The sequence below is a fragment of the Schistocerca nitens genome, chromosome 3 (genome assembly GCF_023898315.1).
Source record: "Schistocerca nitens isolate TAMUIC-IGC-003100 chromosome 3, iqSchNite1.1, whole genome shotgun sequence".
In the NCBI taxonomy this organism is placed as follows: domain Eukaryota; kingdom Metazoa; phylum Arthropoda; class Insecta; order Orthoptera; family Acrididae; genus Schistocerca; species Schistocerca nitens.
The window spans coordinates 351482172-351770529 of record NC_064616.1 but is presented as its reverse complement, the minus strand read 5'-3'; the positions used below and the strand labels follow the sequence as shown (position 1 = coordinate 351770529).

At 44.1% G+C, this 288358-nt stretch overlaps 1 long non-coding RNA gene and 1 other non-coding gene across 2 annotated transcripts; one reads left to right on the top strand and one right to left on the bottom strand.

Moving 5' to 3' along the window:
• The first annotated feature begins 103523 nt into the window (after positions 1–103523).
• Positions 103524–281997, top strand: LOC126248079 (uncharacterized). Its single transcript, XR_007545412.1, has 3 exons — positions 103524–103576; positions 265220–265384; positions 281746–281997. It is a non-coding gene; the product is annotated as an uncharacterized LOC126248079 (long non-coding RNA).
• On the bottom strand, positions 116830–116904 carry Trnat-ugu (transfer RNA threonine (anticodon UGU)). The gene has a single exon. It is a non-coding gene; the product is annotated as a tRNA-Thr (tRNA).
• Positions 281998–288358: the final 6361 nt, after the last annotated feature.

Sequence of the window (288358 nt, the reverse complement as noted above, 5' to 3'; positions counted from 1 at the left end):
CATCAACTTCCAAGATTCTATCATATCTACCTCCCACACACTACAGCACAATGCATAATGTCAACAGAAGAATATCACAACGAAATACAACTACAAACTGGAGCAGCTAACAACATCAATCACTTATTGCAATATCAATAAGAAAGTCAGTATAATTAAACAATGAAAATGAGCTGCAGATTGAACTAACTAATGATGGCAGCTACTTATTACAAGAAAGAAAAGCAAATAGAAAAGAACCATGAGTCTAGCAACTATCAACATAAACCTAAGTGAGGTTTTAGAGTTTCCCTCGTCTATAAGCAAATGCTTGAATTAGTACTCACAGCCCTCAGCACAAATTCAGAATTAGAACAAAATAAAATTGGATCTGAGAACAAAATTAAGAAAATAAGAATAATAAAGATATCGAATTCTCCCCTCCGCAATCAAGAAAGAAATTGAGCCAAATCAGCATAAACCAAACCAATGGTTGATTAGCGCCCGAGCTCTGTCAACCGCACACTCCACCTGCATGAAAAAAAAGAAAGTGTCAGGTGGTCATGCTGTGCAGATCGGTCACGGAGGTAACGTGAACGTTGAACGTTGAGGATCTGACAGCGTTGTTTTAGAACTTGTGAAGTGACAGGTTTTGGGCAGCAAGAGGCCACGCGGTTGTTCTAACATCTGTTTGTACTTGGAAAAATTTTGAGTGAAATGGTACTCAGAATCGTAATCCAGTTAGAAATTTAACATTTCGCGTGTTGAACTTCGACTATTTTCGGCTGCAAATGGGGAATTTAACAATGAACTCATCTGCATATATTTTGTAAGAGAATCGTTAGTTCATCAATTCACTTCTGTCTGGAGGAAGTTTCCTTCTAAGCTGTTGATCAAAATCTCGGCTAAGATCCTAGCAAGGCTACTTCTCATGTAGCTTCTTCTTTTTGTCTTCATCATTTATTACTGAATAAGAAGTAATTCTCAGACACAACATAGTATGATACATCTGTTAGCTGTATTATTGAATAGACTGCAGTAATACACTCATGATTAAGCGAACTCTGATACGTTACTGATCGAATAAAGCAGTTCATTACAATAGAAACGTTTTGGTGTTGGTTATATCAATTCTTCGGGCGAATATAACCATTTTTACCATTTTATTAGTATTTTCTTTGATGGTAAATTGTATTTATTTAATTTCGCATTACTTGCCGATGTTAGCAAAAATTTTACTAAATAATTACAGGATAATACTATCTTTGCAGCGATTTTAGCTGTTGGGCATGAAAGCAGATTTTGTGTGGCTCGACTATATGACGATATCGATCCAATATTCTAAACAGAGCAGTGCATCGCCCAACCGTCTCCAATGTTTAATATCGTCATAGGGATTTATATAGTAAACAGCATGAGGGCAGGTCTGTTGAAAACGCACACTCTCGAGCGTTCGCGCTTGCTATTCCCCGGTGGCTTACCTTGTATTGGTGTTTTAATGTTATTTGTCGTTATAAAGTTGATTTTTGTACTATTCTTCCAAGAAATGAGTTATATTTCAAGATAGTCAATGTAAGTCATTTCTGAGTTGCAGAGTGCGTTAGGTGGTGTCCTTTTTCGTAATTTTCTACGTTTGATGTTGACTGTTTTCGGATCATGCTCGTTATTATGGGTAACCTTGTAGTAGAACGCAGATTTATTCATTATCTCTGAAAATCTTAGATGGGAAGTGAACATTCCTTTGGATGTTAGAGTAGAAATAAGCATGTTTACGTCGTACACGATGACAAAAATCGTAATTCATACGTTCATTCCGGAATACTTGAAATGCATGCTTGCAATTCTTATTGCGCATTATGAAGTCCAGAAAAATCATCGTTGTCTCAGTAGGATGGCAGTGGACATTCTGGGCAGAAAAGTGCTGACGTCAACATCAGCACTTTCTTACCAGTAGTGTCATATTACAGCTGGGATAACTGCACATGTCTTACTCTGCTGACGTAAGCATCACAACTTCCTTATCTCCAAGGTCAATTCAGGAATCAAAACATCCTCCCACATGCCATGGGTAAGGAGGGGAGGGCCTTCCTACTCCTGCTGCACTTCTGCAAACGTAGCATGAAGCGCCCCCCAGATGGTTCAAATGGCTCTGAGCACTATGGGACTTAACAGCTATGGTCATCAGACCCCTAGAACTTAGAACTACTTAAACCTAACTAACCTAAGGACATCACACAACACCCAGCCATCACGAGGCAGAGAAAATCCCTGACCCCGCCGGGAATCGAACCCGGGAACCCGGGCGTGGGAAGCGAGAACGCTACCGCACGACCACGAGATGCGGGCAAGCGCCCCCCACCGTGAGCACTTTGCAGATAATGACATGCAAACTCAGCCCTCTACCTCTTGAACATTTTTGTTTGTATAATAATGTGGCTACATGCACACCAGCATTTGCTGTTGAGCGCCACCAGCAGCTGCAAGTAGAAGAGATGAAGAAGAATAATATCGGTATGTGTTATAACAGTTCATCTCCAATTATTAGCATTATTATTATTATTATTATTATTATTATTATTATTAAATGTGAATACTTCATTATTCTTAGTTTTTCTGCTATAATTGTTGCAGATGCAGAGCAGCAGCTGCAGCCCATACAATGCTCATCATTGTTGGACTATGCTGTTGCATAGTAATAGCAACCACGAGTGTGTGATCCAATGCCGAATGAGGTCACTCAGTTGAAGCCCACAGAAGTCTCCCAACCTTCAAGACCTGGTATCATCTGACTATGCCATAGCACAACCACAGCAACCAAGTCCCACAAGAGTATCGTTTTTTGCTAACACATACAATGTTACTGTCAGTGGTTCTAAATGTGTAAATGTAGGCTTGGAACCTGATAATGACTCTGAAGTACTTATAGAGGTGGAAAATGTACAATAGCAGTGCTAAAGTGCAGTATTCATGGTGTGAGTGGGACTATTATACAGTATGATGGAATATATAGACAGGAAGATGACACACGAGCCTGACACGTCTGACACCCATATTGACACTCACTTTGTTTGGTTGTAAAATGTCTATAGTAGATACATATTGTGAGGCAATGCTTATAATTAATCTCATTGGGCACGAAAATATCTCTGAAACGTCCACGTCTAGTTAAACTCAAAGACCCATGCTGCACATTATCAATTTCCATTGATAGACTGTGTCGTCGGTTTCAATTTGTGAGAAGAGGGTACTATGAATTCGTTGAGTATTTGCGCAATAACACTGTCAATATTGATCAATTGTAGCAATGCGTAAGTGCCAGTCCACTATAAAATGCATAAAGTCAGTGAAGGATGAATTTACTGAATAATTGCCCATATATGTAATTGTACCTACCTGTAGGCTTGACTACGATTCGGGCTGAATTCAAAGTTTCATGTTGTGTCGTAGTCTCTGTAGAGCTGTACAATGGGAAGCGAGGAGAGGATGTTGTTTGGTGGCCGGTATCCTCTTTCAATAATACAAATTGCACACGTAGATTAACTGGGTTCTTTATTCATAAGAGTGGAAAGTTACTTATGTCACAATATTCGTTGTAGTACCAGCTCTTCTGTGTAGTCCACGTTAGCCTCACTGTTGGCGAAGTACAATGTCCTCTATGTTCACTATTATAGTTGCTAGGTACTGCCTGTCTGAGTTAGCGGCGGAGCTAACGGCTACTGCAATTCCCGCTGGCTGCGACTGATGACACTGGAACTTCTCTGTGCGACAGCCTGCGACAGACTAGCCCTCTGGTCCTCGACGGCGTTCCTAAATACTTTGCGACCGAGAGGGCGTTGACGGCGTTTCCTGCGAGTCTGTTTTTGGCATCTGTCGATCTTCTCGCAACCTCTTTGCCGCATGATGTGCTGGCGCCAGCTTACGCCAGGACACAAAGCATATAAAAACAATTATTTGGATCTTTCAGTAAAGCTGAATGATTATGAGCAAAAAAATAACAAAAATTGTATAAAGTTGCTCTTATTTGCTTCCAACCTGCAATATCTTTAATCATGAAATGATCAAATAATACTAATAATGACACAGATATGGCGAATTAACTCATGGTTTATTGTTAGAGAATACTCGTTTTCAAAAAAGAGATTGCATAAATGAAGAATGATTTTATTTTTACATGACAGCTACTGATCAACTATACAATATATTGTCGTTTTTCAAAAAGAGATTTATGAATTCAGAATGATTTTATTTACATGACAGCAACTGATAGACTAGCAGATACAGATCGTATTAAGATGATTCTTTAAAATTATTTAGAATATTTACAGTGTATAAGGACTAACAGCAGCAGGTGAAAAACCATACACATACACACAAAAATAAGAAGTGTTAAGGATTATCGACTGTAAATCCAGACACGTCGAATTCCTCTTGATTACACCTAATTAAACTTCATATGGAGTGTAGCCTTTCACCCACTAGACGAAACTGTTTATATCCACATAAAGTAACTTGAAATCAGGAAAGTTTGCTTTTGGAAACATGTAATGAAATCGGTGCCTGTGTAATCTGTAGAGGTCAGGAACACACATACTGATATAGACAGGCTTCATGAACTCCACTGAAACCTTAGCCATCTCCACAGCGACTAGTCCTTCGTTGAAGAGGGTGGCCCACTTATAATTTGGCCTCGTGACATAATATCTTGCACCATAGCGCCCATCCAAACAGTTGACTAAATATCAAGACGTTTTCTACTATTCTCCACGGTTTTGCCAAAAACTGGATTATTTATTAATTTATAAAAATATATTTTTGAAAATCATCTGTTGTGATTGCCATCTGTTCGATGTTGCTTGAAGGAGGTGCCCTGAATGATTCTATGAAGTCACATTCCTAACCGAGACATTGTAGGAAGTTTCTATAGTGTACAATGTGTCTCTGCTTATTCCCCAGCGTTTTCATCAGCCTGGGGACAAAACCGTTTCGTTGGACTAGGCACTCAGCACATAATGGCAGGTCACTGTGCACATCATGCAGATTGGTGTGATATCCCAAGTCTGCCTCCAGCACGTATCCCCTACCAGCATCAGCGCCAGATTGACTAACCTATCCTCCATGCTGACGATTTCATCCCTGAATAGCTTTCGGAACACTCCAAACAACAGAGATTGTTTCATGGCCTATCTGTATAGATTGTTCACATCCAACTGAACTATGTAGCTCAAATAGTCAGATGGCCTGTACTCGTCTTACTCATTATTCATCTTTGCTTACGACTAGACACGTTGGCAAAATCCCCTGTGTCTTATGCGTTGGAAGAAAAGCAACAAATTAGCATTGGTCAACAATTTGAGGTTGATGCGTGTCTTTTTCAACATTGTGTCCCACAATAATCCTGGCACTGTGTAATAGAAGTCAGGATTCAGAGTGGATGTGACCAGACATACGCTCAGAACTTCTCAATACCGTCTGTGAGTAAGCACACGTAAGTATCCATGAACAATTTAGCATAACCCTCTAAATGAGAGACTCCAGTTATTCATATAAAAGGCCCCCAGCTTCATTACAAGCTGATACTTCGCATTGTCGGGAAATTTAGATCGAGTGATAACCATATCCTCTCAACACATCATCTCAGCTAGTTTCTGAAGAGATTCATGCATAAATCGTAGGGAATCCAGGAAGCAGAGTGATATTTTTGGCGTCATTAGCATGGAGAATGAAATGTGTTTTTCTGCATTGTCGGTTATGATACTGGATTATCATTCTCCAACCCAAAAGCACCCAAGTGCTCAACAGGAAAGTGAGCATCATAGCCATTGAAATGATGGAGAAACATAGGTATGTGTCATGACAGTTTGTACTTGAGACTGAATGTGTTGTGAGCTCCACTACAGAACTTCCCTGTTAGATGACAGTAATCTTTACATGGAGTTTACACTTTTCTGTGCAAAGACTGATCACAGATATGGCTAACTGCCAGATTGTATAAGACGTCATTCTCCTGTGAGCTGTTCACTGAGATGTTTTTGCTATAAATGCTTTCAACATCCCATGCAAGTGTTTCGAGCTCAGAGAGCAACCGTCTTACAGAATTATCCCTGATAAGTGATTCGAAATTGTTACCACTAGAATCATACTTCTGTGAAAATGGTGTAAGATGCATTGGGAGCACCTTTAAAATGCACAACAGGGACTAGTAAGCATTCAAAGTCAGCATATAAAAGAAAGGGACGTTGTTCCTGGTGATGGAGGTTCTTAAACTCTAAGATCTTTTTATCCTCAGTTGTCATTTCCGCACATACCAGTTCCTGCACAGAGCAGTCAATCAGATAGCATTCTAAACACTCATGGTTAGTAAAAGAGTTGGGACATCTGTGGCAAAATTGCCTTGTGGCACAAGCTTTCGACATTTGGGCAAAAAGTAGGGGGTACATATTTGTGATCCAAATGTCGTGTTGCTCCTCGTCTTTGCAGAATAGCAATAAATCACCTGGCTTGCTTTTCTTTTCATCTACACGGAGACCGTAAACATGAACGGAGTAAAAGTGTTATGTCTCTCCAATTTTGGAAGGTCCGAGATTGTGACAAGGAATGAGATGGTTTCAAAATTATAATGCCTGCAGATGTTAGACGTCTTGTAAGTATCTGTAAGATGTGCATGATCTGAATAATTTCTGTCGCTTGGACATTAATACACGGCTTTTTAGCGGCAGTATCATTTGGAAGAGGGATGAAACTGGACCCCCCATTAACTGCATCAAAAGCATGTGAGTACACATAAAAGTGAAGTACCTGGCTGGGCGTATTACCAGGCCTTCTTTCCTTCATATCGGAAATACAACTTAGTATCTTAATCTACATCTACATCTACATCTGTATGGATACCTTGCAAATCACACTTAAGTGCCTGGCAGAGGATTCATGGAACCATCTTCACAATAATTCTCTATTATTTCACTCTCGAACAGCGCCCGGAAAAAACGAACACCTATACCTTTCTGTGTGAGCTCTGATTTCCCTTATTTTATTATGATGACACTCTTGATAAAATTTCCATACCAATCTCAGTTGACATGTCCTGCAGTATCATACCATCCTACCGCCATAGTCTTATGATACTTGTCTCTGCAGTGTCATTGCTGCCTTCCTAAAGAAGGCAACAGCTCATAGTAGAGAACAACTTTATACCTGACAGCAGGATAACACTGGGCATTGATGATTTAAGGTATCTGCCGTTCCATCATTGCTTGAGAGGCACATGGAAAGGTAGCCGGATCTCAAAATCCAGCACTGTCAATGATATCACCAGCAAGCACAAAATAGACTAATTTGGCTGCGTGATTTACCTGCTGTTGGTGAACAAGAAAGTCTGTGGGGCTGCTACTGCTAGACCCAGAGTGGGATGGTGGCAGTGACATCGACAGCATTGCCTTGCTATCACTAAGCCGGCGGTGGTGACCTGATGACCCCAGCCGAGATGGTGATGATGATGTTGATGGCACTGCCCTGCCACCACTGGGCTGGGGGTAGTGTAGCCTGATGGCCACAGGCGAGGTGACGGCGATGATGTCAACGGCACTGGTCTGCTACCTCTAGGCTGGGTGCAGTAGCCTGACAGACCCAACTGAAGTGACACAGAGGTCAACCCAACCGCCCCACTACAGCTAGGTCGAGGTGATGCAGACGTCGACGTCAGCATCAATGAAGGATCCAGCAGCAGCTGTGTGAGCCCGCCTTCCTCTGCGATGGAAGAAGAAGAGAAATTGTATCACCAACAGATACAAGCAATAGACATGTACATCCGTCAATAATAATTAAATTCTTTTACTTATGTCGAAGTTTATTAATGATAAATGCTTTCAGCCACTCATATCCTCGTTATTAATCATAATATTAGATCTGCTATATTCTAATACCTTTTGGTTTAATTCAGCCATCAAATTTCTTGAAATGTCAGTGTTAAGTGAATCTGGAAACAAAACACTATATGCAACGGTAAAAAATTACTGTTGATAGAAAAAGCAGTAACACTACTACTCACATACCTGCCGCTCAACGTCTGGTGTCATCCTCCATGGGCTCTGAGAGGAAAATGGCTTCATTGGTGGTAACTGTGACAAGTCAATATTGATCTGGTTATCTACAGCAGAAAAAAGGCAAGGAATACTTCAGTATAACATGCAAAAGTGAAGGAAACAAATTACATGCAATTTACGTTTGCCTTTACGTAAATCATTAATGACATCTAAGCAGTTCAGAGGCGAGCTGCTAGATTTGTTACCAGTAGGTTCGAACAACACGTAAGTGTTACGGAGATGCTTCGGGAACTCAAGTGATAATCCTTGGAGGGAAGGCGACGTTCTCTTCGAGAAACGCAATTGAGCAAATTGAGAGAACCGGCATTTGAAGCTGACTGCTGACGATTCTACTGCCGACAACATACATTGCGGGTAAGGGCCGCGAACATAAGACACGAGGGCTCATACGGAGGCATATAGACAGTCGTTTTTTCCTCGCTCTGTTTGCGAGTGGAACAGGAAGGCAATGACAAGTAATGGTACAGGGTACCCTCCGGCACGCACCGTACGGTGGCTTGCGGAGTATCTATGTAGATGTAGATGTAGAATGAGAAATTCCATAGACTCATCATCCGAAAGGGCGACGTTACACTTGCAACCAAGTTGCCGTCGTCTGACATAGTAGTACATTTGCCAGCACTTTCGTCATCAGATTGTGCAAAGAGATTCATGGCTGATCAGACTGAAATGAGAAGGAGCTGTTCAGCGTTGATTGATATACAGGTTGCGTGTTTTCTTGGGTTAGGTACACAAGTACAGAGAGAAGCATACGTCTGCGTACACAGCACTGACGTTCGTGCTTTTCGTAGTAGTGAGAGGCTCACGTCTGCATGTACCACTACGTACGCACTTTTTGTGAGAGCAGCAGTTAGCTGTGGTTCACATACATTCTTGAGTGAACACTGCTACGTGCATATTCACGGTACTTATAATCCAGTGCCTCTGCCCATGGTACTTATTCGGTATCGCAATAACGTTCCAGTGTAATCTAACCAAGGTTGCTCTGTATGTCTGGCCCTGCTGCTTCTTGCCAATGGCTGCCGATACGACGTCTCGTTCTTAACGAAGCACCTGCTTGGAAGGAGCTCCTGGCGCTTCTTCTTCTTAAGAGGAGTACAGCGGAACGCGTAAGTTAAATACTCACCTAAAACCTGCAGGTGAGGAGGTGGAAAATACTAAGTGAGTAAGTAAACACAATTTTTTTAAAGAAACAATTTTAGTTATTAGTAAGCCAGCTAATAACAGTTGTACGTTTTCTGAAGCATTCATAAACCCATGTTCTTCGTATCTCTACTTCTTCAACTGCTTGAGGGCAGAACATCCTTCTGTTGCTAGGTTCTGGATTGACGCACAGTCATAAAATTTCTTGAAACCAGAAAATCTTCTCATGACCTTTGACGTAAACTATGCTACGCGTATCTCTATGATCGTACGCACGGAGCGACGATACCATATGTTCATACACCGTCCCTTCATTATTCCAGCAGTTCGCGAAGTAAAATTGAGTCAACCACTTCGCCGTTTTCAAGTTTTAGAACACTGCATTGAGCTAAACAGTTTGGGTGACGGAACCGTTGTTGAATATCTTGTCATTATTTGTCCGACGTCGGAGAATGCAAGGAGTGACACATCTTTAAACACAAATTGTACACACTCGTCGTAAAGCCCTTGTGTCTTCGCAACTATCTTTGCTCTTTTAGGCATCGTTGTGTAATCTATTGTATGTTGTGTAATGTCTCTACATTTATACCACGTGTTATGCATTTATTATGAGCAGCGAGTAGTTTATGAGATGGTCGTGTAGTATTAATGCATACGCTGCGGTGCTCGCAGGAAAGTTTTTGGATGATTCAAAGTCAACACGAACGTCCACAGTTCCAGCCTTCCCACCTCGCGTTGCTTTGAACAATCTGTCACCACTATGGATGACAATTCCTTCAATTTCTGTGGGCTAAGCGTGCATCCAAAACCATTGTCAGTTTCATAATATGACGTGTAAAATCTTGTGTACATGTCATACAACAGTACATTAATGTTTCTGCTCCAGTCGAGCTGTAAATTATCTTACTGAAAAAAACTTGCATTTTAGATTGGTTAGATTACGGTTGTCAAACATTACTGAATCTTTTTCAGGACTTCTTTTCCTGCCTTCTGCAGTGCTCGAATAATAAAGCGAAGCACTTCTGGCTGGCTAGAACGTTTAAGAGTCCATGCTTGACGATAAGCCTGGAAGGATAAGGTATTCAAATAACTCCCAAGAACGGAAAGTTAAGGGCAGTTGCAGTCCTGAATTAAGAACACGCAAAAGTTTCAGATTCTCTTCGTCTGATAACGATAGGTGTATTACTTACCATATCCATTTATTCAGCGAAATCTTATTCTCTTCTTCTCCTTGCCCTAGAATGTGCGAGTTGTTATCTGTAGCTCTTCGAACTAGAATCACCTCCTGGTAGCGTTCATCAAAATTCGATTGCTGTCTTCAAAGAAGCCCGTTAACATTTTGAGTGGAATGCACACACTAAAGTATTTAACTATCGTACTGTCTATGAACCATCCTGCATTATGTAGAGCATTCAGATCCGATGTTGATGCAGAGACGTATGCCTTGAGTGTAGATGTGATCCCACTTTTCTGGTGCGGTTGATTTCAACTCCATGAGGCTTGTATCTGAAACAGAAAGGCGAATGCATTACATGTAAGACGCGATGTTACTCATTGCGCCATGCCTTTGTTAGGTATAAATACCCCCTCCTAACATAGGAAGCTCTTGTTGGAAGTGTTGCTGAATGATAATTCATACCTCATCATCATTATTACACATTGCTGAGGCAACGGTTTGTGATAATAGTATTCCTGGCTAATGATACACTTGTCATATTGAACTGGAGTCGTTACTTCAAGTACCGTTATTGTGAGGTTTCAGTTCAACGGATTTAAGATACCCGCAATTCTCGTATGTTTTCACATTCTGCTTCCGTTGCAAAGTGGTCTTCTGATAGTTAGGTAAGACGTATTTACACTTAACACCCATAATTTTGCTTCTGATGAAGACATACTATAATTTCCTCACCGCGAAAATCGACTAGTTTCTCGTTCTGATATACGATATTCAGCTCGAGGTGGTCTGATGCCCGAACATTCACAAGGAAGTATATCGGATTACAGGGAATCTCCGCTATTTTATAAAGGAAAAAATCCATATATAGTATGGACTTATCCGTCGTTATGGTACGAATACGTCGTTATATTACACTCTACGCGGACTGTACTGATTGGCAGTATGTCCAATGGCTGATTCGACTCGTAAATTTTATCAGTATTATGGTTCAAATGGCTCTGAGCACTATGCGACTTAACTTCTGAGGTCATCAGTCGCCTAGAACTGAGAACTAATTAAACCTTACTAGCCTAAGGACATCACACACATCCATGCCCGAGGCAGGATTCGAACCTGCGACCGGAGCGGCGCTCGGCTCCAGACTGTAGCGCCTAGAACCGCACGGCCACTCCGGACGGCCTTATCAGTATTATGCTCCAGCACTTGTCTCCTCGAGTGCTGTGTATTCCACGGTGTCTTCTGCCGTTTTTCTCTTTGTTTCAAACGCATTAACGTTTGCGTGTAGCTCAAATCCTTTTATAAATCCTTTTATACATGGATTTAAATCGCAGCCAGGAGGTATTACCACAACTTCCCCAATCCCCAGATGCAGTTTACTAATTACCTCAGTGACATTAACTATGCTGTTGCGTGTTTCCAGACAGATCAATGCCGTACATCACTTCCCACTGTTCAGATATAGTGGAAGAAAGTAGTTCGCTTTTAATTTAGATGAACGTTCTTTTAGAGTTAGAGTGAACAACATCACATATCAACCACAAATGATGCAGTGACGTGAATACTACTTGTTTTTATGCAACTGTCCGGAGAAACATTAGGCGTTAAATCACCGAATGAGTCAGAGCAGTAGATGGTATTCATTTTTTTAACATAGGCAACACAGTAGGTTCCACATCCTCCCACAACATCTGAACTGACAATCCCACATTCTTTGGAATTCCATATTCCCTCGGGCAACGTATCCCTCCTAAACACGCCGCAAAATCTTGGAGTTTTCAATTGTCTTACGAGTTTAAGTAGATCTGTGCTTGCAAGCGGTCCGTCTTGTGGTATTGCTGTGGGCCTTTTTCTTTGTTTATGTACAACCCAAGCCCTTTCCTGTATGGTTTTAAATATAGACCTCTACTGACAGCGATGGCCTCCGTGGCCATATTGCGCCTTTAAACTTCTTTTAATTTCTTCTCATCATTTCGGGTATGCTCTACTGGTTGAGTTATGACAGCAGGTCTCCCAGCTAACGAACTAGTCGCTGATAGCCCTGCAAATTCAGCGATTAGAAAAGGAATTATTCCACCAGATGTCTCTGGTACTGGCAAGACCCTGGGCTTTTTAACACATCTTTTCCTTCCTCAAAAATGGTTCAAATGGCTCTGAGCACTATGGGACTTAACTTCTAAGGTCATCAGTCCCCTAGAACTTAGAACTACTTAAACCTAAGGACATCACACACATCCATGCCCGAGGCAGGATTCGAACTTGCGACCGTAGCCGTCGCGCGGTTCCAGACTGTAGCGCTTAGAACCGCTCGGCCACCTCGGCCGGCTTTCCTTCCTCCTTTGTGCCTCAAAGCACCTTTCGTCACTGACACCGCTGATTCAGTGCTATTTTTTAAACATCCCCTAGGTTTGTTTCCTTCTTCTTTAGTGTGCGACAAGCTGCATTTATTATTTGCTTGAAGGTTATTCTAACGCGCAATTTAAGTTTAACATGCACTGCCTTATCGACCACCAATGCAGCAACTGATATGACGTACAGTCATATTTTTCATAAATTAAGACTAGTTTCTAATGGCACGATTAAGTGAGAGCTCACAAAAAATAGCAGATTTCTTATCAACATACAATGAGAAAGTTGAAACCTTATGACCACTTTCTTAATGGCGTGTTAGTCCAGCAACATAGCAGCGATTCTAAGTAGCATGATTTCCAATAGTGTTGGTAGGTTTCTTCAGGCAAGTGCCGTCAGATATCTACTCATTCCCATAAATTGCGTGTCGCAGGCTTATGGGCGTGGAGCTGGCGCACGATAATGTCCCAGAAGTGTTCCCTCTGGTTCAGATCGGGCGAATTTGGTGGCCAAGTTATCCAAGTGAGTGTATTTTCACGTTCTTCAAACCACTGTGACACGATTTTGGCCTTGCAACGCGCAGTTATTCCGATATAGAATGCCATCGCCGTAGCGGAAGGTACCAAACTTGAAGGGATGCAGGCGGTTTGCAACAGTGTTCAGGCAGTCCATAATTGTTATGACGCCTTCGATTACTACCGCAGACCTCTTCGAAACTATAGGCTCCTGACCTCCCTACACCACCCCCAAACAGCATAATCATTTCCGCCACCGAAATGGGCTTGAATGACACGCATCCAGACACGACTCAATCACCTGCTGTAGCAAGAATCGTGATTCAGACCACCAGGCGATACGTTTTCATTGATAAACAGTCCAGTCTTGACAATCCTGTTCCCGCCGCAGTCGTGACTGAACGATGTCGTTGGGCCAACATGTGAAAACGTTAGGTCGTCTGCTGCGGTGTCCCATGTTAAATAAAAATGGTTCAAATGGCTCTGAGCACTATGGGACTCAACTGCTGTGGTTATCAGTCCCCTAGAACTTAGAACTACTTAAACCTAACTAACCTAAGGACATCACACACATCCATGCCCGAGGCTGGATTCGAACCTGCGACCGTAGCAGTCCCACGGTTCCGGACTGTGCGCCTAGAACCGCGAGACCACCGCGGCCGGCTCCCATGTTAAATAATGTGCGTTGAATACTGTGCTCCAAAACACTTGTCCCTGCACTAGCATTGTACTATGTCTTCAGATCTGTCATATAACGCGGCCTATCCTGGTTTACAGAGCGGACAAGCCCCCGACATCCATGTTCTGTGAAGAAATATGTACGTCCAACACCTTATTAGCTACTCGAGATTTCACTGTCCATCAACCATTTTCCATAGATTCTCATCGCAGTAGCACGCGAACTGCCAATCAGTTCGCCATTTTCTAGATGCTCATTCCCTGGCGCCGGGTCATAACAATATCTCCTTTGTCAAAGACGCTTACGTCAGGGGATTTCTCTAGTTGCGTCCCTTACTGTCAATAGAATGATACCTCACTCGTATCTGCTCGCGTTTTATATTTTCCTTACCGTGTCGCGTGTCGCAACGTCACCAGACGCCATGCAATCTTTTGGAGAATAGTGGTCATAACGCTTTTACTCGTTAGTGTAGAGTACGGCAAGAAAGGAAGAATGAATTGACTGTTGGTGTTAATAACGATCATCCTCCTTTACCGCCTATACATTACTGCAGACGACGTGTCACTGAGCACATTTGTTCTGTGCGTGCAGTACACGTGAGGCGCCTAGCTGTTTCCACTGCACTGTGTGGAATACGAAGGTTCTGTTATAGTTCACTAACCTGCTGTCTTCAAGTTGATGTCCCCAGCGCAGAAAACAGCACGCAGGTCGTAGGTTCTGCATCTTGAGGCTGAAACTGACTTTTAGCGAGGTTCTGTTCTGAAATAATGTATCACCTCTTTGGGATGCCATTCGCGTATATTAATATAGCCACACGAGAAGACTACATGATCTTAATATAACACCTTCTGATACAGCAAAGTACATGATCAAACATAATGTTTACGAAAATGTATCTTTACACTATTTGTGGCACGTGTCTGTGCCTCATGACTACCGGAGTGAATCTTTTAATACTGAATACTGGCAAACACATTCTGCCACAGACAACATGACGGTAAATCTTGACTGCCTTATCCAGAGTGACGAACAGGAACTTAAATGAAAATTGGAAACACATCCTACGACAGACAATATGTCTGTTCTTCTCGAGTGCCTAATCCAGAGTGACGAACAGGAGCTTAAATAAAAATTGGAAACACATCCTACGACAGAAACGTGTCTGTTCTTCTCGACTGCCTAATCCAGAGTGACGAACAGCCCGAAACACTTCACTCACCATACCAGAAAAGGCGTGACCCGAACGCTTCCGAAGTGCTTCGTGTGCAATTTCGTCAGTCTTTTGTTTTTGATTTAAATAGTTTTTAATAATTCTAAAATGACTGACTGATAGTCAGCTGTTGAGAGAGACTTATATTAAAAAGTGAAGCCATTCCAATGAGTAGTTTAACTAATAATAATAACTATATTTTAACGTTTTGGCGCGCTTGCTCCGAACACAGCAGCCAATCACAGAGCAGTAACATTATGCAGGCGGTCTTTCTCACTGGAATGGTACCGAATCTAACATATGTCACAGGTACCACATTTCGTCATCCATATACTTCTCGCATCTCTACTGCTCTGGGAACAGCTTCTTGGAGCCTAATATGATGGCTGACTAAGACAGAAATATTACAAGAGTCATATGCATTTGTTGTTGTTACCACTAAAATATTGCAAAGATAGACTCTTTTCCAGTAAAAGAACGTATTATATACACAAAGGTACCACTGTTTCCGTATCTCACTTCGTAAGAGCTACACATCAGTCAATGTGTCCTCAAGCAACGCAGTTGTTTTGGTAGGAGCCACTGTAAATTAATTTCGACCTGTGTGTCCACACATATGATGAACGTATGCAGTGGTTACACTGCACCTCATTCAAATCCTATGAAGACCAACACAGAATTGACCTAGTTTTTATCACCTTCGTAATGGATTATTCAGTATGTAGTGATTACTTTGCAGTCCATCGTTCAACACATGAAAAATACTACAGAAAAATCTCAATTTTAAACACACGTCTGCTTCGTAATTACTTATTACATCTACAAAATATGTATATCGTTGAATTTGTCCCGGCGAGAAAACTATTCCACAGCCAGAGAACTCCGCGGAAAGAGTATGGTGTCAGTTGAAAAATACTTTCATCTATATCATGTTGGACAACAAGGTTACGGAAATATATTCGTCATTTTATGAACCACGCGTGACCTTATGAATATTTGACAAAATTAAAATACATTGTTGTCGGTATCTTTAATGCAGCAAAAAACGTTTGAGGTGAAATAGTTAGTGCTCCATTAAAGCAAACTGCTTTGTTTCGGGTAGATTTATGAGTAAAAGTATTGGAACAATTAGCGCCGATGAAGGTGAGTATATTGACAAGCCATACAATCTGTTGCCCGAGAGAGATAATTTAACATAGAGATAAACAGCAAATGGCAATGGATTGCGAAATGACTGGAAGGCGGGATGTGGCAGCACCGCTAGCGCGCCGCTTGATGGCATTCGATGCAGCCTGGTAATCAACCAGCCGATAGCAGATAAATGGCGAAATTTCGGCCGTAATCCTGTTATTAGGCAGGCGCTGGCAGCGCCGGTGCGAAGCGAGGGCGCGGGCAGGTGCGGCCCAATCATCGCGGCGCTGCTGCCAGCTCGGCAACCGTTCATCACGCAATAATGCAGTGTAGCAGCCATACAGGTAACGGCACCACGAATGCCACTTGTTCATAGAAAACGAAGGTGGGAGAAATTAACTCTTCATCCTCAGTTGTACTCCAAAACCGACCGTAAGGTGTGGGGTGAAAGGAGTACCAGAATCAATTTCTCTGTTGCTGTTTTATTCGTGGATGGTGTGTGGGACGAGGTATTGTTGATTTACCCCCGCAAACTTCCGAATTCTCTGTCTCTTTACCCATGGCCATTACATGAGATACATATTGGAGGAAGTAATATTTTTTGACTCGAGTTGAAAAGTGCCCTTTGGTAATTTTGAAAATAAGACTCCACGCTATGCCATATCTTTTTAGTTTATTGTTTACGATCCCAAGGCGCTCATAACTACAAACAATTATTTTCACGTTTCGTCTATGACACTAATGAAATGATCGTACGGTATTGTTGGACGGAAGGTCCCAGTCGGGGTCGGCCGCCAAGTGCAAGTCTTATTTCAGTCGACGCCACAATGGGCGACTTGCGGCCGATGATGAGGACAACACAACGTCCAGTCCACGAGAGGAGAAAATATCCAACCCGGCAGGGCATTGAACACAGGCCCAGTGCATGGGAGGCAAGCACGTTACCATCCAGCTAAGCAGGCGGACGTCTATGACACTGCAAAGCATCTTTTCAAGTCTCGGGGGTTTCCTCAGGTTACATGATTATTTTTCATGGTTTTTGTGAACGATACTGATACTGCAGGGTACATCTTTCGCTCTAGGGTAAAGGTGTCATGAAACCAGCTAAGTGCAAAATCCGTGAAATTCTTACGTTTATGTACCTACAGGGTGAAAATTATTTAAACCGACAAACTCGGGGAGGTTGTAGGGGACATCAAAACAAATATTTTTCCCTAATGTCATTTTTTCCTATGAGGAGTATTTCAACCGGTAGAGGAAGATTTCTCCGGCGTCAAATTAATTAAACCAACAAACACTTTTCCATTTTTTACGACCAAGAGACAACACATTAACGCAACCCAATTTCAATTACAGTAGATTTTCAAAAATGTCTCAATTGACACGTAAACAAAGGTTACACTGTCAGATCATGTTCTGTCTGACACGGGCAAAAACATCAGGAGTGTCCTGAATTGTTCCCCACACAAAAAAGTGGGGATCGAACAGGCCATGGTACAGGACCATCTCTGCCAATCCACGTTTATGGGAACCGTCGGTCCAGGACTCGACGCACACGACGACTGAAATGTGCCGGCGCCCCGTCAAGTTGGAACCACATGCGTTGTCTTGTAGGGAGCGGGACGTCTTCCAGCAATTCAGGCAATGCTCTAGCGGTACAATTGTAATAGTGTCTGCCATTTAATAGCATAGGTAGCAGATACAGTCCGATTAAACAGTCCTCAACAACACCGACCCACACATTAACGAAGAACCGTACTTGACGAGCGCTAGTAACTGTGGCATGCGGGTTATCCTCATTTCAAACATGCGAATTGTGCAGGTTGAAGATTCCATCACGCCCGAACGTTGCTTCATCGGTAAACAACACAGAGGATGGAAATGTAGGTTGCATTTCACACTGTTCCAGGTACCACTGAGAAAACTGTGCTCTGGATGGATAATCTACTGGTCCCAGGTTGTGGACACGCTGCAAGTGAAATGGACGTAACAATTGCTCTCGAAAGACTGTTCTTACACTCGTCTGATTCGTCCCCATATTACGTGCAATTGCACGAGTGCTGTTTGAAGGATCCCGCTCCACATGCTGCAAGACAGCTTCCTCAAATTGCAGCGTTCTTACCGTGCGACGGCGTCTCTGTCCAGGTAATCTGCTAAATGATCCGGTCTCACGCAGACATTGGTACACAGCAGCAATGGTCGTATGATGCGGGATACGGCGATTAGGATATTGTTGTTGATAAACCCGCTGTGTAGCTCGTCCGTTGTGGTGCGCTACGTAGTACGCACCAACTATATCAGTGTACTCACTCCAAGTGTATCGCTCCATTAGTAAACAGAGACATTGCACTTCTACACTGGTGGACAGCAGTTTCCTACAACTGAAGATCGTAATACGGCATCTAACAACTGAAGAGCGTAATACGGCCTCCACCGGTTTAAATAATCCTCATAGGAAAAACGGACATTAGGGAAAAATATTTGTTTTGATGTCCCCTACAACCTCCCAAAGTTTGTCGGTATAAATACTTTTCACCCTGTATATTTATGCGTAGAAGCCGACTTCCGGTATTTTCTATGTGTCCGAGCACAAACATGTGTATCAGATAGACTGGCTTGGAAAACCTAAATTCAAAAACTTAACGTTAAATTTAAAGGTGGTTTTCGTGTTTATTGTATCAAGTCTCGTGTATAAGTCTCTATGTATTGTGTGTTTTCGTACGCTGAGAGCCACGAAAAACGTACCATCAGTTATAACCAACATTTGTTCTTTATGTAAATTTAGCAGCAGCATTCTAGTTAAAAAAATCCTTCATCACGAATTTCTGTGTATATCAACACGATTAAACGTACATTTTTGAGAATTTTCGGAATTTACCAGTGTTTTGCACATTTCGTAGTAATTCGGCGTTTATTATTTACAGTTACTGTAGCACGTCTTATAACTAACATATTATGTCACATTTAGTTTTCCTTTTCATCGAAAATATTCGTTGTCTGCGTTTATCGTAAATTAACGGTATTGTCGACTTTATTATCCGCTATAACGTCACCAAAATTTAAGTAAATCAGTAACTTATATTCTAGGTTTTTTCTTTGGCCTAATAGAAATCTTGTTTTTCATGGTAACTGCTTCAGTTCTTAAGGAGAATTAACATTATTAATAGCTTAACAGATCCATTAATTAAAAGGAGAATCAGAGACATTATTTTAAAGTTAGGTGTTTACTTACCTGTAAAACACTGCACCAGCCATAATGCAGCCTCATCATGAATGCTGTTGTCGAACACGGGATGAGTTAGTTGACGTTTGTAACCTGCTGGAAATCACCCCGACTGCAGTCAAGCGATTGGAAGCTGATGTGAATGGATATATTGGAAGGGCTTCTGACAGTAGTGTACCAGACGTACCAGAGCTACCTCAAGTAGAAACCTCTCCTGTGGATACTGTCTACCCAATAGGAAGTATGGGACCTATCAGTACTCGTCTTCTTGACTGTGAGTGGAGTGTCAGAGGTAGAGTTAGACGCCATGTACCAGGGAGACAGGTACCAAGGAAATTGGAGGTGCTGTACCCATCCTCTAAACACCAAGTTCGAGGAGCTATCTTCCAGTAAAACCGAAGGTGAGCCAGAGACGCACTCTTCACGTGTTCGGAAATCTGTTGTGTCACATGTCAGGGAGAAGTGCAAAACGTAGGCACTTCTTAATAGCCGCCAATATGAGCGTGCAGTGAATAATGGTATTCCTTAGGGAAACTGGTATGATGTGTACATAAGGTTTTTTTTATTTTTTCTAGATTATGCACTGCCCCATCCAGTCCACATAACGACAGTTGTGTATAGGACCCAAACAAATGCCCACAACAGGTGAGACTATTAAAATTATAATGATTAACTGCCGAAGAACTAGGAGCAACAGTGCCAGAGTTTGAAGTGCTCCTAAAAAGCGGTGGAGCTCACAAAATACTCGGTACAGGAAGATGGTTAAAACCCTAAATTGACGGATTTTGGAGGGAAATTTAAGTGTACATCGAAAGAATAGAGTATTGGTAAACTGAGGTGGTGTATTAGTCGCAGTAGTCTACAAACTCAGATCGGCCGTTATAGAAACTGAAGTTGCGTGCAAGATATTTTGGGCAACCCTTAGTACAAGGGTGGATATAAACTTATAATCGAATTTGTGTTTTATCTACTATGTAAGTTCATTTGCATGGTAGTTCACCAGTAATACTTCCACCATCGGAGGAGTCTTTAATCATGCAATGATCAACTGGCAAAATTTCAATTTTGTAAGTGGTAGGCGTGACAAAATGACCTGCGGAACATCAATAAATGCATTCCCTGAAAACTACATAGAACAGATAATACGAAGGCACACACATATGGAAATACACTGCAAAACGAAATTAACTTCCGCATGATGTGTCCATGACAAGTAACATAGCTCGATGAAACTTGGACCATCATAGACGAACTGTTATAGTATAGTACAGTACAGAAGGTAACTGAAAGTAATACGGAAGGAGACGGACAGAAAGGTCACTTTTATTCAGAGACAGTAATTACACCGAAGTCACCGTGGTTTATGTTGGTCCCCTGAACATGATAAAAGGTGGGACATAGTACTTAACAGGATGTGTGATCATCGCGGACGGCATTGTATGTTCTACAACCTGCTACCATGCTGGCCACAATGTTGTTAAAGAGGTCATGTAGTAGGGTGTACCATTCCTGTACCAGCGCGGCTGACATGTGATGGATGGTCACTGGTGCTTGTGGACGTGCTATCGCACGTCTCCCAAAACCAAAAGATTCAGATTCAGTCGGGGAACTGGCAGGCCATTCCATACGCCGGATATTCTCTCGTTCCGAGAGCTTATCCACCTGCGTTGTTTGATGCAGTCGCGTATTGTATGCATAAGAATAAAAGCAGGGCCGAGTGCATCCCTGAAAGACATATCTTCCAGCAAGATTATTTGCAGCTCGACCCGTAGAAGACCTTCACATACACCAGACACGAAAACAGGTGGCGGGCACAACCGCGGCATGGGTCGCTTCTGCTGCGGACCATTTTCCTGCATTCACCGTGTCACGTGCCGCCAATCGAATGCAAGTATACTTTTGCCACGTGAGTATTTACGACTACGCCGGTCCCGATCCAGGCAGTTCCGTCGCAGCCAGTCAACGGATGCCTTCTACTACGGACCCAGCATCGCTTCCGACCGCACGCCGCCTTCGCCTCCGGTGGACAGGCAAAGAGGTCGCGGGAACTCTTCGTATCATTTGTCACTGTCAGTCTCTTTTGGTGAGACTAAAGGGACTTTGAAATTATTCCGGTGTTGTCCGAACCTTAAGTTTCATTCTGTTCAGAATTAAGCCTCCCAGCGGGAGTGTGGACTTAGAGGTTTCCGAGTGTTCTGCCTAGTGGAAGGACTGTATCATACTCATCATCATCATTTAAGACTGATTATGCATTTCAGCGTTCAGTCTGGAGCATAGTCCTCCTTATAAAATTCCTCCATGATCCCCTATTCAGTGCTAACATTGGTGCCTCTTCTGATGTTAAGCCTGTTACTTCAAAATCATTCTTAACCGAATCCAGGTACCTTCTCCTTGGTCTACTCCGACTCCTCCTACCCCCTACTGCTGAACCCATGAGTCTCTTGGGTACCCTTGCTTCTCCCATGCGCGTAACATGACCCCACCGTCTAAGTCTGTTCGCACTGACTGCTACATCTATAGAGTTCATTCCCAGTTTTTCTTTGATTTCCTCATTGTGGACACCCTCCTGCCATTGTTCCCATCTACTAGTACCTGCAATCATCCTAGCTACTTTCATATCCGTAACCTCAACCTTATTGATGAGGTAACCTGAATTCACCCAGCTTTCGCTCCCATACAACAAAGTTGGTCGAAAGATTGAACGGTGCACAGATAACTTAGTTTTGGTACTGACTTCCATCTTGCAGAAGAGAGTAGATCGTAGCTGAGCGCTTCACTGCATTAGCTTTGCTACACCTCGCTTCCAGTTCTTTCACTATGTTGCCATCCTGTGAGAATATGCATCCTAAGTACTTGAAACCGGCCACCTGTTCTAACTTTGTTCCTCCTATTTGGCACTCAATCCGTTTATATCTCTTTCCCACTGGTTTTGGAGATGCTAATCTTCATACCATAGTCCTTGCATTTCTGATCTAGCTCTGAAATATTACTTTGCCATCACAACTAAGTCATCCGCATATGCGAGACTGCTTATTTTGTGTTCACATATCTTAATCTCACCCAGCCAGTCTATTGTTTTCAACATATGATCATACTATGGAGAATATTTTTGAGTGTTCTAGAAATAAGAGTGTGGTATCAAGCATTCAGTGAACTTTCTGTTTAGTCTATGATATACTTCCAGGTTATTGACACTTTTGGAATTTGTGCTGATCTTCAGTATCGGTCAGACCATTGTGTTAAATTGAGGAAAATAATTTTGTTAATAAATGGAAATAGAACTTCATCCTTACTTTTTGTAGGGTGTTTCTAGCCTGGAGCACTTCAGTTCCCACCTCTCGCCATACGAGGGCAAGTCCAGAATTACTACTTAGACTGAATTTGCTCTCATCCGAGAAGAGCACACTACCTCACTCCTCGCTGGTCCAGTCGCTATGCTCTTGCCACCATCGCAAAGAAACCACCCCATGCTGTCGCCGTGCCACTACAGAGGGCGAGATAGCCTTACGGTCTTATTGGATGTGGTCCATACGCCCCCGCTAGCTGAGTGATGCCGGCACGGTAGCTCAGCGTGTTCGGTCAGAGGGTTAGCTGCCCTCTGTAATAAAAAAACTGAGTGAATAGATAAATAACGAACTTCAACGTGCGTCAGGTGACGTCCGACGAACAATAACGAACAAAATGAGATTTAAAAAAAGTGGTCAGCGCGATAGACCGTTAATCCTAAGGGCCCGGGTTCGATTCCCGGCTGGGTCGGAGATTTTCTCCGCTCAGGGACTGGGTGTTGTGTCGTCCTAATCATCATCATTTCATCCCCATCGACGCGCAAGTCGCCGAAGTGGCGTCAAATCGAAAGACTTGCACCAGGCGAATGGTCTACCGGACGGGAGGTCCTCGTCACACGCCATTATTATTATTATTATTATTATTATTATTACATGTGGTTGCAATTTCACCCGCTGTTTGATGTGGGTCACATCTTGCTTGTTGCACAATGTAGCGATCATCTACTGCTGTAATTGACCGGTGGTGTACCACTTCCTCTCCTTCGGACATCAGTGCCTGTGGTTCAGAACGTTATCCATGCACATGAAACAGTGCTGTGAACAATATCAAATTCTTGGGCTACATTCGCGACACTTCGTCTTCTTCCAGTTTCTGGTGTTTCTTCCCCATGTGAAGTCAACCAAAACTTGTCTCCGGACCTTGTTGCAATGATCGAATATCACCACAGTACAACGCAACTGGTCGTTGGTTGACGCATCGCACACAGTGGTTTCCCGTTCGTTGAAGTGTCCAGTGTTGCGGGGCCGTCCCCATTTAGCGCTAAAGTCACGCTGACCAAACTCCATGTAACGCCGATATTTCTGAACACGAGTGGGGCACCTCTGACAACAAGCTCACTCACTTTCATTCACGTCCACTTAGCAGTTAATATGTTATGTTACTTTATCTATCTCGTCCTTAAGTTTTGCAGAACAATGTAATACGGTTAGGTTAAGGGAACTTCTTCATCACTCGACAATTCAGAATACATAAGTAAGGCAAATCTAAATTTAAAGGCATCATTGTGGGTACTTTCTGTTGGCTGTTGCCATTGTTTTTGCTCCTGACGTATTCTGTCGAAAATCATATTACACATCCGTCGGCTACTACGAAGAACATTATTATTGCTGCCATTTTCGATTATTACTAATCAGACACAACAAGGTTTTCAGTTACAGTATCTGTGTGGATACATACACTATTTGATCAAAAGTATACGGACACTTGTTAGTGAACATTTATAAGGGTATTTCCACGCTTCGCCTTCTTCATAACTTGAAATTTGCCCGGTACACTTTCAGTGAGGTGTCTGAACTATTGTGGAGGAATGGCAGCACTTTCTTCTTCAAGAGCAGAAATCAGAACAGGTAGTGATGTTGGTCGCTAGGGTCTGGAACGAACTCCATGTTCTGAGTCATCCCATTGAGTTCGGGTAGGGACTCTGGGCGGACCATTCCATTTTATGAACATTATTGTTCACAAACCATTGCCTCAGATATGTTGCTTTATGAAATGTAGCATTGTTATGCAGATCCAGTCATCGTGTCCGAACTGTTGCTACGCTGAACGCAGCACACTGCGATGTAAAGTATGATCATACAGTTCCACATTTAGCGTTTTTTAAGCACAATAAGAGGACCACACCCTAAACACGGAAACACATTACTACTCTGTAGCACCCCCGCCTCTGAACTTCCCTGCTGGCACTACCCATGATAGCAGGTAACGTTCTCTATGCATTCGCCAAAAGCAAAAGTTTCCATCGGCTAGGTACAGAGTATAGCGTGATCTGTCACTCCAAATCATTCGTTTCCAATCCTGCTCTGTCCAGAGGGTTGCTCTTTATAGCACCTCAAGCGTCGCTTAGCACTGACTACAAAAATCTCAAGATTATGAGGAGGTGCTACACTACTGAATTCCATTCTTTTTAACTCCCTGCGCACAGTATTTGTGTTAGCTGGAATGCTGCCAGCACTTCGGAACTCACAACCACCCTCCGCAATGATCGACAATCCCTGTCCGTAACTACACGAGACGTACCTCACCTTCGATCAGTGATGGTAGCGTATTTACAGTCACAACGGCAAAAGTCGACATGGGCAGCTGCAGAAGGGTTGAAACATCAGTGATGGATTTGTTACTCAGGTGACATCCAATAACTGGTCCTCCCTCTAAGTCACTGACTTCTCCTGACCAACCCATTTTTTTTGTTTCTGCTACTCTACTGGTACCAAAATCACCCCCCCCCCCCCCACCTTCCCCCCGTCTCCTTTCACACTGGCGGGTCCGCCTGTCGTGAGATTTAGTGGTCAGTTCCTCATTATATAGGAGTATCTCGATACTTTTGTTGAGTTGATGTACATTTCGTTCCATCAGTTACAGTATCTGTATGGACACATACATGACCTTCCTTCTCGCTCTATACATTGAGATGACATAAGTCGTAGGATACAACTTAATATCATATTGGGCCTCCTTTTCTCCGGCAACTCGACGTGCCACGAACTCAACAAGCCGTTGGAAGTCTGCTGCAGAAATATTGAGCCATGCTGCCTCTATAGCCGTCCATAATTGCGAAACGGTTGCCGATGCAGGATTTTGTGGTCGAACTGACCTCTCGATTGTGTCTCATAAATGATCGATGGGATTCATGTTGGGCGATCTGGCTGGTCGAATCATTCGCACGAATTGTCCACAATGTTCAAACTAAACACGAACAATTATGACCTGGTGACATGGCGCATTGTCAGACATAAAATTCCGTCGTTGTTTGGGAACATGAACGACATGAATGGCCGGCCGGAGTGGCCGAGCGGTTCTAGGCGCTACAGTCTGGAACCGCGCTACAGCTACGGTCGCAGGTTCGAATCCTGCCTCGGGCATTGATGTGTGTGATGTCCTTAGGTTAGTTAGGTGTAAGTAGTTCTAAGATCTAGGGGACTGATGACCTCAGAAGTTAAGTCCCATAGTGCTCAGAGCAATTTGAACCAACAACATGAATGGCTGCAAATGGTCTCCGGATAGCCGAAAGTAACCATTTCCAGTCAGTGATCGGTTCAGCTGGAACAGGAGACCCAGTCCAATCCGTGTAAACACAGCCCACACTATTATGGAGCCACCAACAGCTTGTTCTGGGTCTAGCTTGGGTCCATGGCTTCGTGAGGTCTGTGCCACCCTCAAACCCTACCATCAGCTCTTACCAACTGAAACAGGGACTCGTCCGACCAGGCCACAGTTTCCCTTTCGTCTACGGTACAACCGGTATGGACACCAGACCAGAAGAGGCGCTGCAGGGTATGTCGTGCTGTAAGCAAAGGTACTTCGTTACGGATACGTTCGTCATACGTCGCATATTGATTCCTGCTGTTATTTCACGTATTGTTGCTTGTCTGTTAGCACTGACAACTCTGCCCGAATGCCGCTGCTCTCGGACGTTAACGTCCACTACGTTGTCTATAGTGAGAGGTAAAGCCTGAAATTTGATATTCTCAGCACACTCTTGACACTGTGGATCTCAAAATATTCAAATCCCTACCGATTTTCGAAACTGAATGTACCATGCATCTTGCTCCAACTACCATTCCGCGTTCAAAGTCTGATAATTCCCGTCTTTCATTACAAATGACAGCTCTGCTAATGCACTGCCCTCTTATGCCTTGTGTAAGCGAAGCTACCGCTATCTGTATACGTGCATATTGCTTTCCCAATACTTTTGTCACCTCAGTGTATACCGTCAAAAAGGCGGAGTAAACAACCGAACTCATTATATGGAATTTGAACGTCGTCAGACAGCTCCAAAATGTCAGTAAGATCTACACCTCATCTGACATGTAGCCGGTTGTTCAAACAACAGACTCTGAAATTGTTCCATCATTCTACGTGACCCCAGCAAATGTAGACAATGTACTGTTATAGTACAGACATATTGGATTTTCTGGACTTTTTTATATTAATATGTATATACTGAATTCTGTATCAGTTCGTGTTTTTGAAATTATGTAATTAGTAGAAATCGAAACTGGTAACAATAACGAAGATTTTTATAGCAACTAACTATTGTACATAATGATTTTCGACAAATATCTGCAAACTGTAAGAGACCAACCACTTAAAATATTTATTTCGTTGTGGGTGAATAACAAAGAATTACTATCCATGCTTGAAAAATAATTTCTCCCTGTTACAAACCTAAACCTGTAAATATTAATATAATTGTGACGTGGGGGCTCCATTTTTCGTCCTTTGCGCATTCCTTTCTCACCTCCACGCTATTCTTGCTGCTTACAGATTTGTGGCTCCTCAGGTTTCAGAATGGTTCAAATGGCTCTAAGCACTATGGGACTTAACTGCTGTGGTCATCAGTCCCCTAGAGCTTAGAACTACTTAAACATAACTAACCTAAGGACATCACACACATCCATGCCTGAGGCAGATTCAAACCTGCGACCGTAGCGGTCGCGCGGTTCCAGACTGTAGCGCCTAGAACCGCTCGGCCACTCCGGCCGGCTCCTCAGGTTTCCTTAGCCAGACACCCTCTCATGCACACACATTAAAGATAACATTTGCTTCTTGCTGGACTCTGTGTGCTGTATTTGTTGTAGTTTGAATATAATGCGGTTATGGCTAACATATTTCTTTAGCTTTGAAAACATGTTGCTTCCACTTTATCAAAGCAAACTGTTCATTATGAATGTGTAACTCGTCTAAGAGGACCTAAGGACCTACACGTTATCGCGAAATACACTATTAAGGGATTGAATACGGCATTAAATTCAAAGTTGGAAGCGATAGGCTGCTTGGGAAGTTGACGGAGGAGTTGGCGCAATAGGGTATTCAAACAGCGACAGACTGGCGACGGTCGGTAAACGGGCTAAATACACATGGAAACGGCCACTGGTCAGCCAGCGAGCGACCGTGGTCCCGTATAGCAGCTCGCAACAGTGACACAAGTGCCTCGTGAGTTTCCCATATATAGTAATGTACACTCCTCGTTGGCGATGTGCGTCAGAGGGAATGTTCTAGAAACCCGACGAGCGTTATAAAAAGGGGAACCGCCCCAAACCAAGTGGGGAGCACAGTTGGTAGTCGTCTGAGACGCTACCCCTGCGCCAGATAGTCTCAGGACCGCGAGATACAAGGCAGCTGACAGTGTTACGTGAAGCCGTACATCGTAACTTTGTGTACGGAATAGAAGCAAAAGTCAGTAATGCCAGAGATGAACTTCCAATAGACTTTATTAGTCTTGAGTTTGATTAGACCTGAGTTTCCTTGCGATGTACACCGAGTTCTGTGTCCCTGAACACCCTCTTTAGCTTATAGATTCTTTACAGACTGGAGTTCTGCAAGCTGCCTATGCAAAAATCGCCCATCGATTACATTGATCGAGGTAAGGCCCTGTAATTACAACGCATCCTTCTTATTCCCTCTCGGGACGCGACAACATGAACATGCAGCATCAACAGCGGGTGTGTCTAAAATGATGAGGCACAGGACGGAAACGTATGTCAGTACAAAAATATTTTAAGGCGGAATATTGTTTTTGATAGAGACTTCTCCTCGTTAGAAAAGGAACTCAATGTACACCAGGAGCGAAACATTAGCAACTTCTGCGTAACAATGCTGAACTTCCGTCTCGAATAGTATAGCATTATACACTACTGCCAACTAAAATTGCTACACCACGAAGAAGACGTGCTACAGACGTGAAATTTAACCGACAGGAAGAAGATGCTGTGATATGCAAATGATTAGCTTTTCAGAGCGTTCACACAAGGTTGGCGCCGGTGGCGACACCTACAACGTGCTGACATGAGGAAAGTTTCCAACCGATTTCTCATACACAAACAGCAGTTGACTGGCGTTGTCTGGTGAAATGTTGTTGTGATGCCTCGTGTAAGGAGGAGAAATGCGTACCATCACGATTCCGACTTGGATAAAGGTCGGATTGTAGCCTATCGCGATTGCGGTTTATCGTATCGCGACATTGTTGATCGCTTTGGCCGAGATCCAATGACTGTTATCAGAATATGGAATCAGTGTGTTCAGGAGTGTACTACGGAACGCGGTGCTGGATCCCAACGGCTTCGTATCACTAGCAGTCGAGATGACAGGCATCTTATCCGCATGGCTGTAACGGATCGTGCAGCCACGTCTCGATCCCTGAGTCAACAGATGGGGAAGTTTTCACGACAGAACCATCTGCACGAACAAGTCGACGACGTTTGCAGCAGCATGGACTATCAGCTCGCAGACCATGGTTGCGGTTACCCTTGACGCTGCATCACAGACAGGAGCGCCTGCGATGGTGTACCCAACGACGAACCTGGGTGCATGATTGGCAAAACATCATTTTTTCGGATGAATCCAGGTTCTGTTAACAGCATCATGATGGTCGCATCCGTGTTTGGCGACATCGCGGTGAACGCACATTGGAAGCGAGTATTCGTCATCGCCATACTGGCCTATCACCCGACGTGATGGTATGGGGTGCCATTGGTTACACGTCTCGGTCATCTCTTGTTCGCATTGACTGCACTTTGAACACTAGACGATACATTTCAGATGTGTTACGACCCGTGCCGGCCGGTGTGGCCGTGCGGTGCTAGGCGCTTCATTCTCGAACCGCGTGACCGCTACGGTCGCACGTTCGAATCCTTCCTCGGGCATGGATGTGTGTGCTGTCCTTAGGTTAGTTAGGTTTAAGTAGTTCTGAGTTCTAGGGGACTGATGACCACAGATGTTAAGTCCCATAGTGCTCAGAACCATTTTATTTTGTTACGACCCGTGGCCCTACCCTTCATTTCATCCCTGCGAAACGCTACATTTCAGCTGAATAATGCACGACCGCACGTTGTAGGTCCTGTACGGGCCTTTCTGTATACAGAAAATGTTCAACTGCTGCCCTGGCCAGCACATTCTCCAGCGTGCTCCCTGCCGCCGTTGGATAAGCAGCTGCAGCAGCAAGTCGTATACTCCTAGCGTACTCATTTGTTACATAGTTTAATTCTTAATTTCTTTGCGTGTTTTTGGTACTTGCATTGTTTAATTCATACATTTCGGGCGTATTATAGTATTTGAGAGTTGTAGCATCGCGTTTTAGTACCTGAATAGTGTAAAATCGCGTAGTCTCCTTCCGCCGCCGAGCAGTGTGTCAGCAGTGCGCAAGTAGCAGCATTACTGCATATACTAGGCAGTCTTGAATTTTAATAACAGTTTAAATTTTGTGTCGATTTGTTTGCACTCTCTGTACATTAGTTCAGACGTTCTTTGCACAACAGTTTTTAGCATGGATAGGGACTGCAACTGCTGTGTTCGGATGCAGGCTGAGTTGGCATCCCTTCGCTCCCAGCTTCAGGCAGTGTTGGCTTCGGTCACACAGCTTGAGGTTGTTGCCAATGGGCATCACTGTGGGGGTCCGGATGTGGGTTTGTCGGGGACGGCCATCTCGTCCCACGCATCCCCCGATCGGACTACGACTGTGGTTGCCCGGGATACTGCCCGCATTGAGGCTGATCCCTCACCTGTGGTAGAGTGGGAGATCGGCTCAAGATGTGGCAGGGGGCGAAAGACATTCCGGAGGGCTGAACGGAAGGCCTCTCCAGTTTGTCTGACGAACCAGTTTCAGGCTCTGTCTCAGGCTCATACTGATCTTCGGCCTGACATGGCTGCTTCTCCTGTTCCAGAGGTTGCCCCTCAGTCTGCAAGATCCGCGCGGTCGCAGAGGGTGGGCTTACTGGTAGTTGGGAGCTCCAACGTCAGGCGCGTAATGGGGCCCCTTAGGAATATGGCAGCAAGAGAGGGGAAGAAAACCAATGTGCACTCCGTATGCATACCGGGGGGAGTCATTCCAGATGTGGAAAGGGTCCTTCCGGATGCCATGAAGGGTAGAGGGTGCACCCATTGCAGGTGGTCGCTCATGTCGGCACCAATGACGTGTGTCGCTATGGATCGGAGGAAATCCTCTCTGGCTTCCGGCGGCTATCTGATTTGGTGAAGACTGCCAGTCTTGCTAGCGGGATGAAAGCAGAGCTCACCATCTGCAGCATCGTCGACAGGACTTATTGCGGACCTTTGGTACAGAGCCGAGTGGAGGGTCTGAATCAGAGGCTGAGACGGTTCTGCGACCATGTGGGCTGCAGATTCCTCGACTTGCGCCATAGGGTGGTGGGGTTTCGGGTTCCGCTGGATGGGTCAGGAGTCCACTACACGCAACATGCGGCTACACGGGTAGCAGGGGTTGTGTGGCGTGGGCTGGGCGGTTTTTTAGGTTAGATGGCCTTGGGCAAGTACAGAAAGGGCAACATCCTCAACGGGTGCGGGGCAAAGTCAGGACATGCGGGGACCAAGCACCAATCGGTATTGTAATTGTCAACTGTCGAAGCTGCGTTGGTAAAGTACCGGAACTTCAAGCGCTGATAGAAAGCATCGAAGCTGAAATCGTTATAGGTACAGAAAGCTGGTTGAAGCCAGAGATAAATTCTGCCGAAATTTTTACAAAGGTACAGACGGTGTTTAGAAAGGATAGATTGCATGCAAGCGGTGGTGGAGTGTTCGTCGCTGTTAGTAGTAGTTTATCCTGTAGTGAAGTAGAAGTGGATAGTTCCTGTGAATTATTATGGGTGGAGGTTACACTCAACAACCGAGCTAGGTTAATTATTGGCTCCTTTTACCGACCTCCCGACTCAGCAGCATTAGTGGCAGAACAACTGAGTGAAAATTTGGAATACATTTCACATAAATTTTCTCAGCATGTTATAGTCTTAGCTGGAGATTTCAATTTACAAGATATAGACTGGGACACTCAGATGTTTAGGACGGGTGGTAGGGACAGAGCATCGAGTGACATTATACTGAGTGCACTATCCGAAAATTACCTCGAGCAATTAAACAGAGAACCGACTCGTGGAGATAACATCTTGGACCTACTGATAACAAACAGATCCGAACTTTTCGACTCTGTATGTGCAGAACAGGGAATCAGTGATCATAAGGCCGTTGCAGCATCCCTGAATATGGAAGTTAATAGGAATATAAAAAAAGGGAGGAAGGTTTATCTGTTTAGCAAGAGTAATAGAAGGCAGATTTCAGACTACCTAACAGATCAAAACGAAAATTTCTGTTCCGACACCGACAACGTTGAGTGTTTATGGAAAAAGTTCAAGAGAATCGTAAAATGCGTTTTAGACAGGTACGTGCCGAGTAAAACTGTGAGGGACGGGAAAAACCCACCGTGGTTCAACAACAAAGTTAGGAAACTACTGCGAAAGCAAAGAGAGCTTCACTCCAAGTTTAAACGCAGCCAAAACCTCTCAGACAAACAGAAGCTAAACGATGTCAAAGTTAGTGTAAGGAGGGCTATGCGTGAAGCGTTCAGTGAATTCGAAAGTAAAATTCTATGTACCGACTTGACAGAAAATCCTAGGAAGTTCTGGTCTTACGTTAAATCAGTAAGTTGCTCGAAACAGCATATCCAGACACTCCGGGATGATGGTGGCATTGAAACAGAGGATGACACGCGTAAAGCTGAAATACTAAACACCTTTTTCCAAAGCTGTTTCACAGAGGAAGACCGCACTGCAGTTCCTTCTCTAAATCCTCGCACAAACGAAAAAATGGCTGACATCGAAATAAGTGTCCAATGAATAGAAAAGCAAGTGGAATCACTCAACAGAGGAAAGTCCACTGGACCTGACGGGATGCCAATTCGATTCTACACAGAGTACGCGAAAGGAATTGCCCCCCTTCTAACAGCCGTGTACCGCAAGTCTCTAGAGGAACGGAGGGTTCCAAATGATTATAAAAGAGCACGGGTAGTCCCAGTCTTCAAGAAGAGTCGTCGAGCAGATGCGCAAAACTATAGACCTATATCTCTGACGTCGATCTGTCGTAGAATTTTAGAACATGTTTTTTGCTCGAGTATCATGTCGTTTTTGGAAACCCAGAATCTACTATGTAGGAATCAACATGGATTCCGGAAACAGCGATCGTGTGAGACCCAACTCGCTTTATTTGTTCATGAGACCCAGAAAATATTAGATACAGGCTCCCAGGTAGATGCTATTTTTCCTGACTTCCGGAAGGCGTTCGATACAGTTCCGCACTGTCGCCTGATAAACAAAGTAAGAGCCTACGGAATATAAGACCAGCTGTGTGGCTGGATTGAAGAGTTTTTAGCAAACAGAACACAGCATGTTGTTATCAATGGAGAGACATCTACAGACGTTAAAGTAACCTCTGGCATGCCACAGGGGAGTGTTATGGGACCATTGCTTTTCACAATATATATAAATGACCTAGTAGATAGTGTCGGAAGTTCCATGCGGCTTTTCGCGGATGATGATATAGTATACAGAGAAGTTGCAGCATTAGAAAATTGTAGCGAAATGCAGGAAGATCTGCAGCGGATAGGCACTTGGTGCAGGGAGTGGCAACTGTCCCTTAACATAGACAAATGTAATGTATTGCGAATACATAGAAAGAAGGATCCTTTATTGTATGATTATATGATAGCGGAACAAACACTGGTAGCAGGTACTTCTGTAAAATATCTGGGAGTATGCGTGCGGAACGATTTGAAGTGGAATTATCATATAAAATTAATTGTTGGTAAGGCGGGTATCAGGTTGAGATTCATTGGGAGAGTGCTTAGAAAATGTAGTCCATCAACAAAGGAGGTGGCTTACAAAACACTCGTTCGACCTATACTTGAGTATTGCTCATCAGTGTGGGATCCGTACCAGATCGGGTTGACGGAGGAGATAGAGAAGATCCAAAGAAGAGCGGCGCGTTTCGTCACAGGGTTATTTGGTAACCGTGATAGCGTTACGGAGATGTTTAATAAACTCAAGTGGCAGACTCTGCAAGAGAGGCGCTCTGCATCGCGGTGTAGCTTGCTCGCCAGGTTTCGAGAGGGTGCGTTTCTGGATGAGGTATCGAATAATTGCTTTCCCCTACTTATACCTCCCGAGGAGATCACGAATGTAAAATTAGAGAGATTAGAGCGCGAACCATACGCGACTGGAACAGGAAAGGGAGGTAATGACAGTGGCACGTAAAGTGCCCTCCGCCACACACCGTTGGGTGGCTTGCGGAGTATAAATGTAGATGTAGATGTAGATCTCTCACCAACTGAAAACGTCTGGTCAATGGCCGAGCAACTGGCTCGTCACAATACGCCAGCCACTATTCTTGATGAATTGTGGGATTGTGTTGAAGCTGCATGGGCAGCTGTACCTGTACACGCCATCCAAGCTCTGTTTGACTCAATGCCCAGGCGTATCAAGGCCGTTATTACGGCCAGAAATGGTTGTTCTGGGTACTGATTTCTCAGGATCTATGCACCCAAATTGCGTGAAAATGTAATCACATCTCAGTTCTACTATAATATATTTGTCCAATGAATACCCGTTTATCATCTGCATTTCTTCTTGGTGTAGCAATTTTAATGGCCAGTAGTGTATTAATGCACAATGAACGGTGTCTTCAAGATAAGCGAAGTTTTAAAAAAGTATTGTAATGCAAACAACATAATTTATTCGTGTTTAGGACATCATAAATATTTAATTTTGATGTGTGAGACAGCCCATGACGAGTGGACAAAGGCTTAACTGGTGAGATCTTTAAATATGCATAGAAGATTAGTGTTTAGCACTCCAATATCGTCGTCGTCGCTGTTGTTGCTGCTGCTGCTGTTGCTGTTGCTGCCGCTGTTGCTGTTTCTGTTGCTGCTGCTTCTGTGTTGTCCAGTACGAAGACATTTAATTCCGTTCTTCAAGCTGCTTTGCCGCGTGCAAGTGTCTTCATCTCAGCATAGCTACTACAACCAACATCCACATTAAACTGTTTATTGTAGTCAAGCCTTGATCTGCTTTTACAACTTCAGCCATCCACATTTCCCTCCGACACCAAACTAACTAGCCCTTAATACAAATGTAATATTAATAATAATGTACTTGAGGAAAGCTGTTTTTTTATGGTAGTTTATTTTATCAGACTAGTTTCAGTCGTTCGCCCATCATCGTAATATCCGTATTACAGAAGGTAAATACAGCATTTCTTCCATGATACTTATAGTGTTTCATGAATATGTGGTTTTCTACAGGGTGTTGGAATCTGGAGTCGGAAAAGCCAACTTAAGGAGATATGGAAGTAAACTAGTCTACCACTTTGTCTAGCATTATTGTTTTCCAGCGTATTTACAGTTAACACGCGTACAAATTAACACGTACTGTGCTGTTTATTTACATGTACTTCATTTCCTGCAAGGAAACGAGGAGGACAAACCTGATTGCTAGAAAGTATTTCCTGATCGCTGGATTGGAAGAAGAGGTCCTATTCCATGGCCTGCGATATCGCCTGACCTGAATCCTCCTTGATTATTTCCTATGGGGATATCTAATGTCATTTGTGTATGAGACCCCACTGTATACGGAGACGGAATTAGTGCCAGAATTGTAGCTGCCTGTGATGTGATTCGAAACACGCCAGGATATTTGTCAGGGTGCCTTAGAATCTTGCTCGTCGATGTCATGCTCGCATGGAGGTTGATAGCCGTCAGTTTCTGCATATTTTGTAAGATCCAGTACAAATTACACTTTTATTGTGCCAACGATGATAATTGCAGTTAACTGTAACTAACGTAAATAAAGTTCAGAGTACCGTCATTTTTTTCCTGTTATCTCCTTAAGCTGGTTCTCCGATCCCAGACTCCCTTCCACAAATTGTTCCGTGGAGCATCCTCTATGTTCTGTTAAATTTTCCTCGCACTTATGGAAACACGCTGGATAATACAGTAATATGACTGGCCTCATATGTACTGCTTTTTAGCGTATGCTAAAGACGATGTTTCGTAATAATGATATAACAATAAGATTGTTTTTTGCTACTCTACTTAATGTCTTTAACTCAGATTTTACTTCGGCAGGGACCCCATCCAGTCCTGGAGAATTCATTTTCTCCTTCAGCCTTAGAATTGTGCGCCTAGTTTCGTCTTGTACGAAGGGGTATACAAGTTTACAGTTTTTTCAGTATTCCCATAAAATAGTTCGTAATCAACGCTAATCTTCTGTCTCGTCTTCTTCGTCATCAGTAAGCAATGTTTCCATTAGCAGGGCAGCTGAATGCCCCAATTTTCTGTTACCGTCCCGTCATTTCTTTTTAACGTGGACGAGACTGTTGTCAGCCGTATTTTCTCGCAGAATATTTTGTATGGTATTCCGCAGCGATCGGTTTCTAGGTTAGTCTCTACGTTCCATTTTTGTTTCCGAAACTCTTCCTTAAAACTTTGTTTAACTTTCCTGTATGTATGCAGCCTTCGGGTTCTTTCTTCTTGGGTCATGCTGCTCTGGTATAGCTTCCTCTTTGTCTCGTTTCAGGTCTTAATTGTTGCAGCACCTCGGGCTGGATGCAAGGTACTCCTCTGAGAAGGAGAACTCCTCATAGGTATCGAAAACTCCATTGCAGAATGTATGGCCGGTACTGTTCTTGCGCTTTAATGTCTACATCATCACCCAGCAATGGATTTCCTTGAGAATGAAACACCCTTCCGAGTTCTTACCAGTTAGCCTCCTTAATGTTGTATTTGGCCTTACGCACGCCTTTCTGTAATTTATTGGATTTCCTTCCGCTGATGATACTGTGTATGATATTGTGATCACTCGATGCCATTCTATTCTCAACCGTCCAGCCTTTCACACGGCGCGCCACTGCCATATTTGTTGCAGTGACGTTTATGTTTGTCCGGAACCGCGCGACTGCTACGGTCGCAGGTTCGAATCCTGCCTCGGGAATGGTTGTATGTGATGTCCTTCGGTTGGTTAGGTTTAACTAGTTCCAAGTTCTAGGGGACTAATGACCTCAGAAGTTGAGTCTCATAGTGCTCAGAGCCATTTTGACCTTTATGTTTGTCGTTGCTCCGTCCCTCCCATTATACGTCGGCGGACTGCGAGGTGTATGCAGTACCTGTAGGTTGAGTTCCACTACGGTTTCTTTTGATTATCTCCTACGACCATTAATCAGGCATCTATGCCACAATACTGACTTAATGTTTGCATCAATGGCGTACAGAAGAGGCATAATTCGTCCTAGGTGACTAATATCTTTTCATTTTAGTATATACTCATCGATCTCGTCACTAAATTGAAAATGCATGGAAACCAGGATGCAACTCTCCCTTTTCGTAAACATTTAGACACATATTACATATTCTGAAAACACTGTGATATTTTTGTCACTGTGATTGTCTTGTTAAATATTATTATAGCTGCCATAAGACGGTGCCCTTGGGTGACTATCAGGGCAGTTACTGGCATACCGGGGACCTTTCCGGCCTTAGAATATGGTTCTTGGAGACATAATACATCCCACTTCAGCTCTTCTGCCACTTTTTTAGCCTCAGGTAGTGCGCTGATACTTCTCATGGCATTAAGCAATCCCAATTTTACTTCCATTTTGGACGGTAAGTGTATATTAGACTATTTGGTCATTCTAGTCTGTAACCCAGACTATTCGACCATGCGTTATCACAAAGTGCTTTAGCAACTTGTCTAAGGAAAATAATTCATTTCTTCTGCCAGAGACCTGTTTGAATAACTTTTTCTGTATCGCACTTCTGTTGCCAGGTATTTCACTTTGAGAGGGATTCTGTCTAGGTAATCAGGTACAGGGAAAGTAATATATTCTTTTTCTGGATGCACATTTCTTACCAAATGTCTTAACGGTGCAGTAAGCATCATCAGCTCTTCTAGCCTAGTGAGGTGCAACACGTTCTCTATGCTTTCATAAATCTGTCGCGAGTATGTTCCTGTCTGTGTTCTGTTGCCTTCTTCCCTGTAATAGGTGTCTGTTCCCTATACGAGGTGGTTCTGAGCCTCGTACTGCGGCCGGCCTCGGGTATGGATGTGTGTGATGTCCTTAGGTTGGTTAGGTTTAAGTAGTTTTAAGTTCTAGGGGACTGATGACCTCAGAAGTTAAGTCCCATAGAGCTCAGAGCCATTTGAACCTCGTACTGTTTGTGTTTCACATTCACATCCTTCACCGGCAAAGTTTCTTTCAATTCCATAGGCAGCACTATATTTTCCTCAGGTTGTGTGTTGTCACATTCAACATACAGCTGCCCAGCTTCTGTCGCCAAATCTTGCTCCCCTGTATCACATCTCAGTTCTACTTCAGCCTTTGATCTTGGTTTAGTTCTGAATTCTCGCCAAAAACTTCTTTTTTCGTTTTTTGCGGGTGGATGAAGCTCTATTTCTATCTGTGTCAAAAATGGCTCTGAGCACTATGGGACTTAACTTCTGAGGTCATCAGTCCCCTAGAACTTAGAACTACTTAAACCTAACTAACCTAAGGACATCACACACATCCATGCCCGAGGCAGGATTCGAACCTGCGACCGTAGCGCTCACGTGTTTCCAGACTGAAGCGCCTAGAACCGCACGGTTACACCGACCGGCGCTGTGTCTGTGTCGCATGCTCTTTTTTATGGTACTTGATGCTCACTTTCTGCCAGAAATTCGTCGCTCTTACAGCATCCCCCTTCCTCGCCAATGGTGATGTATCTTATTACACAGACGGCACGCAACAGTGTCATTAGGATCCTCATTTTTTCTGGTTTTATGAGGTGCCTATCAATAGCCCGTTCTTAAAATCTGTCTTGTTAGGAGGGTTTGGTACATCTCTGTTCCCCGCGCACTTTTCACCATTATAAATATTTAAATGGCACACACACACTGCCCCTTGCTTGGTTTAATGAGAGTTTTTCCTGATGTAGCATCCTCCCCACAGCGTCCACAAATTACTACTTGTTTATTAAAATATTTTGCCAGACGACCAAGATCGTGCCATTGACCCTCACTATTAGGAAGTCTTTCACTGAAACGGAACGAAATCCGATATATACTTTTTGTCGCTTCATGAAAGATGTTCTCACCTCGTAGCTCACTTCAATAACTTGATTAAGTACTTTACTTCCCACAGGTTCTGTCCTGAATTGTACTATAAAGCCCCTTTCAAAGCTTTACTTTGTCAATTCATCTTCAAAGTTTTGCATATACCGGATGTCTCGTCTAGGAGTCATCCAGTGCATTTCCTATGGTGTTTCGGCATACATTTTCAGTGTCGTCCTTGCATTGTGTTACTAGAGTCAATCCAAACAATAACCGCTCGCCATGTCTTTCATGCCACGCCCAATGTCAACAGAAAGCGTCGTTTTGTTCCCCAGTTCAAACAGAATTATTTTAAAAACGAAAGTTTAGCGTCCCGTCTCGATAGAGCGCTCCCAAATCAATGTAGTACAATATTCGCTTTATCGAAATATATTAACAGGGACAGTAAAACTCGAAGAATAAACAGCAATGCAGGAGCGACTCTGTAGCGCTGTATGTTTGGTGGTAGCAATCAGCGCGGGCCACGGCAGTGCTCAAATGGTTCAAATGGCTCTGAGCACTACGGGACTTAACTTCTGAGGTCATCAGTCCCCTAGAATTTAGAACTACTTAAACCTAACTAACCTAAGGACATCACACACAGCCATGCCCGAGGCAGGATTCGAACCTGCGACCGTAGCGGTCACGCGGTTCCAGACTGTAGTGCCTAGAACCGCTCGGCAACTCCGGCCGGCAGGGCAGTGCTGCCGCTGGCGGAGTGCTGGTTAGTCTTCCAGCTTTAGTGTCCCAGTTCATACATAACGGTAATACGAATATCGGACTAGACTAACCTGGGACCACTCTATCTATTCGACGCGTAAAATTACGCTTTAAAAAACATTTTGTTTGTAATAGGAAACAAACCGACGCTTTGCGCGGGATTAGCCGAGCGGTCCAGGGCGCTGCAGTCATGAACTGTGTGGCTGATCCCGGCGGAGGTTCGAGTCCTCCCTCGGGCATGGGTGTGTGTATTTGTCCTTAGGATAATTGAGGTTAAGTAGTGTGTAAGCTTAGGGACTGATGACCTTAGCAGTTAAGTCTCATAAGATTTCACACACATTTGAACATTTTTTGAAACCGACGCTTTCCGTCAATAATGGGCGTCGCATGAAAGACGTGATGAGCACTGTTTCTTTGTGCTGAATCCAGGTACACAACGCTGCAAATATCTGCTGAAACACCAGGGAAATTGCGCCCGGCGACTCTTAGGATGGTTGGTTGGTTGGTTTTTGGGGAAGGAGACCAGACAGCGTGGTCATCGGTCTCATCGGATTAGGGAAGGATGGGGAAGGAAGTCGGCCGTGCCCTTTCAGAGGAACCATCCCGGCATTTGCCTGGAGTGATTTAGGGAAATCACGGAAAACCTAAATCAGGATGGCCGGACGCGGGATTGAACCGTCGTCCTCCCGAATGCGAGTCCAGTGTCTTACCACTGCGCCACCTCGCTCGACTCTTAGGAGAGACACCCTGTATATTGTGTCTTTTGAGTGTCTCTGCGTATGTGTCCTCTCGGATGTCGTACAGTCTCATTAATGGTTCCTTTTCTTACGCTGTTCATACAACTGTGCCTCTTGCAAGTTTTAGTTATTCATTATCTTTTCAATGTGGCTTCGTGTAGCAGTGTCCAAAGTAACTTCATTGTCAGTTTGGTTGATATTCTTTATTCAAATTTTCTCTTTAGTGATGTTTAATTAAGGTCGTTAGTTTCTGTTGCACTATCTTCGTGCCTTCATTTGCACTCGACGTTATGAAGAAAGTAATTTGTTGCATAGTTTGTACTGCTGCGACTTTAGCAGCAGGAGTTGTTTCGGCTGTATCTCTACTAGATGACATCGTTAGTACTGCACTTGCATATGTTTTCTCTGTTTTTATGTGAATTTTCTGTATAGTTGTCATTTTCTTTGCGTAGTTGTTCCAGCTTGCCAGTTAATAAACCTGCTCTATCGCCCATTGTAATATTTTCGCCTTTAATTCAACTTTTAATTCGCATGCCCTTCCCCGTGTAATGTTTTGCCTAGAAAATGCAATTTCAATAATAGCCATTACGTCTTCGTGCTGCTATTGTATATCCACCGCTTCTGCAGTTGTTGCAGTTTTCTATCGGGCATTAAATATCATTTGAATTAACCGTGCAGGTTGCCACCGTTCCTTCGCCGGTAGCCAATCTGGCTACATCCGTTTCCCCATTTGAGGCTGAACTGGCTCTAGTGCACGGCCTCTCCACGTCCAATTTGACACTCCCTTACCTGTGTCACCGTCCACGGAGTTGCCAGGGGCAGTGCCTTAGGTGCCAGCTATTGCTACCCTTAATTGCGCCGGCGCTGTGCCCGCGTGCCGCTCCTCGCTGAAGATCCGCGGCGCATTGACACAATACATGAACAGACTCGCATTTACCACTAACGGGAGAGCGACGGTCCTTCTACACTGGCGGAAACACACTGCACTGAAAATCTGAAACACTCGCCCTGCCTTATTTACCCGTAATCTCTCTTCCAGAAAACGCGCATATTGGCACGTAGGGAAAGTAGTGAATTTCGATGCTGGGGTCTGGAGCAAAAGCGACATTCTAATTCATCTTTGAGGCGTCACTTTGGCTTGAGGCTGAGGAGTAGGCCTGTCTAATTCAGGAATGTTAGTGTTCACAAGCCATTGCGTCACAGATACTACTCTAGGACAGGGTGTATTATGTTGATACTCTACTGGCCATTAAAGTTGCTACACCACGAAGATGCCGTGCTACAGACGCGACATTTAACCGGTAGGAAGAAGATGCTGTGATATGCAAATGATTAGCTTTTCAGAGCATTCACACAAGGTTGGCGCCGGTGGCGACACCTACAACGTGCTGACATGAGGAAAGTTTCCAACCGATTTCTCATACACAAACAGCAGTTGACCGGCGTTGCCTGGTGAAACGTTGTTGTGATGCCTCGTGTAGGGAGGAGAAATGCGTACCATCACGTTTCCGACTTTGATAAAGGTCGGATTGTAGCCTACCGCGATTGCGGTTTATCGTATCGCGACATTGCTGCTCGCGTTGGTGAGGTCCAATGACTGTTAGCAGAATATGGAATCGGTGGGTTCAGGAGGGTAAAACGGAACACCGTGCTGGATCCCAACGGCCTCGCATCACTAGCAGTCGAGATGACAGGCATCTTATCCGCATGGCTGTAACGGATCGTGCAGTCACGTCTCGATCCCGGGGTCAACAGATGGGGACGTTTGAAAGACAACAACCATCTGTACGAAAAGTTCGACGGCGTTTGTAGCAGCATGGACTATCAGCTCGGAGACCATGGCTGCGGTTACCCTTGACGCTGCATCACAGACGGGAGCGCCTGCGATGGTGTACCCAACGACGAACCTGGGTACCCGAATGGCAAAACGTCATTTTTTCCGATGAATCCAGGTTCTGTTTACAGCATCATCATAGTCGCCTCCGTGTTTGGCGACATCGCGGTGAACGCACATTGGAAGCGTGTATTCGTCGTCGCCATACTGGCGCATCACCCGGCGTGATGGTATGGGGTGCCATTGGTTATACGTCTCGGTCACCTCTTGTTCGCATTGACGGCACTTTGAACAGTGGACGTTACATTTCAGGTGTGTTACGACCCGTGGCTCTACCCTTCATTCGATCTCTGCGAAACCCTACATTTAGCAGGATAATGCACGACCGCATCTTGCAGGTCCTTTACGGGCCTTTCTGGACACATAAAATGTTCGACTGCTGCCCTGGCCAGCACATTCTCCAGATCTATCACCAATTGAAAACGTCTGGTCAATGGTGGTCGAACAACTGGCTCGTCACAATACGCCAGTCACCACTCTTGATGAACTGTGGTATCGTGTTGAAGCTGCATGGGCAGCTGTACCTGTACACGCCATCCAAGCTCTGTTTGACTCACTGCCCAGACGTATCAAAGCCATTATTTCGGCTAGAGGAGGTTGTTCTGGGTACTGATTCCTGAGGATCTATGCACCCAAATTGCGTAAAAATTTAATCACATGTCAGTTATAGTATAATACATTTGTCCAATGAATACCCGTTTATCATCTGCATTTGTCCTTGGTGTATCAATTTTAATGGTCAGTAGTGTACAAACAATCTTCGCCTCCAAACTGTTCCCTTGCAGTACGCAGTACAAAACACCGTTAAAACGTGTGTAGACGGAAAGTTGTTTACGATAGGGTACCCAACATTATAGCAGCGATGTTCAGATTGGCCGGCCGCTGTGGCCGAGCGGTTCTAGGGTCTTCAGGTGGAACCGCGCTGCTGCTACGGTCGCAGATTCGAATCCTGCCTCGGGCATGGATATGTGTGATGTCGTTAGGTTAGTAAGGTTTACGTAGTTCTAAGTCTAGGGGACTGATGACCTCAGATGTTAAGTCCCATAGTGCTTAGAGCCATTTCAACCACAAACATCAGTGTACATTACAATTGCAGACAATCGTCATGTGACTGGATAAAGTGAGTAGGGCTTTACTCGTAAAACAGTTTTATCAAAATAGCGTCAATAGGTTTGTATCCCGCCGTTCATCCATCAAATCTAACAGCGGCTAGAAGTTACAAAGGCAAAACTGTAGTGGCTCGCCCACTATTAAGGAAAAACAATGTTGCTTGGTCGTCTAGTCGGAATCAAATGGGCTTAATCCGGAGCGGCGCTCGTAGAGCTGCACAGCGCCGGCTTGAGGGCGCTGTCGTCGGTGTCGGTGGTTCAAATGGCTCTGAGCACTATGGGACTAAACTTCTGAGGTTATCAGTCCCCTAGAACTTAGAACTACTTAAACCTAACCAACCTAAAGACATCACACACATCCATGCCCGAGGCAGGATTCGAACCTGCGACCGTAGCGGTCGCCCAGTTCCAGACTGTAGCGCCTAGAACCTCCCGGCCACTTCGGCCGGCTCGGTGTCGGTGTCGTAGTGCCAACCTAGTAGAGCGCACCTACGTTGTGCCATCGTAGCTATCGATACCACAAATAGTGCTACTGTTCTTCGCGTGTATCGACGCATTAAAGGAACACAGAGAGGTCCTCTTTCCACACCGAGATTGAAGAACATATTACGGAAGTTCGAAGTAACTGGCGATTTAGGAATTGCTCCCGGGAGAGGCATGCGGCCAAATTGTATCACAAATTGTCGAAGAAGTTACTGGTGCCATGGATGAGAATTCTGGACACAGTGTGCGATGACTAGTGACTAGCGTTGTTGCCTCTAGATCACGGGGTCCTAGGTTCTATTCCTGGCCGGGTTGGGGATTTCTCTGCCCGGGGACTGGGGGTTTGAATTGTCCTCATCATTTCATCATCATCATCATCATTCGTAATAGTGGTTAGATTGGATTGTGTAAAAAATTTGACTATGTAAAAAAACTTGGGACTTTGTACGGGCGCTGATGACCGCGCAGTTGGGCGCCCCACCAACCAAACATCATCATCATAGCGTGCGATCTTCAAGCAGTGCACGACCTTTCTCATGACAGCTCAACATTCCATGGTCCACCATTCGAAAAGTGCTGCGAACAATTTGAAATAGTATCTCTAGTGCGGCTCTAGGCTGCTGTGCTTGGAGATAGCCGCCACATTAAGCATCATTTGTAACCTGGAACGAAAACAAGGTACGCAGTTAACAAATATTCCCTTTCACATGGAAATTAAAATGTCTTACTTTCAATGGTTGATTCGTTATTTCTCTTCCACATTCCCTTAGAAAGGTTTTCCCAAAGTTTTATTGTCCCACGACCACTTGCTTTCTTGGCGCCCTCTCACGTATCGAAAGTTTAATTATAGCCGCACCGTACTTCTGCGTTTAGCGCTCTGCTGTTACTGCTTTTCTACTGACAACACAATACTACCCGTCTTCTTTGCTACACTACGGGCCATTAAAATTACTACACCAAGAAGAAATGCAGATGATAAACGGGTATTCATTGGACAAATATATTATGCTAGAACTGACATGTGATTACATTTTCACGCAATTTGGGTGCATAGATCCTGAGAAATCAGTACCCCGAACACACACCTCTGGCCGTAATAACGGCCTTGATAGGCCTGGGTACTGAGTCAAACAGAGCTTGGATGGCGTGTACAGGTACAGCTGCCCATGCAGCTTCAACACGATACCACAGTTCATCAAGAGTAGTGACTGGCGTATTGTGACGAGCCAGCTGCTCGGCCACCATTGACCAGACGTTTTCAATTGGTAAGAGATCTGGAGAATGTGCTGGCCAGGGCAGCCGTCGAACATTTTCTGTATCAAGAAAGGCCTGTACAGCACCTGCAACATGCGGTCGTCCATTATCTTGCTGAAATGTAGGGTTTCGCAGGGCTCGAATGAAGGGTAGAGCCACGGGTCGAAACACATCTGAAATGTAACGTCCACTGTTCAAAGTGCCGTCAATGCGAACAAGAGGTGACCGAGACGTGTAACATATGGCACCCCATACCATCACGCCTGGTGATGCGCCAGTATGGCGATGACGAATACACGCTTCCAATGTGCGTTCACCGCGATGTCGCCAAACACGGATGCGACCATCGTGATGCTGTAAACAGAACCTGGATCCATCCGAAAAATGATGTTTTGTCATTCGTGCACCCAGGTTCGTCGTTGAGTGCACCATCGCAGGCGCTCCTGTCTGTGATGCAGCGTCAAGGGTAACCGCAGCCATGGTCTCCTGCAAACGTCGTCGACTTGTTCGTGCAGATGGTTCTGTCGTGCAAACTTCCCCATCTGTTGACTCAGGGATCGAGACGTGGCTGCACCATCCGTTACAGCCATGCGGATAAAATGCCTGTCATCTCGACTGCTAGTGATACGAGGCCGTTGGGATCCAGCACCGCGTTCCGTATTACACTCCTGAACACCCTGATTCCATATTCTGATAACAGTCATTGGATCTCGGCCAAAGCGAACAACAATGTCGCGATACGATAAACCGCAATCGCGATGGGCTACTATCCGACCTTTATCCAAGTCGGAATCGTGATGGTACGCATTTCTCCTCCTTACACGAGGCATCACAACAACGTTTCACCAGGCAACGCCAGTCAACTGCTGTTTGTGTATGAGAAATCGGTTGGAAACTTTCCTCATGTCAGCACGTTGTAGGTGTCGCCACCGGCGCCAACCTTGTGTGAACGCTCTGAAAAGCTAATCATTAGCATATCACAGCATCTTCTTCCTGTCGGTTAAATTTCGCGTCTGTAGCACGTCATCTTCGTGGTGTAGCAATTTTAATGGCCAGTAGTGTACTAACAAAACCGCCACTCGTGATATCTAGTGACCAATTCCGCATTACATAGGGGTTTGCGGATGTTTTTGATCAGATAGTTTATAAGTCAGTAATTGTTCGCCGTGGTTACTGCAAATTTAGTATGACCATATAAATAGGAACTAAGGTCGCAAGAGGAATTTCTTGCTGACCCGAAACAACAAAACGAATGAGGCACTGAACACATACGTATTCTGAGGGCACGTAACGCGAATTCCCGTTCGACCATCCCGACTGACGTTTTCCTTGGTTTCACGAAATCTATCAAGATGCATCCGCGATGGTACCTTGGAAAATGGATACTAAGGATTTCCTTCTCGTTCTTGACCAATCCGAGTATGTGATCTGTCACTAACAACCTCATCGTCGACGGGACGTTGGACTAAAATTTTCCATCATTTATTTCCAACAAGATTTGCGCTGCCAAATTTCAACTTACGCCCGTTTCGTGCTTCGCGGTGTTTCATTAGTAAGTTCTCCTACAAATCAGAGAAATTCTACAAGATGGCTAATATAATGTAGTCTCGGTGTAAGCTGGAATTAAATTGTACGTAAAATGTTAGTGACTTTTCTATAGCTCAGGTTTTCTCTTAGGAGATGTATAATTAGTAATTCATACTAACAATATATCAGTTACAGTTTCAATAAAAGTTAAATCTGCTTAGCGTGGCATTTTATTATCGTTCGCAATTTCATTATCGCTGTCTGGCAGACATTCTAATAACTTTTCAGCTGCTGTGATTATTTGTAGTACTTCCGATGCTCCATCAAATTATTCACTTGAATTTCTGTGACACTCAATACTTTTATTGGAAAGATTATACTACTACTGTTGACAGGAAGCTATTTATGTGAGTGTACGTGTGGGGTAGCAGTGATATTTCTGTTGGTGTTGTGGCTCCCATTGACTGGCTTGTTGCTAGATACAAGAAGACATATCATTATACTAATGAATGTAGATTAGCATAAAGGAAACAACATGCCTGACGAATCCCTAAAGACAATTTCACTGCTTTCGACAACTGCCGTGGCTAAGTTTCGCTGACACTGTACTAGAAAGTCGTACATATTCATTACTAAATAAGGGATATTCTGCGAGATTCTGGCTATTGATTCAGCACTCCGTAACGCGGTTAGTTAATCGCATGCCGTCTATCGTGCAAGTAATCAGTGAGGTGGCTTTCGAATACCGATTCGTTGCTCTCAGAAACGTTTCAGTTGTGTGCTTCATTCTCGTTGTGCTGGGAAGAATAGACTCGTAACGTTTCAGATAACTATTACATCGACTTGCCCACTTATTTTAATTAACTATGACGTAACTACGGTAATGTAAACAGTAATTATAATTAGCTTAAAGTTGAACATTATTACGTAACTGAGGGGGGAGGGGGACTTTTGGAAAACGAAAGCCTTGCGAAAATTTTTCGGAAAGAAAATTCTGATACCGGGGAAACTGTGGAAGTATTTTATCTGCATAGCCTTGCTACCAACGCCATCTCTGCTATTTTAGTTCAAACAACACATACTTACTTTTCTGGATATTCTCCGTCTCTCTCTCTCTCTCTCTCTCTCTCTCTCTCTCTCTCTATTTCTCTCCCTCTCTCTCTTCAAATAAGTCGATATACCTTTTCTTTTGCCGTCTCTGGTGTTGGCTTCATATCGATGACTGCAAGATATCGGTGCAGGTGTCGCACATATCGATGTCACAATGTTTTCTAACTTTCCCAGCCAAAGCTGGCAGTTCATGTAATACCTTATACAAAAGTTTTACTTCTCCCTTACGGAGCCAAAGTGAGATGTGTTTTTCTGTGATTTACATTTTTGTGGGCGTAAAAGATGTAGTAAGCAGTGATTTCGGTCGATATTTGACACGTGGTTGTCATTTCTCCAAACTTCAGTACAACAATGTAGTTGCACATTACGTCCATTTCTGGTTCTTCTCTTCCATGCGACGGATACATAATTTATTCCGAACACAGCTACCAGAAGTTGCGGCTTTCGATGTACGTTTTGTGGTGGTTATTTTGTGGGTATTTTGTTTCTTATTATGTCTCTGTGTTTTATTTATTTTTACGGTATATTAACTGAAAGTGATGAAGTAGGTATCTATTACCTAAACTAATTATTAAGTGAAGATATTGGCCTGCGTGGGAAGCCGAACCAAAATTTTCTGATAATTTAATAAATCACTACCGTTTCTAAGCACTTTGTTCGAGGCAATCCAGTGTGTCAACCTCGTCTAAAGTAAAGCTAAAAAGGTGCAAATGAACAATTTTCATTCTATTTTTAAAATAAATAAAATAACTGCAAAATCACGTCGTAAGAAATCATACCACTGTGATACCAACTTGTTGTTGTTGTTGTTGTGGTCCTCAGTCCTGAGACTGGTTTGATGCAGCTCTCCATGCTACTCTATCCTGTGCAAGCTTCTTCATCTCCCAGTACCTACTGCAACCTACATCCTTCTGAATCTGCTTAGTGTATTGATCTCTTGCTCTCCCTCTACGATTTTTACCCTCCACGCTGCCCTCCAATGCTAAATTTGTGATCCCTTGATGCCTCAAAACATGTCCTACCAACCGATCCCTTCTTCTAGTCAAGTTGTGCCACAAACTTCTCTTCTCCCCAATCCTATTCAATACCTGCTCATTAGTTACGTGATCTACCCACCTTATCTTCAGCATTCTTCTGTAGCACCACATTTCGAAAGCTTCTATTCTCTTCTTGTCCAAACTGGTTATCGTCCATCTTTCACTTCCATACAAATACTTTCAGAAACGACTTCCTGGCACTTAAATCTATACTCGATGTTAACAAATTTCTCTTCTTCGGAAACGATTTCCTTGCCATTGCCAGTCTACGTTTTATATCCTCTCTACTTCGACCATCATCAGTTATTTTACTCCCTAAATAGCAAAACTCCTTTACTACTTTAAGTGTCTCATTTCTTAATCTAATCCCCTCAGCATCACCCGATTTAATTTGACTACATTCCATTATCCTCGTTTTGCTTTTGTTGATGTTCACCTCATATCCTCCTTTCAAGACACTGTCCATTCCGTTCAACTGCTCTTCCAAGTCCTTTGCTGTCTCTGACAGAATTACATTGTCATCGGCGAACCTCAAAGTTTTTACTTCTTCTCCATGAATTTTAATACCTGCTCCCAATTTTTCTTTTGTTTCCTTTACTGCTTGCTCAAAATACAGATTGAATAACATCGGGGAGAGGCTACAACCCTGTCTCACTCCTTTCCCAACCACTGCCTCCCTTTCATGCCACTCGACTCTTATAACTGCCATCTGGTTTCTGTACAAATTGTAAATAGCCTTTCGCTCCTTGTATTTTACCACTGCCACCTTCAGAATTTGAAAGAGAGTATTCCTGTTAACGTTGTCAAAAGCTTTCTCTGAGTCTACAAATTCTAGAAACGTAGGTTTGCCTTTTCTTAAGTTTCTTCTAAGATAAGTCGTAAGGTTAATATTGCCTCACGTGTTCCAACATTTCTACGGAATCCAAACTGATCTTCCCCGAGGTCCGCTTCTACCAGTTTTTCCATTCGTCTGTAAAGAATTCGCGTTAGTATTTTGCAGCTGTGACTTATTAAACTGATAGTTCGGTAATTTTCACATCTGTCAACACCTGCTTTCTTTGGGATTGGAATTATTATATTCTTCTTGAAGTCTGAGGGTATTTCGCCTGTCTCATACATCTTGCTCACCAGATGGTAGAGTTTTGTCATGACTGGCTCTCCCAAGGCCATCAGTAGTTCTAATGGAATGTTGTCTACTCCCGGGGCCTTGTTTCGACTCAGGTCTTTCAGTGCTCTGTCAAACTCTTCACGCAGTATCTTATCTCCCATTTCATCTTCATCTACATCCTCTTCCATTTCCATAATATTGTCCTCAAGTACATCGCCCTTGTATAAACCCTCTATATACTCCTTCCACCTTTCTGCCTTCCCTTCTTTGCTTATAACTGGGTTGCCATCTGAGCTCTTTATATTCATACAAGTGGTTCTCTTCTCTCCAAAGGTCTCTTTAATTTTCCTGTAGGCAGTATCTATCTTACCCCAAGTGAGACAAGCCTCTACATCCTTACATTTGTCCTCTAGCCATGCCTGCTTAGCCATTTTGCACTTCCTGTCGATCTCATTTTTGAGACGTTTGTATTCCTTTTTGCCTGCTTCATTTACTGCATTTTTATATTTTCTCCTTTCATCAATTAAATTCAATATTTCTTCTGTTACCCAAGGATTTCTATTAGCCCTCGTCTTTTTACCTACTTTATCCTCAGCTGCCTTCACTACTTCATCCCTCAGAGCTACCCATTCTTCTTCTACTGTATTTCTTTCCCCCATTCCTGTCAATTGTTCCCTTATGCTCTCGCTGAAACTCTCTACAACCTCTGCTTCTTTCAGTTTATCCAGGTCCCATCTCCTTAAATTCCCACCTTTTTGCAGTTTCTTCAGTTTCAATCTGCAGTTCATAACCAATAGATTGTGGTCAGAATCCACATCTGCCCCTGGAAATGTCTTACAATTTAAAACCTGGTTCCTAAATCTCTGTCTTACGATTATATAATCTATCTGATACCTTTTAGTATCTCCAGGATTCTTCCAGGTATACAACCTTCTTTTATGATTCTTGAACCAACTTATTGAGTGAGATCAGTGAGTACTTAGTAGAGTGATGCAATGTGTAAGGTCGAGTGTGGGTGGCGATTTGTGTTTTTATTTATGCTGAGTTTGCCCTGTGCATTTCCTGTTGGTTTGCGTGCCACTGAAGTAAATGATAATCGTATTTCTGGCGTTTGGACTTAGTTTCGTTTTGGTGGAATAATTTGACGGGATCGCTAAAGCGCCTATAGATGATAGGACCAAACCACGCACCGCGTACCGACCGAAGAAAAACACATAAATCTCTTTCACTCTCGTTGGTCAGATACGAGGTTGTAGACCGGACTTCGGTATTACCGTCTGTGGATCCTTTTTGCTTGGTTAATAAAATAAAAATTTCCCGTTTGTAGGGAATTCTTATAATGACAGTTTCGAAATTTGTTTCGGGTAGCTGACATGTTTAAAAGGCGATGGAACCAAAGCGTTATGCAAATGGTGCAAATGCACGCTACAAGCGCATATAAACGATTTGTCTAACGAAACTTCCTGGCAGATTAAAACTGTGTGCCTGACCGAGACTCGAACTCGGGACCTTTGCCTTCAGGTCCCGAGTTCGAGTCTCGGTCGGGCACACAGTTTTAATCTGCCAGGAAGTTTCATATCAGCGCACACTCCGCTGCAGAGTGAAAATCTCATTCTGGATTTGTCTAACCATGCAAATTGTAAGGCCCCCAGATTTTCACAACTTGGTTGCAAGAACTCAAAATTAACAACATTTTATGATGCATATATACCTAGAGAAAAAAATAGCAGAGATGAAATTAGCGTCATTCACTGTGGAGCAAAATTTTCGGTCTCAGCAGTAGACCATCTGTTTTCCACATTGGACATGTCATCTGTTGTGATCAGTGGAATGAAGCTGCATCGCGTTAAATATCTACGTCTGATTGCTTATATGACTTCACCATGTTTGCTTGAGGACATCGTTGAAGGTATTGGCGATAGTCGTTATTTGATTATAACGCATGAGAGTACGTCCATCAACACCAAGGAAATATTGTGCACCATAGCGCGTTATTTTAGCCAAAACACGAAAAGACTATAACATAGTTCATATACTGCTGGAAATACAAGGTAATGAAGGTGGGCCTTTGATGAATGCATTTCAAAAGCAGCTCGCTACAGATGGCAGCGATTTAAATAGGCTGGTAGTTATAGGTGTGGACGGCGCTAATGTTATGGTCGGAGAGCATCTTTCATTCTCTTCAGTTTCGAAATAGTCTCTGCCTCGTCTTACTGTTGTAAAATATGTGTGACAATCATTGTATCTTGCATCAAAAACGGCTGCAATATATTTCCTTCGCATCTTTAGATAACACCTTGTGTTCGTGGAGTACCCAGCGGCAAACTGAATATTCTCTGTTGCATGAAACATTGGCAGTATAGAAACCGATCAAAATACGCATGTTGTCAGAAACTCGCTGACTAGCTCGCATAGGATCCTTTACCAAAATTTTAGACTAATGACATGTTTAAGTTTCAAATGGTTAAAAAGGCTCTGAGCACTCTGGGACTTAACATCGGAGGTCATCAGTCCCCTAGAACTCACAAGTACTTAAACCTAACTAACCTAAGGACATCACACACATCCATGCCCGAGGCAGGAGTCGAACCTGCGATCGTAGTGGTCACGCGGTTCCAGACTGAAGCGCCTAGAACCGCTCAGCCACTGCAGCCGGCGATGTTTAAGGGCTTCATTTTAAATTGAGTACGGATAAAGAAAGCTACTTAACTGCTGTAAAATTCGTTCTTATGCTTTTATCAAAACCCACTCAATGATATCTTCTATTTTTGAAACAGGCACTGAAAACAATCATTGATTGTAATCATATGTTTCAGGCTGATGATGTTGAAACTCTTAAGCTATTTTCGTAACTACATAGTTCGCTGCTGCACTATCTATCAATTTTAGTTCCCCCAGAGCGATTAAGTAATATCAAGGGAGAAGATCTGAGAGGGTTCAGCTTCAGAGATTATGTGATGAATATAGACTGTATCAACTTAGGATTTAGTTCCAGTGAAGCGACAGGTGGTATTGATCAAAACGATTTAAGGATTGCAAAAGAACGTTATCATTCCTTCGTCAGTTATGCCAAGAAGTGCAGAATTGAATTCCAAAGGATCTAAAGCTCTTGGAAAATTTCGTGTTTCTGACCCGATTCGGTTCCTAGCTAATACCATCCTAATGTGCGGGATATAATGGTCAGTTTCAAAGAATTTCTTGGAGCCGACAATGTTGACAATGCTTTGGATGAATCGGAGTTCTCCGATTTCATCAACGGAACGAATTTAATTCAACAGGAAAAGCATTTTAGGGCAAAACTGGCGGCCTTAGGAGGTGCTGCTGGTGAGCGGAAATTCTCGACTATCAGCAAATTGGTGACGAGAGTTTTAAGCCCACCGTTCTCGAATGCCAGTGTGGAAAGAGCATTCACCATAATGAATGCTATAAAAAACAAATTGAGGACCAGAATGCACACAAGCACAGTAAATCACATAATTAGAGTGCTGTACGGTCATAAATGTCATAAATACGATCCAAGCACTAAGATGCTTACCAAATTTACAACAGAGGATGTATACAATAATCATAATGATGTCGAAGTCATGTCACTTCTAGCATAATAAATATGGTTATTTCGACTTTATTTTTTTTTATTTCCAATATAAATTATAATAAAAATTGTTGGCATTAGTGTGACAGCTGAATGGAAATATTGAGAAACCCCACATGTCCATTTTTTGACAAAATTCAGTTAGCTACGATTTTGTACTTTAAACACATAAGCCGACCATGACATAGAGGAACCACTTACGTTGTGGTATTTTCTGTGTTTTTATGCAACCATTGCATCACCTAAACCAAAGAGAAACACCACATGCACAAAAGATAGGGGCTTTCCCAAAAATTTTATTTGCCAGCTCTGTTGGTTACCAATTTTATTTTTAAATTATCCGTTGATACTGTAATTTAAAATTCGGGCGAACACAAGTGGACACGAGTTGCACATGTGAAGAGCTCGCTGTAAAAATCAGAAGTCCATCTCTGAATTTGCTGCTAAAAAGGCAGCAACAGCTTTGTCAATAGTCCACAAGATGCGTACTGGTAAATTCTTCCGAAAATAACATGCAGTTAAAGAGACAACTGGTACAGCTTCTACCACTGCAGGCCTCTAGTTCGATTTTATGCAGAACCTGCAATTGTCCCAGACACCAATAAACGACATGTTTCGCTTGAGTCAGCTTCCAATAAATGTCTTTAATGTGAATGACTTATGAAGATGAAGAGCCAAGTTTTACCTCCGTCATGAAAGAATAGCGCGGGAAAGCTCTGATGTAGTGTGCTCATTTCTTTTTGATTATATAACTGGAAGTGTTGCATAAAATGTTAAACACCTTCACTTCTTTTCTGATCCTTGTGGACGCCAAAGTAAAAACCATGCTATGGTCAGATTCTGTTTACTGCTTGTGAAGCAGGGAAGATGTCATTCATCACCCATTACTTTCCAATGAGAGGCGACTCTTACCTTCTATGTAACAGAGATTCCAGCATGCCCAGCAGAATGGTAACTTTTGAAGTGAAAATACATAAAACGGAATGAGTGCTAAATTTTAAGGGATGGTGACCAGAGTTGTCCCAAAAGAATGCTACTTCCGTTGAAAATCAAGGAAGGGCTACGCAAGGAAAAAATAAACAGCACTTTCATACATCAGAATTCATACAGCCTTGCTATTCACATGACCATCTTGGTGTAGTGAAAGTTAGGCCATTCATTGATGGAACAGAAGAGTAGGCATTGTAATTGGCTGATCCATCTGTAATTTTACCAAGCCCTGTAAAGCAGGCTTATGAAGATGAATGTGTCTATAAATGACAAGAAAATGTATAACGTAAGGCCCTTTCTACCATTCCTAACAAAAGAAGAAATCACCCGGAACTTCTACTCTAACTTATACCCTTGGTCAATATGTGTGAAAGAATTAACAACGTGTAAAGCATTATAACAAGAAGAATGGAAAATTGCGTAATTTGTTTGATTTTTGACAATATTAGCAATAAAGCGTAAGCTAAGCAATGACTGATGCTTATTTATTACAGAATTTTGAGAAAGTCCACGTGTTCACTACCTAAAGTTTACCTTAATATCAAGGAAACGTTACAAGACTGTCGATAATGTATTGGCATTCTTTCAGCTCCATTCATTTCAACAAAAAAGATAATTAAAACTCAATTTCAACTTTACTTTAAGATATGAGATGTTTTTAGTATCTCGTCCAAAGTTTAGTTTTTTTGGACATGTGGGGTTTCTCAATATTCCCATTCAATTGTAACATATGTCACATAGGTTTAGTCATTGTACCATGTAACACAATATCTTTACGAAAATAGATCAGTCTACTATAATTTTTATGTCGCTGAAGATTTACATTTTCTACTGGTATATACTTCAGAAATTAAAAAAAAAATTAAATTATGCCACCGTAATTGTGCTTTTGTCACGCCCTAAGCAACATAATATATCTTATTTATTTCTAAAGTTAGTATGCCAACTAACGGTAAATCAATAGAACGGTGAAAAAAAGCATGAAGAAACCAATGTGGTGCCATTAGGGCAGTTTTTTTTTATTTTTGACGGTGAGGCTATGTATTTCTATTTACAAATTAAAAATTATTGTTTATGTACTATAATTTTTTGAATTGTCCTATAATTCTGCAGCCCTGAACACATAAGTCCATCTCTTCAAGATGCCAATACCATTAAGAAACAATAGCTTAATGGAATAGGTAGGTGTAAGATCCATGAAGAGCAGTTGCCAAAATGGTATCATTTTCGGGAATTTTTTATCTGCTGTAGGGAATTTCGAAAACTCAATTAGAAACGCTGTTGTGTTGATACACAAATCATGGAAAGACTAGCTGAGCATCTTGCAGCGTAAGAAAAAATCCCTGTGATTACTGGCGTCCAATGGGCACATTTTTCAGGTTAGAGTCAGATTACAGATAGACAATACTGAGAAAAATTAGACCATACAACAGTTTTCAGAACAACAAAAATACTTTTTTTTCATCAGAACATTAGAGGGCCTAAGGTAGATGAGCTTGTTGTATGCCTAGACTATGTGGAAAATTCTGAAGTCATAGATATTCTGTGCCTCTCTGAACGCCATGTAACTACAGCGATTGAGAAGTTAAATATTACGGACTATAGACTTCATCACTTCCGTGTACAGTTACCAGGGAAAAAGGAGGAGTTTGCAACATATGTAAAACTTGAACACCAAGTCAAAAATGTTGAAAGAAATAGTCTTTGTGTTGATCAGAACCTACAAGCATACTTGTGCATTGTTACTGCAGAATACTTTTCTGATAATTGTAACAGTCTACAGATCCCCTATAGAAAAATAAGGTATTTATGAGAATTCTAGATGCATTAATGAGATACCTGTCATACAACACGAAATAGTCAGCATATTGTGGAGATTTCAATGCAGATATCGTAAAAGATATGGGCAGGAAAATGAACTGGCATCATTATTTTTCAGGAGACAAATTTCCAACTCGTATGCAGGAAAATAGAACGACACTGGTCGATAGCATGTCTATAAGCATTTTTTAGGCTCAAACAATTAATGTGTACCCAATTGTTAGAGGTCTATCTGATGATGATGCACAATTAATGGAAATAAAATATACAGCACCTGAGGCAGGTTCATACAAATCAGTGAGGCTTTTTGATGAGAACAGGATACAATGGTTTAAGAGTAATTTAAAAGGCCTTATGTGGATGAGGCCTATACAGAAAGAGAAGCTAATGTCAAATTCAATTTATTTCACAATAAATTCGTGTGAGTATTTGAGAGTTTCTTTCCTAAAAATGATCCAGACGATCCTTTGAAAAAAGTAAGTTTTGGGTAAGTAACTGAATTGAAAGCTCATCTACGAAGAAAAGAAAATTTATATAAAGACCAGAATAAGTCAAGATTGCGTACTACAAAAAAAAATATTGTAGGATCTTAAGGGAAGTCGTTAAAATGTTCGGAAGTATGCACGTCCTGACAAAAGAAATATACAGATAATAATATTAAAAATATATGGGATATTGTCAAGTGTGAGACAGGACAGTAAGTCAATGTACAAGATTCCATAACAGTTAAACTAAATGACAATATTGTGACTGATAATTCACAAGCTTCAAGTAATTTCAACAATCAAGCAGGAAAAACAGGATGAAATTGTTAAGTTGAAGACGCAAGGGAATATATTAAAAACGTCATTCAGCAAAACTTTAAGCAAATAGAAGTAGCACTAACATTCTTTACCGAAACTAATAAAACTATAAAAATTTTAAAAATAAGAAGTTCATGTGACGTTAATGGAATTTCAGAGAGAATTCTGAACAGTGATTCCACCGTAATTAGTTGTGTCCTTAGTGATACACGCAAGGCATCAGTTAGGCAGAGAATTTTTCTAGACGGGTTAAAATATGCAAACGTTAAACCTCTTCATAAGAAAGACAAGGCAGCCTTAAAAAATTACAGTCTCTTTCCCTGTTGACATATTTATAACAATATTCGAGAAAGTAATGTACTCAAGAGCAGTCTCAAACTTAAGTGGAATAAGTTTACTTTGCATATCATAGAGTGAATTTCAGAAGGGTTGCTCGACTGAGCCGGCCATGGTGGCCGAGCGGTTCTAGGCGCTGCAGTCTGGAACCGCGCGACCGCTACGGTCGCAGGTTCGAATCCGGCCTCGGGAATGGATGTGTGTGATGTCTTTAGATTAGTTATGTGTAAGTAGTTCTAAGTTCTAGGGGACTGATGACCTCAGAAGTTAAGTCCCATAGTGCTCAGACCCATTTGAACCATTTGCTCGACTGAAAATGATATTTATACATACATTCACCAAAAAACACAGGCATTAAATAATAAAATATCACCAGTTGGTATTTTTTGTGGTATTTCCAAAGCGTTTGATTGTGTAGATCAAGTTACTCTCTTAGAAAAACTCTAGTTTTATGAAGTTGATGGCTTTAGGCACAGCTACTTTGAATCATACTTAGCAAACAGAGTGTAAAAAGTTTTACTGAATAATTCCAACACTGTCAGAAGGGTAAAAAATTTTAGTGATTGGGGAGAAATAACAAAAAGAGTTCCACAGCGTTCAATTTTGGGTCCACCTCTATTCCTTATAAATATGTGAAGGACCTTCCACTTAACATTCAACAAGCAAAATAGGTGCTTTTTGCAGACGGTACTGGTGTTGTAATAAACGTCGCTAGAGAAAACAACAGACGAGATGATAAATGATATTTTCGAAACTACTGTAAAGTGGTTCTGAGAAAACTGTCTCTCCCTAAATTTTTAAAAAACACTATCTATTCAGCCCTATACAACCAACAGAGCCATACCAGCAATTGATGTAGCACATGAGCACGAGTTAGTAAATAGGATACAATGCTCCATATTATTGGGCATACATATTGATGAAGATTTGGACTGGAAAAACCATATTACTAATTTTCTCAAACAATCATGTTCAGATGCTGTCATACTTCATATAATTGATTACCTTGGAAACAATCGAATCAACCTCCTGACATATTTTGCTTATTTCCTCTCAATAATGTCTTATGGAATAATTTTCTGTGGTAATTCAACACTTAGAAATAAATTGTTGACTGCACGAAAGCGAACAGTAAGAGTAATATATGTGTTCACCAACGGAACCCATGTACATACCTCTTCAAGGGGCTAGGTATTTTAACTGTGGCACCACAATACATATATTCGCTAATGAAATTCGTCTTAAATAATCCGTAACAATTTTAGAAGATCACTGAAGTCCATATCTACAACACCAGAGGAAAAAGTGACATTTATTGCCCATTATTAATGCTCTCAGTGGCTCAGAAAGGAACTCAACATGAAACAACAAAAATTTTTGATCATTTGCCCAATAACATATAATGTCTGACAGGTGGCAAAGCAAGACTTAAATCTTACTTAGACTCATTTCTTATGGACAATTCCTTCTATCCTACTGACGAATTTGTACTTAAAAACTGGAAGACAGTAAAAATAAAATAAAATAAAAATATCATAAACATGTTTTCAAATGTTGCTGCACGAGTAAAACGGAAAAAGTTGCGTGTTAATTAATTTTAACACGAATCATCTATACATATACTGTAAACTGACTCGTTTCATATCATTTAGATAAAAGAATCGTTCAGATAATCTATAGAAATGTGACTACCTAACTAACTAACTCCTTTCTACCGTTTATCCCGTGGTACGAGGTTTGTTATTATTCGGTATTTCGAAAACTTGTTTTAATTTTGCGGCCGGATGAACTTCTCGCCACCACAGTCGTCAGTGAATCTGTCTGTGAAGCTTTTAAGCTTTGCAATGTTTGTTATAGTATTTTAATTGCTTGTGTATCGTAATTTCTGGTGCTGAGATTGGGTACCAGCTCAGTATTTGGAAAACTACCTGAAAACAACGCTTACGTTGTCCCGTTAACCAGACCAACAATCGTTCATCCACCACCCGGATTCGATCCGGTCTCGTTCGCCTCCGTGTTCCGCATGCTATTCATCAGATCTACGAAATAAGTAACAAATACATGTTTACTAGTAGATGACTCGACAGTACTAGATACATATGGTTCTAAATTTAGTCGCCATTTTTACAGCCCTACACAGTACACTCCCGTTAACAATGAAGACATCAGGAGCCAATGATATTATGCCATTATACTGTGATGACGCTGATAATCACCAAACATGGCCAACACAAAGCGTAAGACAAAGTGCGAATTTTCAAAAGAGCTGAATTTAATGCAAATAATTAGCAGCAGAAGAATAGTTGTTTTGTAGAGATCCCAATTAGGCTTACATATTGGTACACGTCAAACAACGCAACTTATTTTACTAGGAAGGCCGAGACTGTGTTACATCTGCATCTATACCCCGCAAGACACCTTACGATGTATGGCAGAAGGTACATCATGTGCCACTGAAAATGAGGTGACTGAGATCGTGGGTAATGTGTGTAGAGATAACAGATACATAGCAGAGGTCTGAAGTGATGTGCGAGGGGCGTTCAATAAGTAATGCAACACATTTTTTGCGGCCAATTTCGATTGAAAAAGAGCGGAATATTCCTGCTTCAGTCCCTATAGTTTCATGAAGTTCCGACAGGTGGCGACGCTACACGGAGCCTTCAAAATGGCCTATGTAACATAGGTGTATTCCAAGCAGAGAGCTGTCATTGAGTTTCTTTGGCGGAAAATCAGAACATTTCAGACATTCATACACGCTTGTGGAGTGTCTACGGAGGCCTGTAAGTGAGAAAAAGCATGGTGAGCCGTTGGGCGAGGTGTCTGTCATCAGCGCAACAAGGTCGAGCGAACTTGTCCAGCGTGCCGGCCGGCAGCACACAGCTGTGACTCCTGCTGTTGGAACGTGCGGACACTCTCAGTCTAGGTGATCGGAAGATCACAATCAAACACCTCGCTGATATCGACTGGACATCTCTGTTGGTAGTGCTGACACACTGGTCCACCCGTTACGGTACTCAAAAATGTGTGCCCGCTGGATTCCTCGCCGTCTAACAGAAGATCGTAAAGAGCAATGAAGCACCATCTGTGCGGAATTGATTGCGCGTTACGAGGCTGATTATGAAATTTTATTGTCGAACATCGTCACAGACAACGAAACATGGCTTCATCACTTCGAACCGAAAACAAAACGGCAATCCACGGAGTGGCGCCACACAACCTCTCCTCCGAAGAAAAAGTTCAAAGCCGCGCTTTCAGCCAGTCAACTAATGGCGATGGTCTTCTGGGAATCAGATGCCCATCCTCATGGTGAAACGATCAGCTCTGAAGTGTACTGTGCTATCCTCAGGAAATTGAAGAGGAAATGACTTCAGCGTGTTCGTCGCCACGAAAATGCAAACGAACTTCTCGTTCTCCTTCCATCTGTTTGGCCTAATGATGCATGCATTGTGCGGCAATCAGTACGTGGAAGATGGGGAGGTTACTGATGCAGGAAGAAGTTAGCTCCGATGTCGACCGGTAAGTTACTACCATATGGGCATAAGGGCCCATCCAGTAAGGTAGAGTAAGGCCGTCGCATAGAACTGAGATTATGTTGAAAAATAGTGTTTCGTAGCCAAAAGATTGGGAAATAATGAGGTGTATTGGAATCCTGAATAAAACCAACCTGCTTTCAGAAAAGAATGTGTTGCACTACTAATTGAACGCCCCTCATACACAGTACAAATCATTAGAGCTTTGACTTAAAGCCTAATACAGTTTGTAAACAATTATTTCTTGATATATGTCTATATACAGAGTGCTTGTAGTTCTTGGGTTCCTAAACTGCTGGTATGAGCGACTTCAAAACTACAGGGCTGTCACCTGTTTTGAGAAGGCTGAATTAAACACTCAGGAGAAAAAAATCAAAAATGATACTAAATTTCAATAATTATTCTATTTTGTGGGAATCAGCTAAGAATCCTGCAAGGCTATTAACTTCTGTCATCTGTCACTGTGACATTTTCTAGATGGGGAAGAAATATTTTGGAGATAATGCGGAAACATATACCAGCAGAAAATATTAAATGAACTCCTACTATGGCACAGACCTATAATTTCATTCCAAGAAGACCATTTACTAGGCACGGCCTACTAATTCCAAATTAAGCCACTTTCCTCATTTTCATTTGGTCTTATCCGATGCCATATACACACAAAAAGATCAGTGAAAATTAGCTGATGAGAACTCTGAATTGGGGAATGCCTGAGAGGACGTCTGTCTAGCGTAACCAGCCAATAGTAGAAATAATGAAGACACCGAGACATTAAACTTAATTATCGCGCTTCAGGCAGACCGACGGGAGGAGCGAACTTCTTGTCAAGCTCAGGCTCGATTTCCAATTATTGACATGTTCAGTTAGCTGAAGGGTACTGTTCAGACTTAGGTTATATGACGTTTTGAAACTGCACTTAGAGCTTAATATTTACGTGTCCGTGATTATTTGCATGCTGTACCTGGCAGTAAAACTAAAAGTTGCTTGGAAAGTAACACTACATTCTAGTAATGATTCTACTTCTGCAAACTGAACGAGATGGTATCGGCACCCAAAATGGGACATATCAACATCAGTATAACAATGTTCAAATTCTGGCAGTGGCTGGGGAAAATTTTGTGATCGAGCACTGTGAGTTTTGCAGATAACTATATATCGTGCAAATCATTTGCTTCTACGGAATTATCTCTCTCAAGACTGACAGTGTCACAAGGTGAGGCCACAAATACGATGGGCAAAAAAGGACTCACATCAATGGGCAATGGAATAAATTTAAGGCTCTTATCGACGAAGTCAAATTTTGCTGTAGTCTTTTTGGCAGTCACTGTTCGAGTTTAAGAAGAAGGATTTTCCATGGGTACTATGTGAAAGGGCCAGAACGAGTTCTACACAGATAAAACATTTCCCATATCTTGTTGCAGTTTCATTCGAGCATTTAAGTCTTTTTTCGGGGGTTGCAACTAGAAGATATACGAGTGATGGCACAATAACACAGTAGAATAGTGTAAAGGACAGCCAAATCTTAAAGCAATAGGAACAAAAGTATTCACAGTGGGTGTATGGGAACAACAAAATCAGCATTCCAGGAATCGATCACATCAGGATTAGCTCTTTTCCTAGAATCTCTGACATCAGCATCCTTTCGTCGGGCAATGACACTGTTCCCGGAACTCCGTCCTTCTTCCCCTCCCACCTGTGGCCAAGGGCGTTATACCGACGAGCCACGGGGCCTCAATGTACTGCAGACTTGGCCCCCCACAATTCGAACAGTGTCAATTTCCATAGTTTGATTGTACTAGCGCCATTATTTCTTAGCTGCCTGCTCGTAAGTCCACGTCTCATGTGTTCAGCTGACGAGACGCTTGCATTGAGCAAAGAAAACTTTAACAACTCGAAACATATATGAGAGAATTGTGCTCACAGCTTTCTCCATAAAGAATACCACGACACGATAACGATGGTCCATATGACTGTAGATAGCAGGAATAATACGCAAACACAAAAAACACACGCACACACATACACACACACACACACACACACACACATATTACATTTTCACGCAATTTGGGTGCATAGATCCTGAGAAATTTGTACCACGCAGAACAACCACCTCTGGCCGTAACAACGACCTTGATACGCCTGGGCATTGAGTCAAACAGAGCATGTATGGCGTGTACAGGTACCGCTGCCCATGCAGCTTCAACACGATACCACAGTTCATCAAGAGTAGTGACTGGCGTATTGTGACGAGCAAGTTGCTCGGCCACCATTGACTAGACGTTTTCAATTGGTCAGAGATATGGAGAATGTGCTGGCCAGGGCAGCAGTCGAACATTTTCTGTATCCAGAAAGGCCCGTACAGGACCTGCAACATGCGGTAGTGCATTATCCTCCTGAAATGTAGGGTTTCGCAGGGATCAAAATGTTCAAATGGTTCTGAGCTCTATGGGACTTAACATCTGAGGTCATCAGTCCCCTAGAACTTAGAACTACTTAAACCTAACTAACCTAAGGACATCAGACACATCCATGCCCGAGGCAGAATTCGAACCTGCGAATGTAACAGTCGCGCGGTTCCGGCCTGAAGCGCCTAGAACCGCTCGGCCACCGCGGCCGGCTCGCAGGGATCGAATGAAGGGTGGAGCCACGGGTCGTAACACATCTGAAATGTAACGTCCACTGGTCAAAGTGCCGTCAATGCGAACAAGAGGTGACCGAGACGTGTAACCAATGGCACTCCATACCATCACGCTGGGTGATACGCCAGTATGGCGATGACGAATACTCGCTTCCAATGTGCGTTCACCGTGATGTCGTCAAACACGGATGCGACCATCGTGATGCTATAAACAGAACGCGGATTCATCCGAAAAAATGACGTTTTTCCATTCGTGCACCCAGGTTCGTCGTTGAGTGCACCATCGCAGGCGCTCCTGTCTGTGATGCAGCATCGAGGGTAACCGAGCTGATAGCCCATGCCACTGCAAATGTCGTCAAACTGTTAGTGCAGATGGTTGCTGTCTTGCAAACGTCGGCATCTGTTGACTCAGGGATCGAGACGTGGCTGCACCATTCGTTACAGCCATGCGGATAAGATGCCTGTCATCTCGACTGCTAGTGATACGAGGCCGTTGTGATCCAGCACCGCGTTCCATATTACCCTACTGAACCCACTGATTCCATATTCTGCTAACAGTCATTGGATCTCGAACAACGCGAGCAGCAGTGCCGCGATACGATAAACCGCAATTGCGATAGGCTACAATCCGACCTTTATCAAAGTCGGAAACGTGATGGTACGCATTTCTGCTCCTCACACGAGGCATCACAACAACGTCTCACCAGGCAACGCCGGTCAACTGCTGTTTGTGTATGAGAAATCGGTTGGAAACTTTCCTCATGTCAGCACGTTGTCGGTGTCGCCACCGGCACCAACCTTGTGTGAATGCTCTGAAAAGCTAATCATTTGCGTATCACAGCATCTTCTTCCTGTCGGTTAAATTTCGCGTCTGTAGCACGTCAAATTCGTGGTGTAGCAATTTTAATGGTCAGTAGTGTATATAGTTCACGTAATTACAGTGCATATGTTGGCGTTAAGCCAGCATAGTAAGGAATTAAATGTTACATTAGCATATACACCACAACTATGCCATACATGACCTGCACATAAATCATATATATGCAACGGTAAGATACTTTGACGGTATAAGGTAATGTCATCACAGCACAGTCTGCAAAATATTAGTCAAGAAACAGCAAATTTGAAAACTGGTTAAAAAATGGTGCGTTATGCCACAATGCAAATGTACAAGCCAAAAAAATCAGCGTTTCATTCAGATGTGTGCAATGTGAATAGTTAGTTGCCTGACGCTATCTCTTTCAAACCTGAATTTTTTCTGGAGGAAGGAAAATTTCTTTTCATATGATAATGCCCTTAGGTGATATTTCAATGATTTTAGATGCAAGATCTATAAAAAACGATGTACCTGTTTTCAAAACATACTTCACACACTGGGATTCACTTTATGGACTAACATAACTAATTATGAAATATTGTCTACTGTAACATACAGTATAACGATCATTCAATAATTACCATTTAAAATAACAGTGACAATATTCAATTATACAGTGAAATATAGCAACCCAACCACATCCGTTTCTTCTGGTGGTCACGAGTTGCTGCGCACTGTCAAGAGCTGCTGCGCACTTCTAAATTGACTTGCTGATATTTTCGCAACGATACCCAACAGCTGCCAGCACTTGACATGATGAAAAGATAGAACATTCACGAATGTGCACCTCAGGTTTTCGTTGGGAAAAATACTTCTGTTTCAGTAAAATGTAATGTACGGGATTGTAGCCATAGGGTCTGAAAGGATTGATCGTACCTCTTTGCCCAAAACAGCACTCGATCAGGAAGTAATCACAGTGTCACAACACCTCCTGTACTCAAAAGTATCTAAAATATTTATAAATCACCCGCTGTTGCTTCACTGTCCTTTGGTAATTTGTTCTCCATTATAGGTCTGTGCCGTGTGGTGGGGGTAATGGGTAAAGATATCAAGGAAACACGTCGTGCACTGCTCTCTGTGTGCATTTGCATTAATTTTTCTTCCAGATCGCATTTTTCAGCAAGTCTCAAACTGTCCTACAGAGTTGGTGACTACTAAAAAAGTATTGTCTAGGGCACTTCGAGATGGTGAAATAAGAAATGACGTGCATAGGAAAAGGACACCGCTGGAATAACACTGCATGTGGGTATTGTGATTTTAAAAAAGAATATATTTCTCCTCCTTTCTTATAGTACTTCTGTGTCATATTGATTGGAGTCAATGTAGCTTTTAAAGCTGTATGCAGACTGAACATAGTTTAAAAAAAAATGACATTAGCACTACCAAACGTCATCCTTGTGATGTGTAACCAGTACTAAAATAGTGGTGGAGTAGACCAAAATAGAAGCGTAAAAAATTAACTGCATGACATTAAGATCGCAGAATTAGAGGCACGGCATTCACTGTAAAGAAAGACAAACTTTCACTACCACCCAAAGAGTCGATGCATTGTCTATAAGCACGAACACCATCCGTCTTTTACCGTGTGATTCGTCCTGTCATGTTGCAGCCACGCCAAGTGCATACAACTCACCTGCCAAAACTGTCAGTTGAGCTACCCAGATGGGTACAAAAAGAAGTCGGTCTACCGGAATAACGTGCATGCTACGGCCATGTAATGTCAGCTGCATACCTTAACACATACCTATAACCTGTACAGCACCAGGATGCCAAGCAGCCGACCGGCAGTGTACACTGAACACATTTCGTGGGGCGCTATGGTATCTTCACACACATTGCTGCGTTGCCCAGTGCTAATAAGGCATGCAGCCGATTTTCGGAAGCAGATTCACAGCGGAATTTCGTGCTACTCAGCACCCAACTACCACCACCAGCACTGACATAGCCACGCTGCCGAGTACGGCGTCAGACGAATTTCGCACAGCTCCATTTTCCTGGATTGCTGAGGACACACCGCCGCTCATAATCTACACTAAAATCACTCAGGATGTTGGATAAAGTGCGTCAATGAAACCATTCCTTCCCTTGGATCGTAGATTCCCACACATTTCGCGGTAGAAAGCCATAGTTCGCAGTATGGTGAGCAATACTGCAATACTCTTGACAACGTTCGACGCTAATCCCACAGACGATTCAACCCTATTCTAAGGACATCGTTGGTCTTTAACTCCACTGAATGTGATCTGACCCCTTTGGTGTGCAGTATGCTCGCAATTTTTTGCTGGGGTATACACGCTGGATCCACTGGGGGCCACTCAAAACCATTCAACAAGATATGACGTGGGCTGATTCAGCAAAGAGTGTTTATGCTTTTTCAACCCTCCTGTTTTGCGCCCTCCTGTGGGTGAACGCAGAGGGATGCAACAGTGACATGTGCGTCAGTAAAACGGTAAAGAGTCCCTCTATGTCCTCCCAACTTGACAACAGCCTCAGTGTCAACCACGCAAGTATGTTTAATTAAGAATGTAACTCTCAGGGACTTCGACAACCAATCAGCCAAGTGGTGTCTCACGGGTGTTACAGCGCTTGATGGCAAGCAAACCCAACCTAAGTGGTGTCAAACGGATAGACTGCCCACAGTCGCTAGAGAAGCCACGAGGCACAACTGAGCTGAATGGGTGTGGAGGTCTCTGACAGGTACATTTTTAATATGCTAAACAAACATCCATGGGTGGTACGAAGAGTGTTACTGATCTGGGAGTTCTTAGTGCGGCTATTGGCATTTTATTCTTGCACGCTCGACAGCAGAATAAGCGCGCCACTCCTGAATTCCAGTGTGTAGACAGCATCTCACTGTATGCAATGAACAAAGCATAGGTGTCGCGTAAATCTTCTAAGCCGTCAGCAATACAGACGCTTGACTATACACAATGATTACCGAGAAAGACAGCTAGAGAACACTGCTCATTATGACAGTCAGTCACCGGCCGCAGTGGTCGAGCGGTTCTAGGCGCTTCAGTCTGGAACCGCGCAACCGCTACGGTCGCAGGTTCGAATCCTTCCTCGAGCATGTATGTGTGTGATGTCCTTAGGTTGGATAGGTTTAAGTAGTTTTAAGTTATAGGGGACTGATGACCTCAGATGTGAAGTCCCATAGTGCTCAGAGCCATTTGAACATTTTTTTGATAGTCAGTCCAGTTGTAAATCAATACCGTGATACAACAAATATTAGAAAACACATTATTAGAGATGATAAAGTTACAACACCTGTAAATTAAAATGCATTACAATAAGTGACACACCATAAGTCTTATAGTACCAATTAAATGACAAGACGGCTGACAGTCCGCGATCTCAATTTGAACCGACTGTTAACAAAACAAAGTTTGTGTGTCCGATTGAGACTCGACTAGGCATAAATAGACGTAAAATACCGAAGTTTTCACCAGTATCAGTTTATAAAGTCGAATGTCCGAACATGAAACTAAATGATGATACGTTTACTATTGTACCAGGAACCCCAGGAAACTTATATTTCCCCTGAGAAATAACTTCGAAAGGTATGTAATAAAGTGCAACGCACAAGCATGAAACACCAAGAAGTAAAGTGGTGCTGATGGGCGGGGAGTAGAATCCAGTACCTACATGAACTGCTAAGGAAGCATAATGAATCAGATATTAAATATGTTCACCAATAGCGTGATACTGAAATCTGAAACGACGATACAAATGATTTTTGCCTGGTAGGGATTCGACCCCTGTGCCTTTCGATATTGTCTTCAAAACACGGATGAAATGTTTATTGTTTCTTCCCAGGTAGCGAGATGTACACACGTTCGGCTCGATTTAACATAAGGAATAGTTCTGTGCTGCCTGGGACTGCAAGACTGAGCATATCCTCGTTGTTGACCCCACACAAAGAGGTGTCAACTACCCAATTCCCTTTCACTAGCAGTTAGGTTCGGGTCATTCATAGACACCTGTAGGAGTTTCACATCGTGAGGAAACAACGAAATGATGGGAGATTATCATCTTGAAGGGTTCAAATCTAGAGAAAAATTGGAATCCCAGTCCAGGGCCAATATTTTCAAAATCTCATGGTCATTTAAAATAAGAAAGGAAGGTCCTCTGACTTTACATGACGATTCGTTCGTAAACTAAACTAACGTTGCTAGTGTAAGAAAGCTTACTAGAGACAGAGTTTCTGCAAGCAGCGACTTCTGCCTCTGATAGCCAAAACTACTCTTCCAGTCAGTAGCGAATGGCATTTTTAATGTTGATTTGAAACCCCAACACAGTCCACCGTTCTTTACTTGATATTACTGGAGGTAAAGAGGGTATGTTTGTGGCTGTTAAAAACTGGTACCCCAGTGGCAATCCAACCCACATCTTAGCTATTACAAGGTAGCCTCAAACAAAACAGCTATCGAATTTCGCATGTGCTAGCATCATGTGATTATCATAATAGGGTGCACAGCACGCGGTACGAGAAGTGTTGACTTCCACTTGATCTATTGTTGTGGATAACCTATTCGTGGTCTAGTAGTCAACGTCATAAAGTGCGAATGGAAAGCCATGATATCAAACCCATTATTTCCTTCCTTTTTTAAGCCGTATACTGTCTCTCTGCTAAGAGCATCAGACTGACAGAAGGTCAGAGACAGATTCGTTCATTTTCTAACCGTCCACTAACAGAAAAATGTTACGGAAACATGTTTGTCAAAGGCTCGTGGATGTCTGTTTTGGTAAGACCAATTCTCCAGCGCCATCAGCCACCGACCCTTGATACAGACCGGCGTCCGCTCTCATGATCACGACGCATCGGGCATAGAGCCTATGATCTCGATCGGACTTCTCTGCGCTCGAATTAGCTAGTATAACATTATGTAAAGTTACGTGTGATACAATACTGTGTTTCAGCATGCTCCGTGGTGAGTGTAGCATAGCTTGTGCCATCAGAACTTGAATAGTTCTCATTTTTGACGTCATGAGGAGCGTCGTTTATCCACTAGAAACCAGAGTCTAATACGGAGTAAACAGTAACATTCGTGACATTGTGTTCTGTTTGTGTTCAGTAAAAGCGTGAAAACAGTCCAGGAAATTCGAAACACCTGTGCCCTGTATGGAGTGAGTGATATCGAGAAAGTCAAGATGTATCGTTTCAAGTACGATCATCTTCAGATAAATTGATCACCACATTCAGGATTTGTTTTTTGTTGTTCTTTTTGTTTCGTTTTGGCGATTGCTTAACTCAGAATCGGAAAGTCGCTACACGTGTGGGATCGAAAAACTACATCCTCATCATCAGACGGTATTCGATAACGAGGTGGAATATATTTTTTACAATGTCTGTGGTATTTATATCTGTTTTGTTGAATAATCGAACGGGAACTGCCATTAACATGCACTACCCTAATACAACTAGTGTCTCTTCATTATACCATTCAACAAATGGCTATCTTAATTAAACGTGAAGTTTTTTGGCATACTCAAGTGCCTTTACCGAACTACAATGTAAATACGACAATGTGGCTGTGAGAGTAGTTGCTGAATGAAACACAGTTAAGAGCGTCTTCACTTATACGATTTCATTAACAGATTTGTGTATTTTCAGTAGCTGTTCCGCACCATTTTATGCTTCTTACCTCTAGATCTACTGCGTACTGAATGTAGTGAGACGTCTTATCATGAAACAATTTCTAAAGATGTCGATCTGTGTTCGAAGTAACTGTTTGTAGCTGTGTCACAGAGGAGATAAAATGTTACACTCGCTCCAGTTTGTAGCTGAGAGCTACTGCCTCTTATTCTTTACAGTGTTTCGACATTTCCATGGAGCAAGCGACCATCTGTAGCGTTCATCGCCTCCTCATTGCCCGTGTGATGGCTGATACAGATCATTCGCAACATAGACAATGAGATTAGTTATAGTTGCTGCGTGAAAGTAACCTCCCCTGTCTGCAAACAGATATTTGATAAGTCGACGACACACGAAAGAGGAATACATTCTGAATCTTTGATTGGTATACCATGAATACATCAATTGAGTCTTGCAAGATAATTCTTTATCATTCCAGGAAGTAATAAAACTATCAAAGCGTCACCAGAGATGTTCCACTACGTTGTCTTGACCCTATGATAGTCGTAGCATGACGTTTATATTTCTGCAGGCTATGTCTTTCTTGAGTGGGGTAACAATTTAGGAGTGCATCTCGTGCATCAACGATGCAGCGGCTTAATTATTTTTGCTACGACGTCATGCGGAGTATTCTAGTACTTATGGTGAGCCGGCCGCGGTGGCCGTGCGGTTCTAGGCGCTACAGTCCGGAACCGTGGGACTGCTACGGTCGCAGGTTCGAATCCTGCCTCGGGCATGGATGTGTGTGATGTCCTTAGGTTAGTTAGGTTTAAGTAGTTCTAAGTTCTAGGCTACTGATGACCTAAGATGTTAAGTCCCATAGTGCTCAGAGCCATTTGGACCACTTATGGTGACGGAGAATAATCGAAAGTTTTACAGACCACCGAAATATATACGAAGGAAAATAAACGCGATTCACTGAGTTACAGCTCCATTTCATTAACAGCAATATGTAGCAGGACGTGTTAACAAATACTTTGTACCAACGTTATGAAGTACCCGAAGTATGTTACCTACTGACAAACCAGTATGGAGTTTGAAGGCATCACTCTTATGAGACACAGCTGGCACTTTATTAATACGACGAACTGCGTACAGGAGCCCCGTAATTTATTCCTTATCTAGGGAGTTTCAAAAAGGCTTTTGATATCGTTCCTCATTAGCGGCTTGCTACCCCACTGCTTTTCTGTGGACTATCGACTCAGTTGTACGACTGTATTCGTGATTTCCTGACTGTAAAGTCACAGTGCGCAGTAACTGACGGTACGTCACCTAGTGAATCTGAAGTGATGAGCGTGATTCCACAAGTAAAGTGATGTAGACCTTGTGCTATTTGTAATCAGAACATTCTTATTAGATTTTTAGGGGGTAATGCTGCCGTCTAGTAAGCAACTCGGAAGAGCAAAGCGAATTGCAAAATGATGTTGAAAATATATTTTCAAGGTGCAAAACGTGACAATTTACCCTAAACAATAAAATGTGTGGGGTTTTCCACATGATTATTAAGAACTTTTCGTCAAGCTTCGATAGCTCGGTAAATAAAACATATTTGAAAGATATAGATCTAACGAAAGTGCTATGGGTTACAGATATTAACAACGTAACTAGGAAACATCGCATGTTGTGATGAAGATAAAACAAATGTTTGGTTATGGACATAACCCTTATAAGACCGTAGAAGTCTGCTAAAGACTGCCAGTACTACGGTTGTTGGACCTCTTCTGGAGTATTGCGAGCACTGTGCGATCATTACCTGACAGAGGACATCGAAAGCGCTCAAAGAAGGCAGCTTATTTTGTAGTACTGCGAATTACGGAAGACAGTGTCACGGATGTTTTTCTTTTTCTTTTTTTTTCTTGTTGTTAGAGGGCTGAGGGGACAGGGGGACCAGTTTGGGAAGCAATATTAAAGCAAAAGCTTTTTCACTGCGGTACGTTACCTCCACCAGATTTCAATCACCATCTTTTTCCTCCGAATGCGAACATTTTTTGTTGCCACCGCCATAGAAAGCATGATATTACAACTGTATTAAGAGAAATTACATCTCACACATAAACATTTGGTTTGGTATATTTTTATCGAGCTTCGTACGAGAGTGGAATGGACGAGTAATTGAAGGGATTCTGTGAACACTTTACCAAACACTTAACTGTGAATTACAGAGTCATCGTGTATCGTTACGATCTAAACAAAGTGCCTCAGCACAACGTTATTTCCGTCGTGCAGCACTTATTGTTTCAGACACACTGAGTAGACGTAATAGGTGCTCAAAATGTAAATTATATACAACGTAAACACTATTATTTGGCAGGGTTGCACCAAAATTGTTTATATTTAAAATCCGCATAGTTGTCTAGTAAGAACACATACAGACATCAAAAAAGTCTTGCATTACCTCGGTTCCGAGAGTTCTGTAATCTGCACAGAAAATTGGAATAGAGATTAACATAAACATAATTTCCAACCTTCTTATTGCTTATAAAAAAAAATGGTTCAAATGGCTCTGAGCACTATGGGACTTAACTGCTGTGGTCATCAGTCCCCTAGAACTTAGAACTACTTAAACCTAACTAACCTAAGGACATCACATACATCCATGCCCGAGGCAGGATTCGAACCTGCGACCGTAGCGGTCACGCGGCTCCAGACTGTAGCGCCTAGAACCGCACGGCCACTCCAGCCGGCTATTATTGCTTATAAAAACAACACATTGCATATTGTACCACCATACAGCGAGACCTTCAGGGATGGTGATCCATGACCACCAGCGGCGTACGTCGGCCCCACATAATGCCACCCCAAAACATGAGGGAACCTCCACCTTGCTCCACTCGCTGGACAGTGTATCTAAGGCTTTCAGCCTGACCAGGTTGCCTCCAAACACATCTCCGACGATTGTCTGGTTGAAGACATATGCGACACTCATCGGTGAATAGAATGTTATGCCAATCCTGATCGTTCGATGCGGCATGTTGTTGGGCCCATCTGTACCGCGCTGCATAGTGTCGTGTTTGCAAAGATGGACGTCTCCATGGATGTCGGGAGTAAAGTTGCACATCATGCAGCCTATTGCGCACAGATTGAGTCGTAACACGACGTCCTGTGGCTGCACGAAAAGCACCATTCAACATGGTTACGTTGACGTTAGGGTTCCTCCGAGCCATAATCCGTAGGTAGCGGTCATCCAGTGCAGTGGTAGCCCTTGGGCGGTCTGAGCGGCATGTCATCGACAGTTCTTGTCTCTCTGTGTCTCCTCCATGTTCGAACGACAGCACTTTGGTTCACTCGGAGATGCCTGGACACTTCCCTTGTTGAGAGTCTTCCTGACACAAAGTAACAAAGCGGATGCGATCGAACCGCGGAATTGATCGTCTAGGCGTGGTTGAACTATAGACAACACGAGCCATGTACCTCCTTCCTGGTGGAATGATTGGAACTGATCGGCTGTCGGACCCCCTCCGTCTAATAGGCGCTCTTCATGCATGGTTGTTTACATCTATGGGCGGGTTTAGTGACATCTGTAAACAGTCAAAGGGACTGTGTCTGTGATACAATATCAACAGTCAATGTTTATCTTCAGAAGTTCTGGGAACTAGAGTGAGGCAAAACGTTTTCTGATGTGTGTATTTTCTCAAGGCGAGATCTAATGCAGAGCAATTGCAAGAAAAAATGGTTTCCTGTGTCGTGCGATTGCTAGCTAGTTGAAATATGTTGTGGTAGCTACGTTTACCATGAGTGTATTCTTTAATTTATTTTTCGTTAAGTATCTAATAGAAACATGAAAAGTACATGTGCCTACTCATGTTATAGCAAAGTAGCTCTAGCTGAGTTAGTTTATACCACAGACTTGGGTAGGGTAGATGAACCGTTTGATCCTTTAAGAGATGAGCTTGGCTTTGCGACCTGTGTCTGTAGTAGCCGTGGCTCGCGAGCGACGGGCCAGCGAGGTTGGGCGGCTGACGGGCTGCCCGGCCAGCTACAGCCTGGTGCCGAGGCGAGACCAAAGCAAGCGAGCCGACGGTGGCATGCAAACAGCCCCCATCCGCGAGGGGCCTGCACGACCGCAGCGCATGGCTCTGCGTCAACTCAAGATAGAGTCGTCGCTCTTATTGAAGAAGGTGGATGTTCCATCAGAGAAGCTGGAAGAATGTATGGCGTGCCACCTACCACTGCAACGAGATGGTGGAGGAACTACCTTGAAAGAGGCACTACTAATAGAGCTCCTGGCTCAGACTGGAAGAGAGTGAGCTCACAGCAGGAGGACAGGGAGCTAGTGTCTAAGAGCAGAGAAAATCCCTTTCTAAACCAGAAGCAGTTGCGGCGGGAGACCAACTTCCCCAGCTCGAGTAACATGATTCGCCGAAGGCTGAGGGACGCTGGACTGCACGCACAACGATCCGGGTTGAGACAAGAGCTCAGCGAAGACAATGTTTTATACCAGCTAGTATTTGCAGAGTTCCATCCGAGTGCGTCTTATGGAGACGTCATTTTCACTGACGTGAAGGTGTTTTCCAACAGTGTCGACGGTCTAAGAGTCGTTTACAGGCAGCAAGGGACTCGCGCTCGACGCAGATTTGTAACTACTACGAGAAGAAGTGGGCGGCTATCTGTTTCCTGCTCTGATACATTCCTGCAGGGGGAGCAGGAATTCTTCACAGGATGGAAGGAACTGTCGACGGCGAGCAATATGCCCACATATTGGAAAATGTGATGCTTCCGTTAGTGCGAAGTTGTACGGAGAAGGGGGCTTCACAAGACAAGAGGACCGTTCTCCCTTTCACATATCTGCATTCGTTCAGCAGCAGGTCTCCGCGACTGGCATCAACGTCATGGACTGTCCGCCACGGACAGCTGATATGAACCTTATGGAAGACATGTTGACTGAGGTCTCCAGAACGTTAACAGAGAATTGGCCACGAAACCAACCAACTGCAGCTGATACTCTTTGGGACTGGGTCTTGGAGCCTGGGAGGAAGTTGCTTCTTCAGGCTGTTACGTCCGACGGCTTATGGATTCTATGCCAAGACGTATGACAGACGTACAAAATAATATGGGATTCTGGATAAAAGATTAGAGTCCTTAAAGCGGTTTGCTATGTCGTCTTTTTGGTCATTTTTCATTGAGAGCCGGTGGAAGTTCACCTGGTAACAGATAAAATAAAATTTGAGTTAGTATTCCTTTGAGTTGCCTGAGCCGTGTTGGCTCGTTCCATGTTTTTACATCTTGCCTACTGGCACGAACCGTCTCTATGTAGTCGCCTGTTATTTGAGACTTTGGTTGTAGTTCCTTGGAGCAGTTGTGAGCTGTTTACGGAGCTTACGGGCCCACGATTGTCTACGTGGCCGGTGGTCGATAAAGTGGTGTTGGTCGGCACTGCTTGGGCCTAATGTCGTCGAAGCCGGTTTACCCTGGATTAATCAGACATAGTTGCTGATGTGGGTGTTGGAGTGTTGTTCATTTTCTGGCGCCGTCTGTTCTGCCCTTTTAGTAGAAGGTACTTGTTATTTGGCTGACACATATGCTCCCGTGTTGAAGTTGCTCCTACTACGCTGTATAGCCTGTTGTTCTCCAGTCCGCAGCTCGTGGTCGTGCGGTAGCGTTCTCGCTTCCCGTGCCCTAGTTCCCGGGTTCGATTCCCGGCGGGGTCAGGGATTTTCTCTGCCTCGTGATGACTGGGTGTTGTGTGATGTCCTTAGGTTAGTTAGGTTTAAGTAGTTCTAGGGGACTGATGACCATAGATGTTAAGTCCCATAGTGCGCAGAGCCATTTTTGTTGTTGTTCTCCATCACTCTGTCTCAAGTGTTAAATTCAGCCTTTGGTGACTCTGTTTGAAATTGTCTGAGTGCCACGTTTGTGTGTTTTAAAATTCTTCTAATTACAACTTGTTCAATGTCTGTTTACTTTGTCAGTCGCGCATGAAATTTACTGTCGTATGTTCTAGGCCGACACGTTTGTTAGTGACCACTGAGGTAGAAATTGGAACTTATTCATATTGGAAGTTGTATATCATGCAGCGACTATAATGTTGCCTATGGCTGTTGTAAGCAAACGCTAGCGGCCCAGGGAATCTTGGATCGTTTGGCTAATTAAGTTCCATAACTGTGTTATTCGGCCCCTTTCAAGAAAATTAATGTTTGTTATTTGAAATATAATTACTATTGTAATTGTTTGAGTGTTAGCCCTCAAGATTTGCCTGTTAACTTTTAAGCCACTTAAGTTAATGTGTCTGAGTACCGTGTGATTTCCTGGATATTACATTAACTTGTTATATTTTATTGTAAGACTAACCGGTTTGTGCTTCTAGTAATTCTTATTGTAAAATTCTTGTTATCATACGTCAGGTTTGGTTGGGGCTTGGGACCACGCTCAAATTAAGCTACTTGTCTCGGTCTGAGCATTTTTCATGTGTTCTATGATTATTATGTATGAATTATACGTTTGCTTGTTTGCTCTCGGCCTTCCGAACTGTTCGTAGCGTTTGGAGACGCTGACCCGCGACGTTATCATTTACCCGCCTGTTCATCGGGCGTAGCCCATCCGCGTCGGCTGTGCACGTGGGCGCTGGCGGCGCGCCGCTTCCCGCCTCACAGTAGCCTCTGAGCCGTTACGGCCTCCTGGCTTGCTACGGCATCCCTCATAAGTTGAGTTTGAATCTCGTAGCAGTCGGGCGTCAGTGTAAGCAGTAATGCCCGTTATTCTAAATCATCTCGTTCAGATCTGGCGTGACGTACCTGCCCCTTCCCCCTGATTGAAGTTTGGTTTTTAATGTATTAGTTTTAATGTTGGTGTAATGCTCAATTCGTTAAATGGTATTTTATTATTTTTCTACGTCAGTATCTTGTGTATGCCCAAGGCGTTCTCTGATTGATCAAATATTGGATATTTGTGTTGATACCAGACTTGTGTAAATTTATGATACTACACTTCTTGTAAGTTATATTCATTAATGTTAAGCACTCCTTTGGCCAGCGAAATGTTGGAATTGTAATCTTTAGCATCACTGCTGTCATTGTTTGCCCAGCGCTAAGTGCATGTTTGAGATTTATTTGCTTCTGCCATTTGTTTGTTAGTCGTTCTTAAATTGACACATTTTATTCGTTTAAATTAACTAATTGATCATCAGTGGGCTCAACTGAATAATTTTTGGAACAATTACCTGAATCATTTGTATTTTGTTAGTGTTTTTGGCACCTGTTCAATAAACGATTGTTGTTTTGTGAAGTCAAAAATGACTTGTGATCAATGGCCTGCACCTTTCCCACACCTGTTCAGTTATTTCCTTGCCCTTGGGCGTCCACTGACATTTTATTGCCTTTTTAATTGAAGTTAGTTTCTTTTGAATACACATTTTGTTAAATATTCTATTTTTATTTCATTTATATCCTGTCTAGAACCGTACAAAGTAATTATTTTAGATGGACGCTTTAAAAGAATTTTGTGTTATTTCAAATACATCTCTCTCTTTCCCTACTTCAATTAATACAAGCTCCGTCCTCCAAAAATTATGCAAACGATTTCGTCTTATATTTATTCATTGTTAATTTCTCCTCGATTCGCTCTCTCGCTCTCTCTGGCCTCTCTTACATTAGCACCCCAATTGCACTTCTACTCCATTCTCCCAAAACGTTATAAACAAATCTAACGGTTTACACCGAAACTCTACTTTCTCGTTTAATTTCTGCTTTCTTTATTGACTCCTATCATTCCTCTCAAAACCCATGAAACTCTATTCTTTTACATCCCCTTACCTGTAATCCACTCTTCGTACTGAAAACATTCCTTCCTTCTCTCTCTCTCTCTCTCTCTCTCTCTCTCTCTCTCTCTCTGTCCTAAGATAAAACGAATTGTCGCATACGTCTAAGGAAGGAATACCTTGCAAGCTTTTCTCTCTTTTATTTTGCACTTCCGCACTCCTGTCCATTCCTAGATCCAACCCTCCTTCCTGCTACGCTTCCCTTGACATCTGCATCTACATCTACATGAATACTCTGCAATCGACCATTAATGCTTCGCAGGGGGTTCTTTGAACCACTGTCACATTACTTCTCTACCGCACCTCTCTTAAAGGGCGTGTGCAAATAATGAACAACTAAGCGTTACCGTGCGCGTACTGATGTGTCTTACCACAATCGTCATATCGTATGTATTTCGGGATAAACAAAATATCTGGCATTCTGCGGAGGATGTTGCAGATTAGAATTTAGTGAAAACACGCGATCGCAGTGTAAACCTTCTACGTTTCAATGATTTCCATTCCATCTCGTTTACCGTATCCGTGACACAATCTCCCCAGTTTCATGATAATACAAAACGAGCAGTCCTTCTTTCAACTTTTTCGATGCCTCCCGCCTGTCTTACCTCATACGGGTCCCATACCGTGCAGGAATACTCACGAAAAAGACTGACAAGTGTGTTTCAGTCTGTCACTTTAATTGGTTTGTTGCATCTTCTACGTATTCTGCGAATAAAACGTGGTCACTGGGTTCCCTTCCCAATACGACGGTTCCAATTTAAGTATTTCATGATCATAGCTCATAGATAATTAGTTGAATAGATAACGTTTAAATGTGACTGATCTATCGTGTAAGGGAACTTAAACGGAACTGTGTTGGTATTCATGTGGAGAACATCAAACATTTTATTGTTTGGGCTTAATTGTCACGTTTTGCACCGTGAAAATACATTTTCAACATCATTTTGCTGTTCGCTTTGCTCTTCTGAAGAGTTTACTAGACGGCATCACTACCCCCTAAAAATCTAAGAAGGATGTTCTGATTACAAATAGCACAAGGTCTACATCACTTTACTTGCGGAATCACACTCATCACTTCTGTTTCACTAGGTGACGTACCGCCAGTTACTGCACACTGTGACCTTACAGACAGGAAATCATGGCTCCAGTCGTACAACTGAGACGACAGTCCACAGAAAAGCAGTGGGGCAGTAAGCCGCTTATAAGGAACGATATCAAAAGCCTTTTTGGAACTCTCTAGATAAGGAATCAATTTGGGAGTCCCTGACGCAGTATGTCGTATTAACAAAGTGCCAGCTGTGTCTCACAGGAGTGATGCCTTCAAACTCTATACTGGTTTGTCAGTAAGTAACATCCTTCGGGGTATTTCATAACGTTGGTACAAAGAATTTGTTTACACGACCTCCTACATGTCGATGTTAATGAAACGGAGCTGTAACTCAGTGGATTACGTTTATTTTCCTCCGAATATATAGCGGTGGTCTGTACAACTTTCTATTATTCTCCCTCACCATAAGTACTAGAATACTCCTCATCACTTCGTAGGAAAAATAATTAAGCCGCTGCATCGTTGATGCACGAGATGCACTCCTAAATTGTTACCACACTCAAGAAAGACATCGCCAGCAGAATTACAATCGTCATGCTACGACTATCATAGGGTCAATACAACGTAGTGGAACATCTCTGGTGACGCTTTGATAGTTTTATTACTTCCTGGAATGATAAAGAATTATCTCGCAAGACTCAATTGATGTATTCATGGTATACCAATCAAAGATTCAGAATGTATTCCTCTTTCGTGTGTCGTCGACTTATCAAATATCTGTTTGCAGACAGGGGAGGTTACTTTCACGCAGCAACTATAACTAATCTCATTGTCTACGTTGCGAATGATCTGTATCAGCCATCACACGGGCAATGAGGAGGCGATGAACGCTGCAGATCGTCGCTTGCTCCATGGAAATGTCGACACACTGTAAAGAATAAGAGGCAGTAGCTCTCAGCTACAAACTGGAGCGAGTGTAACATTTTATCTCCTCTGTGGCACAGCTACAAACAGTTACTTCGAACACAGATCGACATCTTTAGAAATTGTTTCATGATAAGACGTCTCACTACATTCAGTACGCAGTAGATCTAGAGGTAAGAAGCATAAAATGGTGCGGAACAGCTACTGAAAATACACAAATCTGTTAATGAAATCGTATAAGTGAAGACGCTCTTAACTGTGTTTCATTCAGCAACTACTCTCACAGCCACATTGTCATATTTACATTGTAGTTCGGTAAAGGCACTTGAGTATGCAAAAAAACTTCACGTTTAATTAAGATAGCCATTTGTTGAATGGTGTAATGATGAGACACTAGTTGTATTAGTGTAGTGCATATTAATAGCAGTTCCCGTTAGATTATTGAACAAAATAGATATAAGTATCACAGAAATTGTGAACAATATATTCCATCTCGTTATCGAATACCGTCTGATGATGAGGATGTAGTTTTTCGATCCCACTCATGTAGCCACTTTCCGATTCTGAGTTAAGCAATCGCCAGAACGAAACAACAAAAAACAAACAAGAGGCAACCATAACTAACTAACTTGGAGGTTGATCCATAAGGGGCGCGAAAAGTAAACACATGCGGGTGCCAGATTAGAAGACATGCAGTAGGCGTGTTTGCCAACCAAACACCTGGGTGCTGTCTCCTAGGTCGCATTTCTTATTCTGTGACTGCAAGGCATCTCATTTGTTAGCAACAAATGTCAACTGCGAAGGACACATCCCTGTGAAGCATTTCGTAACAAAGCCAGTTTCTTTGTGCCACCACATATGTATCAATAACAATACATAGACGTATACAGGCCATCGTTTGAGATAATGTTTGTTATGGCTTATCCATCATTTTCTCCATATGAAGTTACCACACGGTACTTCAAATGGCCATCAGTCCGCACTGATGTAGGTTTACGGTGACCTCCTTAAATCAATCACGGCAAATCCCAGGATCAATCCTTTAAAAGGGCACAGACGATATCCTGCCCCATCCTTCCTACTCTGAGATTCTACTTCGCGTCTCACCTCGGTCTCGACTAGACGTTATACTGTAACCTTCCTTTCTTATTTTAACCTCAATATGACTTCTGAAGGCTAGTGTTTCATGAATGTCGATTGGTCGTCACGTTTGCCAATTATCAAAAAAATGGCTCTGAGCACTATGGGACTTAACTTCTGAGGTCATCAGTCCCCTAGAACTTAGAGCTACTTAAACCTAACTAACCTAAGGACATCACACACATCCATGCCCAAGGCAGGATTCGAACCTGCGACCGAAGCGGTTGCGCGGTTCCAGACTGTAGCGCCCAGAACCGCTCGGCCAGCCAATTATCATATACACTGTCATTTATCATAGTAAAAAATCGTAGAAACGCCCACAATTGTCACCTCTTTGTCTTCCTCAATGCGGTGATCAGTTTATCTCAAGACGACTGTACTTGGCCGGCCAGGGTGGCCGAGCGGTTCTAGGCGCTACAGTCTGGAACCGCGCGACCGCTACGGTCGCTGGCTCGAATCCTGCCTCGGGCTTGGATGTGTGTGAAGTCCTTAGCTTAGTTAGGTTTAATTAGTTCTAAGTTCTAGGGGACTGATGACCTCAGATGTTAAGTCACATAGTGCTCAGAGCCATTTGAACCATTTTGAACGACTGTACTTGAAACGATACATCTTGACTTTCTCGTTACCACCCACTCCATACAGGGCACTGGTGTTTCGAATTGTCTCGCCTATATTCATCCTTTTATTGAACACAAACAGAACACAATGACACAAATGTTAGACTTTACTTCGTATTAGACTCTGCTATCTAGTGCATAAACGACGCTCCTCATGACGTCAAAAATGAGAACTATTCAAGTTCTGATGGCACTAGCTATGCTACAATCTTCAACATAATAAGACCATGGTTAAATACACTTAACGCAGCAACGCACCATACAAAATCTCCACGGAGCATGTTGAAACACAGTATTGCATCACACGCAACGTTACATAATGTTATGCTTGCTAATTCGAGTGCAGCGATGTCCGATCGAGATCATAGGCTCTGTGCCCAATGCGTCGCGATCACTAGAACGGACGCTGCTCTGTGGCTCTTAGCGCTGTAATTGGTCTTACCAAGACAGACACCCACGAGCCTTTGACAAACATGTTTCCACTACGTTTTTCTGTTAATGGATGGTTAGAAAATGAACTAATCTGTCTCTGACCTCCTGTCAGTCTGATGTTCTTAGCGGACACGAAATACAGCTTAAGAAACGACGGAAAAAGGATGGGTTTGATATCAAAGCTTTCCATTCGCACTCCTTGAAGTTGACTACTAGACCACGAATAGGTTTTCCACTACAACAGCTCAAGTGGAAGTCAACACCTCTCGTCAGGCGTGCTGTGTACCCTATTATGATAATTACATGATGCTAACACATGTGAAATTGGATAGTTGTTTAGTTTGAAGCTAGCTTGTAATAGCTAAGGTGTGGGTTCGATTCCCACTGGGGGTACCAGTTTTTAACACCCATAAACATACCCTCTTTACCTCCAGTAGCATCAAGTAAAGAACGCGGGACTGTGCCGTGGTTCCAAATCAACATTAAAAATGCCATTCGCTACTGACTGGAAGAGATTAGTTTTGGCTGTCAGAGGCAGAAGTCGCTGCTTGCAGAAACTCTGTCTCTAGTAAGCTTTTTACACTAGCGACGTTATTTTAGTTCACGAAAGAATCGTCATGTAAAGTCGCAGGACCTTCATTTTCCAAATTTTAGTGATCTTGAGATTTTGAAAATATTGGCCCTGGATTGTGATTCCAATTTTTCTCTTGATTTGAACACTTCAAGATATTACTCTGCGATCATTTCGTAGTTTCCTCACGATGCCACACTCCTCCAAGTGTCTATAAATAGCCCGAACATAACAGGTATTGTAAGAGAGTTGGTTAGTTGACACCTCTTTCTGTGGGGTTAACAATGACGATATACGCGCTGTTGGAATCCAAGGTAGCACAGAACTGTCGTTGCATTACCTCGAGCTGAACATACGTACATCTCGCTACTTGAAAAGAAACAAAAATACACTCCTGGAAATTGAAATAAGAACACCGTGAATTCATTGTCCCAGGAAGGGGAAACTTTATTGACACATTCCTAGGGTCAGATACATCACATGATCACACTGACAGGACCACAGGCACATAGACACAGGCAACAGAGCATGCACAATGTCGGCACTAGTACAGTGTATATCCACCTTTCGCAGCAATGCAGGCTGCTATTCTCCCATGGAGACGATCGTGGAGATGCTGGATGTAGTCCTGTGGAACGGCTTGCCATGCCATTTCCACCTGGCGCCTCAGTTGGACCAGCGTTCGTGCTGGACGTGCAGACCGCGTGAGACGACGCTTCATCCAGTCCCAAACATGCTCAATGGGGGACAGATCCGGAGATCTTGCTGGCCAGGGTAGTTCTAGAGCACGTTGGGTGGCACGGGATACATGCGGACGTGCATTGTCCTGTTGGAACAGCAAGTTCCCTTGCCGGTCTAGGAATGGTAGAAAGATGGGTTCGATGACGGTTTGGATGTACCGTGCACTATTCAGTGTCCCCTCGACGATCACCAGTGGTGTACGGCCAGTGTAGGAGATCGCTCCCCACACCATGATGCCGGGTGTTGGCCCTGTGTGCCTCGGTCGTATGCAGTTCTGATTGTGGCGCTCACCTGCACAGCGCCAAACACGCATACGACCATCATTGGCACCAAGGCAGAAGCGACTCTCATCGCTGAAGACGACACGTCTCCATTCGTCCCTCCATTCACGCCTGTCGCGACACCACTGGAGGCGGGCTGCACGATGTTGGGGCGTGAGCGGAAGACGGCGTAACGGTGTGCGGGACCGTAGCCCAGCTTCATGGAGACGGTTGCGAATGGTCCTAGCCGATACCCCAGGAGCAACAGTGTCCCTAATTTGCTGGGAAGTGGCGGTGCGGTCCCCTACGGCACTGCGTAGGATCCTACGGTCTTGGCGTGCATCCGTGCGTCGCTGCGGTCCGGTCCCAGGTCGACGGGCACGTGCACCTTCCGCCGACCACTGGCGACAACATCGATGTACTGTGGAGACCTCACGCCCCACGTGTTGAGCAATTCGGCGGTACGTCCACCCGGCCTCCCGCATGCCCACTATACGCCCTCGCTCAAAGTCCGTCAACTGCACATACGGTTCACGTCCACGCTGTCGCGGCATGCTACCAGTGTTAAAGACTGCGATGGAGCTCCGTATGCCACGGCAAACTGGCTGACACTGACGGCGGCGGTGCACAAATGCTGCGCAGCTAGCGCCATTCGACGGCCAACACCGCGGTTCCTGGTGTGTCCGCTGTGCCGTGCGTGTGATCGTTGCTTGTACAGCCCTCTCGCAGTGTCCGGAGCAAGTATGGTGGGTCTGACACACCGGTGTCAATGTGTTCTTTTTTCCATTTCCAGGAGTGTATTTCTTTTCTGTTTATAAGACAATAGTGAAAGCCGCAGGGCTCGAATCCCTGCCAGGCAAAAATCATTTGTACCGTTGTTTCAGATTCAAATATCACGCTATTGGTGAACATATTTAATATCGGAATGGTTGTGTTTCTTTAGCAATCCATGTAGGTACTGGGTTCTACTACCCGCCCAACACCACCACTTTACTTCTTGGTGTTTTCATGCTTGTGCGTTGCACTATTACATACCTTTCGTAGTTATTTCTCAGGAGGGTTCCTGCTACAGTGGTAAACGTATCGTCATTTATTTCCATGTTCGGACATTCGACCTTGTAAATTGATACTGGTGGAAACTTCGATATTTTACGTATCTTTATCCCTAGTCGAATCTCAATCGGACACACAAGCTTTGTTTTGTTTACAGTCGGTTCAAATTCAGATCACGAACTACCAGATGCCATGTCATTTAATTGGTGTGATAAGACTTATGATGTGTCACTTATTGTAATGCATTTTAATTTACAAGTGTTATGACTGTATCATCTCTAATAAGGTGTTGTCTAATATTTGTTGTACCGCGGTATTGATGTACAACTAGACTGACTGTCATAATGAGCAGTGTTCTCTAGATGTCTCTTTTGGTAACCATTGTGTATAGTCAAACGACTGTACCCCACAGGTTTTCAACGTTTAGAAGACCTGCAGCACTGCTACATTATATTGTTTGCATTCAGCAGTAGCCCCCTTTTTTTACTGTCAATCGTACATCTCGATATTCATACCCTCCGTCATCACGCCACAGGAGGGCGCCAAACAGTATGGCTGGAAAAGCATAAAAAACCCTTGCTGCTTCGGATTACATTCAGATTTCGTCAAGTGCTTTGGAATTGTTCGTAATCGTTTCACCCGTTAAAGCAGAGCAAAACTTGTGGGCGCTTTACGCACCAAAGGGGTCACATCACGTACAGTTTGTTTGCAACCCCGCGATGTCCTTAGAGTAAGTTCAATCATCCAGGCGGTGTCAGCAGTGTTGAATGTTGTCAAGGACGTCATACTGTTGCTCATCGCACTGTGAACTGTCGTGTCCGACTGCGAAAGGTGTGGGACTCAACGCCTCATGGGGAGGGGTGGTTACGTTGACGTCCTTTACGCTAACTCCTTAGTGCTTTTCGTTTCGATTCTGATTGGCGGTGGATCTGAAATGTTTTTCTCGGCCAACTATAAAGAAACCGTTTGATTCCAACCGTGGATGTCGCTATTTTGACTTCCAGCGCAGAGGTGTCAGACGAAGAGGAGAATGTCTTTAAAAGGAGTGTCATGGCCTTCCAATCGTGAGACACGTCCACGACGGCGTTGAGCAGAACCATGGTGAAATTTAGTGCCAATGAGACATCATTAGTTCGCCTATCAGCTCACATGAACTTCTGAGGTGTGGCCTATTCTTATCATGTTTAGACACCTTGCTGTTTGAAACGTCGCCGAGACCGTGGATGGCGCTGCAGGGCGCCACGCTTTTGCGTTACAGAGGAAAGTTGTAGGCACGTTTGAGCCAAATTTCAAACTTATACTTCGCAATGGGAGGCACGTATAGGGTGTCAGAAAAAAGTGACAACTTTTTTACTTTGAGTAGTATATATGGCAGAAATTAATAAAGATTTTGTACTGGAATATATGCTTGTTTTATTCGATAACACATCAAATAAATCATGCAATGATTCCGACACAAAGCTGACACGTGTGCAGAATTAGCTAGCACCCACCGAGTCGTATAGGTATCTATATATTTGCCAGCAAGTCAGTCAGGTGTCTAGAAACGTATAGGTATTCTTTGCAATCCTCGACTATATCTACCACATAACCCTCCCCCCCCCCCCCAAGCCACCTAACGGTGTTTGGCGGAGGGTACTTTTGGAACCATTAACTGATCCCCCCTTCCCCGTTCCTAGATTTTGCAATTTTTCTTAACACTAACAAAGAAAACTGTTGAGAAGTTTTGCTGGGCACAGTAAACACAAATACCCATACTTTGGAGTACTGGTCGAAAATGTTAAAATCAGGACCATTTGCTGCATTAAAGAAACACGAAAAAAATTCTGTTTATAAAGCACCATTCACATCTGGACGTGCTTAGACGTTGTACACCTACCAACATAACAACCGTTTTCAGAGTTTAAAACCGATAAAACAACAGCCTTAACTGTTATTCGGAAGCGTTTCGCAGCAGCCTCCTATCATATTCCAACGGCGAGCCTCTCTGCATACAGTAAAAAATGCCTATCTGTGTGTGATGTTCTGCGATTTGGCTACTGGAGTAATAAGCCTCCCCAAGGGCGGTTCATGTGATACGTATACAAAAAAGCCAAAACTATTGACTCAGTACTTTTACAAGGCCCAGCTTGCCAGAACGACCATGACGTCTACTGGTTGAATCGGATGTTGTGAGTAAAACAACGCCTATGTCATTAGGCAAGTGTTATATTAAACCATCAAGAGAAAATATTTTTCACCACAGTACAGTCACGACTTTTACTAGATTTTGCTGTTATTCATAACACCAGCAAAGGAAACTTCTGGGAAGGTAGTGCTTTTGCTAGTCATAGTAACTTCAAATAGCCATATGTTGGAACACTGACCTAAAAAATGTCGGAAACAAGACAGTTTACTAAAGGACGGTCCCTTACTGTTAGATGGCCCGCAGAACCGACACGCAAGATGGGCTGCTAACCCTCTCTCAGCAGCGCAGAGGGAAACATCGCCAGCGGACACAAACAATAACGGACTTGCCAAATAAACATCGGTACGACTTCGCCAGACAACATGTAACAGTGTTCCACCAATCGGAACTCATATGACCGATGTAGCACTCCGCCGACCTGGCTTTATAAACACGCCTAGACCGTCAGACCGGCAGTGTTTACTAACCGCTAGTAACATCTCCGGCTAGTACTTACATTGTATTCACTCGTTGTGGGATTGTAGTAGCCCGTTCCTTTTGTATTGTATAGAGTAGATTTTTGTCAATATTTTTCTTCAGTTGTCTTGTCTGCTTATTTAGTTTGTCACCACAAGAGTTGTGGATTTTGTTGTTGTTCTTGCGTTTGAAACTTGGTGTATGACAAGGAGACTTTTTTCTGTAATTGTAATCAAGTGTGTTCAAATTGATTGTTAGTTCTTTTTCCTGCCGACCGCAAGACACAACAGTAACAACAGTTCTGCAAAGTTAGAATCCCATAGAACATCTTGAACAGTAATTCGGAAGTGCTCCACAGCAGCCTGCTGTCGTATTCCAATGGGGAGCCTCTCTGCCGCTAAAACTGACATCTGATCCACCCAGCTGGGTACGAAAAAAAAGCCAGAATACTGGAGTAACGTGCACCCTGTACCCATAAACGCATCAGCACCATATCTTAAAATACACTCATAATTTAACAAAGAGACAAGCTTAACAGCACCAGGAATATCGCGACCTGCTACGTCCTCCACATGTCTCTCAGCTCACCAGCCTTGCTGCACGCACACAGAGGTGTCACTAGCGTTGACAATGTGTGCCAGACAGCACACCCATCTTGCGCAGTACGTTATCTTTCCAGTTTAGTGATAACCAAATCACATAAAAAAATGGTTCAAATGGCTCTGAGCACTATGGGACTCAACTGCTGTGGTCATAAGTCCCCTAGAACTTAGAACTAATTAAACCTAACTAACCTAAGGACATCACACACATCCATGCCCGAGGCAGGATTCGAACCTGCGACCGTAGCAGTCGCACGGTTCCGGACTGCGCGCCTAGAACCGCGAGACCACCGCGGCCGGCCCCAAATCACATAAACTGTAAGTATCAGGACATTCATGCGCGTAATAAATCCATTGCTCGAATTAGAAAACCTGCACGCAAAGTGCAAACAGTAGTTGGTTATATGCTTTTCTGATGACGCTGCATCACAATCCACGCGAAATGTGTGCAGAACTAGCTAGCGCTTCAGTCTGATTGTAATTGAGCCATATGTATTTGTGAACAATGGACTGCTTTACACCGCCACAGTAGGTAAAAATAGGCTTCCATCATATTTCCTCGTGATTAGACGATAAATCTATTTTCACACCACGAAAATTCTAAACGTGCTTTTTTTATATAAAATGTTATGGGACTTAACTGCTAAGGTCATGAGTCCCTGAGCTTACACACTACCTAACCTAAATTATCCTAAAGACAAACACACACACCCATGCCCGAGGGAGGACTCGAACCTCCGCCGGGACCAGCCGCACAGTCCATGACTGCAGCGCCCTAGACATCTCGACTAATCCAGCGCGGCTCTAAACGTGCTGTGTATGTGACAAATAATTATAGATTGGATCGAACATGCCGAGTAATCACAGGTATTTTTTTTTGAATGCGTGCTGATATTTGCATAGCGTGATGGACCTGTAGCACATTTACACATATGCCGGCCGGAGTGGCCGTGCGGTTCTAGGCGCTACAGTCTGGAACCGAGCTACCGCTACGGTCGCAGGTTCGAATCCTGCTTCGGGCATGGATGTGTGTCATGTCCTTAGGTTAGTTAGGTTTAATTAGTTCTAAGTTCTAGGCGACTGATGTCCTCAGTCGCATAGTGCTCAGAGCCATTTTGAACTTTTACACATGTAATGTTACCTGCTGTAGCATTGGAACACTATTCTAACACATCAAAAACCAACTTCATGGTCATGTGAGCAGCTTATAATATTTTAATAGATAGCACATTAAGTCTGTTCGACACATTGATCCCTATAGGTATCTATATCTTTGCCAGCGAGATAGTCATGTTTCTAGAGATGTGCAACTTTTGTTTGCATTCCTCTTACTAGTTTTTGTTTTTATCCTTAACACTACCGTAGAATAACCTCTGGAAAAGTGTTGCTTTTTGCAACCATAGTATCAACAAATGTTTTTCAGGCTACACAACGATAGACGCGGTGTCAAGTGCAACCAGCCATAGAAAGTAGTGAACTAGACAAAAACTGGTAGAATTAACTGCCCGAGATTAAAATAATACTATTAGGGGCTTGTCATGACGAACATTCCGTCGACTGCCGTGGGTAAGCCAGCGCCAATAAGCTCCTGGCCTCAATTAAGTGATATCAGACCCCTGCACATATAATTTAACTGTTAGTCCGACAACTCCTCTAGGAAAATTGTGTGCAACTGCTGAAAAATGGTCGGCAGTACGACTGTAATTAATGAATTCGCATCTAGCAGCAAAGTTATTGACATTTTTCTGTAACCACGTTGCACATCGAGACTATTGCTACACGTTCCCAAACGTATAAACCAGTGGAAAGCCTCTTGAAACACACCTACACTGCCAACGTATTGAACAGTTACCGTTCACATCAACACAACCACCAGGATTGGCTAGCATAAATTTCACCCGGTGCCCTAGACATAGTTAGTAGTCAGTCTTATGACCGTAAATCCACGTAAACAGCAAGCTGACAGCGGTTTCGGTAAGTTTTCCGATTCATATCCAATACCACTTAGGTTTCTTTCAAGATACAATGGTGAAATATGTTCATATTTAACAATCATATACAGCCAATCTCTCAATGGAGAATCTGTAACTAAAGATTGGAGAGTCGTTCATTATACATGAAGGAATCACAAAATCAAATTTGCAGTAAGAATTCGGAACATATTCCGTGCTCGAAAATTATGAAATATCTCGAAGAAAGCGGCACATCGTCAGAAGATGGTCTGAAAAGCTGTTGCCGTAAATGTTGTGTTTATTTTTCTTATTCTAACGTCCAAAAGCTGACATTACACACTGAACGATGGAGTAGACGATAGAATAGAACACGTCACTCAAGCTTGTATGGATAAATTGCTCAGTAAGTATACTGACCTATCTAAAAAACTTCCCATGCCTATTGAACAGTTTTCATTTATGCCGCCTTCCCTGCTTTAAGGTAGGCCTTAAGAAGCATGGAATGTATTCGTCTCTCTGAAGAACACAATTACAGACATGGATTTGAAGCATCATCAGAATGCGAGTCCGTTGTGCTAAACGCTGCACCACTAGCTTTGTCACAGACATGAGTTCCGTGCGTGAACCTCCAGAAAAAAAACCATAAGTCTGTAGGATGAAACTCCACTAGATATTTACTTACTTCGAAGAAGCATACGTTCACTATCTCTTGAGGGGGGGGGGGGAGGGGGACTAACAGAAAAGGCGCTCTGCTGATTCAAATTATTGGCCGAAGCACGAAACCAAATACAAACAGTGTGGTATATCGAGTCCATATATTTCCGCAACGAAATTCGCTTTACCATCCTCCATACAGCTCAGATTACGCAGCAAGTAAGCAAATTATACTAACCATATGTAGTAAGTGTAAATCTCAGTGTTTTTTTTTTAATCCGATATGGAGTTTTCCATTGAATATTATCTTTGTTGTTGTTGTGGTCTTCAGTTCTGAGACTGGTTTGATGCAGCTCTCCATGTTACTCTATCCTGTGCAAGCTTCTTCATTTCCCAGTACCTACTGCAACCTACATCCTTCTGAATCTGCTTAGTGTATTGATCTCTTGCTCTCCCTCTACGATTTTTACCCTCCACGCTGCCCTCCGATGCTAAATTTGTGATCCCTTGATGCCTTAAAACATGTCCTACCAACCGATCCCTTCTTCTAGTCAAGTTGTGCCACAAACTTCTCTTCTCCCCAATCCTATTCAATACCTCCTCATTAGTTACGTGATCTACCCACCTTATCTTCAGCATTCTTCTGTAGCACCACATTTCGAAAGCTTCTATTCTCTTCTTGTCCAAACTGGTTATCGTCCATGTTTCACTTCCATACATGGCTACACTCCATACAAATATTTTTAGAAACGACTTCCTGACACTTAAATCAATACTCGATGTTAACAAATTTCTCTTCTTCAGAAACGATTTCCTTGCCATTGCCAGTCTACATTTTATATCCTCTCTACTTCGACCATCATCAGTTATTTTACTCCCTAAATAGCAAAACTCCTTTACTACTTTAAGTGTCTCATTTCCTAATCTAATCCCCTCAGCATCACCCGATTTAAATTGACTACATTCCATTATCCTCGTTTTGCTTTTGTTGATATTCATCTTATATCCTCCTTTCAAGACACTGTCCATTCCGTTCAACTGCTCTTCCAAGTCCTTTGCTGTCTCTGACAGAATTACAATGTCATCGGCGAACCTCAAAGTTTTTACTTCTTCTCCATGAATTTTAATACCTACTCCGAATTTTTCTTTTGTTTCCTTTACTGCTTGCTCAATATACAGATTGAATAACATCGGGGAGAGGCTACAACCCTGTCTCACTCCTTTCCCAACCACTGCATCCCTTTCATGCCCCTGGACTCTTATAACTGCCATCTGGTTTCTGTACAAATTGTAAATAGCCTTTCGCTCCCTGTATTTTACCCCTGCCACCTTCAGAATTTGAAAGAGAGTATTCCTGTTAACGTTGTCAAAAGCTTTCTCTAAGTCTACAAATGCTAGAAATGTAGGTTTGCCTTTTCTTAATCTTTCTTCTAAGATAAGTCGTAAGGTTAGTATTGCCTCACGTGTTCCAACATTTCTACGGAATCCAAACTGATCTTCCCCGAGGTCCGTTTCTACCAGTTTTTCCATTCGTCTGTAAAGAATTCGCGTTAGTATTTTGCAGCTGTGACTTATTAAACTGATAGTTCGGTAATTTTCACATCTGTCAACACCTGCCTTCTTTGGGATTGGAATTATTATATTCTTCTTGAAGTCTGTGGGTATTTCGCCTGTTTCATACATCTTGCTCACCAGATGGTAGAGTTTTGTCATGACTGGCTCTCCCAAGGCCGTCAGTAGTTCTAATGGAATGTTGTCTACTCCCGGGGCCTTGTTTCGACTCAGGTCTTTCAGTGCTCTGTCAAACTCTTCACGCAGTATCTTATCTCCCATTTCATCTTCATCTACATCCTCTTCCATTTCCATAATATTGTCCTCAAGTACATCACCCTTGTATAAACCCTCTATATACTCCTTCCACCTTTCTGCCTTCCCTTCTATGCTTAGAACTGGGTTGCCATCTGAGCTCTTGATATTCATACAAGTGGTTCTCTTCTCTCCAAAGGTCTCTTTAATTTTCCTGTAGGCAGTATCTATCTTACCCCTAGTGAGACAAGCCTCTACATCCTTACATTTGTCCTCTAGCCATCCCTGCTTAGCCATTTTGCACTTTCTGTCGATCTCATTTTTGAGACGTTTGTATTCCCTTTTGCCTGCTTCATTTACTGCATTTTTGTATTTTCTCCTTTCATCAATTAAATTCAATATTTCTTCTGTTACCCAAGGATTTCTATTAGCCCTCGTCTTTTTACCTACTTGATCCTCAGCTGCCTTCACTACTTCATCCCTCAGAGCTACCCATTCTTCTTCTACTGTATTTCTTTCCCCCATTCCTGTCAATTGTTCCCTTATGCTCTCCCTGAAACTCTCTACAACCTCTGGTTCTTTCAGTTTATCCAGGTCCCATCTCCTTAAATTCCCACCTTTTTGCAGTTTCTTCAGTTTCAATCTGCAGTTCATAACCAATAGATTGTGGTCAGAATCCACATCTGCCCCTGGAAATGTCTTACAATTTAAAACCTGGTTCCTAAATCTCTGTCTTACCATTATATAATCTATCTGATACCTATTAGTATCTCCAGGATTCTTCCAGGTATACAACCTTCTTTTATGATTCTTGAACCAAGTGTTAGCTATGATTAAGTTATGCTCTGTGCAAAATTCTACAAGGCGGCTTCCTCTTTCATTTCTTCCCCCCAATCCATATTCACCTACTACGTTTCCTTCTCTCCCTTTTCCTACTGACGAATTCCAGTCACCCATGACTATTAAATTTTCGTCTCCCTTCACTACCTGAATAATTTCTTTTATCTCGTCATACATTTCATCAATTTCTTCATCATCTGCAGAGCTAGTTGGCATATAAACTTGTACTACTGTAGTAGGCATGGGCTTTGTGTCTATCTTGGCCACAATAATGCGTTCACTATGCTGTTTGTAGTAGCTAACCCGCACTCCTATTTTTTATTCATTACTAAACCTACTCCTGCATTACCCCTATTTGATTTTGTATTTATAACCCTGTAATCACCTGACCAAAAGTCTTGTTCCTCCTGCCACCGAACTTCACTAATTCCCACTATATCTAACTTTAACCTATCCATTTCCTTTTTTAAATTTTCTAACCTACCTGCCCGATTAAGGGATCTGACATTCCACGCTCCGATCCGTAGATTGCCAGTTTTCTTTCTCCTGATAACGACGTCCTCTTGAGTAGTCCCCGCCCGGAGATCCGAATGGGGGACTATTTTACCTCCGGAATATTTTACCCAAGAGGACGCCATCATCATTTAATCATACAGTAAAGCTGCATGTAAAGCTGCATGTCCTCGGGAAAAATTACGGCTGTAGTTTCCCCTTGCTTTCAGCCGTTCGCAGTACCAGCACAGCAAGGCCGTTTTGGTTAATGTTACAAGGCCAGATCAGTCAATCATCCAGACTGTTGCCCCTGCAACTACTGAAAAGGCTGCTGCCCCTCTTCAGGAACCACATGTTTGTCTGGCCTCTCAACAGATACCCCTCCGTTGTGGTTGCACCTACGGTACGGCCATCTGTATCGCTGAGGCACGCAAGCCTCCCCACCAACGGCAAGGTCCATGGTTCATGGGGGAAGCATATTATCTTGTCATCCTTAAATCTATTCCCATGGCTGACTGGAAAAAATTATTGCAGGTCCTTATGACTCCCGCATGACAGTGAAGAACCATAAAGCGCTTCTAAACCCGTATTCAAAAAAAAAAAAGCGTAAAGCAGTCCAACATTACAATCTTAAACGGTTCTTGGTATAAAATATATAATGCACTACGAACTGTAGTACCACATAACCGAAGCAGGTCATTGTAAAAGTAAGCCGGCCGCTGGTGGCCGAGCGGTTCTAGGCGCTAGAGTCTGGAACCGCGCGACCGCTACGGTCGCAGGTTCGAATCCTGCCTCGGGCATGGATGTGTGTGTTGTCCTTAGGTTTGTTAGGTTTAAGTAGTTCTAAGTTCTAGGGGACTTATGACCTCAGCAGTTGAGTCCCATAGTGCTCAGAGCCATTTTTTTGTGAAAGTAATTCCGACATACAAATGTTGGTTGATCGTCACCTCAAATAAACCATGTTACACAGTCTTTGTTAAATCAGTCACGTAGCAATCCCACTAAACTGAGCCACTATAAAATAAATAACATAGATTATACACTGACGCGCCAAAGAAACTAGTGTAGTCACTCTTAATCAAATACAGAGATACACTATGTGATCAAAAGTATCCGAACACTTGCCTGAAAATGAATTATAAGTTCGTGGCGCCCTCCATCGTTAATGCTGGAATTCAATAAGGTGTTGGCCCACCCTTAGCCTTGACGACAGCTTCCACTCTCGCAGGCATACGTTCAATCAGGTGCTGGAAGGTTTCTTGGGGAATGGGAGCCCATTCTTCATGGATTACTGCACTGCGGAGAGGTATCGATGTCGGTCGGTGAGGCCTGGCACGAAGTCGGCATTCCAAAACATCCAAAAGGTGGTCTATAGGATTCAGGACAGGACTCTGTGCAGGCCAGTCCATTACAGGGAGGTTATTGTCGTGTAACCACTCCGCCCCAGGCCGTGCATTATGAACAGGTGCTCTATGGTGTTGGAAGATGCAATCCCCATCCCCAAATTGCTCTTCAACAGTGGAAAGCAAGAAGATGCTTAAAACATCAATGTAGGCCTGTGCTGTTATAGTGCCAAGCAAAACAACAAGGGGTGCCTGCCCCCTCCACGAAAAACACGACCACACCATAACACCACCGCCTCCGAATTTTACTGTTGGCACTACACACGCCGGCAGATGACGTTCACCGGGAATTCGCCATACCCACACCCTGGCATCGGATCGCCTTTACGCTCCTTTCACCAAACGAGGCGTCGTTTTGGATTTGCCAGCGTGATGTGTGGCTTACGAGCAGCCGCTCGACCATGAAATCCACGTTTTCTCGCCTCCCGTCTGTCATACTACATGCAGTGGATCCTGATGCAGTTTGGAATTCCTATGTGATGATCTGGATAGATGTCTGCCTATTACACTTTACGGCCATCTTCAACCGTCGGCGGTCTCTGTCAGGCGAGATTGGCCTGTATGCTTTTGTGCTTTACGTGTCCCTTCACGTTTCCACTTCACTATCACATCGGAAACAGTGGACCTATGGATGTTTAGGAGTGTGGAAATCTCGCGTACAGACGTATGACACAAGTGACACCCAATCGCCTGACCACGTTCGAAGTCCGTGAGTTCCGCGGAGCGCCCCATTCTGCTCACTGTCGATGTGTAATGACTACTGAGGTGGCTGATATGGAGTTCCTGGCAGCAGGTGGCAGCACAATGCACCTAATATGAAAAACGTATCTTTTTGGGGGTGTCCGAATACTTTTGATCACATAGTGTATGTAAGCAGGCAGAATACGACGCTGCGGTCGGAAACACCTAAAACAATAAGTGTGTGGCGCAGTTGTTAGATCGGTTTGCTGCTGCTACATTGAAAGGTTATCAAGATTTAAGTGAGTTTGTACGTCGTGTTATAGCCGGCGCACAAGCGATAGGACACAGCATCTCCGAGGTAGCGATGAAGTGGGGGTTTTGCCGCACGATCATTTCACGAGTGTACCGTAAATATTAGGAATCCGATAAAACATCAGATCTCCGACATCGCTGCGGTCGGAAAAGGATCCTGCAAGAATGGGACCACCGACGACTGAAGAGAATCGTTCAGCGTGACGGAAGTGCAACCCTTCCGCAGGGGACTGTTCAAGGTCGTGGAGGCTCTGTAATGGTGTGGGGCGTGTGCACTTGGAATGATATGGGACCCCAGATACGTCTAGATACGACTCTGACAGACGACGCGTATGTAAGCATCCTGTCTGATCACCTACATCCATTCATGTCCTTTGTGCATTCCGACGAACTTGGGCAATTCGAGCAGGACAATTCTACACCCCATAGGTCCAGAATTGTTGCCGAGTGGCTCCAAGAATTCTCTTCTGAGTTTAAACACTTCCGCTGGCCACCAAGCTCCCCAAACATGAACACTACTGACCATATCTGTGATTCCTTGGAACGCGCCGTTCAGAAGACATCTCCACCCCCTCGTACTCTTATGGATTACCGAGCGGGTGGCGCATTGGTTAGCATACTGGCCTCGCATTCCGGAAGACGATGGTTCAATCCCGTATCCGACTATCCTGACTTAGGTTTTCCGTGATTTCCCTGAATCGCTTCAGGCAGATTCCGGGATGGTTCTTCTGAAAGGGCACGTCCAATTTCCTTCCCCATCCCTCCCTAATCCTATGAGCCCGATGACCTAGCTGTTTGGTCTCTTCCACCAAATCAACCCCAATCTTAGGGATTTATGGACAGCCCTGCAGAATTCATAGTGTCAGTTCCCTCCAGAACTACTTCAGACGTTAATCGAGTCCATGCCACGTCGTTCTGCGGCACTTCTGTGTACTCGCGGGGGCCTTACATGATAGTAGGCAAGTGCACCAGTTTCTTTGGCTCTTCAGTGTAGTTGAACTGCAGATGTTTAAGATTCGTGAATACAGCCTGAAGGTACAAGAATGTCCCCAGCAGCCTGCTACCAATACTCCAATACTCCATTGCTGACCATTTAATATGTGAATTCATGTACTGTCCTAACCTCCATGCACTGCAAAGATTGACCTGACTATGCGCGCGATGTCTCTCCGGCACGAGCTCTGATGGACAACTGCAAGCAGCAAAGGCCGCTTTGCCTCGCGAAATAGCTCGCGTGATCGAGTTCTCGAAATTTCGCGTATGCAAACAACTAGAAATACTGAGTACACTACACTCACAGTAGTACGAAATCGCGCATTTGCGCCGACTGTTTTCGTACAATCGCGCAGCCGTATTTTTTTTTTTTTTTTTTTTTTTTCGGTACGTGGAAGGTGATGGCTCTGAGCACTATGGGACTTAACTTCTGAGGTCATCAGTCCCCTACATCTTAGAACTACTTAAACCTAACTAACCTAAGGACATCACACACATCCATGCCCGAGGCAGGATTCGAACCTGCGACCGTAGCGGTCACTCGGTTCCAAACTGAAGCGCTTAGAACCGCACGGCCACACCGGCCGGCGTGGAAGGTGATGAAATATGGGGTATCTGCAAGCTGAGTGAAGAAGATTACGAGTGGTGTGATCTGATTTACCGAAATTATGCGTATGTGCGCTGACTGCATCCGCATTATCGCGTGGGAGCGAGGAGAGACGGTAGACGGGGAGTCTTTGAACAACATAGTAACACAGAAAACGTTGAGCACGTATGGTGACCGCATTATCATCAGCAGCATGAACCAAATGGATAGATGAAGTCTAACAGTAGCTAACTGTTAATTCTTTTTGTTGTTAACAAAGTCAATTTTTCTTGAGAATGGTAGCTGATGTACCCTACCACAGAGAACTATTATATGCAATCAATAAAGTTATGCTATTCTCTCTTTATACGTAAGTTTTGATACTATTGGTACAGTCCCTGATCTGGTGCTTGAATTTAAAGGCAGTACAAGAGAGATGAATGGTTGGCTCTATCCAATAAGATGCACGCTGTGTAGTTTGAATGGTCACCATCCCCTGGAATGCCATCGGTTTACATCTGGGTAGTGATTGCTCTCCAGATAAGAAAGAAGTGGAGAGTTTACAAATGTATGATTGTGGGTAAATAAATATATGTTATAAAATATGGTTCTTTCTTTTTTTTAACCACACGAGTGCTTGAAGTAGAAATGGAGTGTCTACAGGTGATGATGCTCCCACTAATTCCACAGCGCAGGTAGGCGCATGGTCTACGAGATTACTTAATGCAGCAACGTAGTCTGGTATGATCACCAATATTTTTCTTAATATTGTACAGAGCTCGTGGTGATAGGTCAAGAAATCAATTTATGCCTAGGATGGATGTACAACGTCGCTATAGGGCCTTTTCTAACATGTTGATAGACATCAATGTCAGGTCTATGTTACAGCCATAGACAACAGACAGAGCAACGTATAATCTGTCTACTGAATGTGTAACATACAACAACAAAAAGTAATTAATGTAGAGCAATGAAATTTCGGTAATGCATTTGTCAAGGTAACATATTTAAGTGATTAACTTTCTAAGATCACAGGTTAATACTAGCGTGATAAAAGCCATTGCAAATGTGAAATTCTGGTACATTAATGATCGCTGTAACCATCAGGACGTTGAATGCAAGCATGCAAACGTGCATGCATTGTGTTGTACAGGTACCAGATGTAGGATGGAGTTCCATGCCTGTTGCGCTTGGTCAGTCAATACAGGGATGGTTAATGCTGTTTGTAGATGACGCTGGAGTTGTCGTCAGAAAATGTTTTACATGTGCTCGATTGGAGATAGATCTGGTGATCGAGCACACCAAGGCAACCCGTCGACACTGTGGAGGGTGGTGGGTTGCAACAGCTGTATGTGGGCGAGCGTTATACTGTTGGAAAACAGCCTCTGGAACGCTGTTCATGAATGGAGTCATAAGTCGAAACACAAGATTTATATACAAATTCAAAGTCAGCGTTAGTGAGATAATCACGAGAGTGCTCCTACTGTCATACGAAACTGCAACCAGACCATAACTCCAGATGTGGGTCCAGTGGAGCGGCCAGCATATTCAATAATGTGTACAATGATGTGAGCTGACAGCATATTTTCATTGGACAAATATCGGATCGCTTCATTATTTGGTGTTTTTCAGGTGTGAAATTTTAGTTACGTGTATTTCGGAAGAAGACTGACTTACATCCGTCGAAACCATGGTTTAAGGTTGAATAAAACCACTTTTTTTACGACTGATTGGCTGCTTTGGATTAATTTACTTTAACAATTAGTTCTGTTCCTTCCCGCTAATGTTCTGGCCTAGAGCATTCGGGGAGCTCAATTTTAAGTCTTATTTCCCTCCACTCCACAACTGTTACAACACTCCACATCTGTCTGGGTGTACGCTACCACCCCTTCTGCAACGTATTTTTGTCGAATTTTCGTGTAGAACTTAAAGTTTACAACTTTTGCAGTAAAAGAAATACTTGCGATACCCACCATTTTCGATACAATCTGTAATTATAGTACAAATTAAACTTACATGGACAGGATTAATCACTTAAAACTTTCATCGTAAATATTGCGGAAATGGAAAGTGCTATTGATGTGCAGTTTTCACAGAATGGACTGGTAATCAGGGGCTCGTATTGTTAGCGAATAAACAGATTTTAATAATACTTACAAAGCATATTTTGTGCAGACATGCACTTTTTAAATGGAACAATGCCTATTGACATTAACGAACTAAGATTAGGGTAAATTAGAATGTCAGTGGTGTTTGTTGCAGGTTTCTAGTGCGAGTCATTTACGAAATATCGTATTTTGAAAAGTTCCCAATCCGACACTTGCACAATATCTGTGGCAGCACACACTAAAGAACAATATAAGTGCATACACTGGTTATGTGGATTCTGACCAGTAACGAGACAACTGACCGTCACAATTGACCACCGGCAGCGGCAGTACGCGCCTCCAGTCTGGTATGGAACGACTGCTGCACACGTACAAGCATTTCAGCGGAGATGTCCGAGCAGGCCGCAGTAATACATCGTTACATATCATCGGGTCTGTCTGTGTTAAAAGCGTCTTTCAGCTTTCACTACAGAAAAAAATCTGCAGACGTCAAATCTAGGGAACATGCCGGCCAAGGTATAGGTCCTCTGCGTCCAATCCTGCGATTTGGAAACAATTCGTGAAGACGTGCTGTAGTACGTCATGCACTATTGGCTGGGCAGCCATCATGTTGGTACCAAAGGTTCCGCCTAGTCTGAAGAGGACCATCTTCTTGCACCCCTGGAAGATGATGTATTAGGAGGCCGTGATAATTGTGGGCGTTCAGTGTTCCGTCTATGAAATACGGACCTATGAGCTGATGGTTCACTATCTTACTTTACACGTTTACACTCCATGGACGCTGACGTTCCACCTGACGAAACCAACGGGGATTGTCAACAGACCGATAGTGCATGTTTCGGCGGTTTACCTGGATATGACTGGAAAATGTGGTTTCATCACTAAACAAAACAAGATACATGATACATCTGGAGTATTTTTTGTGAATGCCTACGAACAGAAGTTAACACGGTTCTCATAATGGTTTCGATTGAGCTCTGGATGGAGAGAGATGTGACAGGGATGTCACCAATGTCGATGAAGAATGAGTAGGACACTTGCCTGATTCATGCCACTTCCTCCTGCACTTGCGCGGGAGATAATGTACGGATCAACTGCAATTTAGCAAGTCCCCATCTTCTGTCGCCACTTGCTTCCTTGTATTAAGTTTTCAGCGTGTTAACTACCACTTTCACGTAACATGTTGAAGAGGTTGATAAATAATTGCCGAGATGGTTCACGTCTATTGAGATATCTTACCGCATACACCACACAAGAACGAGCTGCATCCTTCCTGCAATCCCCGTATACCATGAGCATGTCGGCTTTTCCTGAGTTGGTAAATCCCATCGTCCACTCGCAACTGCTTGAACTGTCACGCGCTAACTGACCAGAAAGTCGTAGTGCACTCAAGGAACACACAAGCACACTGTAAGCAAACGCCGGCCGTGGTGGGCGAGCGGCTCTAAGCGCTACAGTCTGGAACCGCTACGGTCGCAGGTTCGAATCCTGCCTCGGGCAGGACGGTGTGATGTACTTAGGTTAGATAGGTTTAAATGGTTCTAAGTTCTAGGGCACTGATGAACTCACAAGTTAAGCCACATAGTGCTCAGAGCCATTTGAAACCATTTGTAAGCAAACGTAACGACATTCTACCAAGCAACTACGCGGGTTGAATGGTACAAATAAATGTTGGTGTGGAAGCTTTTCAAAATACTATATCTCGTAAACGACTAGCACTAGACTCCTGCAACTAATACCACTGACATTCTGATTAATCCTACTTTTAAACAGTTGATTTCAATAGGCATTGTTCCATTTAAAAAAGTGGATGTTTGCACAAAGATACACTTTCTAAGTATTGTTAAAATCTGATATTCATATCGGGTCTCCAACTTGAACATAACGTGATCTTAACACAATATTTCGGCGGTCGACCTGGCCCCCATCTTCAGGTGAGTAAGCCGTTATCGTAAGCCTACGCATACAGACCGATTCTTCATGCATCAAGTTGTCACCAAGGCAAAAGTGTCCTGCGTACACTGGTAAAACGAGCTTAATGCCATCTCATATGAAGATAGTTTGACACAAGAACAGGATCATCTAAAAGTAGTGTTCAAGCAGAATTGTTATACCGACAATCAGATCCGTCGTGTTCTGCAGATTAGACCTTCGCGGAAACTAACAGAAGATATAAGCAATTCGGTGGCGTTACTACCTTTCGCGGGAAGCATGTCTTCAAAAATCGGAAGGATTTGAAAGATATTTGATATTAAACGTCTATTCCGTCCGCTAGCTAAGAACAGAGTGCTGTTTGGCTCAGTGAAGGATGATTTTCCTGCCATTGCGGGAAAGCTTACATTGGACAAACGATTCTTACTTTCCAGGGTCGATGCGTGGAGCACCATCTCAACACGCGTTTATTTCAGCCAAAAAATGTGTGGACGCTGGACATTTTTTTACTGATGGATATAAAAAGTTGTATCATGGGACACAAATGGTTGTCCTTGCATCGCGTTATTGGGACTTAGTAGTGAAAGAAGCTTTTGAAATACAGCTGTCTGACAATATTATAAACAGAGATAAGGAATATCCTTCAACTAATAGTTGAAATCCTGTTTTGTTGGACATTAAAACACAACGGTCTTCGTTTCGGTCTTCAAAAGGTGTCAACAGTATTTGATACCGATGTATCGTTTCCACGAGTTTTCACCACCTGTGCGTTGTCGTACTTTAAACTAGAGGATAGTTAGTTCGCTCACCAGCAGTGGACCCACAGGTGGTGTATAAAGGAGCCGCCGCTGCGGTTTGATTTCAGTTCCAGAGAGTTAGTGCGACGGCTTACTTAGCTGAAGATGGCAGCCAGGTGGACCGCTGAAATATTGTGTCACGATGACGTCATGTTCCGGCTGGAGACCAGATATGAATATCATGAATTACTATGCCGGGAAAGTTTACGGAGACACATTATTACAATCTGTTTATGGGCTAACAGTACGAGCCCCTCCCTAACAATCCATTCTGCGCAAACCGTACATGAATAGCACTTTCCATTTCCACAGTATTTGCGGTTCAAGTTTTAGGAGTTTCATCCTGTATACTTCTTCCTTAGTGTGTGTAGCAGTTGGTGGCAATGGTAGTGCTGGTGGTGGTACTGTGCGTGCGTGTGCGTGTGTGTGTGTGTGTGTGTGTGTGTGTGTGTGTGTGTGTGTGTGTGTGTGTGCGTGCGTGCGTGTGCGCGCGCGCTCGTGCGCTTACAGAAAATATCATGACATCTTTACTTTACAATGACTGTACTCCGTGCTCCACTCGCAAATGCATCTGAGCGAAATACACATTTCTCCGTTCAAATGGCTCTGAGCACTATGGGACTCAACTGCTGAGGTCATTAGTCCCCTAGAACTTAGAACTAGTTAAACCTAACTAACATAAGGACATCACAAGCATCCATGCCCGAGGCAGGATTCGAACCTGCGACCTAGCGGTCTTGCGGTTCCAGACTGCAGCGCCTTTAACCGCACGGCCACTTCGGCCGGCACATTTCTCCGTACTTGGCGTCGAGGTCATGTCTGTGCGGGTGGTGGTAGCTGGGTGCTGAGTAGCACGATATAGTCTATGAATCTAATTACGAAAATCGCATGCATCCTGAATTTGCATCGAGAGACGCAGCTGTGAGTATGCGAGTGTGTGGGGAGGAGGGGGAGGGAGGGGGGGGGGCGCTGCAGTGCCCCGCAAAATTTCCTCAGTATACTGCTGTCCGGCTGTGTGGCATCCCGATGCTGTACAGTCCCTTTCTATAGTAATTTACAGGTATGTGTTAAGATGTGGTACTGACATTATATGAATGTAGGATGCACGTTACTGCAGTACAGTGAGCTTTTTTTTTTTTTTTTTTTTCATTCTACCCATTTGGGGAAGGCCAACTGGCAGTTTTGGCTGGTGAGTCCTATGGATTTAGCTTGGGTGCAAAGTGACAGGGCGAATCACATTGTAAAAGCGCATGGTGGTCGTGCTTACAGATAACGCCTCGACTCTTTGGCAGGTAGTAAATGTCTGTTTTTCTTTACAGTGGAGGCAGTGCGCCTAATTGTAGTTTGTTAACGTCAGACGGTTACTATTTTGCGCTTACATTTTGGTCTATTCCACCACTGTTTTACTATTGGTTACGGTGGACAAGTATAAAATGTGCTCGTGATAACGTCATTATTATTATTAATTATGTTCTGTCTGCATACATCTTTAATAAAATACACTGACTCTAACAAATGCAACACAGAATTGCTATATTAAAGCAGTAGAAACACATTCTTACCAAAATACCTACAAGCAGTCTTATTCCAGCCGTGCTGCCTTTCCTATATACATAATTTCGTAGTCTGCTTCTGAAATTATCAGGAGATACAGATATTTGTCTTCAGTAAAATGTTACAGATGTATTCAAGTTACAAGTGCCCATAATGGAGTCAAACATGAAAGATACTGCTTAAATTCTTTATCAAAAGCCATTACTTGCCCAGAAAAGAAATGCTCTGCAAGGTCTTATTGAAACACGTTAGCGATCGAAAGAATGTGATGTCCTTACAGGAAGACGATGGTGTGTGTTGCTCAGTGTATTTTAAGAAGTCTGTTGTGAGAACTTACGGGAACCCCCCTGACACAATGCCAATAACACATGAAACGTCTCTGTGAAGTCGTTTCATAAGACGCTTGTCGAATTCGGTACAACCTATTCATTTTACTACCTGATTTTAGCTCAATTCATGAACTCTTCCAGAAAGACTGAGCACTCAAATAAGGCCTATTGATTATTATATGTCTGTTTTAATGTAGGTTTCGGTTTTGTTTTGTGGGAATCGCTGAATTGGTCATCGTCTGCTGGGAGCAGACGATGTTGCTTCTCGTTCAAAGGAGAGCACAGGATGACCAACTTAGGTTTCCATTACCTGAACAGAGAGGTTTACCGTTCTTAGTCGAAGGCTGTGTCGAAGGCTGTTTTTGTGTGTGAGGTTGGTGACGGAGGGCTAACCCTCTGGTAGCTCCCGCTGCACGGGGAGCTAGGTAATCTCTAAAGAGAAAGGGGCACTCTTCGGTAAACGCTTGGTGAGTACGGATCGTAGCTCTTAAGGGGGGTTTCAGGTGATAGGAATCAGGTTTAGTTAGGACGTCGTTATGTTTAACTGGTGAAATACTTAAGAACTTTAGCTTATCTGAAGCTTGTGAAGCGAGTTATTTTATAATGATTTTTAATCTTATATTTTGTGGAAATTGCTTTTGTCTTTGTGTGTCTATTTTATGCCACGTGTTTGGTAATCAATGACCCTTCTGGTTCACCACGACACCGCAGTAGGCTTTATTTTAAGTTTGCTTGTTTAATGAGCTACAATTTCTGCAAAAATTTCTGTTCTTTCATGCGCTTTCTACAAAGCAGCACAACAATTTGAGTCAGAATTCACCACGTGCTCTAGTTCGGCCGTTTGCAAGCAGCAGACGCAGTTAGTATGTTAAATAATTATCGCACAGCCTTGTGTATTGGTTAAACCTCTGTCCAGAATAGTGCATGCGTAGAATCGTAATGCAAATCTCACTTAGATATTTTTATGGTATTAATGCAAATGAGATGATAGTATAATTGTCTCCCACCCCCGTCTTCTGTGTTTCTTCTTGCTGTAGTTAAATTGTGCTCTGTTTCATTCTCACGTAATTCTTACTTAAATATTTCGAGTCAGGCACCAGTTATGTGTAGTTAGGATGTGCAACCAGATATTTAGTTACAATAAATAATCTACGTGAAAGATAAATTCTTTGGTGTCGATCTTACCCCCTTACTCCGATTTCCAATCCTGAATTAATCAAGTTGCTTCATGCACGACATGGAGTGCTATTTATCTGGCTGCTTAAAGAAATTTGCGTACTTGTAATTAAATTATTAAAGTAATTAAATTAATAATTTTCCAGCAACGTTTTTTTCGAAATGGTTAGGAAGGGCTAGAAATGCGAGATAACGTATATGGCTCGATGAGCAAAAAAATGGTTCAAATGGCTCTGAGCACTATGGGACTTAACATCTGAGGTCATCAGTCCCCTAGAACTTAGAACTACTTAAACGTAACTAACCTAAGGACATCACACACAGCCATGCCCGAGGCAGGATTCGAACCTACGACCGTAGCGGTCGCGCGATTCCAAACTGTAGCGCTTAGAACCGCTCGGCCACCCCGGCCGGCCATCTTATAGTTGTTTCCATATGTTAAAATATGCCGCAAAGGTATACTCTATACTCAGTCACATCTGATACATCAGAGACCCAAGCAACAGCGTCGTTGAACTGAAACGACTGAATCAGACAAAAGAGCAACATAGAGAGTAAATCAAATTTGAGATCTGTGCACAAGTTTTAAATGACATACACTCAAATCAGGGTGTCGATCCATACGTAAGAGATATAAAAATAAAGAGAGCCAGCAACATGTAGGTCAAACTCATGCACTATTGCATGTTGCATAGCGGTGTACTTTTCCATTGCGAAAATCCCATGATGAGCAATGAGTGAAATTAATCTCTTGTTCTGCCAATCACACATAAGTCATGTGCCATAAATTCCTGAGATAAGTGAGAGAACATTGCGCACTGAACAACATATCCCTAAGGTTTCCATTAATTCTATGAACCTACGTAACGTGTAGGAAGTTGCAGACTGGTTGAGCCACGAGTGGTTAATGCACTGTACTCACATCTGGATGGAACAGAGTTCACATACTCTTCCAGTTATCCCGATAGTGGCTATTTATAGTTTGCCTAAACACTTCAAGATGTTGTCAGGACGATTTCTTCACAAATGATACGGTCGATTCCTTTTCTCATCCCTGTTCAAACAAATTTTGTGTCCCGTCTCTACTAACCTCCTCTTCAACAGGATGTTGAAACATATTCTTCCTTTGACTCAGGATTATACTGCACCACTCCCTGTCAATATATACATCTATATGATTAGTCTGCAACTCGCAATTAAGTGCCCAACACGTAGTTCATCGAACCACTTTCTAGATATTTGTCTACCGTTCCTCTCTCGAAAGACACGCGGGATAAACGAACACTAAAACGTTTCTGAGCGAGCTCTGATTTCTCTTATTTTATTATGATGATAATTTCTCCCTATGTAGGTTGGCACCAACAAAATATTTTCCCACTCTGAGGAAATAAAGTGATCATATGGAATTTTTGGCTGGGCTGCTTCGTTCGGGGAAGTTCAGCTGCCGGATTGGACGTCTTATGCCACACTGGGCGACGTGCGTGCCGGTGATAATGATAAAAGGATGAAGAGGACAAGGCAACACTCAGTCCACGAGCGGAGAAAAATCTCCAACCCAGCTGGAAACCGAACCCAGGCCAACTGCATGGTAGGCAAACGCTTTACTACTCAACTAAGCAGGCGGACACACTCCGAGAAGAAAGTTGGTGGTTGAAATTTCATGAGAAGATCCTGCCGCAACGAAAAACGCCAAAACGCCATTGTTTTAATGACTACCTTTCCAATTCGCATATCATATCCGTGGCACTCTCTCCCCTATTTCGCGATAATACAAAACGAGCTGCCGTTCTTAGATCTTTCTCGATATTCTCCTTCAATCCTATCCCATGCGGATCCCACACCTCTCGGCAATATTCCAGAAGAGGGCGTCTCTATAGTCTCTATAGTAGACGTGTTGCACTTTCTAGGTGTTCTAGCAATAAATCGAATCCTTTGTTTTCCCCACAACATTATCTATGCGATCGTTCCGGTTTAAGGTATTCGTAATTGTAATCCCTAAATATTTAGTTGAACTTTCAGCCTTTAGATGTAAATTGAAGGTGGAGAGGGGAGGAAAGAAATGGGAAGGGAGGGGAGGGGATCACTGTTGTCAGCTGCATCAGGAATCAGTGGCGACGAGTGAAAACGTGTATCGGACCGGGATTAGAACCCGGGCTCTACTGCTTATTGGGCAGATGCTTTAACCACTGCGCCATCTGGGACACAGCGTTTGCGCAATTGGTCGGATTATCTCGACACACCTCGCGGCATATTCACATTCCCATCGAGCGCCACCTACCCTCTGTCCCTGTCCATTTCCTCCAAGTTCCGTACTCTTAGATTCCCACAGGAGGTCGGACGTTTTTGTGCATCCGCACTGAAGATGGTTAATCCATTGCCCAGCTAGGCGTATCCGTTATACGAAAGTGTGGTGTCTGTGTTCCGAAAGAACGGACACCACATACTCATATGCAGCCTTTAGATTTGTGTGATTTATCGTGTAACTGTAATTTAACAGATTTCTTTACTACTCATGTGGATGACTTCATACTTTTCCTTATTTAGAGTCAACTTCCACTTTTCGCACCATACACGTATATTGTTTAAATTATTTTGCAATTTGTTTTGATCATCTGATAATTTCACAAAACGGTAAATGACAGCGTCATCTGTAAACAATCTAAGGTGGCTGCTCAGTGTCCTCTGTCGTTTATGTAGATCAGGAACATTGAACGGCCTATAACAAATTCTTGGGGAACGCCAAGTATGACCTCTGTTTTACTTAATGACTTTCCGTCGATTACTACGAGCGCTACCTTTCTGACAAGAACTCACGAATACAGTTCCACAAGTGAGACGATACTCCATAGGCGCGCTATTTGATTAGAAGTCGCTTGTGAGGAACAATGTCAAAAGCCTTCTGGATATCTAAAAATATGGAATCAGTTTGACATACGCTGTCGACAGCAGTCATTCTTTCGTGAAAATAAAGAAATAGTTTCGTTTCACGAAAACGATATTTTTTGAATGCATGCTAACTGTTGTCAATGAATCGTTTTCTTCGAAGTTATTCATAATGATCGATGACAGTATATGTTCCAAAATCCTACCGCAGGTAGACGTTAGTGATATGGGCCTGTAATTTAGCACATTACTCCAGTTTCCTTTCTTAGGTATTGGTGTGACTTGTGCAACTTTCCAGTATTTAGGTACAGGTCTTTCGACGAGGTCGTGGTTGTGTATCATTCCTAAATATGGAGCTATTGTATCAGCATACTCTGAAAGAATCCTGACTGATATACAATTTGGATCGGAGGCCTTGCCTTTAGTAAGTAATTTAAGCTGTTTCGCAACATCAAGGACATCTACTTCTAATTTACTAATTTACTGATGTTGGCAGTTGTCCCAGATTGGAATTCTGGAATATTCATTTCTCCTTCTTTGGTAAAGGAATTTCGGAAAACCGTGTTTAGTAATTCTGCTTGAGTGGTACTGTCATCAGTGACATCACCATTTTTTCGGCGCACTGAAGGTACTGATTGCGTCTTGCCGCTGGTACACTTGACTTATGACCAGCATTTCTTCGAATTTTCTGTTAGATTTCGAGATAGAATTTCGTTATGGGAACAATTAAAATGTCAGATTCACTTACGATCTACATTTACGGCGTCTCCCAAAAACAGATTATAGACATGCAATCTTCTCATAATGCTCAATGTGCTCTTGATGATTTCAAAGCTGAAATTGTTCGAGGAGAGAGCCGTATGAGTAATGCAGTAAGACTCTGTCGAAACGGAAGACAAATCAAGCAAGACACCTTGTGCGAACGGCTCGATGTTCATATAACGAATGTGGAAGAGTTCAGTCGACAAACCCATATACTAAGACCGGTTCCGCACACTTTGAGTCGCTTTTTGGCGGAAAACCCACAGCAAATGGTTACTGTGGTTCCTAGGAAAAGACGGTGACTGCTGCAAGAGGCCAATGAAAGCTATTCTAAACGTGATTAGTTAGGTCGTTATGTACGACATAACTGATCAACGAACCACGTTAGTATACAGATATGATATCTTTTGCTCCTCCGTACAGTGACAGGGTAGCTTGATTGGTCCTCCCAAATAAGTACAACTCACAATGATAAAGCCCACACAGTAGCACAGGCGGATGTCAAATTACGCTCGGCCATCCGCTGTGGCCGAGCGGTTCTAGGCGCTTCAGTCCGGAACTGCACTGCTGCTACGGTCGCAGGTTCGAATCCTCCCTCGGGCATGAATGTGTGTGATGTCGTTAGGTTAGTTAGGTTTAAGTAGTTCTAAGTCTAGGGGACTGATGATCTCGGATGTTAAGTCCCATAATGCTTAGAGCCATTTGAACCAAATTACGCTCGTCAAGCCATGAATAGATGAAAATATCAAGCACTGGGTTTGACGTTAATGTTCTTTCTGAATTAGGGACATTAGGAAAAGCTCATACTCTCGGCTGGAGAAGAATCAAGACAGGAATTAATCATGGTCCCCTTGGAGAACAACCCCAGCATAACCAGAAGTGCAGAAAAACTACGAGAAACATCATTCAGTAGTACAGGATGGAAGGCTAGAGGCAATGCCGAGTCGACAACGAGCTCATTACAGACGAAAAATCCTCATTTACTGCCGTGGAACAGTCATTTAACCTCCCTTTTTTCGAGTAAGGGTCTGTTGTCTGCAGAATTTAAATAATTGGGTTTAACTAGCTCACATTAACAACTTGACAATCGGAGGATCTTTACGTCGCGAAAAGTATCCCTTTGCAGACCACATCACTCTTTAGGTTCGAGGAAAGAGTAACAGTGAGAATAGCACTTCTTCTGTTACTTTCTTCAGTACCCTTCCCAGAGAAAAACTGGTCTGCAGGTGTCTGGCTGTCACATGAACACAAAGACAGATCCCATCAGCATTCCCGTCTACAACAAACAGGTTTGTTATCGGTGGCCATCTTCAGACGGAATTGTAACAGTACAGTCCCGTAATTATGAACCAGTGGGTATTTCAGAAATTAGAGAGTTGGTCCCTTGGAGCTGGAAGTTCCTGATGAGAAAGTAATTCAAGGACCTGAAGAACAAACAAGGATGTGATGATAATCATGAAGCTAGCAAACGTTAAAACGTAGCTCCTTCTCTTGTCGCAAAGAAAGGTTAAGTACACGTCCATGTATATAAACAGGCTGACAGAAAGGACATGGGTCATTATTCCTTCTGCTCTGACTTGGGACAATTTAAAAGCTATGTTACGTTATAACGTTATCTAGAATCTTTGTATTGGTTTCTTTTTTCATACAGGTAGTCAGAATTATATCAGTTATATGAATACTGTAATTGTCACAGTTTTTTGCTGCATTTTTGCTGCTATAAAATTTTAATTTTTGTTCTCGTTTCATCTTTTGTTGAGTTACATTCTTGATATGAGGAAACACGTTCGCTTCGTAACTTTCGTGCAATTTGATAATTTTGTTTTTAATGTGCGGTAGCTAAATTATCACAATCAAAAACGTTCATTTTGTAATGACGAATGGATAAACGCTGATAGATGTCTTAAAGTTAAAGAGTCAGTTTAAGCAGCGTTCAGAAGTCTGTACTACATTCAGATAGAAAACGGTGACATACTTAAATGCCAAGCCTTATATAAAGAGCCGTGACAACTCTTTTAAATAGTAGGGAGCGTTAAACGGCTTTACAAATTTTCTACATCTTCCCGTCATTTGTTTATCCTACTTTGATAAAGAGAGAGCTGGATGCGGAAGGAGTGAGACGAGACCGTCAAGAAACATTCGGCAGCTGTATTGTACAGTGTTGCATGTATCAGCTCTTTATTGAAATCGATTGGCAGCCCAAAGGGAGCGCTACAGAAAACCGGTGAATAGGGGTCTTCCGTCGGCCTGTTCTATTGAAGACTGAAGAATGCAAATGCGGCAAACCGTATACAAAATAACACCTTACAGGAGCGCATTGTCCATCGTTACACCATAAGCACCATCTGGACGAATAGACACGAGCCATGGCTTTCAATCGGTTCGGCTGAGAGATATAAGGATGATGCTTGGATGTTTTTTTAGCAATAAGCTATGCAGATTAGTAGTCTGACGGGGAGAAACTTATAGAAATGTAGTAATATATAACATTACTCTGGCAGAGGAATGAATTTTACTGTAGGATCGAGAAGAGACCATACACAGTACAGTCAGCACAACCTTCCCTCTTACGAGTGAATTCCACAATTTGGCGATTTCGCAAGCACTCACGGCAGTAAATATAAGCCTTTCACCTGAACCTCAGAAAGTTTACTGATAATAACCCCACGTAAACAGATTATTTAAAAATTGTCTTGCTTTAACAGTAAGTCTGCTACTTCTTACAATCAACTAGAAAGACTATTGTCCTCACAAATTAATGTAGAAAAGAACTCCCAGCTATCCATCATAACAAAACGTTTGCAGGTCGTATGGACAATAGGACTTTTAAAAGAAGAACGACACAATATCCCATCAGTTGTTTGATTTTATATAAGACTGATGAATTGGTGCTTCTGATATTGATCAGTTGTTGCCGATAAAGATGTTCGCCATTCTACATCAACATCTATACTCCGTAAGGCCCCTGCCAGTGTCTGGCGGAGCGTATTTCTGCTAGCACTAACTAATCCATCCTTCCCTGTTCCATTTGCGAACGGCGCGTGGAAAAATAATTGTCGCCAAACTCCTGCATTAGGACTAATTTTTTGAATTTTCTGGTTGTGGTCATTCCGCGAGACGTATCTGGGGGGAAGTAGTATGTTGTCCGATTCTTCCTGGAAAGTAATCTCTCGGAATTTCTGTAGTAAAGCTCTCCATATGGTTTTGTAGTCTTCTTTAGGAAAACTTTTTAGCGCAAGATCGGAAGGAAGATACAATGATTACTAGTTTCGACCAGTTAAATGGCCACCTTCAGATCCGAATGCATATAGAAGGCTAGAGGCGATTATTCATAACATAAAGAATGGACGAAATTAATGGATCCATGATACACTGCCAGGAAAAAATTAGTACTCCCTGTTAGGGGTTATTGTTACAGCAGAGCATATGGAGTACATGAAGTGATTGCATTTTCAGATCAATAGCACAAGCGGTTCTGAGGTGTCAGGTATCGACCCATGCTGAAACACCCATATTAATATGTGGTGCAGCTTCCACAGACTGTAATGAAGTCCCTGACTCTGGCATCCAGTCGATCGTACAGATGGCAAATACTATCCTCTTATACGTTATTCCACACCTGCTCGATCTGTTCACGTAGTTCTGTAAGAGTTGTTAGTTGACTTGTAACACGAGTCAGTTCTCATCCCATCATATCCCACAAGTGCTCCATTGGATACAAGTCTGGAAATCGTGCTGGCCAGAGAAGTTGCTGCACATCTTGCAGAGCACGTTGAGTTTCACGGGCAGTGTGTGGGCTAGCATTATCCTGTTGGAACAACACGTCACCTTCCTGTTGCAATAACGGCAAAAGAAAGAGTCTAACAACATTCTGCACGTACCTATAGCTGGTCAGCGTCCCTCCAGAAATACCAAAGGTGAACGAGAGTTGTAGCTTATAGCACCCCAACCCATAAGGCCTGAGATGGGGCTAGTGTGTCTTGAACGAATGCGCTCGACGAGACAGCGCTCACGTAAGTGCAAATGACCATCACTTGTTTGCAGGTGGAATCTACTTTCATTGCTGAAGACCACGGCGCGCTGGTCCATCTTCCAAGTGACCCTCTGACGGCACCAGTTGAACTGTCCAGATTGACGTTATGGCATGAGTGAAAGACGGGCTAGAGGTGTGCGTGCCTCTAGTCTCATTGCTAATAACTGGTTGGGAACAGTTGGTATCGACAGGTATGGGCTGACAAGGCCTCTTATCTGTGCTGTGGTAGCTGTATGACCCGCCACTGCTGTAGAGATAGGCAGTCTGCTCCTGAATTGATTCGAAGAGACAAATCCTTCTAAGGAGTGGATGATGGGTGATTCAGAAAAAATGAATGGTAGCTCATCTGATTTAATAAAATGCGTCTCTGGTGGCTGTAATGAGCAGAACGAAAATTCTCCAGTAGGCTTCTCCAATGGCGCCCCACGCCATGTCCTTAAGAAAACATTTCCCAGGCTACAAAAAATATGTTATAGACCATCTGCACATGTAGACCTGTGTACCTTGCTAGTACGTGAAGCTTCTCTCATCCATGAAAACAACAGAAAATAAGGAAAGCTGTACCCATTCAGCTACCTCAATAGTAATGCCAATTATAATGGTACAAAAGTCAGCGAAACACAACAGAACACCCAGTCCACAACTGGGAAAACTTTTTTGACCTGGCCAAGGATATAATCTATGTTCTTTCCTTTCGCAATCCACTGCTCTGACCATTCAGCTACCGAAGCTAACGTGGGCTGCGTCTTTAGACCTGTACATTAAGATAGAAAACACTTCATACATCATATTTCTGCACTTCATTTGAATATAAAATCTCAAATTTCAGAAGCCTAGTAAATGTTTACATACTTTTGAGTGAGTTGTTATTTCTTCAGCACCTCCAACAAGATCCGTCATATTCTTAACTTTTGACTTAGCATCGCACTCGGAATGTGTTGTCAGCGATCATTTAAGCTGCAGTCTTCAGCCACTGCTCTGTAGGAGCATAGCACAAGGCTACCCAAGCATCACGCCCCTTCCCCCCCCCCCCCAATAACTCGGGGCTCCCACCACTGTCACCCTCCATTAGCTCACTCCTCCCCACCACTCTCACGGATAGGATCATAAGGCAATTCACTAGCTCATGCTTCCCATCATTGTCAGGGATTGGATCACAAGGTAGTTCACTAGCTCATGCTTCCCATCATTCTCAGGGATTGGATCACAAGGTAGTTCACTAGCTCACTTCTCCCCACCAGTCTTACAGTTCGGATTACAAGGTAGCTCGCTGCTCCCTGCATAAGATCTCACGGAGCAGATCACACAGTGACTTTAGGTGTCACTTTGTGCTCTGCGCTCTTGGCACACTGATTCAGCTTGCAACTCACATTCCTGACTGGCCATCTCTCCATATGAGTTCAGCTTTTTATAAGGTAGCGGTATGTGTAATACACAATTATTTTAGCATACATGATAGACCATGTATACAGGTAGACTCAGAAGGAATAGTCAATATTCAGGGATATGACAGGAACGATCATTAGAAACAAAAAACCAAATGTGAAGATATGCCCTATTCCAAAGTGTTTCTGAGACAGAAAACATTTAAAGTTACTTTTGTACATTTTTCTTGAATAACTCGAAATCCACGGCCTGTAGCAAAGAAGTGTTGCGGCACAAAATTAAAGTAAATTAAATTTCCTGTAAAAAGTCCTATTCATTTTTTCTACAGAACTTATAGTTTGCGTGAAGACAGCAAAAAAGTAATGAAAATCTCACGAGGGGCGCATGCGCTGAGATATAGGTAGGTCTTGTAGGCCAATTGAAGTTAGTTTCCCGACTTAATAACCCACATGTCCTATAGTAAATTATTCATCTCGACTTCATTTACCCTACTGTGGTACATTATAAGCAACGACAATGTACTGAATAATAAAGGAAATAAATAACAATGCACATTAAATATGTTCTATCTCAGAAACCATTTAGAATAGCGCATATGTCCATATTAAGTTTTCTGCTTCAAATGATCGTTCCTGTCATCCCTGAATGTTGAACATCCTTATGTAGTGTTTAATTTTTTAATTATTCGTTTAATCTGCCCTTCAGGAACCCTCTTACACCAAACCAGAGTTTTATATGAAATTAAGCAGCTTATTAAAAGCACAGTTACTTAGAAGAAACATAATATTTCTAATACGATATCTCTTCTTCTTCTCTCTGCATGTATTAGGCATTTGGCTCTTACAGCCACTTGTTTGAAATTGTTGATTTTCCTCTGTCTTCCTAAATATTTTCTGCCCACTGGATAATAATATCATCAAGAATGTACCTAGCTACTCTTCTTAGCAATCGGATCCCTAATGCTTGTATTCTGATGGGAACGAGTGTTTCTGCTGTGTTGTGCAGGCAAGAGCTTCAAGGTCCAGGGAGCAGTAGTTCTTGTGATCAGTAGTAGGTTAACAATAAGCTTGATCATTTGCAATGTGACGTCATCCTGTACAGTAAATGCTGATCTGCAGGATTTTTCGACGGCGTTGTCACCTCAAGACACAATTTTTCGCGACTACCATCATTTAGCTTCGTGAAACAATCAGTAAATCTATGTTTTCTTTACAGTTCAATGATGGTTATTACTAAAGTCTACTGGTCTAGTTCCTTTGTTGGGACAAATTAATCAGCTGCAGCTTCTACTTTGCCAATACTTCTCTAGATCATACAAGCTTTTCCATAGAGCCTCTCGTCTTTATGTTTCAGATTAATGTATTGGCATGTTTTAGTTATCGTTTCTCTCAGACTGATTAACTCTGTTTGTTTTCTGCTTGTAATCATTTTTTTTTTCAATGCTAGGAGGTCGTTTGTAAGTCCGATGTGCATTGTCTCCGAGATTCATCTACTGTTTTAGCTCTTCCGTTAGCCAAGGTCCAGGTTTTCCCTTCAGGTTTCCGGTCTTTTGGGGGGAGCATATTGAATGTGTAATAGAGTTAGTTTGTTAGTAAATCCATTGAGCTTATCTTTCAAGTCCAGGAATGGAATGGAAGTCGTCTCCCAACTTATCTCTTGCTCCTCTGATGCAAGTTCAGGTACACTGATACACTTGAAGTCTCTGTATGTTGTCAGTTGCAGTTTATCCAGTGGATATTTTAGAGAGTAAGCCATGAATATGATGTTGTGGGCTGATTCCAGATACGAATTTCTTTGCTTGGGGATTTCGTGGCAAATATATGTATTAAGAATGTGACTACAGGCTGCATTATGGGTAGGTGCAAACTGAAATATCGTTCCATTTGAAGAAAAAGCTACACACGTGAATTTGAAAGTGAAGGGGCATAATATTTATGTGTTACTAGTGTGCTCCTAAGCATACTGCTAGTACGTTCCTAAGTCGAAATGAATTTTTAAAGGTCAGTTTTGAAACACGCTATCTCGCCTACTTTCGGATGTCTGTAGGAGACGGAGATTAGGTAAATATTGTTGAGGAATTTGATATTTACAAACGTATGGATATTCAACTTGTTTGAAATTACAATTAAATCAGTACCATTAGCTGCTGACGGGCGTCGATATACATCAACGGGGACAGGTGAAAACGTGTGCCCCGACCGGGACTCGAACCCGGGATCTCCTGCTTACATGGCAGACGCTCTATCCATCTGAGCCACCGAGGGCACTGAGGATAGCGCAACTGCAGGGATTTATCGCCGGCACGCTCCCCCAGGATCCCACATTCTTAACTAATAGTCCACACTCTATATTCGTAGTGTCCCTGCCATTATACCCATTACTCGCGGCAGACAGTCCACCGAGTCCCATAAGAGTTCAGGCAAATCGTGTGCATCCGCACTGAAGAAGGTCATCACCCGGTTAGCGTTAAACGATATGAAGGTGGCATCTGTTCTTTCGGAGATGTAGTGACAAATACGTTTCTCCCGAAGAGAAACCAGTTTGTTGATACCGTCATTGTAGAATGTTTGAATTTGTTGACGGAGCCAAATTCTTACCTCTGCTTGCACCGATTCATCACTATGACAATGAAGTCCTCGAAGTTGTTCCTTAAGTTTTAGAAACAGATGAATGTCGGGACTATTTGGAAGACTCTCGATCACAGTGGATCCAAGGCGTCGGATTATTGCAGGTGTCGTAGCGCTCGCGTGTGTTCTGGCATTATTGTCATGCTGAAGGACAGGGTGAACCATGTATGGACGAACTATTCGAATTCGTGTTTTCAGTTATCTTCGGTTAGGTTGGTTCTGAGCACTATGGGACTTAACATCTATGGTCATCAGTCCCCTAGAACTTAGAACTACTTAAACCTAACTAACCTAAGGACATCACACAACACCCAGCCATCACGAGGCAGAGAAAACCCCTGACCCCGCCGGGAATCGAACCCGGGAACCCTGGCGTGGGAAGCGAGAACGCTACCGCACGACCACGAGATGCGGGCTATCTTCGGTTAGTAATTTGGTTGCAGCACGCTGTTTCGCACGCACCGACATAGTTGTGTTACACACCTTCATGGTACACGCTGCAATTTGGAGCGCTCTAGCAGCAGAGAGTTGGAACTTGCATCAGCGAAGCGGGGAAAGTCGACCAAGTAATACGCACGATATGTAATACCTCAACCGATATTGAGAACATTATTAAAAATCCAGAGGCATTACTTTTCAGCACACCTTGGTAAATCTTTCACCACGAACATCGACAAGAACATTTATAATAAATGGATACATCAGGAGAATCAGCCACCTTCATAATTACGTTTGGCTCTTAACACAATGAATTTGACGATGAAGTATTATGTATTTGCTGTAATTACGTCTTCTGAATGAAAAATGTTGTTCGCGTGAACAACAGATGTCTATTTCATTCCTAGATCGTTAATCACGAGTCTCGTTACTGAAGGTATTGTGATTTGAAGCGAATAAAAAAGTTTAATTTTACTGGATACTATTACAATCTGTGCAGTGCTTGACCCTTATACGACCCTTCTGCAGGGAGCGGGCAGTGGTGGTTGGAGTGAAATTATATACACCATGAACCTCTCAACAAAGGAGAAAACAATTAATGTGAGGGAAATTGACCGCGAAGAGCTCTTCAGTCGGTAAGGCATTCAGTACAGAGATGAATGGTTTCTTAGTGGTAATAGACGGTGTTTAGCCTCGGAATGGACAAGGATGGGGAAGGGGTTCAAAGAAATCACGGAAAATCTAAATCACGTATCCATAACAGGAATTTTTACGGGTGTGTCTATACTCCGCAAGCCATCTTACAATGTGTGGCTGCGAGTACGTCAAGGTCGACTCCCTTTCCCCACCTTCCAGGTAATTGCAAAGGCGGTTGTTTCTCTTCGTCAGTGGTGCGTTAGAAGAATGTTTGTCGATAAGTCTCCATATTAGCTCCAATTTCTCTGATTTTTTTCGTTGAGGTCGTGTCTCAATTATGCACAACGCCTCTCTTCTATCATCTACCACTGGAGTTGGTTGAGCATCTCTGTAAAGCCCTCTCGCCGACCTTACAATACCGTGACGAAATGCGCTGCTTTTCGTTTGATTTGTCTCTTCTATTAACCTAAACTGATTAGGAGTCTAGACTGATGAGCAATATTTATGAATCTGTCGAACAAATGTTTTGTAACAAGCTCTTTCCTAGATATGTTACATTTCCTTAGGATTCTGTCCATGAACATTAGCCTGGCATTTTCTTTTCCTACAACTTGTATATGCGGTCACTCCCTATAGTTCCTCCTAGATCTTTTGTGGTTGTTGCCATTTCCAGTGATGTGTCGCCAACAACGTAACGGACCAGTAGTTGATTTACACTGCCGGAAAAAAATAGTGCATCTCGAGAGACGACGTCGATTTTGATCCAACGATGGAATATGCCATCTGGGGGATAGTGTATCTACTAATATTGGTTTCAACGTCATGCACCAACAGATAGCATAGTGGAAGAACTACCAAAGGGCCATCTGTGTCTGCCCTTTATTAGAGAATGCTCACAGCCAGAAGACCCAGTGTGGTGCAAACGTGTGAAGCAAGCAAGCAGCAATGCCACGGAGACACACTCGTGCTTCCTACAGCCATAGAGTGAGTTTAAAAGGGGTCATGTTGTGGCCTTCCGAGTGGCGGGATGGTCATTTCAGAGAACTGCCATACAAATCGGACGTGCTGGGTCAGTTATGCAATGGTGCTGGTATCAGTGGTCACGTGAACACTCTCACACGGGTAGACGAGGTTCTGGACATCCGTGCAGCACAGACGCCCGCCGGGGTCGTCGTATTGTAAGGGCAGCAGTGGCAGGTCCTACAGCTACCACAGCACAGATAACAGGGCTTGTGAGCCCAAACGTGTGAATACGAACTGTTGCAAACCGGTTATTAACAGAGAGACTACGGACACATACACCTCCAGCCCGTCTTCCACTCACGCCACAGCATCTATGTGCACGTCTCGACTGGTGCCGTCAGAGGATCACTTGGAAGATGGAATTGCACGAAGTGGTCTTCAGCGATGAAAACTGATCCTGTCTGCACGAAAGTGAGGTCGTTTGCACGTATGACGTAAACCTGGTGATTCCTGTCTCGTGGAGTGCATTCGTCCAAGATACACCGGCCTCACCCTCGGCCTTATGGTCCGAGGTGCGATTAGCTACAAATCTCGTTCACTTACGGTGTGTCTGGAGGAGACGGGGAATCAGCCATCGGTACCTGCAGAATGTTGTTAGACGCATTCTTCTGCCGTTCTCGAAGCAGGAAGGTGATGTGTTATTTCAAGAGGATAATGCTCGCCCACCCATTACTAGTGATTCTCAACGTGCTCTGCAACACATGCAGCAATTTCCCTGGCCGGCACGATCTCCAGACTTGTCTCAAATCGAGCATGCGTGGGATATGATGGGACGAGAACTGACTGGTGCAACTCGTCAACCAACAACTCTTATAGAACTACGTGAACAAATCGAGTAGATGTGGCATAACGTAACCCAAGACTGTATTCCCTTTTCTGTACGGACGACGGTATGCCAGATTCAGCGCCTGCATTGCCGCCAGTGGAGGCTACACCACGTACTAATATGAGTGTTTAAACATGGTTCGACAATGTTACCTCGGAATCTCTTGTGTTATTGACCTGTAAATGTAATCATTTCAGCCGGCCGCGGTGGTCTCGCGGTTCTAGGCGCGCAGTCCGGAACCGTGCGACTGCTACGGTCGCAGGTTCGAATCCTGCCTCGGGCATGGATGTGTGTGATGTCCTTAGGTTAGTTAGGTTTAAGTAGTTCTAAGTTCTAGGGGACTGATGACCACAGCAGTTGAGTCCCATAGTGCTCAGAGCCATTTGAACCATTAATCATTTCATGTTATCCATATGCGACAATAAATCTTGAGTGAACTGGAAGCCTCTATAAGGGTGTACTAATTTTTTCCGGCAGTATATTCCCCTCATCATGCGCAATAATAGCATTTATTTACGTTCCGAGTCAACTGCCAGTCCTTGCAGCAATCATATGTTTTCTGTGGCTCGCCCTGCATTTGGCTACAGTCTTCTCACGGAGCTGCTTCTTATAGGCAACTGCATCGCCTACGAGTATGCTCGTAGAGCATCGACGTTATCTACTACATGGTTTATACATATTCCAAACAATGACGCTCCTGTCGTACTTCCTTGAGGCAATCCTAACATTACCTTTGCATCTGTCGATTTTTCTCCGTTGAGAGCGACGTGTTGAGATATGTTTGCAAGTAATTCCCGAATCCATTCATAAATCTAGTCCCATACTCAGTAATCTCGTATTTTGTTCACTAAACGACCGTGCAGAACTCTGTTAAATACTTTCCTCGAGTCAAGTAACCATCTTTCCCTCGAACAAAAATCAATGACTTAACCAACATAGTTAAAAGAAGCAGGATTAGATAACAACTTATCGTCAGGGGCGATGTCATTCGTGAACAGCTCAGTTTGACAAGGTCGGATTGAAAATCGGCTCAGGACTTTCTGAAGGAACCATCTCAGCATCCCTTGCCTTACGCAGGAAGCACCTCCAACAAGAGCGGTCATATTTTACGGAAAAGCGATGTGAAATGTGTTTTCCGACCCCCATCTAAAAATTAGAGTGCTTTGGGTTCTGTGTGTGCGTAAGGCGGGTGTATATCGCATATCTTGCAGCTGTGGCATGGCATACATTGGTCAGACTCTCAGGACCGTGGAGGACCGATGTACTGAGCATAAGCGGCACGCACAATTACAGCAGCCAAGTAGATCTGCTATTGCTAAACATTGTTTGGATACTGTTCATCTTATGTTATACAACAATAACGAGATATTGGCATGCACGTCCAGCTATTGGGACAGTGTTACTAAGGAAATTGTTAAGATTAAATTAGCGAGCAACCTTGTAAATAGGAATGGAGGTTGTTGTTTGAACTACGTTATGAATCCTGCTCTCTCCCTTGTCAAAAAACAGGGGGACTGAATCAATGTTACCTCACCTGCTAGTTCGTATTCTTTCTCTTTCGAGACCTCTGACTTTGGACATCTTTGGTGGCACTAGTGTTCAGTGTGTGTGTGTGTGTGTGTGTGTGTTATCTTTCCTGAATTACTCAAAAAACCGAGGTTTTAAATTTGCTGTCCGTTGCAGTTTGCATCTTGAAAATGGCGGGGTGTACTCCCGCCGAAATATCGGCGGTCGTTGTAAATATTACCTGGCCGAACTCCCGTAAGTTGTTTGAAAATCTCAGCATCCGCTTGCAGCGACAGAGGTAATCCATAGAAAACGTAAACTAGAATGGTTCAAATGGCTCTGAGCACTATGCGACTTAACTTCTGAGGTCATCAGTCGCCTAGAACTTAGAACTAATTAAACCTAACTAACCTAAGGACATCACACACATCCATGCCCGAGGCAGGATTCGAACCTGCGACCGTAGCGGTCACGCGGTTCCAGACTGAAGCGCCTAGAACCGCACGGCCACACCGGCCGGCCCGTAAACTAGAAGTCCGAGTTCAGCCTTACTACTCCTCAAAACAAATTCAGTGCCTTTAACATTGTGTCACATTGCTCCATATTTGGTTAACTCAGTTGCCCCAAACTAAGCGATGATTACATCTTTTCTTCCGCTACCATTAATTAATCTTATAGTTACGATGTTACATGTTGGTGGCGACGTGGGCAAGGAAATGGGAGAGACGGATTGCAGCGTTCATTGGGACAAACGGACGTAACGCTTGAGCAGGCGGTCCCTAGAACTAGACAAGGCCAGACGCGGCACAAGGGAAGCAGCTAATTGTATCAGCCAGGAGCCAAGCCTGGCGCTATAGTTGCATAAGAGGATTACTGGCCAGCTCGTTAGCGCTGTCATGCTTCCGGCGCGCAGCCCTGCCGCCGGCCTATTTGTCTCGCAACCTTGACATGTTGTTCAGTCCACCTTACTGCCGGTTCCACCTGCATCCTGCCTACGGCACTGTCCTTGCAAAGATGATCCCGTCTAGAGCCACTGTCACACCGTATTTTATATTGTTTTTCTCGTATCACATATTCATCACTCGAACGTCCAGCAATCGTTTAAAGTAAAAGACATAACGTTTGTTGCGCGTTCACAAGCCCCTTCCGTCCTTTGTGATTCAGATTTCCCATGATTACCTTCAGCCACATATGGCAAGTACCATAGTAATTTTATTCTTTGTACAAATGGAACTTGGGTGCCGTTCTAATAGTTTACTGATTAACAAGCTATTTGGATGGATTGTGTTCCAAGTAATGACTTCCAGAAACATCTCTATATATCGCAGGTGCCTCCTGGCCACTTCAGTGTCATTAAAAGAAAGCTGCTAGGATTGATGAAGTCCACACACCCACGCTTACAATCTCCATATGTTAATTTCTCCCGGAACAGTTACCCTGATGGAGGTTTTCCGTAATTACTATAAAATCACTTGTCCTCAGTCCTTGTTCAAGTAAACTTGTGTCTGTCTCTAATAACACTGATGTCAAAAAGAAGCTAAACACTAAGTAATCATTCAGATCAGCACGCAATGTCTAACGCGTTCCTTGAGCTCATCAATAACCCGTTTCAAAACATTTGGACTTCAGAAATCGATCCGTCGGACACAATCTTTGAATTAGATATTTCAGACAGTATTCATTTTCAAGGGAAACTAAATATTATTTCTTGTGGTACACAACTCAAACAGGGGTGCAGCAGACTGCCCGTCGAGTGAGGTCGTTGTCTACCCTTTCGTCCCATAAATCAAATGGTTCAAATGGTTCTGAGCACTATGGGACTTAACTTCTGAGGTAATCAGTCCCCTAGAACTTAGAACTACTTAAACATAACCTGCGACCGTAGTGGGTGCGCGGTTCCAGACTATAGCGCCTAGAACCGCTCGGCCACCCCGGCCGGCCCGTAAGTCACGATGGAAGACTTTCGTGGGGTCTGAGGGCCATAAAAAGAGAGACTGTCAATTCTTCGGTGTTCTTTGACTATTACATTTGACGATACTGCACTATGGAGCCGGAAAAGGCAGCTTTATAATACCTGAATTACAGAAGAAGAAGTAAATTACACTGAAGTGACAAAAGTCATGGGATATCTCCTAATATCGTGTCGGGTCTCCTGTTTCCCGGCGTAGTGCAGTAACGTGAAGTGGCATGTGCTCAACCAGACGTTGGAAGTCCCCTACAGAAATACTGAGGTGTGCTGCCTGGGAGGCCAAATCACCTCCTCGAATTGTCCACAATGTTCTTCAAACCAATCACGAACAATTGTGCCACGGACACATTGCGCGTTGTTATCCATAAAAATTTCATTGTTTTTGGGATCATGAAGACCATGTATGGCTGCAAATGGCCTCCAAGCAGTCGAACATAATCATTTCCTGTCAATTACAGGTCCAGATGGACCAGAGGACTTAATACATTCCATTTAATCATAGCCCAAACCACTACGAGCCACCATCAGTTTGCGTAGACCTTGTGACAACGTCGGTCCATGGCTTCGTGGGTTCTGCGAGACACTCAAACGCTACCATCCACTCTTATCAACTGAAATCTGTCCTCATCTGACCAGGTCACGGTTTTCCAGCCGTCTAGGGTCCAACTCATATGGTCACGATCCCAGGTGAGGCACAGTGGGTGATGTCGTGCTATTAATAAAGGCAGTCGTGACGGTCGTCTGCTGCCATAGCCCATTAACGCCAAATTTCGCCGCACTTGTCCTAGTGCACACGTTCGTCATACGTCCCACATCGATTTCTGCGGTTATTTAACGCAGTGTTGCTTGTCTGTTAGCACTGACAACTCTACGCAAATGCCACTGGTCTAGGCCGTTAAGTGAAAGCCGTCGGTCACTGAGTAGACTGTGGTGAGAAATGATTCCTGAACTTTGGTATTGACACTCTTGACTCAGTGGCTCTCGGAATATTGAGTTCCTTAACGATTTTCGAAATGGTATGCCCAATAAGTTTAACTCCAACTACCACTCCGCGTTCAAGGTCTGTTAATTCCCGCTTTGTGGACATGAATCATCTGAATACAAATGACAGCTCTGCCAACGCAATAACCTTTTTATATATGTTGTATTCGATACTACAGCCATCTGTATATGTGCATATCGCCATCCCATGACTTTTGTCATGCCAGTGTAATTTTTTAACCATAATTATACCAATTTCTTAACACTTCTTTGTTCCCGATGAAACTTGCTCTACCTGAGATACACTTTTCACTAGAAATTCATTTAATAGCCGATTCCGAACCGCTATTTATTACATTAGTTTGCTACTTTTGTGCCTCCCCATCAGCCGAGAAGGTCTGGCCCATCATACATCCCATTTATCAACAAATTTTTATAGTTCAAAAATATTTCGAAAGGTGAGATTAGTAGGCCAACCACACGTGTAATTGTCCACAGTAGGAGCTTCGTCATAGCTTTACTACACTCACGTGGTTGATTTGTTTCTCCAACAGACCTCAATTGAAAATAGGCTCGTGACATTGCAAATGTAGGGAAGCTACTGTTCTCGAATTCAAAACGAGTAGCTTACAGATCCTCGTCCCGCTATTCCCATTTACTTTTTCCGTATTTTTCCTGTTGTTTTCCCTCCAATTTGGGTAGCTTGCTTCTCATTTCCCACAATGAAGCTGCTGTCACATACACTATGGCCATTAAAACTGCTACACCAAGAAGAAATGCAGATGATAAACGGGTATTCATTGGACAAATATATTATACTAGAACTGACATGTGATTACATTTTCACGCAATTTGGGTGCATAGATCCTGAGAAATCAGTGCCCAGAACAACCACCTCTGGCCGTAATAACGGCCTTGATACGCCTGGGGATTGAGTCAAACAGAGCTTGGATGGCACGTGCAGGTACAGCTGCCCATGCAGCTTCAACACGATACCACAGTTCATCAAGAGTAATGACTGGCGTATTGTGACGAGCCAGTTGCTCGGCCACCATTGACAAGACGTTTTCAATTGGTGAGAGATCTGGAGAATGTTTGCAGGGAAAAATTTTGTCGCTGGCCAGTTTAGGTTTAGTGCATTTTACAATAGGTATTGCTGAGAAGGAAATGTAGCTACTATATCTAAATCATATGATTGCGTTGTCTGTTCTTTCGGTCATGTACGAAAGAACAGACACCATGCGAAATCCGCAGCAATGATACATATTATGTAACTTGAGGGTGGAAAGGAGATAGTAAAGGAAAGGAACTAATGATATCAGCTGCATCGGAACTTTATGAGGAATCAGCAGCGACGAATGAAAATGTGTGCTGGACGGGGACTCGAACCCAGAAAAATGGTTCAAATGGCTCTGAGCACTATGGGACTCAACTTCTGAGGTCATTAGTCCCCTATAACTTAGAACCAGTTAAACCTAACTAACCTAAGGACATCACACACATCCATGCCCGAGGCAGGATTCGAACCTGCGACCGTAGCGGTCTCGCGGTTCCAGACTGCAGCGCCTAGAACCGCACGGCCACTTCGGCCGGCTCGAGCCAAGACTCTCCTGTTCCCTAGACAGTTGTATTAACTACTGCGCAACCCGGAGACAGTGTTTCTCGTAAATGCGTGGACTGTCTCGACACGCTCCCCACATTCCCACCTAGTACCACCTTCCGTAGTTCCCGTCCATGTCCTCCACGATCGCTAATTTCAGAATCCCGCTGGAGGTCGAGCGAACAGACACCACGCATTCATATAATCGGTTCACCTCGCTGGGCAATGAGTCCTCAATCTTCAGTACAGATGCACATTTACGTTCGACCTCCAGCACAAATCTGAAATTAGCGAGCATGCAGGACATGGAGGGGGACTGCGGATAGGTGTCACTAGGTGAGAATGTGATTCGGCCAGGGAGCTTGTCAGGATAGTCGGCGCATTTGGGATAAACACTGTGTCCGGGTGGCGCAATGCTTCTAGCAAGTGATCCCGGGTTCCAGTCCCGGTCCGGCACACACTTTCACTCGTCACCGCTGATTCCACATAAAGTCCCTATGCAGCTGATAATCATTAGTTCCTCCTCTTTCCTTTCCTTTCTCCCCTTCCATCTTCAGTTTACACAATTAAATTGTTTTTTAAGCCCTTGCTACTACGATTACACTATGAAATCGTATTCGAGGGTAGATGTTTCCTGCTTGTTGTGGAGGAAGATAGCAATGAAAATGAAAGAAGAAGGTAAGAATTTGCTTTGGAATCTGTGCCATCGTTTCCAACTCATTATCCCCGTTGTTGCAGTTCAGATAACCTACATACGGCTTTGGTTGGTGATTCTGAAATGTTAATCTTATTGCAAAAATTATTTCATTCGGAACTGAAATAGAAGAGCTCCTATGGTAGATTCTCGAAATATTAACTGACTGGAAATGGAGGAAGACTGGTCCTATAAACATAAGTCGTGGAATGGACGTAGGGCGTGCAACGACAACAAATCGTCTCAGAACACAGTACAGAGTTGCATCGCATCCACGTCGTGATAGATCTTCAAAGAGGCCTCAAAGTGACTGCAGATGAAAGGGATAGTAGCGGTTGTCATGCAGAATATACATAACCGTACTTCGGCTTACACCATGTCGGCGAGCCAATGCCTGGAGCCTGTACTAGGGCTCGTCTCAATATCCTGTAGAATCCGGTCCTTCAAATCTGGTGGACGCCCAGACCACCGCCTGATTGCACATTCGTTGTCTGAAAGGTTCCATGATAACACAAACGCTCAAAAAGGGCTTGAAATGTTGTGTGATGTGGTTGGTGTCTGTGAGTATACTTGTTTTGGTATAGCTGTGCTGCTCCTCGACCCTTTCCATCTGCTTAGCCGAACACAGACACCATCTCGGCTTGTTCCCGACATATATACCGGACCATTCTGCTGCTAACAGTATTTTGTGTCAATCACACATCCTGCAACACACACGGAACACATAGCACGTGATCAGAAGAACTGTCTTTCGTCAGCGCCATCTACCGTGGCAGCGATGCATTTCCGGACACATGTTCTTAGGGACCTTTTTTCCTCCATTTCCAGTTACGAATCCGTCAGTGCAGTTTGTCGATTTTATTAATGTGCCACCTGTACAAACTGAACAAGCCCCTATTTCAGTACCTTTAAACATACAGCTTTTCAAATAGTTTTCATTATTTTGTATAAAATGATAAGCCAAAATATTATAACCACGGCCCACCACGACGATGGATGCCGCATGGTGGCGGTGTAGGCACATGACGCGGTAATAAAATTATGTAAGCGGAGCAGAAACGGACGAAGATGGTAAATCCATTGACATAAGCGACTTTGACTAAGGGCAGATTATTATTGAGCAGAGCCTGTGAACGAGTATCTCGAAAACGGCGAAGCTGGTCGAATGTTCGCGTCCTACTATCTGAAAGAGGTAGGACAGTGAAACAACTACTAGGCACTAAATGGCTGGCCGTCCACGACTCCTCACAGGACTTGCGGTTCGGAGACTTGTCTGCTCTGTAAACTAGGATAGATGGTGATCTGTGGCATCTCTACCGAAACAACACAATGGTGGTGCAAGCACAAGTGTTTCGGAGCACACCGTTCATCGTACATTGTTAAACATGGAGCTCCGCAGCAGACCACCCCTACATGTTCACACGTTGACCGAACGATATCGTCTGTTACGATGACATTGGACACGGAACCATTGGGATACGACAGTCGGTCAATGGAAACATGTCGGATCTTCGGATGAATCACATTTTTCCTACGCTAGATCGATGGTCGTCTCCAAAAACGCCGTTATCGAAGTGAGCGGCGGCTCGAAACGTGCAGCGCGCAGCGTACACTGGCTCATGGAAACAGTATTATACTATGGGAGATATTCTTCCACACTGGCATGGGACCTATGGTAATAATCAGAGACATGCTGACAGCTGTGAACCACCTGCATCCCTTCATGATTGGTATCTTTCCCGACGGTTATGTCATCTTTCAGTAGTATAACTGACCGGGTCTCGGAGCCAGAACCGTGCAACAGTGGTTTGAGAAACGTTATAGTGAACTCATGTTCATGTTCGGCGACCAAATTTGCCTGATCTAAATCCTATGGAACCCATCTGGGTCGCTATCGGGCGCCATTTCCGCGTACGCAGATCAGCGTCCCGTTATTTAAGCGAATTACATGACCTGTTCGTAGACATCTCACGCCACATACATCGCCAAACCTGCGAACAAACTGTCGGATTTCCGATAAGCAGAATCAGTGAAGTATTTCTTTCGAAAGACGGACAAACAAGCTACACTACTGGCCATTAAAATTGCTACACCAAGAAGAAATGCAGATGATAAACGGGTATTCATTGGAGAGATATATTATACGAGAACTGACATGTGATTACATTTTCACACAATTTGGGTGCATAGATCATGAGAAATTAGTACCCAGAACAACCACCTCTGGCCGTTAATAACGGCCATGATACGCCTGGGCACTGAATCAAACAGAGCTTGGAAGGCGTGTACAGGTACAGCTGCCCATGCAGCTTCAACACGATACCGCAGTACATCAAGAGTAGTTACTGGCGTGTTGTGACAAGCCAGTTGCTCGTCCACCATTGATCAGACGTTTTCAGTTGGTGAGAGATCTGGAGAATGTGCTGGCCAGGACAGCAGTCGAACATTTTCTGTATCCAGAAAGGCCCGTACAAGACCTGCAACATGCGGTCGTGCATTATCCTGCTGAAATGTAGGGTTTCGCAGGGATCGAATGAAGGGTAGAGCCACGGGTCGTAACACATCTGAAATGTAACGTCCACTGTTCAAAGTGCCGTCAATGTGAACAAGAGGTTACCGAGACGTGTAACCAATGGCACCCCATATCATCACGCCCGGTGATACGCCATACGAATACACGCTTCCGATGTGGGTTCACCACGATGTCGCCAAACACGGATGCGACCATCATGATGCTGTACACAGAACCTCGATTCATCCGAAAAAATGACGTTTTGCCTTTCGTGCACACAGGTTCGTCGTTGAGTACACCAGCGCAGGCGCTCCTGTCTGTGATGCAGCGTCAGGGGTAACCGTAGCCATGGTCTCCGAGCTGACAGTCCATGCTGCTGCAAACATCGTCGGATTGTTCGTGCAGATGGTTGTTGTCTTGCAAACGTCCCCATCTGTTGAGTCAGGGATCGAGACGTGGCTGCACGATCCGTTACAGCCATGCGGATAAGATGAATGTCATCTCGACTGATAGTGATACGAGGCCGTTGAGATCCAGCATGGCGTTCCGTATTGCCCTCCTGAACCCACCGATTCCATATTCTGCTAACAGTCATTGGATGTCGGCCAACGTGAGCAGCAATGTCACGATACGATAAACCGCAATCGCGATAGGCGACAATCCGACCTTTATCAAAGTCGGAAACGTGATGGTACACATTTCTCCTCCTTACACGAGGCATCACAACAACGTTGCACCAGGCAACGCCGGTCAGCTGCTGTTTGTGTATGAGAAATCGGTTGGAAACTTTCCTCATGTCAGCACGTTGTAGGTGTCGCCACCGGCGCCAACCTTGTGTGGATGCTCTGAAACGCTAATCATTTGCATATCACAGCGTCTTCTTCCTGTCGGTTAAATTTCGCGTTTGTAGCACGTCAAATTCGTGGTGTAGCAATTTTAATGGCCAGTAGTGTATTAAGCAGGTGGTCATATTGTTTTGGCTCATCAGTGTTTGCTCTTCACTGAAGAAAGTATGATATTATGCAGTCTTATTAAAAATACGCTTTTCATGGTGGCATTTTAACTTCATATACTTTCACCAACTTTAATTAGTGTAATGAGGAGCCTCTTAGCAGGAGAAATGGTAAGTCGAAAATGTTTGTCCTGCTCTGTCAGAGTAGCTTATACTAATCGCTCCAAAAAGCGGAGACTGTTTGGACTCATTTTGCAGAATTCGGGGAATTTGTGTTCATCTCGAGAGAGCTCACGAGAAACCACAGCCGAACTATATTTGATATTAATAGCACTGTACGGGACGGGTACACCTATTACTTCCTTTTCTTTTTCAGTTGTTTGAGCTTTAAATATTGATAAGCCACAATAACGTCCTGTTCAGATGTGTTCATTGCTGCTGAGCCAGAAACATGATTCGTGCTGTCTTGCTTTTTGTCGTAATAAAGGTCGCATCGTCTATCGCATCGCATATCGTATCACCTTGAAAGTAGGCTGTTTATGTTTTCTTATTGGTAACGCCACGTAGCGCTCTGTATGAAAATCACTGGCTGTGCTGTGTGCAGTCTGTGGCTAGTTTGCATTGTTGTCTGCCATTGTAGTGTTGGGCAGCGGCAGCTGGATGTGAACAGCGCGGTAGCGTTGCGCAGTTGGAGGTGAGCCGCCAGCAGTAATGGATGTGGGGAGAGAAATGGCGGAGTTTTGAAATTTGTAAGACTGTATGTCATGAACTGCTATGTATATTATGATTTTTCAACACTATCAAGGTAAATACATTATTTGTTCTCTATTAAAATCTTTCATTTGCTAACTATGCCTATCAGTAGTTAGTGCCTTCCGTAGTTTTAATCTTTTATTTAGCTGGCAGTAGTGGCGCTCGCTGAATTGCAGTAGTTCGAGTAACCAAGATTTTTGTGAGGTAAGTGATTTGTGAAACGTATAGGTTAATGTTAGTCAGGGCCATTCTTTTGTAGGGATGTTTGAAAGTCAGATTGCGTTGCGCTAAAAATATTGTGTGTCAGTTTAAGCACAGTCTTTTATAATTGTTCAAAGGGGACGTTTCAACCTACATGACGGCTTGAACTCTGCTGGAGGCACTTTCAATACTGTGTCTGAATATCTGTTGAGGAATTGCAACCCATTCTTCCACCAGAGCCAAAACTAAAGAAGACAGTGATGCTGGTCGCTCCAATCGTCTGCCAGAACCATAACCAGAAAAGATACCCAAGATGGACTCTGAGGTCTCGAGAGAAGTCAAGGTGTTCCAGTGCGTTCAGGTCGGGACTCTGGGCAGGCCAGACCATTTCATTTTATTTTCCCAAACCATCGTTTATGGTAGGATGCACTGCCACGCTGATATAAGCATCGTCCGTTAACTATTTCTGTACTCTACGTAGTACACAATGTTGTACAATGTGTCCATATCCTTCCGCATTTAGTGTTACCTCAAGCGCAATAAGTGGACCACGACGTAACAACGAAAAACACTTCCCAACGGTAACACCACGCAATATGTATTATTGCTGCCGATTTCGCGTGGTGTCTGTTCTTTCGTACATGTCCAAAAGAACAGACTCAACGCATTCATACAATTTAGACATATTAGCTACATTTCCTTCTCAGCAATACCTGTTGTAAAATGCACCAAACGTAAACTGGCCAGCGAAAACATTTTTCACTGCAAACTTTCCAAAATATGCCCGGTGCTGTGCCTTACTTTGAAGTGTCACTATAACTACGGACAATAACGAAGAGAAAACCAGTTCAGTGTCAGGCTGTGATGTGTAGCTATCAGATGAGGAAAAATATCTTTTTTTACGGAATAGTTTCCTCAAAATCGAATGAGAAGGACTGCGTAGCAGAGAATATGCATAGATACCAAAACAGTGGTCTTCATTTTTTACGCGAAAAGTAAAAGCTTTAGTGAGAAACTAACAGACGGATATAGTTTTGCTTCATCTACATAAAACAATTACTAAGGGAAATCAGATGGCTTGAACTTTCACTCCCCGCGTGTCGTACGATACGAGTTGCGTGGATCGACCAGTACTCCGTTTTGCACTGGGCGATACGACAGGGATACGAGTCGGTGTCGTGTCGCTGTCGTCCCAGTGTGAACAGTTAAGTAGCTTCCATTATGTTTCTGTGCGCTCCACCGATGCGGGTTGCTTCTGCATCCTATCACGTATTGTATCGTATATCATATGCATATCGTATCGTATCTTCGTGAACCGCGCCTAACCAGAAACCTCTGTCCTGTATTATTTCTCGTCATCTTTCTTCGCCTAGTACCTTACCGCTCAAACATTCTACCATTCCGACTACTATCAATGGAATACGTATCAAAGAAATATGTCCGCAGATAGAAGACGCAGTTTACATCAGCATTCCACACGAAAACCAATGGAAGTGAACCAACATTAGTGTTCCGATGCGTACATTCCGTAGTGCAACGTTATCGTACCGTGCAGTCAATGTTGTTGTATTTATTACTTGCCGGCCGCTGTGGTCGAGCGGTTCTAGTCTCTTCAGTCCGGAACCACGCGGCTGCTACGGTCGCAGGATCGAATTCTCTGTACTTCACAAATGGCACTACACGGGCAGGTAATTTTCTCCAGACACTCCCCAAACCCAGACCCTACCATCGGATTGCCACAGTGGATAGCTTGATTCATCTGACCAAATCACTAGTTTTCAGTCATCTGTTGTGCTGTGGCGCCGCTCATCGCGCCACTCCGAGCGTCGCTTAGCACTGCCTACAGAAATATCAGGCTTATGAAGAGCTGCTCTACCATCGCACCCCATTGTTTTTGACTCCCTACGCACACTGGATGTGATGGCTGGACTGGTGATAGCATTTTGGAACTCGCGGGTGATCCGCTGATTTCATGCTATTTATTTAAAAAAAGGCACTCTCCAGTCCCCGCAGCGCTCGACGGTCGCTGTCCGCCAGTACATGAAGTCTGCTTGGTCTCGGTTTAGCTGTGGTTGTTCCTTCGCGTTTGCACGTTACACTCAATCACCAAAAGTCAACTTGGGCAGTCTTAGAAGGTTCAAAAAACATGGTTCAAATGGCTCTGAGGACTATGGGACTTAACTTCTGAGGTCATCAGTCCCCTAGATACTTAAACCTAGTTAACCTAAGGACATCACACACATCCATGCCCGAGGCAGGATACGAACCTGCAACCGTAGCGGTCGCGCGGTTCCAGACTGTAGCGCCTAGAACCGCTCGGCCACTCCGGCCGGCTCTTACAAGGTTCCAAATTACCCTGACGAATTTGATCCTGAGGTGGAATCCAATGACGAATCCAGGTTTGAAGTCACTGAGCTCTGCCGACCGACTCCTCCTGCTACTACTGCTTCTCTAATGACAACACAAAACTCCCCGCCTCCTCTTACACTGGCGGTTCGCCTCTCGTGACATCTAGTGGTCAATTTCGCGTTACATATACGTGCTGGCACACTTCTGATCAGATAGTGTATATTGGGACTCTTGTTTTTGATTAACGACCTACAAGACAATGTTAACAGCAACCTCATTCTTTTCGTAGATGACGCAGTTATCTAAAAATAAAAAACTGTCTGAAAAAGTTGCATAAATATTCAGTCAAATATTGATAAGATTTCAAAGTTGTGTTAATACTAGGAGCTTGTTGTATGAAAAAGTTGCGTAAATATTCAGTCAAATACTGATAAGAGGCTTCGCGGGATTAGCCGAGCGGTCTAGGGCGCTGCAGTAATGGACTGCGTGGCTGGTCTCGGCGGAGGTTCGAGTCCTCCCTCGGGCATGAGTGTGCGTGTTTGTCCTTAAGATAATTTAGGTTAAGTTGTGTGTAAGCTTAGGGACTGATGACCTTAGCAGTTAAGTCCCATAAGATTTCAGACACCTTTTTTTGAACTGATAAGATTTGAAAGTTGTGCTAATACTGGCAGCTTGTTTCAAATAAATTGAAATGTAAAATTGTGCACTTCACATAAAGAAAACATGTAGCATCGCATCACTGCAATATCAGTTAGTATCAAATGTAATCACTCAGTTCAAACTAATACCTAGGTGCAACGATTTTCAGAACTAAGAAACGGAATTATTACATAGGCTAAGTCGTATCTGAGGCAGGTGGCGGACTTGGTTCATTGGCAGGATAATGAGAAAATCAAATCAGTCTACAAACTAGAAATGATACAAAGCACAGAGCGACCTGTCTCTGAATATTGTTGAATTGTGTGGGTTCCATAACAAATAGAACTAACAGGAGACATTGAACGTGTGCAAAGATGGACGGTATAAATTGTTACAGCGTTGTTTGATTCACGGGTGAGTGCCATGAAAATGTTGACAAACCTCAGTTGGCAGAGTCCGCAGCTCGTGGTCGTGCGGTAGGGTTTTCGCTTCCCACGCCCGGGTTCCCGGGTTCGATTCCCGGCGGGGTCAGGGATTTTCTCTGTCTCGTGATGACTGGATGTTGTGATGTCCTTAGGTTAGTTAGGTTTAAGTAGTTCTAAGTTCTAGGGGACTGATGACCATAGATGTTTTGTTCCATAGTGCTCAGAGCCATTTTTTTCAATTGGCAGACCCTTAAATATAGGCGCCAATTATCCCGCAAAAGTCTACTTACAATGTTTCGAAAACCAGTATGAAAGCCGGCCGCTGTGGACGAGCGGTTCTAGGCGATTCAGTTCGGAACTACGCTGCTGCTACGGTCGTAGGTTCGAATCCTGCCTCGGGCATGGATGTGTGTGATGTCCTTAGGTTGTTAGGTTTAAGTAGTTCTAAGTCTAGGGGACTGATGACATCAGATATTAAGTCCCATAGTGCTTAGAGCCATTTGAACCATTTTGAACCAGTATGAAGTGGAGACTCAACCCCTGTTTATAGCTCGCGTAGGGGTTGTGAAAACAAGATGAGAATAATTAAAGGACGCTCAGAGGCATTTAAGCAGTCTTTCTTCCCGCACTCCATACGCGACTGGAACTGGGTTAAAACCTAACATGTGGCAGCATGGTATGTAGCCTCTGCCACGCACTTCACACTGGTTTTCGGAGTATGGATGTGAATGCAAATGTAAAATAAACCGCTACCTCTTTACACTCCTAATGCAATCAAACACACTGTAGGCAAACCATATTTGCTGTAAACTATGCATGGCACTTTTATAAAGTTAAGCACTCAAAGATTCGGCTAAGTGTTTTTTATATCATAGGTAACTGTGAAAATCAGGGAAGATGATTATGGAAACTTTTGTCTCTGGTAAAATTACGTTAATATGATTACGATATCGCAGTGCCTGTGTTGTTAAGAAAAACGACGCAATGTTCCTACGGACACGCATGCATGTCCGAAGGAACATGGTTCAAATGGCTCTGAGCACTATGGGACTTAACTTCTGAGGTCATCAGTCCCCTAGAACTTAGAACTACTTAAACCTAACTAACCTAAGGACATCACACACATCCATGCCCGAGGCAGGATTCGAACCTGCGACCGTAGCAGTCGCGCGGTTCCGGACTGAAGCGCCTAGAACCGCTCAGCTACCGCGGCCGGTTGAAGGATCATCGCATCGTTCTTCTTAACAACACAGGCACTGCAATATCGTATTTAGCCGGCGATGCTAGGCAGTGACTTTCAATTAAAATGACTTCCCCTGTACAGGAATTACATAATGTGTGTACGAGTACAGGTTGTGACGCAGGTACGATGACATATGGAAGTTTAGGTCTGGCCGTAGATCGTACAGGCAAGTACCTGGGTGTAAAAATTACGAGCAACTTCAGTTGTAAAGACCACATAGATAATATTGTGGGGAAGGTGAGCCAAAGGTTGCGTTTCATTGACAGGACACTTAGAAGATGCAACAAGTCCACCAAAGAGACAGCTTACACTACACTCGTTCGTCCTCTGTTAGAATATTGCTGCGCGGTGTGGGATCCTTACCAGGTGGGATTGACGGAGGACATCGAAAGGGTGCAAAAAAGGGGCAGCTCGTTTTGTATTATCACGTAGTAGGGGAGAGAGTGTGGCAGATATGATACGCGAATTGGGATGGAAGTCATTACAGCAAAGACGTTTTTCGTCGCGGCGACATCTATTTACGAAATTTGTCACCAACTTTCTCTTCCGAGTGCGAAAATATTTTGTTGAGCCCAACCTACATAGGTAGGAATGATCATAAAAATAAAATAAGAGAAATCAGAGCTCGAACAGAAAGGTTTAGGTGTTCGTTTTTCACGCGCGCTGTTCGGGAGTGGAATGGTAGATAGTATGATTGTGGTTCGACGAACCCTCTGCCAAGCACTTAAATGTGAATTGCAGAGTAGTAATGTAGATGTAGATGTAGATGTATTATCAACTGCGAATACATTTCATGTATTATCTTAAAACATTCTATATTCTTAGGGTAGAAAGGTGTATTCTGTACTACCATATCTGACTACAGACAGAATTTGGTTTGTACGACAGGCTGGATACAAGAATGAAAACAATTAGGTTCATCAACCAAATACATCTGAGGCTCTAAATTTAGAGTAACATTTGAAGCAAATGTAAATTCTAAGCAAAAGATTTCTAAATGTCTCAGTTATAAACGTTCAGGTACAATGTTTTAAAACTGGGTAACACTTTATTAAAGTAGCTTGTACAAGATTTTTCTTGTTAACCTCTTTTTTGGTTCAAATGGCTCTGAGCACTATGGGACTTAACTTCTGAGGTCATCAGTCCCCTAGAACTTAGAACTACTTAAACCTAACTATCCTAAGGACATCACACACATCCATGCCCGAGGCAGGATTCGAACCTGCGACCGTAGCGGTCGTGCGGTTCTAGACTGTAGCGCCTAGAACCGCTCGGACAACCTCTTATTGTTTGGATTATATGTTTCCTGTTGTGGTTTCTCGGCACTTAAAATCAAAATGAAGTGCTCAGCCGAGACATCGTTCATCTCGCCAGATTAGTTCGCAGGTTGTCCATGCTTCGCCTTCACAGAGTCTGTAGCTCGCATTATAGTCTGAGCAGTGAAATTCTCTCTCATGCTTAGCGATATGTCAAGCCACGTTTTGTAAATCTCTATCCTCCTGCCCTCTGCCTTACTCCAGATTTATAGCCTTCCTTCAATGCGCCCAACGGCCCAGCCTCGCTTATCTGAAAGTTATTGTCGGAACGTGGTCTTGCTATTCAACAAATATGATCCCCGTACCCTTCAGGATATTTTCCCTTTACAGCTTCACTCAAATCGTGTTCTGCGAGCCGTTGTCTGCCATCACGACCTCGTCTGCTTCCCGAGGGTAAAGATCTGGTGCATGCTTTGTTCATTTACCACAGCTCTTCCCCATATTAGTAGTGAAAAATGTTAAAGGGCTTATATTTGGTAGCAGCTGCATTAATATCTTCGTCCGGTAGTTATGCTGCGTGTTTTACATAATGTTTTTTTTTTTAATTTTTTAACTCACTTCACGTGGACGAGTCCTTTCACAAGTCCACGGCCTATTGCGTACAACATTTTCCTCTAGTTAGTGCTCTGTATCCAATGTTCTCGAAGTCACCGGGACTTTAGACTTAACTTTTTCTCAGTTCAGAGAGCCTTAATTATGGTTCACTCTTGTTTTCTCTTTCGATTTTTTTCTATCATGGAAGAGAATTTTTCAAACATTCCCTTTTCCTTTGGTAATTTAATTCCGTTATTTCTCCATTGATGCAATTATTTGCTGAGCAGAAATCAAAACCTTGGTGACTGACACTGCTGAGTTCAAAGATTTCAGAATATGCGAAAGAACTGGCAACAGTTTATTATGAGTCGTTGAAACAAGCGGTGCGACTCGTGTGATTGGAAAAGTGTTCGGTTCGTTATACACTCTATAAATGGTCACAGGATAGGTTCACTGAACTACAAGCCTCTCTATCTCCTCAATTTCTATTCAGGTACTGTTCATATTGCAGATAAGGGACAATTCCCTTTTTTTAAACTTTAAAGCAACGGTGGAGTTACTAGACCTCACACTTGATTTCAGGCTTAAGTGGCTGTCATACATAAGGGATTCCATGGATTACTAAATGTTTTAAAATGCATTACCCACAATTCGTGGAGAGAAAGCTGTTCCAGGTTTACAGATCCTTGTGCGACTCTGCAGTTAGTCTTTAGTGTGTGAAGTACGGGTTTTCTAGACCATCTTAATTAACGGATGCGGTGCACCATGAGGTAGTAACGCTGGCAACCAAAGCCTTCAGGGCAGGCCTATTCCGGGTGTCTCTTCTGAGATCGGTAAACCACCACTTAACATTAGGCATCGACGCCGCATGGTGCAACATATTATTCCAACATCTGCCCTTAGCAAGTCACCACACAGTGTGTGCAGTGTCCTGTTAGACACGTAGCAAGAATTAGCAAATACAACGGGCAACGAGCATTAGGGGGTCCCGCGCCTGGGATAAAAAAGATTCTGTCAAATTAAATATGAGTGGTAAGCTACCCACCGTCCAGTGGAAAGATAGCGGTATCCAAATGTACAATGAGTAGCAACAAATTTAACTCATTTCTAAAAAAATGAGCACTGGCCCACACCATACATTCTGCGTTGTAGGCTGACAACACCGCAAAACTTACAGGGCAATTAACTAATGTTGTCCGAGCTAGACGTAATAACCCGATCAATTAGAAATATCAATAAGAAAGTAATGAACGGCTATCGTATTTACTTTTGTAGGTCTACTATTACAGTCATTTATTCCTTCTACAGTGTATTTACTTTTCTTGCAGTGTTATTTATGCGAGCCATCTAGAATGGAGGTTGCTTTCTTCTTGGTGGACTGTTGTCGCATAACGTAGTTTCGCAGTTCCTGCGTTTCTTTTGTCTTGTTGTTTCTTTGCCGCTCGCTGTGGACTAATGGGATACAAACCTATTGTTTAACGACAGTAAAAGATTTTAAGAGAGGGAAATATAATTTTATCTAGTGGCTGCAAAATTTTCGACAGGAAAACGAGAAGCACGAACAATAAGGTAAGTTTCTTTGTTTTGTTCATGTACGCTACCTAGTTAAAAAAAGTATGCTCTATGTGCAGCGTGTATAGCAATATAGTTATCAGTTATCAGTGTCTGATCTGACAGTAAAAAGTTGTCGTTATTTTTTTTATGTACATCAGAATACACTAAAGATTTATTTGCCATTGAGATACCAGGGGTGGCACTGATTTTTGAGACAATCCCGTACAGAGATGACCACTAAACCATTAAAAACAAGCTGAGCTTACCCAGTAGCTCTGTAGCATAACGGTTTCCGAAATTTAATTTCTGACCCTTCAGTGCTTCATTTCAGTCATAGTACCAACTTTATTATTTTACACAAATTTAACGAAGTGAATTTGTATAAAAAATATGATTGCGTTTGTATTTCCTCATCGTGCGAAAATAATTTATGTTTTAAATTTTTGAATGTGGATAACCATGCAAGAAAATGTGCATAACGTTCTGGGACTAATGCATGGCAAATGTACAGTCTGTAAAAGTTTTGGTAAGCGTAGCTGCCCTGATTCCATTCGGTAGATGTCGCGAGAATTCGATAGATGTCATGTCACTTCTCACTGGTACTAGTCATTGCGTAGATTAATTGCACACACGCTCAGTTTAACTTCGCATTTACTACCGCAAATAAGTACCACATATGTACATTGGCTTCTTTCTAATAAGCTTTGACGAATCTTTGATCTTCCGTGTGACATTCCTATCATAGAGCAGATGGTCATCGTGAAACATATGTTGTTTTCCCTAACGTAACAGCTTCCAACCGCCCCCCCCCCCCCCCAGCCCCTTCCCCCAGGCAGCACTTATCACCCCACAGAAGTTTATGTACCCCTTTTCCAATCCCCGTATACTCTTTTGAGCAAGGTTTACTGTAAATATAATGTTCCGTCTGCCATGTTTAAATGACAGGCTGGTAATTTTTAAAAATTTAAGTGTTACGACAGGTTAATAAAAATACCGTAATGATAATGACATAAGCAAAGATTTCAAACAAAAGAAGATTAACAGGAAAGAAATGTTGAGCAAAATAAAAAACACCATACAATGATTAAAATGTCGTGGGCAAGGATTCAAAATGAAATAAAAAATAATTATATTTGAAAACAAATTCATACGTATCGTAAAAATATGTACGCCCACAGCAATAGCACCGCCCTGGCCCGTGCTGACAGCTAATCCCATGTAACAGCGCTGCTTAGTCGCTCCTGAAGTAGTGGATATTCTTCGAGTTTTAATGTTCCTGTTAACACGTACTGATAAAACGGATAATATTAATATCGCACCGAACTAATTTGGCACCAATGTATGGAATGGGCTCGTGAAATTCCGTTTTAAAAATCATTTTTTTCGTAATAGCAAACAACGATGAGCAGTATTCGTTTGGGCTGCCTCCAGCTACACATTGCAAAAACTAAACTGCAACTATCTGCCGAAACACAAGAGAAAATTCGTCTGACAACTCTTAGGGGAGACACCCTTATATACTGTATGTGTGTTCCACATATCTTCGTAAACAATTTGACCGATTTCAAGCAGTCTCGGTACACGCATCTCTTACGGTCTGAACAGAATTACTGCGCGGTTAAGAACCACCTACCACTCAAACCAGTGGAAGCAGTGGTGAAAAAGTACTGTAGGCCAAGCCACGCGAATACCCAATTTCTATTCATCCGGTATTTGAGAATAAGAGCACTTAGTGACTTGCAACAAACTTAACACATTACTTCAAGCCTTTACGAAACTTTTTCTCGCTGACAACCCCCACAAAATCATGAAAGGAAGAAATTTTATCGGTTACTACATTCCCGCTGTTCATGAGGTAAAACTGCAGCGTGAATTTTGACGTTTTAATTTATTATTTCTTTACTACGTATTGGTTTCACAACGTATTTTGCAGGCAGTATTCATATATAACACTGAATGCACCAGCAAAATGTATCACTGTATGACAGATAGTTCAGGAGATATGACTCTAAGCACTGAGATGTGTCAAACTGCCGCATTGGGCATGACGTTTAAATTAATTACTTCTTAGCTGCTAACTGTATTCGCAACACATTTCTCGGACAGGATTAAGTATGCAGCTGAATGAACCTAGAAAAATATCATTGTACGACACATAGTGCATGACATATGACGTCATAAACACTGAGATGTGGAAGAACTGTCACATCATGCATGATGTTTTACTTTATTACTTCTTCACGTTTAAACGTATTCACAAGACATTTCGCAGACAGTAGCCACATATGGATGTACCTGCCATGTTATATCAATGCACGACACATAGTTGCGATACGACGTCATAAACTTTGCTCTGTCTGAAAATGAAACTACAGACCAAAATTCGCTAGAGATACAGGCGAAATATGTGCACAAATACATGTTAAATATATGCGAAATGTGTTTGAAATGTGTGTAAGTGGGCAAAGCCACGCTTAAAATGCCCATACTAAACCCCTGGAACGATTTCAACCAAATTCGTTAAGTATTTTAGTCACGATCTGGAAAGAAATACCATACTGTGGGGGTAAGAACCACCATCCTCCTGCTGTAGTGTTGGTGATAAAGTGGAAATAGAAGAGGGAGGAGCAGATGGATAGCAGAGAGAGAGAAAGGGGAACTGGGGAAATATTGGGGGAGGAGGAAATGGACAGAGAAGGAAAGAGTAGGGGATGGACAGAGACAGGGGAAGTAGAGATAAACAGAGAGAGGAGGAGAGGCGACAGACAGAAGAAGGGCAGGAGAAAATGGGCATATAAAGGGAAGACAAGGTGATGGTCAGAGAGAGGGGAGGGAAGGAGATGAACAGAGAAATAAAAGAGGAGGTGGGTAGAGAGAGAAAAGATAAGGAGATGAACAGCGGAGAGGGATGGACGAGATGGTTAGACAGAGATGGGAGGAAAAGATTGTCAGAAAGAGAGGGGAGGAGGAGATGGGTGGAGAGAGGGGGGCAGAGGGGATGAATAAAGAGATGGGGAGGAGGATATGTAATTAAAGGGGGAGTAGGTTCAAATGGCTCTGAGCACTATGGGACTTAACATCTATGGTCATCAGTCCCCCAGAACTTAGAAATACTTAAACCTAACTAACCTAAGGACAGCACACAACACCCAGCCATCACGAGGCAGAGAAAATCCCTGACCCCGCCGGGAATCGAACCCGGGAACCCGGGCGTGGGAAGCGAGAACGCTACCGCTCGACCACGAGCTGCGGACAAAGGGGGAGTAGGAAATGGACAGAGGGGGAAGGGGTAGATGGACAGAGGGAGGAGGGATGATCAACTGGGCAGATGGAGATGTAGTTGGAGAGGGACAGAAAGAGGGGATGGAGGAAATGGACAGAGAGAGGGAGAAGGAGGAGAGGTACTAATAGAAGATTGGAATAAATACATACCCAGGCAACGGCGGATACTAAACTAGTTAAACAGATAAAAATATGGATCACAGTCATTTCGACTAAGTTGATTAAAAAAAATTAGCACGCCACTGGAACTGAGCCCGTGACTTACAGTTTGCGATTGTAGAGCTTTGGTCGCTTTTTGAAGTGAAACTTCTTTGTGTGTGTGTGAGTGTGTGAGAGAGAGAGAGAGAGAGAGAGAGAGAGAGAGAGAGAGAGAGAGTGTGTGTGTGTGTGTGTGTAAAATTTCAAGATCTTAACGCTTTTGCGACACACGCGGTACAGACTAGGTGGGTCACGTAACTACCAAACAGAAACACTGTGATTGTGCGTAAACCGTGTAAGATAAATATATGTTGCCATAGACTGTTAAGTAATTCTTTTTGAGATCTAGAATTTGGTGAATAATTTAGTACCTAAGGGACCACAATGAATAATCTGTGTCGATGTTAATATATGAATTCGGAGAAAATTTTGCGGCCTGTGCAGTATTTTGCGGTATGCAAGCTAAACTCTAACAGTTACATCAAAATGCTGCAATTCTGTAATCCAGATCTCAAAAATATGTACGTAAAACACCGGGATAGAACATGTTTATCTTATACAGTTCACGCACAATCAACAGTTCAGTATTTGTATTTACTGCGCATAGTGGCTTCAAATGACCAAAATGGTGCTTGTAGGTAAACTGTAAAGTATAAACAGATATTTTCAGGTGTTTCACATGCGGTACATTCTTTAGGATACATATCAACATAGACATCGCTCTACCATATATAACATTCCAAAGAGTGAGTTTTTTTTTTTTGGTGTTTTGTTTTTTTTTAGTTTTGTTTTCACAAAACAAATAAACAAATTTATTTTCTAAAAGTATTCATTTTCATTTTTTTTAATTATTGACACTTGTTCTCATAACTTCTTTAGGATACATATCAACATAGACATCGCTCTACCACATATAACATTCCAAAGAGTGAGATTTTTTTTGTTTTGTTTTTTTTTAGTTTTGTTTTCACAAAACAAATAAACAAATTAATTTTCTAAAAGTTTTCTTTTTCATTTTTTTTCTAATTATTGACGCTTTTTCTCATAACTTCCAAGTGCATTGTTCTCCTCTCGAGAGCTTTTCTGATATTTGTACTTGCTAGTGACTGGGCATATCTTCTTTCTTTGTAAGGACGTCGTTCAACGAATGTAACTTTCCGGTAGTTTCACACACTGCACTGTAGATTCGGAATGAGTAATCACATGTGTCCGCGTACGTGCCACTGTGTCCACAATTGACTGGGTGTGGCCTTTCTTCTCCCTGTTGGCGGTGCATTCAAACTGATTCGTAAAGTTAGTACTGTGTACAGCAGGACTATGGCAGTACCTATGACATTTCCTAGGATTTTCTGTAGCACAAGAAATTGTTTTGCGCGTATTTTTCGCAGAGGGTACGCCAGAGCGATCAGCTAAAGGTTCTGAAACCGGAACCGAACGTTACACAGTTGTGTAGGTGCTTTCAGAAAGTCGATTCCACCTCTTCGCTCTGTCCCGATGAGAATTTACTCGCTCTCACCCATGACGCTGCCAATTAGCAAAACAAGCAGGAATCGAACCTAGGTTCTATTAATAATCAAGTAAGTTGTAATTACGTAAAAGGAAACGGTCGCCAACCTAATTATACAAAGTTGCACCAAGTACTAGCAACGTTCATACAGAGAGTTAATTAGTTGCACAGAATTTACTCGACACTGAAATTCGGTTCTGATGACAAGATACAGGGCAGTAGCGCAATTTAGCAAGTAATGTACTAGTAGTTTGACATGAACTACATACGAGGAGTATTAATACGTTTAGGCAACAACTGGCTCTCAATAACACATACTATCTGTACATTACAGCAGGAAACTAATGATCATTATAGGTAAATGATAACTAAGGGTGGAGAACTACTAACTTGGACAAGCGGTTATTTTGTCAGTTTAATTATTGTAAATTACAACCGCTGAAATAATTTTGAGTCATTGCATCATTTGTACTGGTTATTATTTGTATTCTCAAAGGGCATTCACTTCCTTATATTATTTAACTCAGATGGGACATGTGATACCTGAATCAATTATAGTTTTAATATTATTAGTTATTTGCTTACTATATTTCACACACGTTGTAAGAATGAAAGTTGTAGTTCTTGAGTACTGTTATCATAATTTAAACTTACACCTTTCTCAACTATTAGCATGAGGACCCAGAAACTAGTCTATCAGTAGACTACTATCTAAGCTGAACATTTTAGTCACAACAGAATATTAGAAACACTTTTAACTACATAACATATGAAATTATAAACACTGTTATTTCAGTAAGGAGAATCATTAAAGTGAATACTTTAAATCTTCTCTTAGTAATTGCACTTTGATGAAACTTTAAATGGCTCTGAGCACTATGGGACTTAACATCTATGGTCATCAGTCCCCTAGAACTTAGAACTACTTAAACCTAACTAACCTAAGGACAGCACACAACACCCAGCCATCACGAGGCAGAGAAAATCCCTGACCCCGCCGGGAATCGAACCCGGGAACCCGGGCGTGGGAAGCGAGAACGCTACCGCACGACCACGAGATGCGGGCGATGAAACTTCAACTATCCTCTTAAGAAAATTAAGTGTAGTATTTCAAAACTTACGCTCGTTGAATAATTATGTACTTTACAACTCCACAAAGTTTATTAACTTTTGTTCAGAAACGTTATTTCTTTTCAGTTCAGTAAAATAGGAGGGGACCCTGTCTAGGTAAACGACTAAGGATAAAATACGGTGACTCGACACACAGTTTATAAAACACGAACTTCTTATTGGTAGAGGAACCACATACCTCGTCCATGCAATTATACAGTACTCAACAGTTAATTTGGGATGAAGGTGGTGGCAGTCACGGTCTCCTGTGCTATTAAAAAAAATTGACAAAACCATCCATGGCTCTTGCTGTGTAACTATCTTTGAAAATTCTCCTCTTCACATCAGATTATCGTAGTGCACAGCCAGTCAAAGTATGTCATGAATAATATTCCAAATTACCTCCAATCTGAGGCTATGTTATATAATCTTGCATTTCTTCTGGCCTCTTTCAATTCACCAGATGTGCACGCTTTGCATGCTAGCCGCCAACTGATTCATTCCACACAGAAGCCTTGCAGTTCGACAGCCAGGTCACCTTTTTCTCTTCCCGCCTTGCCAATTCTGTTGCGGAGGAACTTGCCTTCAAGTTTTACGTGGTTACAAACCTACTTTCCCTATGCATGAACCAGTTTTTCAACTAAGGTTTTAACGTTTTCCCTCTCTTACAGTATACTACTTCTGGAATTACATCCATAGATTAATTACAATGACAAAAATTAACATAAATAATGAATAAAACATTTACATAGATCTTACATTAAAGCGCTTGGTGATACGTAAGCCACGTCGAGTAAAAAAAAAAAGATAGGCAATCAATTAGATAAGACCATTATAGTTAATATCGATAATTGTGTTATAATGTACAATATCGATGCGTAACATCATCGGATTAAATAGTAGAATTCCATTTTATTTGCCAGCCGGAGTGGCCGTGCGGTTCTAGGCGCTACAGTCTGGAACCGAGCGACCGCTACGGTCGCAGGTTCGAATCCTGCCCCGGGCATTGATGTGTGTGATGTCCTTAGGTTAGTAAGGTTTAATTAGTTCTAAGTTCTAGGCGACTGATGACCTCAGAAGTTAAGTCGCATAGTGCTCAGAGCCATTTTATTTTGTAATTTATTTCCCCTTTTATGCAGATGGATGTAGCCAACATAAGCACCAGATTAGAGCATCACGGCCGGTTCTGGCCAGAATCGCTGACATCAACATCAGCATTCCTGGAACTGAAGACAGTAACATCAGCTCTTTTCCGGCAACCGCTGACGCCAGCATCCGGTGCTCCGTCAATGACATTATTGCCGGAATTACCTCCGGCCTTCCCCCTTGTGGCCATTGGCGTTATAACGCGAAGGCGCCAATGGCGTAAAGGCTCACTCCCCGCTCCCCTCCCCCCCCCGCCTCTCACCACCCCCAGAGCAATTTTAATTTTTATTGCTTGATTGCGCGAGCGCTGTCACTTACCGCCTGTACGTCCACCCAGTATGAAGCGCTCCCCAGCATTAGCGATCAGCTGGGAAGACGAAGGCTATCAGCAGGCATTTGCCAATTCCTTTACTATAACATAGTGGTTATTATTAGTAAAAACTCACCAATTTTGCGAGCACATGTCCAAGCACTCCGACGTGGCGCTAACGTTATACTGTTTCCATGCATGTGTGTTTTACAGACGATCTGACCTATTCTGATAAATTAATAATGTAGTGGCGTAACAAGCTAGTCACGCCACACTGAGGAGGAAGCCGAAAGGCACGCGTACACACACGCCGACTGGCGTCAAGTCTGGAACAGGATACGTTATGACTGCTATAAAGAAAATACGTAGCTTTGGAATATACTTAACTTTTAATCAGTCCTTGTATACATCGTTCTTGATGAGACATCTGGAGATTGTGGCGATACAAGTGAGACTCGTAAGATACATGCACTGTGACAATTGGTGACTTGCTAAGTCGTAGCCATTAACTTAGCTGAAGGCTATTCTAACTGTCTCTCGGCAAAATGAGAGCAAAGGCTTCGTCAGTATAGTCGCTAGCAACGTCGTCGTACAACTGGGGCGAGTTCTCGTACGTCTCTCGAGACCTGCCGTGTGGCGGCGCTCGGTCTGCGATCACGCAGTGGCGACACGCGGGTCCGACATGTACTAATGGACCGCGGACGATTTAAGCTACCACCTAGCAAGTGTGGTGTCTGGCAGTGACACCACAAATAACATTCTTACTTAGGATTTTTGTTGTCATTGTTACGGACGAGGACACACAGAAGTTCCTACCTGAAGCACAGCAGCAGCAGTCACTGTCCATAGAGTGTCTTCTTCTCGACTTTTAGAAGCAAGTGTCATTCAACTATTCAATGTCACAAACGCAGGCAAGCGTCACAACAGACTGATTTTCACCAACACTTATAACGTGACTACAAGTGTATCTAATGTGGGTCTGTCACCGGACTGTGACTTCGAGCCGCCGGTGTGGCCGAGCGGTTCTAGGCGCTTCAGTCTGGAACCGCGCGACCGCTACGGTCGCAGGTTCGGCTCCTGCCTCGGGCATGGATATGTGTGATGTCCTTAGGTTAGTTAGTTTTAAGTAGTTCCAAGTTCTAGGGTCTGATGACCTCAGATGTTAAATCCCACAGTGCTCAGAGCCATATGAACCATTTGTGACTTCGACGTGGTAATAGAAGTGGAAAAAACACAACACATTGATACTAAAGTTCAATACTCATGATCCCTCCTGCTGTAGCGCTGCCATATACCGTCCCTTTCACACTTATGTATGAGGGAATTCAGATCACCTAGAAAAAGAGCATGTTATAAATACTATCCGCAGTGTTTTTAAAGAAAACATATAAACGTTTATACTTATATTCCTGGAGGAAAGCTATATTTTGTTCATCAGAGTGTGCTGACGGTATATCGGCACCAATCAGCAAATGAGGACGCTTACCCAAATATTCGCCATATTTTTCGTGGTATGAAAGCAGCCAACCTGCATATGCATAATTTGCAGGACGCAGATCACACCACGAGTGTTCTTCATTCAACTTGTGGATACCGCATATTTCATCATTTTAACAGCTCCTGCAAAGAAAAAAGTGCGAAAGCAGTCGGTGCGCATATGTGTAATTTTCAGGAACTCGGCGCTCCTCTTTTGCGCACTATTGCTAATTGTGTGCATGCCTGCGGTTTTCCGGACGTCGATCGTGCCACAGTGCCTGCACACGCATTTTTGCAATGCAGGCAGCTTCGTGTGGCAGAGCGTCTGCGGCTGCAGTTGCTCATCGGCGACCGCACTGAGCACGTCACACACGCGTGCTCTCGGACCAGTCAATGCGGATTATGGAAAAAAGAGTTCACTTCCAAATGAGATGTGTACATCGATTCATGTGTTGGACGACTGGCATTTTACAGTATACGGGGAGGCCCCACATTGGAACGTGGCAGCAGGCTGCTGTGGACAGCCTCTGATTTCAGCGTCGATTTGACGAAGTTTCTAAGCATATTTCCCCAGTCCTTCAAGAGCAGCGGCATATGTTAAATAGCGGGAAAAAATATGAACCGAATAAATAAATACACAGGTAATAAAAAAATACAACCCTACTTGAAAGTATTTGTACATTATCTAAAGCACACGTATAACTGCTGCTGTAGACATACTCGGATCATAGAGAAAAGGGTTCAATTCCCATATGAGTTGTGCTAGAACCTGCAGGATAATGATGTAGGGTGGAGTGTTAGATGCGTCATCTAAGTGATTTACTGTGTTGGAATGCTACGTGTGAATAACATGCTAGAGACTTCATCTGTATTGCATAGAGTACTCTGCAATGCTAGTGACTTCTACGAAACGTCCCGCTCTATAGAAACACCATACGAAAAGACGATTCCGCAATGGATAGAAATTCTTCAAGCTAAGGAGTATTTTTAGGGTAGGGCCAGCCTCTCCCACTTAAACACATCACTCATACACTGCTTTCGGCAGTGCAGGTACTATGTCGCTGACAATCCGTATCGCCGACCAGAGTGGCCGTGCGGTTCTGGGCGCTACAGTCTGGAACCGGGCGACCGCTACGGTCGCAGGTTCGAATCCTGCCTCGGGCATGGATGTGTGTGATGCCCTTCGGTTAGTTAAGTTTAATTAGTTCTAAGTTCTAGGCCACTGATGACCTTAGAAGTTAAGTCGCATAGTGCTCAGAGCCAATCCGTATCTGCAGCGCCATTAAAAATCTAAACTCGCTCACTTGTCGACGACATCGACAGCTTACAAGCAAGTTTTAATACATGATATAAACTTTTTGTATCTGATGGGGCAGTAATTACGTGCTGATATTTATCAAACACGGTCAGTCTAATCTGCTTATTCGCCGCGGCATCCGATCAGTACCGAGGCTGGTCAAGCGAATTTCTTTGTGATAATGTGGGGACTCAAAATACCTAGCTATTTTACCTATTGTAGGGAAGCAGCCTACTCACGCCGTATAAAATTCAAGTTAGTATTTCCGTTGTGCGCCAGCCTAGTCCGCTGTAACTAGCTCTGACGTCATAAATGTTGCGCAATAATTCAAAAATCAAGTAAATAACCTGAAACGTTTCTATCATGTCAGGAGTAATACTAAATCAATATGTGTTGAATATTTAACCATTTTCGAAATTTGGGCGTTTTTCTGTAAAAATCATTGGCGCAACAGAAAAGAGCTAGAAACTTAAAAATTTATATTTAGATTCCTTTTGCATAATAATTTAGTAGAAATAGTATTCTGGATCTCATAAATTAAAATTTTAGTTGAAATTCATGATTTTCTGTTTTTTGTCTTAAAAATTAAGGAAGCAAGATAGATTAAGTAGGCGAATAAATAAAGCTAGGATGTTTAAATTTAAGTAGAATGGAGATCCGCTATAATCATAAAGATGTGAGAAGTTTCAACAGAACAACTATAAAACTATAGCGATAGCGTATCTCCAAAGGGCAAGTTCAGAGCTCGTCTACTGCGTCTAGTGTAATTAAATTAATTCTCTCGCCCAAAATATTTAACTTAGCCACGTCAGACTTTTATTATGATTACTTACCTGTGTGCTGATTGCATATTTAAATTGAGAGCTTCATCGGCCATCAGCAAAGGAAGCAATGATTTATTCAATAACTTAAAGTGGTGCATTACTAGCCCAGTGGCTAGTCGGGAGAGCGGATTTGATCAGGCGTTCCCTTAGCCGTCCGCACCGCAGCTTTATATGTAAGAACGCTGCGCGAGAGAAAAAGGCCCCAGTTCTCTCCAAACGCTGATTTATTAGCGCACCACCTGTGCCGGGAGTCGCATCGCGTCGGTATCATTGCTATAAACAGCCTCGGATGCCGTAATAAGTTACTCGGGATACGCGTAACCATGAAATCGTTTTCGAGTGAAGTGTTAATTCTGGGATGAGTTTAATGATCTATCTTCAGTTTGCGTATGTCGTATTTTCACGTGCCGCCACGGGACAGACATTCTACCATTATTTAGCATGGCGTTTGATGAACATTATCATTAAATTATGGCGAGCATTCACTTAAACATTTAATTTGAACAATTATAGTTGCATCAGCGCATTAGACTCTGAACTGCTCTGGTAGTTGGATTGTGTGGATTCTTTTTGGTCTGTGACTTTCAGAATATAGTGAACATTTTAGAGAAAATGGTTTTTGATTATGAATCCCAGACAATCTCCTAATTCCTCAGAGCTGTAAGCTGTAGCTATAAATGTATTTCTCAGATGAAGTGGGCACTAGGAATTCTAATTACAGGCTTCAAGTTTTGCTAATCACTTTCTGGTTGCCAATATTGTAGTTAGAGAGCCAGTGTTGAGAACGGCAAACAACAGCATTAAATAAATAAATAATAGGAACATTCATTCACAGTAATTCCACCCGCCACCCCACACTGTGTCAGCAATTTTAATCAGTAGATTATCTTTCCTCTTCCAAGAAATATTTACTGGTAGGATAATTTTGGTACCAATGGCCTTGGACTAATAATAATAAACTTACTTTGTTTCTGTAACAAATAACCACACCCTGATTCACTACAGAGCACATATCTAGAACGGACAGCAAATTCACTGAGAATAGTGGGGAAACGAATGTGTTAGGCCGGGAGCGTGATGATGTCGATGTTTCACAGTTGGCTGAGAGCAAAATGGGGTAAGGGCGATCAGTGACCTTGAATATAACGAATGCAATTGCCTCAGCATTGAAAATGCTGACACTGGAATGTGCTGAAGTCAGTGCCATTTCTGGAACGCTGTCACCAGAAAGTGCTGACATCATTTCAGTTTCTGGAACACTGACACCAAAACCTGCTAATATCAGCGACTTTCGGACTAGAACTCATAGTGTCTTCCTCTTCCGATCACCACGCTTTGTTCACTTTTTATTGTTGCAAATCTGGCTGTAAGATCTCTACATGGTTTTGGCTTAAGCAGTGCATTGCAAATACAATACTGGCTGCATTCATCTGGAATGGATTTATTTTTCGAATGCTATACCTATGTATAGTACACCTTCCACTTTTTCTTAGCCTGTTGATTGAAAACAGAATTCAGTTCTTGGTGAACGCTTTGAGTCGCGTATCAACGTGGACCAGGACGTCCATGCATTCTATTGGCATCCATGTTCATACTAGCTACTAAATTCTCCTCTCACTCGGTAAAAAGTCAGTCACTTTTTGACTCCATTATTTACGATGCTGGTCAATAACCTTCACCATACACCTGCTTACTCTGTAAATCAGCAGTTTATGTAGTAGAGCTAGTTGTCAAGTTATTACCAAACTTGGTATCCACATAGTTTTTTTCCATTACTTCCTTTGTCGTCTCACCATCTCAAACCTATGTAAGACCAGAGTCTGCAGCACACCATACTGTGATCCCATGCCCTGTTTAACTGTACAACTACCGACAGATACCTTACATATCCCCCAACGTTACAAGTATTATTACATATCGTCTTATTTTCAGCATTTTCAGGTAAATTATCGTATAGGAGACTGACTGTAGATGCAGCAGCACAGCCAGCATTCACATCGATTTCCACCAAATGCTCGGGTAAAGTTCGTTTAGTATTCAGAAATTGTCTACTTAAGTAACGTTCACAGTCGTTACAGATTATATCAACTCCACTAACACGTACGTGGCACGAACAGCTTCCTATTAACAGATCTTCAATACACTAAGACTCCGTAATCTGAGCACTCCATAGAGTACTTACCTTTTTCATGGGAACAATAATTATTCTTACAGTGAAATCGTATTCTTCTGATACTCGAGAGTCTGTTTTCCGTATTTCTCGCGAAGGTTAACCGTTGTTGCCTCATAAATACGCTGTTTCACAAAAAAAATTAAGCACCCAGACGGGGAGGAGGAAATGAAATGATACTTCACGGGTTGCATTGATTATAAAGTCGAGTCAAATTTACAAAGAACTTGATGTATGAGCCCATTTACCAATATGACGTTGAGCCCCCCTCCCCCCCCCCCTTCCCTCTGGTGTGAATGCATGCACTGACTCGGTTGGGAAAGGTATCATAACGCCGTTGTATCCTCTCCTGAGGCAAGGTGGCCCACAATTGTTGTAACTGGTCCTTGACATCCTGGGTATTGGCGATGGGGCAGAGTTGACATCCTTGCTTGTCCCACACATGTTCTGTCGGGGACAGAATTGGGGCTCCAACTGGCCGCGGGAGTACGTCAAAATCAAGCAAACCGTTCATAGAGACGCGTGCCATGTATGGAAGAACATTCGAGAAATGGCTGGCAGCACGGCACTCTCGTATGAGAGGGAACACATAAGGACGCAAGATGTCCGTGACGCACCCTTGTGCGTCAGTTCCCTCAGTCACTACCAGCCGTAACCTGAAGTCATACCTGATGGCTGCCCGCACTATAAAGCTAGGAATAACACTGCTGTACCTCTCCAAAACTTTGGGAGAATGGAACTTCCAACCAAGTCGCCGTCATGCTCGCCGACCGTGGTCATCTGGGATAGTGCAGAATAGCGATCCATCGCTGAACACAATGCGACGACATTCATCAGGAGTCCATGCTTCCCGGTCACAGCGACGTTGCAAACATAGCCGTTTGTGGTGTGGTATTAATGGCAGCTTATGCATGAGTTGGTAATTCCTCAGTCCGACTGCTGTTGATGTTTGGGACTACATTAACTCATAATCAAGTGCTATAAAACAAGGAAACACAAATCAGTATATCACAATACTACGCATACTGACAGCCACGTAAATATCTACACTACTGGAAAAAAATCGCAACACCAAGAAGGAGTTGCGTGACATAAACGAAAGTTAGTAGGCGTGTTTCTACATCTGAAAAGTGATGTCTACTCAAGGTGTATAAGAGTGGCGCTAGTAGCGCGACTATGAAGATGCAAATCAGGTTTGCTTTAAATATACCCTGTACCCGTCATGAGCGTTAATTACCTTTGAGATTTGATTAGTGATGTTAGTCAGGAATGTCTTTAAGGCGACAAAGGCGCCATTATCAACACCTCTCTGGGTTTGGACGAGGTCGCGTAGTGGGTCTACGAGAATGTGGATGTTCCTTCCCCAATACTGCAGAAAGACTTGGTAGGAATGTAGCCACTGTACATGATTGCTGGGAGAGGTGGTCACGATAATGTACAGTCGCAAGAAGACGCGCCTCCGGATGGCCACGTGGCACTACCCAGAGGGACGACCTTCGTGTACTTGTGGCGCTCTGGGGCATCGTACTGCAACTACTTCAGTAGTTTGAGCAGCAGTTGGCACCATAGTGAGACAACGAACTGTTACCAGTCGGTTATTTCAAGCACAGCTCCGACTCAGACACGCTAAAGCGTGGTGAATTCCACTGAATCCAAACCGCCGCTATTTGTGTCCTTAGTGGTGTCAAGCTAGAGCTCATCGGAGACCAGGGTGGAGGTCTGTTTTTTTTCTGATGAATGCTGGTTCTGTGTCGGTGTTAGTGATGGCCGTGTGTCGGTTATAAGGAGGCCAGTTGAGGGCCTGCAACCAAACTGTCCGCATGCTAGACACACTGGACCTGCACCTGGAGTTATTGTCTGGGTCTGTATGACAGCAGGAGCACTCTCGTGGCTATCCCACGCACCATGACTGCAAATTTGTGCGTCAACCTGGTGAATCTAGATGTTGTGCTGCCATTCATAATCTGCATTCCAGGGGGTCTTTCCAACAGGATAACGCTCGTCCATATACCGCTGTAGTAATCCAACATGCACTGCAGAGTATCGACATGTTGCCTTGGCCTGCGTGATCACCAGATCTGTCTCCAGTCGAGCACATATGGGACATCATCGGACGACCACTCCAGCGTCGTCCACAACCAGCATTAATCGTCCTTGTATTGACGGACTGTCTGCAACAAACGTGGAACTCCATCCAACAAACTGATGTCTGGCACCTGTGCAACACATTGCATTCGCGTCTGCATGCTTGCATTCACATTCCCGCAGTTACATCGCTTATTAATGTACCACCATTTCACATTTGCAATGGTTTATCTCGCGCTTACGTTAACCTGTTATCTCGTAATGGTAATCACTTAAATATTTTAACCAGACAAATGTATTACCAAAATTTCATTACTCTACAAATTATTTTTTGGTGTTGCTATTTTTTCCATCAGTGTATATAGTTCTGTAGTTTAATACACCTTAAAGTCACTTTGCCATTAGGCATCTTCAAAAGCAGTAAGCCACCAGCAAATACACATTTTCAAACATAAATCTCTTCCTTGAACACCTCATGTTGGTACTGTAGGCGCCCCAGTGGTCCCCCGGTCGCCTAAGGTAGACTGGAAGCTGAGTGGTGACCTCTCCAGTTGTCAGGACGCAAGGAAATGACTGGACACCGTCAGAAACGCCAAAGAAACCTTATTAATTCATGACACCTTTATTCCTGTTGAGTACAATGTGGCCCGCATAACACAGGCTGGCTGAGCTGGGTGATATCAACGACCTTCCCCTAGTCCTTGCTGACTCGGAACGATGACACCACCTGCGGGCCCCACCAATCTTTCTAGCGCAGCGCCGCGTGCTGTGACGTATCGGTGGAATGCCCTTACTTCAGCCACGCGTGGCTGGCGGCACCTGGCTGGACAGCCGGCTCGGTGATGGACAGTAGGCCGCTGTGCGTGGGAGGATCCGGGTTGGAGTCCCGCCGCTGTCGGCATGAGAGGCGTTCTCGTAGTGCGGAGTGTACTCTGTCCCACCCCGTCTTCTTCCCTGTTCCTCCAGGTGGCTCGTCCATGGTGGATGGGCGGAACCGGCTGCAATCCCCCAGCGTCGTCGGCTCACTCGGTTGTGCTGGCGGATGCACAGGGCCTAGACCCCGCACGATCTCGACGACGGCTCACTGATGTGGTCAGCATTGGCAGCGAGCGAGTCTGCCGAGATGTCTGCCAATCCTGGGTTGATGATTGACAGAGACAGCAGAGAGGACCAGAGCTGGTACTTTCCCCTCACGTCTGCTGCTCGATGGGCCGCCCTTACTGCAACATGTCCTTAATAAAGATTAACATGTCGATCAGAGAGCTGAGCGCTACGCAGAGACCCAGTACACATCTAACTGCAAGTCTAACTGTGAGTGCCTTGTTGCTATCAAAGCTGGCGTATTTAAAGGAAGCACGAGCGACGTCCTGACGTCATGCTCATTTGTAATGAATGCATTTGTTCCACTTATACTACTGATTTATCTGTCGTACTCGCCCTTTAGGTGTTCTTGTGACAGAGTTACGTGTTGTTACGGCAGACTTACGCGAAGTTGTGAAATGCAGTACAGCTGACGCTATACCTCTGTCTTACACTCTACAAAAGTCTCCATCTAACACAAACCCACGTGCTAAGCAATTCTCTCTCGCCTGTTGTGTGTAACCAGGACACTGCCCCTAGGTGACGACACATTCCGATACATGTGCAAATCCTCTTACCTCTTGGCTAACCTGCTGCCTCTGGCTCTCGGCATAGGCAACGAAACTTTGACAATATTCCACGTTTCCAACTCTTTACTATTCCGCGACACTACACATCCCCCTCCATTATGAAAATTCGTCCCAAATTTTACAATTCTGGACTTACTGGTTGTGCACATCATACTTCCTTATACTCTACAGGTATCTTACAACTACTCCTTCAACACTGTCAAATTTTTATTATCCGCTAATAATCTATTTACACTTAATACTGGTTCCAATCTTATCATTGGTTATCTATTTATATTACGTTCCACTATTCCCGATCCATCCCATAGGTATTTGATGTACGGTTGTTATTTCAGAACGAGACATCTTTTTCCGTATACAAAAGTAAGTTGCACAAATAAACACAAGAACTAAGATTATGCTAGTCGTTGACACACCAAATATAATTGTGTTTTGCTTACGTTTCTTCCGATATTGCTGCACATGCTGCAGTAGTTGATTAACTGAGATCTGCTCTTTTTCTGAGATAATCAGGCTATCTAAAGATTGTAGCAATGTGGGATCCAAGGACTCGTAAATAAACGTTAGGTTCTGGCGAGGCAATATGTGTGGTGGTTCATCTGGATAATACAAGATAGGCTGTGTCACGTTAATCATTGTTGTACCCGTGAAGGTAGCTGGTAGGTGAAAATGCTTCCCCACTATTTCACATCCGGTGCCATTAATCAACACCCCACTGCCCTGCAATTCAAGCTTTGATATACCTGTGATTCTTCCATTTCTGTAACAAGTGGCAACTATGGTCTCTAGTTCGAACACAGAGTAAATCCAATGTTCCCCAACTTTCTGAAATTTCGGTCTCGGAAGTAACACCTTCTTTTCGCATTCTAAGGTTCCCATATTCCCCAATAACAACTGCATCTCACACGAATGATTGTGGGTTGTCACCTCCTTTGCTGGACAAATAAAAACACTTTCCCTGAAACAGTCTGTCAAATCTTCCGTAGACTTTACCACATGAGCACTCCTCCGTCTTGACACTAACAACACTTCCCAAGTTTGCACTTGCACCCACTTCCCAAGTGCACCCCATCTAATTGGATACGGGTGTACTGTATAACACTGGTACCGCGAATTGATACCCATTACTGGTATTTGCACTTCTACGTGCATATTCGCCTGATCCGTAATTACTCTCACTTTAGACATGCGATAGAATAACGGTAAATTCCGCTTCGCCGGAGGCATGACATGACGCACTCCTTCCGAGAATTCTTTCTGCGCATTCAGCAACGCATTCAGCACCTGATCTGGACCTAACAAAGTGGCACTCAATTTCCCACGCACTGCGTGATGCATAGCTTCATATAACGTTTCCAATTCGACACGCGTATCATCCACCCTGTCTGTTAATGCCCTCAATAAAGCTGCTACTTGTATTTTCCCGTCTATTCGGCTCAATCTCGCCTGTATAACCTCTATATCCCCATTCACCACTTTCCTGGTATTTGCTGTATACCGTTCCAGGTCTGATGTCAACTCCCGCACTGTTCTAGTGACATTCAATATCCCCTACTCCATATTACCTATACATGTCGTGCGCCAATCCACTTTCGACTTTGTCTCCTCCGCCAGCTCCTGCACCTCCTCCACCGTACGATTTAAGCTCCTTATATCTTCCTCGTCCGCGGTTACAAACACTGTTTTCAACAATTTTCCCCCTGCATCCAATCACCCTCGTTTCCTGCGAACGAGCGTTTGCGGGACCAATTCCGTTGCTTGTTGCAGGTGCCTTCTCTGCTTTCCGTATGAGAGCTTCAATTCCTGATACTCGTTCCGTATGTCTTGAAACAACCCCTCCTTCTCCGTGGCCGCCTGTAGCGCTGTAAACCTATCCTGTAGTGTCCGTACATCATTCCTCACTCCCGATATATTATACGTGAACACAATTGTCCACCTGCGGCTTGACAACACCACATCTAATTGTCTTGCAAACAAAATTCCCTTATGTAGTGGTTGCACCTGCAACACCTCTCCTCTGCAACAGTGTAGGAGTACCAGACTGACGAAAAGTTTCCCGGGCCACATCCTGGTACGGCACCTGAAGGAAAAGGAAGCCATGTCAATCGCTCCCTTCCTTACCACGTCTAAAACACACAAACGACAAGTAAAAACTACGCATACCCTATTACCTAATAACGATAAATACATGTTCCTCCCCGAGGACACTTAATCTACTTATCCGTATACCCAAGTGATTAAGGAACGTTCCTCTGCTGTTCTTTTAGCTTCAGTACCCTCACACCCTTTGTTACTGCTAGAGGAATCTGCGATAACTCATCCACTGCACCCTTAAATGGCTTAATCCTACTCACATGAACTACTGACGACTTGGTTGGTAACTGCAACTTTACATTCACTGGAGACACTATTTCATTTACCTGATACAGTCCAGAATATTTCGTCAAAAACTTCTTCGTTTTACCCTTTGGAATATAAGGATTAGCTAACAATACTCATTGACCAATTCTGTATTGCGGCAGTGTACCTGTTCTTTGCCCAATACTCTCTTGTTTCTCCAAAGCTTTAGTATTAGCACGCTGTACCCTTTGCCAAACCTCTCTCAATTTCTTGGCGAAATTCTTCACTGACTCATCCTGTGAACCTACCTGAGGTTTGAGCACATCATGAGAGGTGGCATGAGCCCCCTCTCATATTTCTATCTTACGATTCTCCTCTCTAGTTGCATGCGGTGGAGGGTTGCTTTTCCTTAACACGCGTACTTCCCACGCAGCGTCTCTCGTCACCCGGGTGGGCCGGTGACAGGCGGGCTCTGTGGAACTGGAGAGAGTTAAGCCGACGTGTGTGAGGCAGTCGAGTGAATGCTTTTCAGACGCCGACATTGTCAAGAGACACGCCCGCTGGGGTGTGAAGTAGCGGCTGGGCTAGAGGTTCCGTTACTTCAGAGAAACTTTGCGAAAACACTTTCTGGCGGGCTACCAGCGAGGCGTGGGAATGACTTGTGTACCCACGCAGTTGTGGCGGGAAAATTCCCGCACTTTCTGCAAAATCAGCACAGAAATTGGCGCCAAGAATCTCCATTGGTGGAATGGTAGTGCTCCGGCAATGGAGTGGAATTTCCGCCGGTTTTCGAGTTGCTGATTGGAACGTAACCACGGCCACTGTCGTGGGGGCGGGAATGTTCGGTGTTCGGCCTGTACGGGTGCTCTGAGTAGTCGGCAGTCGCCTTTCGGTCGAGGACGTCGGAACAACCAGCCCTCGCCTGCGGTACGCCAGATCGTGTTCTGGGAGATAAGAAGACTGTTGGTAATGTACGTCCGCAGCACCGGCAGATAGGGATTTTCCTAGGTGATAATCAGAGCTCAGCAGAGCGCGCCTGTTCATCCTTTTCTAACTTTGTTCAGTTTCGAGTAGCAGCAATTACTATTGGGTTAGCTGTGTGTCTCTCTTGAGATTTGAGTGGAAAGGAATTGGCTCCACATACCACTTCGTCTTAAACCTCACGATCTAAGTTAGGGACAACTTCACCTTTACTGTGTTTGTATGAATCTCCAATTTTAGCCAATTTGATGTTTTATATTTCCTGTGTCTCTTTTACTATTCTGCGTTTAATCTTAATAAATCATATTGTTATTTTGGACAGAACTTTCTTTCTGTTAATCAATAGAGCAACCCTATCATTCCTCACTATGCTAATGTAACCTTTGTTTATTTAACTTATTTATCAAATTAAATTATTGCAGGTGCCAAACTCTCTTCTACTCCACTAGCAGGGTTGATTAGAGTCAGTTTGCGTATTTGTTTTATCCTTGTGCAACAGCAAAAGTCGGAGTTAGAATAGGGGGGGCTTAGAGCATGATTTACACATGTGGATTCTAGTAGAATTTAGTGATAAATACACTACTAGCCCCGGCACCTCGCATAATATGGCGACCCTTGGCCTCGGATCTTTCCTGTGAATCTCTGATAAACAAACAGGATTCTTAGTAGGAACATTCAATTTTTTTTCTCTCTATTTTTTTTAATGATTAATACCCAAGTTTTTTTTGGTAGTTCCGCGTTTAGTTTTAAGTAGCGGCGCATGACTACAGTTTTTGTTTTCAGTGTATATATTTTTTGTTCATTGTTTTTTTTTGTGTTTCGCTGATGTGGTGTCTGTACCGCATCGCACTTTGTCGGATTTGTGTGCGGTTTCTGTACCACATCAAATTGTGTTTGTGATTACAGCGTTGGAACAGCGTTGTTGAAATTTTATGTTTATGTGTAAAAAAATATATGGAGTAGATTAATTTTATTGTGCATTTTAGATGAATTTGTTTTTATGAATGATAACGAGAAGTAAGGCACGACTATTATCGGGCGAAGCTAAAACAAAAGAGGATAGCATAATGGATAAGGGGCAGTTTACTGACGGGAATAGGTTCGGAGATGAGATGGGCACATTTTTAGCAGGACAGGACGCCAGGGGCATTGATGAGGAAGGTGATTTGGACGCGATCTCAGAGCAGCGTTGCGGCCGTGATTATGATAGTGAAGTAGAGGATGAAACAGAGACAGGCACACAGGTCGAGACGGTAGCAGAAGTTTATAGTCAAACGAACGAGTGCAGACAGAGGCCAGCTCGGTCACGTCAGAGCTCTAGCGCCCAGGTGTCCAGAGTTACATCGCCCATGTTTGAAGAGGATCAAGAAGATGACGTAAACCCAATACTGAGCTTCCTACGATCAATGAAAGAAGAAGCTGACGAACAGCGTAAGAAGCAGGAAGAAGCTGACGAACAGCGTAAGAGGGAGAAGGAAGAAGAGGAGAAACAACGTAAGAAGGAGAAGGAAGAAGCTGACGAACAGCGTAAGAGGGAGAAGGAAGAAGAGGAGAAACAACGTAAGAAGGAGAAGGAAGAAGCTGACGAACAGCGTAAGAAGGAGAAGGAAGAAGAGGAGAAACAACGTAAGAAGGAGAAGGAAGAAGAGGAGAAACAACGTAAGAAGGAGAAGGAAGAAGCTGACGAACAGCGTAAGAGGGACACTGAGGCAATAATCTCGCATATAGGGGCAATTCGTGGGGAATTATTAACAATAAAGAAAGAATGTGGAGAAGCAAAACAAATGTCAATGGTAGCACAAAAAGTAGCAGGCCTAGCCAAAACTGCAGCAACAGGGGCAATGAAAATCGCAAGAGTAACTTCTAAACTCGCAGGGCGCTTGCGACGTGCGACACAAGTCCACTCGAAATCCCTAGCGGCCTTAAAGACTCAAGGTAATATTGCGGTTACGAACATCACGAAACGAATGAAAGAAGTAGAGAGTCGGATAGCAAAACTAGAGCGAAATGGGCACACGAGCACTGCGCGTTCGGATACCAATGATGGAGCACACAGGATTGTGTCTCCGAGGAAAAGCCCGCCGTGCTCTAGCCCAGTGACAGCGTGCGGAACAAACAATGCACACGCAGAAACAGCGAGTAATAGCTCCAATAATTGCAGCCCACTTAGAAGAGTGAATGCTGAATGCCACTTCCACTGTGATACAGACGTAGCACATCACAGTTATCAGCAAGATAGATCAGGACACTCCGCAGACGTGCAAGTATCGGAAACGAGTGACAACACCAGTGCGAGGATCAGACAGGATTTTGATCACAATCACTTCCTGTCGATACTGAAATTCCAGAAGTTCAAAGAAAATGGAGGGTCGATGCATCCGAAGAGCTGGGTGATGCAGTTTACAAATTCATTACCGGCATCATGGCCAACCCAGGCAAAATTAGAATTCATGTGTGGACACATCGAAGGCCAAGCCGCGGAAAAGATGCGGGGTGTGGCAGTGACGTGTCGGACTTATCAGGAATTTGTTGGTGCATTCCTGCGGACCTACTGGTCAAAGGAAACGCAAGATAGGATTAAAGAGGAAATAATATTTTGTCCTGAACTGGAAGTGTCCGGGCATAGGAGCGCAACCAAATTTCTTGATGATTTACTCAAGAAGAATCAATTTTTAGATAGTCCATATAGTAACGGAGAAATCATTAAATTTTGCTTTTCCAAATTGCCAGTTAGGTACCAACAGACACTTGTCGGCAAGTGTGGAGCTGACATAGAAGCATTCAAGATTCTATTGCGCGAACTCGAAGTAGTCTTTGATAAACAAGACGCAAAGGACAGGAAGAAGGGGCAAAGTAACAAATACCACCGGCCAGGAACAGAAGACGACAGCAGATTGCATAATCGCACTGGTCAGTTAAGAAACCAGGGTTACGGAAGTCAAGGTTACGCTATTCAAGGTTATGGAAACCAAAGACACGGAAACCAGAACGTCAGGGAGCAGGGTCAATCTAGACAAGGAATCTGGGATAGAAGGAATAACGAACGGCAAAGCGACCGTAATTGGAGAGAGCGAAACCAAGGACAACGGTGGAACCAGGAGATTGAAACCAGACCCGCAAATCCTAATGCACGTCAGAGGAGGGGGAGCCTAACTAGGGATTGACGCCAGACTAGTGCGAACACAGGCCGCCGGAATTTCGCACGTAATCTCGGACCTGGCCAACTACGGATGATACATTACGAAGATTTATCAGAAATCCTGCTCGAGGAACATAAAGCAACTCCTCGACATGATCGGCAGCCTCTTATCACAGTAGCAATAGCTGAAAAGAGTCTGAATGCGATAATAGATAGTGGAAGCTACATAACAGCAATATCTGAGGCAGCATACAAGAGGTGCTCTCAGGAGATGGACTGGCCTGTCCTATCGGTTAAGAAAACCAAAATAAAAGGGGCATTAGCGGGTAAATGTACGGAGGTCACCCAACAAACAAGACTGGAATTCTCCTGCCAAGGACACAAAATAGAGTCTAACTTCTGGATCGTGCCAAATCTGGCGATCGACATGATAATAGGAACGGACTTCCTAAATGAACATGAAGCGATAGTTGATCTAGGACGAGGTGAAGTGGTTTTGAGGAAAGGGAATCCCGTCCACATTAAGTTCGACGATCAGCTGATCCCAGCTCAACTACCGTCTAACTGTGTTCGGATAAACTATGCGTGTCTGAAAGACAGAAAGGAAGAACAGGACGACGTTGCGGATAGGGGAGAGGACACGGATGAGAATGAAGTCGGAATAATGGGAGAAATAAAGGAGAAAATAGGAGAAAAAGTGGAAGCAATAAAGAATATAAGGGGCGAACACCGCAAAGAACTTCATAAATTACTAGTAGAACATGCGGAGGTCTTCCTTCCCAAGACAGGATCAATAAAGAACTTCCAATATGAATTTCGTGTACGTCCGCACAACCAGTTTCGTGTGCCACCCTATCCAATCCCCTTGGCATATCGACAGAAAGTAGCAGCTGAAATTACGCGAATGCTGAGTGAAGGAATAATAGAACCTACGGCTTCAGCCTATAATAACCCGTTAAGAGTAGTCGAGAAGGCAGATGGTAGTATTCGTTTAGTCTTGGACTCGCGACAAATTAATACCATAATAGAACCCGAAACAGACAGACCGGAACGATTAGAGGAACTCTTACAAAACTTCCATGGAATATCAATCTTCTCATCAGTTGATCTAAAATCGAGTTTCTGGCAGATCGAGCTCCATCCAAATTGCAGACAGTACACAGCCTTTTTAGCATTTGGAAGATGTTACCGGTTTCGTCGTCTACCATTTGGTTTGAACGTTTCATCTGCCGCATTCATTCGGGGGCTGGACGGCATACTAAGCGATAATTTGAAACGTCATGTCACCAGCTATGTGGACGATTTGCTGATCGCGGAGAAATCTTGGGGAGAGCACAATGCGGTCCTCGGTGAACTCCTAGCGACATTCAAGGAATACGGTGTGACTATCAATATCGAAAAATCGAATTTTGGGACGTCCTCTGTGAAATTTCTAGGACATATCATCACGGGTGAGGGCATTGCGCCAAATCCCGAAAAGATCGAAGCGATTGAAAAGTTTCCCATTCCTACGACAAAGAAGCAGTTAAGGGGGTTCTTGGGGATCATAAATTTTTACAACCGCTTTATACATGTCAAAACTCAGAGCAGTCCTCGGTTGCATCAACTTACAGGAAAGAAGATTCCTTGGGAATGGGATGAGGCGGCCGAATCCGAATGGAAAACATTAAAATTCGCATTATTACAAGCACCCATCCTATCACACCCTAATTTAGCTGAAGAGCTTTGCATAGTAACGGACAGTTCATACTCCGGTCTGGGTGTCATGGTGTTCCAAGACTATGTACATGAAGGAAACAGGGTGTGGATGACAATTGCGTTTGCTAGCAGAGTACTAGCCAAGAGTGAGAGGAATTACTCAGTAACCGAGTTAGAGGCGCTGGCTATTGTATGGGCGTTTAAAAAATTCAGATACCTTCTGTTTGGTCGCCAGACGAAAGTCTACACAGACCACAAGGCACTCGAGTTCTTGATGACTGCAAAGCTTAATCACAGGCGGCTCATTAGGTGGGCATCATATCTACAGCAGTACAACTTTTCGATAGAATATATCCCCGGCAGTCAGAACATTATTGCAGACGCCTTATCACGGTCACCGATCGGATTTGAGCACAACATGGAAGAAGATCTAGAGGAAAATCACTACTGCCTTTACTATATGCAGAAAGTAGCCTTTGAGAATTTTATTACCTGTAGTATGCAGGACATCAAGAAGGAGCAAGACAAGGACCCTGCCCTAGTGTTATTGAAGCAGAAATGGATAGACAGAAGACACGCCACCATCAGGCAGTTCTACCTCTTGCGTAAAGGCATAATTTTCCACCGAAATTATACCAATGACACTGAATGGGGGGTATGCATCCCTGAACACCTAATAAACAAGGTTATATGGCATACTCACCTTAGCTATGGACACTTCGGACCACGCAAGTGCAATCTCAAGCTAAGGACCATGTGTTACTTTCGAAACATGGAGCGTCGAATTCGGAGGGTACTGTCGGTGTGTAAAGACTGCCAAAAGGCTAAGCACACCACTGTGAGCATGCAGGCACCATTATACCCAATCGTACCGACCAAATTAAGACAATTAGCAGCAACAGATTTGATGGGACCTTTGCCAAGAACAAGAAGAGGATATACTTACGTATTAGTGTTTGTTGAACTAACGTCCAAATACGTTACCTTTACGCCACTGAAGAGGGCGACAGGACGAACTGTATCACGAGCCCTCATCCGGGATTTCCTACCACAGGTTGGTCATGTGAGTAGAATCATTTCTGATAACGGGCCACAGTTTAAGTCAAAAACATGGAAGGAGACGTTGCGTCGATGTAAAATTGATCCCATTTTTATATCTTCACACCATCCGAGCTCGAATGCTGCAGAACGGGTTATTAAAGAACTCGGAAACTTGTGCCGGTTGTACTGTAACAAACAGCACACGACATGGGACGTTTTCCTTAAAGACTTCCAGGAGGTGATCAATGAGGCACCCCATGGGATAACAAAATTGGCACCCATTACAGTACTAAAAAACTGGATTCCTAAGGACTTGATAACCAAGGTCGTAAACTTCCCACCAAGGGCGCGAACGCAGCACCAAGCCATAGTGGATTTGGCTCTCAAGAGGATACGGGCTGCAGCAGAGGTCAGGAAGAGACGTGCCGACAGGGGAGCTCGTCTACGACACTTCCAAGTTGGACAAAAGGTGCTCGTTAAGTCTTTCCGACTTTCGAACAAACAAAAAATGAAATGCCAAAAATTCTATTCTGTTTACAACGGCCCGTACCGTATAAGGAGAGCAGCTCACCACAATGCTTATGAATTGGAGACGCTGAAAGGAAAGAAGTCCATAGGACTCCACCACATATCTCACATAAAGGAGTTCGTAGAATAGTAGTAGTGTAAGAAATGTACATAGTAGAATAGGCAAATATATGAACCTTTGTTCGGGGAACAATAATCGTTACATTAATAGATTAAGATTGCTAAAGTATTAACACGCTGCGTTGTCTTGCATAAGAATTTACTGCTGCTATCCTCTTTTTGTTTATGTTTGCGATCTCCAATGTCGATGGAGTAGGAGACACTACCTTTTCATGAGCAATGTTTTTGTCCTTTCCTATCTGGTGTCCATGTTAAGGGATAAGGATGAGTGACGAGACGTCGCACAAACGGGCGCATACAAGAACGTGCTCTTAGAAGCGTTCTGAGAGGTCGTGATACGCTCCATAGCGGCCACAACCAGTTCGTGAGACGTTCATACCAATGCTTGCAGGCACGCGTCAGTGCACTGCACGATTGTGGTATATTGCGTGATTTCGAGGGTGAATATGGGCAGTATAGTTTTTGCAGAGCTGCGCCGGTATCGTTGTCTTGCAAGTCGGGGTGAACCTGTGAGCATTTGACTCTAATGGTGCCCTAGACGAGAGAAATGAGGGCATAAAAGCCTACCATGCTAATGTGCTGGTTGGGGATTTAGCGTGCTGCTCGTTTTTGTCACAGATGAATCACCAAGGAATTGTACTTGGATATTCGTGACATACTGTGTAGCTGGCGTGTGTTGGGTGTCTGAATCCTCAACAGGAACCAGTCCTGGCTTGGTCATATTACATTGCTTCTGGAAAGGTGTACTTCGATCGCGAAAACCGCTTCACATAGAGAAGGAAGTTGCAACTATAAATTTATTGTCGTGTATAGCCATGGCTAACCCAGTCTCTGGAGTTTCAGTGAGGCGTAATGAAAACTCGGAGGTCATGTCGTACGGCGCGCACATCACTGTCGTCAATAGCGGCGAGCAGCAAGACATCTCAGCGTAACAGGAACTATGTAAGGGTATTGTATAAGGTCACCAAACCACAGACCCGAGATGGAGGGACGACGGGCAAGCGAAAGTAGCGTAGTTGCATGTTCTTTATAGCACAGTAAAACTTAGACCTGCATAACAACATAATTTAATTAAAAGACGTAGAATGTAGATCGTTGGGATATGGTAGTTAATTCTGGAAGCATGTCTACTGTCGATCTATATAATTAATAGTAATATTAGTGCGGGCCCGCACATTTAGTTGTTCATCCATTACAAAGCATCAGTTATCACACACCATGTACATACTGAGATCGGTCTCTACACATATATCAAAATAAATTATTTCCATGTCTAGATTAGATGTTATAATGATTGCCATAGATTAATAACTATAAAAGTAAAATAAGAGTGTCTGAAATGACAGACCATCAATGTTTCATTATGTAAATTTATTATAACATAGAAGGTCATGGGAAAAAGTTAGGCATAAGACTTTTGTAAGAATTGTACAGATGACGAGGAACGTGGCAATGCAGAGGCCAGCCAGCGCAAAAACAAGAGGTCTTCGGCTACCTGCTAGAGGGCGAGCGTCCCGTCCTACACGCTGACAGTCACCCGGCTGCCTACCTGAGGGATTACACGGGACCCTCGCCCCGCCACAAGCGAAAGTGGGGCTGGCCGTTGACCCTGACACGCGACAGCCTGCTAGCTCTCCGGACGCGGCAGCCGCTTGGAGGGATTCCCTGCGGCAGACCACGTTGTCGTGAGTACACGAAGAACATCACATATCGTGTCAGAACCTGCGCCTCATGTGCCTCAGGACAGAAAGGGACGCTCTATACTCACCTGTTTGGGTTTTTACAACTCACTAGCATTGGCCGATCTGCATACACAAAGCAGTATCGTGCCACACTAACAAATGTATGGTCTCATGTCTTACTTCTCCTCTCTATTAGAGAGCAGTTTTTAACAATAGTCGCTCCTAGTTCGATCCTGTATGGATGACCTCACACACTTGTGGAGTCACTCCACGTGCCATCATCCCTCGTCGAACTGCAATATTGGGAAACATAAAGTTCTGTCCAGCGAGAGAAGAGACCTAGACTAGTGATGTATCCCAACGAGTAGACCTCAGAGACAATTAATCGACGTGAGGAGAGCCTATCACTGTGTCTTCCTACCATACGGCCGTGATCATATGCGTGGGTCTGACTACAATCTCAACAGCGTACTGCAGACACTCCAGAACTCCCTATTGCTGTTGCCACAACGTAGCAACTACAACCGACGTTTAGCCTTATGTGATGTCAGTACAGTGGAATCAGTGAAGTGCCACGGATATTTCTAACAATGTGATTTAGTGCCTCATTCTCAGCACAGTCGTGAACTTTGTGCAATGTGCACGCACAATTTGATGCCCCATGAACCTTGTTTTTTTTGTTTTTCTTAAATTTCTTTCTCTTATGTTGTTTCTGTAATGTATGTTATACCTTGTATGCGTTTGTGTTTTACACTGTAATTCTTATTACAGATTACTGTATTGTTCTCCACATCATGTTTTTTTTGTATTTTGTGTTTATTGTTGTGTGTATGCTAACAGTGTGCCTGAAGTCCCCATAAACTGAAGCAGATACCACCACTGTCATTGTGAATGGACCATCAGTTCAGGGAACATTTTGTAAAGGTTATTCTTGCTGCAGGGAGACAGAATGAATCGGAGGTTGTAACTAGATTCTGAAAACTCACAAAGAGATTGTTAACTTAAATATTATCATGTGTGAGTGAGGTCAGGTTAGTTTCATGATTAAAATTGTTGTAACATCTTGGGCATTTAATTGCGGAGCACTCCAACTCTGATTGTAAAGAATAAACTGCTCCATATTTGGCTCAGATGCCCGGGCCATGTTTAGAGCGTGAATGTCTGCGTGAATCGGTGTTTGGAAGGGGCTCCCTGGGTATGGATGTGTGATGTGAGTGTTAGTGTTCCATATTAAGAAGGTGAAGTTGGCTACATCATAAATAATCCTCCCTCTATGAGTTGCATTTTTCAGTTGCAATGATCTTTTTTATAGAGTGCGGTATGTGGAGTCACTTTGTAAGATTGTTCTTGGGCGATTGACTCACTACCTTGCTCCTAAGTGAGCCAACCGCTCACCAATTACAATCTAAAATGGCGTAGGGGCAATGAGAGGTGGCATGAGCCCCCTCTCATATTTCTATCTTACGATTCTCCTCTCTAGTTGCATGCGGTGGAGGGTTGCTTTTCCTTAACACGCGTACTTCCCACGCAGCGTCTCTCGTCACCCGGGTGGGCCGGTGACAGGCGGGCTCTGTGGAACTGGAGAGAGTTAAGCCGACGTGTGTGAGGCAGTCGAGTGAATGCTTTTCAGACGCCGACATTGTCAAGAGACACGCCCGCTGGGGTGTGAAGTAGCGGCTGGGCTAGAGGTTCCGTTACTTCAGAGAAACTTTGCGAAAACACTTTCTGGCGGGCTACCAGCGAGGCGTGGGAATGACTTGTGTACCCACGCAGTTGTGGCGGGAAAATTCCCGCACTTTCTGCAAAATCAGCACAGAAATTGGCGCCAAGAATCTCCATTGGTGGAATGGTAGTGCTCCGGCAATGGAGTGGAATTTCCGCCGGTTTTCGAGTTGCTGATTGGAACGTAACCACGGCCACTGTCGTGGGGGCGGGAATGTTCGGTGTTCGGCCTGTACGGGTGCTCTGAGTAGTCGGCAGTCGCCTTTCGGTCGAGGACGTCGGAACAACCAGCCCTCGCCTGTGGTACGCCAGATCGTGTTCTGGGAGATAAGAAGACTGTTGGTAATGTACGTCCGCAGCACCGGCAGATAGGGATTTTCCTAGGTGATAATCAGAGCTCAGCAGAGCGCGCCTGTTCATCCTTTTCTAACTTTGTTCAGTTTCGAGTAGCAGCAATTACTATTGGGTTAGCTGTGTGTCTCTCTTGAGATTTGAGTGGAAAGGAATTGGCTCCACATACCACTTCGTCTTAAACCTCACGATCTAAGTTAGGGACAACTTCACCTTTACTGTGTTTGTATGAATCTCCAATTTTAGCCAATTTGATGTTTTATATTTCCTGTGTCTCTTTTACTATTCTGCGTTTAATCTTAATAAATCATATTGTTATTTTGGACAGAACTTTCTTTCTGTTAATCAATAGAGCAACCCTATCATTCCTCACTATGCTAATGTAACCTTTGTTTATTTAACTTATTTATCAAATTAAATTATTGCAGGTGCCAAACTCTCTTCTACTCCACTAGCAGGGTTGATTAGAGTCAGTTCGCGTATTTGTTTTATCCTTGTGCAACAGCAAAAGTCGGAGTTAGAATAGGGGGGGCTTAGAGCATGATTTACACATGTGGATTCTAGTAGAATTTAGTGATAAATACACTACTAGCCCCGGCACCTCGCAATCAAATGGTGATGGCATTTTCCGACCATAAATCACCTCATACGGAGAGAGCCCCATTCCTGTATGAACTTTCGCGTTATATGCGCTTGTCAACAGATGTAAATACACGTCCCAATCCGTGTGTTCTGAATTTACGTAATGACTAATCATCTTAACTAACGTCCTATGAACCAGTTCTGTTCGTCCATTCGACTGAGGATGAAATTGGCTTGTCCGCAATTTCTTAACTTTCAATAAACGGCATAACTGCTTCATCAGCTCCGACATAAAGTTACTACCCTGATCTGTAATTATAGTATCAGGCACACCATGCTTCAGCAACCAGTTATTTAGTAAGGCTTGCGCAACAGTGCTTGCCTTCTGATCTGGAATAGCTACCATTACCAGGTATCGGGAAAAATGATCTAATGTTGTTAATACGTATCGATTACCCGCTTTGGTCTTGTTAAATGCTCGGATTACATCTAATCCGATGAATGCGAACGGACGATCCGCTTCAGGTAGTCTCTGTAACTAAATTTTCTGATGACTTAAATCTGCTCTCTGCGCACACGGTATACAATTTTGCACATACTGCTGCTCTACATCATTGCGACGTGTCTTCCACCAAAACCTTTCAGCTACCCGTCTATCAGTCGTTCTTTTACCACCATGACCCGACAATACATGGTCGTGCGCTTGTTTCAACACTTCTTCCCTCAGCGACTCAGGTACTACGACGCATAGTCCGCACTTCGTCCTCCTGCAAAGCAACCCATCCTACATTTCAAACTGCGGTTGCGTTCGGAACAATTGACACTCTCTGTCAGTGGCTTGCGCCTTTATCCACTCCTTCTCACTTATGCCCACAACTTGTACAGCTGGTATTTTTCTACTAAGCGCATCTGTATTCGTATGTTTTACCCCTGGTTTGTGAATTACCTCGTAGTCAAATTCACTTATTTTCAGTGCCCATCTCGTTAAACAACTCGAAGGATCTTTCAACCCCAACAACCACTCCAATGCTGCGTGATCTGTAATCACCTTGAACTTACGCCCATATAAATAACAGCGAAAATACGAGATACTGTAAATCACTGCTAACATTTCTTTCTCTGTAGTTGAATAATTCTTCTCTGCCTTATTCAGTTGCCTGGAAGCATAAGCCACTGGAGGTTCCTGTCCATTAACCCTCTGAGAAAGAATACAACCTACAGCAATATTACTAGCATCACAAGATAGTATGAACTCTTGTTCTAAATCAGGAAGTATCAACACTGGGTCTGATGTTAGTACCTGTTTGAGCTTCTAGAATGCCTCCTGACACTGTGCTGTCCATTCAAACTTAACACCTTTCTTAAACAATCTCGTTAATGGATGTGCAATTTCCGCGAACCCATTTACATATCGGCTGTAGTAATTACATAAACTGACATATTGCTGAGCTTCTTTAGTAGTCTGTGGTACTGGAAAACCACGCACAGCCGACGTTAGACGAGGATCCGTTCTTACCCCATCCTGACTGATAATATGCCCAAGATAACTCACTTGCGTCTGAGCAAACTGACATTCCTCGACATTAAGCGTAAGATTTGCCACTCTTAGCCTACTAAATACTTCGTTCAGTCGTTCCACATGCTCTTCTATATTACGCGAAAAAGTAACAATATCATCGAGGGATACCATAGCAATCTAAGGTTCCAGTCCCCGAAGCACACCATCTAACAGACGCTGGAAAGTAGCAGGAGCGTTTTTCAACCCAAATGTCATTCTGCGATACTGAAAGTGACCAAGGCTTGTTGTAAAGGCCGTCTTTCTTCTATCCTCGGGACTTACTTCTATGTGATGGTACCCACTCTTTAGATCTAGTGCCGAAAAATATTTACACCGACCTAGGTTGTCCAATGTTTCCGTGATGTTCGGTATTGGATACGCATCTGTTACAGTTCGTGCGTTCAAAAAACAATAGTCACAACAAAACCTATACTTTTTAGTAGCGTCCAATGACTTCTTAGGAACTACCACTATGTTGACAGACCACGGGCTTTCACTGTTCTCTATAATACCGTCCCTTAGCCGTTGATTAATAAATTCTTCCACAAGTGGTTGTAGGTGTTCCGCTATCCTGTATGGTTTTCTATAGACCGGCGGACTATCGCCAGTCGGTATACGGTGCTGTGTAATAGGACTTGCTGGTAATCGACCTTCTGCATTAAACAAATCTAAATACCCTAATAACAAAGCTTCCATAGCTTTCCGATCACCATTCTCCAAATGACGAATCTTATCACGTAGTACAGATGCCTTGACGGTTTGCTTGACGTTATAATCACCTTGGGATTCCCCTATATCCTCATCGTCAAGTATTTACAAACTTTCTACCACTAAACCCTTTGGGAGATCCACTTCATCTGCCCCAAAATTATCTACACTGACCGGAATCATCAGTTCCCCATTTATATCCGTTACGCGCGCAACGCTCCTCCTAATAAAACAATGCATTTCATCCAATGCTTCATTGCTCTGCAGTGGCTCCACCACACATAGTCTCTGCTGTGGTACATTGGTACCTACTGACAACCAAACGCCCGCATCTCGTGGTCGTGCGGTAGCGTTCTCGCTTCCCACGCCCGGGTTCCCGGGTTCGATTCCCGGCGGGGTCAGGGATTTTCTCTGCCTCGTGATGGCTGGGTGTTGTGTGCTGTCCTTAGATTAGTTAGGTTTAAGTAGTTCTAAGTTCTAGGGGACTGATGACCATAGATGTTAAGTCCCATAGTGCTCAGAGCCATTTGAACCATTTTTGACAACCAAACTAACTTCCCTGTACCCGAAGGCACTTTGACATGCGTAATCATCTTTAATGCTCTTGTACGCGGTTCAGTTGGTGACATCTTAGCAACGGATGCACCTCGCGACGTAGAAACATTTACAGCTGTTGTGCCCATTGAAAACAAGTTTCCACTAAGTTCAACTGTACGAAACTTCCTGGCAGATTAAAACTGTGTGCCGGACCGAGACTCGAGCTCGGGGCCTTTGCCTTTCGCGGGCAAGCGCTCTAGCAACTGAGCTACCCAAGCACGACTCACGCCCCGTCCTCACAGCTTTACTTCCGCCAGTACCTCGTCTCCTACCTTCCAAACTTTACAGAAGCTCTCCTGCGAACCATGCAAGACTAGCAGTCCTGAAAGAAAGGATATTGCGGAGACATGGCTTAGCCATGTCTTCAACTGTACGCTGTTAAAGACTAATTTTGGCATGGTGTTTATCGAGGAAGTCCAGTCCGAGAATCACAGAATACCCTTGTCCCATAGTTGGCAACACTTCCATTTGCTCTCCGAACTCTACAGTTCCAATCTTAAAAACGAGCTGTGTTGTACCCAACAATTGCAAATCATTATTCCCTACTCCACGTAATCTATACCTAGGAGTACCTAGTCTTCTCCTACCCACGAGGTCTAGGCTAGCAACAGATACATGCGCCTCTGTATCAATCAAAATCTTACATCTGTTATTCCTTACAACACCCATCAAGCAACAATCCGTCTCTGTACTAGTTTTCACCGTACTTCTGCTTACCGGGAATGTCTTCCGACTGACGAAACACTCCCGTTCCCGTTTAACGCTTATTCCGGTTTATTCCCGTTACCATTCTGCTTACTACGACACTCATTCGCCTTGTGACCGTAGCGCTTACAAGCATAGCACTGCGGCTGTCTGCATTGAGCCTTCACATGACCTTTCCTCCCACAAAGTTAACAATTCCTCTCCGACGCAAAGATGCGTTTACCATTGCGAACCCTTGTTGCAATGTCTATCTCCTGCAGATGCGTTGCAATACGCAGTGCTGCAGCTAAATCCCCAGGATTCTCCATCCTAACCCTACGAGAAAATTCTGCAGGAATTCCCCTGAGGAATACATCGAGGGCTCTGTTTTCTGCCTCTCGTAGTAATACACGATCCGCATCAGGATTACCCGATAATTCATAGGTCTGCGAATTAATTTTCCGTATCCTATCTGAAAAACATTCCACTGCCTCATTGACCTTCTGTGTCAAATTAGCTAACTTCTCCCTAAAAAATCTTGCACTATTCTGCTTACGATATCTTTGTCGTAATCCATCTGCCAATTCTTCAAACTTGCTCGCCTTACTAAGCGCCTCATGGTACATCACGAACGTCTTGGCTTCCCCTGCAAGTTGCAAATTTGCCATACGTAAAGTAGTTACGTCCGACCAATTTCTCATTGCAGCTGTTGCCAAAACATCGTTAATGAACGCTGTGACATCCTCTGTTGTTTTACCCGAGAAAGGCGTGATCAGGTTCGCTACTGAAGGATATATTGCAAGGTTGGACATTGCTACTGACTTGCACTCACTTGAACCCGTTTGCGACTCTTGCGCCGAACACAAGGTCTCCATTTGCGTCATTAATTCTACATGACGTAACTTATGCTGCGCATTCTCTTCTAACAATTTTGACACTTGCTCCGTCAGAGCAGCTATACCCACTTCAGTACTAACGGATCTTGTTTCCGGCATGATTTGTGCAAATTACGAACGACTTACTCTATACTGAATTTACTCCTCAGAACAACTCCTTTGTCACAGTTGAGCACTACACACAAGAAGACAAACAAGACTCACAATGCACAACTAAACAAAATTAATCCTTCAGCCTTGTTATTGCCCAGCGACACTCTCTACAATTGTGCGCTGCGTGACCAAACCGTCTACAAAAAAAATGGCTCTGAGCACTATGGGACTCAACTGCTGTGGTCATAAGTCCCCTAGAACTTAGAACTACTTAAACCTAACTAACCTAAGGACATCACACACATCCATGCCCGAGGCAGGATTCGAACCTGCGACCGTAGCGGTCGCGCGGTTCCAGACTGAAGCGCCTTTAACCGCGCGGCCACTCCGGCCGGCCCAAACCGTCTACAAATTGAATATTCTACTGGTACAAACTTCGTGCATGGCTCCCCATTCCCCGTTAAATTACATACAGAACATCTGGCTGGTACCAAGTACATTTTCCAACTGTTTCCCTTAAACTCAGATAAATCTGCTGTTTCCGCAGGTCTCACAAAGTGCACTCCCAACGAAGAACGTGCATCCATAGTTATTAACAAAAATCGCCTCATACACTTTCCATAAGGCTGCGTAGAGTCGACAGTTCTGACCGCAACTCTGTGGTGTCAGTCCTGCAGTGGCGGTGTCGACGACTCCAGATACCAGATCTGCAGGCCAGTGTTGTAGTGGGCGGTTAGAACACTTCTGATACCAAATCCTTAGGCGTTGGGCGTGAGGACTTCTGACACCAAATCTGTAGGCGCCCCGGTGGTCCCGGTTGCCTACAGTGGACTGGAAGCCGAGCGGTGACCTCTCCAGTTGTCAGGATGCTAGGAAATGACTGTGGATGCGTCAGAAACGACAAAGTAACCTTATTAATTCATGACACCTTTATTCCTGCCGAGTACAATGTGGCCCGTGTAACACAGGTTGGCTGAGCTGGGTGATATCAACTATCTTCCCCAAGTCCTCGCTGACTTGGAGCGATGACACCACCTCCGGGCCGCACCAGTCTTGCTAGCGCAGCGCCGCGTGCTGTGACGTATCGGTGGAATGCCCTTACTTCAGCCACGTGTGGCTGGCGGCACCCGGCTGGACAGCCGGCTCGGCGGCGTACAGCAGGCCGCTGCGCGTTAGAGGCTCCGGGTTGGAGTCCCAGCGCTGTCAGCACGAGAGGCGTTCTCGTAGTGCGGAGTGTACTCTATCCCACCCTGTCTTCTTCCTTGCTCCTCCTGGTGGCTCGTCCGCGGTGGACGGGCGGAACGGGCTGCAATCCCCCAGCATTGTCAGCTCACTCGGTTGTGCTGGCGGATGCACAGGGCCTAGACCCCACACAATCTCGACGACGGCTCACTGATGTGGTCAGAATTGGCGGCGAGCAAGTCTGCTGAGATGTCTGCTAATCCTGGGTGACTCGCCTGGGCACGTGTACCAGTATGGAAACAACCGCATGAATCTATGGACCCTGTATGTGAGCAGGGGAATGTTCAAGCTGGTGGAGGCTCTGTAATGGTGTGGGGCGTGTGCAGCTGGAGTGATATGGGACCCCTGATAGGCTTAGATAGACTCTAACAGGTGACATGTACGTTAGCATCCTGTCTGATCACCTGCATCCTTTCGTGTCAGTTGTCCATCCCGACGGACTTGGCCAATTCCAACAGGACAATGCGACACCACACATGTCCAGGATTGCTACAGAGTGGCTCCAGGAACACCATTCTGAGTTTAAACACTTCCGATGGCCACCAAACTTCCCAGACATGAACATTATCTGGCATGCCTTGCAACTTGCTGTTCAGAAATCTCCATCCCCTCGTATCCTACGGATTTAGTGACAGCCTTGCTGGATTCATGGTGTCAATTTCCTCGAGCACTACTTCAGACATTAGTCTAGTCCATGCTACGTCATGTTGCGGCACTTTGGCGTGCTCGTGGGGGCCCTACACAACATTAGGCAGCTGTACCAGTTTCTTTGGCTGTTCAATGTAATATGCCAAAGCCTGCACTGCATTGCCATTTGAAGGGTTTTAATGGAACATCAAAATTTGGAAGATAATTATATGACAGCAGACATAAGAGACCAGTTTTCACAGCATGTAATTAATTTAAATCCAGTTTCTTAGGAGTAACTGTTACTGAATTAAGGAAACTTGCATACCAACTTGCTGAGAAACATCTACTGCATAGTTTCAATAAAGAAAAAGAAAGATAGCCACTAACATATGGTATTAAATGTTTATGAAAGATGTTACCAATTTGTCCTTGCGAGTTCCAGAAGCAATATAGATGGCACGAAGGAAGTGGTTTAATAAAGATCGTCTTAATGAGTTTTTTTGATAAATATGAGGAAATACTAGATGAACATAAGTTTACTGTTGATAAAATATATAACGTGGATGAAATTGCATTACCCACAGTTCACAAACCGTCTAAAGTAATTGCCCGTAAAGGCAAACATCAAGTGGGCGCAATCACAAACGGGGAAATGGGTATTCCAACGACATATGTATATGCAATGAATGCAACAGGGAATTTCATACGTCCGACTTTAAAACTTGAGCGCAGCAGAATGAGTAAAATCTTAAAAAGGAGGGGAGCTCCAACAAACACAGCATTTGGATGCTCGACAGAGGGCTGGATAACACCAGAACTGTTTCTACAATGGGTAGAACATTTCGTAAAATGTACGGAAATTTTACTGGATGGATATAGCACACACACCAAAAATTTAGAGGCAATTCAGCTGGCTCGTGATTATGGTATAATCATGCTATCATTTCCCGCTCACACGATTCATCACCTGCAGTAATCGGAAAGATGGTGCTTTAAAACACTAAAAATCAACTACAATCAAGCGGCATCTGTGTCCAGGCAGTGTCATAAAACTGGATGGATATAGCACACACACCAAAAATTTAGAGGCAATTCAGCTGGCTCGTGATTATGGTATAATCATGCTATCATTTCCCGCTCACACGATTCATCACCTCCAGTAATCGGAAAGATCGTGCTTTAAAACACTAAAAATCAACTACAATCAAGCGGCATCTGTGTCCAGGCAGTGTCATAAAACGATCTAACATCAGAGAACTCCTGGGTAATGCAGACCTAAGATCGGTTTCTATGGACATAGCACTAAATGGTTTTAAGGCAACAGGCTTGTGGCAATATAACAGAAATGTCGTCAAAGAAGAAGACTGTGTAGCTACTATTGTACATATTTCTGATCAATCAGAACTAGAATCGGCTGATGGATCTGGAGCAACAACGTGAAAATCTGGAAGGCCGCCTAGCGTTGCATCACCACTCAACGATTAGTCTGGAACTTCTACAGTACCCGTAATAAGATCTTCTGCTCGATCTTCCTTACACAGTTGATATAACCAATTCACTTTGTCCTTTAGTTTCTTATCGTTGTTAAAGTTTTCATCTTCCTGTCTCTTTTTTATAGGTTTTGTCCACAGGTTTCTTCTTTTCGTTTGCCTTTTCTTTCGCTTATATTTTCTTTTTGCAAGGACTTTGTGTTAATTACATTGTTGATTTAGGCCGTTTAGTAAACTGGTTATGTCAGTTGTGTTGGGAAGATCGAGCAGAAGATCTTATTAAGTGTATGAAATGTAAAGTTTGGGTACATGACGTACGCGCTGGCGTGCGAAATAAAATTAAGAAATATTTTTGTGATATCTGTGTTCAAACCAACTGATTTTCGATATGCCAGTCCAAGCAATTTCTTAAGAATTTATATTTCGTTTCCTATATGCAGTTTCATTACGAGAAAATATGGTAGTAATCTTACGTTTATTATTTCTAATTTGTTATTGTGACGTTCTGAGAAATTATTCCATGGATTTAGTATATCTTAGCTAACGTCTTGTCCTTAGTGCGACTTAGGCTGTAGGGTGCACGAATTAGGAAACAAGGCCCTTAATCGTACCGAAGGTAAAAATTTGGAAAAGAGATTGAAAACTCATTCTGAGAAAACATTTTTGTATTTGTTTGAGAGCTGGTTGATAGCTTAAAAAATTCAGTATACGCAAAAAAATTTTGTTATTTAAATTATCCTTCAAATTCCATATACTCTCTTAAAGGGTACGACTTGGGCAACCTTATCCTATATGTCCTACTGCAGTAAGAAAAAGAGGGGAACCAGCGGAAAAAGGCTCCTATCGAAGGGGAAAAAATGCGAATATGTTCCCCTTTATTTAAAAGACTGACTGAAAAGAGGCGTACTAGCCACCTTATTCTGCCTTCCTCAGTACCTTTAAAAATTTTACGAAAAATATTGGCATGCGAAAATAGTCTCGCCTTTTTATGCTGAGAGAGAAGGAGACAGTGGCAGTTGCAAAGAGACGGAAAAGCAATAAATGGTGGAAGATATTAGACAGTGCTTGTGTTATAGAAAGAGCACAGGACACAGTGGCAGTGTGAGAGAAAGAGAGGAACACAGTGATAGGTGAACATAGTTGATAGCGACCGAATAGTGTTGGCAGAAGAGTGAAGGAGACAGTGCCACAGGAGGGGGAAATAAAGAGAGAGAGACAGTGGAAGTGGGTGAGAGCCAATGATAATGAGAGACAGAGTATATGACAATGACAACGAGGAGGAAAATAGTGACAGTGAGAAGAGACAGCAGCTGTTGGAAGGGAGGAATGAGATATTAGCAGCAAGAGCGAGCGTGGCAGCGTAGTAGGGCAGACCGAAGAGGACTGTGACCATGACAAAGGAGATAATGACAGAGAAACACTAAGAGATAATGACAATGAGTTGGGCTGAATGAGTGAGTGAAAACAGGGAACTGGGAGTGGATTGGTATGAACCACTTACAGCGATGAACTATTGGGTGTATGTTAAATTAGGGGAGTTGGTGGGAGTTTGAGGTGAGTTGCACGTTAAAAAAAGCGAGAATATGTTCGCATGCCAAAATTTTGGGGGAAATTGTAAAGGTGCTCAGAAAGGTACAATGAGGCAGCTGGTACCCAAATTTTCGGTCAGTGTCTTTTAAATAAACAGGAACATATTGGCATTTCTTGTGCTTCGATAGGAGCAGTTTTCAGCTGGTGACTATCCTGATTTGGAAGTCCTCGTGTATCCTCTTCTTATTTCCAGCTTAGATAAAAAAAATTATGCTTTATTTCAGGATGAAGATTAGGAAAACAATAAATGGATCACTTGATATTGATAATTTGCACAGCCATAATAAATCTGTTGTTAGAACTACGTGGGATTAAAAATCGAAACACTAGCGGCGAGATTCTATCCCGCGACCTTACACTTAAGGAACTAAGTGTTTACTCGGTCGGATACGGACTTCTTGAATTCAAGCGACCCTTCAAACTACTGTATAGAAGCAGGCCTAAAATTTTCACACTCATTTTTCTCGAAAACGACTGAGAGTTGCGTCTTCCTGTTGACATATATTGAAGTCCCAGTCGTGCCCTACAGACCCTGTTCATTTAAATCATATCGGTGAGGGGAAATTCTTAGAATGCCCTTGTGGGCTAGCAGGGCACTGGCCGGTAACTGCAGCCTGGTTTTGGTTGCTGGGCTGCGGTCCCGGCTGTCGGTGTTAGAGCCATTACACACCAAAACGAATAAAATGACATCCGTAGTACTAAATTCTATTTTTCGAAACCACATCACCGAAGAAAATCACAGCATGGTTTCTAAGTAAGATCGTCGAACTGATATGAAAATGACAGATACGGAAATAAGGCATTTCTTCTTTGATCGTCGTCCTGCGGCTAACGAATTTGACGAACAGTTGTTAAATAACTTACACATCGCTGCAGAAATTATTTTTCGATCTCCTCATACTTACTGACATTGAATTCTATTTCTATGATCAAGCTTTGTAAAAGGCAGGAGTCTCAATATTCAAACACAGATCAATAAGCTACTTCATTAAACAAAAGTTTCACAAAGCTCACTAGTGGTGTACATCAACTAACTTTCTGATTGCAAGCTCGTCCACATCAGCTTAGTAACTATGTTCTGAATGCTTATTATAGAGTAAATAAAACGAAAAAATAATGTCTGAAGTGTTTGAATGCTTACCACTACTAACTTAGAAGTTCACTTTTGACTGCATGGTGCTGACTGATTCAGAATTTGTTAGTTACAACTATTTATCCATACGCATATCACAGAAATCATAAACTGATAAAATATGGGATTATTGTACACTCCTGGAAATGGAAAAAAGAACACATTGACACCGGAGTGTCAGACCCACCATACTTGCTCCGGACACTGCGAGAGGGCTGTACAAGCAATGATCACACGCACGGCACAGCGGACACACCAGGAACCGCGGTGTTGGCCGTCGAATGGCGCTAGCTGCGCAGCATTTGTGCACCGCCGCCGTCAGTGTCAGCCAGTTTGCCGTGGCATACGGAGCTCCATCGCAGTCTTTAACACTGGTAGCATGCCGCGACAGCGTGGACGTGAACCGTATTTGCAGTTGACGGACTTTGAGCGAGGGCGTATAGTGGGCATGCGGGAGGCCGGGTGGACGTACCGCCGAATTGCTCAACACGTGGGGCGTGAGGTCTCCACAGTACATCGATGTTGTCGCCAGTGGTCGGCGGAAGGTGCACGTGCCCGTCGACCTGGGACCGGACCGCAGCGACGCACGGATGCACGCCAAGACTGTAGGATCCTACGCAGTGCCGTAGGGGACCGCACCGCCACTTCCCAGCAAATTAGGGACACTGTTGCTCCTGGGGTATCGGCGAGGACCATTCGCAACCGTCTCCATGAAGCTGGGCTACGGTCCCACACACCGTTAGGCCGTCTTCCGCTCACGCCCCAACATCGTGCAGCCCGCCTCCAGTGGTGTCGCGACAAGCGTGAATGGAGGGCCGAATGGAGACGTGTCGTCTTCAGCGATGAGAGTCGCTTCTGCCTTGGTGCCAATGATGGTCGTATGCGTGTTTGGCGCCGTGCAGGTGAGCGCCACAATCAGGACTACATACGACCGAGGCACACAGGGCCAACACCCGGCATCATGGTGTGGGGAGCGATCTCCTACACTGGCCGTACACCACTGGTGATCGTCGAGGGGACACTGAATAGTGCACGGTACATCCAAACCGTCATCGAACCCATCGTTCTACCATTCCTAGACCGGCAAGGGAACTTGCTGTTCCAACAGGACAATGCACGTCCGCATGTATCCCGTGCCACCCAACGTGCTCTAGAAGGTGTAAGTCCACTACCCTGGCCAGCAAGATCACCGGATCTGTCCCCCATTGAGCATGTTTGGGACTGGATGAAGCGTCGTCTCACGCGGTCTGCACGTCCAGCACGAACGCTGGTCCAACTGAGGCGCCAGGTGGAAATGGCATGGCAAGCCGTTCCACAGGACTACATCCAGCATCTCTACGATCGTCTCCATGGGAGAATAGCAGCCTGCATTGCTGCGAAAGGTGGATATACACTGTACTAGTGCCGACATTGTGCATGCTCTGTTGCCTGTGTCTATGTGCCTGTGGTTCTGTCAGTGTGATCATGTGATGTATCTGACCCCAGGAATGTGTCAATAAAGTTTCCCCTTCCTGGGACAATGAATTCACGGTGTTCTTATTTCAATTTCCAGGAGTGTATTTTAATACAAAGATAAATAGGCAAAGAAATGTTTCAAATGAATCACTGTATTCTTTCCTTTCCTATCTTCGACCTCTGCTGCCACTGATGCCTGACGTTCGCATCCATGGGCTGCTACGCAATTCTTAATCCTTATTATGTACCCCACCTCCCCTGTAAGTCTGGCGCAACATTTCTGGGACACCCTGTATACGTTACAAGACTTTCCTGTCTTTGGTGGGTTAAGGCGTTTTGCTTAAAACTAAGTTGTTGAGAGCATTATTTACTGTAGTGTCGCGGAATAGTAAAGAGTTGGAAACGTAGAATATTGTCAAAGTTTCGTTGCCTATGCCGAGAGCCAGAGGCAGCAGGTTAGCCAAGAGGTAAGAGGATTGCACATGTATCGGAATGTGTCGTCACACAGGGGCAGTGGCCTGGTTACACACAACAGGCGAGAGAGGATTGCTTAGCACGCGGGTTTGAGTTAGACGGAGACTTTTGTAGAGTGTAAGACAGAGGTATAGCGTCAGCTGTACTGCATTTCACAACTTCGCGTAAGTCTGCCGTAACAACACGTAACTCTGTCACAAGAACACCCAAAGGGCGAGTACGATAGATAAATCAGCAGTATAAGTGGAACGAATGCATTCATTACAAATGAGCATGACGTCAGGACGTCGCTCGTGCTTCTTTTAAATACGCCAGCTTTGATAGCAACAAGGCACTTGCGGTTAGACTTGCAGTTAGATGTGTACTGGGTCGCTGCGTAGCGCTCAGCTCGGTGATCGACATGTTAATCTTTATTAAGGAGATGTTGCAGTAAGGGCGGCCCATCCAGCAGCAGACGTGAGGGGACAGTACCAGCTCTGGTCCTCTCTGCTGTCGCTGTCAATCATCGACCCAGACAATTATATAGTCGTTGTCGACTGTACTAGAATACGCATGCCTATACCAGTATCCTTGGCGCTTCAGTGTATACCTTCAACATGCTTCATTAAATTCAGTTTGTCATTCTAATGTTTCAGTAAATAAGTGTGTATTTTACTTGTACAAGTAGTGTAACTTTGAACCTCTGTACCTCGGGAAGGGATACAGATATGACGTAAAGTTTCAAGCTTGTTCGACAAAGGGATGTTAGGAATACGTCGTAAAAATTACAGCCAATTGGTGCCCATAGCCGTCTCCGAAACTGTGGCCGGGTTTTGGTACTCAAAAACCAAGTTTTGGGGGTGTTTCTCGATAACGGATAAAGATTTTTGAAAACTAGGAGATAGCTCTTGTAGGTAAACGCCTAGAGAATATAGAAATATAGCGTTAAAATCTGAGTAATTTTTTGCCGTTATTTATTATTTAGATTTCGCCTTATACCGGATTTTATGTGCTAGAAGTAGGATAGATTTGAACCTCTGTATGTTGGAAACGGATCAAGACACCAAGAAAATGTTCAAGGTTGTTTGAGATCGGGATCTTTGGAATATATTGTAAAAACTTCAATCATTTGCTGTACATAGACGTCTTGAAATCCTCGGCTAGGTTTTGGTCATCTGGTAGTGGCGAAAATATAGTAAAAAGCCATTTGTGGGTGTTTTCCGAGGGACCGTCCATGAACTAATGGTGCCTTCTTAACTCCCATCAAGCCCACTACAGACCACATCAACTGCAAAAAGACTCAACCGATTTGCTCCATTTGCCTAAGCAATAGGAAGTGTGTAATATTCATACTTTGATCCTGTACTGTAGGATAGTGACACTAAGACGATCCTTCTATTGGACATAAATATGGTTCCTAGCCCGTGCATGCAGCCATGCCTGTCGCATGCATACTGTATGTATGCATACATGTATTATTATCTAGGTTTGTGACAAGTATAACATACACTATGTGATCAAAAGTATCCGGACACCTGGCTGAAAATGAGTTACAAGTTCGTGGTGCCCTCCATCGGTAATGCTGAAATTCAGTGTGATGTTGGCCCACCCTTCGCCTTGATGACAGCTTCCACTCTCGCAGGTATACGTCCAATCAGGTGCTGTAAGGTTTCTTGGGGAATGGCAGCCCAGTCTTCATGGAGTGCTGCACTGAGGAGAGGTATCGATGTCGGTCGGGGAGGCCAGGCACAAAGTCGGCCTTCCAAAATATCCCAAATGTGTTCTATAGGATTCAGGTCAGGACTCTGTGCAGGTAAGTTCATTACAGGGTTGTTATTGTCGTGTATCCACTCCGCCACAGGTCGTGCATTATGAACAGGTGCTCGATCGTATTGAAAGATGCAATCGCCATCCCCGAATTGCTCTTCAACAGTGAGGAGCAAGAAGATGCTTAAAACATCAGTTTAGGCCTGTGCTGTGATAGTGCAACGCAAAACAACAAGGGGTGCAAGCCCCCTCCATGAAAAACACGACCACACCATAACATCACCGCCTCCGAATTTTGCTGTTGGCACTACACGCGCTGGCAGATGACATTCACCGGGCATTCCCCATACTCACACCCTGCCATCGGATCGCCGCATTGTGTACCGTGATTCGCCACTCCACACAACGATTTTCCACTGTTCAATCGTGCAATGTTTACGCTCCTTGCACCAAGCAAGGCGTCGTTTGGCAATTACCGGCGTGATGTGTGGCTTATGGAATTCCTGTGTGATGCTCTGAATAGATGTCTGCCTATTACACATTACGACCCTCTTCAACTATCCGCGGTTTCTGTCAGTCAACAGACAAGGTCGGCATGTACGCTTTTGTACTGTACGTGTCCCTTCACGTTTCCACTTCACTAAAACATCGGAAACAGTGAACCTAGGGCTGTTTAGGATTGTGGAAATCTCGCGTATAGACGTATGACAAAAGTGACACCCAATCACCTGACCAAGTTCAAAGTCCGTGAGTTCTGCAGAGCGCCCCATTCTGCTCTCTGACGATGTCTGATGACTGCTGAGGTCGCTGAATATGGAGTACCTGGCAGTAGGTGGCAGTACAATGCACCTAATATGAAAAACGTATGTTTCTGGTGGTCTCCGGATACTTTTGATTACATAGTGTATAACTTACGAAGCACTGCACAAATCAGGATGATGCTGAGCGTAGAAATATGGAAAACGATAATTATTGCGATATACAAAAATTAAATGAAAGCCGAAGTTTCCCACGTACAAGGATTTTTTATTTAATGTGCTTATTGCAAAACAAACTTGGTTTACATTCTTAATAGGTTCTCTGCTGCCCCATAATTTTGCGGTGTACCGCGCATATCGAAGCATATTACCGAATATTGGTGCAGACAGCTCTCAAAAAGCTAATACCGGCGGTAAGATTCGATGCAGCGACCTCGCACTTACTAAACTAAGCGCTTATTCGCACGGCTGCGGACTCTTCGATACTAGCGACCCTTCAAAGTCTATAAGCACACCTACGATTTTCAAACTCGATTTCTCGTAAACGGTTGAGAGTTGCCTCTTCCCATTTACATATGTTGAAGAACTAGTCGTCCCCTAAACACCCTGCCAATATGAATCGAATCGGCGAGGGGAATTTCGTACGGTCCTCTGTCAGCAGCGTCAGCAGATACGGCTTTCACAGCTGGTGTTTCCATGTGAGGGACGTCACGAGCACTCCCATCGCATAACTGACCGACCTACCGACTATACCACATCAGGCCATCGATCCCACTCCAGATGTTTCGACGCAGCCTCGATACACGAGGCCTTCCTTAACTGTCAGTACGTGGAAACGGGATTTAAACTACTGGGACCAGCCCGTCAGCAAGTCGTTAAGCTGGCCCGTCTGATGACGCACAGCCTGCGTCGATCATAGCCAGATCTGAAACGAGCAGCGAAAGTGAGAGGCCGGCCGAAGTGGCCGTGCGGTTCTAGGCGCTGCAGTCTGGAACCGCGAGACCGCTACGGTCGCAGGTTCGAATCATAAAGTCTGAACAAGTTCTGACTTCATATTTTTTATTGAGCATTCCGTTGCACTTTGTCATAAAAGTAAACCGGAAATTCATTAATGAAAATCTCGTCACAGTAAATTTTTAATATTAAAAAAAAAAGACAAACACACCCACACACACACACACACAGAATGTACGCAAGCGAGTATTCACCATCAAATATAGTAACACAGCTAACATTTTTCTACGTGCCCAGTTAGTAACCCAAAATGGAAATCAGCGTGTGGCATCGTTGGCAGGGAGACCCCATGAGGGGAAGTTCGGCCGCCAAGTGCAAGTCTTATTCCACTCGACGCCACGAGGGGTGATCAGGATGAAATGTTTAAGCAGGCGGACAGTAACCCAAATTAGTACACATAACAAGCAAACAGCGGCCGCTCTAAGCCACATCCAAGGTTACTCAAGCTAGTGAACTCACAATTTGTGTCTTAATTAGCTTGGTCTTCAATAGGCCCTTAGAATAAACTATGACTGCTCTTACAGGCACTAGCCGAACTTAAACCAGGACTTCAGTTTAAGGCGGAGACCTAACCCCTTTATAACTAAACAGGCACTAGCCGTAACTTAAAATCAAACGCACTATTATAGTAAGGTGCGCCTTAGGCTGCTCAGTGACCATCAACTGAAAACGACTCCTGGTGTATGACCTTACAAAAGAAACATAAGGACTGTCACTGAGAGAAGTGGACGACGACGACAACAAACAAACGTCCGTTGCTCCTTTAGGACTACACCAGGTCAATTTAAAAAGTATGGAGACGCCCATAACATAAACAGCATGGACAAGCACAAAACATGTTCATACCAGGAACCACAAGGCCCTCGCATTTTTAAAAGCAATCAAAATGCACACTATCAGTTCAGAGACCAGACGTCCATCACTTACACGTCATCCCCAAATTACAACAAGAATAAACGAAAACAATACAAGGAAACACAACAGCGACACCATTAAACACGCAGCCGGCCGCTGTGGCCGAGCGGTACTACGCGCTTTAGTCCGGAACCGCGCTGCTGCTACGGTCACAGGTTCGAATCCAGCCTTTGGCATGGATGTGTGTGATGTCTTTAGGTTAGTTAGGTTCAAGTAGTTCTAAGTCTAGGGGACTGATGACCTCAGATGTTAAGTCCCATGGTGCTTAGAGCATTTGAACCATTAAACACGCAGACACACGTACAAGCAGGAACAAGATCATTGTAAACAAACTTCCAACCATACAAATATAATACTATGTCAAACACAGTTCTCACAAAAAACTTGGCCACACATCACGCCATTAAATGGATATCTAACGAACAGTAGTACTTCCAGTCTCAGTTTAGTGACTGGTATTGCGCACAGTACACACACGCGCTACTTTCCGGTCGTCCTCTCGGAAACGGGAAAATATATCCCAGTCAGTAAACAGTATTCCTGTCATACCACTAAGACAGCGAATCAACCAGATTTCAAATAGCAGGTATACGGTCTTAACAGAAGCTAATACAAATCAACCGACAGCCAAATTATACGCCACGCGGGGTATTGCGCGGGTTTTAGGTGACTTGTCACGGTTCGAGCGCTCCCCCCCCCCCCCCCCCCCCCGTCCGAGGTTTGAGTCCTTCCTCGGCTGTGGCATATGTGTGTGTGTTGTCCTTAGCGTAAGTTAGTTTTAGTTATATTAAGTAGTGAGTAAGCCTAGAGCCGATGACCTCAGCAGTCTGGTCCTATAGCAACTTAACACTAATTTCCAAATTATACGCCTCTACCTTTAGCGTGGGTGAACTAGAAAACGCACACGACACATGTGTGCCTCATTACCGATCACACATCACAGTGGAGCTACTCGCAGTGGAACTACGAGGCCTGTTCAGAAAGTAAGCTCCGATTGATTGCCAAATTGAAACCACAGTGAACATCAGAAATGTTTTACTTGTAACAATTAGATACACCTTTCAGCTACTTCTCTACGTAGTCGCCGTTCTGACTTAGACTTTTGTCATAGCGTTGTACCAATTTTTCAATAGCCTCATCATAGAAGGCAGCCGCCAGTGCTTTCCGCCAATTCTCCACGCTGGCCTACACCTCGTTGTCTGTGTCAAAATGTTGTCTTCAAAGACAGCGGTTCATGTGACCAGAGATGAAACTCAGGGGGAGACAATTGCGGACTGTATTGTGGGTAATCTCACATTTCCATTTGAAAACGATGCAGGAGCATCTTCATTGCCCCTGCAGAATGCGGCTGAGAATTGTCTTGAAGAAGAAACAGCACGACAGTTATGTAATGTTAGCTGCATAGCTTCAGGCGAAATTTCTCACCAGGCCCTCGTACTTGGCGGCAGACACTATTTTCTAGACATCTTTACGCACTCACTGCGAGCTCAGAAATGAGAAGAGCGACGTGATGCTAACTGGGGTTATACTAGAGACACTACCCAACACATCTGTGCAAAGCTTTATCGGATTTTCATAGTCGTTTCCATTTCGCGACCGATCGGAGCTTACTTTCTGAACGCCCCTCGTATAACCGATTCCCGATCGCGCAGTCCCCACACATACACTTTTACCAATCGCCTCTGACAACCACTTGTGGGTACCGACCGCAGGAAGAATGCTAACCGTTGGACTACCAACACCCACCCGACACATGTGTACCTGACTCCCGATCGCACGTCACCGCAGAACCACTCCCCATGGAGCTACATCCCATTCACGAATGCACGCCACAAAATAGACTAGTAACACATATGCTTCTTACTCTCCCTACACTCCCTACAAAAGCACACGGACAGTCACATATGAGCTGCCAGCCACCAGCAACAACTCTGATCTGGTGCTGGTAGAAGTATCACAGGCTAAGCAGTACTTGCACATTTCAAAATATGTTAACAAACAATGTGAGGCCGGCCGGTGTGGCCGAGCGCTTCTATGCGCTTCAGTCTGGAACCGCGCGACCGCCACGGTCACAGGTTGGAATCCTGCCTCGGGCATGGATGTGTGTGATATCCTTAGGTTAGTTAGGTTTAAGTAGTTCTAAGTTCTAGGGGACTGATAACCTCAGATGTTAGGTCCCATAGTGCTCAGAGCCATTTTGAAACAATGTGACAGCTGATAGGACAATTCAAAATCTCTTCCATTAACAGCCACGTATTGTACTGCAAGCGCATAACTTTCTCGACTAAACACTCATAAACAAGCGGGAATGAACAGAAAAAAAATTGCAACCGAATCCTTCAGACACCGAGAGGTGAAAAGCATGACAGGAGAACAGAACAAACACTTAACTGACCGTAGCTAGTAAGGACAATACTAAAAGCTACGCAAGTCCACTAATTCCTCATAACGTCGCGATATCATACTTGTCAAATCAACACCTAAATACACTGAGAGGCAAAGGTCATGGGATTGCGATACACAAATACAAAGATGGCGGTACTATCGCCTACACAAGGCGGAGCTATCATTTATACTCATGTGATTCATGTGAAAACGTTTCCGACCGGATTATGGTCGCACGAAGGGAATTAATAGGCTTTATACGCGGAATGGTAGTACGAACTACACGCTAGGGACATTCCATTTCGGAAATCGTTAGGGAAATCAATATTCCGAGATCCACAGTGTCAAGACTGTGCGAAGAACATCAAATTTTAGGTATTATCTCTCACCACAGACAACGTAGCGGCCTTCACTTAACGACCGAAAGCAGTGGCGTTTGGGTAGCATTGTCAGTGCTAACAGACAAGCAACATTGCATGAAATAACTGCCGAAATTAATGTAGGACGTGCGGCGAAATTTGGAATTAATGGGCTATGGCAGCAGACGACCGACGCAAGTGCCTTTACTAATAGCACGACATCTCCTGCAGCGCCTCTTCTGGGCGCGTGAGCATATGCGTTAGACCTTAAAAAAATGGCTCTGAGCACTATGGGACTTAACATCTGAGGTCATCAGTCCCCTAGACTTAGAACTACTTAAACCTAACCAACCTAAGGACATCACACGCATCCATGCCCGAAGCAGGATTCGAACCTGCGACTGTAGCAGCAGCGCTGTTCCAGACTGAAGCGCCTAGAACCGCTTGGCCACATCAGCCTACGTTGGACCTTAGACGACTGGAAAATCGTGGCCTGGTCAGATGAGTCTCGATTTCATGGACTGGGTCCTCTGGTCCAACTGAACCGATCATTGACTGGAAATGGTTCTGTTCGGCTACTTGGAGACTATTTGCAGCCATTCGTGGACTTCATGTTCCCAAACAATGATGGAATCTTTATGGATGACAGTGCACCAAGTCACGGGGCCACAATTTTTCGCTGTTGGTTGAAGAACATTCTGAATAGTTCGAGCGAATGATTTGGCCACTCAGTTCGCCCAACATGAATCCCATCGAACGTTTGTGGGACATAATCGAGAGGTCAGTTCATGCACAAAATGCTGCAGTGACAACTCTTTCGCAATTACGCATAGCAATAGAGGCAGTATGTCTCAATATTTCTGCAGGGGACTTCCTGCGACTTGTTGAGTCCATGCCACTGCACTGATCCGGGCGTAAGGAGGTCTGACGCAGTATTAGGAGGTATCCCATGACTTCTGTTGTCTTAGAGTACATCACTAGTGCCTCGGCGACACAACGAACAAAAATTGACCGCGACCGCATGAGACCGCCGAGAATATCAGTTCAGTACTGAAGCACGTTCCTCGAGAGAAGACCCACCTCCGAGACCGTCGCACGCTTGAGGTCGTTAAAACAGCCACCAAGGAGCGTCATAGTGACAGACAACGACCTGCACGGAAGATAGCGGGATTTCTCAGAAGCGCACAACGCGGGGCCGCACGGCACAGCGTCTATGATACTGCCTGTGCCGGGCCGCGAACAAAGAACCGCTACCTGAGTGTCCAACCCGGGCAATGGGACATCGCCCCGCTGCCGCCCAGCAACCACACAGCCATCCGACAGCATGCTGTGGTAACCGGGCTGCTGTCACCGTCCACGGTAAACACCAGGGTCGGTACCCAGGTACCAGAATCCTGGGGTCCGCGAACCACCTGCCGTCGTCTGATCCACGCTTGATCGTGTTCATCAATCAAGTGTTCTATCAACTAACTGGCTGCCTTCTTCACCCGTTCCATCGCCAGTCTTCAGCGGAGAACCACTCGCCCACTCCTACTCTGTAATAAAACCCGTTACAGGTGCCATCATGGTCTACGAGCATTCTGACAGACGATTTTGTCCCATTGACTATTTTTATGTAGTTCGTAGCGTTTCTTAGCAGCTTACCTGATCTGGTCTTGCTTTCCAATTCGGTGAACGCTTCTTGTATAGTTGTTCCTAGACTTGCGTTCCTTTCTCCAGCTTTTGTTTGTCAGCAAGAGTTCAGCTTCATTTCAGTCTGTTATGCAGCTCTCTCTGATCTCGTAGTAGTTTCCTAAAATTGTTATAGAATCAGTGTGGTCCTTCCCATCGGTTACTAACTTTCACGGCACATATTAATCCTCCATATTTTCCTCACCACAACTGAATGTATGCTGATGATTGCTCACGTTGTTTCCTATCGCAGATATATCTTTACACCTTTCTTACCTTTTCGTTGAACACCAGGGACCAGTGAAGCTATAACGGCTTTGAGTTCGCTGACTCCAATATTTACGTTCACAGTATCAAAAATATCGAGCCTATTCGTTGCCAGTTCTAGTTTCTCTCATGGGTAAGCTATCTCACCAACTGCTCTCAGTGATTTTCGAAGAATGCGTTTACTACAGCATCGCCAAGATCTTTGCACCTACATCCAGTTCTGAACGCATACGTTTCCCAATCTATAAATCGCGTGACCGGGATTTCATCGCCTGGGCATTTACGAGTGGTATTTTCCAGGCTTCCTCTGCAGCATACAATTCTAGAGTATTGGGGAGTAATTCCGTCTTATGCAAGACACGTTTGTAGTTTTTACCCAGACATGTTTCAGCATGTTTTGTGCTATTTTCAGTGGGTTAGTAAATTTTCCTTCTGCAAAACTGTTACATTCTAACCTTTAAAAAAACTTTTGGTACAAAATATTTACATTTGTAAAATGAGCGATTTTTGTCAAATTTTTTTACGTTGGTCTACATACAGTATAGTGGTGAGATGTGAATGAATGAGTTGAGGTAGTCTGTTGTTTATTTACGATACGTCTAAATTTTCTAGTTTTGTAGTACATTTGAAAATAAAGCGGATGTATGCCTTTGTTCACATACCTCACATGGAGCTATCAGACATTTATGCTAGTAGCTTTAGATCTACTACGCGATCTACAGCTTGTCATCTGCAAACATCAAACGTAAATTTTATTTTTCTGTTTATTATACATTGCCGTCAGAGAATCACTACGTGTCGTGTTGTTTGTCATGTTACAGTTTTTTTATACTGTGGTTCAAAATGGTTCAAAGGGCTCTGAGCACTATGGGACTTAACATTCGAGGTCATCAGTCCCCTAGAACTTAGAACTACTTAAACCTAACTAACCTAAGGACATCACACACATCCATGCCCGAGGCAGGAGTCCAACCTGCGACCGTAGCCAGACTGAAGCGCCTAGTACCGCTCGGCCACAGCGGCCGGGCAGCGCGGGATTATCCGAGCGGTCTTAGGCGCTGCAGTCATGGACTGTGTGGCTGGTCCCGGCGGAGGTTCGAGTCCTCCCTCGGGCATGGGTGTGTGTGTTTGTCCTTAGGATAATTTGGGTTACGTAGTGTGTAAGCTTAGGGACTGATGACCTTAGCAGTTCAGTCCCATAAGATTTCACACATTTTTTTGAACAGCGGCCAGCTTATGCTGTGGTGTTTTCACTTTTCTGTATAGAAATAACACCCTTATTTACTTCATTTTTGCCGTTACACGTTCATTTTAAAGTATTTCTTGCCAAGCGCAGAGTTTTCGCCGCCATTACGTGTTGTTGTGACTGTGTAGTGTTCATGTGTTCTGTGACATGTTTGTTTGGTATGTGGCAGGCGTATTCGAAGTGTTGTTTGCGTTTGACGTTTGTGACGTTTAGTTCAAATGGTTCAAATGGCTCTGAGCACTATGGGACTCAACTACTCAACTTCTGAGGTCATTAGTCCCCTAGAACTTAGAACTAGTTAAACCTAACTAACCTAAGGACATCACACACATCCATGCCCGAGGCAGGATTCGAACCTGCAACCGTAGCGGTCTCGCCTTTCCAGACTGCAGCGCCTAGGACCGCACGGCCACTTCGGCCGGCGATGTTTAGTTCGCCCGCTCGCGAACGGGCGTGTGTGGAGAGAGAGAGAGAGGGGGTGAAAGATCTCGGACAATTAAGATAGTTGAATAAATATTAAATAAATAACTTGGTCATATTTATCTGTTAGACAACAGGTAGCAATAGGACGTAATATGGATGTTTACGTGGGAATGTGTAAGCATGCGCTTTGGTAAAAATATCACGTTTATTCAAAGACAGCTGAACAAAATATGAGCTAAACAACTAACAAATGAGTTCAAATGGCTCTGAGCACTATGGGACGTAACATCTGATCTCATCAGTCTCCTAGAGTTAGAACTACTTAAACCTAACTAACCTAAGTACATTACACACATCCACGCCCGAGAGAGGATTCGAACCTGCGACCGTAGCAGCAGCGCGGTTCCGGACCGAAGAGCCTACAACCGCTCGGCTACAGCGGCCTGCAACAAATGAGTGATGGTAGCTGTTGTTCATAACACCCTCGGCTGAATTGCAAAGTCACATTTACAACTGCGTCTTGGAGACCCCACCACGATTCATCATTAGTTATTCATTATGGAAAGGTCAGAGGAATCCTTCAATCACGACATTCACGCACATATACACATATAACAGAAATTCAGGACAAATATAAGAATGAAGAAAAACTTCATCAGTGTGCACGTGGTTGGCAAACGGTCGTTCCCTTGGATCGAGAGCACGAAGCAAGTAGACAAGAATGCACCGATAAGAATAAACTGTTAATAATTAATCCATAGAAGAGGTTCTGAAACTAATTTGGAAGTTTTACTCCGAGAATCAGAAACTGTGACATGAAACGACTCTCACAATCCGCGAATACGTGGTCGTCACAAACAGAAATTCTGGAAAAAACGAGTGCTAAAATTTAGAATAGCTAAGCAAAATGGACAGGATATATTACTGTGAGATACGATCTGCGAACTTAAGGCTCTCAGATCCGTACTTATCACGTGCTGAGACGACAAAGACACGTGGCAACTAGATTACGAACCGAAATCTAAACTAGTGAAGTTTCAGAAATCTGTTGAATTATACAACACTCGTGAGGTCAAGAAAGAACTAAATGAGACTGAACTAAGAAGACACATCACGAGTCCACATGATTGGACAAAAGTAGAGTGAACAATGGCTTGGCCGGCCGAAGCGGCCGAGCGGTTCTAGGCGCACAGTCTGGAACCGCGTGACCGCTACGGTCGCAGGCTCGAATCCTGCCTTGGGCATGGATGTGTGTGATGTCCGTAGGTTAGTTAGGTTTAAGTAGTTCTAAGTTCTAGGGGACTGATGACCTCAGAAGTTAAGTCCCATATAGCTCAGAGCCATTTGAACCATTTGTGAACAATGGCTTGCATGCGTGGCTAAGTGCAACTAGTTACAACGTTCCGAAATTAACCAGAATAATTCCGTATACCGCTCAACGAGCAATGAGCGATGAGAGCAAGACGCTGATTTTGACATGAGCTGAAATCTATAAAAATAAGGTAATGAATCAACTACGAATAGGCACACTTACACTTAGTCGGCGTCGCCCGTCGCCCGTCGCCCGTCTCGCGTCTCCCGGAACACTGCCGAGCGGACCCTTTCGGAATACACGCATTCCGTTCTTCCGGAAGTGCCCAGAGAGCTCCCTATTGAGTGGTACCACCCTATCCAAGAGCATTGTCCAAGGCGAACAGAAACCTCTTTTCTACCTGGTACGTGCTTTATAGAATTGGCTTTTCTGCCACAGTAGCAGACTACTTTTACTCTAACAGATCTAGATACTGAAAATTTACCTTGTACACTCTTATTCATACTTTTCATGCATCAGGTGAGAGGAGGAAAGGATGTATATACTGACATACTGCACACAGTTATGTTGAATATGCGTGTGGTGCTCCGATAATTATCAAAAATCTTAGTAAAGTGTGAGGTGAAATAAAGATAATATACCTTGTGGCCACTATACACACACACCCAGCTACTCAGTCTCTTTTTTTATCTATATACAATTTGCGCCCAGAATTGAGGTGGTAGAGGTGGGTACATTAAGTTAAATGTTAAATAAAATGATGAAGAGGCTCATGTAGAGACCCTTCAACCTGTTTGGGAAAGAGGGTTTTATTGCACTGTGATGTGTATTGATTTAGTACTTTCTTTCTCTGTGCTATTGATTTTGGGATGTAATGGTTTTCATCTATTCTTAATTTTTGGAATAGGGTGCTCCTAATTTTAAGGATTTTAAGTTAATTTCTATGTTGGTTTGGTGGTAATTCTGTGCTGTTAATGACAGAACCGCTCCATATTTAGACATATCGTGAATAAACAACACAGAATGCCTAAAATCAGGGCTACCTCTGTACTGTATGGAAACCAACGTAAAAACATTTGACAATAATTGTTCATTTTACAAATGTAAATATCTTGTACCAAAAGTTTCTTTAAAGGTTAAAATGTAACAATTTTGAAGAAGGAAAATAAACAAACCAACTGAATATGGCACAAAAAGTGCTGAAACATGTCTGGGTGAAAACAAACTACAACAGTGTCTTGCATAAATCGGAATTCAGCTCCAGTTTTCCTAGCCAGTACGGAAATAAGAAGAACTGCAACATTCACAAGATTATTAATTCTAAAACACTAAAATCACCCACGTTTTGGCCATGTTGTAGTGGCCTGCCCCATGGAGTAGACTCATGCAGCTGAATGGGGAGGTGGGTGTGGGGATGGCTGCCCCTGTATAAAAAATGGCTCTGAGCACTATGGGACTCAACTGCTGTGGTTATCAGTCCCCTAGAACTTAGAACTACTTAAACCTAACTAACCTAAGGACATCACACACATCCATGCCCGAGGCAGGATTCGAACCTGCGACCGTAGCAGTCGCACTGCCCCTGTATATTTCTTGTCTAATGGTGTCGTAAGTCGTAAGATTTATAGGCCTAAAAGTCACTGGTCGGTGGTACAGGAGAGGGAATGGATGTATGTTTTACTATAAGGCTTGCTGCTAATTGATAGCCCCACTGCAAATTGTCGAGAAGCATGTGTTGGCTGTGTTTTTCTGCTGCTAATCGCGAAAAAAGGCATCAGTTCTGCAACTGCTATTTGTTCAGTCTCGACAGTGTCAGGTGAGACAACTGCCGATGGATCGCATTCTGCCCGTCCTATCGAGTTCGCTGTCAGTCTGAATGTCAGGAGCCTGTAGTCGTCCTGTGTCGTTGTTAGGCTGTTACAAGAAACGTGTAGACGTGAAGGTCTAGATAACTTCCAGTGGCAATCTGGGACAGTTGGTGTACCCAAAACCAGTTCATACTAACCTGTACCTACACGCGGAATTCCACTATCACTCAGCTCACACATGCTCTATTCTACACAAGCTTACCGCCTGAGCACACCGTATTACCGATAAAACCACAGCAATCAAAGCAGAAAAAGTTACAACAGAACTATAAGAAGGGCTGCAGAGTTCAACAGGAAGCAAGACAGTAATGGTGCGTTTACCTTACGTCAAGACAGATAGCGATATAGTAGGCAAGGCGTTTCGTCGAGGGGACACCAAACCAATTTTCCGCAGTGGTCGTAAGCCCAGAATTTGGTAGGACCCCCTAAGGATGTTGTAAAAGCCATCACCACTGCACGCGTAGACAACGTATGTTGTGAGTGCAGTGCCGCCTATACTGGGAATCCAGGACATCTGTTGTCACCAGAATAACAGAACACGAATGCTGCGTTAGATTGGGAAAGCGTAACAAATGGTTCAAATGGCTCTGAGCACTATGGGACTTAACTTCTAAGGTCATCAGTCCCCTAGAACTAGGAACTAATTAAACCTAACTAACCTAAGGACATACACACACCCATGCCCGAGGCAGGATTCGAACCTGCGACCGCAGCGGTCGCGCCGTTCCAGACTGAAGCGTCTAGAACCGCTCGGGCACTCTAGCCGGCGCCGACCCCAACAAAGTTGACGCCCATTCACGGTAGGCTACCAACGACCAGCAGACCGTGTAATCCACTAATAGTCTGTAGTATATCTTCTCCCTCTCGTATACACTGATGAGTGCTATTTTAGAGCCAGTAAAATCTTAATCTTATGACATCCTTTAAAACACAATATATTCAAACAAAGGTGTGGCTATCATATTTTATGTATCAACCAAACAACGTAATAGCTATCAGCTCCAAATTATGTGTACCTTCACCTTCACCAACCACTGCCTCAACCGATATTTTTTTTCTACCACTAATGTCCACGATACTCTTGTGGCGATGCCTTGCCCTGTCAACAAAGAGAGATGCTTTACTTTTGGCGAAATTATTGACATGTTCCAATACATAAATAGGTATCGTGATTATAACAACGAGATAATTAGCAGACAAGAATTTGTACGTCTGTGAGTGTTACGTTTTTGTAATAGAATTTTTCTGTGAAGTGTTATGTACTGGGAGTTTTTAATGGCTTTGAAATGTAATGAGAGGAATTTGCGGGCATGGGTACTGGTATGCTGGATGCAGACGCAGCAAAGTGGAAGGGCGAAGTGCGCAGGTGGAGGGCGGGGGATCGGCCGCTCGTTAAGTGGGTGGCGGCTGCCGCTGCGGCTGCGGCTGCGCTGCAAGTGGTCGGAAAGCCGCTTTGACGACGGCGTCCCCCGCCTTCCTGCGGATACGTCTTTATAAGCCGCTTCTGAGAACACGTTGCAGGCACATTCCTCACGTTGCTGTGCCACGTTTTCAGCATTTTAAGTCGCAAAGCATTTCGGTATAGCGAGGACCGCTACTGGAGGGCCACGCGCACGTGTCCAGAGGCCTACAGTCACGTGTTGTGCAGTGACCGTTCCTTTCGTACTAAAAACTACGAATTCTTTTTAATTTCTTAACGACGGTGAATCCACTTCGTTGGTTTGGTTTATGTAGTCCGCGGAAAGGTCTTGAAGATAAAATGCTTTCTCACAGCATATTTTAACACACCTTTACTAAGCAAATAATGGCATTTCTCACCGAAACAAAAGATAAAGCTTTGTTTCCGACTCAACGGCATGCTAAAGATTTCTCTTGATAGTATGTAACTGACTCAATATTCACATAGCACCGGCCGGGGTGCCCAAGCGGTTCTAGGCGCTACAGTCTGGAACCGCGCGACCGCTACAGTTGCAGGTTTGAATCCTGCCTCGGGCATGGATGTGTGTGTTGACCTTAGGTTAGTTAGGTTTAAGTAGTTCTAAGTTCTAGGGGACTGATGACCTCAGAAGTTAAGTCTCATAGTGCTCAGAACCATTTTTTTTTCACATAGCTAAAATTTCATATTTTGATTTGAGACATGCTAGTGGAGTGTAACTTCTGAAATTTTCCCGTCGTATTTATTCTTCTAGTAATTTGCGGGTGTGCAGCCGAATCCCGTGACATTTTGCAACGATATTTCGGCTCAGATAGGTCCGGCCATCTTCAGGCGAGTAGGCAACTACTGAAGACACACCCAGTTTTTTTTTTTTTTTTCCTTTATTCAATTTAGATTTCGCAGCAGCTTAGTACGCTGCTCTTCAGCCTACAGAATTTTTAAAACATAAGAAGATAAGAAATAACAAAAGTAGGCGATAAAACGGTGACTTAAATTATAAAACGGCAGAAAATTGTGGAAAGTTGAAACATAAAACAAAGGGTGGGCGGTGCTATCAAAATACACAGGAAGCAGACAGGTAAAATAGTAGACAGACAATTAAAAAACATGGCGACAGTCTGGTTTCTGTTCGCAAGATATATAAAAACCTCACCCAGCGACAGTATGATGTCCGTTCGCAACACTTCGGAAAAGACGCACAACACTTAACAATCACTGGAAACACTGCACTAAAAAGTCGGCACGAAGTTGACACACCACAGCCAAGGACAGACTGAGGGGAGGGGGGTGGGGCTGGACATATGAGGGAAAAAAAGGGAGGGAGGAGAGGAAAAACGAAATGGTGGGAGGGGCGGGGGGGAACGCATCCAGGTGCTTTCGCCGTATTTATGCCAAATCTCGCTCATGCGAAACGTGCTGGCGTCTTACGGCGCATGCGTCAGGTGATGGCATGCGCGGGACATACGAAATTGTGTGTGCTGCTCTCGGTGGTGAGAGGTGATCTAATCAATTAGTACCGAATCATTGAGTACATATGTGACTGAATAATTTTAATTATTGTATTCCAATTTTTATCCAGTTAAAAGACGTTGTCACGATTTATAAGATTATCAGAAAGACATATTTCCACTGATCGTGCGCTTCTAGGCGCTACAGTCTGGAACCGAGCGACCGCTACGGTCGCAGGTTCGAATCCTGCATCAGGCATGGATGTGTGTGATCTCCTTAGGTTAGTTAGGTTTAATTAGTTGCAAGTTATAGACGACTGATGACCCCAGAAGTTAAGTCGCATAGGGCTCAGAGCCATTTGAACCATTTTGAACCATATTTCCACCGAGTCTTTGATTACTGACTGGACGGTTCGTGTCGTCTGCCCTATACAGGGTGATCAAAAAGTCAGTATAAATTTGAAAACTGAATAAATTACGGAATAACGTAGATAGAGAGGTCCAAATTGACACACATGCTTGGAATGACATGGGGTTTTATGAGAACCAAAAAAATACAAAGTTCAAAAAATTTCCGACAGATGGCGCTTCATCTGATCAGAATAGCAATAATTAGCATAACAAAATAAGACAATGCAAAGATGATGTTCTTTACAGTAAATTCTCAATATTTCCACCATTATTCCTCAACAATAGCTGTAGTCGAGGACTAATGTTGTGAACAGCACTGTAAAGCATGTCCGGAGTTATGGTGAGGCATTGGCGTCGGATGTTGCCTTTCAGCATCCCTAGAGATGTCGGTCGATCACGATACCCTTGCGACTTCAGGTAACCCCAAAGCCAATAATCGCACGGACTGCGGTCTGGGGACCTGGGAGGCCAAGCATGACGAAAGTGGCGGCTGAGCGCACGATCATCACCAAACGACGCGCGAAAGAGAACTTTCACGCGTCTAGCAATACTTTTTTTGGTTCTAATAAAACCCCATGTCATTCCAAGCATGTGTGTCAATTTTTTTTTCTCTATCTACATTATTCCGTGGTTTATTAAGTTTTCAAATTTATACTGACTTTGATCACCCGGTATATACAGCCCCTCACTCACAGGGAATTTTGTAAACGCCTGCTTTTTTCAGTTGTAAGTCGTCTTTGACGGATCCAACAAGGGCCAAGCACTTCACTTGTGGACGGAAGATAACCTTGATTTTATTTTTCCTAAACATTCTTCCTAATTTAAAAGACACATTCCCGGCACATGGAAGAAACGCAGTTGATTTATAGTCGTCATCAGTGTCCTCAGTGCGTTGCTTCATGTTATTATAGCTGTGCAAAGCCTCCCTTATGTGGCGTGAAGTGTAGGTATTCTGTTTAAAAACCTTCTCCAAGTGCTCTAATTCTGCGTGGAGGGCTTCATTGACGGATATTACGTGAGCTCGATGCGTTACGGTACTAAGAACACCGGCGGTTTGTGCGGGGTGATGGCAGCTAGATTCCATGAGATATACACTCCTGGAAATTGAAATAAGAACACCGTGAATTCATTGTCCCAGGAAGGGGAAACTTTATTGACACATTCCTGGGGTCAGATACATCACATGATCACACTGACAGAACCACAGGCACATAGACACAGGCAACAGAGCATGCACAATGTTGGCACTAGTACAGTGTATATCCACCTTTCGCAGCAATGCAGGCTGCTATTCTCCCATGGAGACGATCGTAGAGATGCTGGATGTAGTCCTGTGGAACGGCTTGCTATGCCATTTCCACCTGGCGCCTCAGTTGGACCAGCGTTCGTGCTGGACGTGCAGACCGCGTGAGACGACGCTTCATCCAGTCCCAAACATGCTCAATGGGGGACAGATCCGGAGATCTTGCTGGCCAGGGTAGTTGACTTACACCTTCTAGAGCACGTTGGGTGGCACGGGATACATGCGGACGTGCATTGTCCTGTTGGAACAGCACGTTCCCTTGCCGGTCTAGGAATGGTAGAACGATGGGTTCGATGACGGTTTGGATGTACCGTGCACTATTCAGTGTCCCCTCGACGATCACCAGTGGTGTACGGCCAGTGTAGGAGATCGCTCCCCACACCATGATGCCGGGTGTTGGCCCTGTGTGCCTCGGTCGTATGCAGTCCTGATTGTGGCGCTCACCTGCACGGCGCCAAACACGCATACGACCGTCATTGGCACCAAGGCAGAAGCGACTCTCATCGCTGAAGACGACACGTCTCCATTCGTCCCTCCATTCACGCCTGTCGCGACACCACTGGAGGCGGGCTGCACGATGTTGGGGCGTGAGCGGAAGACGGCCTAACGGTGTGCGGGACCGTAGCCCAGCTTCATGGAGACGGTTGCGAATGGTCCTCGCCGATACCCCAGGAGTAACAGTGTCCCTAATTTGCTGGGAAGTGGCGGTGCGGTCCCCTACGGCACTGCGTAGGATCCTACGGTCTTGGCGTGCATCCGTGCGTCGCTGCGGTCCGGTCCCAGGTCGACGGGCACGTGCACCTTCCGCCGACCACTGGCGACAATATCGATGTACTGTGGAGACCTCACGCCCCACGTGTTGAGCAATTCGGCGGTACGTCCACCCGGCCTCCCGCATGCCCACTATACGCCCTCGCTCAAAGTCCGTCAACTGCACATACGGTTCACGTCCACGCTGTCGCGGCATGCTACCAGTGTTAAAGACTGCGATGGAGCTCCGTATGCCACGGCAAACTGGTTGACACTGACGGCGGCGGTGCACAAATGCTGCGCAGCTGGCGCCATTCGACGGCCAACACCGCGGTTCCTGGTGTGTCCGCTGTGCCGTGCGTGTGATCATTGCTTGTACAGCCCTCTCGCAGTGTCCGGAGCAAGTATGGTGGGTCTGACACACCGGTGTCAATGTGTTCTTTTTTCCATTTCCAGGAGTGTAGATCTGTGTGCGTGGGTTTCCTGTACACAAAATGTCCCAATGTCCCATCATTCTTACGGCATACTAGCACGTCTATAAAGTGTAAAAGTCCAATCTGCCGTCTAGCTGCCAATAACCCGCTCAAATCACCCAAGATGGTGGACGTGTCCGATTTGCTGGTGCAGTTATGGAATTATGGTACGTAACTGAGGAGAGGTACTGACGACATGGGTGATTTGCAACACATACTTGCAAGTAACTAGGGCCTATAGACTTGTGTTCAAAATGGGTAATCACTTTCGTTAAGGAATAGTGATTTTTTTGCCTCTGTTATATCAGAATTATCTGACGACTTTTTTTTAAGTAGAGCGTGCTATTTTCAGTTTCCAGATTGTGTAAATATCCACAGACGCAGAGCAGAGATTAGCTGAAGAAATGAAGAAATTGCGATAGTCAAACGAGTGATCAGTTTCAATAAAACGTACAACACAGACTTTGCAACAGTTTTGGTTTCCCCCGTTTGGTTTTTTAGAGATATGTTAAGTATATAATTGCAATTCTAAAGCTATAACATGCGAGGCTGGCAGCAGTGCCCATACTGAAAGAGAAGGTGGCGCACTAAATTGTCTGAAACATGATGAATGCAGCATTGCCGACTGACACTACACTGGTTCCATATTTCTTATTTAATTTTAAAATTACATTTTTCGCATGATCATCATACTGCACGTACACAGCTCGGGATAGTACACATACCTGATGTGACGGCATAGAGAATATATATAAATATACAATTCCATCTTACGTTACATGCTTATGACTTGCTGTTTGTCGAGTATCCCCCCCCCCTTTTCTCAAGAACTACTAGATGTTCCAAGAAGAGATAATTTTAACTCATTGCGAAACGGCCATGACGATAAAATATGGGGAATTCGAGCTCATACGGAGGTTTACTGGCAGTCACGAATGGAGCAGAAATATTAGTGATGCGCGAAGAACTCTTCGCCATCTACATTAACGTGACTTGTGAAGTGCAAAGGTGGGTATTGACCGCTTTAGTATGTTACGCGAAATTAAATGAATAGAGGCCAGTCGCAAAAACCTTTCACTGAAATTTTAGGATGTTCACTGTAATCGTCTTACATGTTAGTATTTTTATTTTACTGGTTGACAATACGCCCCACTTCCACGAAGTAGTTACCTTGACGGAGACGCAACGATATCCAGTTTCATATACCGACAAACGCCGAAAAACGGATATCAATAGAAATCTTTCTTGAGGACGTCGAACCTCCTTGAAAAACAAAGGAAAACGCTGGTGCTTCTCCACAGAACTTGCTAAATGCAGCTTTTTCATCAGTTGACATTGGAATTTTTTACTACAGGTAGAACATTGGTAGATAGTCTTTGGATACGAACGAACAAATACCTTTTATACACCCTATGATTCACGCTCTGTCGACGATATTTGTTCTTTGCGACTGTTGGACTGACACTCTGGACTCTGTCTGAAAAATAGCCATCTTATCGTTTACAACAATTGTTGTTGATCATGGATGACATACAATCAGGTGGGAAGCCACATTTGTATTTTTTTTTTATTTTTTTAACAGTCTCAGTAACAAACTGTCACAAATAATAATTCGTTTCAATCACTTAATGATCATCTTCAGATCTACAATTAAAAATAAATCATTAATAAGTAGATTTAAAATATTTAAAATTTAAACGTCGTAAAATTATACATTATTAATTGTTGTGGTTGGCAGGAGAGCCAACACCGTGTTACTAGAGGAGGCCGAAAGGAACGCGTTTTAGCTCTAGCAGGCTGGCGTGAGATTTGGAACATGACAAGGAAATTAGAATTTAGAAAAACGGACGTAGCTGGTGGAATACTTAACTTTAATCCATTAATGATGAACGTCGCTCTTGACGGTACATGATTCTCAATATTAATAGTAACTGAATATGGCGCCTTGATAGGTCGTAGCGAATGACGTAGCTGAAGGCTATGCTAAACCATCGTCTCGGCAAATGAGAGCGTATTTTGTCAGTGAACCATCGCTAGCAAAGTCGGCTGTACAACTGGGGCGAGTGCTAGGAAGTCTCTCTAGACCTGCCGTGTGGCGGCGCTCGGTCTGCAATCACTGATAGTGGCGACACGCGGGTCCGACGTATACTAACGGACCGCGGCCGATTTAAAGGCTACCATCTAGCAAGTGTGGTGTCTGGCGGTGACACCACATTAATCACGAGTTGTGAAAAGTAAAAAGAAAGTAAGAGAACAGTCACACACTGTAAGGTGAGAGGACTAGCAATTTATAAGACTTTTAATGATATTTAGCGGTATCTAGCATTTTACTAATCCCTCTCTGCGTATCAAAAGGGGAGAGGGGGAGGTGTAGGAGTTGGACGGTAAATGGCTAGGCAAGTCATATTGTACGCTATTAAAATACAACAAATTGCGACTTTTCAGACTTTCACTACGGATCTGTTGCAAATACACTTCCCGGGTTTGCCGCCAGTAATATTATACAAGACCCACAAGTCCAGGACGTGTCTTACAACAGTGACAACGACAACTACCACCATTTGAAGATGTCAAACAGTTGCATGGATGAAATATTGTGGAACTTCCACAACACTGTCTGGTGGGAAACCCGAGAAACGTATTTGCAACAAAAATATTGTCTACAACATGAACTACAATTAATTTAATACTAACGACCCGTTTGGATATACGAGGTGCGGCAATAAAGTAATGAGACTGATTTTATTTGCAAGATGTGTCAACCCTGTAGGCTTGCGTAGGCACAATATCTTTGACCTTGGTCTATAAGCTGCTTCTAGTCAAAGTGGTACATCGATGCAACTGCTTAGTCTTGAGTTGTGCTGTAATAAGTTAACACGTGTTTGTGTCTCTTGTCACGGAAATGGAACCGCATAATATTGCCAACGGTATGCCATTTCTTTTCGCGTTAAATTGGGTGAAAACGCGACGACAAACTACAGTAAGCTTCAGAAGGCTTTTGGAGAGGAGGTTATGTCAAGAGCTCAAGTTTTTCGTTGGCATACAATGTTTAGTTAAGGCAGAACGAATGTTGAAGATGAAGATCGCAGTGGACGACCATCGACCTCACAGACGGATGTCAACTTGGCCAGGGTGCGTGAACTCGTACGATCTGATCGAAGATTATCCGTGAAAATGACTGCAGAAGAACTGAACATCAGTCGAGGAATGGTTCGTCTAATAATTACTGAAGTTCTTGGTATGAGAAAGATTTGTGCAAAATTGGATTCTGTATCACGACAATGCGACATTCCATACTGCTCTGTCGGTACAGCAATTTTTAACATCAAAACAAATTTCAGTACTACCACAGCCACCTTATTCACCAGATATCGCTCCGTGCGACTTTTTTTCTTTTTCCGAGAGTCAAAACGGCGGTCAAAAGACACTATTTTCAAACAACACAAGATGTCCAAAAAGCTGTGACGAGGGTCTTGGAGAAAATTACAGAAGATGAGTTCCAGAAATGTTACCATCAATGGCAGAAGCGCTGCAAAAAGTGTGTGCAAACAGGAGGGAACTACTTTGAAGGAGACAACACTAAACTTGACTAAAACGGTAAGCAACATTTTTTTTTTCACATCAGTCTCATTACTTTATTGTCGCACCTCGTACATGCACACAATACTCCTACATGAAACAACTTGTTAAAATTAATAATTAAATTAAGAGTTTGTTCTTACATATTAAACGCACGGAGTTTTCACCGGAGGGAGCCTGAGGTGTCTGTTTCTGCTCACGTACATTGGGGTTCAGTATGCACGCGACTGTCTTACCACGCTGCCTACAAGTGCAGCGCACTGCTAAGGTTGCCTTTCACCGAATGGGGTTGTAGTAAACATGGAGAGTTGCTACTGACAGAACCGTCAGAATACGTCGGGGAAATCCTTGACATACACAAAATTGTTCAAAAATAACATTGGAGATTAAGAATTTTAGCAGGTTCTTTAAGGAGGTATCCATAGATTCCAAGTTCTTCCAGGGCGTTCAAGGAACGTCCTGTTGGTGCGGTGTGTAAAATTTCATCGTGTGTCTCTGTTGGTTCTACCGAGAGTTTAGTCTCATGGCCTTATTATTTCATAGTGAAGTGTGTTCTTTAAAGAGGATCTCAAAAGTACTACCAATCGGATCGACTTACTATTTAGCACACTGATGCACTAAATCTACAGCTATACTTATTTCTACCATGTTTTGGTTTTTGAGGTACAAAATCTTTGACACGGTTTTTGCAACTAACCAGTTTCGCTTTGGCTAGATGCAGTACAAGTTCAGGTAGCCGATTTATGTGTACTGCTAGCCATTAAAATTGCAACACCAGGATGCATTTTACTTGTTGTTGCTGTTGTGGTCTTCAGTCCTGAGACTGGTTTGATTCAAATGGCTCTGAGCACTATGGGACTCAACATCTTCGGTCATCAGTCCCCTAGAACTTAGAACTACTTAAACCTAACTAACCTAACGACATCACACACATCCATGCCCGAGGCAGGATTCGAACCTGCGACCGTAGCGGCCGCGCGGTTCCAGACTGTAGCGCCTGGAACCGCATGGCCACACCGGCCGGCCCTGAGACTGGTTTGATGCAACTATCCATGCTACTCTATCCCGTGCAAACTTCTTCAACTCCCAGTACCTACTGCAACCTACATCCTTCTGAATCTGCTTAGTGTATTCATCTCTTGTTCTCCGTCTACGATTATTACCCTCCACGCTGCACTCTAATACTAAATTGGTGATCCCTTGATGCCTCAGAACATGTCCTACCAACCGATCCCTTCTTCTAGTCAAGTTGTGCCATAAACTCCTCTTTTCCCCAATTCTATTCAATACCTCCTCATTAGTTATGTGATCTACCCATCTAATCTTCAGCATTCTTCTGTAGCCCCACATTTCGAAAGCTTCTATTCTCTTCTTGTCCAAACTATTTATCGTCCATGTTTCACTTCCATACATGGCTACACTCCATGCAGATACTTTCAGATACGACTTCCTGACACTTAAATCTATACTCGATGTTAACAAATTTCTCTTCTTCAGAAACGCTTTCCTTGCCATTGCCAGTCTACATTTTATATCCTCTCTACTTCACCATCATCAGTTATTTTGCTCTCCAAATAGCAAAACTCCTTTACTACTTTAAGTGTCTCATTTCCTAATCTAATTCCCTCAGCATCACCCGGCTTAATTTGACTACATTCTGATGTGTTGGCAGAAGAGCCAACACCGTGTTGCTAGAGGAGGCCGAAATGCACGCGTTTAAGCTCACGCAAACTGGCGTGAGGTCTGGAACAGGACAATGTAATTAATATAGCCAATAAGGTACGTTGCTGCTGGAATACTTAACTTTAATCCATAATTGGTGTACATCGCTCTTGACGGTACATGTTTTACAATCTCAATATTAACTGGTAATGGCGCCTTGCTAGGTCGTAGCAAATGACGTAGCTGAAGGCTATGCTAACTATCGTCTCGGCAAATGAGAGCGTATTTGTCAGTGACCCCTTCCTAGCAAAGTCGGCTGTACAACTGGGGCGAGTGCTAGGACGTCTCTCTAGACCTGCCGTGTGGCGGCGCTCGGTCTGCAATCACTGACAGTGGCGACACGCAGGTCCGACGTATACTAATGGACCGCGGCCGATTTAAAGGCTACCACCTAGCAAGTGAGGTGTCTGGCGGTGACACCACATTCCTCCCCCGCAAATCGGCGTACGGTTATGTTATAAGGCTTCCGCCCGCCGTGGGGAGGACCCCATGTTGACGTATGCGACAAGGTGGGGAGCCTAACAACAGGCGAGGCTGTGCCACCCGTACCCTGCCACTCGGTCCGAGGGGAGCTAGGAAACGCCTGAAAACCTAGTCCAGGGAGTACGCCAACATGCGGTGTATGCGCCCGCAGAGAGACAGGAGGGGCCGAAAGTTCGACCTCCATCAGAACGGGGCACCCGACGGGCGTAGACGACATCTGGTCCGGAGGGGCCAAGAGTTCCATGTCGGAGGACAGCTGGTCACGGGAAGCGATCGGCGGCGCGTGAACCAGGGAGGCGCTTGGCGGCTGCAGTGAAGCGTCCACTGCGGGCGGCGCCGGCGGGAGAACAGGCGGCGGCGGCGGCGCGTCGCCATGGGGCAAAATGGAAGGCAGCGTCGGTAACACCTGGGGATGAGGCTAGCCAGTAGATGGGTCCCCAGGGCGCTGACCGGACGGCACCGACGCTGAAAGCAGACGGGGAGCGGCAGATCCCGTGCGACGACAGAGGCGCAGCTGACTGAGATGCCGACGCACCTCACCAGAGGCCCCCAAAACCAAATACATAGCGCGGCCGAGGCAGCGAAGAATGCGCCCTGCGAGCCAACGCCGTGAACCTCGATAGTTGCGATAGTATACAACGTCGCCTGGAGCAAAAGCAGGCGTCTGCTGCTGCACAGGAACCTGCGGCGGCGGATGTAGCAAAGACATCAAGGTTCAATGAGGACGACCGTGGAGCAACTCAGCCGGCGAGCGACCATCTCGGTGCTGAGAGCGATACGAGGACAAGAAGAGCAATAACGCGTCCTCCCGAGAATGCGACTCTTTGAACTTCAACATCTGTGACTTGAAAGTCCGGACCAATCGTTCAGCGGCACCGTTTGACTGAGGCGAAAACGGCGCGGATGTCAGACGTTGAATACCATTGGCCCTGCAGAATGACTGAAATTCGGCGGACATGAATTGTGGGCCATTGTCGGAAACAGTAGTCTGTGGAAGGCCTTCAATGCAAAAGACAGCAGATAACACTTGGATGGTGGCAGATGACGTCGTGGAAGACATCCGGACAACAAAAGGAAAATTACTGAAGGAATCTACAACAACCAACCATCGAGCATTCCAAAATGGACCAGCAAAATCTATGTGCAAGCGTTGCCAAGGGGAAGTGGCTTTCGGCCATGCAAAGAATTTCCGCGGTGGTGCGGATTGTTGTTCGGCACACGCCATGCAAGAAGAGCACATATTCGTAATCGCAGCATCGATTCTGAACCAATTACAGTGCCGACGAGCAAGTTGTTTCATGCGCACTATACCCCAATGACCTTGGTGGAGAAGCCGTAAGACAGAGGACTGTAACGAACGTGGGACCACGACTCTGGACTGATCATTATCAGAACGCAACAGCAAAACACCACGTCGAACAAAAAGTCTCTCCTTGTGAGCAAAAAATCGGCGAACCAACGGATCCTCGATCCGAAACTTCGACAAGGGCCATTGCGTAGCAACAAAACGCAAAACGGTAGCAAGGACAGTGTCGGCAGCTGTTGCTGTAGCTACACGACGAAAATCAATCGGAAACGATTCGACCACGTCATCGGTTTCCGCATCAATGAACATGCAAGCAAGTTCGGAAGAATCGAATGCTCTATCCTCAGCAACAGGCAAACGGGACAACGCATCGGCGTTTCCGTGCTTAGCAGTGGACTGATACAAGATATTGTAGCGGTACTGCGAGAGGAAAATAGACCAGCGAATAAATTTCTGCGCTGTACGTGGAGGTACAGGCTTGTTTGGATGAAAAAGCGATGTCAAAGGTTTGTGGTCTGTGAAGATGGTAAAGTGTCGACCATACAAGAAATCGTGAAACTTAGTAACACCAAATACGAGAGCCAAGGCTTCTTTCTCTCTCTGTGAATAATTTCTTTGCGCAGACGAGAGCAATTTGGACGCAAAGGCAATAGGGCGATCATGCGATCCATCTTTGTGCGCAAGCATGGCACCGATCCCGAAATCCGATGCATCTACCATCAACAAAAGGGGTTTCTGGGGATCGAATGGCGTAAGGCAAGTAGTGGAAAGCAACGCCGATTTCAACTGGCGAAAGGCGCGTTCGCATTCCGTCGTCCAGACGAACGGAACACCTTTACGGCGTAAGCGATGAAGCGGAGCTGAAATGGAAGAGGCATGGGGAACATAATGATGGTAATAATTAATTTTTCCCAGCACACACTGTAGCTGCTTCAAATTCTGCGGCGAAGGCAAGTCTTGTATGGCACGGAGGTGTTCTGGACTCGGATGTATGCCTTGTGCATTTGCAAGAAGGCTGCACTGTCCTAACACAGGCATATTCTGACCTGAATAACTATTTAACGTAACATTTGCGGCACGCAACGGAGGTGTGCCCAGTTGTTTGTACGTGTCTTTATTGATCAATGAAACTGCAGCTCCGGTATCGAGCTGGAATGGGATCACGTTGCCATTAATGTCCAAATCTACAAAAAGTTTATTGTCTTGTTGACGACAAGAGCGACTGTCTCGTGCAATTTGAACAGACACTGGTACAGAATCACTTGCTAATTGACGTGATTTCCGGCGACGTCGACGCACACTTTTTGTGGGACGCACACAGTCACTTTTAGAGAGAGCGGCACTGGGCGGAGTGGAATTAACTACATGAATGTCCATGGGCGAAGGTTCACGAGCCTGAGTATTTTTGGTTCGATTCCGATTCCGGCGCGAAGCAAAGGGCCTGGAATGGTTGTTAGTGTTCGATCTGAGATTTTTCTGGCAAACACTCTGAACATGTCCTATTTTATTACAGAAAATCAAATAGCTTGGCGTGACGGGCAATTCTCACGCGAATGTCTAGTAGCACACCTCGGGCATGATTTCACTGCATTTGCTTGCTGCCGCGGGACACGTGGTTGAGATCGTGGCGGCAGCTGCGCGGACGTGCGCGAGGGCTGTTTACCGTTCCGTGCAGCTCGCCCGGCGGGCCGGTTAATGTGACACCACATTTGTGGTCTGTGATGATGGTAAAGTGACGACCATACAAGAAATCATGAAACTTAGTAACACCAAATACGAGAGCCAAAGCTTCTTTCTCTATCTGTGAATAATTTCTTTGCGCAGATAGGAGCACCTTTACGGCGTAAGCGATGAAGCGGAGCTGAAATGGAAGAGGCGTGGCGCACATATCTGTTATAGTAATTGATTTTTCCCAGCACACTCTGTAGCTGCTTCAAATTATGCGGCGAAGGCAAGTCTTCTATGGCATGGAGGTGCTCTGGACTGGGATGTATGCCTTGGGCATTGATTACATGTCCCAGATAGGGTAAGTCACGAGCAAAAAACACACATTTGTCCTTCCGCAAGCGAACACCATTTTGTCGCAAGACCTGAAATAATGTTCTCAGATTGGCTAAATGTTCTTCTTCCGTCTTTCCGGAGATCACAATATCGTCCAGATAGTTCGCTGCAGTAGGGACCGAGGCACAAACAGTTTGCAGATATTGCTGAAACAATGCAGGGGCGGATGCACACCCAAATGGCAGTCTTTTGAATCGGTACAAACCAAGATGCATGTTAACCACCAAAACACGCCGGGATTCTTCGTCCACCAGTATTTGCAAGTACGCATCTGCTAGGTCCAACTTCGAAAAATACACTCCTGGAAATGGAAAAAAGAACACATTGACACCGGTGTGTCAGACCCACCATACTTGCTCCGGACACTGCGAGAGGGCTGTACAAGCAATGATCACACGCACGGCACAGCGGACACACCAGGAACCGCGGTGTTGGCCGTCGAATGGCGCTAGCTGCGCAGCATTTGTGCACCGCCGCCGTCAGTGTCAGCCAGTTTGCCGTGGCATACGGAGCTCCATTGCAGTCTTTAACACTGGTAGCATGCCGCGACAGCGTGGACGTGAACCGTATGTGCAGTTGACGGACTTTGAGCGAGGGCGTATAGTGGGCATGCGCGAGGCCGGGTGGACGTACCGCCGAATTGCTCAACACGTGGGGCGTGAGGTCTCCACAGTACATCGATGTTGTCGCCAGTGGTCGGCGGAAGGTGCACGTGCCCGTCGACCTGGGACCGGACCGCAGCGACGCACGGATGCACGCCAAGACCGTAGGATCCTACGCAGTGCCATAGGGGACCGCATCGCCACTTCCCAGCAAATTAGGGACACTGTTGCTCCTGGGGTATCGGCGAGGACCATTCGCAACCGTCTCCATGAAGCTGGGCTACGGTCCCGCACACCGTTAGGCCGTCTTCCGCTCACGCCCCAACATCGTGCAGCCCGCCTCCAGTGGTGTCGCGACAGGCGTGAATGGAGGGACGAATGGAGACGTGTCGTCTTCAGCGATGAGAGTCGCTTCTGCCTTGGTGCCAATGATGGTCGTATGCGTGTTTGGCGCCGTGCAGGTGAGCGCCACAATCAGGACTGCATACGACCGAGGCACACAGGGCCAACACCTGGCATCATGGTGTGGGGAGCGATCTCCTACACTGGCCGTACACCACTGGTGATCGTCGAGGGGACACTGAATAGTGCACGGTACATCCAAACCGTCATCGAACCCATCGTTCTACCGTTGCTAGACCGGCAAGGGAACTTGCTGTTCCAACAGGATAATGCACGTCCGCATGTATCCCGTGCCACCCAACGTGCTCTAGAAGGTGTAAGTCAACTACCCTGGCCAGCAAGATCTCCGGATCTGTCCCCCATTGAGCATGTTTGGGACTGGATGAAGCGTCGTCTCACGCGGTCTGCACGTCCAGCACGAACGCTGGTCCAACTGAGGCGCCAGGTGGAAATGGCATGGCAAGCCGTTCCACAGCACTACATCCAGCATCTCTACGATCGTCTCCATGGGAGAATAGCAGCCTGCATTGCTGCGAAAGGTGGATATACACTGTACTAGTGCCGACATTGTGCATGCTCTGTTGCCTGTGTCTATGTGCCTGTGGTTCTGTCAGTGTGATCATGTGATGTATCTGACCCCAGGAATGTGTCAATAAAGTTTCCCCTTCCTGGGACAATGAATTCACGGTGTTCTTATTTCAATTTCCAGGAGTGTATTTACCCGGGCACAGTTTGTCAAAAAGATCTTCCGGGCAGGGTAAAGGAATAGTTGCAATCACTAGTTGTGGATTCACTGTTGCCTTGAAGTCCACACAAAGTCTCAATTTTCCGGAAGGTTTTGGCAAAATTACTAAAGGTGAGGCCCAGAGAGAGGCCTGCACACGTTCAATCACACCTTGTGATTCCAAATCGTGTAATGTTCTTGCTACCTCATCACGCAATGCGTGGGGAACATTGCGCGCTCTGAAAAATTTCGGTTGCGCGTTTACTTTCAGTTCCAAATGTGCTGCATAGTTCTTAGCGCAACCAAGGCCCGGTGCAAAAATGTCTGCAAATTCGTCACATAGACGAGAAACACTGGCTGAAGGCACAGTCTGGTTCACTGATAGGACCTGAGTGACTATTGACAAGTTAAACAACTGAAAGAAATCTAAACCAAACAAGTTCACTGCAGAAGAATGAAGAACGTAAAATGACACAAGTTTTGTTTGTCCCTTGTATGTTGCAAGAAGGCTGCACTGTCCTAACACAGGGATAGCTTGTCCGGAATAACTATTTAACTTAACATTTGCGGCACGCAACGGAGGTGTGCCCAGTTGTTTGTACGTGTCTTTATTGATCAATGAAACTGCAGCTCCGGTATCGAGCTGGAACGGGATCACGTTGCCATTAATGTCCAAATCTACAAAAAGTTTTTTGTCCTGCTGACGACAAGAGCGACTGTCTCGTGCAACGTGAACAGACACTGGTACAGAAGCACTTGCGACTTGACGCGATTTCCAGCGATGTCGACGCACACTATTTGCGTGACGAACACAGTCACTGTTAGAGAGAGTGGCACTGCGCGGAGTGGAATGAACTGAATGAATTTCCATGGGCGAAGATTCACGAGCCTGAGTATCCTTGGTTCGATTCCGATTCCGGTGCGAAGCAAAGGGCCTGGAATGGATGCGAGTGTCCGATCTGAGCTGTTTCTGGCAAACACTTTGAACATGGCCTTTTTTATTACAGAAAAAGGAAATAGCTTGGCGTGATGGGCAATTCTAACGCGAATGTCTAGTTGCACACCGCGGGCATGACTTTAGCACTGCATTTGCTTGCCTGTGCGGCACACATAGCGGAGAGCTTGGTGGCAGCTGTGCGGATGGGCGCGAGGGCTGTTTACTGTTCCGTGCAGCTCGCCCGGCGGGCCGGTTAACGTGACACACGGCTGGCGAAGTTTCAAATGATTCCTGAGCAAAGTCAAGTGTGTCCTGCCCGTCCAATATGTCTATCACTTGTTGAAGGGAGGGATTGACTAGTTTCAAAATCTGTTCCCTTATACGAACATCAGAAACGTTCTGTGCAATTCCATCACGTACCATAGTATCTGAATAAGGGAGTCCACATTCACACTCAAACGCACAATCCCTAGTGAGGCCTTGCAAAGTTGCAACTCACTGCCGATTAGTTTGACCGGCCGTACATTTTGTACGAAAGAACGTATACCTTTTTGCAACGACATTGACTGATTCTTTGAAATATGCATCTAATGCCGACAAAATTTCTTCGTAGGACAAAGTTGCTACGTCGCGTCGGGGAAATAATTTCACTAACACTCGGTATGTCTGGACGCCTACACACGATAATAAGAAAGGCTGCCGCTCGTTACCTTGAATTCTGTAGGCGGCGAGATGGAATCCAAATTGGCGTGACCACTCCGTCCAGCTTTCCAGTGCAGCATCAAAAGGACGAAAAGGTGGTGCAACAGCATGTTGTGGCTGCGGTAGCGGTGGAGCGGCGGCTGCCGCATCGTTTTGCATTGCACGTTGACCCTGGACGAGCTGTCCAAGGGCATCCAATAAGGCCTGCGTCTGCTGATTCTGTAATCGATAAAATTCGGACAGTACATCTGGAGATTGTGGCGAAGCCATGACACAAGTAATGCAGTCTATCAATACGAACACAAAATCCTCGTCGCCATGTGATGTGTTGGCAGAAGAGCCAACACCGTGTTGCTAGAGGAGGCCGAAATGCACGCGTTTAAGCTCACGCAAACTGGCGTGAGGTCTGGAACAGGACAATGTAATTAATATAGCCAATAAGGTACGTTGCTGCTGGAATACTTAACTTTAATCCATAATTGGTGTACATCGCTCTTGACGGTACATGTTTTACAATCTCAATATTAACTGGTAATGGCGCCTTGCTAGGTCGTAGCAAACAACGTAGCTGAAGGCTATGCTAACTATCGTCTCGGCAAATGAGAGCGTATTTGTCAGTGACCCCTTCCTAGCAAAGTCGGCTGTACAACTGGGGCGAGTGCTAGGACGTCTCTCTAGACCTGCCGTGTGGCGGCGCTCGGTCTGCAATCACTGACAGTGGCGACACGCGGGTTCGACCTATACTAATGGACTGCGGCCGATTTAAAGGCTACCACCTAGCAAGTGTGGTGTCTGACGGTGACACCACACATTCCATTATCCTCGTATTGCTCTTGTTGATGTTCATCTTATATCCTCCTTTCAAGACACTGTCCATTCTGTTCAACTGCTCTTCCAAGTCCTTTGCTGTCTCTGACAGAATTACAATGTCATCGGCGAACCTCGAAGTTTTTATTTCTTCTCCATGGATTTTAATACCTACTCAGAATTTTTCTTTTGTTTCCTTTACTGCTTGCTCAATATACAGATTGAATAACATCGGGGAGAGGCTACAACCCTGTCTCACTCCCTTCCCAACCACTGTTTCCCTTTCATATCCCTCGACTCTTGTAACTGCCATCTGGTTTCTGTACAAATTGTAAATAGCCTTTCGCTCCCTGTATTTTACCCCTGCCACCTTCAGAATTTGAAATAGAGTATTCCAGTCAACATTAGCAAAAGCTTTCTCTAAGTCTACAAATGCTAGAAACGTAGGTTTGCCTTTCCTTACTCTATCTTCTAAGATATGTCGTAGGGTCAGTATTGCCTCACGTGTTCCAATACTTCTACAGAATCCAAACTGATCTTCCCCGAGGTCGGCTTCTACCAGTTTCTCCATTCGTCTGTAAATAATTCGCGTTAGTAATTCGCAGCCGTGACTTATTAAACTGACAGTTCGGTAATTTTCACGTCCGTCAACACCTGCTTTCTTTGGGATTGGAATTATTATATTCTTCTTGAACTCTGAGGGTATTTCGCCTGTCTCATACATCCTGCTCATCAGATGGCAGAGTTTTATCAAGACTTGCTCTCCCAACGCTGTCAGTAGTTCTAATGGAATATTGTCTACTCCCAGGGCCTTGTTTCGACTTAGGTCTTTCAGTGCTCTGTCAAACTCTTCACGCAGTATCATATCTCCCATTTCATCTTCATCTACATCCTCTTCCATTTCCATAATATTGTCCTCAAGTACATCGCCCTTCTATAGACCCTCTATATACTCCTTCCACCTTTCTGCTTTCCCTTCTTTGCTTAGAACTGTGTTTCCATCTGAGCTCTTGATATCCATAAAAATGGTTCTCTTTTCTCCAAAGGTCTCTTTAATTTTCCTGTAGGCAGTATCTATCTCACCCCTAGTGATATGCGCCTCTACATCCTCACATTTGTCCTCTAGCCATCCCTGCTTAGCCATTCTGCACTTCCTGTCGATCTCATTTTTGAGACGTTTGTATTCCTTTTTGCCTGCTTAATTTACTGCATTTTTATATTTTCTCCTTTCATCAATTAAATTCAATATTTCTTCTGTTACCCAAGGATTTCTACTAGCCCTCGTGTTTTTGCCTACTTGACCCTGTGCTGCCTTCACTCCTTCACCCCTCTAAGCTACCCATTCTTCTTCTAATGTATTTCTTTCCCCCATTCCTGTCATTTTACTTATTTTATTTTATTTACTTATTGTGTGTATACAGCGTAGCAGGAAAAATACACAATGAAGTTTTTAAGTGATTTTGGGGGTATAAATGATGCGGAAATTAGTACACAGAGCTGGTCATGAAGTTGAAAAAATGGCTCTGAGTACTATGGGACTTAACTTCTAAGGTCATCAGTCCCCTAGAACTTAGACTACTTAAACCTAACTAACCTAAGGACATCACACACATCCATGCCCAAGGCAGGATTCGAACCTGCGACCGTAGCGGCCGCGCGGTTCCCGACTGTAGCGCCTTTAACCGCTTGGCCACCACGGCCGGCCCATGAAGTTGAATTAAGGTGGGATAACCGGTGGGGGTATGTCATTCAAACTGCTTCCGCTCTGTGCCAGGGTTCCTCATAGGGACTGAAGAGTGGTGGCACGCCAATCTCTGGACAACTCATCAGATATTTTCATGAGTAAGAGATCTGGGGAACGTGCAGGCCAGAGCAACAGTCGAACCCCTGACGTGCTGAGACACTTCAGGACAGCACAGGCTGTCTTGCTTTGTCATGTTGAAACACAACGTCACAGAGACCTCAAGGATGGTGAAACCACAACAAGAGTCCCTGTGCTGAGAGCCCATGGTCCTCCAGACTTCGTCGCACGGTCTGTGTGTTTACTTACCTTGATGTTAAGCCCATTTCCTGACTCCAGGTGCGTGACGTGGCTGTACGATCCTACACGGCAGGGCGAGCAGTAAGTCTGGCCTCTCAGGTGCTAGTTTCGTGAGCCCATTGAGATCCTCCTTAGCGTTGAGTTTGACCCTCTTGAATACATGGTTTCCACATTCACATGACAATTGCGGAATCCCAGTCAACGCAGGCAATATCGCAGAACGAAAAATCGTACTCTCGATAGGCCACGATCTTTCCTCTGTCAATTTCCAACACGTGCTAGTAGACGCTTTCCCTGCTTACACGAGTCATAACACGATCTTTCCACCAACAACCGAAGTTCAAATAGTATTTTTGAATGAGGAACCTGTGGTATCGTCCAGAGATCGCAGTGTCGCACCAAAGTCGGCATCGATACACAGGCATTATCGAGGGTTCGCTGTAGTCCACAATGATGTATGGGAGGCGCTCCATAAAACCGTGCCTCCCTCCCAGCAACAGTAGCGGCCTCGTACTGAGATCAGTATAGTGTTGAGCACGCAAGACTTCAGCCCAGTACGTGACCTCATCTGAAGGAGTCAGCATCATAATATACGACCAATGTCATAGTTAATGTATCTGAGGGACTTGTTCATTTAAATATGGAACACTGTACTACAAGAGAACAGTTTGTTAATCTGAGCATCAAATGATGCTTCACTAATCAATAACAGTCGTAACTTACAAGCGATCCTATCGGAAAGAAGTGTGTCAAAACTAAGTAAATCTTTTATTCATTCAAGTAACAAAGTGAACTAATATTTCATGCGTTCTAGTTCGATGAGCCTTCTCCCAGAATAATCACAGAATCTGTGGTCGTACGAAAGTAATTTTGCCTAGTCACAACAGAACTCGCTGCTAAACTCTCCTTACATGCACAAAATGGTTGACGTTACTCGCACCAACTTTCTGCGGTTGAGCTGAAATCCTAATCATTTACATGGCCAAGCATTTAGAACAGATCATGCCAGTTTTACGTTTATTGCAGGACTTCTTCGTAATAATGGTCTATAGCATAAAATTTGCAAGGATACAGAATTGTTAACAAGTTATGTAGGGAAGATCTACTGCAGTTTCTACTGCGGCTGAGGCCGGCGCATGACGGTTCGGAATCTGTAGCTGAACCGGAAGGCAAGTGGCGAGCGACCCTGAAACCGTGTGAACAAGGCCGGGGGATCATTAGGGCCGCGCCCGTCGCGTCGTGACGTCAGCGCCGGAGCTCGTTCTCTGCACTCAGCATCAACCCTTACCCGCATCTCAGCACGACAACCGGCTGGGCTCAGTGTTGCCAAGTGATGTATGAACTATACGTGTCTAATTCCCTGTATTAATAAATGTCACTTCTGTAAAAAATGGGATCTAGCAGCTACATGTGTTGCACGTGCTTGCGAGATTTCAGTAAAAGGAGTCCACACAAAATGAGAGGCAAATGAAAGCTAGACAGTACGGAAACAGTCCGCGTTCGTGCTTTGTTATTGAGTAAAGCATAATTAGGGATACCATTGAAAAGATACACCTTACTCGAACCACTGTTGATATCCCTTCAGCGAAAGTTAACACGAAGAAATCCTTACTTGTGGCCTGTTAACAACATCTTATCACAACCTATAGGAAGTTTCTACACTCCTGGAAATTGAAATAAGAACACCGTGAATTCATTGTCCCAGGAAGGGGAAACTTTATGGACACATTCCTGGGGTCAGATACATCACATGATCACACTGACAGAACCACAGGCACATAGACACAGGCAACAGAGCATGCACAATGTCGGCACTAGTACAGTGTATATCCACCTTTCGCAGCAATGCAGGCTGCTATTCTCCCATGGAGACGATCGTAGAGATGCTGGATGTAGTCCTGTGGAACGGCTTGCCATGCCATTTCCACCTGGCGCCTCAGTTGGACCAGCGTTCGTGCTGGACGTGCAGACCGCGTGAGACGACGCTTCATCCAGTCCCAAACATGCTCAATGGGGGACAGATCCGGAGATCTTGCTGGCCAGGGTAGTTGACTTACACCTTCTAGAGCACATTGGGTGGCACGGGATACATGCGGACGTGCATTGTCCTGTTGGAACAGCAAGTTCCCTTGCCGGTCTAGGAATGGTAGAACGATGGGTTCGATGACGGTTTAGATGTACCGTGCACTATTCAGTGTCCCCTCGACGATCACCAGTGGTGTACGGCCAGTGTAGGAGATCGCTCCCCACACCATGATGCCGGGTGTTGGCCCTGTGTGCCTCGGTCGTATGCAGTCCTGATTGTGGCGCTCACCTGCACGGCGCCAAACACGCATACGACCATCATTGGCACCAAGGCAGAAGCGACTCTCATCGCTGAAGACGACACGTCTCCATTCGTCCCTCCATTCACGCCTGTCGCGACACCACTGGAGGCGGGCTGCACGATGTTGGGGCGTGAGCGGAAGACGGCCTAACGGTGTGCAGGACCGTAGCCCAGCTTCATGGAGACGGTTGCGAATGGTCCTCGCCGATACCCCAGGAGCAACAGTGTCCCTAATTTGCTGGGAAGTGGCGGTGCGGTCCCCTACGGCACTGCGTAGGATCCTACGGTCTTGGCGTGCATCCGTGCGTCGCTGCGGTCCGGTCCCAGGTCGACGGGCACGTGCACCTTCCGCCGACCACTGGCGACAACATCGATGTACTGTGGAGACCTCACGCCCCACGTGTTGAGCAATTCGGCGGTACGTCCACCCGGCCTCCCGCATGCCCACTATACGCCCTCGCTCAAAGTCCGTCAACTGCACATACGGTTCACGTCAACGCTGTCGCGGCATGCTACCAGTGTTAAAGACTGCGATGGAGCTCCGTATGCCATGGCAAACTGGCTGACACTGACGGCGGCGGTGCACAAATGCTGCGCAGCTAGCGCCATTCGACGGCCAACACCGCGGTTCCTGGTGTGTCCGCTGTGCCGTGCGTGTGATCATTGCTTGTACAGCCCTCTCGCAGTGTCCGGAGCAAGTATGGTGGGTCTGACACACCGGTGTCAATGTGTTCTTTTTTCCATTTCCGGGAGTGTATTTCTCTGCCTCTCTCCCTCTCTCTCTCTCTCTTTCACATATTTCCATCCAAAGATAAACAGAAACCAGTCTAATCGACAATTCTGTTGAATTCCTAATATCACAATGTAGCCCAACGCGCCACATACAGTAAAACCAAACGCCACGAGACAACCGTGAATACTAACGTAAGGTATGTGTGTAACCTTCGGTTGGTTCTTCTTACGTTCTGTTGATGTGAAGGTGACCATACAAGTTACGCAATTTTCACTAGTTGTTTTTGCTTCATCAGTACATTAAAGAACGCTTCAGCTCCTTTATAGTCAGGTGTAAAATGCTTATATCATTCTATAGGCGTTTTGACAGCACCTGAAAGTATCTTAAGAAACTTCTCCATTGCATTCCCTAGCCAGTAGAAAAAACTCCCTGTAGCCTACGTGTGATCCATAACCACGCTACATTCGAGCGTCTGGTGGCTGGCGTTGCTGTCTTTGGATCACGGGGTCCCGGGTTCGATTACCGGTCGGGTTGGGGATTTTTCTCTGGCCGGGGCCTGGCTGTTTGTGTTGTCCTCATCATTGCATCGTCATCTTCTTCATCATTTGTGACAGTGACTAGATTGGATTGTGAAAAATATGTACTGTGCAAAAATTGGGACTTTGTACGGGTGCTGATGACGGCGCAGTTGAGCGCCCCACAAACCAAATATAGTCATCATCATCAGACTACATTCCAGAGGAGGTTAACGCTCCTTCTGTTGTCAGCGTAGTTTCCCGTTCGCTGTATGTCAGCTGTCTTTTTCTTGTACGACAGGGAATCAGTCTGTCTGCTTCATTTTAACATATGTCAGCTTTCTTCGCTCCTGCATTTCTCTGCTAGCTATCCTCATTGCTTTATACGTTTCCTTCTATTGACTTCTCCCTATCCTTTCTCGCTCTTTTCTAGATCAGTTAACTCTCCTTCTATATCGGATTGTTCCCTTACTGCTGCCATGCTTTCTATTAATATCTTACAATCCTCAATTACTATTATACTTATATTATACGCAGGTCACATGGCAGTTAGTTCCAAAAACGTAATGCTTAAATCGATTAGGTTGTGGAGATAGGTTTACTGTATAATCAAGGTAGAATCGAGACGCGGGAATATCATAAATTGTATTTCAGCTAAGAAAATACCACTGGCATTTTCTTAATAAATATATTCACTATTACAGTTCATTTTTATTGTCATTATCATTAGATTTATTATACCTTTAATATTATCAAAGCAGTTTTTTTTTAACTACGGTGTAATTTTATCTGCAGAGGAACTTGTAAAAGGATGCCTGCTTGGATGAACAGACGACCTGAAGGCACTAACTTGCCAAAATAAATTCATACAGAAATAAAAATAAAGTGGTCCAGCAGTGAGCGTCTCGCTCAGCATCCCAAAGAGACCTTTGCAGCAGAAGGAACTGTGGGGACGTAACAAATATGAATGTTACAAATGTTACAATCCAAAGTGCCTTCCATTCCTGTTACGTATGTTTATGTGGACTTGTGAGTTTTAAGCCCATCCATTTGAAAGTAAAGACAAGAAATGGAATGGATCCTAGTTATTCTTTTCAAAACAGTCCTCTAAACTGTGAACCGACGTGTCGTATGAGGTTTAGATTGGACGTTGTTCCTCTCATTGCAGTAACGGCCTTGATTCGTAAGGAATTTCTTCTTTGCCATCATTCAACATGCGCCAACTGAGTATTGGTTGGTAACCACGTAATGCTACAAAAGCTTATTACCTACTATCTGCTGTTCACTTGATGACACCTCAGGTAATATACTCAAAAAGGAGTTTTGATTTTACCTCTGAGAGAAATAGGGTTGAAATTTGCTTTAAAATAACTAACAGTAGTTTACTTGAATAAAAATACTCCTTCATGGACAATGAATTGCGTCTAAATTTTCGACAGTCAAGGAAACCAATTACAAAGTTCGCTTAACAGATTCTTTCAATACACACTAAAGTACTATTATAATTTGCTGATACTGGGTAATTAATCAAAAGTTATCGGCATGTAATTTCAGTACAAGTTTGATGACCATAGAGTGGATACTTCCTCAAGATCCACTTGCCTCGCGGTATGTAATATAGGTGGCATACAGTAAAACTCGCAAAGCTCCCAATATCTGGAAGGCAAGTATCTATAATTATGGCACGGTTCCATAACGACAACACACACGGATATTCTTTAACAAATGCTTCGCCGTGTGATAAAACAGTTCTTCCCACGATACGTTTCAATTATGCCTCTCCGCAAATTTAAACACGTTCATTCCCGATGCTATGGTTTTCTAACACCTGCGTCTCTCTCGGCCTGACTGTTATATTGTGTAACGGAGACTGAGAAACGTATACTGCGTAGCAGACGGCTTCGAGTCTCTGCAGCGCTCCTAGAGACGTAACTCTACGGAACACCTCTCTGAAGTTCGGTGTGAACCCGATTCGTGTCTACGAAATGTGTCTGCTTCTTCATTCAATCAATCCTAAATTTCTCATTTTGGATTTCGTGAAACCGACGTATTTTATTAAGATAGAGGGCTACTTCCCAATGAAGCCGGAAAAGATACGTGGCGTGAATAAAAATATAGAAATACCAAACACAATAACACATTACCATTCCTACCACGGTGTAAGAAAACCGTTGACGTTCAAAACAGCTTCCAGTCCTTTCGGAATGGATAAATACAAGTCCCGTATGGTTTTCAAGGAAATTTTACTATATATCATTCTTCGTTCAAAATAGTGGCAAGTTCAGGTAACGATGAAAGAGGTGGACAGCGACCATGCAAACTTCTCTCCAAAGTAGAACACAAAGGCTGGACAGTATTGAGATCTGGTGACTGTGGCAGCCAGGGGAGATGTGAAACTTCACCTCGGCGTTCACAAAACCGAACCTGAAAGATGCAATCTGTATGGACACGGGACCAGTCGTCTAAGCATAGCATCACCATTGGAGAACAAACTTAGTGCCATAGGATGGACATGATCAGCCAAAATGGTCACATAATCCTTGGCTGTAGTGAAACCTTGCAGTGTAACCATGGAGGCCATGGAATACCACGATATGATTGCCGAAATCATCACCAGGCCCCCGTTATGTTTCAGTTTGGGACACTAACTGGAACAGAAGTGGGAAACAGTGTGGAATAAGAGCCATCCGACGAAATGCTACTCTTACATTGCTCCATAACCCAGGCTCTTTGGCTTCGGCGCCACGTTTTCGTGTTACGTGCATTTGCATCCCTGATGAGTGGTTTTAGAATCCAGCTCGGCCTGTAATCACGTGTATATGGATCTCCCTTCGTGATGTTTTGCTGTTGATAGGGTTCCCGAGAGCGACATCAGTTCTGCAGTGACGTTTGCAGATGTCGTCCTCTTACGTTTCGTCACAGTCGTCTTGAATGACCGTCTGTCACGATCACTTAACACATTTTCGTCGGCCTTGTGAGTGATCGGATGATTTTTCTCTGCTTTCACGTGTATGCCGTATAAATCTTTGATGTCGTGCCTCTCGAAACACACAAACAGTTCGGCAACCTTGGTTATGGAAGCACTTACCATACGAACAACAACAACAATTAGCCCAAGTTCGAATTCACTTAGCTCCGCCTTCATGCAGAACAGTGTTCTGACCACGACAGAGGACACTGTGTAGGTGCCGTTCGTGGTCGAATACAACAACTCAAACTGCAGACTTGGCTCGCACCGGCATTTATGTTCAAGCATGCATTTCTCGCAGTGTTTCCATATTTTTATCAGCCCCTGTACTAACCCTCTCCTTCAGCACGCTTTTATTCATCTACATCTACATCTACGTGATTACTCTGCTATTCACAATAAAGTGCCTGGCAGAGGGTTCAATGAATGGTTCAAATGGCACTGAGCACTATGGAACTTAACATCTGAGGTCATCAGTCCCCTAGAACTTAGAACTACTTAAACCTAACTAACCTAAGGACATCACACACATCCATGCCCGAGGCAGGATTCGAACCTGCGACCGTAGCAATAGCGTGGTTCCGGACTGGAACGCCTAGACCCGCACGGCCACCGCGCCCGGCGGTTCAATGAACCACCTTCAAGCTGTCTCTCTACCGTTAGACTCCCGAACGGCGCGCGGGAAAAACGAGTACTTAAATTTTTCTGTGCGAGCCCTGATTTCTCTTGTTTTATTGTGATGATCATTTCCCCCTATGTAGGTGGTTGCCAATAGAAGTTTACACAATCGGAGGAGAAAACTGCTGATTGAAATTTCATGGGAAGATCCCTTCGCAACGAAAAACTCCTTTGTTTTAATGATTGCCACTCCAATTCACGTATCACCTCTGTGGCACTATCTCTCCTATTTCGCGATAATAGAAAACGAGCTGCCCTTCTTTCAACTTTTCCGTCAGTCCCACCTGATGTGGATGCTACACTGCACAGCAATACTTCAGAATAGGGCGGACAAGCGTGGTGTAAGCAGTCTCTTTAGTAGACCTGTTGCACCTTCTAAGGCTTCTGCCAAATTTTCTGCCAATGAACCGCAGTATTTGGTTTGCTCTACCCACAACATTATCTATGTGATCGTTCCAATTTAGGTTATTTATAATTGTAATCTCTAAGTGTTTAGTTGAATTTACAGCCTTAAGATTCGTGTGACTTATCGCGTAATCGAAATTTAGCGGATTTCTTGTAGTACTCATGTGAGTAACTTCACACTTTTCTTCATTCAGGGTCAATTGCCACTTTTAGTACCATACAGATATCTTATCTAAATTATTTTGCAATTTTTTTTGATCATCTGATGACTGTACAAGACGGTAAATGACAGCATCACCTGTAAACAATCTAAGACGGCTACTCAGATTGTCTCCTATGTCGTTAATATAGATCAGGAACAATAGAGGCCTATAACACTTCCTTGGGGAACGCCGGATATTACTTCTGTTTTACTCGATCACTTTCCGTCTATTACTACAAACTGTGAACTTTCTGACAGGAAATCACGAATCCAGACGCACAACTGAGGCGATATTCCATAGGCACGCAGTTTCATTAGAAGACTCTTGTGAGGAACGGTGTCGAAAGCCTTCTGAAAATCTAAAAATATGGAATCAGTTTGACATACCCTGTCGATAGCACTCATTACTTCATGAGTATAAAGAGCTAGTTGTGTTTCACAAGAGCGATATTTTCTAAAGCCGTGCTGACTATGTGTCAATAAATCGTTTTCTTGGAGGTACTTCGTAATGTTCGAACACAGCATATGATCCAAAACCCTACTGCAAATCGACATTAGTGATATGAGCCTGTAATTCAGCGGATTACTCCTACTTCCCTCTTCGGGTGTTGCAAAATAAAATCGGTGCTGAATGTTTAAAATTCGCTCCACCCCAAACTGCCAAAGCTGGTATATACACTCCTGGAAATGGAAAAAAGAACACATTGACACCGGTGTGTCAGACCCACCATACTTGCTCCGGACACTGCGAGAGGGCTGTACAAGCAATGATCACACGCACGGCACAGCGGACACACCAGGAACTGCGGTGTTGGCCGTCGAATGGCGCTAGCTGCGCAGCATTTGTGCACCGCCGCCGTCAGTGTCAACCAGTTTGCCGTGGCATACGGAGCTCCATCGCAGTCTTTAACACTGGTAGCATGCCGCGACAGCGTGGACGTGAACCGTATGTGCAGTTGACGGACTTCGAGCGAGGGCGTATAGTGGGCATGCGGGAGGCCGGGTGGACGTACCGCCGAATTGCTCAACACGTGGAGCGTGAGGTCTCCACAGTACATCGATGTTGTCGCCAGTGGTCGGCGGAAGGTGCACGTGCCCGTCGACCTGGGACCGGACCGCAGCGACGCACGGATGCACGCCAAGACCGTAGGATCCTACGCAGTGCCGTAGGGGACCGCACCACCACTTCCCAGCAAATTAGGGACACTGTTGCTCCTGGGGTATCGGCGAGGACCATTCACAACCGTCTCCATGAAGCTGGGCTACGGTCCTGCACACCGTTAGGCCGTCTTCCGCTCACGCCCCAACATCGTGCAGCCCGCCTCCAGTGGTGTCGCGACAGGCGTGAATGGAGGGACGAATGGAGACGTGTCGTCTTCAGCGATGAGAGTCGCTTCTGCCTTGGTGCCAATGATGGTCGTATGCGTGTTTGGCGCCGTGCAGGTGAGCGCTACAATCAGGACTGCATACGACCGAGGCACACAGGGCCAACACCCGGCTTCATGGTGTGGGGAGCGATCTCCTACACTGGCCGTACACCACTGGTGATCGTCGAGGGGACACTGAATAGTGCACGGTACATCCAAACCGTCATCGAACCCATCGTTCTACCATTCCTTGACCGGCAAGGGAACTTGCTGTTCCAACAGGACAATGCACGTCCGCATGTATCCCGTGCCACCCAACGTGCTCTAGAAGGTGTAAGTCAACTACCCTGGCCAGCAAGATCTCCGGATCTGTCCCCCATTGAGCATGTTTGGGACTGGATGAAGCGTCGTCTCACGCGGTCTGCACGTCCAGCACGAACGCTGGTCCAACTGAGGCGCCAGGTGGAAATGGCATGGCAAGCCGTTCCACAGGACTACATCCAGCATCTCTACGATCGTCTCCATGGGAGAATAGCAGCCTGCATTGCTGCGAAAGGTGGATATACACTGTACTAGTGCCGACATTGTGCATGCTCTGTTGCCTGTGTCTATGTGCCTGTGGTTCTGTCAGTGTGATCATGTGATGTATCTGACCCCAGGAATGTGTCAATAAAGTTTCCCCTTCCTGGGACAATGAATTCACGGTGTTCTTATTTCAATTTCCAGGAGTGTATTACAAATATATCAACTGGAAATAATTCTGAAATTTCTAAGTCACATTTCATTTCTAAATCTATCATGTTTTTATGTTTTATACGAGGTGGAGGAAAATAGTCGTATGATAATCGAATAGAGCAAAATTTTTCTGGTAACCACAGACAGCAAATACTTCGTTGTGGAGCCCCGGCCATGAAACGACAGCCCATCATCGCCCAGCACGCGGAATTCTGTGCATTTGAACTAACCTACCGCAGCTAATAACTGTTATGCTAAAGAGCGCAGTTACTAATTAAATTAGCTGAAGAAGCTAGTTTCAGAGCCTATTCGTGGCTGATGGGTTGGACGCGAATTTTCTATGATGGTTACTGTGTGAAGCGTAAGTATGAAATCAGTTACGCTGAAAGTACGTGAAGTTGTTAATTTGTGAAGATAATAAGCTGCAGTAAGGAATTCAGCCTGTGGTGCTGTGTGGTGTAAACTCGTTAATAGTGATATCTAAAGACAGCATATTTCATTTTTCGCTAATTTACAGAGAGCATGAGCAAACTTTTATTATAAAGAATGAAGAGTGAAATGAGACAATGGTGAAAACGAAAATAAAATTTTTTCTCAGATAACGACTTTTACAGCAAATGCTAAAAATTATTGCCTCCAACATCACTACAAAGCTGACGAAAATGACTGACGAGCGCTCTAGAAAACAGTCGTACAAAACTACACTGCTAGACACAACCCAATACGTTCGCTTAGCGTACAAGCTTACGTGCGCTCATCGCTGATTATCGTAGCCCCACACTGCGACCTATGGTTAACTAGAAAATATTATTCGAGTTGACGTCCGACCCAGCTGTGGCGTTATTATTAGTTTGTTTTTGTCCATCCTGTAGTAGAAAATCACACTTCAATAACATATTTCTAAATGATCTTTAAACACGGCGGTTTCATTTTAAAACGTAAACGCTCTACAAATTATATATTTGTCGGTAATGTTTCAGCAGTCCTAAAGTTTACGAAAAACTAAAATACCTCGAAACATACATTATGAATTTAAGTCAAACTTAGAGCTATCACGTCCACATAGCTCTACATCGAATATCATAAAAATTCGTATGGTTCACTTATCACTAATTGAGGTGACGCAGTGATGAGCACACTGCAGTAGAGAGGATGTGGGTGGAGGAAAGAAAGAATCGATTAGGTGGATAGTACTGGTGAAGCTGTTGGGCAAGAGAAATTATAAGGGGCGAACAAAAAAGTTTCCGTTCGAAGACCGTACAGTCCACAATCGGTATGCCAATAAGGCAAAGTCGCAGTCATCCTATCGGCGCCGGCCGAAGTGGCCGTGCGGTTAAAGGCGCTGCAGTTTGGAACCGCAAGACCAATACGGTCGCAGGTTCGAATCCTGCCTCGGGCATGGATGTTTGTGATGTCCTTAGGTTAGTTAGGTTTAACTAGTTCTAAGTTCTAGGGGACTAATGACCTCAGCAGTTGAGTCCCATAGTGCTCAGAGCCATCCTATCGGCGCAAAAGTTTGAAGATATCCGTCTGGTAAAACACCTTGTCCTGCTGCGTGAAGAAGTCCGTAACTACCTGCTGCACATCCTCATCCGACAGGAATTGTCGGCCCTTCGAAGTCTTTTTGAAGGGACCGAAGGCATGATAATCGCATGGAGGGAGATCAAGACTATAGGGTGGATGCTCGAGTGTCTCCAACTTGAATTGCCGTAAATTCAGGGTTAATGAGATTTGCCATGTGGGGACGTGCGTTATGTCGGATCCTTACCAGCACGGAACTTGGCGCACTTTTCCACAACGGTGGTTTCCGACGGACATGCTGTCCCATACACATTCTATATTTTCCGATGGAAATCCGGCAGCCAAGAAAAGAATAACTGCACGTTGGTGCTGTTTTGATGCATTTGGTAATAACGTCGCCATAGCGCACGATCTGCATTTACCGCACGCATGTCGGAAAGACACGAATGTCACACTAATCCCTAGCTTAAGCGGTGGTGCTTATACACTAGCTTAGATTCACGCTACGTTGCATACACGCTGCAGCAAAGTCCTCAAAAGAAACGTTTCGATCGCCCCTTATAACTGAAGAGCAACTAATACGTTTAAGTAACTTACCCCTTGCACAGGCAATGCGATTTTCTTTTCTCACTTGCAGAAGAAATTTTACTGTTAGTGACCGTATCTTGCAAGGAATAAAGTACTCCCTCCCTAACGCCGCTGTTGAACACAACAAGAAAATAAATTTGTCATTGAAAAACAAGAGCCACAAGTTTATTGCGGATTTAAGGAAAGAGTACATCGTTGGACTACGAGAACCATGTTCATCACCTAACTGTGGGCAAAGGGTTCTCTGCACTTGGCCGGCCGGAGTGGCTGAGCGGTTCTAGGCGCTACAGTCAGGAACCGCGCGACCGCTGCGGTCGCAGGTTCGAATCCTACCTCGGGCATGGATGTGTGTGATGTCCTTAGGTTAGTTAGGTTTAAGTAGTTCTAAGTTCTAGGGGACTGATGACCTCAGAAGTTAAGTCCCATAGTGCTCAGAGCCATTTGAACCATTTTTTCTCTGCACTTGAATAACACATTACAAAGCAGAGCACACACACACACACACACACACACACACACACACACACACACACACACACACTCATACACTCACTGGCAGTCACCCTGCTTTTCAGCAGCTAGTCACCTTGGGAATCACCTTAAGAAAGACCTAAATCGAGTGGGAGTACTGACAGGGTGGCTTACCTCATGGAGGCAACTTACGCATCGTCGCACTGGCTGCGGAAACGGATCACAGGTGGTCTTGTAACTCAACTAAGGAGTGCGAAAAACTGAGATATAATGGGCGAGAACAACGGGATGTTGGTGGTTTTATATAGACTCGTCATCTTTTCATACACTTGCTCCACTGCCAACATAAGCGGGGGTGACCTGAAAGAATCACCCACGACTCTTCTCTAGCACAAGCCAATGGTGGGCATCCTCTACAGCTGGTACAACGTGTCCACGGAGTGCCGAAGGCAGCTATGCGGACTGTAGCGTATCCCTCCGCCTAACGGCCAAAGCTGGGGCTCGCGTTATCGTCTGAGATTTCTGAGGCAGCCTTTCCCGCCCTTCTTCGAAACATTATTGTTTACCCAACTAAATGCGCTGTCAATATCACACTACATACAACGATAGCAGAAATTGGTGGTGGTGGGGGAACGGTTTAGTGGGGTAACTAGCTGTTCTGGCAATTTACAATTTATTTATTTAATTGGCCAATTAATTTTGGTATCTAAGTTATAACTTTGAAAGAGAGGTCGGCAGCTGCACTCCCGCAACCGTTTTAGAAACGAAGTACTACAAAAATGGACTCGTATTCTGGTATTCTGAAGGACGACTCTTCAAATCCCCGTCCGCCCATCTAGATTTAGGTTCTCCGTAACTTCCGTAAATCAATTAAGGCAAATTTCTGGATGGTTCTTTTGACAAGGTTCAAATGGCTCTGAGCACTATGGGACTTAACATCTGATGTCATCAGTTCCCTAGAACTTAGAACTACTTAAACCTAGCTAACCTACGGACATCACACACATCCATGCCCGAGTCAGGATTCGAACCTGCGACCGTAGCGGTCGCGCGGTTCCAGACTGAAGCGCTTAGAGCTGCTCGGCCACAGCGGCCGGCAAGCATTCTTACTGACTTCTATTTCCTTCCTGGACATAAACAAAAAATTTCCCTAACGACCGGAAAAGTAAGAAGGAAATATGTACCTTGGCTAACTGATGAACTAAATCAGCTCAAGAATCTCAGAGACGTTGCACAATCAGCAATCAAACTACACCCTACACAGGAAAATCATGTTGCTTACCAGCAGAAGCGGAACAGAGCCGGACAAGTTGCGAGAAAAGCTAAACTCAGGCACACCCTTACATTAACCGACAACAGACATAGTCCAGTTGCCCTATGGAAAACTTGTGTGGTCATAGTATAGGTAAAATAAAGCTGCCACTGATAACATTGCTCCAGCCGAAGAACTGTACCAGTATTTCATATTACCTACAACCACAACTGAACTGCAAACCACACAGAGGCTAATTCATTACTTCATGGAGATAAATGAGGGTAACCACGAAAATTTCTATCTGACGCATGTTACAGTCAAAAATCCATCATTTGTATTAGGTCAGTATTTGCTGGACTTAATGACATACTGTCCAAAAGATGAGAAGCTTGACCCATTGCTACCCACTGTAACAGATATACATAACCACTCCTTAACCACAAGTGTTTTCCCTGAGGTCTGGAAATATGGAGTAGTTAATGTACTACCTAAAAAGAGTAGTTGCCACAGCACCCTTTGATTACTGGCCTATTTGCATTCTTCCTCCCTTTCTTAGTGTCTTAGAATATATAGTCCACGACCGACAAAGCAACTATGTAACTACAGACAACCTACTCGTACTAGACGAATACCTACCAGGTTTCTGTAAAGGTCACAGCACAACATCTGCCTTCATAAAGGTAACAGATGAGCTAAAGTGTGGAAATGAAGTGACTACCATCTAGTTCTTAGATTTTAGCAATGCCTTTGATACTGTCGGTTTCGACATTTTACTTGCCAAGCTTAGCAGCTTCTATATCTCGCCAAGTGCAGCGTACCTGATGTCTCGCCAGCAATGCGTTGCGTCTGTCACCATAAAGTCACAAAGATAGGTAGAATCAGGCATCCTCCAGGCCTTGGTATTAGATCCTGTAATCCTTTCACAGTCCGCGCTCGTGGTCTCGCGGTAGCGTTCTCGCTTCCCGAGCCTGGGATCCCGGGTTCGATTCCCGGCGGCGTAAGGGATGTTCACCTGCTCCGAGATGACTGGGCGTTGTTGTGTCGTCTTCATCATCATTATTCATCCCCATTACGATCGGAGGAAGACAACGGCAAACCACCCATGGAGGACCTAGCCTAGTACGGCGGTGCGGGTCTCTGTCAAGATTCCATTTCAATCCTTTGACTGTATGCCAATGATGAGTCATCATTTTTGCTCTACTGCTCTGCAATGAATAGTTGGGGAGTGGTAGGGAGGGGGCAAAGAGGCAGGTCGTCCAATTTGAACTGAGCCTACTCCCGTCCCTCCTCCCTCCTCTCCCCTCCCCCATGTTGCTTTCAGATGCGGACATGACGCCACACCATACTATAAGCAGATGGCGCGCTAGTTTGCGAGAGCGTTCGTCATGCGTGGCCTCGCCACACACACTCACACACACACGTAGTGATTTTTCAGCGAGCCTAGCGTCGCACCGCCGGCGCACTCTTTTTGCGAACACAAATCCAAACTCTGTCCTTGGCGGTCGCGCTCACGGTGCTTGCCGACTGACATCTGTCGTATGCAGAGAGAGAGAGAGAGAGAGAGAGAGAGAGAGAGGCAGAGACAGAAAGAGAGAGAGAGCATAACCCACGAGCTATGATTTTTCTATAAGCATTGCATCAGGCCGCCGGCGTATGATTTCGTGAACACACCAAACGCTGTTCCTGGCATCGCACTATCGACGCCGTCCGACCGACAGCCAAAAAAACTTGTCTCGATCATTAAGATGAGTAACAACATGAAATAAACTTGTATGCATTTTGATGGCATTGCCTGGAGCCCACGGATCATCATGCACTGTCTTTGCATTATCAGCTAGTCCAGACATTACCTGAGGCAGAACACATGTAATTATATATTAACACACACTCCTGTTTCCCGATATCCGCATAACCGAGATGTATTGGGAATGACAAACACCTTCGGCCCTGACACAATGCTGAGATAGAATCACAGCACCTAAATGAGGAGGAACGCAATTATTTTACACTAACAATGATAATTAACAAACTGCCTATTGGCTTCTGTCTCGGGTTCTTCGGCCGACGTTCATCTAATGATTTTTCTGACGTTTCGCCAGCACGAGTGACTGGCATTGTCAAAGCTTCACCCTCCATTGCCGGTGGTGAACTATACCTATACCTATGGGGGACATCATTGCCAACACCGAAGCAGCCATTCGGACCCTTCCTTGTGAAAGGGCAGAGGAAATACGCACGAAAACAGCCAGGATACTGCGCCGAGCAAAACCACCAGCTTGCAACCTGAAGAAAGAAGAGGTACAAGCCATTAAGGATCTCAACGCCGACAAGAGTATATTGGTACTGCCTGCCGATAAGGGGAATGCGACCGTCGTAATGAAGACCGAAGATTATGAGCAAAAGATCCGAGACCTATTAGATCCGACGACGTACCGAAAACTAAGCGCAGATCCGACGCAGCGTATCACTCGGAATACGAATCGATTAATCAAGGCGTCTTCTCTGCCGGCGGACATACAGAGAAACCTGCGCAACACGGAAGCCCTACCACCTCGGCTGTATGGATTACCCAAGATCCATAAGAACAACGTTCCACTGAGACCGATCGTTAGCGATCCTGGCTCACCAACGTATAAACTGGCAAAACACTTGGCCTCTCTGCTCCAGCCACACGTGGGGAAGACCGACACATACATTAAGGACTCAGGACATTTCATTGAGAAGCTGAAGAAACTGAAACTTGCACCAAACGACATCCTGGTCAGCTTTGATGTTGTTTCGTTATTTACGAAAGTGCCACTCAGTGACGCTCTGGAGCACATCGGTTCTATGTTCCCGCAAGACATCAAAACGCTCTTCCATGCATGTCTCACCACGAGCTATTTCACGTGGAATGGCGATTTCTACGAACAGCTGGAAGGCGTCGCCATGGGTAGTCCTCTCAGTCCAGTGGTGGCCAACTTCTTCATGGAACGATTCGAAGCACAGGCACTGGACTCGGCGACTTGCAAACCTAAGGTGTGGTACAGGTACGTCGATGATACTTTCGTGTGTGTGGAGCCATGGTGAAGAACAGCTCGGTGACTTCCTAAGACACTTGAACAGCCTCCATGCCAACATAACATTTACCATGGAAGTAGAAAAGGACAAGAAACTGCCATTTCTAGATGTGCTGGTCACAAGGGAAGGCGAAAACCTGGGACACAGCGTGTATCGAAAACCGACACACACGGACCGATACCTGCACAAACTGTCAAACCACCACCCGAGCCAGAAAAGAGGCATGATCAGTACGCTCGTAACGAGAGCAGGACGAATATGTGAGCCGCAACACCTCAAACGAGAAATGCAACACCTGGAAACTGTTCTGAGGAGCAATGGGTACTCCACAAATTACATTAGAAGTGTAACAGAGCCCAACACTCGGCGAAGTAAGGAACCAGAAAAAGAAATGTCGGGTACGGCCTTTCTGCCATACATTCCCAGAGTGACGGACAGAATCGGCCGCACATTGCGCAAACATGGCGTAAAGACGATTTTCAAACCGACAAGGAAGATCAAAGAGTGTCTTAGATCGGCGAAGGAGAAAAGAGACCCACTTGCAAGGTCGGGAATATACCGTATACCATGCACATGCGGAAAAGTTTATGTCGGAATGACTGGACGATCAATTAACACCAGGATCAAAGAGCACAAGCGACATTGCAGGTTGGGGCAGGTGGAGAAATCGGCCGTGACAGAGCACGCACTGAATGGGACCGACCACGTAATAAAATTCGCCAACACGGAAGTTCTAGCTGTAGAGAAGCACTATCACACGCGCTTGTTCAGAGAAGCTGTAGAAATACAAAAACACGCGAACAGTTTCAACAAGAAAGAGGAAAGCCTTAAGGTAAACGGATCCTGGCTGCCCGTACTGCAGCGAACGACCGTCGCAGGTAGCAAGAGGAGAACCGCACCGGAAATGACCGCGGAGAAGCCCTCGGACGTTGGCGCGCCAAATAGTCTGCGGCCGCGAGCTCGCCTCCAGTTCACCACCGGCAATGGAGGGTGAAGCTTTGACAATGCCAGTCACTCGTGCTGGCGAAACGTCAGAAAAATCATTAGATGAACGTCGGCCGAAGAACCCGAGACAGAAGCCAACAGGCAGTTTGTCAACAAGTGGCCACGAAAGCCTTAACAATTTTGAATGATAATTAAACCATAATTTCGCACTAAAAGACATATTATTACGGCTATCGATAAATCACACATCCAGTAGCGTGACCGTACTATCACAGTGGGTGACTTCCCACGAACGATTAAATAGTTTAGCGAGAGAGAACGCACTCACTTACAGGAACACACGTTTAGGAATTTAATGTATTCCAGTCCTGCAAATCGAGATGCTCAGGACTGACGACAAAGTTGGCATTCATATGTCCATCGCTTCTACGAGAGAATGCGGAGCAAACTGCTGGAGGTGGCAAGCAAAACTTTTCACTCATCACAAGAAACCATCGTCCAGCTCTGCGATTCATGTTCCACATCCATGCAAGACGAAGATTAATTAAGTGTAGGTACGATCTTACTTAAGTACCTTCATATACCTGGTTGCATGTAGGAATTTATAAACAAAAAAGGAAACCCTTGCACACTAATGTAATTGCATTGTCGTCTGAATGGCTGAGTGGATGAGGCAACCCCATTCCACGAGCCTTGTAGTAACCGACTGGTCCTGCAACGGTACTGGGAACCAGGAGAAGATGAGGAATGGTTCACTACTAACGGAGGATGATGATTCAAAACATACAACTCTAGGTGCAGTGCTGTGGCTGTTGTACAAAGCTCCACGCTATAAGCCGACACCACTGTAATCCCTAGGTATTAATCGAATAGAGAATTTGTGAAATGTACTCAATAAAAATAAGACAATTCGTCACATATCCGTTCTAATGAACGCTTTACCAGACGAATGATGAAAAATTACAACGAAAACAAAAGAATCTCTCGTGAAATCCACGACCACTTAGAATGAGAGAGATTATAAAGAGAAAGGGAGGGTCTGCTAAGTACTAATCATAACAGCCTATATTCAGCATTGCATACAAATACTTATTTTGCATCCTAAACTGCCAATGTAAAACTGTGTGTTGTTATTGTACTCTACTCTTCACTGATTAATAAACACGTCCATGTCCCTGCTGTACTTCATTCTGACAATTTTCCACTATCTGTATACCCATAAACATACATTCATATATTTGAGGTATGTGTACGGACGTTGAGCACCAGCTATCGCTTACCAGAGATAAGTTCACAGCCCCTCAGTGAGGGGGAAAAATTTACTAATATTAATAATAAAAATAATAAAGTCATACTTACCCACGAAAAAAAATATTAAATGCTATCGATTAATAGCCCAACCGGTCATGTGATAAATTTCAATGACTAACCATCTTATAGCAAATAATGTTGTTTATGCTCAGTTACAAGTTACATCAGAGCACCTGTAAATGCATCAGCATGGGGATATCGTCATGTCGTGAGCTTCGTCCAACGACTGTATTATTAAAAAATTCATGATATGGCGACACTGAAGTAAAATTTTTCCTTGATGAGTAGAGTAGTCTATGTATTGTCTCAATATACACTCCTGGAAATTGAAATAAGAACACCGTGAATTCATTGTCCCAGGAAGGGGAAACTTTATTGACACATTCCTGGGGTCAGATACATCACATGATCACACTGACAGAACCACAGGCACATAGACACAGGCAACAGAGCATGCACAATGTCGGCACTAGTACAGTGTATATCCACCTTTCGCAGCAATGCAGGCTGCTATTCTCCCATGGAGACGATCGTAGAGATGCTGGATGTAGTCCTGTGGAACGGCTTGCCATGCCATTTCCACCTGGCGCCTCAGTTGGACCAGCGTTCGTGCTGGACGTGCAGACCGCGTGAGACGACGCTTCATCCAGTCCCAAACATGCTCAATGGGGGACAGATCCGGAGATCTTGCTGGCCAGGGTAGTTGACTTACACCTTCTAGAGCACGTTGGGTGGCACGGGATACACGCGGACGTGCATTGTCCTGTTGGAACAGCAAGTTCCCTTGCCGGTCTAGGAATGGTAGAACGATGGGTTCGATGACGGTTTGGATGTACCGTGCACTATTCAGTGTCCCCTCGACGATCACCAGTGGTGTACGGCCAGTGTAGGAGATCGCTCCCCACACCATGATGCCGGGTGTTGGCCCAGTGTGCCTCGGTCGTATGCAGTCCTGATTGTGGCGCTCACCTGCACGGCGCCAAACACGCATACGACCATCATTGGCACCAAGGCAGAAGCGACTCTCATCGCTGAAGACGACACGTCTCCATTCGTCCCTCCATTCACGCCTGTCGCGACACCACTGGAGGCGGGCTGCACGATGTTGGGGCGTGAGCGGAAGACGGCCTAACGGTGTGCGGGACCGTAGCCCAGCTTCATGGAGACGGTTGCGAATGGTCCTCGCCGATACCCCAGGAGCAACAGTGTCCCTAATTTGCTGGGAAGTGGCGGTGCGGTCCCCTACGGCACTGCGTAGGATCCTACGGTCTTGGCGTGCATCCGTGCGTCGCTGCGGTCCGGTCCCAGGTCGACGGGCACGTGCACCTTCCGCCGACCACTGGCGACAACATCGATGTACTGTGGAGACCTCACGCCCCACGTGTTGAGCAATTCGGCGGTACGTCCACCCGGCCTCCCGCATGCCCACTATACGCCCTCGCTCAAAGTCCGTCAACTGCACATACGGTTCACGTCCACGCTGTCGCGGCATGCTACCAGTGTTAAAGACTGCGATGGAGCTCCGTATGCCACGGCAAACTGGCTGACACTGACGGCGGCGGTGCACAAATGCTGCGCAGCTAGCGCCATTCGACGGCCAACACCGCGGTTCCTGGTGTGTCCGCTGTGCCGTGCGTGTGATCATTGCTTGTACAGCCCTCTCGCAGTGTCCGGAGCAAGTATGGTGGGTCTGACACACCGGTGTCAATGTGTTCTTTTTTCCATTTCCAGGAGTGTAGATTCTTCTTTTATTCCATGGAAACACTCTCTCTCACACAGTGATACTAGGTGAACATACTGTCACAGTGAGGGACTTCCCACGAACAATTACACTGCTTAACGAGAGAGAGTGCATTCATTTACAAGAGCACACATTTAAGAATTTAATGTGTTCCATTTCTGCAAGTCAACATGCTGCAAACTACCGTCAAAGCTATCAGCCATATGTCTATCGAGTCTACCAGAGAATGTGGAACGAAGCTCCTCACCCATCAGAAGAAACCACTGCACAGCCCCAAGACTCATTTTGCACACCAGTGCAAGAAGAAGAAGAATTAAATGTAGACACAAAACTACGATCTTCCTTAACTGCCTTCATACACCCTGTTGTATGTAGGAGTTTATAAACGAAAGAAATTTAGCTATAACCCCTCTGCATACTAACGTAACTGTATAGTTGTCTCCATGGCTGAGAGGATGAAGCAATCCCATCACAAAACCCTTGCAGTAACCAATTAGTCCTCCAATGATATTGCGAACTGGGAGAACATGAGGAATGATTCACTACCACCTGATAAAATACGTACTTTGATTGTGGTAGTGGTAATGGTTGAAAGTATAATGCCTTCACACAACGCATGGGGTTTATCATGTGCCCTGTGCCATAAGACTGCTGTCATAGTAAAATGTTGAAGTTTAAATGGACTGGCAGTATGTAAGATCTTCCAGGAACAAAATGTCAGAATTGTACAACAGGCATGCTTCCACAGCTATTCCATGTGCGTCTCATGAATTAAGGATTCCTAGGACCACAGTTCGAAGCAATTCACATATAAGGTCCAGATGATGGAACTTTGCAGTTTAGATATTAGCATCAGAAATGAATATTTTGCACTGCGGTCGCAATGGCTTTGATTAGGGCATACAGACGCCGCCAACATCTGATATACACAGTCAGCAGGTATCCCATCTTACAACAGCAGCAATGCAGCGAGCTAGAAAAAAAATAATTCTAGATAAATTGTCAAATCATCCTAATTATTTATTTTAAATAAAGCACTGCAGTGGGATACCATCATAGTATATTTTTTTTGAAGAAAAGAATAATACAGTGTCGTAATTGTTCATCATACATTCAGCAAAATATGTGTGTGTATGTAAAGCGACACACGCAAGGCGCGTAGCAGTGCGATGTGACACCCAACCCGAATGCTGGAGTAATAAACTCATCGCACTGTTCTTGCTCTACTCTATGCTCCCACAGGAAAAAATTCTTCTAGCGAACAATGAAACAATTAAACATATCTTTTAACATTAGCTCAGTATCAAAAGAAAAGATTTTTAATAGAGAAATGCCGTACATACATTATCTATATTGTAGCGCTAATTTAATCAAAGCACAGTACAGCATTTAGAAACATTGTAACGAATAACAATTGTTCGAATATTGGACACCATCCAGCACATAGGTAAATTACTGGGTGGATGGAAATGCAGTCAGTGTATTTGCTACACAACTCAGTTGCTGTACCTAGTTTCCAGTACACTACACCCAGTAAGTGCTGAAGCGCTTGATGTGTAGTATTACGACCAACGATCTATGGAAGAACGTCCTACATCTAAACAAAAACCCCACAAGCTGTGCATGGTGGAGGGTACATCGTACCTCTTCTTACAGACAACTGAGGAGCTGTGAATTCACTGTTACAGTTGGATACGGTGCATACACACACTAATGTGGAGTTACGATTTGTATTACAATATTACTTTTTTATTTAATTTCATATACAGAAGAATCATTCGTCAAGGAGAACGTTCTTATGCTTACTTTCATATGTTAAAGTATCCCTTAGGTGGGGGTGGGGATGGGGAGAGAGGGCTTATGTGTATAACTTACACTTCCGGCTGAAAAGTAACGACAGAAAACTCAGAAAAACTACAGTACGAATAGGTTTCCAAATGCGATTTATGTTGCTGCGCCCACAGCTATAGTAACCACATGACAGTACTTTCACATTGTCTATGAGAAAAAATTTCTTCTCACATAAAATGACAGAAGCTGTCGCCAATGGACTTCCCATCCTAAGAGATTACAGCATAGGGTATGTTCAACAATAGGAGTATGTATCAGTGGGGTAGCAAAATACACTGCTGGCCACCGTAAATGCAACACCAAGAAAGACAAGAGGTAGCACAACAAAATTTATTTTGTAGATAACATGTTGACCAAGTATCAAATGATTACGTTTACAGACGTCTGTGACATGTGGTTCCTGCCAGAATCAGTAGCCAGAGTAGCCGCCATTGTTGGAGATCACCGCTGCCACACGTCTCGGCATTGAGTCAAAGAGACGTTGGATGTGTTCCTGGGGTACAGCAGCCCAAGCAGCTTCCACACGTTGCCAAAGATCATCTGGTGTGGCAGCTGGGGATGTTATCTGCGTCACTCGTTGAGCAACCGTGGACCACATGTTTTCTATCGGCGAAAGATCCGGAGAGCGAGCCGGCCAGGGAAGCAATTCAATCTGGTTATTGACGAAGAACCTTTGGACAATGCGTGCCACGTGTGTTCGCGCACTATCCTGTTGAAATGTGGCTGTGGCCAAGCCCTGAAGGTAAGGAAGGACAACTGGCTCCAGCACCTCGGATATGTAGCGCCGGCTATTTAAAGTACCGGCAATGCGTACTAGAGGCGTGCGAGAGTAATATCCAATACCGCCCCATACCATAATACCCGGTGCAAGATCAGTGTGGCGGTGCATAATGCAGTTGTCCAGAATCCTCTCTCCACGGTGTCTCCACACTCGAATCCGACCATCGTGGTGCTGCAGACACAAGCGTGCCTCGTCAGTAAAGACAACGTCATTCCATTCTGCCGTCCACATCCGTCTGTCATCTCACCATTGGCGACGGAGACGTCTGTGGTTCTGCGTCAATGGTAGACGAAGCAATGGACGTCTTGCGGACAGACCACTCTGCTGTAAACGGCGTCGAATGGTACGCGCAGACACTGGATGATGCGTTACAGACGCAATGTGCTGTGCTACGGTTCGGGATGTCACTGAGCGATCCGTCACTGCCATGCGCACAATTTGCCTATCAGCACGTGCAGTGGTGCACCCAGGTGAATGCGATCGACCACGTCGGTCCGTCGTACCCTCCTGCATCCAACGGTCACATATCCGCATTACAGTTGTTTGGTTTCGTCCAACACGACTAGCGATTTCTCTGTATGATAATCCACAATCTCGGTAAGCCACTATCCTTCCTCTGTCGAACTAGGATACTTGATCAAACGATGTTCGCTGTTGTCTACGAGGCATAACTGATCGTCTTGTGAAACAACCACAAGGTAAACACACGTGCCGAACGTACACTCGTCGAAATCGCCAAGCCTTAAATGGCGCGATGAGGTGGCGCCACAGGCGCGCGTGATGTGCGTCTGCGCTGAAATTCTAATCAGTTGCATATCTCATCGCTGCAAACGCATGGTGTAAATTTCACTTGATTCGGATGCTTCCTTCAGGGTGTTGCATTTACGGTGGCCAGCAGTGTATATAGGATCCAAAACATTAATATTAATTCTGTCAACAGAAAGCTTTGCTACTTCCCCCTCTAGGCCCAATATGGGCAAAATAGCGATGTATTCTTCTCCAGTATACTAATAAACTTTCCCATGCTAGCAAATTAAAAGAAAACTGACTCTACACTGTCACGCTACACTCCTTAAATATATTATTTGGAGTTTTGGAGTTGCAGATAGATGTTCTGTAGAACGATGTAGAGATGGTTTTACTATTCTGTGCTGTGTCACAGACAATGGCCTATGAGAATGCCTCATAGCTACTCTCCCATGTATTTTATTGTTCACGTGGAAAGGGTTGTTGCCGATAAAAACATGGTATTTTTTCATACCGACTAAATGATTGGAGTAATGTGATGTGTCATATCATTGAACGGTCTCAGAGAGGCTTCTGCAGTATTTATTTAGCATTTATACAAATGGAAGGTGGTCATACAATGGGTTCCTTATGTAGAATGTCATATTGTCGTTAATTTATGGTCAGAATAATGTAAAAAAAGCGATGATATGCGTTTATACAACAGGTGCTTTTGATGCATATGTTTGATCAGATGGAGATCTGGTGAACTACGCTCATCAAAAAAACTTTTGCATCATCCCGGTTCCCAGAACTCCTGAAGACAGACGTTGACTGTGGATATTGTAGCACAGACACAGTCCCTTTGACTGTTCAGAGATGTCACTAAACCCGCCCAAAGATGTAAACAACCATGCTTGAGCAGCGTCTATTAGACGGAGGGGGTCCGACAGCCGATCAGTTCCAGTCATTCCACCAGGAAGGAGGTACACGGCTCATGTTGTCTGTAGTTCAACCATGCCTAGACGGTCAATACCGCGGTCCGGTCGCGTCCGCATTGCTACTTTGTGGGAAGTGTCCATGCGTCTCGCAGTGAACCAAAGCGACGTTGTTCGGACATGGAGGAGACACAGAGAGACAGGAACTGTCGATGACATGCCTCGCTCAACTCGCCAAAGGGCTACTACTGCAGTGGAGGACCGCTACCTATAGATTATGCCTCGGAAAAACTCTGACAGCAAAGCCACCATGTTGAATAATGCTTTTCGTGCAGCCATAGGACGTCGTGTTACGACTCAAACTGTGCGCATTAGGCTGCGTGATGCGCAAATTCACTCGCGACGTCCATGGCGAGGTCCATCATTGCAACGAAACCATGCAACTCGGTACAGATGGGCCCAACAACATGCCGAGTGGGCCGCTCAGGATTGGCATCACGTTCTCTTCGCCGATGAGTGTCGCATATGCCTTCAACCAGACAATCGTCGTAGATGTGTTTGGAGGCAACCCGGTCAGGCTGAAAGCCTTAGACACACTGTCCAGCGAGTGCAGCAAGGTGGAGGTTCTCTGCTGTTTTGGTGCGGCGTTATATGGAGCCGACGTACGCCGCTGGTGGTTATGGATGGCGCCGTAACGGCTGTACGATACGTGAATGCCCTCCTACGACCGATAGTGCAACCATATCGGCAGCATATTGGCGAGGAATTCGTCTTCATGGACGACAATTCGCGCCCTCATCATGCCCATCTTGTGAATGACTTCCTTCAAGATAACGACATCACTCGATTAGAGTGGCCAGCATGTTCTCCAGACATGAAGCCTATAGAAGATGCCTAGGATAGATTGAAAAGGTCTGTTTATGGACGACGTGACCCACCAAACACTCTGAGGGATTTACGCCGAATCGCCGTTGAGGTGTGGGACAATGTGGACCAACAGCGCCTTGAAGAACTTATGGATAGTATGCCACGACGAATACAGGCATGTATCAGTGCAAGAGGGCGTGCTACTGCGTATTAGAGGTACTGATGTGTACAGCAATGTGGACCACCACCTCTGAAGGTCTCGCTGTATGGTGGTACAACATGAAATGTGTGATTCTCATGAGCAATAAAATGGGTGGAAATGATGTTTATCTTGATCACTATTCCAATTTTCTGTACAGGATCCGGAACTCTCGGAACCGAGGTGATGCAAAACTTTTTTTGATGTGTGTATGTTAATGGTGAGAATACAGCACAATACAGTCGGGCTACAACTACAAGACTATATGACATCATGTCACGTGACTGAATAGGTCACATTCTTGGATCTTTAGAACATCTAATAACATGGTGTAGTTCAGCGTGCAATGTGTGCAGATGTGTTTCAGCTACAATGAGAGCATTTTTGTAGGAATCTCCATTAGGTTATTATGCATTACTGCAGAAAGCAAAATGTATTTATTCCAAAGCATGTCCTTTTTCTAGCGAAGGAACTTATACATGTATTGTAACTCTATAAAACACACCATAGTAATTTATTACAATTTTTCATTTATGTAGACTTTTTTCAGTACAAGCATTTTTTTCTCCTTTGTCAAAACCACGTAGCATACGGCAATATTTACCGAGTAATTGTCTTTTATGCACACTATATTCACTATGTACACAATGTCATCTGTGGGCAGCTATGAAATCACTCAGCTGAGAGCCAACACTCAGGCAATGTTGTATAATACCTCGCACAACAACATCGAACATATTCGTCATACCATCACTTAATTAATGAATCTGATCCGCAGTGAAGCGTATCACTTCACGTAGCATACGGATGTTTGTAACACTTTGATTTTTTTTTAAATAATACGCAGCGCCTTGTCATACGAACCAATAGTTTGAGTGCTGTGCCTCTGAGAACACTTGCTATTGAGGCTCTAATACGCTCACTGGTCGTGAAGACGTTGATGTTGACGTTATCTTGTCTGGACTCGTTGCTTAATTGGTTCTCAATGTATAATTGCCTATCATACAAGCGGTACCATTGCATCTGCGTGAGTTGTGCCTTCCTACGACGTACTACATCCTCTATTTCAACCACTAACTGCTACAACTGAATGTCAAGTGAGATGCCGATATTGACACGCTGCGATCCACAGGCACTCACACAGAACAGTCTCGTGAACAGCTGTATCGTACTATCTGGTAGGTAAGCTGGTTGGTTTATATTTATACACATAGACCCTCCTTCCATATCACCACCCCCAACCAAAGGCATATTTTAACATATGGAAACAACTATAAGATCGTTCTCCTTGACGAATGTTTTTTTGTGTATGAAACTAAGTACAAAAACAATATTGTAATACAAATTGTAGCTTGACATTAGTACAACGTGTGTGTATACACCGTACCTACCTGTAACACTGAATTCATAGCTCCTCAGTTGTCTGTAACAAGTGGTACGATGTTCTCTCCGCCATGCACAGCTTATCAGCTTGTGAAGGTTTTGTTCAGATGTAGTACATTCTTCCATAGATCGTTTGTCGTAATATTACACATCAAGTGCTTCAGCATTTACTGTGTGTAGTGTACTGGAGATTAGGTACAGCAGCTGAGTTGCGTAGCAAATACACTGACTGCATTTCCATCGACTCAGTAATTTACTTATGTGCTGTGTAGTGTACTATATTCGAATAGTTGTTATTCGTGACAATGTTTTTAAATGCTGTAGTTTGCCCTGACTAAGTTAACGCAACAATATAGAAAGTGTAGGTACAGCATTTATTTCTAAAAGTAACTTACATATATTAAAAGATTTGTTTAATCAGCGGAAAGATAATTTTCTTTTGTTTCACTATGTAGAGCATGGAGTTGAGCAATAAGAGAGCGGTGTGTACATCACTCCAGCATGCAGGTCGGGTATCTCATCGCAGTTCCACGATAACTGCGTGTGGTGTTTCACAGACACACACATATCGTGCAGAGTGTATTATGAAGAATTACGACACCACAGTATTATTTTCTTAACGAAGGAAAACATTACGACAGGTTCAATCCCGTGTCCGGCCATCCTGATTTAGGTTTTCCGTGATTTCCCTAAATCATTCCAGGCAAATGCTGGTTGGTTTCTTTGAAAGGGCACGGCCGACTTCCTTCCCCATCCTTCCCTAATCCGATGAGACCGATGACCTCGCTGTCTGGTCTCCTCCCCCAAAGTCTCCTCCTCCTCCATTACGATAGTATTCCACAGCTGTGCATTATTTAAAACATGTATTTCGGATACTCCGACAGTTATTTCGAAAGATTTTTTTCTCTAATTCGTCGCATTGCTGCTGTGGGAAGTACTGACTCTGTATCAGAGTCGGTGGCGTGCTTATGTCCTAATCAAGGCCACTGCCATCGCAGTGAAAGATTTTCATTGCTGATGCTAGTATCTCAACTGCTAAAGCTGCTCTACAAGTGTCATCATCTGGACCCTATATGTGGAGTTCTTCGAATTGTGGTCCTATAAATCCCGAAATTACTAGATGTGCATCAAGTAAATTTGGAAGATTCCCTGTTGCACACTTCTGACACTTTGTTCACGGATGACCCTACACACTGCCAGTCTACTTGAACTACGCGTACCGTGTGACAATTATCCTTCCATATTGTCTCAGGATAGCACAGGACACACGCTACATCATTTTACAACAGCAGTCTAGTAGCAAATGGCGCATAATAAACACCATTCACTGTGTGAAACTGTTACACTTTCAACGGTAACCACTGTCAATCAGAGGGCCCGACAATCAAAGCACACATATTATCAGGTAGTAGTGAATTATTCCTCGTCTTCTACTGGTTCCCAATAACATTGCTGATCCAGTCAATGGACACAAGGCTCTTGTGTTAGGGTTACTTTATCCTCTCAGTCATGGTGTTGATTACACAATCACATTAGTATGCAGAGGGCTTTATTGCTACATTTCTTTTGTTTATAAACTCCTACATACAAAATAGTGTATGAAGATAATTAAGGAAGATCGTAGCTCTATGCCTGTATTTAATTCCTCTTCTTCTTACATTGATGTGCAACATGAATCTTAGAGCTGAGCAATGGTTTCTTCTGATGGGTGAGGAGCTTTGTTCCACATTCTCTCGTAGAGTCGATAGACATGTGGCTGTCAGCTTTGTAGACAGTCTATAGCATGTTGAACTGCATAACTGGAATACATTAAATTCCTAAACACGTGCTCTTTTAAATGAGTGCGGTCTCTCTCTTTGAACAGTTTAATTGTTCGTGGGAAGTCCCCCACTGTGACAGAACGGTCACCTAGTATCGCTGGGGTGGAGAGAATGTTACGGTACTACATAGACAACTCCATTCATCTAGGGAAAATATTACGTCAACGTCGCTATATCACGAATTTTCGAATACAACCGCTGAATGAAACTTACGACTCAACGCTATCCCCATGCTGATGCATTTATAGGCGCTCTGTTTTAACTTGTTACTGACCATAAACAGCACTATTTGCTATGACATAGTTAGTCTTTGAAAGTTTTCACGCGACTGTATGATCGATTTATTGATAGCCTTTAACATGTATTTTAGTGGATAGTTATGGATTTATTATTACTATTATTATTATTAAGTTCGAATAACCGTCATTACTCAATCATGCGGAAGCATCAACAGCAGACAGTAGGGAAGCATAGACGTTTTAATACCCTTATTAGGTCAGGAAGACAGCGACACCGACACTCTTGCTCGACACTTCGAGCCATCTCAGCAGAACATCGTTAGAAGCGTGCTGTCCGAACTGCCTTGGTAACTTTGAATAAGAGGTAGGCAGGACGCAATATCGCCTGGCCTGGTTTGACTAAGCAGTAAAGAAAGCCATTGTAACAAATTCGTCAAGCAGATGTAGCGGTACTGAAGACCGCTGACGACTCGAGAACAGCCGTCCCAATTCGGTCATTACGAATGACGTCATAGAGCGGAGACTTTCATGGACGACATAAATCTTCCAACCCCTCTAGCCTAGAGTACTCGATGAGGATAATCGATAGCGTTAATGTCGTTTACACTTAATTCTCTGGTTATGGTGCGGTAACATCTTGTGGGTGAGATAGTTCTAGCGTTAGTTAGTCTTACAGTTGCTGCCTTACGAGGCCAGCAATACGTAGCCATGGATAATCAATTCCAGCATCCAGTAATGAAGTCAGCACCGCACCCAGCACTGGTGGGTAGTCAAGAGGTCAACTAACGTGGCTCCAGTCTGGGACAGAATCTGACCTCAAACTTCAGTGATACCAGTGTGACAGCCTATCACACCGGCGGGCAAGGTTAAGCATTCAGCACGACGTTGCTTCATCTGAAATCACAGTCCACCTAATGGGACAACGTGGGCAGTGATCTGGAAGGGACTGAGTACTCGCCTAAACTGCGTGTAAATCAAACGTACACGTCACGATTACTGCCATCTCCAAGCAGGGCTACCGATAGGGCGTGCCTACCTTTTCAGCGGGCGGTAAGCCACTGCAGCAGGGGGCCATCGACATCCACTTCGGGCTGATACGTCGTCCTCGGTAGTCTTGAGCCATTCCTCTCTGGATTGCGTAGCCACCAGCTGATGCAAGAGACACGGCAACAATTCTTATTCTGAGTAATAAATGCAATCATGTTGAATACTGTTTTATTGAATCTAATGATGTTGCACAGGTCCTCGGTCTGCATCCTTACAAAACAGTAGCGGTTTCCAGCCCAGCAGTGAGTGACCCCTACGAATTGGTGGTCAGAAGTACTCCAGCCCTGCGCCAGTAAGAGTTGGAGGGTAACAATCCCTCACACTTACATTAGCAACAGTCACAAAGTGTGAGACAAGAAGAAGGCATCGTTGCACAAAAATTTCTCGGTTCACTTGCTGCGTCAGATTCGTCAGTATTGACACTTTAGTAAATGTGAGTGTGAAATCTTATGGGACTTAACTGCTAAGGTCATCAGTCCCTAAGCTTACACACTACTTAACCTAAATTTTCCTAAGGACAAACACACACACCCATGCCCGAGGGAGGACTCGAACCTCCGCCGGTACCAGCCGCACAGTCCATGACTGCAGCGCCCAGACCGCTCGGCTAATTCCGTGCGGCGACACTTTATTAGTTTCCTGCCTATGTCAATTCACAGAGAAGAAACCTCTTGGATCTGGGATAACGACACAGAACGAGAGTTTCAGTCTCTCAAAACTGTGATAGTTAATGCACCGATTCTTACCCACTCTGACATTTCCCGAGAATTTTGTATGGTCTTGGATAGCAACTATTTGGGACTTGGAATTATGTTATCCCAAGAATACGAAGAAGAATGGAACATTGTACAGAAAACGATCGCATTCGGTAGCAGAGTTTTGACCAAAGCAGAGATGAACTACTCAGTAACCGAACTGGAAGCGCTAGCAATCGTATGGAGGTTTCAGAAATTACGATTCTTTTTATTCGAGAGAAAACAAAAGCATACACCAGTCACAGGGCTTTGGAATTTCTTCTTACTGCTAAACTAACCCATGGAAGACTGGCCAGGTGGATTCTCGTCCTCCAGAAATTCGACTTTATGATCAAGCATGTACCGGGCAAAAGCAATTTACTTAAGGATGCGCTATCTCTATCGCCTGTTGACCTTGTTGAAAATGGCAGTGATGATGCAAAAGGTAACCATTTTAGTTTATACTATTTGCAGAAAGTTGCATTTGAGGACTATGTGACCAACAGCATGAAGGATATTAAGAAGGAATAGGACAGAGACCATGTGTTTCTCGTATTTGCAACGAAAGTGGAAGGACAAGACCCAAGTCACCATCCGGCAGTTTTACCTTTTGAGGAAGGGAGTTTAGTTCCAGCAGAGCAACGTTTATGAGTCAGTTTAGCGACTATGTATACCAGAGGAGCTTATAAACAAAGTTATTTGTGATACGCATCTCAGCTATGGCCATTTCGGCCCAAGAAAGTGTTACCTAAAGCTGTGGCCTCTATGATATTATAACTACATCGAAAGAAGAATAAGAAAGGTATTGTCAATTGTAGCGTGAAGCACACCACGGTGAGGTTGAAACCCCCGTCGTACCCGATAATTAAAAAAAAAAAAAAAAAAAAAAGACAGATAGCCACGACGGGCTTGTGGGACCCTACCCTAAGACGCGACGGGGATGCTGCTACGTTGTAGTAGTCTTCGAGCTGACATCAAAGTATGTCACAATGACTCTAAAAATGGAAAAGGGACGAGTGGTGGCGAGGGCTTTAAGAAAAGATTCGCTGCCTCAAGCAGGACATATGGGCAGTATAATTCCTGGCAACAGGCCACAATGGTGATCCAAGACGTGGCAGGCGATGCTTAAGAACATCGCCTCTATCCGTTGTATATATCATCACATCATCTGAGCTCAAACCTGGCGGAACGCGTGATGAATGAATTGGGCGATCTATATTGGATATATTACTCAAAACAGCAAACAATGTTGGATATCTTCCAGAAAGATTTTCAAGATATTATGAACGAGGTACCTCATGGAATAACAGTGATGTCCCCGTTTACTGTACTTAAGAATCGGCAGCCTAAGGACATGATTCGAGAAGTCGATCACTTCCCCCCAACAACCCGAGAACAGCACAAAAAGATAGTAAAGGATGCACTGCACAAGATACACAGTCAAGTTGCAGAAATCAGAATCAGGAGTCATTATTGTTACTTTTCTAGAGAGATGATTCAGAAAAATGAGGTGGACCATTACATTCTTGTCACATTGCGAGTTATACGAGGGAATTTGTTGCGTTGATTCGCATTCCGTGTTCCAACCTGTATAGACTCCATGACTTGGTTGTCTTTCTGCTGAGGGACAGCGTTCTCTTCCTTTTGCGTCTCTGCGTTTGGCCACGTCACTGAAGCGTTGTGCTTTAGATTTTCGTGGGTATCTTCGGCTGTGTCTGCGCCAGGGATGAGCGTATTAGGCGAGATGAGCCCAAACGGCTAGATTTCGTGGTTCTTTGCTGATAGTCAGCGTGGTTGCCATGGGAGCGGATATTACCCGAGGTGAGCAAAAAGGGCTTGGTCCGCACAAGAATAACATCACGACAATACGTGTGCAAGCCGATCGTTCTATGGCTCTCTCTCTCTCTCTCTCTCTCTCTCTCTATCTATCTCTCTCTCTCGCTATAGACGTCGGTTACCGCACACTGGCTGCAGGACGCCATAGTTCTGACTGCACAAAACGAAGAACTGAAAAATAGGCCGGTCAATAGGAGGAATACGACGGTTTGTTTCCCTTGGAAGGTGCAGCATTTACTGTATGACACAGATGAACAACGTTATGCATGTAATGTCTGACCGCTGTGTTTTATATTATTGAATTAGAAACGTGAAGCATTTGATTAACGTACCCTTGTGAGTCTCAGAAACCAAAAACTGGGGGAAGGGGCAGCCATGAGGAGGAAATTATACAGGGTATTACTAAAAGGTACGGCCAAACTTTCAGGAAACATTCCTCACACACAAATAAAGAAAAGATGTTATGTGGGATCGTGTCCGGAAACGCTTAATTTCCATGTTAGAGCTCATTTTAGTTTCGTCAGGATGTACTGTACTACCTAGATTCACCGTCAGTTGGCCCAATTGAAGGAAGGTAATGTTGACTTCGGTGCTTGTGTTGAAATGCGACTCATTGCTCTACAGTACTAGCATCAAGCACATCAGTACGTAGCATCAACAGGTTAGTGTTCATCACGAACGTGGTTTTGCAGTCAGTGCAATGTTTACAAATGCGGAGTTGGCAGATGCCCATTTGATGGTAGGATTAGCACGGGGCAATAGCCGTGGCGCGGTACGTTTGTATCGAGACAGATTTCCAGAACGAAGGTGTCCCGACAGGAAGACGTTCGAAGCAATTGATCAGCGTCTTAGGGAGCACGGAACATTCCAGCCTATGACTCGCGACTGGGGAAGACCGAGAACGACGAGGACACCTGCAATGGACGAGGCAATTCTTCGTGCAGTTGACGATAACCCTAATGTCAGCGTCAGAGAAGTTGCTGCTGTACAAGGTAACGTTGACCACGTCACTATATGGATAGTGCTACGGGAGAACCAGTTGTTTCCGTACCATGTACAGCGTGTGCAGGCACTATCAGCAGATGATTGGCCTCCACGGGTACACTTCTGCGAATGGTTCGTCCAACAATATGTCAATCCTCATTTCAGTGCAAATGTTCTCTTTACGGATGAGGCTTCATTCCAACGTGATCAAATTGTAAATTCTCACAATCAACATGTGTGGGCTGACGAGAATCCGCACGCAATTGTGCAATCACGTCATCAACACAGATTTTCTGTGAACGTTTGGGCAGGCATTGTTGGTGATGTCTTGATTGGGCCCCATATTCTTCCACCTACGCTCAATGGAGCACGTTATCTCACCGAGCGAGGTGGCGCAGTGGTTAGACACTGGACTCGCATTCGGTAGGACGACGGTTCAATCCCGCGTCCGGCCATCCTGATTTAGGTTTCCGTGATTTCCCTAAATCTCTCTAGGCAAATGCCGGGATGGTTCCTTTGAAAGGGCACGGCCGATTTCCTTCCCCCTCCTTCCCCCATCCGATGAGACCTATGACCTCGATATCTGGTCTTCTTCCCCAAGAACCCAACCCCAACCCAGCACGTTATCATGATTTCATACGGGATACTCTACCTGTCCTGCTAGAACATGTGCCTTTACCAGTACGACACAACATGTGGTTCATGCACAATGGAGCTCCTGCACATTTCAGTCGAAGTGTTCCTACGCTTCTCAACAACAGATTCAGTGACCGATGGATTGGTAGAGGCCGACCAATTCCATGGCCACCACGCTCTCCTGACCTCAACCCTCTTGACTTTCATTTATGGGGGCATTTGAACGCTCTTGTCTACGCAACCCCGGTACCAAATGTAGAGACTCTTCGCGCTCGTATTTTGGACGGCTGTGATACAATACGCCATTCTCCAGGGCAGCATCAGCGCATCACGGATTCCATGCGACGGAGGGTGGATGCATTTATCCTCGCTAACGGAGGACATTTTGAACATTTCCTGTAACAAAGTGTTTGAAGTCACGCTGGTACGTTCTGTTGCTGTGTGTTTCCATTCCATGATTAATGTGATTTGAAGAGAAGTAATAAAATGAGCTCTAACATGGAAAGCAAGCGTTTCCGGACACATGTCCACATAACATATTTTCTTTCTTTGTGTGTGAGGAATGTTTCCTGAAAGTTTGGCCGTACCTTTTTGTAACACCCTCTATACAAGTGGACACTTCACTGATGTAGCCACAGGACAGTCAACCCAAGGCACATGATACACCCACCTTAGTCGGTAATTATGCACTGACGGATAAGATCTACGAGTAGAACGATGACCAGGCTATTCGAGGCCAGTTATGACATGTTTATTTACAATGTCGTTTGTGTTGTTTTTTTTTTGTGCTCTATCACCTGGGTTTGCCCAAGGAAGACAACGATGTGTTGGTGGACAGAGGGGGAACGTGCGTATTGAGATCGTAGTTAATATTACGTTTAGTTGATTTTGTGCGTGTTAAGCTACGTTGCTATTCTTAATGGTCAGAGGAACTACACTTTTTTTACTCATGATGAAGGCACTAATGCTTCAACGGTGATGGGAAGGAGAACGGCATGTGAAACCGGGGTCATTTTGACCCACATTGGACTAGTGGATAGCGTAGTTAGGACTAACCGACTATCAGATTCTTATACCACACCGAGCGAGGTGGCGCAGTGGTTAGACACTGGACTCGCATTCGGGAGGACGGCGGTTCAATTCCGCGTCCGGCCATCCTGATTTACGTTTTCCGTGATTTCCCTAAATCACTCCAGGTAAATGCCGGGATGGTTCCTCTGAAAGGGCACGGCCGACTTCCTTCCCCATCCTTCCCTAATCCGATGATACCGATGACCTCACTGTCTGGTCTCCTTCCCCAAAACAACCCAACTCTCTTATACCACACACGGTTATCCCACATCACGTTTTACTTTTAGTATTATTATTCGTATGACTTAAGGCTTTCACTTGTGCACCAGTTTAACCCTATAATTACAACTAGGAATAACCATGGAAGAATGAATTTGATTTGCCCGTAAGAAATTTATTTGTCAGTATTCGACATGTAATCATCTATATTATGTGTATGATTTGTAAGAGACCATTCGCTTATGCGGCATCCAAAAGATCTGTCCTGGTTACGGTGGTGGTGGTGGTGGTTAGTGTTTAACGTCCCGTCGACAACGAGGTCATTAGAGACGGAGCGCAAGCTTGGGTTAGGGAAGGATTGGGAAGGAAATCGGCCGTGCCCTTTCAAAGGAACCATCCCGGCATTTGCCTGAAACGATTTGGGGAAATCACGGAAAACCTAAATCAGGATGGCTGGAGACGGGACTGAACCGTCGTCCTCCCGAATGTGTCCTGGTTACGCCCAGGAGGCTGGCGACACGAGGTGGCAACCGGTTCCCTGGAGAGCGGAGTGGAGCAGGCATCCTATAGGGCACGGGCGTGGTGACACGCAGAGGCCTCTGCAACAAGCGGCCCTCCTGGAGCGGGAACGGCCACGGTGCTCCCTGGCGGACCTACTGAGGGACGTCCACAGCCACGTGCCGGACACGCTCACCAGCAGATCCTTTCGCCACGAGAGTGAGTTGCGAGCAGCGACAAGGCAAGGATTTAAGGTAGACCGGTTGCTCCACTAAAGACCCCCAGTAGAAACAGCGATTAGACGGAGATGACTAGAGACACAATATTACCTCCTCATACCTAGAGTGTATGCAAGTGATCATTCAGCCAGACTATGACTGTTACTCAGACCTGTGCTCGGAATAGAATTTCCACTGTATCCAGTTTTCTCGTTGGGAGAACAATGCCTACTGTCAGCCATAATGATGTTCTTTTTGACCACCACTATCAACACATCTGTCAAATTGTTTAGTAGTGTCCTGATACCTCAAGATCTATTCCAGACACCCACTGCCTATCTGCCAGTACACTATTCCTTCTCATTGTCATCTGACAGTTGAAAATAACACCGATCTTATAGATAAAGTCAGTGACGTCATTATGAAATAACAAACCCTCAGTCATATCATTTTCAAAGAGACGGATAGTCGTCTTCGGTTCATTGGTAGAATTTTGGGAACATGTGGTTTATCAGTAAAGGAGACCGCTTATAAAATACTAATACGACCTATTCTTGAGTACTGCTCGAGCGTTTGGGATCCCTATCAGGTCGGATTCAGGGAGGACATAGAAGCAATTCAGAGGCGGGTTGCTAGATTTGTTACTGGTAGGTTTGATCATCACGCGAGTGTTACGGAAATGCTTCAGGAACTCGGGTGGGAGTCTCTAGAGGAAAGGAGGCGTTCTTTTCGTGAATCGCTACTGAGGAAATTTAGAGAACCAGCATTTGAGGCTGACTGCAGTACAATTTTACTGCCGCCAACTTACATTTCACGGAAAGACCACAAAGATAAGATAAGATAGATTAGGGCTCGTACAGAGGCCTATAGGAAGTCATTTTTCCCTCGTTCTGTTTGGGAGTGGAACAGGTAGAGAAGATGCTAGTTGTGGTACGAGGTGCCCTCCGCCACGCACCGTATGGTGGATTGCGGAGTATGTATGTAGATGTAGATGTAGAGCCCCTACGCTGAGCCTTCCGTGTCGCATGGCAGATCGTCGGCCACGCTGCTTGCTGACGTCATATGCACCCCCGCCTCTGCTGAGAGCCAGATGGCCCAGTCGACCCAACTCTCGCGAAAGAAAGAAGGATGTCTGACATTGCTTACGAATGTCTCACACTCTGTGGCACAACTGCAGATGACCCTGCATCTGCCCATGAGATCTGCACTCTCCCTTTAACTCCGCATCCAGTTGCAACTTTCTTCGACAGCTGGAAGTAAGTGAGATACAAAAAAGTGTCGTGTATCGTGTGTCCTAGTGACGAAAACCTCGTGTGTCGGTAACATTTATCTCCATCTCTAGGGCATTGATGTGACAGGGATCGACGAGTGTCAGTTTTTCGAATAGTCTGTATTAATTGCGATGTAACCATGTTGTCTGTTATGTAAATCTTTTTATCCATCTACCACGTCTCTGCTTTCCTTCTCACATGCGCTGCAGAGAGAGGTGATGTTCACATGTAATATTCACTATCCTTTGCACTGTTTGGTAACCTATTCTTCGTTATTTTATTGCAAGATATTTCTAGGTGTATGAATGTGGGGTGATTGGAGCTACAATAGTGACTTTGTGTAAAGTATTCGGAATGAAAGCACCTTCACTCAAAGGTAAACTTGGCATTGATTTGTATTTTTCAGAGAAATCATTGGCAAAGGGGTTCAGTATCCTTCTAAACGTAATACTTTTGTACTGGAATAATTGCAACACTGACCTCAATAAGTGAGTGAGTCCTGTCTTGCTGGACACGTTTGTGTGCTCACATTAATTTTGATTGTCAATAAAAATATGTTTGTTAGAAGTACTTATTGTGGCCAGAAGGTCCATGAATTAATTCAGCGCAGACTCCTACATGGCCTTCAGCCCACGTGTTCAGAGAATAGGTTAGAAAGTGATGAATGAATTGATCTCCTTGCATATGTATCTGTGTTGGATCATATTACGATATTAGTAGAATCAAATGATTGGCGAAGCATTCTCCTCATGTTCCCCTTTTAGTTAAAACAAACAAGAATGTTTTTATGCAATTCAATCTTTTTTTTTCCTTTTCCATATCATCTTACTGTAAGTGTGACACTTACTAAGCAAGAAAAATGTCTGCCAGTGGGAGCCAGTGAAAGGTGGAGACCATTTGGGCACGCCATCTTTCACACTTTGTTAAATTATATAGTTCCTGCCAAGGCATTGCAGCTACGAAGCGAGCCATCAGGACGAGTAATTGTAGATACGACAGCGAATGACAGAGTTTGTTTGCCGCTAGCAATAATATTTGTGGCACTAGGTTATTTTCTGTGTAGGCGAGGACGGCAGGGAGACATGGCCAGGGCGGCAGAAGTGAAAGAAACAGCCATAGGTTCTACCAGGAAAGCATCCGGGCTTCTACAAAAGCGTCACCGCTTTGTTTATGAGCAGAGGCAGTGGGCTCTCCCCATAAAGTCGATCCACAAGGGCGGCACAGTTCTCAGCAGGACAATGACCAGCGGCCTGCATTCCGGAGGCGTATTGTCGACGTTGGGTGTGTGACCGATAGACGAGCGCCAAGCTTTATGATTACTGCGTGAAAGTGAGCATTGTCCGCGGCAGGCGTGGAATGCACGTGCGTTTCTCTGGCACCAAGTTTAGCGGGGGAGAGCATAGATTTTGGCGGCAAAGTTCCTCTATGCCGTGTCTAGGCAAAAGTTCTGACGCAGTATTATAATTACGCCACTGTCGCAATTTGCGCGAGCAGTTTGGCCATTGGAGGGGACAATTTTTGGCGACTCCATGTGGATAGATGTCGAGGAGGGAAGAGAGGAGAGATTTTCGTGGCATCTGCTCCATGTGGATTGATATCGAGGAGGGAAGAGAGGAGATATTTTCGTGGCATCTGCTCCATGTGGATTGATATCGAGGAGGGAAGAGAGGAGAGATTTTCGTGGCATCTGCTCCATGTGGATGTCCAGGAAAGAGGACGGTCTGGGCAGTTCGGCCGAGGTACGCTGTAACCTCGTCAAAATGGCAGATAGCAGCCACAGAGGACGGTCTTGGTTTTTTCGGCACGCTAGCTGTGATTCTCTTCACATCACGGCGCAAGGGTACGCCGGCCACGGCCTTTGCAGCTGCACACCTACGGCCATTCTCAACATCACTCGTTGGGTAGTTCAGTTGTGAGCATATCGCAGTCCAGGCCTGTTAGCAATCTTTGTCTGAGGACTTAGTCGTCACTGCAGTAAGTCCGTCTGACCTGCAGCCCGGTATTTCAAACCAGCCTGTATCGTATTGACGTCCAGCTACCGGTTCACAGTCTTGGTCAGTGGGACTTGGCTGCCCATACTCTGTAACTTCAAGAGGCTCCATTTATTCCAAACACTGCACAAACTGCTGTTCCACTTTACCAGTACACTGGAAAAATGGTATCTTTATGTGGAGCAAAGAATGCCAGAACGCAGTAGTTCAAACACACAATGTAAAGTCGTACAGATCTGATTCATTTTGAACCAGCTAAACCTTCTGTGTTAGCCGTGTATGCATATTCTTATGGGATCGAGGCTGTGCTCTCCCATAAGATTGGTTATTCTGACAGACATATTGCTTTTGCCGCGAAAACTCTTAACAAAGCGCAGAGTAACTGGAGTAAGCTTGAAAAAGAGGCCCTCGACATTATCTGTTATGTTACGAAATGCCACCTGTATTTGCATAGTCGGAAGTTCTATTTGTTAACAGATCTCGTGTCTTTTATGGCTTTGTTCAATCCTGCCAAGCCCGTCCCATCTCGGAGAGCACAAAAATTACAACACTGGGCTCTGACATTGTTCAATTACCAGTATGAGTTGTTTGGACAGATACCCTGCCTAATACTCGAGCGCTGACATGTTGTCTCAGTTACTGGTCGGTATATCGACTTAGCGTTTGATTCGTCAGAGGAATTGTGTTTTCTCGTCGATTCTCAGGATTTTGAATGTCTTCAAAATTTTCTTCTCCATTTTCTTCGTGTTGTAACTGCCACTGCTTCTGACGCAGCTTTACAGCTTGTTTTGAAATATGTGCGCCATACGTGGGCCTACAGTTTGGAGGCGTTTCCCCACAAAAGTGGCGCACCGCTCTTTCTCGCACTGTCACGCGCTTTCCGCGCGATCAGATGTTCTCTTCCACACAGAGAACGACGATGCGCGTGTTGTGATTCCTCAATTCCTGCAGTGGGAAGACTTTTTTATATTGCACCAAGGTCATGGGGGCATATTTTGCACAAAGCAACTCGCATTGTACTTGACCCAGATTGAAAACGTGACCGCTTATAAAGATTATGCGGAGAATCAGTCAGCTCCGTCACAACTCTTTTTTGAGTGGCCACGACCATCCAGACCATGGCATTGCATTCATATTGATTTCGCGCGTCCATTCTGGAACACACGACGGTTGTTAGTGGTAGATGCTTATAGTAAGATTACTTTTGTTGTCCCCATAACATCCACCACTACTACATCTATGTTGTCGGCTTCGTACCGAACGAGGTGGGGCAGCGATTATTACACTGAACTAGCATTCTGGAAGACGATGATTCAAACCTGCGTCCGGCCATCCTGGTTTGGGTTTTTCGTGATTTCCCTAAATCGCTTCAGGTAAATGCCGGGATGGTTCCTTTGAAAGGACACGAGCGATTTCCTTCCCTTATTTCCCAAACCGAGCCTGTGCTCCTTCTGTAACGACCTCATTGTCGACAGTACGTTAAACACTAATCTCCTTCTTCGGTATTGGCTTTGCCTTTTTTTTTCTAGAAGGTCTTCCAGAGGTCATTGTCTCTGGCAGTGGACCACAATTTACGTCTGCCGGTTTTCAGAAGTATTGATGCCAATGGCATGCACCATACGACCACAGCACCTTTTCATCTATTCAAACGGTGAAGCTGAACGGTTCTTTCGAATTTTCAAAAGTCACATAGAGGAACTCCGTTCCTCTCACACATGGGAGCAAGCATTGAAAATTTTCTTGTTCTCCTACCGCTCCTTGTCATGTGATGGGAATTTGCTGACAGAATTGTTACGTGGTTGAGGGCACCGTACCGTATTGCATCTTCTACGGCCGCCACGGAAATACACTCCTGGAAATGGAAAAAAGAACACATTGACACCGGTGTGTCAGACCCACCATACTTGCTCCGGACACTGCGAGAGGGCTGTACAAGCAATGATCACACGCACGGCACAGCGGACACACCAGGAACCGCGGTGTTGGCCGTCGAATGGCGCTAGCTGCGCAGCATTTGTGCACCGCCGCCGTCAGTGTCAGCCAGTTTGCCGTGGCATACGGAGCTCCATCGCAGTCTTTAACACTGGTAGCATGCCGCGACAGCGTGGACGTGAACCGTATGTGCAGTTGACGGACTTTGAGCGAGGGCGTATAGTGGGCATGCGGGAGGCCGGGTGGACGTACCGCCGAATTGCTCAACACGTGGGGCGTGAGGTCTCCACAGTACATCGATGTTGTCGCCAGTGGTCGGCGGAAGGTGCACGTGCCCGTCGACCTGGGACCGGACAGCAGCGACGCACGGATGCACGCCAAGACCGTAGGATCCTACGCAGTGCCGTAGGGGACCGCACCGCCACTTCCCAGCAAATTAGGGACACTGTTGCTCCTGGGGTATCGGCGAGGACCATTCGCAACCGTCTCCATGAAGCTGGGCCACGGTCCCGCACACCGTTAGGCCGTCTTCCGCTCACGCCCCAACATCGTGCAGCCCGCCTCCAGTGGTGTCGCGACAGGCGTGAATGGAGGGACGAATGGAGACGTGTCGTCTTCAGCGATGAGAGTCGCTTCTGCCTTGGTGCCAATGATGGTCGTATGCGTGTTTGGCGCCGTGCAGGTGAGCGCCACAATCAGGACTGCATACGACCGAGGCACACAGGGCCAACACCCGGCATCATGGCGTGGGGAGCGATCTCCTACACTGGCCGTACACCACTGGTGATCGTCGAGGGGACACTGAATAGTGCACGGTACATCCAAACCGTCATCGAACCCATCGTTCTACCATTCCTAGACCGGCAAGGGAACTTGCTGTTCCAACAGGACAATGCACGTCCGCATGTATCCCGTGCCACCCAACGTGCTCTAGAAGGTTAAGTCAACTACCCTGGCCAGCAAGATCTCCGGATCTGTCCCGCATTGAGCATGTTTGGGACTGGATGAAGCGTCGTCTCACGCGGTCTGCACGTCCAGCACGAACGCTGGTCCAACTGAGGCGCCAGGTGGAAATGGCATGGCAAGCCGTTCCACGGGACTACATCCAGCATCTCTACGATCGTCTCCATGGGAGAATAGCAGCCTGCATTGCTGCGAAAGGTGGATATACACTGTACTAGTGCCGACATTGTGCATGCTCTGTTGCCTGTGTCTATGTGCCTGTGGTTCTGTCAGTGTGATCATGTGATGTATCTGACCCCAGGAATGTGTCAATAAAGTTTCCCCTTCCTGGGACAATGAATTCACGGTGTTCTTATTTCAGTTTCCAGGAGTGTAGTTCGTTCTGCAAAGTGAGACAAAGTTTCAGCTACTGGATGAAGTCTTTTACAAATTCCTTGGAAAGAAACAGTGTTGGAAGCGTGGAGTGATTACCAAAGCAATCGGATGCTCATCTTATGTCGTCCATGGTTCTGCTGGGCTACAGTGGCACCACCGAAAACCAGCTGCCCTGTTTGTATGAGTATGTCTGTGATTTTGTGGCAGAATGTCTGTCCACAGACCCCGCACGTTGCTGCGGACCTCACTTGCATTCGCAACCATCTCTCCGCTGGCTGACTTCCACTGTGGTGCCCATCGATATCGATGCCCTGCCGCTGTCGTCATCGACGCAGCGGCCGCCGCTGACATCACTGGCGCTGACACCCACCCAGCCGCCCGAACCGATATCCATGCGCGAGTTCGCCCCGGAGGTTCATCATTCCGCTCCAGAAGATCCTCATGCCATCGAGCTGACCACAGCGTCTGTGTCTTTGGATATGGGCGTGCACTCTGCGACTGGTTTTTCTGCCAGTGTTCCTGGTCGCCCACGCTGTGGATATTGGGGTGTGGGCAGGGAGGTGCCCTCAGCTGCACTTATCCTCCCTACCTCGTCATCTGCATCCCTATTCAGTCCTGCGCCCACCGTTTCACATGCCTCCCCGTCTGACTAGTACAACGATGGTGCGGAAGTAATGGGGAGAAGTAATGTGGCACCGTCCAAATATCATGGTGCCACATTACATTCGGCAATCTACATCGATACTACAGACAGTAGCAATGTCCACAACGACGAATGGGAGAGGCTAAAGAAGACATATCCTCTCTCTCAGCATAGCAGTGCGCTTGCACGAAGGTCATTATAGGGATGAGCATGGGAGCTCTCCACCCCAGTTCGTGATCTCAGCTGAAGCAGTGAACATCACTGAGCAGGATTAAAGTGTTATTTAAGTCTCAGATGGAAATGTAATTTTTTAAATGGTTAACATTGTACATTAAGAGAAGAGTTTGTTAATTAGTGCATCAAACGATTCTCTAATAGTCAACGACGGTTGTAAATTATGAAGCATTTCTGTGGCAAATGATTATATCAAGTTAAGTAACTCTTTTTATTCATTCATATAATAAAGTGAACTAATATTTCATTTGCTGTTAATTCCAACGAACCATCTCCCAGATCAATCGAAGAACCCATAGTTATGGCCGGACGATTGTAGTTTCATCTGGCCATTACAGAATTTAAATGTGCTTATACCCATTGCAGAACTGTTTTCCGATAACATTATGCTAGTTAAAATCTGTAATAAAGTGGACTGTCAGGAGCGATTAGAAAAGGGACTGTTAGTAATGTTAAAGAAGGAGGTGTGTGGGCCATCCAGATATGAGTCCACAAGAAACTTCGTCCTTGGCTAAAGAACACGACATTACCACGTTGGCGGCTACAATATAGAGTTACAGAATGCATTGTGCGTTTGACCCTGTGCAAAACTAAGTGTATTAGACATCAACGAATATTAGTTTCAATATGCCCCACTGTACTTTGTACCAATCGCTTCTATGTGGTGTCAATTAACGAATAACTTAAAGAACAGTTGTGTCTGGTCTTTAACAACATTCTGCAGTTTGTCTACTGGGGCAGCAAGAATACCTGAAAGTTGACTGTTGTGTAAGTATCCAACACACTCAAGACCGATAAAGGATTATAAACTATGTTCCGTTAGCTTATGGTTTTAATTATCTACCTGTAAACTACGTCAAGATTTTAAACTTAGACTCCAACATAGCCGATATAAGTGTTATAGAGAAGTGTTGTATTAAAGTAGAAGAAACATTTTTCTCAATGTAGGACACTGTTCTTCACCTTACCATCAAATATAGATGTTGCTGAATTAAATCTAGTCTCCACAAACAGTGTTATCCCAAAAGTCTTAAGAAAAAGAACCAATGTGTCAAACAGACTTAAACTGTACCCTATTAAATAAATTACTCCTTTAAGTGCAGTTAATGTGTTACGTGTACCAGAAAGGAAACAGGAAATCGAAGGCGTCGAATTAAAGAAAGGAAAACTGGTGTATATGACGGAAATATCTGCCTCAAAGGAACAATATAAACTGCAACTGGAGGAACAAGAAGCTATTGCAGATGTCCAAGCAACGTTTACACATGTCTTTAAGCACTGTGTGTGGAGAACACTGGATATCTGCATTTACGGTTAAAAGCAAATGGTAAGTGACCATATGTTGAAGTACTGGTCAAAAATTATAGACTTGAGCGCGTTTACTATGCTAAAGGAATCACGAAAAATCTTTTTATAAGGCTTCACTCCATTTTCGATCAGCTCAAAAAGAATGGTTACATTGTATCTACATGTGGCGAAATGATCATTGTGTACCTGGCAACAGAATATTCGTTTTCAGAGTTCAAAACTGATGGAATAAGTATAATTAAAGCAAACTCTTTTGTGAAAGCTGTAAACTTTAAATTCTATGCAGAAATTACCCAAGATTATGTAGGAGAAGAGGCGTTAGCGTACACAGAGACATGTGGAATGTTTTAACACTAGTGTCATGCATGAAATAAGTGGCAAAATTGGAACCCCAAAGTGCTCTCGCCTAGAAAAATTCCAGGAAGGAACAGAGCGAACTATTAAAGCCATGAAATAGGCATTTTACAGGAAAAAAATAGATGCGTATTGGAATTCGAGAACATACCTTCTTTGTACTTGTTAAACTATTGGCTGCATAAATATTTAGAACATTCCAATGCAGATTTAAAATATAAATTAAAAATTAAACTGAATGTCACTAAAACTGGGCAACAGCTTTGCCGCAGTGGTAACTCCAATTCACGTCAGATCACCGAAGTTACGTGCTGTCAGGCTTAGCTAGGACTTGGATGATGATGATGATGTTTGGTTTGTGGGGTGCTCAACTGCGCGGTTATCAGCGCCCGTACAAATTGCCAACCTTTGCTCAGTCCAAACTCGCCACATTCATGAATTATGATGAAATGATGAAGACAACACAAACACCCAATCATCTCGAGGCAGGTGAAAATGCCTGACCCCGTCGGGAATCGAAGCCGGGACCCCGTGCTCGGGAAGCGAGAACGCGACCGCGAGACCACGAGTTGCGTACAGCACTTGGCTGCTGAGCGTTGTTAGATAGCAGGATGCACTCAGCCTTCTGAGGTCAATTGAGGAGCTTCATGGCCGCGCGGGATTAGCCGAGCGGTCAGAGGCGCTGCAGTCATGGACTGTGCGGCTGGTCCCGGCGGAGGTTCGAGTCCTCCCTCGGGCATGGGTGTGTGTGTTTGTTCTTAGAATAATTTAAGTTAAGTAGTGTGTAAGCTTAGGGACTGATGACCTTAGCAGTTAAGTCCCATAAGATTACACACACATTTGAACATTTTTTTTTGACGAGCTTCATGACAGAGAAGTAGCTGCTCCGGTCTGTCAACGGCCAGGAGAGCGGTGTGCTGACCACACGCCCCTCTATATCCGCATCCAGTGACGCGTATCCAAGTTGCCGAAGTGGAGTCAAATCGAAAGACTTGCAGCCGGCAAACGGTCTACTCGACGAGAGGCCCTAGTCACACGACGCCTATCGCCTGAGGACAACATGGCTGTCGGTTGGTAGCGCTCGGACTTCCGAGGCCTGTTCTGGTGGTGTTTAGTTTTAATTACTAAAAATGCTCTGAGAAAGAATAAAGGAAGAATTGTTTTCTGTGTTTAAATTTTTGTGTAGAATTTAATAACAATTTGTACAAGAATATTTGTTTTCGTATTCTCTATCATGCCAAAATTCCTAAGAAATATTCTCCTATTTACGATCATCAATGTGTATGGCGAGGGGGAAGAAGCTATTGCAAATCAACAAGCAAGGTTTGTATATTGCCTTAAACACAGGGAAATATTAGCATTTTACTGTAAATAGGAATGGTGAGTAGGAGGAGGAGGAGGAGATTAGTATTTAACGTCCCGTCGAGAGCGAGGTCATTAGAGACTGAGCACAAGCTCGGATTAGGGAAGGATGGGGAAGGAAATATGCCGTGTCCTTTCGAGGCAATCGTCCCCACATTTACCTGATGCGATTATGGAAATCACGGAAACCTAAATCTGTATGGATGGACGCACGTTTGAACCATCGTCCTCCCGAATGCGAGTCCAGTGTGCTAACCACTGCGCCACCTCGCTCTGTGGAGTAGTGGAGTATTGGTGTAAAATGTTCGAATCGAGAGCGTTTACTGCATAAAGGAACGTATGAAAAAAAAATCTGTTTATAAAGCTCCACTCACATCTGGACCTAATTACATGTTGTACACCTAACAACATGACAACAGTTTACAGATTTAAAACCCATGGAATTAGGGCTTTTAACGGTAATTCGTTTGCAGGAAAAAATGTTGACTCGACGTTCTAAATTGCTATAGACATTGGAACGGGAGGTAATCTACAGCAGCCTGATGTCATATTAAAGTGGGTAACTCTTCTGCGTACAGCAAAATGCCAATCTGTGTGTGGTGTTCCGCAATTAGTCTACTGGCGAAATTAGCCGATAAAAGCACGTTTAATGTGCTTTGCATATGAAAAAGACAAACTATAAGTATAGGACATCGAAGAGAAGAACCGAAGTTATGGCGTACATGGCGTAGACAACTGTCATATTGGAACGATATGCGACTTCATGTTAATGTGACCAGCTGATAAGTACTCAATAGTTAATGCTTTAGATCTGCTTGACACATTGGGTCCTTTAGGTTTCTATATGTTCACTAGCAAAGAAAATCGCCTTTGCCAGCCATAGTTGGAGTACTGATCGAAAAAATTTCGGATTCGGGATTGTTTACTTCATTATGGGACAAATGGTTCAAATGGCTCTGAGCCCTATGGGACTTAACATCTGAGTTCATCAGTCCCCTAGAACTTAGAACTAATTAAACCTAACTAACCTAAAGACAGCACACACATCCATGCCCGAGGCAGGATTCGAACCTGCGACCGTACATTATGGGACATATGATAGCGAGATAATAATAGTTTTTGCAGAGTTTAAAACCGATGGAATAACAGCTTTGACAGTAACTCGGGAGCACTCCAAAGCAACCTGCTGTCACATTCCAGTTGGACGCCTCTCTCTGCATACAGTAAGAAAATGCCAAACATATCTCCATTTTGTTAAAAATTCCTTCACTACACAACATAGGTCTTGAATGGAGAGCAACATCGCGTGACTGATAAATACTACAGGTACTTTTGAGCACTAAATTACTGAAGGGTGTTGACGCAAAACTATGCCAGTGAGTGATGCATGCGTGATGCCAATGTGATGCCAACATGACGTCAGAGAAACTCCTGCGCAATGCTGGCATGACGCTGTCAAGTCGTTCAAATACTTTTGGGCAAAAAAATATTAATTTATTATAACAAATACTTGAGGCAACGGCCTTGCCACAGTGGATACACCGGTTCCCGTGAGATCACCGAAGTTAAGCGCTGTCGGGCGTGGCCGGCGCTTGGATGGGTCACCATCCCGCCGCCACGTGCTGTTGCCATTTTTCGGGGTGCACTCAGCCTCGTGATGCCAATTGAGGAGCTACTCGACCGAATAGTAGCGGCTCCGGTCAAAGAAAACCGTCATAACGACCGGGAGAGCGGTGTGCTGACCCCATGCCCCTCCTATCCGCATCCTCACCTGAGGATGATACGGCGGTCGGATGGTCCCGATGGGTCGCTTGCGGCCTGTAGACGGAGTTAGTTAGTTAGTTAGTTAGTTAATAACAAATACTTGAGCACTGAACTAGAACAGAGATCATAATGCTCAAAAGCAGTGGTATCCTCTTCATCACAGAAGTTCCGATGGTAAATGACAGTGCTCATGTAATTTAACTAGAAAAAATAAAATTGCTTGAAGGATGGGGAGCTGAGCTTGTACGCTATTGGCCACCTCGCGTTTTCGCAAAACAAATAACGCCACTTGCTGCAGGGAGGAGAGGGGGACGGGAGAGAGGGAAGGCTATTCTGAGAATAAAATCAGTGCCCAATGCCTGTAGCCGGCCAGTGTGGCCGAGCGGTTCTAGGCGCTTCAGTCTGGAACCGCGCGACCGCTACGGTCGCAGGTTCGAATCCTGCCCCGGGCATGGATGTGTATGCTGTCCTTAGGTTAGTTAGGTTTAAGTAGTTCTAAGTTCTAGGGGACTGATGACCTCAGATGTTAAGTCCCATAGTGCTCAGAGCCATTTGAGCCATGGCTGTATGCTGGCATCAGCGATACTGGGTAAAACTGAAACTGATGTCATCAGTTCCAATATTGCTGATGTTTATGTCAGCGAAATTACCACGCATTCCAGCAGTACCCCTCTACCAAAGCTGTGGTTTCGTTTAGCATACGTAAGGAATGCAAAGTTATATGTTTTTGTTATGCTGCAGAAAGTACTATTACATTTACACCAACTTAAAACTAATTTTGAGGTCATATACGTTAGCCACAATGCAGAAAATTCGAAGGTGTGCTGAAAAGTAATGCTTCCGAATTTTTAATGTGAAAGCCTACAAGAACAAAGGGATCAGTAAGAAGGGACGTTCGGGCGATTCTCCCTTCACAGCTTTATTATTGATCCTCAAAGACCCACAATCCTTATTAACTTATCTACAGTTGCACGTTGTCGTCTGTGACGACTCCCATAATGCGGCATCTCTGTGAGCTCGTTCAATGCAGCAGCCTGATACAGCAGCCTCACTCAAGTGACTCAGTCCGTGGAATGGTGGCCCCTTATATGGCCTCGTGCCGGAAGGCCGGGACCGGAAGCTGATAAGGCCATAGACATCGTTAGAGCCAGTAGCGAGAAGTGAAACTAGTGACGCCACCATGGGTGCGAGGCCGTGTTACGTAACTGCAGCTCAGTGTTACGTAATACTACGTAATCAGGCTACACGAGCTACTGTGTTGACTCAGGGACACATAGAGTGTTCCTGGGCACTTCTGAGAACTACAACACCTAGAAGAGTCGCTTCTCGGATTTTGGCAAGATTAATGTGTTTCTTTTTTTCAATCTCACGAATTCTTTACTAATAATGATAATAAAAACAGTATCTCCAGTCAACTTAAATTCTTCTGAACAGCTATGCCCCTTCATCCAAAAATGTACACCTTCAGCTTTTTAAATAAAACAAAAGTTATTAACTTCCTACATTTTTCAAGAATGAACTCAAAATTTGAGTTTTAACACTGACAGAGCCGGCCGAAGTGGCCGTGCGGTTAAAGGCGCTGCAGTCAGGAACCGCAAGACCGCTACGGTCGCAGGTTCGAATCCTGCCTCGGGCATGGATGTTTGTGATGTCCTTAGGTTAGTTAGGTTTAACTAGTTCTAAGTTCTAGGGGACTAATGACCTCAGCAGTTGAGTCCCATAGTGCTCAGAGCCATTTGAACCCAACACTGACAGAACAACAAAAATCGCAACATCTAGAAAGAGTTGTGGGACATAAATGGAAGTTGGTAGACGAGCCTCCGCTTGTGAACCATGGTATTTATTCAAATACCAGTCGCATAAAAGTGGTGCTAGTAGGGCCCCTATGAGGATGCGAATCAGATTTGCTTTAAATCCACACTGTAACGGCAGCGATCGTTAATTACCTCTGAGATTGGACGTGGTAAGTTGATGTTAGTCAAGAATGCCTTTTAGGTGACAAAGACGCCATAATCAACCCGTCCCTGGATTTGAGCGAGATCGTGTAATTGGACTACGAGAAGCTGGGTGTTCCTTCCGCCATATTGCAGAAAAATTTAGCAGTAATGTAACCACCGTACGTGATTACTGGCAGCGGTAGTCACGATAATGTACGGTCGTAAGAAAACCGGACTCCTGATGGCCATGTGGCACTAATGAGAGGGGAAGACCATCGTGTTCGGCGTATGGCTCTGGCGCATCGTACTGCATTTGCAGCGGCAATCTAAGCAGCAGCTGGCACCACAGTGACACAACGAGCTTTTACAAATTGGCTACTTCAAGGACAGCTGAAAGGCAGACACCCTGTAGCGTGCATTCCACTGACCCCAGACCATCGCCATTTGTGACTTCAGTGGTGTCGAGTGAGAACTCATTAGAGGGTACAGTGGAGGTTTGGTGTGTTTTTGATGAAAGCTGGTTCCTCTTCGTTGCCACTGATGGCTGTATGCGGGTTAGGTGGGGGTGGGGGGTGGGGGGGGTCGGTTGGGGGCCTGCAACCAACTTGTCTGCGTGCTAGACATGCAAGACCTACACCTGCAAATCTGTATGTCACTTCGATGATTCAACCTGTTGTGTTGGCATTCTTGAACAGCATTCCATGGGGCGTTTTCCAGCAGAATAACGTTCGCCTCCATGTGGCTGTTGTAACCCAACATGCTCTGCAAAGTCAAAAAATTGCCTTGGCCAGCTCGATCACCAGATTTGTCTCCATTCAAGTGTGTATGGGACATCATCAGACATCAACTCCAGGGTCATCAACAAACAGAATTAATCGTCCCTCTATTGACCGACCAAGTACATCAGGCATAGAACTCCATCCCACAAATTGACATTTGACACCTACATAACACAATGCATGCACATTTGCATGCTTTCATTCAGCCTTCTGGCGGTTACACCAGTTATTAATGTACCAACTTTTCGGATTTGCAAGAGCTTATCTCGCACTTACATTAACCTATGATCTTGCCATGTTAACCACTTACGTATGTTATCTAGACAAACGTATTCCCAAAATTTCTCTACTCTACATTAATTATTTTTAATGTTGCCAATTTTTCTGTCAATGTAGTTCAGCATCAATTGTAGAATACTTCAGAACAAATGAAAATTGGTTCCCGAAGTCTGAGTTGCCATTCGTCGTGAGCGGTCGCTTTAACCCCTTCTGCCATCCAAGAACACTCTCATGAGTGGTTTGTAACTCCATTTGTCCTGGTGTCTCTACATTCCCTTGTGTTCACACTGTATTCTGTGATTCCTGCACAGGTTGAGACAGTGTTTTCTCTTTGTATATTGCCTTGGCGTGGCATGAACTACTGTAATGCAGTGCCTGTATTGTATTCTATGGTCCGAAGCAGTGTTAGTTCTGACATGTATGCATCACGAAAGGAAGATTGCTTCGGACTACTCAGGGTGAAGAAAAAATTCTGGCAATCGGACGTCGCAGCGCGATTCCTCACATACCAGCAATTAAAAAAAAATTGTCTCTCACAAAATTTCGTATGGCGAATATTTCCGACTGTAAATGGACGTTAAGGATTGGCCGTCGGGTAACGCTGTAACCCACATGCAAGCTGACTGCCTCTGTCAGAATAAATTAAAAGTGCCGTGCAGTTGGTACAGGTGATGGCGTTTTAAGTTAGCATGCAGGACATCGGGGGTTCGATTCTGGGTCGACGACTATTCATTTTTATTTGCTAGGTGTAGTCAGAATGGTACACTATTTGGCGTCTTAATCGTCATAAAGAGATTACAGTGGGTCTTCTACAAAACATTTGTACTTACGTACTACGAATGCAGAAATGAAAGTACAATCGTTTTCACTGGTCAGCCTTTAAAGAAGCCTTTTGCACGTCATGGACGCCAATCGTTTCGCACCACTGCACCTACTAGATTTCAAACCTAGTTTTTTTGTACCCTCCCTCAGTGGTCCTGTCGACTAGTTCAAATGGTTCAAATGGCTCTAAGCACTAAGGGACTTAATATCTGAGGTCATCAGTCCCCTAGACTTAGAACTACTTAAACCTAACTAACCTAAGGACATCACACACATCCATGCCCGAGGCAGGATTCGAACCTGCTACCGTAGCAGCAGCGCGGTTCCGGACTGAAGCGCTTAGAACCGCTCGGTCACAGCGGCCGGCGCCTATCGACTAGTACCGACTACTATCCTTGCCACGTTCAGGTCCATTACGTAACATTTCGTTAGAGCCTTAAGTCACCAAGTGGTTTGCAAATAATTTCCAAACTTGGTTACCATTTGTATGTATTATCACTATCGATCCACTAATTATGCCTTTGAACATTGAGTGATAAGCGCATACTGTTTAGTAAATATCTTCATTCGTTACTATTATTTCTGAAACGTCTCTGTTAGATTCGTTTCATACTGTTTAACTTGAATCTTGTGCTGTCACGCATGGTCATTTGTAATTTAGTTTTGTACTTCGTGGTTGTCCCCATTCATTGGTACACAATCACATTAAAGTATCAATTTTTCCACTAAGCATCTAATCCTATGTACATTACCTGTATTTTGTGCTACCAAATTTGCTTTCTCTCTTTATCATCTGTATGCATGAGTGAGTGAGTGTGTATGTTGAATTTGTCTTATATATGGTAACAACACGGCATCTGGCTGTCTGCTGTGGTAGCAACAGTGCAGCCAATGTAGCTTTCTCAAAAAAATGGTTCAAATGGCTCTGAGCACTATGGGACTCAACTGCTGTGGTAGCTTTCTCAGTCAAGGCAAAGAGATTCTTTCGGAAGTCATTCGACAGTAGTTAAGTTGATGGCGGTAGTGACGCGTCTGGGGGTTGGGGGCTGGGGGGGGGGGGAGTTTATTGCAGGGAGAGCGTGCTCTCGACTGTCGGGACTGGACCTTTGGATAGTGAAGACAGTACTCTAAAGAGAGACTTGGCGCTGGTGAGTGTGTTAATGTGTGATAGTGTGTATCTATTCCAACTGATGCACACGTTTGATCTGCTAGTTCAGTTTTAAGTTCGATAATCGAATTCTTACATTTTTCAGAGCACGATTTTTTTATGTAGTAAGTTTTTTCGATCCTCGCTTTGTGTAAGCAGTACACAAGTTGTAGGAAATGGGTTACTAAAGCACAGGTTTAAAATTCAGTTGTCTGACTTCTCTTTTAACTGGAACGCATGCGTGAACTTTTCTCTTGTGTGTGTGTGTGTGTGTGTGTGTTTCTCCCTACTTTTCATTTCGTTTCAGTTTCAAGACTCTGTAGCACGTGGTGGTAATTTCACCGTGTGTAATTTCAGTAACATCTTGAACAAGCTGTATCCTTAACTCCGCGTTATATTTTATTGCTGGTTATGCCTATACGATTTACACTCGTGTTCTTCAAGTTTCCACGAGCCTTAATAATTTTGCTTTGTTCATGAATATTCACAGCATTTGCGGGTTTTTCACACCGGCGTAGCTTAGTTTGATGTGCAAGATGATGCAGATAAATTTCTGTGTCGGAAGATGTTCAATAGTAATCTTAGTTACAATAATTCAATCATAGCGATAGGGATGAACTTCTGAGCCTCCGAATTACTGTGATGGGCAAAATTCTTTTTATGTTATTTTTGTGTGTGAATCATGTATGTTTGTATAAACTTTTCCCATGCGCGACGAAGATTTTTTCATGCATCACTGCAACGTGCCACAGCGCTCAATATAATAATAACATAAGAGAGTTAATAAATCACGTAATAGGCAACGACAGATCATTGTTTGGAATTATCTTGTGAATTTTTAGTATGATGTTTTATTTTAATAAACTATGTTAAACTGTGATGACTGTTTCTCAGACAAACCCATCCGCTTTTGTAAGATTATTTTTAGTACATCCAACCTGCCGTTTATGAAGCGCAAAAGGTAGGCCTTATATTTTTTCAACTTTGTCTGATTGTATTACACTACTGGCCATTAAAATTGCTACACCACGAAGAAGACGTGCTACAGACGCGAAATTTAACCGACAGGGAGAAGATGCTGTGATATGCAAATGATTAGCTTTTCAGAGCATTCACACAAGGTTGGCGCCGGTGGCGACACCTACAACGTGCTGACATGAAGAAAGTTTCCAACCGATTTCTCATACACAAACAGCAGTTGACCGGCGTTGCCTGGAGAAACGTTGTTGTGATGCCTCATGTAAGGAGGAGAAATGCATACCATCACGTTTCCGACTTTGATAAAGGTCGGATTGTAGCTTATCGCGATTGCGGTTTATCGCATCGCGACATTGCTGCTCGCTTTGGTCGAGATCCAATGACTGTTAGCAGAATATGGAATTGGTGGGTTCAGGAGGATAATACGGAACGCCGTGCTGGATCCCAACGGCCTCGTATCACTAGCAATCGAGATGACAGCCATCTTATCCGCATGGCTGTAACGGATCGTGCAGCCACGTCTCGCTCCCTGAGTGCCGGCCGAAGTGGCCGTGCGGTTAAAGGCGCTGCAGTCTGGAACCGCAAGACCGCTACGGTCGCAGGTTCGAATCCTGCCTCGGGCATGGATGTTTGTGATGTCCTTAGGTTAGTTAGGTTTAACTAGTTCTAAGTTCTAGGGGACTAATGACCTCAGCAGTTGAGTCCCATAGTGCTCAGAGCCATTTGAACCATTTGATCCCTGAGTCAGCAGATGGGGACGTTTCCAAGACAACAACCATCTGCACGAACAGTTCGACGACGTTTGCAGCAGCATGGACTATCAGCTCGGAGACCATGGCTGCGGTTACCCTTGACGCTGCATCACAGACAGGAGCGCCTGCGATACTGTACTCAACGACGAACCTGTGTGCACGAATGGCAAAACGTCATTTTTTCGGATGAATCCAGGTTCTGTTTACAGCATCATGATGGTCGCATCCGTGTTTGGCGACATCGTGGTGAACACACATTGCCGGCCGCTGGTGGCCGCGCGGTTCTGGCGCTACAGTCTGGAACCGCGCGACCGCTACGGTCGCAGGTTCGAATCCTGCCTCGGGCATGGATGTGTGTGTTGTCCTTAGGTTAGTTAGGTTTAAGTAGTTCTAAGTTCTAGGGGACTTATGACCTCAGCAGTTGAGTCCCATAGTGCTCAGAGCCATTTGAACCATTTGAACACACATTTGAAGCGTGTATTCGTCATCGCCATACTGGCGTATCACGCGGCGTGATGGTACGTGGTGCCATTGGTTACACGTCTCGGTCACCTCTTGTTCGCATTGCCGGCACATTGAACAGTGGACGTTACATTTCAGATGTGTTACGACCCGTGGCTGTACCCTTCATTCGATCCTTGCGAAACCCTACATATCAGCAGGATAATGCACGACCGCATGTTGCAGGTCCTATACGGGCCTTTCTGGATACAGAAATTGTTCGACTGTTGCCCTGGCCAGCACATTCTCCAGCTCTCACACCAATTGAAAACGTCTGGTCAATGGTGGCCGAGCAACTGGCTCGTCACAATACGCCAGTCACTACTCTTGATGAACTGTGATATCGTGTTGAAGCTGCATGGGCAGCTGTACCTGTACACGCCATCCAAGCTCTGTTTGACTCAATGCCGCCGGCCGGAGTGGCCGAGCGGTTCTAGGCGCTACAGTGTGGAACCGCGCGACTGCTACGGTCGCAGGATCGAATCCTGCCTTGGGCATGGCTGTGTGTGGCGTCCTTAGGTTAGTTAGGTTTAAGTAGATCTAAGTTCTAGGGGACTGATGACTACAGCAGTTGAGTCCCATAGTGCTCAGAGCCATTTGAACCATTTTGACTCAATGCCCAGGCGTATCAAGGCCGTTATTACGGCCAGAGGTGGTTGTTCTGGGTACTGATTTCTCAGGATCTATGCACCCAAATTGGGTGAAAATGTAATCACATGTCAGTTCTAGTATAATATATTTGTCCAATGAATACCCGTTTATCATCTACACTTCTTGTTGGTGTAGCAATTTTAATGGCCAGTAGCGTACTTTTTGTAGCGGCTTAAGCTCCTGCTTGCTCTGAATTATTTCATCTAACGGTTGTAGTTAAATTGTTCCCATATCAAAATGGTTCAAATGGCTCTGAGCACTATGGGACTTAACATTTGTGGTCATCTGTCCCCTAGAACTTAGAACTACTTAAACCTAACTAACCTAAGGACATCACACACATCCATGCCCGAAGCAGGATTCGAACCTGCGACCGTAGCGGACAACGGTTCGAGACAGTAGCGCCTAGAACCGCTCGGCCCCTCCGGCCGGCTGTCTTCAATATGCACAATGTCCATCATTTGGGTGGCGTTACCCCACACGTCACCCGACACCGTGCATATCAAGTTCGCTTTTGCATCAACGTCTCGACCGGTATATTGGACCGGAGTTAGACGGGGCTATTAGACAGGACGGAATATTAGACAGGATCTTGGGTCCTTACTTGTTGCCTGACTGGCTGGCTGCATGAAGGTATCATGCATTTCTCTCAAACTATTGGCCTGTCGCTCTGGAAAATGTTTCACTTCATGTTCGGCAGAGGTTATGGTTCCTACATAATGGTGCACTATCACACTTCAGGATTAATGTGCGACGGTATTTAGACAGAACAGTTCGAGGGAAATGACTCGGACAGTAAGGACGAGTTGCACGGCCTCCACGTTCACCTGACCTAAGTACCCTGGATTTCTTCCTGTGGGAACATCTGAAGCAGCACGTGTCTTCTCCTCAGCCAAATACATGTGGACAAACTGATAGCGCATGTTCATGCTGCTCTTGTACAGGCTGACAATTATTGAAGCATATGAAATAAAATCGTCATAACTTCTAAACGGTTTGCGCTAGGACGTTCAAACTGCACGGTTGGTCGCAGGGCATGATAGGAATTAGTATGCACATGCGTATGCTCCTTGTTATTGTCGGCCAATTGCACGTGAAAATGTCACGGTACAGCGTGCCTGAGCGTATGGGGCTTGTGAAGGCTTACTATGCGAGCAATGACAGCCAAATTGCGGTTCAAACGAAGTTCGCTACAAGTTCAAGCTGACAACAGGTCCAAGTGTGCTTGCAAGAGGTCACCTGCTTTATCATAAATACAAGTCCAAGTGAGGCTAAATGTTATTATCTTTACATATAGAAAAGTATTATCTTCTCAACAATCTTCAAATCGTGAGCTACACCCTTAATTTTTATAATATATGAAGTTAGTGAATTTACTCATGGCATTTTTGTTGCCTTAGTTGCGGTCACCTTCAGAATCCAAATTAATCATCAATTTAACTAACTTAGTATGATTGCATTCTGAACTGCTGGCGTATCCATGTATCAGCACAATAATACAAAAACAGTGAATGGCTGGGAGAGTATGAATAAGAACAGTGGTGTATTTAAGTTTACAAAAATAATGACAAGTATTTGTACATCCTTTTGTAGCTACAATCGAGCTGATAAATCTTACCAAAAAATCACAAACATCCCCAAACGTCCCCATCTGCTGACTCAGGGATCGAGACGTCGTTGCAGGATCCGTTACAGTCATGTGGATAAGATGCCTGTCATCTCGACTGCTACAATCCGACCTTTATCAAAGTCGGAAACATGATGGTACGCATTTTTCCTCCTTACACGAGGCATCACAACAACGTTTCACCAGGCAACGCCGGTCAACTTGTTTGTGTATGAGACATCGGTTGGAAACTTTTCTCATGTCAGTACCATGTAGGTGTCGCCACCGGCGCCAACCTTGTGTGAATGCTCTGAAAAGCTAATCATTTGCATATCACAGCATCTTCTTCCTGTCGATTAAATTTCGCGTCTGTAGCACGTCATCTTCGTGGTTTAGCAATTTTAATGGCCAGTAGTGTATATACTTTTCCCGCTCTCTAAAAGAACCTGGCGACTACCTGGCGTTAGTCCGAGTGAGCGTATTTTTCTTCACCCTGTATAGTACAACACAGGCACTACACTACAATGTTCCACATGAAACTTACTGGCAGATTAAAACTGTGTGCCGGACCGAGACTCGAACTCGGGACCTTTGCCTTTCGTGTGCAAGTGCTCTACCAACTGAGCTACCCAAGCACGACTCACGATCCGTCCTCACAGCTTTAATTCCGCCAGTACCTCGTCTCCTACCTTCCAAACTTCGCAGAAGCTCTCCTGCATACCTTGCAGTACTAGCACTCCTAGAAGAAAGGATATTGCGGAGACATGGCTTAGCCACAGCCTAGGGGATGTTTCCAGAATGAAATTTTCCCTCGCAGTGGAGTGTGCGCTGATATGAAATTTCCTGGCAAATTAAGACCGAGACTCGAACTCGGGACCTTTGCCTTTCGCGGGCAAGTGCTCTACCGACTGCCAGGAAGTTTCGTATCAGCGCACATTCCGCTGCAGAGTGAAAATTTCATTCTGGAATATTCTGCATCTTTATTCTTCGTGACTACAGATTTATTCCTCAGCATAGTCACTCTGGCAAGGAACACGTTTCTCCCACCGAAAGACAAGTTTGTTGATATTGCCACTGTAGAACATTTGACTTTGTTGACAGAGCAACAACCTCACCTCCGCTTGCACTGCTTCGTCACTATCAAAATGAAGTCCTCGAAGATGTTCTTTACTTTTTGAAAACAGATGAAAATCGTTTGAGGCGAAGGCGGGACTGTATGGAAGATGAACGATGACAGTGAACTCAAGGCGTCGGATTGTTGGAGATGTCGCAGCCCTCGTGTGTGTTCTGGCATTGCCATGCTGAAGCAGAAAGTGCCCCATATGTGGATGAACTCCTTGAATTCGAAACTCGATTACAACATGCTGTTTCTCATGCACCGATATAGTTTCGTTACATACCACTATGTTATACACTGTAATTCGGAGCCCTCTATTGGCAGAGTGTTGCAGATATGTAGATATGAAGAATACAGCTGTACAATGTTAATAATGTTTGTTTTATTTAAAAAGCTTGAAGAGTTGTTACATAAAAAATTCTGAGACATTACTTTTCAGTATGCTCTCGTATTCAGGCATTTGTACACAGTGAGAACTCATTAAAACCACATTTGCATCAATGCACTTTGTCTATATGTTCTCTTCTGTATTTTCAGCATTACACTTTGTCTTTCTTCGTCCTTCTTTCAGGAAATTTGCTACCACAATGAAAAAGGAATGTTTTACTCCATTCCCAACTTCAAATTTACATTTCTCCTATGCATTTGTCTGCAAGTACTGCTTCACCTTATACAAACATTCAGAGATGGGATGTTCCTTCAGTTTTTTTTTTAAGATGCTCAGTTCCTTTATGCTCTTTATGCTAAGTGGCACTGTGTTATAAAATTATCTTCCTGCAATTTTATGAGCCCTTTATATCAAATTCAGTCTTTTGGTGTAGATATGGTAATTTTCCTTAGTTCTAGTATTGTGGTCATGAAAATCTCTGTTTAGAGGAACTGTACAATTTACCACTACAAGAAGTATTATTTCATATACATACACATTTGATAGAGATAATATTTTGAATCCTTTGAATTTGCTTTTGCACGATTCCCATGGTGTTAGTTTTGCAACGCAGCGTACTTCTTTTTTTTTTTTTGAAATTTCAAAATTTTCTGAATGTGTACATCGGTTGTTCCTCCCCATATTGGTATACAGTGCAATATGAGTAGGAAGATAAGTCTGTAGTGTATTTTTAGCGAGGTTTCTGTTTCCACCACACAGAATTTTTTTCATTAAGAATATATTTTTGAACGGATATTATCATTGTGTTTTTCCCAGGTCAGAAACGTGACCATATCTGTTCCCAGAAACCTATTACAGTTCGTCTGCACACCCAAAGCTCAGAATAAAATCCTCTGAGCTGTTAGTTCTATTTCTTTCACTTCGTTTTCTTCCTGTCGATCAATAAGTTACTTCCTCTAAAATACCATTCTGCCATTTGTATGTATGGTAGCAGCGTTCGTTACCTGGCAGGCGGTGAAGTTTTGCCGCAATCGCTTCTCATATGCCTCCCAGACCTTTGCAGACTCACCATAGGTGAGGAAGAGATGAGCCGGCAGTTGCTGTAGCTCTGCCAGTAATCTCCTCAAAACCCTGTCCAACATGGCTATGGGTTCCTGTTGTTGCAATTCCAAATGCCACTGACTTTCCATCTGCTTCTATAACAAACTTTGAAGCACCACCTCGAAGGACGTGCTGGACGTCATCCTCAGATGGGCAAGAAACAAACGTGAAACGTCCAGTCATCCTCTTTGCCAATCGAGTTGTAATTCTCCACGTAAATAAGAACATACACAATGTTCTAAACAATTTAACCCAGACAAGGCTCAGTTGTTATTTCCTTGCATTTTAACGAAAACTTTAATTAATCGCTTATCTGCAATAAAAGTTACAAATATGAAATAGCTTTATACTTTACGTTTGCACAGTTTTTGAAAAATATCCTATCCGTCTGGAAGGGCTTCAGCTGTATATACATGCACTTAACACAATGTCACCATTTAAGCGCCAAATCAGTACTGTCTTACGATTTTCTATGGAACGGTATGAAACAAAAAAGATTAAGTGGTACATTATACTTGACGCACCAGGGCCATTTGTACAATCTCCAGATAGCAGCCGGTTACGCTCTATTCTCGGAATAGCGTGACAAACGCGTTGTACGAACCCGGAATAACACCTAACCGGAGAATAAACTCGGGATAACTTAACAGGCGATTTCTGGCCTGTTAGCGAGCTTAACTGGGGAATAACGTTTCAAGATGGCAGGGATAGTGACAGATGCAGCCAGCAGTGACGAGATTTTGGCTGAACTGTTCATGAGGATGAGGAAGGAAAAGAATTCCGAATAAACATCCAGCTTTTTCTTATCAAAGGAAGCCATACTTCGTCTTGCCAGTCTTGTACGTGAGAAACTGGAGCACAGGACGGACAGGTGAAACTATTTCTCTGTTTCCTTAAATAATACTGTTTATTTGTAGCATTCGATTTTAGTACCTGGTGAATTCTGTCGTGTTATTTATGTAAATCAGGCACATTGAAATAACGATTCGTACAAAAATATTATTTATCTGGTGTGTGTTACAATTGCTGCAGTAGCGAAAAGGACTATTTCATTTTATTTAGCAGACAGTAACATAACAGACTTAACCAAATCGAAAAACCACACCAAGTATGTTTATAATTTGCATTAACAGCTTTTTCTGTTTTTGAAGAAACATCGATTTTTCGTATTGCAAAACATTTTGACAAAACAGTAGTGTCCCAGTCTCATCAATAGCAGAAAATATTGTTCCACTCAATTTTCTATTGGGGATGCCCCTTTTTGCAAACACTACAGCAGTGTCAAAACAACTTTCCATCTTTTATTGTAACTATTAGGATTACAGGCCTATTAATGCTTCAAAGCAAGAAGATTGTCTCCCACCTACCACTATTCACTGAAGCCAGTGAGCTATTTGTTCTTACTGTTTAACATAGTGAGATTAAGAGGAAACTAAGATTTTTTTAAGTGATACTTCCCCAACTGTGGTATGTAGCTGTTGTTTGTCTATTATTAGTATTATCAACATAAGCCCACCCATATTTATCATAAAATAATAGCTGTATTTGTATGCTATAATAACAGAACAGGAATCTAGTTGACTGCATAGTTGAAGCATGTGGAAGGAGTGCCTGGAGTGCTATGTTTTTAAATTTCCTTGAATGTCAAGCTATTTTCACTGTTCTCCTTTATGTCAAACTGTAGCTAGTTGAAGGTAAATTAAACTGAAATATCTTATATTGTACTTGTGTGAAGTACCATTTTCCTGAAATGATGGCTTATTATAATTGTTTAATGAAACAAAAAGTTTAATAGCACACTAATGTCCTTATGTCATTTAGCCAAATCTATGGTAGAAAATATTATTCACTCTTATATCGCATTGGGACAATAACTTTTTATCTTTTAGTGACTGCTTCAGAACAACAAAATAGTCCACCACCTAGCATTATTCCCATAAACAAGTAAATTATTTGTTTTTATCCAAGCTACGTTTAACACAGTAAAATTAATAGGAAAGTTGTTTAAGAAAAGAAAGCTATAGCAGATAGCTGTTGCATTATTCAGTTATCAGTATTATTCACATGACCACATATATATTTATCACAAAGTAATTATCTCTGTGTGACAAGAACATAGGTACTTTTAATTCAGTTAACAGGAATCTTTAGTTATTGGATCTACATAATCATAACAGTGGAAGGAGTTGCTGCAAATAATGTTTTTAAATTTCTGTTGAATTGTCTCATGTCGTTCTTTTCTTTCAGAAGTCACCCTGTTCAATGAAACAGCCACTACAGACACTCAAATAATTTGCCTCTGGTGATTTCTTTCAGTCCATTAGAGACTTTATTGGTACTGGAAAGGGGACAGCCAGCATCCTTATTAAAAGGATGTGTATCAAACTGGACAACATGTGCAAAGACAGTTTTTTAATTATTTCAGTTGTGTGATATAATTAAAAGAAACGAAAATAAAATACACAAATGTATATGGATTAATATATTTTTATTCTGAAATCATTTGTATTAATTTTTATTTTCTGATTCTAATTTTGAGCTTTATGATCCTTTTTTGACCAATACAGTTCTTTCTCCCTTCTCTGCTTCTTATCAAGGTACTTTTGAAGCAGCACCATCTGCAACTCTGCTAATTCGTTCACATTTGAGAACAGGTATGTTTATTCTGACAACAAAACTGACCATTACAAGCTGACATGACAAGAAAAGAAGGAAGAACACAGTGAAGGTGCCAGGCCTCTGCTTACTTCTCCTTCCTCTCCCAGATTACATACAGGTGCTAAAGATGATTGCACAACCCAAGATTATGCATGAAACAGTTTCTCAACCATTTACAGTGAGATACAATAACAGCAGCCTCCGGTTTGGTATGTGCCATGGGTACATTTCCACCCTAAGATTATAAAAAATATAATTGATGCTTATTGTAAATGTTGCCATCTTATTCTTCATAAATACTCTTAATGTAATTCATAATCATCACATCACAGAAACATGATTTATATATACCAAGAACTTCAAAAGTGGTTGCACAAATAGTGTTCAATAATTTAGCAAAGGTACCCATTACTGCTGTAGTGAATTAATCATTATAAGACGTAAATACAACAGCAAGCTAGCCAGTAACACCTTTCAGAACTTTCAGTCAAATCAATCTCCTTGATGAATATGCTGTCACAGTTTCTTGGAGAGAGTGTAAAGACAACTATTTCACAAAGCAGATCGCACACTTGCTTCTATTTATGTGTCTACTTACAATTCAATTCACCATCTACCCTACCGCTGCATCTGATGCCCGCAGATCGTGGTCTAGTGGCTCGCGTTGCTGCTTCTGTATCACGGGGTCCCGGGTTCGATTCCCGGCCTTGTTGGGGATTTTTCTCAGCCTTGGGACTGGGCGCCTGTGTTTTCATCATCATTCATGACAGTGGCTGGACTGAATTGTGTAAAAAATTGGACTGTGTAAAAACTGGGACTTTGTACGGCCCTGATGACTGCGCAGTGTAGCGCCCCACAAACCAAACATCGTCATCATCATCATCATCTGATAGAATACTATCGTGTGGAAATGTTGCATCTGAATCTAAATGACTAAGGTGTCCTTCTGTTGACAACTTTATCAAATAGTGTATTTCATTATACACAATTTGGAACATACATTCCGCATGTGGGGCACCACCAATCTACAGCCTGTGCTACCTTTTCTGTGCCTAACATTTCCGTGTTTCTTTTTTTAAGAAACAATAATAATCGTACGTCTGTTGTAGCTGCTCTGTTCCATATTTTTTCGTATACTTTATTCGGAAATCTACAAATATTTCTTACTGGTCAAATAATAAATACCTGACCATTTACCTAGATTAAAGATAGGAAGTTATACATATATGTACCCCACCAATTCAGTTAAATATTTTGCTCTAATATTTTCACTGAATGAGACTGCAACAGTTTTCGTGTTTTCTACTATACTCTTGAACTCATTCGCAGTGTCTACCAGCCTCAAGCCATTCTCAAGCGAAAAGTTTTGCGATCTCGAACGCTTATCACTCATTTTTCACATGCTATTTCTGCATGCGACGACTACGTAAATATAAATGACATGCGCGGAAATACCCAGAGTGCTCTTCAGTTGTTGCCATCATAACTCGAAATGAACGCTATTCCGGGAATGACTAATCGAGGAATAAAATAGCAACATACAAAGCGCACTCCAAGTTAGACTATTCCTTGGTTAACTAGCCATCGATTTATCCCGACATTGTACAACTGGCCCCGTGTTGTAGGATTTTACTGACATTGGCGACAGTGAAGTTGTTTCTTCTTCCCTGAAACAGGATCTAGTGGAAAATCTGCGACATAATGTTCCAACTTTTCATATCTATAATCAATTTTTGCCGTTTAAGGTGATCGTCCTCTTTGCGTAACAACACGACAGTTTCTTAAACGAAATGCCATGTTGTTCGTTTTACCACTATCCCCTCTGTAGAACTGCCATGCTTTGTGCTCGGCTACAACGACAAAATGTGCAATAATGAGGATGTAACATTTCTTATACCAGATAGATATTCTGTAGAGTAACATATTTTGCTCAGCTCTATCAGTTCCACCCAAAAACTTATTATAGAGGTAAATGACTCTTGGTTGTTGGATTGCTATCCGTCTTTTCTGATAAAGTGAATATCGCATTACTGGATGAATTGGATTTATAGTATCCATGTTAATTGCACTGTCACCAATCTGTTGTCACTCCATGAAGCCACTAATATACTGGCTGAACTGTCAGGTATGAAGTCAAATGTCTTTCTAGGTTTCGTTTTCATTTCATCTCTCTTGTGTAGATTACAATCTATTCCAGTTCTTTTAGGTCTTCTTGCACCTGTGGCCTGAATATTATTTAGATGCAAGTCAAACAGAAGATGAAATGAAGTAAATAAATTATCAAAATACAATCTATACGGCAGCTCTTCCAGATGGTCGTCACTACTCCGTAACTAAGAGCATTGTCACCACATTTTTCACCCTGGCAATGTATCAACAGCCTAGTATCGGTCCAGCCATGTTAGATATCCATTACTTGGCCCTCCACACAAGAACGTAGATTCATATCTTATAGGTTTGCCTCAAATAAACTGCTGTACACAAGTCACCCAAAGTAAGGAACCATACTTTATCGACTGAATGGTCTTGCGTATGGGCTGTATGTGTTCTGCATTTTTCATTTATCATGCTTACAAGGGGACGAACTGTAGAAAATATGCCAGTATCATCATGTTCACTGTTGTTGCAAATATTAATATTCGATCTAATGAACTTGAAGTGGTCCCTGGATACTGCAATACAAACTAAAATACTGTGTACATCTGTTGACATCTCCCAATACATGGTTTTTTTTAGCAAGAGTACATAACGACTAAGAAGCAAAGTAACTAGGCAACACTTCATTTCCTCTTCAGACAATTTTCAAGTCCGTTCCTCTTCGCAGCTTACTTGTCGGTGTAATTCACCATCGTGTTTATGACATCACTGCCAAAAAAAAGTTCAAAATATTATGTGCTCTCAAGCAGTGTTTTACAGTACTCATTCGTGGCTAGACTTTGCTTGTAATTGGAAGTGATTGTTTAACCCAATTATACTTATGAGATGGTTTTCTTCGTTTTGGTGCAGCAGATTTTCTTGGTGTTACATAGGATACTGCAGCAGTGGATGTGGAACGCAGGGAATCTCCATTTGTTAAACAGTTATCACCTCCGCTATTTGTCAAAAATGATGTATTTGAAAATTTTACATTGTTAGACAAATCTGTATAATAGATTATGGCTGGAGCTGTCAACTGACTTGTTTCAACATTATCAATATTGTGGAGCTTCTTCATCACAAGAGTTTTCATCTCTCAGATCGTTTGTAGCACTAGTGTGTAGTAATAGACAACATGCAAACCATTTTCATGCTATCATCAGTACTCTCCAGTATTTCAAGCAGATCATCTAATGTTTCCTGCAAATAATTGTGTTAGCTTCTATTTACAACAGCATTGCTTTTCACAGTAGTTTACTTCTTACTGCTGTATTTTGTTTCCTACTTAACGAACTAACACTAGTCCTATTAAAAAAGTGTAGCGTGAAAAGCAAACATCCATAAATAGGGTATTTATGAAACAATAGCAAAATAAGTTTGTGTTCTCAAGTCTTCTATAACAAATAGTGAAAATTCATACACCTTGAATGATATAAATATGTTTAAGAACATTTTATATTCATTTCAATTACTTATGCCGGTATAGTATGCTTTTGTTGCTGAAATATAGTATAACTACATGTGTACTTATGTTACAACCAAAGAAAAATTGCAGAATAAATTTTATCTGGTACTTATAATCATAAAGCTAATGTCCTTCTAGAATGATGTGCTTAAAAGCTGTGGATAAACAACAGGCAACTATTATGTGCTTTTTGGATTTCAGCAGAGCTTTCGACACTATCGATTTTGACATTCCACTTGCTAAATTCGCAAGTCAATATTTTTCATCAAGTGCTGTACAGTGGTTCCATTCAAACCTTACATCTCGTCAAAAGTGTGTAATCATTGAGACAACAATGTCAGAATCGAGGGATCTAGTATCAGGGTTCCCAAAACAATCGGTATTGGGCCCGTTACTCTCCTCATTATATGTTAATGACGTGTCAGCTATTGTCTCCCTCTGAAGATATCGTCTATACGTTGGCGACATTCGGTTATAACTAAGCACAAGTCCAACAAACCTGTGCACAGCCGTCCAGCATGTAAATGCCGATGTTCTTGCCCTAGCAGTATAGGCGCAGAGCATATGTTTGAAACTTAGCCCATTTAAAACGCAAGCAATCTTAGTCGCTGACAAAAGACTTATTATCCCTCACTTCAGAGAATCTCTTCCACTATTAATTCTAAACTGCACAGGAATAACTTTTTCTTCTTATGCAAACAACTTGGGGCTAATTTTGGACCATCATTTAAACTGGGCCAACGGCCTTGTCGCAGTGGTAACACCGGTTCCCGTCAGATCATCGAAGATAAGCACTGTCGGGCTTGGCTAGCACTTGGATGGATGACTGTTTGGATCTGCGCTGCTGGCAAGAGGGGTGCACTCAGCCTTTGTGAGGCCAACAGAGGAGCTACTCGACTGATAAGTAGCGGCCACGGTCACGACAATGGCCAGGAGAGCTGTGTGCTGACCCTTCCATATCCGCATCGACTGACGCCTATCGGCGGAGGATGACACGGCGGTCGGTCAGTGTCGTTGGGCCTTTCGAGGCCTGTAAGGACAGAGTTTAGATTTTTTTAAATCATTTAGACTGGGCTGAATACACGACTGCAATCTGCAAGAAGGTGTCAGCGTCACTTCACTCACTACAGAAACATAAAAAAGTATTTCCTTTCGAGCTTAAAAAGAAGCTCATAGATACACTAATATTCCCCATACTTGACATGGTAATGCCATTCTCCAAGGACTTTTGTACGAAAGCTCACGCAAGCTAGAACTGACGATGAATGCTTGTGTACGATACATTTGTGATGCATGCTTTTTCAACCATGTCACACCAGCTTACAAACAACTGTCATGGCTACGTGTCGATTAGAATAGAGACTGTCATACTCTTTGTTTACTCTATTGTCTTCTCAATCATTGCAATCTCTCTTATTTGTTTTCAACTCTTATTCTAATATCTGAACAGCACAGCAGGAACACTCGTTCTCAAAAAGTAAAATTCTCTCTATACCATCACATAGCACTGCCATGTCTTCTAAATCTTTTCTGCATCAGGAATCCGACATTGGAATAATCTTCCTCGAAATATCAGAGAAATTAAATTCCTTCCCAATTTCAAAATGGTCGACCTGCTATCACAATAGCCGTCTCTCCTACATTCTGCGCTGCTCAGTCTCGTCAGTCCCCCTCTCCCAGAACTTCTGCCTACCTCTTGTCGCCAGAGTTCTTAATTGCCATTCTGTTCTTCCTGAGCCATTCCGCTTCTGATAATACAAAATATGGCTTCAAATGTACTAAGCTGATCCATATCATTCTAAATGCCCTTTACAATTATTGTTAATGTTATTATTATTATTATTATTGTTATTATTATTATTATTATTATTGAGTAGGTTTTGTAATATCTCTCGAATGTGCTGCTCTCGGTCAAATGTAAGAGAGGGCCTTAAAGCCCTAATCTGATCAGGCTAAATAAGCAATAAACAAATAAGTAAATAAATAAATAAGCTGCAGTCACTGAGATTTTATTGGACATGCAAATACCCAAATTATCTTCTACTATATTAAGATGACTGTCTGAGATTATATACGTACAGTTATTTCTCTATTACACATGTGCATAGAGAAGTTATACTTACCCATCAGCTTGACGGTCCGGCAGATAATCAATTTGCAGCAAACCAAGTTTTCTCATGCACACAGTATAATGCCGACTCACTAAGGAAAGCTAAATGATGTTATAAACAATGATATGGATCTGCTGGATCAACGCCATCAGTTGATAGGTAGAACAAAAAACTAGTATTATAAGAAGTTTTAAGCTCCCCTGCAAAAATCCTTCCTGAAGGACAACAGCCGTATCTAGACTGTGAACGGAGTTCTCATAGTCCATACAAGTCCAGGGTACAAAGTCAGGCCGAGTCCGCAATACAAACTCAGTGCGTCCCGAACGTGGATATAAAGTTCCGCTCTCGGGTTGGAAAGTTAGTTTATTCATTTATTTATTAACATTACAGAGTGACCCACCACCTCAGTAACTATAGTGGGTCATTTGCTGCTATAGACTAGACAATTTACAGAACTGTAGCATTGTTCATTTTTTATATAATTAAATTG